Source organism: Trichomycterus rosablanca, chromosome 10 (assembly GCF_030014385.1).
Source record: "Trichomycterus rosablanca isolate fTriRos1 chromosome 10, fTriRos1.hap1, whole genome shotgun sequence".
NCBI lineage: Eukaryota > Metazoa > Chordata > Actinopteri > Siluriformes > Trichomycteridae > Trichomycterus > Trichomycterus rosablanca.
This window is the reverse complement of record NC_085997.1, coordinates 32039343-32271731: the sequence shown is the minus strand read 5'-3', so window position 1 is coordinate 32271731 and position 232389 is coordinate 32039343. Positions and strand designations below refer to the sequence as shown.

At 38.7% G+C, this 232389-nt stretch overlaps 10 protein-coding genes and 1 long non-coding RNA gene across 17 annotated transcripts in view; 2 read left to right on the top strand and 9 right to left on the bottom strand.

Annotated features, from left to right (window-relative positions):
* Positions 1-9091, top strand: part of rsph10b (radial spoke head 10 homolog B) — an 11939-nt gene extending 2848 nt beyond the window's left edge. The window contains exons 4-20 of one of the 3 annotated variants that reach the window (XM_063003176.1): positions 571-744; positions 1821-1906; positions 1989-2094; positions 2198-2374; positions 2457-2604; positions 2705-2829; positions 3758-3947; positions 4093-4201; positions 4291-4367; positions 5010-5158; positions 5267-5374; positions 5968-6144; positions 6259-6324; positions 6398-6461; positions 6548-6646; positions 7598-7787; positions 8722-9091. In XM_063003176.1, the coding sequence (XP_062859246.1) occupies positions 571-744; positions 1821-1906; positions 1989-2094; positions 2198-2374; positions 2457-2604; positions 2705-2829; positions 3758-3947; positions 4093-4201; positions 4291-4367; positions 5010-5158; positions 5267-5374; positions 5968-6144; positions 6259-6324; positions 6398-6461; positions 6548-6646; positions 7598-7787; positions 8722-8929 (2253 nt within the window). In that variant the 3' untranslated portion in view covers positions 8930-9091. Of the gene's footprint in view, positions 1-570; positions 745-1820; positions 1907-1988; positions 2110-2197; positions 2375-2456; positions 2605-2704; positions 2830-3757; positions 3948-4092; positions 4202-4290; positions 4368-5009; positions 5159-5266; positions 5375-5967; positions 6145-6258; positions 6325-6397; positions 6462-6547; positions 6647-7597; positions 7788-8721 lie in introns of all 3 variants that reach the window. The other 2 variants (XM_063003175.1, XM_063003177.1) reach the window with 2 other exon arrangements.
* Positions 8957-19175, bottom strand: dlgap5 (discs, large (Drosophila) homolog-associated protein 5). 3 transcript variants are annotated; one of them, XM_063003171.1, is made up of 20 exons: positions 19063-19175; positions 17392-17624; positions 17073-17248; positions 16923-16991; positions 16524-16557; positions 16346-16417; positions 15534-15623; positions 15356-15433; positions 15238-15278; positions 14949-15136; positions 13281-13844; positions 13119-13207; positions 12859-13019; positions 12304-12405; positions 11641-11890; positions 10764-11514; positions 9749-9797; positions 9489-9663; positions 9335-9378; positions 8957-9218 (listed from the first exon to the last, which is right to left on the bottom strand). In XM_063003171.1, the coding sequence occupies exons 2-20, from the start codon at positions 17621-17623 to the stop codon at positions 9114-9116; spliced, it is 3270 nt and encodes a 1089-aa protein (XP_062859241.1). In that variant the 5' UTR covers position 17624; positions 19063-19175; the 3' UTR covers positions 8957-9113. The 3 variants fall into 3 exon arrangements, with proteins under 3 accessions (XP_062859241.1, XP_062859242.1, XP_062859243.1); XM_063003172.1 differs by having other exon boundaries at positions 15238-15275; XM_063003173.1 differs by having other exon boundaries at positions 17073-17245.
* Positions 19176-20277: 1102 nt separating this feature from the next.
* ccz1 (CCZ1 homolog, vacuolar protein trafficking and biogenesis associated) lies at positions 20278-34633 on the bottom strand. Its single transcript, XM_063003828.1, has 17 exons — positions 34515-34633; positions 31362-31437; positions 31174-31270; positions 30261-30358; positions 29631-29724; positions 28503-28583; positions 28368-28415; positions 28186-28269; positions 25830-26005; positions 25264-25345; positions 24121-24182; positions 23431-23542; positions 22614-22647; positions 22403-22520; positions 22106-22264; positions 21854-21981; positions 20278-20879 (listed from the first exon to the last, which is right to left on the bottom strand). The coding sequence occupies exons 2-17, from the start codon at positions 31373-31375 to the stop codon at positions 20824-20826; spliced, it is 1443 nt and encodes a 480-aa protein (XP_062859898.1). The 5' UTR covers positions 31376-31437; positions 34515-34633; the 3' UTR covers positions 20278-20823.
* Positions 34634-38032: 3399 nt separating this feature from the next.
* Positions 38033-43100, bottom strand: pvalb9 (parvalbumin 9). The gene is made up of 4 exons (XM_063003827.1): positions 43040-43100; positions 41073-41205; positions 38708-38817; positions 38033-38225 (listed from the first exon to the last, which is right to left on the bottom strand). Exons 1-4 carry the CDS (start codon positions 43098-43100, stop codon positions 38200-38202), a joined length of 330 nt encoding a protein of 109 aa, XP_062859897.1. The 3' UTR covers positions 38033-38199.
* A 16967-nt stretch (positions 43101-60067) lies between these two features.
* On the bottom strand, positions 60068-62459 carry pvalb3 (parvalbumin 3). Its single transcript, XM_063003170.1, has 6 exons — positions 62355-62459; positions 61849-61914; positions 61012-61144; positions 60806-60915; positions 60431-60490; positions 60068-60332 (listed from the first exon to the last, which is right to left on the bottom strand). The coding sequence occupies exons 2-5, from the start codon at positions 61907-61909 to the stop codon at positions 60465-60467; spliced, it is 330 nt and encodes a 109-aa protein (XP_062859240.1). The 5' UTR covers positions 61910-61914; positions 62355-62459; the 3' UTR covers positions 60068-60332; positions 60431-60464.
* Positions 62460-72315: 9856 nt separating this feature from the next.
* Positions 72316-74416, bottom strand: LOC134321427 (parvalbumin-2). Its single transcript, XM_063003181.1, has 5 exons — positions 74341-74416; positions 73665-73735; positions 73068-73200; positions 72875-72984; positions 72316-72496 (listed from the first exon to the last, which is right to left on the bottom strand). Exons 2-5 carry the CDS (start codon positions 73723-73725, stop codon positions 72471-72473), a joined length of 330 nt encoding a protein of 109 aa, XP_062859251.1. The 5' UTR covers positions 73726-73735; positions 74341-74416; the 3' UTR covers positions 72316-72470.
* Positions 74417-75613: 1197 nt separating this feature from the next.
* tecpr1a (tectonin beta-propeller repeat containing 1a) lies at positions 75614-130861 on the bottom strand. Of its 2 annotated transcripts, XR_010013848.1 has the most exons (26): positions 130752-130861; positions 130296-130528; positions 130022-130204; positions 129828-129950; positions 129463-129585; positions 129146-129320; positions 128948-129048; positions 127893-127994; positions 127495-127643; positions 126690-127234; positions 125593-125738; positions 125308-125463; positions 124683-124832; positions 124408-124565; positions 122860-122987; positions 122663-122765; positions 119501-119597; positions 119280-119359; positions 119127-119183; positions 118860-119034; positions 118560-118695; positions 115151-115243; positions 114572-114678; positions 112730-112849; positions 75930-76039; positions 75614-75841 (listed from the first exon to the last, which is right to left on the bottom strand). XR_010013848.1 is itself a non-coding variant. In XM_063003178.1 (25 exons), the coding sequence occupies exons 2-25, from the start codon at positions 130518-130520 to the stop codon at positions 111284-111286; spliced, it is 3579 nt and encodes a 1192-aa protein (XP_062859248.1). In that variant the 5' UTR covers positions 130521-130528; positions 130752-130861; the 3' UTR covers positions 108201-111283. The 2 variants fall into 2 exon arrangements, 1 of the variants encoding a protein (XP_062859248.1); XM_063003178.1 differs by lacking the exons at positions 75614-75841; positions 75930-76039 and adding an exon at positions 108201-111430.
* On the top strand, positions 104375-106779 carry bhlha15 (basic helix-loop-helix family, member a15). Its single transcript, XM_063003826.1, has 2 exons — positions 104375-104429; positions 106229-106779. Exon 2 carries the CDS (start codon positions 106261-106263, stop codon positions 106777-106779), a length of 519 nt encoding a protein of 172 aa, XP_062859896.1. The 5' UTR covers positions 104375-104429; positions 106229-106260.
* Positions 130862-140767: 9906 nt separating the features above from the next.
* baiap2l1a (BAR/IMD domain containing adaptor protein 2 like 1a) lies at positions 140768-187310 on the bottom strand. 2 transcript variants are annotated; one of them, XM_063003824.1, is made up of 14 exons: positions 187263-187310; positions 184475-184550; positions 183026-183112; positions 166818-166879; positions 161126-161197; positions 160864-160998; positions 157218-157370; positions 155256-155411; positions 153168-153285; positions 152796-153003; positions 147770-147829; positions 147472-147616; positions 141235-141275; positions 140768-141148 (listed from the first exon to the last, which is right to left on the bottom strand). In XM_063003824.1, the coding sequence occupies exons 1-14, from the start codon at positions 187308-187310 to the stop codon at positions 141076-141078; spliced, it is 1434 nt and encodes a 477-aa protein (XP_062859894.1). In that variant the 3' UTR covers positions 140768-141075. The 2 variants fall into 2 exon arrangements, with proteins under 2 accessions (XP_062859894.1, XP_062859895.1); XM_063003825.1 differs by lacking the exons at positions 140768-141148; positions 141235-141275 and adding an exon at positions 141333-141416.
* Positions 187311-195710: 8400 nt separating this feature from the next.
* On the bottom strand, positions 195711-197024 carry LOC134321968 (uncharacterized). The gene is made up of 3 exons (XR_010013945.1): positions 196886-197024; positions 196152-196285; positions 195711-195996 (listed from the first exon to the last, which is right to left on the bottom strand). It is a non-coding gene; the product is annotated as an uncharacterized LOC134321968 (long non-coding RNA).
* Positions 197025-205269: 8245 nt separating this feature from the next.
* Positions 205270-211483, bottom strand: nptx2b (neuronal pentraxin IIb). Its single transcript, XM_063003822.1, has 5 exons — positions 211055-211483; positions 207848-208067; positions 206047-206291; positions 205770-205949; positions 205270-205482 (listed from the first exon to the last, which is right to left on the bottom strand). The coding sequence occupies exons 1-5, from the start codon at positions 211481-211483 to the stop codon at positions 205270-205272; spliced, it is 1287 nt and encodes a 428-aa protein (XP_062859892.1).
* Between the last annotated feature and the right edge of the window lie 20906 nt (positions 211484-232389).

Here is a 232389-nt window from a genome sequence, read left to right as displayed (position 1 = left end):
GATTATGGGGTACAACTTTGCAGTGACCTTGAATTGAGCTATTTCTCAGCCCCATTGTACAAGTAATAAAACAATTTGCATAACAATTAGTTATTAGTTAGTACATCTGATCTTGAGCTTGTTGGATGTACCATTTCAAATTATTGGCATTAATATGAATTTGCTCAATCCCCTATGCAGTTATAATAGCCTTCATTTTTATGGTAAGACTTTCCACAAGATGTTGGAGTCAAAGAGCATTTCTAAAGTTAGGTATTGTTGTTGGACAAAAAAAGACAGGTTTGCAATTAATGTTCCAGTTGATTAGAAATAGTCTTGTTTGTGCTCTTTTAAACCTTGCCAGTTCACATACAATAACTACATCTCTCATATCAAATGAGCTAGTAAATGTTTTTTCCAAGGAACATAAAGTTAGTGACTGTTTTTACTTTTTTAAATAATATATGTGCCCCCCAAGCTGCCAAATTCAATAACTGACCAATTACATCCTTCGTCTCAGATAGCATGGTCTTTTATGATTTCTTTGATGATTACTTATTACTAACATACTAAATTTATTGCATTTGACAGGGAGAGTTTGCATTAAATGCTCCCATGGGACACGGGGTGTACACCTTTTTAGATGGCAGCACTTATGAGGGAGAAGTATATAATAGTCTTCGTCATGGTACGGGAACTTACAAATGTGCCAAAACCTCCACTATATACAGAGGGCAGTGGCACCAAGGCAAAAGGCATGGAAAGGTATGTGACTGAAAAAGTTAAGATTATTAATTAAATTAAAAATGACCAAACGTGAGTGTTTGTGAACTCTTTGGAATGACCTGGATTTCTGCTTTAATTAATAATGAAATATGGTTTATTCCCCATTTAAGTCATAAAAGTCATAAAACACAAACTTAATTTTACTTTTTAAGTCCTAGTTGAACACATACAAACCACATTATGAAAAAGATATTTTGTGAAATGCAATAAAAAGAATTATCTGTTAATTCTTAATTATCTTAAACCTTCATTTAACAAAAAAAAAAAAAAAAAAAAAAGTTTTTGTGGACCTATCTGATTACCTGAATGCCAACCAAATTTAATGCATGAATCACACAAATTAAAACAGGTAAAATAAGAGAGTTTTTGTCTCTCTCTCTTACACCATTTTGAAACATTTTACAATAAGCAGGTGAATTAGTAACAGGTGAGGGACCATGACTGGGTATTAAAGGAGGATCCACTAAAGTTTCAGTCTTTTCAGAGAGATCTTTGAGAGAACTGTCACTTGCACATGCAAGATTGCAAATAGTGTAGGCTTTCACCATCTACCATGCATAATATTGTGAAAAATCTCAGTTTTGGTATGGCAAGGCCAGAAACCACTTTTGAATTGAAAATCTCATACTACTGTGATAAATACAGACACGTAAGATCAGAATGACTTCCGAAAACCATTGTCAATTAACCCAGTCTGCTGCTACATCAAGAAATGCCACCTGAAACTCTATATTGCATAGAGCAAGCCTTACATAAATTCTATGCAGAAACAATGCAGAGCTTTATGAACTTAAGCTAATCTCAGACGGTCTGAAAGACAGTGGAAACATCAGATGGGTCCAAACTTCAGTTTGTTTTTTGGGAAAAATGGGCGTCAAGCTCTGAGCTAAAGGTGCAAACACCAACATCTATCAAGGTATAGTTGTTCATCAGACCACATTTTATGAATAAATAATTTAGAAATATGGGTTATTACAAATGGTTCACAACTCTTTATTTAACTGCCATGACAAGAATGAATGTTCTTCATTTAATAGATTATTTAACTGTCATAGGGGACAATATATTACAATCCAGATGTCACATCCTGGTATGATGGTGATTGGAAAGACAATCAAATAGAGGGAACCGGAATTCGCTGGTATGTGCTGACTCCCACAGTTTAATCAGTTAAATAGTAGCCTTCTGCATACAAACAATATAGATACACTGTTTTATCACAGTTATCCATCTGGAAACATCTATCAAGGTCAATGGAAGAACAATGTCAGACATGGGGAAGGAACAATGAAATGGATTCAGTTGGGTCAGCAGTACAGTGGACAGTGGGTAAATGGTGTCCAGGTCTGTTTATCATTCTGAGTTCCGGTCTTGGACAGTTTACTGTATTCACTGTTAAAAACTCAGACGTAGATGCACATTTTCTCTACAGCATGGGCATGGGACTCATACATGGTTCCTGAGGCGAGTCCCTGGCTCTCAGTACCCTTTGAGGAATGAGTATAAAGGAGAATTTGATCAAGGGCTGCGTCACGGACAGGGAACTTTTTTCTATGCAAGTGGGGCAGTTTACTCTGGATCTTGGAAACACAACAGAAAGCATGGGCAGGTACATTTTGTCTGTTTTGTGCCCAAAACAGCATGAAGGTTGTTCTTTGTGACATGGCATTAATTAAGATGTTTTGTTTTAGGGAAAGTTTGTGTTCAAGAACGGTTGCTCATATGAGGGAGCATTTATTGATGATCGCATGGCTGATTTGGGAGCATTCTCATGTGATGGTGCAAACTCGGGACCTGATCTCAGTCCCATGAAAACTTGCTCACCACCTCCTCTAAACAGTAGGTTTTATTCCCTCTTCATGAAATTTGTGACACTGATTATTTGCCACTAATCAGTATAAATGCATCTTATCCTATATGTTGTGTTTGTGTGCACTAGGTGACTTACCCAAAAAAAGGGAAAACTACAGTAGCACCTCACTACTTGGAGAGGACATAACTTTAGACATAGGGATTTTGTTCAACCAAATGTCCAAAGTGCAAAGAGACCAGGAGCTTAGACAGGTCAGAAAATCATTTTATTATATATCAGTGTTTAAACACATACAAGAGGTAAATAATGTACCCCATAACAATGTGTTACTATCAGGGAACCTCTAAAGCTGTTGGAGTGTCAATTGATTTGAAGCTGCTGTTAAAACATTACTTTAAAAACTTTCAGTTCCTTAGGGTATGAGAAGAGGTGTTAAAATCTGGTGACTGGGGATGCCATAGTAGCTGCTCAACTTCATTCTGGTATTTGTTAAATGGCTTGTTGGATATGTGCAAACAGCACATAGCTCCTCTGAATTATTTTGTTTAGAGGGTGTTAGGTAAAATATTAAGGTGTCCATAAACTTTTGGTAATTTGTCCTTCTTCTCTGACCTTTGTGTTACAACAGAGGTATTTATTTCAGTAACAGATAACCACAGAACCTGTCTCCCCCTCTGAATGTCAAACAACCCCAACACCCCTAATTAATAACTTGGTTCTGCTTGTAAATAATTCTCTTTGGTCCCTGCTCTCATTAAAATTACACTAAGCTTGGACATAGGCTCACATTTTCATGTACACCTGTTATCTCCATCTATTTAAACTCCCTCCTTTATAAAATATCCTGTTCTAACAGAGGTTTAAAAAGTTGTTAGACTGCAGTAGTCATTAAAAGTGGCATTTTGTGTTGAATTTGGAAAACATCACTTGTTATATTAGTTGTGTTGAGTTAATAAAATTGTTTGATTTGTTCATTGCAAACACCTGAAAGTTTGTACATTTTGCTAATAAACCTGATTTGCCGTATGGAGGGAATCATTTTAATTGCAACTGTATTTGTATTTTTGCCACCAACATTCATAACTGTAATACTATCATGCTGTTCTCCACAATCTTCAGCAGTAGGCTTTGACTTGCTGTATTGTAACTAAAATAACATTCAGTGTGCTTGTGTGTTAGGTTGAATTTACCTTACTGAGACATGTTACTTTGCTGAGGACGTTGTACAGTCTGTACAGCCGCCTGGGGCAGGATCCTTCTCCAGACAACACTTTCCTGCTCAGTCGCCTGCAGTTCTGGCGCTTTCTTAAAGACTCTAACATCCACCTGCATGGAATTACCCTGGCACAGATGGACCGCCTTATCGATGGTAAATGCATAGCTTAGCTTGATTTCTTTCATTCTGGAGGCGTAAATCCCCTTCATAGCATAGCATTTATCTGTTGGTAGTTGTGTGTAAATAAACTAAAAACTTAAAAAAGATTATTAATGTCTGTTTCTTTGCCCTAATATAGAAGATATTTCTCCAGATGAGGTTCATTCACCTTTTGGTACAATATTACTAAGGAAGTGGATTAGTTATATTGTTATAGTAGCATACCATATTTACCACAGAGACTTTGAGTAAGTGTTGCATTTTCATTACAGGATACTTGAGCACTTTAAAAATGTTATGATTTCAGGATGAAATTGATATTCTTCATATGCTTCAGGTCTTCAAACAGTGTAGTTGCAGACTGCTTTACCAAGCTCATGACGCATATAATTCCCAACGGCAAGAATGTAAAAGGTAATGAGTTACTCAATAGTAACATAAATGCATTATATGATGTTTATTTTTGTGTCCTAATGTTTTTTTGTTTGTTTCATTAATTCATTCCATTATAGGGCAGACGTGCACACACACACACACACACACACACACACACACACACACACACTCACATTTAGGGCAATTTTCTGAATCCTTAATAGCGCCAATTAACCTGACTGCATGTCTTTGGACTTTGGACTGGGAGAACATGCAAATTTCACACAGAAAGAATCCTTGTCACCCGGCTGGGGAACTTAACACAGACCCTTCCTGTTGTAAGCTGACAGTGCTACCCACTGTGCCGCACTCTTTGCTTTTTTTTTCGTCTGCTTCAGCTTCGGATCTCAGCAGTTCTATTGACTGGCCGGGTGTTTACACAGACATTGGCTATGTCTGAAAGGGGGATTATGACCGAAGCCCTGTGATAGATTGGTGCCCTGTCCAGGGTATTCCTGCCTTGCGCCCAGTGTCTCCTGGTAAAACTGGTGATACTGAGAGAAAAAAGCAGTTAATGAAGACAGAAAAAAAACTCAGAATTCAGAATTCTATTTTTCTATCTTATTTTCACTTTTCTTATGTAGGCAATTAAAAATCTAATAAGTTTTATTGTAAACACAGGGCCTCTTTTCTGCCACCCTTGCCGTGCTGTGATTGGCAGGAACTATATTGACAGATGTTGGGAGATATACCAGGCCTTCTCAAAAGCAAATTCAGCTGCCTTCTCTGATAAAACTATGACTGCCCGGCAGTTTATTTGGATGTTAAAGGTAAAAGACCTCTATTATAATACTCCAGATGTTTAGATAAAAAAAATGTTCCATTTTATTTGCAATAATGCATTCATGTGTGTTTATGCGATTGGTTTGCATGTACAGGATTTTGGTCTGTTGGACTGTAAATTAACCTCAGCAAGAGTCCTGGAGATCCTCTCTCTAGAGAACCCTGTGATCTACAATCCCACTCACAGTAACCTGGATCTGGAGGTTGTAATTTCTGTTTCACATTTGTACAAATACATTGAGAGACTTTAAAGATTAATAAAGTTTAAGGGTGACATGGTGGTTCAGTGGGACCCAAAGTCCTGGGTTTGATTCCCAGGTGGAGCGGCCCGGGTCTTTTTTGTGTGGAGTTTGCATGATCTCCCTGTTTCTGTGTGGGTTTCCTCTGGGAGCTCCGGTTTCCTAAATTCTGGTTAGGTAAATTGAATATTTAAAATTTGTGGCAAAACTAGTGGCAACTAACTGTCCTGTCATGGAACCAAAGTATAAAACATGACATTAAAATTCCAATAAATAAATAAACATTCATTAAGTTTAACTTAAGAAATTTGATGGAATTTTAGCTGAATGGTAAATGGAAATAAAGTCTTACTATGACAGGATCAAACATAATTACAATTTTAATTAGAAGACAATGCAAAACTAAAAAAATACAGTTAAATAGCAGCAACAGAAATGGTCTATGTTTCAAACCAAACCCTGGATTACTAAAAAAGTATGCCTAATTAGTGCAATACACTTTGTCACACTTTGTAGCATATTATTAAATTATGCTTCATATTACAATTGTGTTGCAGATCACTTTTCTTGAGTTCTTTGAGGCTCTGCTGGGTTGTGCAGAGGTGAAGAAAACACATCTAGTGAAAACTGCTGAACACAGCCAGAGCGAGCTGAGTGACCCAGATGAAACCATAAGGACATCAACAAATGAAATGAAAGCCAGTCCTTTTCCTAGCCAGTTAGCATCACCTCAGGTATGTGCAGGTGTACATAAAAACAGAAAAGCATCAGAAAATCCAATCATTCTGTATTGTTTGTTTTTGTCTAAATTACATCATTTAAACATACTCAGTTCTGTTTTTTGGCAGTATGAATCAGTAGTGGAGTCTCTGAACTCATTCTCGTCTTCTGCTACAAGTGTGAAATCCCTTGAGGTTTGTTCTGTTCTACTATTGCATCAGCTTCTAATGTTTGCAGAGAAGACGACTAATGAGTGTCTCCATGTAGGCTGTCAAATCTAAAGACACAACATTGTCAGCACCAACTGAGGAACTTCAGAAAAGTTCTGAAGGTACTTTAGATAAACTGCTTTAATATACTTCGATATAAGTCGATAAAAACCATATATAATGGATTTGTTGCTGTATTATATATTAGATATGGGAAATGATCAAGCTGGGTGCAAGATGGAGTTAAATAAAGATACTATAGACTGTGCATACGTCACAGAAGTGAGCCAACAGCCCATAAACACAGGTATAAATCCAGTATTAGATAAAAAAAATAGCTTTAATATGTAAAGAACTGCAACTAAGCTTTTAATGTATGTAATGCATTTCCAAATTCCCACTGCACTGACCATTCATATAAAAGGTTTCCAAACTGCATGCCTGCTATGAGTCACATGGTTCATAGAGGCTGTCAGTAAGCTATTTTCACTTGTGCTCTATTTATTAACGTTCTGATGCCTTTCATCCATAGGTGGCATGCAGTACCACGACTTTTGAGACTGTTCCACTTTCAGACTCTTCAGTTTTTGTGATTTAGATAAGTCATTCAACCTTTTGGAACTGCCCCACATTGCTTTGCAATCAGTCCATTAGATCTCACCCATGCAGCTTAATTTGTAAATGTGATCAAGCAGTTTCATGTGGTGTTTTGTTCATCACCCATTCATTGTCATTTATTTTGTTGTTGCCATTTTAAGTGAATCACAATCCCACTAGCAACAATTGTGAGTGTTCTGTGAGGCATGTAATTCTAAAACCCTTCCCTTTAAATTTATGGGTTGCCCAAATATTTGACGTTTCCTGTGAATATTTTAAATATCTTCTCAAGGCCAACTTTCCAACTTTTTTTTAAATGCTGGAACTTGATTCCACTGTCGCTAGGTGGCAGGATCAACAAATTATTGTTTTATCTTTTATCTTTTTCACTGCTTACCATTTTTTAAACAAAAGCTTTTTTTTTTAAACCTAGACAGTTAGATCTCTGGGTTTATCTGGAACAAAAGAAATCCCAGAATACAAACAAACATAATGTAATGGCATTGCCTCTGGTGGTTTATCCTTGCCCAGTATTTAACATTATGTTTGGGCATGTATTATAAAGATTCTTATATTAGGTTAACTCACTAAATGAACATGTTAAATTGTAAGCTCATAAGTCACAGCTATTCCGTGCACATCCATTTCTGTCATTGTTCAGAAGTAGCTGGAGTTGCTGGGCCTGAAGGGGAGCTTGAAGACTGGATTCACACCATTCACCAGTTCTTCATACATACATTCTTTCCTGCATATGAACAAAACCTGCTGCTGAAAGACGAGATGCAGGATGAACAGCTAAGGCAGATCACAAAAAATAGAATTGCTCTGGAAAAGGCCAAGGAGGATGCCAGGTACTCCATTATTAAATATCTTTAATTCCATTTACAACCCTTTGCGAGTATTATGGGATCACCAACCTTGGGGGAAGTTTACTTTGTAGCAAATGAACAAATAAATGACAGAAGCTAGTCTTGTTTACCAGCTGAACATTCTGGCATGGTAAAACATACCTCAAACAAATGAACTATAATTTTGTTTACTAATAACATGTCTTTTTCCAATTCAGGTAGCAGAAAAGGGCATGAGTGCTTTGTTGTCCTCATCTGACTTGGATGGCAGCCTTAATTCTCTGAGGCATGGACCTCACAAATAAAAAATGATATTCTATGTTAAGCTGGTGCCCTCTCAAGTAACAGTTCAGCATGGATTAATGTGATCAGATTGAGATCCAGACTGTTTGCTGGCCATGATAGTTAAAATGTCTTTCCTGAGGAAAAGCTTTAATACTTTTTCTGTGGCAAGAAGCATCATCGTCATCCTAAAATGTTCTAACATTATCAAACTTAAGCTGGTGCCCTCTCAAGTAACAGTTCAGCATGGATTAATGTGATCAGATTGAGATCCAGACTGTTTGCTGGCCATGATAGTTAAAATGTCTTTCCTGAGGAAAAGCTTTAATACTTTTTCTGTGGCAAGAAGCATCATCGTCATCCTAAAATGTTCTAACATTATCAAACTTATCAGCCAATAGAATGAGAAAAGTGTCTTAAAATTCTGTGTCCACCTGTGCATCGACTTTTAAGATTAATGATTGCCATTGCCTTGGGTCCTTTACCTGACATGCAATCTCATCATAATTAAGTGGGAAGATTTTCCTTTTTTCTTTAGTCATCTTTATATGTTTCATTAGAACACCACAGAATCATAATTGCAGATAGATTTGCATTTACAGACTTGTCAGTATAAAGGGGGGAAAGAAGCAATAATTTATTGTGTCTGTTTCAGACTGAGAGAGCAGCAGGAGGCAGAGAATAAAGAAACATTCAAGGAAGACAGTTTGGAAGCAGAAAGGAACGTTGATATTCCAGATTGTGAATCGAGTCATTCACCCCCTGCTCTCACCAGCTCTGTGACCTCCACATCCTCTGTGGCTCAGACACAGTCAGCCACCAAGAAAAAGCAAGAAAAGCAGAGCAAGAAGAAGAAAAAATAACAGTGAAATGTCCCCAAAAAATCCAAATCAGACACGTTTGTTTTAATAGGTTATCAAAATTTATACTCAGCAAGCTATACATACATCAAGTAACCACATGCATTTAACAGCAGTCTAACTGTTAAAAGCACAATTAAGAGTAAATAAAACCATACACAAATATCTCCTTCTATGTCTGGATGAATTATTTACTGGAGGGAGGCGTGAACATCATGAGGTCCTTCTCACACACTGACTGTCTTACTCTCGCCATCTTCTGGGGGGTGAACAGCAGCGGGTTGTCCATCAGCTGGAAAACAAGAAACAGGTCAGTTGTACACTACATCGATTAGACAACATGACCTTAAAATGAGTTCCATAATGCCATTTAAGGAATTAAGAGACAAAAGGAGAGGTCAAATCCACCTGTTCATTCCAGGAAGAGATGAGAGGTGCCATTCTGGGAGGGGCTAAAGTAAAGGGTGTGAGGGGGGAAAAGAAGTGAGTGCCAAAAACCAAGAATATAAATCACCTCTGAAACACCAAACATGTGACCATTAATAACAAACACAAAGGCTACCTGTAGGAGTCATCAGAACATCCTGAACAGTTTCCTCTGCCTGAGAAACAGGGCTCTCCATTTCAGCGTCTGCTAGCCCCAGTGAAAACCTGTCCACTGTCGTGCTCTGCGCTGGAGACAAGCTGCAGCAGGCTGTGGGCTGCAAATACCACTCAAAATCCAAACCTGCATTACTCTATGGAGAGGGAAAAAAGCATGATTAATACGCTGCACTGATTATTCTTGGAAATTTTTTTATAAGTCATAACTGTTCTTATCACCTCTGTTCCTTGATTTTGTGCCACTTCAGGTTCTGCACACACAGTAGATCTGTAAAGCAAAGCAAAGCCATGTAAAAGATTCCTTTTCCATTTCATTTATATCAACCGCTTTATCCTGGTCAAAGTCACGGTGGGTCCGTTCTCACTGGGAAACACAAGTCAGAAATACCACTGCTCCACCCTTGTGCCCATAATTAAATCCAATTAAAAAAAAAACATTAATTATGAAAGATTATAAAGCTGTAAGTCCAGAGTGACTCTCACAGCCATGGGGAATTGGAAATAGGTAAAAATAGAACCACAACTCTGTAGAATTCAAATCTGCCATTATCATCAGCACAAATATCACCAACCAAGGCTGTTGGGTTTTTTATTCACTACAGTAGGCCTAAATGTTTTGTTTGTTTATTTAATTCTTAACACCATGTCAGCTGCTATAGCTATTATCATGGCTGTAAAATAGATTCTTTAAACAGGTAGGGGGTCAATTTGCTTTCTTTACTTGTGTGTAATTAGTGTTTGTGGGGGGCAAAAAATAATTAAATAACTATTTATTCATCCACATCAATAACATCATTTTGTTCATGCTCACAGTAGGTCCCTGTACAAGGCACCATTCCATCTCGTCATAACACTTGCTTACACACACACACCTAGGGCAACAAAACGAAGGCAATTCACCTACTGGCATGTCTCTGAGGGGAGGGGTAAAATCCATATAAACAGAGACAGATTTTACACAGTTTACCACAGCTTTATCTTTGTCTGGCATGTGGGGGGTCCGGTTTCTCCAGAATCACCGCAATAACGCCCTTTGGACTTAAAGCTAATACATTACACAATGTATCCCCCCCCTAACAGGCCAGTAGTACCACTGGGGATTCTAACCCTGGATCTCGGTGGTAGTGGGCTAACATTTTAGGATAAACAGGATTCTAGTATTGTATGTGCTCTGGAAAGACCATATCTTGCTTATATGCCCTCTGTCTATAACTGGTTTACTAGTGTAGCTTACCTCTCACTGATGCAGGTGTCGGCAGCGTCAGAGGGAGGTGAAGGCAGGTCATGGACTTGCTGAGGCACGGTGGACATGATAGAGGGGGAAGAAGGGACATAATCGCAAGTCTCCATGCTCTCCACTTGTGGAGATGTGGACGGTGATGAAAAGTGGTTGAAACTGAGCGTTGGAGCTCTCACAGGGGAAGCTGCTGGACTGACCCTGGTCATTTCGGGAAACCCAATCTCTTGTGCTTGCATGTGGGACAACGCAGGCACTTCTGAGCTGCACTCTGAAACATTTTCCTCAGGTTCTGTTGTGTTGTCTGACTGCTCAGGGAGGAGAAATGGGAGTGCAAGTTCCTCCTCTGACTGGCAGTGAGAACTGTCCGGCTTGATCTCTTCTGACTGCTTCATCGGATCATCGCTTGACATATCCATGTGGTCTGACTGGGCATGATCAGGAAGGGTGAGACGTGTGTCATGGCTAGATTGGCATGGTTCTGTATGAGTGGTTCTGTTAGGAGAGGTGCAAGTGGCAGGTCTGTGTTGATCAGGGCTGAAATGAAGGGGTTTGGGGGAGCAGGGAAACGGATCAGCGGGACGCTGAGGGGTACGGGCAAGAGATGCAGGGGTGTGAGGTGCACCAGGGATTAATGTGGGATTAGGAAAAGGAGAATGTGAGACTGCAGGGACTCGCCGCTGCTTGCCTGGTGTGCTGAATCTGGACATTGAAGCTACACTCTGTCGAGTTGATCTTCTTACAGCATCTAGGGTAAGCGCCTTTCGTTATTTACAGTGGACATTAAAACTTCCTCATTCAGTGATTTTAACTGCCAGTACAAATCATTTTAGATCATTAATTTGAAGACCAGACATTAAAAACTGACTCATACCAACTACTTTGACTGGACTCTCCACCTGGAAAAAGCCTCCATGAAACACCACAGTCTGCGCCACCACAGTGCTTGCTGGGGCAACTGAAGCAGGAGTCGATTCATCCGGAGCTGTGTCTGGGGCTGCAGCCTCTTTCTCTGCCGCAGCCTTTTTGGCCTTCATAGCAGCCTTCACCGCAGCCAGACGACTTTTTGCAGCAGCGCTGGCCCCTGCACCCCCTCCAGTCTTACCTCCGGCTACAGGGGGCTTCTGTAATAAACACATAGTATATGTAATTATTAACAATGGGTTTTGACGATTGCTAATAACTTATCAATTAAAGATTCTTTATTTTGTCATTCAAACTGACCAACAACACGTCACAAATCAAGTCGATACACCCATAAAGGGACAGAGATTTTCAAATTCAAGGAGGGTGAATTAAGAAGTTGGGGACCAAGTGGCAGGGAATACATTAGAGCTTTCAGGTAAAATCTGGAGATTATATGAGGCTACTACACTGGTTAGATTCTGGACTAATTATTTTATTGCATTTCTAATGATATACAGCTACCACATTGCTTTAAATCTAAATATTTCTGAATACATGACTAGAATAAAGCAGACATCTACTGTATGTAAGCACACAAGTATGTTAGAAAGTTAGAGGTTGATTTACATACCTTAACCACCTTTTTCTGTCTGATGACCTTAGCAGTTTCCTCTTGCCATCCCCTGGCTTCTGCTTCTTTCAGGGCATTAAACTTCTTATAAACATCTTCCACCTACAACAAGAGGAAAAAGCAAACAGAATTGCTTTACCTACAGCATTTACTTTTCTGGGCTGTGTTCCCATGGACTTTGCAGTTATCAGACAGAAAACACTTTGATATGCCTTGCTGGTTTGTTGTAGATCAAAGACTTCTCAATATGTTTAAGTCTTATTTATTCATTTATTTTCAGTAACCTCTTAATACAAGCAGGGTGCAATGAGCCTAAAACCCACTTGAAAGCACCTATCTCATGGTACAAATACTCCCTGGATATGGTGCCAATCTATCACAAAGCACCACACACTCACTCACCTACATACCAGTTTGCCAAGAAGAACCCCACACAGATACATGGAGAACATGCCACACTGTATCATACAGCAATGTGCTGACAGGATGCACGCTTCACTAATGTTTCATAAGTTACGCACCACATGTAGGTGTGACGATTTGTCAGACATTTACCTGAAAGTACACCATGTCCCAGAAGCCCTGCAAGTCTGTACAGGTTGTGATCTTCTCCCCTCTGCCAAGGTCACAGTCATCCACCAGTCCACTAAACTGGTCAAAGCGCTCCTTAATTAAAAGCCTGGCCTGGCCCACAGCTGTGCGCATCCGATCCCTCACTGCCACAAAGGACATGATCACAGCTTGAGTTCAGTCACTTGCCAGATAAAGACAACATTTCAACGAGACAGGAGAAACAAACGAAGCTGAACACTTACTCTCTTCTGGGATGGAGTCATCATCAAATCTTGATTCCCATAGTTTAGAGAGTCCAGTCAACCTTTCTGTCTCACTAGCCATTATTGCCCTGAAGAACAGACAGCAGTGTATTAATAAACTGTTTATTTGGCCAAGAGGAAAACTGAGGGACTTTCTCTTACCTGAAATAGGGGACATCATGCTGAGGCTCAGAGGGCATAGTGGATGAAGGAGAGGCAGGATGTGGGGGAGCAGAAACGGAGGAAGGAGGAGAGGCAGGAGGTGAGGCAGCAGAAACAGAAGAAGGAGCAACAGGAGCTGTTGAAGTTGCAGGAGTTGAGATTGGTAAGGCAGATGAAGTTAAGGCAGGAGATTTGGGAGCAAGCACAGAATAATCTGAAGCAGGAGCTGGGATTTCTGAGGAGGCCACAGAAGCAGAAGGAGAACCAGGAGGGAGAACATCAGAAAAGAATGCATTGGTAGGTGGTGGGGAAGCAGGAGGTATGGATACAGAAGCAGAGGGAGAAGCAGGAGGTTGAAAAGCAGAGGCAGAAGCTGCGGGTAAAGCCAAGGCTGTAAATGCACACGATGAGTCCGGAATAACAGAAGTAGTTTGGGAAGGAGGAGGAGAGGCAAATGCAGCAGAAGGTTCAGAAAGGCATCGTGGGGGCGATGATGGAGGGTCAGAAGAGTTAGACAGTGGGGAGTTTGGGATGGTTGACATAATCTTGTGTTCAAAGATAAAGCTGCAGAAGACAAAAGCAACAATTAGTCAACTCTAAATGAAAGCAGTGATTAAAAAGGTGGTTTTAGATGTGATTGAGGAAGAACAGATCTAACAGGCTGGTTTATGCTTCTAGCCCAACAGCATTTGTATAGCCAAATAGCCAACTGAGACAATGGGGTGTTAAGTGGGGTGAGTATGGATGTTATTTAGTTATTTGGATTTAAATGCCATGTTTAACATGTGTGTGTCATTTTATGGCAAGATAGGCATTATGTGTTTTTGTCTGCTTATTTTATCTTGTCTTTAAAATTTGGGCTACTTTATATTTTCATTTTTATGATTGTGAGGTAGATTACAACTGGAAATGGTTCCAGGCATGTGTACTTATTGTCTCTCCTTGGTGTATTTAGTAAGTATGTGTTGGGTGAGTATGGATGGAAGATTTAATTGCAGCTTATACAGATGTTTTTTTACAGAATGACAAACGGCATTTGGGTGTTGCAGCAGTAAATTGTGCTGGTCCACTACCACTGGGATCCAGGGACTCATGGACTGTCCAAGCTATTATGTTGAATTGCGCCCAGTGATTCAGGGCCGGACCCGCTGTGGCCCTAACCAGTATAGAGCTGTGGTAAAACATGCAAATGAACTGAAAGAATGCCAAATACAATAATTGTTTTACAAAACAGCTTAAGGCTGTTTAGGATGTAACCTCTACTTGAGGAGGTCAAAGACAAGGGACAGAAATGCAATGTGTGGCTGCATTTCTTTGTAGTAAACCAGCGGTGTAAAAAATGACCTTATAAGAACGAGACCTGTTGTATTACCAGGCATAAATGTTTCTGAATGACCTGTTTAAAACCAAGTTCTACCTTGAAACATATGAAAACTAATTAAACTATTTTTAAAGCATGTATTACCAACACTAAGGAGAATTCTACATCAGAAGAAAAAGGAACATTTATGTTCTGCTGTTTTAAGTAATCAGACCAATTTTGCACTTATGGCCCCCCCCTCGACTGATGAGCACGGTTCTGGGCACTTAACAGCTATAGCAATTCGTACAAAGGAAAGAATGGTGTTACAGTGTTACTGTATTTACAGACACAGGAATTAAAAGTACCTGGGAGAGAGGAAGGAACCAGCAGAGTGAGGGGAAAGGGGAGTAGGCTGGAAGCTTGACAGACCAGTTGGGGGCTGAAAGACAAAACCTTGAGGGGCAAATGAAGCTGGAGTCACTTCTGCTTCCTCCACAATCTTCTGCTCCTCCACTGAGGAGGGCTTTACTGAAGGGCAGACCTCTTGCCTAGGCTAGTAAAACACATCCTTTGTTAATCATCATCTAAATGCCCCAAAACCACTATACTCTGCACATCAAAACTAATCTGTAAGCAGTTAATAAAAAAGCTTACCTTCACGTTCTTTTTTTCAGCTAGTACAGCCACATTTTCTGCTGGGAAAGTGATTCGGTTATCATACATTCTACAAACGTACAAGCAAAGAAAAGAAGGAATAGTTCACCATCATTACCTTGTACGGTTTTCCCTCTGCCTGAAGGAGCTGCTGCAGGTTGCTTGTTAGCAGATCTTGTTTTGATCGACTTGACATCTAGCAATAAGTAAACACCAAAATAACCATTAACCAAAAAAAATTTAAAAAAAACAAAAAACAAAAAACAGTTCGGATGAGTAAGAGAGAACTTAAGTACCTGCAGCAGGTTTAACCACAGCTTTGGCTGCTGTTACAGCTCTTGTGGCTGATCGAGTAGTTGGAGCTCTGTAAGCTGGAGCTGGTTCAACTGTAAGAGGCCGTACACAAACAAATAATTCATCAGTATTTTTCACAACCGAGATTTAAAATAAATAAATAAATACAATTTATCCTATTATCACGTTATGAAAGACTTGCAATTCAACTACTTAACTGGCAGATGGTGCCAGACACTCACTCAGTACTTTACCATTCTGCCTAAAAAGCAATGGAATTACATTACATGCCCTTCAATCATTCAGTGAGTGTGCATTCTTTAAAAATACAAAAACTTGAATTATGTATCAATATTACGTGATTTATAGGTCAGTTTATGATCAGTAGAAGTAGGGCAGTGGTTCTGGATAGAATTATGAAAAATTATGTTACTGTAACAATGCTATTCAGGAATTTACTTACATATTAACAGACCCACCTATGTTCATGGATAAGTAAATTCCTTAATATAACAATGGTTATATTACTGCAGTGATTATACTGTTGTAAATTAAGGTGTTTCAAAAAGTCCAAGATATTTTTGGTGGGATCTTCACAAAGATGACTGTCAGGTTTTCTTCTTTATAATACATTTGCCTTATAGAGCTGTGCATGACAGTCGATTAGGGCATGTTTTTGCTATAACTTCATTTAAATAGGGGTGGTAACCAGACTAAAAATGTTAAGAACCACTGCTCTATTGAATATGAAATAAAATAAAACAACAAGCATAACAATTTTAGTGTAACTACAGTCTTAACACAGGATGGTTACCTGCAGAAGTTTTGGCTCTGGTGTTTACGGTGGCCGATGGCTTGGTAGTTCTATTGCTGGTTGCAAGTTCAGCTAATCAGAAAAAACATATGGAGATTTGGAATGCTGTTATTACAGAGCTACTCCTTAAATAAAATAACAAGCATTTGCAGATTAAAAAAACAATGTGATCTCTTACCCTTCTTTGTAGTAGTCGGTCTTTCAACTGACACCTGTGTTTAAATGTTAAAAATGAGTAAAGACACGTTAGATGCACTCAACCCAGAACTTCTTTAAATATATAATATACATATAATAGTAACAATAATACATTTGGTATGTGTATTTATCATCATACCCCCATAAGACCCCACTGACCTGATGGTTTTTGGGTGGTGGATTATACTAACATGGTACTGTATGTTGTATTGGTATGAGTGTATCAGGTGCAGCAGTGTTGTTGGGATTTTTAAACACCTTAATGTCAATGCTGAGAGGAGTATAAATTCAATAGTGTCTTTGTTCAGAAAGTGTAACTGTACACCTACATCTAGTCCCAACAGTGTACGTGTTCCTGGAATGCTGGAGAGTAACATACCTTTGGTTGTGGTTGTTGATTCTGTTTCGTGGAGCGGGTCACTCTGGCAGACTGAGTAAATTCTGTGGTCTATAAAAAGAGAATGCGAGTTACTAAGAGCTGTAATTATTACCGACATTTTAATACATCTGCAAAATAAACTTAGCTTACCTTCGCTGCACTTGGTGCAACAGTATTCAGAGACAGGTATCCCAGGGGCTGTGGGCGGTAGAGGCCAACCTTAAATGTGCCTTTCTTCTCCCGTTTTTCTTTCTCCTTCTGCAGTGCCTTGTTCTCTTTGAAACGTGCAAGCATCTTTTTCCTCTCCTCTACAGCGCTGTTAACTACTGAAATGTTAAAAGTGTTACTTGTTGTGCAGTGTACTGTAATTTGCTACAAAACCTTCATAAATAAATCTATGCATTTTCATTAAATAACAGTGAGATCTTGGAAGATGTGCTGGATTTAAATGATTAAAAGTTGGACTTACTCTTTTCTCCGTTTGCTTTGTGTCCAGTCTCTTGAGCACAGAAAACTGACCTCTCAAGCACTGACACATCCATGGAATGCTCCAGCTCTGGGAGCTGGTCCAGGTGACGGCGAAGATTTTGCATTTTCTCTCTGTTTTCTTTTTGTGTTTGAGAGCGTCGCCTGGACATCTTCACTCGTATCATGGAGACACTGCTGTCTCGCTTGTAGAGATGTGCAAAGCGAGAATCCATACTGCATAGAATAAAATGTACAGTGTTTTTAGAAACTTGGTGTAAAAATAGGTTGTTTTTATTGGCTAATCTAAATTGTCTTGAGGTGTAAGTAAATCACTAATGGCCTAAAATAATTAGGTGTCCAATGTTTCCACACGGCTCTGGACCAACTATGCCCCTGATTAGATTAAAGCATAGTGAAAGTGAACAAAGAAATTTAGAACGTGACTCAAACACAATAATTACACTTTCCCTTAATTGCTATAACAGCAGTAAAAAGATTTATCATGTATTTTCACACCTATGTATGTAAGCTGGTCATGCAAAATGAGCAAACAAAAGCAGCTATATTATTTATTGCAATCTCTCTTTGCATTATAATTACATGTTTTACAAATGTGTCTCTGCTTGTAATTTTAGGAACTATTTCGGTGTATTACAGCGATAGATTTGAACAGTTGTGTCTGCAATTACTTACATTTGTAAAGGCAAAAAAAGAAACTTAGTTAACTTTACATACAATATTCGTATGTTGTTTAATTAGGTAGGTCTGGGTATTGTAAAAAAAAAAAAAAACCAAATTATTTATAACATTACTTGTAAAACCATGTTATGACTATTTGCAATTTCTTAGGAAATGAAATGTATTACTCAATATGATTCAAATTCGATTTGTACTTAATACTTGTGTACTTTTAATACTTTTTGCTTTAATGTATGTTGAGCTGCTGTAATAATTGACTTTTCCTATGGGATGGATGGAAAGAAAAATCTGTCTGTCTGTGTCTGTCTGTCATTCAACCAGTCAGTCTATCTATCTATCAATCAGCTGGATGCTGTTTATTGTATTTTTCTTTGTATTAGAGTAAGAACAAAACATAAGACATTGATCTAAGATGATAATCATTAAAATGTTCAGAAAACGTTAAGGTGATGTTTAATAGGACAATTACAATGTAGTCTTTAAAGAAATTAAAAATGCTAAAAATAGTTTAATTAAAGAAATTAAACTATTTTTTAAATATCTTGTGGACAATTACTGCAACTCCCCCCTGTTAACAGAAAATGTATATTAAGGTGTTACAAAATAGTTTTAAAAATGAACAAGCATTACTTAATCAAGGTTTGGTCAAACTTACAAAAGTGTAACAGGCTTAATCTTAAAACCAGTGTTAAGTTTTATATTTAAACAGCACAAAACACAATAGATCGCTGCAAACTAATAAATCAATCAAGATATTAAAACTCTTAAATAAACGTCTAACAGAAGCATTATCAGGTTCGACATCACTACTTAATTCATGTAATATGAGACGGAAAAACAGCTCAACTTCATTTGAACTACATGCTACAGTTAGCTAGCATTACTCGCACTAGTAACACAACCATATATCGATTGTTTGTTTTACAAAGTGTGTTCTGGAATTAGTTGCAGTTTGTTAATTATTATTACTTACCTGTAATATGCAGTTTTATCTGGGTTAAAATTCCTTAGTTGTCGGCCCGTCGGCCAAAAAAGTTAAAAACACCGTAAATAACAGACGGCGACTCCCCGAGATCTTCAGTTAAGATCTACTATGGCGGGTAGGGTTTGAAAATTCCTCACCCTCGCGCTGATTGGCTGATCCTTGTTCATAGATCTGCGCTCATTGGTCGTTTTCACAGTGACGGTGTGTTGAAGAATGGCCTTGTTGCGAAGGGTGTGGAAGGTCACAGTAAACCGGACAGCTTCAGTGTTTCATATATATATATATATATATATATATATATATATATATATTTTTTTTTTTACTAATCATTATATATTTATATAATGTGGGTGTAAACAGCAGTATTTTTTTTAATGAAATGATTTAGAAGAAAGAGCTTGACCACCTGAGACTGGTTACTAGCTAAAACCAGCTTATTGACCAGTATTTTTCCCCAGGGTAGTCAACGAGCACTGCTTAAAATAAAACCAATTATGGGTTCCACTCCACAGCAAAAGCGGCCTGGGATCGATCCCCAAGTGGAGCTGTCCAGGTCCTTTCTGTGTGGAGCTTGCATGTTCTCTGTATCTCAAGTATCTGTGTGAGTTTCCTCTGGGTACTTCGGTTTCTTCCCAAAGTCCAAAGACGTGCAAATGAGGTGAATTGGAGATACTAAAATCAATGACTGTGTTTTGACATTAAAAACTTGAACTAATTAATCTTGTGTAACGAGTAACTACCTGATCTGTCAAGAACAAAACCAAAGTGTGTAAAACATGACGTTAAAATCCTAATAAATAAATAATCAATTAAGGGTTCAGTTTGCAGGTTGTTGCTCTTGTACGCATCCAAATCCAGAAATGTTTGTACCCCACCTAATACGGTCCCTAACTCACCTTGAGTGTTTGTTGCCAGCTTTGTTGTTTGTGACTCATCTGACAAAAAATAAGTAAACCATAGTTAGGTGAAGTGGTCAGAGTCCTTTCTCTGTGCATGTTCTCCCAGTGTCTGTTTGGGTTTCCACCGGGAGCTCCGGTTTCCTCCCACAGTCCGAAGATGTGCAAGTGAGGTGAACTGGAGATAAAAAAGATTTGAACTAATGAATTTCGCGTAACCTGTAACTACCTGTCCTGTCATGAATGTAACCAAAGTGTGTAAAACATGATGTTAAAAATAAATCCTAATAAATAAATAAATTCCATATACAGCACATACATAATAGTTTATGTAATTCCTAAGACATTTTTAATACAGAAATTAACAAACATACAAGTTATCTTGACATTTTGTCATCTGTTACCTTTTGCCAACTTTGTAGTATTTTCTGTTTTACTCTTTCCAGAAAGAAGCAAAGACAAAAGAAACAAACACTACATACAGCAGCTATTAAAGAAAAAAGAACAAAATTAAAGCATTTAAAAATAAGACATGAATTTAATTAAGCACAGTTTAATTTTGTAACTTAAAAGAAAGCAACAAAGTGGATTGAAATGGAAAGAAAGAATAGCTGACGTCAGTATTAATTCTACATATACTGTACATCAGAAAATGTTTGATATTGTAATTAATTACAGAACGAGCCAATATTTATCTTTGTATATGTTAAATAAAAATCTGTTTTTAAAAAAATTGCATAATATGAAAATTGATTCTTACAATGCAATTATTGCATTACACTGATGCTGTCATTAAAACATGAACAGCTGACAGTTTTAGTGTGGACATATGCCACTGTGTCTCTCATTGTCCTCAGTCCAAGAAGAAAATGTTATTGAACTGTGTTGCACAGAGCCTTTTCACCTCCTCTGTAATGCAAAAACAAAAGAAAAATGGTCAGTATTCCCTAAAAAAAACAATAAGGCAACAAAACCATCCAACAAATTATACTGAAATGTATTATTAACTTTTGTAAATTTAGTTTACAAAGTTTGGGGTAGGAGTAATGTCTTAAAAAAGCACTTTGGTGCTATTGGCCGGCCGGGTTTGCCAAAGGGGTTCCTTATAACTGCTGCAATTATGAAACGAGGGATAATGGAGATCGGTGCATGACTCTGTGTGTGATACGAAACCCCAGGTGAAAAGAAGCAGTGTTCTCTTCTCGGTCAGGAGCAGCAGCAGAGGTGAAGTACAATACGGTTATCGGACTCGATGGGAAATGCATAAATAATAATAAAAAAAGCAACGGAGAACATGAACTCATCTAACTGTACTCACTGTAATCTAAATTTTAGAATTAATTATACAAGCGTCCAGGTGGTGCAGCGGGACATTCCGCTAGCGCACCAGCGCTGAGGTGTTGCTACCAGTCGGCAGGGCGCCATCTAGCAGTCATAATTGGCAGTGCCTGCAGGGAGGGATGATCGGAATATGTGAGAGGGGTCTTCAAACGCTGTGTAAGGACCCTGATTGGCAGATAGAGACACCTGTGCAGAGTGTATGGGTGGAAAAAGGTTCCGTTAAGGGCTGGGCATGGGTCAGAGGAAGTGTGAGCAGCAATATACCCACTTCGACTGCAAAAAATCAGGGATCCCCAGCAGCGGAAGACTATGATTTGACTGGTTTAAGCTCCATCACTGCCAGGTTGCCACAGCTTGGCTCTTGAGCAAGACCCTCAACCGCTTGAATTGTTTTTGGTCACTAATAAAAAGTTGCTTAGGCTTAAGGCATTTACTACATAACAGAAATAGAAATTTTAGGGATGTGGCTAGTGAATTTATGGTTTGTCCATTTCTGGGACACAAATAAAAAAAAATCTAAACTTTAGTGCAAAGTACCATACCATTCACTTCAATCAAGTTGGCATTCTTCTGGTTTAAAATGACATACAGCTCTCTTTGATCAGATTTCTTGCCCACTACCCAGTAGTCAGTCATTGCTTTGACAATGATCTCCTGGTCTTCATCACATCTATGAAATAAAAAAGGTTTGATGAGAATAAATCCTGACAGTAATAATTACTGTCTGATTATTTAAAGAAATGTTTTATGTCTGATGAAATAAATCATGTTTCAGTTCTAAAGATGATGCCTACCGTGCAAAGTCACTGTTGATGTCTCCAAGGATCTTCATTAGGTCCGGGTTGACGGAGGTAAGGGACACGCTTGCCGTCTTGCGCATATGGATAGTGCTTTTCTCAGCCAGATTCATGTGATTGAAGTAGATGAACTTAAACTGGGGCTCCTTTTCTGGCCTAGCCATACAAATGCAACACACACACACACACACACACACACAATAATGACTAACATGGCAATCACAGAGACTGTGCTCTTTTTCCATTTCCTACAGTGCAGCAGTAAGTACACAGATGCTGTAGATTTGTACTGACCCTGATATCCTGCGGTTGATGTTGTACTGTTCACAAATATCTGAGGCTAACATTGTGAGCTGAGGGCCAACCAGTCCGTCCAGCTGCTCACAGATTTCCCGGGTCAACTCCACAGATGCTGAAAATAAACAAGTGTTATTATTGTTAAATTATTATGTTTTTCAATTGAGCCCTACAAATTATACAAAATATACAATTACACGACACTTACCATCAATCATGAAGCACACAGCTGCACTCATTGCCTAAAAAAGCCAGTAACAAAAAAAAACATGAGTATTAATAAGGTGCCACAAGCCACCAGAAAGGTCTCAGTACAGATTGGCATTGATTTTAACATTCCTGAAACTCTACTGAGGAGATCAAACGTAATAAATAAATACTAACTGATGGAGGTGGAGAGTGCTGTTTCAAATGGTTTAAAAGCTGATGACTGCCAAGCGCACAACATATGAACTGTATCATCTTCACAAAAAAGTCTGCACAACCCCCGGCAACAATGCCAGTTTTTTGTGATGTAAAATCAGACCAAAGTAAATCATTTCAGATTTATTTCCACATTTAATGTTACCTATAATCTGTGCAACTGAATTACAAAACAAACCGTAATCGTTTGAGGGGGAAAAACAAAAATATGTGGTAGCATAAGTGCACATCCTTTTATAATTGTTGATGTGGCTTTATTCAGAACAAACCAATCACATTCAAGCTCATGTTAAATACTACTCAGTACCTGCTGATTCACCCCATATAAAGTTCAGCTACTAGTAGGACATTTACTTACAGCATTGTACAGCAAATGCTTTAATGCATTATGCTTTAAAACAAAGTATTAGTTTAAGGGTGTGCATATTTATGCATATTGCTATAATAGCTATAATATTTCCTTAAAATTGGTGTAATTATACGGCCTTGCTCATGAATTGTTAGAAAGTGCTTTAAATCTCTGCCAAAAATTGCATGTTGAAGTCTTTTTAATTCTCATTAATTGGCCATCTAACCAGTTTAAACATGTCTAAAACACCCACCTTGTAAACTATCAAGTGAAGCTCTTCGTAACTGTCCGTCGTGTTCACAAATATCCTGGGGAACCTGAATTTTGCATCTGGATCTTTTAAGCTGGCCGGTCCAGTTAAAAATCTGGTTTCATAAAAAACAAAAATGAAAGAACAAATGAAACAACATCATTAAGACTCAAGGATTTAGGATTTGACTGTGTTTTAACATTTCAGTTCAGTTTTAACATTAATTTAAAAATAAATTTTTTTTTTATAATTAAGTATTTGGTGCAATATTTTTGGTAATATCTAGGCAGACTGTCCAATAGTAAATAAGAACCACTTATGAAAATGTGATCAATCACATCATTGTTCTTCTTTTATATTCATTTCTAATTTACATACTAATGTCATCATTTTACCTTACTGGTACCATACCTCTCTTACAGCCTATATAATTACAAACCAGTTTAAAAGCATGGACTTTACTGACATCTTTTTGTGCCAACACATTTCTTTTAATAATACACAGTGGTATTACGTTTATACTAATCTAACAGTCAGTAAAGCTCTTCAAATTATAATTCTGCAAAAAAACAGCTCAAACAGGGGAAAAAAATCAGAAAGTGGTACACAGGCAAACTTGAACTTCACTGAACAAACCATCAGGTGTCACTGATAGCTCAGTGGAATACAGACTCAGAGAGAGAGCGTTCTTACCTCCCATAGTGCAATAGATTTCCTGCCAACTCCGGCTTTAGAGGAGAGTCCCTGCCTGCCAGCTGCCAACACACAGATAAACGTACTTTATTATCTCCGAGGTAAAATTTAGGTGCCACAGTAGCAAACATCACTGACAGTATGTGCTCACATGAATACACCCATTCATACATATTTACACTTTTACACAGTGTAAGCTACATGGTTCAGAAAAGCAAAAAACAGCAAAAGACAACATTAGAAAAGTACCATGAGTGGTCGGATTGGGATTGGGATAGAGGGGTAATATTGGCTGTTTAGACTGTCTGTTATTAAAGCAGTGAGGATGTGGATGGAGGGCCCGTAGACTAGATGTAAAAAGCAGCCGGCATACAAGCATAAAAGATCTTCAATAGCACCCTGCTGCTGTGGCTGAATTACTCTGTGGCTGAAGGGATGTGTGCACTTCTGGAGATAGCACTGTCTTTGTGGGGATGGCATTATCTACACAAAAGCTGAAGGGGTCAGTAATACAGCACCTGGGTCCTTTAATGTCCTCCAAATTTGATTCTAAAAACTATCCCAGTATGTATCCTCTAAGCCATCCTTGACCTTGTCAGCCTTCTTTGTCCACTTTCCTACAATTCTGTTGGTAACAGGCACCCTTTGAACTATGGGTCTGAATGTTATGGTAAGGTGGACCAGGTTGTGGTATGATCTGCCCAATGGTAGATAACAGACAGGAAGCCTTTCCGTGTTTTATTGTCTCTAGTGTAGCATTTCACACACTGTGAGAAGTTTGATAGCGTGGAGACGAATGATATGATAGAAATCAACAGATATTGGAATAAATGCATTACAATCCCCAAATTAAATAAAAGCATTTTAGTGCACAGAAAAAGCAGAAAAACGTATATATAATTTAAGCAATAACTTAATAATATACAGTATAAGCAACAACTAAGATCAAAATGTGTATAAAATATTTTTAAAAAACCTATATAAAAAAACAAAAGGTACAGAAGCTACTGTAAGTGGAGCTGCTCGAGGCAGCACCTGTTAATACAAACAGATACATTAATAAAATCATAAAACACCAGGAAACATCTGGCTGCTGTACATCAGTACAGTTGATACACAGTATTTGAGTGAAAATGACCACACCTCAGGTTCAGTGTGCCTTGGAAACAGTGAAGTTGTCAGGTATTTATAAAGAACGCACATGTCCTCTTGCTCCAGACCACTCCTGCAAGGTAATAAGGTAACAACAATATCATAAAACAATATTATCATCATCAAAATAATCTGTGTACCAATCATGTCTGTGTAGAGTCTTACTCAGACCCCTAGTCTTAGCTGTAGTTGTAGCCTAGTGGTTAAACCCAAGCACTTTCTGCTTGGAGATGGCAATGCTACACACTGTGCCACCATTAAACCCTAGTGGGTTCATGCTATCATGAATAATTTATCAAATAAAAACCAAAATAAAATGTAGCTCATTTAAATATCACACCAGCATACCTACTATTCTAATATGCAGGCATTTAAGACCTTTGGTATCAGAACTTAGTCAGCATCCACATCTTTGCACTGCTGAAAGACGGTACTTAATAGAACGGCAAAAGCTGCCATCTTAAATATATAACAGTATCTTAAGGTAATAGTGGTTCATGACATAATGACATAACTATAACCGATTTAACGGTGAATAAAGCAGCATAGAATCGTACCATATAAGCTGGTCATTGTAGAGAAAGGCTGTGTATTTGATTAAGCTTAAGCTCTCCTCCACTCTGTTGACAAATGACTGGATCTTCAGATAAGTCATCTTATCCAGAGGGAAGAAGCTGATTCCTCCAAACACATCCAGCAGGTCACAGGACTGGAGGTGCAGCGTCTGCAGGTACTACAGTTAACACAAAAACGTCAGACCTTACATCTACATTTTCAGCATTTAGCTGCATTTGTCCAAAGCAACTTACATTATACAATCTAAGCAATTTAGGGTTAAGGACCTTGCTCAAGGGCCAAACAGTGGCAAACTGGCAGTGGTGGGGTTCGAACCAGCAACCTTCTGCTTACTAGTCCAGTACCTTAGACGCTAGGCTACAACTTTTTTCTTTTTTTTTTTACAGCGGTCACGTGAACAGAAATTTTTGCTGGTTCAAGAGATCTCTTCAGGACGTTTGGGTGCTCTTAGTGTAATCTTTGCAGGATGCCCACTCCAAGAAGGAGTACCAAGAGTACTGAATTTCCTTCAGAATATTAGTTATGCTGTTTTTTTTTAGAAATTTAAAAACAAAATCAAACCATTGTTCTTTCTATTTATTCATTTTTTTTCATTTTCATCAACTGCTTTATCCTGGGCAGGATCGCAGCAGGTCCAGTTTTACCAGGAAACTTTTCACAAAGCAGGAACACTGTACAGGAGGCCAATCCATCGTAGGACTTTGGCTATGTCCTTGTAAAATCATGTCTGTGTAAATGCCCTACCATCTTAATAGCAGCTACTAAAAACTGCCCTAAGTGTTAAGTGTGTCTGCCCTGGCCACCTTTTCCGGTATGTTTTCTAGTTTTTGCCCAAGGATAGGATAAAACAGACGAACAAGGAATTAATAAATGGATTACAGAATTGCAATTAGAACAAAGACATGGGAAAATAATTGCTGTCACAAGCTGATGATAATTCAGGCCCCCCTCTGTGAGGCTGACGTAATGTAATTTGACAGTGAAATATGCTGAGAAGCTGAAGTGGTTTTGCATAGCAGTCATTACCATTTCACCTTGAGACTGCATTACGCTTTGAAAGCGAGTCTGAGGCTCAGGTTTGGGAGGAGGTGATGTAAAGGGTTTCCCCTGACCAAAGCTAAATTATTCAGACAGGTAAATAAGCCCGAGTCTTTCAGCAAAGAAATCGAAACCAGATGACGGCTCAAGGCAACCTTCACTTCTCTGTACCAACGACACTGATGCCATCGACAGAGAGACAATTCAGGTAAATGAAATCTAATCGGGGTTCGGACACAGTTACAAAAAAGAGCATGTCTTATATTAGTCTAATTGCAAATAAATTAAATATAAATTAAGATTCCTAGTTGCAAAAAGATGACATGAGCCTGAGTCAACTAGCTTATTTGTTTGCTCATTTGTGATACACACCAAGATCACACTACATGCTCCAAAAGTAAAAGGGCCCAGTTTAGTTCACTTGTCCCTCATAGAGCAAATGGTCACTGCAAATGAATCTGAAGTTGTTCTATCTGATCACTTTAATTAGAATCCTGGTGGGAGTGGTCTCTAAGTATAATTATATCCCTAATTATATTGCACGAGGTGTTACTTAATGGTTAGACAGGCACCATTGGACGCTAGGTGTTGGACGATACTTTTTTTACCATCACCAATTAAGGAAATATTATCTGATTGAATAATGTACTGTGCCTTAATTACAGTTGTAGAAACCTGCAGAATATGTGTCAGTGCATAATATACACAATATGGATAAAAGTATTTGGACACCTGACCATAAGCCTGTTGGATATCCCATTTGAAAAAATTGACCTCTGTGTGATTATTTTTGCTGTAACAACAGCCACTCTTCTGAGAAGGCTTCTCACAGGACTTTGAAGTATGTATGTAGGAATTTGTACCCATTCAGTCAAAAGAGCATTTGTATGGCTGGGCACTGATGTTGGTCAAGAAAGCCTCAACTGATGTTCCAGTTTATTCCAAAGCTGTTCAGTGGGGTTGAGGTCAGGGCTCTGTGCAGGACACTGGAGGTTCTTTAAACCGTAACACTGGAGCAAGAACAAGACTTCCCTAAACTGTTGCAGCAAATTTGGATGCATATAATTTCCTTTATATAACTGATTTATTGCAGCAGTTGTGGCTGAAATGCATTAATTCAAAAAAATAGATGTGGTGTCCCAATACTTTGGTCTATATAGTGTATGCACATTAAATTCTAATATGAGGTCATAGCCCAACTCCTTTATACAACACTTTATAATGTTTATACACGCATTATAAGCTTTCTTAGTGTTTGACCTGATGAGATTTACATCCATGAATAACAGTTCATCTTACCCTGTAGAAGAACTTCTCAAGCTTTTGGATTAGTAACTCCACTCCACCAGCTTCAAACACCCTGCTGAAAGTGCCATTGAAGAGCTGGAAACAGAGACAAGAACATTACCATACAGCCCTGAATAAGCAAACGCACTTAACAGAATGAGGAATTAGACAATTAGCAGAACGGTGTTGTTTACTTTATACATGCTGTAGCACTGCTGTAACACGGCACCGTAAACAGAGTCCTACGAGACAGGAAATAAAAAAATTGCTGTCAAGAAGCGAGAAAAACACGTTATGTTAAAAACAAAAGAAAATAAGACAATACTAACCAGAATTTCCTCTTCTTGATACTCTATAGTTGGTGGTTTTCCATCCTTATTGGGTTTTTCAATCATTGGATTCCGCACAACCTTAAAAAATAAAACCAATGAATAGAAAACGTTAGTTATATTGAAAAAAGAACACTCGGGTGGCACAGCGTTCTATTTTGGCCAACACTGAGACCTGGGTTTGAATCTCAGTGGTGCTATGCTGGATAAAGTGGTTGATTAAAATGAATGTTAAACATAGACAGTAATCGTGTCAAAGCAATAATCAGAAAACTTATCAATTATCAATCCCACCAAAAAAAGATCAATAACATTTGTATTATATTAACAGTGACAATGGTAGCCTAAAGGGTAGAGCTGTGGGTTACCAATCAGAGGGTTGTGGGTTTGAATCCCAGCTCTTCTGCAAGACCCTTAACCCTCACAGCTCCAGAGACGCCATACAAAAGCTGACCCTGAGCTCTGACTTCAGCTTCCAAAAAAGCTGGGATGTGCAAATAAAGAGTTTTATTGTACTGTATATGTGCAGCTGTAGCCTAGCGGTTAAGGTACTGGACTAGGTTGCCACTGTTGGGCCCTTGAGCAAGGCCCTTAACCCTCAATTGCTTGGATTGTAAACTGTCACAACTGTAAGTCGTTTTGGATAAAAGCATCAGCTAAACGCCGAAAATGTAAAAAATATGACAAAGACATTTACATTTGTGGCATTTAGCAGCCGCTTTTATCCAAAGTGACTTACAATTGTGAATCCAAGCAATTAAGGGTTAAGGGCCTTGCTCAAGGGCCCAACAGTAGCAATCTGTCAGATGTGGGATTAAACCTGCAACCTTCTAATTACTTATCCAGTATTCTAACCACGCAGCCCACTGGCTCTATATCATCTGCCCTAGATTATAGTGAACTATTTATGGATGCTACAATAACTTTCACAGACTGCTCCTGGAATTCAAGTCATCATTCATACCAACAGGACGAAATTCAGCTAGTCAGAGGTAACCAGCATGTAAAATACAGTTGATAATTTTAGTCACATGGTGCCATCAGCATTTTTACTAATCAGCGTTTCTAGCACAGTGATTGACATTTTTCACTCTGATCACTGGAATAAATGTATTTTAACTCTCATACCATAACAATCCAGAAATTCTCCTCCGGCTCGTGGAAGAACTGCCTGTTTTTCTGAGTGTGTAGAGATTTCGCCGGCTTTGTGGGACAGAAAGTCCTGCAAATGTTAAAGATTAATTAATTATAACACATTGTTTCTTATTAGCAAGAGAATAACAGTGAAGTTAACACAACATAGAAACTTCAAACATGTACTGATTGAGGCATTTTATGAACAACCTAATTAGGTTTTAATAAATCTGTTTGGGTCCAGTGCAGCAGGGTGGTGCAGTGGGAGGCACTGTCGCCTCACAGCAAGATGGTCCTGGGTTTGATTCCCCGGTCAGCCAGGGTTCTTTGTGGAGTTTGCATGTTTTTCCTGTGTCCGTGTGGATTTCCTCTGGGTACTCCAGTTTCCTTTTACAAGTCCAAAAACATGCAGTCAAGTCAAATGGAGCTACTACAAATATGTGTGTGTGTCTGCCCTGTGATGGACTGGTGACCTGTCGGGAATGTTTCCTGCCTTTTTTTCAATAATTCAGACCCACTGTGACCATGATAAATTAGTGGTAATTAGTGGTAAAACAAAACAAATAAAACAAAATAAATAAATATTTGAGTCAAAAGCTTGTTGTAGGTTTCACAGATGCTCACCTGGTGAACTGAACGATGGCCTCACAGAGTCCAACATTACGAATCTTTTCATTCTTCTCCACATCACAGGGATGGTAAAATAAGATCTTTTTCTCCTCCTGCAGGACACAGTCACATCAGTCACTTAAATAAGCAAGTATTAGTATTCCCACACAACTGTTTTTTTTTTATAAATTTGTTTAAAATATAGAATATAAGGCTTTAAATAAATAGATAGATAGATAGACACTTTGTCATTGTACATAGTACAACGAAATGCTGTGAAGTTCTTCTTTATGACATATAAAAAGAAAACAATAATTATTAATAATGAAAGTGGGACGTTTTATAATTTATAACATGTTTCCAAGTGTCCCTGCTATTGCATATTTGTCACATTAAATAATAAAGGTCATTAAACCAAATATGGTATTACACAAAGGATGTTTAATAAAAAAATAAAAAAATTGATGTTTTTAATTAAAAAACAAGACTATCATCCTCTTTATGCCAAACCCACCTTGAGTGTACCGTATGTTGCCAAACAGTTCTATTAATTGTCTAATTAGACCACAGAAACTGGTTCCAATCAAAGTTTCATTAGCATCAAGTGAACTTCAGAAATTCATTTGTGGACAGATAATAAAAACACTTTATTTAAGCACATCCACCAAGCAGTCTGAGAGAGCAGTATCACATACAGATAATCACACACTGTTATCTGTAAACCTACCATCTCTCATGCAGGCATCTTCAACAGCCAGCCGGTCGATAGCATAGCAGAGATTCAAACTTAGATCTTACCAGTAGAGGTCTAGAATATTAGACTGCCGTACCCACCGAGCACCTAACCCCGTTCTTATTTACTTTACCAGAAGTTGGATTGAATAGGGACATATACTACATTGCCAAAATATGACAAAACAGTGCATACCTCTCCTTCACGTGGTCCAAATTTGGGGTTATAGATGAAGAAATGAAGCAGTGATGGACTGTACTGTTTTTCCTGCATTCCAGACGCCATTCTAGGACTGCAAAAAACCAGCAAGAATAATTAAATACAGGAAATAGTGCATAACATCTAAACACTGTTAATGAGATGATGTAAGGTGTTACCAGTACCTGATCATCAGCATTTGAGTGATGTGGGTTTAAAGTTTGTCCCCCTTCGAAGCAGCCTGATGGGCATGCCTTTGATCTGTAATAGAAAGATTTTTAAAGCACATACTTATACTGTACAGAGTAAATAGAGATGGTGAAGTCTTAAGCAACCAGTAAAGTAGCAGGTGAGCCAACTTGAATCTTGGTTCTTATAGGTAATATAGGAAAAGAGGAATATGTTTCAAGCTGAGCACTATTGAGATACTATATACTGTATAATATTTAATATATTATTGTTTTAAGTGTCTGGTCTTTTTGTACCTTAAAAACTGACTGGGCATTAAATGTAATAATGCAACAACTTGTCACGCCTCATATAACATTAAAATGGGTTAAAAGGTGAGCTTGTTACTTTTTAAAATGATCTCTTTATGGATTTTCAGTATTATTGTGTATCTCAGCCCTGTAGCGTTGAGATGTTGTTGTCTGACGGTCTAGGACTCGAGACAACAAATACTGTCATATACACAGATTCACATAAATAGTAAAATTACAAAAAATTTATGATTAAAAGCTGGGGTCGGAGCACAGGGTCAGTCGAGAGGGTTAAGGGCCCTGCTTTAGGGCCCAACAGAGGCTATATGGCAGAGCCAGGATTCAAACACACAACTCTACTCACTAGGCTACCTACATAACATAATTGCCTTTTCCCCAAAACAGTTGAGGACAACAATTATTTTCAAAAATCTAATTTCCAAACACTGAACACAAAGATTGGAGATCAGATAGGAAACTGAGGAACATGATACTGTATTAGTATATCTCAACTCAGCCTCCCTTAAGACTCGAGCCAACAGAAGAAGAACGCCTTTATCTGTCATATATACAGATACACATGGACAGGACAGTGAAATTTTTTTTCCCACATATCCCACCTTGATTGGAAGCTGGGGGCTCACCCCTCAGTCGAGAGGGTTAAGGGCCTTGGTCTAGGGCCCAACAGTGTCTATATGGCAGAGCCAGGATTCGAACCCACAACTCTACTCACTAGGCAACCTGTGTACCCACAATTGCCTTTCACACAAAACATTAAATGACAAGAATTATTTCCAAAAAACTAATTTCCAAGTACAGTGCTATCTTGTAACTCAACGTCCCCTAAACTGAAATTAGTACCCTTAAACTCAACATTTCCCTTAAACTCAACGTGTGTGCGGCTGCTGCTTCGTTCAGCGCAGATTCGTGTCGTATTCGCACTTTGATGACGTTTTACCACACCGCTTAAGCTGATTAAGCGGTGTGGTAAAACGTCATCAAAGTGCGAATACGACACGAATCTGCATCGTCAGATCCACTCTGAAAGCTCCACATGCGTCTGTGTTTATCTGGATTTTCCTCCTGTTTCACTTTTAAACTTGTGTTGCAGATCAAGGTTCTAAGAAATTGTGAGAATCAGCTTTTCAGAGAGAGTCTAAAACGCTTATCATTAAAAAAAAAAAGCTTAATGTGACTTAATGTATTAAAAGAATGACATAGAAACACTAAACCTATTTTAATTATTACTGCTCATAAGTTCTCTCCACTAATTAAGAAGCATTAGACAACAATAAAGAAGTAAAGGTAAAGAGCAGGTTTTATTGTATTTTTTATTGATTTTTTAACTGTTTTTAATTGTATTTCAGTGTGTTTATATTATATTTGTGTTATTTTCAGTGTATAAGTGTCAAAAACAACCCCATTATTTTACATTAGCCTAAAATATATACAGGTCCACGGGACCATGGAACACATTAACAGGTTTCCCATACATCCTTATGGGAAAAACACCTTGAAACTCAACGTATTTTAAATTCAACGTCACTCCCAGAACCAACTGACGTAGAGTTTCAAGGTAACACTGTACTATACACAAAGACTGGATATATCAGGAACTGAGAAACATGATACTGTATTAGTATATCTGTAATTAGATTAGACAGGTACTTATAGAGCATCCAACTGAGGTCTGTTATAATATTAATTTTTCCCACTTTTTTCTCCCCTTATCTAGTCGTGTCCAATTACCATGAATGCGTCCTTTATACTGATTCGACCCTTCACTGCTGACTGAGGACGCCTCTCAACTCCGGCACGTACAGACTGCATTTTTCACCTGCACGAGTCGAGTTCATACACCGACGGGCACTGTGTACGGAGGGCCACACCCCCATCAGCATTATTCCTCAGCCCTGTGCAGGCACCATCAGTCAGCCAGCAGGGGTCGCAGTTGCACCAGTTATGAGAACCTACGATCCGACTTTATTACCCTCTAACCCTGAACAACAGCCAATCGTTGTTCATGCAGCTGTCCAGCCCAGTCAAAAAGCAGAGCTGAAATTCGATACAATGTATTCGAAACCCCAACTCTGGTGCGCTAGCGTACTTTACCACTGCACCACCTGAGCGGCCCTGAGGTATATTATACTAATAATCTCTGTTATGCTTTGATAGCAAGGGCCAATACTATCACGATTGTCAAATGAGATGTTGTCCAGCCTTTGTGAACTTCTCCATATTTTGGTTCCACAGTTTTTGCTTGTGCACAGTGATCGAGATCAATTACTGTGGAAATTTCTTTATCTAACAGCCGGGGCGGCATGGTGGCTAAGTGGGTAGCACTGTTGCCCCACAGCAAGAAGGTCCTGAAATCGATCCCATGGTGGGTGTGGGTTTTCCTCCGGGTAATCCGGTTTCCTCCCACAGTGCAAAGACGTGCAAGTGAGGTGAATTGGAGATACAAAATTGTCCATGACTGTGTTTGATGTAAACTTGCGAACTGATGAATCTTGTGTAATGAGTAACTACCGTTCCTGTCATGAATGTAACCAAAGTAAAACGTGACATTAAAATCCTAATAAACAAACAAACAAACATCTAAGAGCCTTAATGTCACCTGCACACACCAGATCTATTCAATTCTACTTTGTTTGCTAATCAAAGCTATTTTATCAAGCATGTCGTGAATAAACCTATGATCTAATATCTGACGCACTAAAAATAGCCACTAAAATTAAATGTGCATATAAATAAAAACCAAGCAAACAGGCGATTAAAAGCAGCTGCAGATTAGCCAGCCGGTTGTGCTAGCTATTAGCATGATCATCTAAACACTGCGGTATGAAGGCTTCTACTCACCAGCCACATGCGTGTCTATTACAGAGCCAATCCACCAGCTGTACTATCTAATGGAGAAATCAGTAAACATCGAGCTCAGATATAAATCCCTAAACTTACAACATGTAGCGACAAAATCTGTCAGTAAAAATATCTGCTACACTTCCTGCTTCTGACAGGAACACGTGTGCAACGATCAAAACTGCTCGGGTACATCACACACACTGAGAGCACAGTTCCTAACACTCATTATACGTACAGTACACACTAAAGCAGTGGCTCTCAAGCTCTGGTCCAAACTCAAACCAAACCAGCGTGGGACTCCTATATTATATAGATTATACAGATTCCTATATTCACTTTTACAAACCGCTTTACCCTGTTCCAGGTCACAACACCCTGGTCAAGGTCGCAATCCGTAGCAGTGTCCACCTGCTGCATGCTGTTGAGAGGTAAAAGGATACCAGAGTATTAAGAAGAAACCCACTCAGAACATGGAAATAAAAAGCAGCAGATTTCATGAATACCAGAAGCGATAACAACATTGTGAAGGCTATTCTAACACTGTTGGTCTGTTGGTCACCACAACCATACATCACATGCTTAATCTTATAACCCTTATTTCCAGGTAGGCTCCATTTGTAACAAGACATCAGTGCTCTACAGATCAGGTTGACACTGTCATTAGTGAATTTAAAATTTTACTACAAATTTAGGCAAAAAAAAAATCATTGTCCTTGCCAATCATTGTCTGTATAGGCACTCAGCCTGCCGAAAGCAGAGCTGAGATTCGAACTTACAAGTTCAAGATATCAGCTCTGGTGAGCTAGCATGTTTTACCGTTGTGCCACCTGAGCACCCCATTCAGGATTTTCTGATAGAGAGCAAAATTCATGGTTCCAGTATTTCAGATCCTGTGGAAACAAAGCAGCCTCAGACCATCACACTTCAACCACCATGTTTTACTGTTGGTATGATGTTTGTCATGGTGGAATGCAGTGTTAGCTTTACATCAGAAGTAACAGGACGCCTGTTTTCCAAAAAGTTTCACTTTTGAATTGTCTTGAGGGTCATCTAGGGATTTTTGGCAAATGTGAAATAAGCTTTTGTGTTCTTTTTGGTCAGCGGTGGTTTGTGCCAACTCAGGTGGTTTTAAGCTTCAGTTTTCTACAACTGTAATGGTTACAGTGGTGTTCAAAAAAATAGCAGTCCAACACCATTAACTTGATAAATCAAAGTTTTTAGTAGAAATGCTATTTCTACATAGCAAAAAATTTACTTGAAAGTGTATAGAGTATTGAAAACAAAACAAACCCAACAATTAGGACATGCATGCCGTTCATTCTGAGTAATCGAAGCATTGATTGAAAGGGGCTTGTTCAAAATAATAGCAGTGAGGAGTTCAATTGGTGAAGTCATTCATTCTGCAGAAGAACGGGTGTCAATTTTGGCCCTTATTTAAGGTAGGTGGGTGGCAAATGTTGCACAGGTTGGTCATAGCAGATTTCCTTTTGAAATACTGGGTTAAATGGGTTGTTCCAGACATTGTTCTGATGAACAGCGTACTTTGATTAAAAAGTTGATTTTAGAGGGAAAAAACATACAGAGAAGTGCAGCAATGATAGGCTGCTCAGCTAAAATGATCTCAAATGCCTTAAAGTGACAACCAAAACCTGAAAGATGCAGAAGGAAGCATGGAACTACTGTTTGAATGGATCAAAGAATAGCCAGAATGGCAAAGGTTCAGCCAGTGATCACCTCCAGAAAGATCAAGGAACATCTGAAGTTACTAGTGAGTATACAGAAGATGATTAAGTGAAGCCAATTTACCAGCAAGAACTCCTTGCAAAGTCCCATTAAGAAAAAGACATGTCCTGAATGGGTTCAAATTTCTCAAAGAACACATTGACTGGTCCAAAGAGAAATGGCTCAACATTTTGTGGACTGGTGAAAGCAAAATTGTTCTTTTTGGGTCAAGTGGCCATAGACAGTATGTCAGACGACCCTCGAGCACTGAATTCAAGCCAAAATACACTGTGAAGACAGTAAAGCATGGTGGTACAAAACTATGATATGAGGATGTTTTTCATACCATGGTGTTACGTCTATTTATCACATACGAGGGATCATGGATCAGTTTAAATATATCAGAATACTTGAGGAGATCATGTTGCCCTATGTCAAAGAAGAAATGCCCTTAAAATGGGTGTTTTAACATGACAATGACCCAAAACATCTTGGTTACAGTCAGACAAACAAGATTGAGGTAATAGAGTGGCCAGCACAATCCCCTGACTTCAATCCCATAGAGAACTTGTGGGCTGTCGTCTGAAACGTGTTTTTTTTTAGGCAAAACCCAAAATTGCAGAAGAACTGTGGAATGTAGTGTAATCATCCTGGACTGGAATACCTGTTCAGAGGTGCCAGAAGTTGGTTGACTCCATGCAACACAGATCTTGGAAACAATTGTTATGCCACTAAATATTAGTTCAGTAATTTAAAGTAAAGTGAAACCTCAAACATTTTCATTTATAGATACATTTTTTGAGTTTTTAAAGAAAAATGCTGGCACTGCTATTTTTTTGAACAGCCTAATTTTTCTTAACTTTCTGTAAAGGATGAACACAAACTGGCTAAATGTTGTTAATGTTTTGATTTAGAATTAAAAGTGTAGTATTTTCAGTGCATTTGCATTTATGGAAATAAAAGTTATTATAATGATTTTGTGCTTTATTCACTTTTTTAAAATCACTGCTATTTTTTTGAACACTACTGTACATGTAATGAATCAGATAAGCTCAAACTTAACAGTGCAGAAAAACAAGGCAGGTAAAAAATAAATGGGTACTAAGTACTAAAGCAGTCAGATTAACACTTTTATGGAAAAATTGTGATTACTGTCACATTTACTTGAACAGTTAGTTTACACAGTGTACACATCAATAAAGAAATTTAATTAACGCACTTCTTAGACTCTGTCTGAGTATAATTTAGCAACCTGAGCAACGATGTATTCGAGATCCCAGCTCTGGTTCCAGCGTGTGTTTTCACCGCTGTGCTACCTGAGCGGCCCTCTGTCCATTCTTTTAAGACCTCACTCATTAACAAGAGATTTGCACCCTCAAAATTCATGCTTACTGAATGATTTTGTTTTTGGGACCGTCCTGTGTAAAATCTAAAGGCGTGCCATGAGATTAAAATTTTTTTTTACATCTCAAACCAGCCTGACATCAGAAAACATACCAGTCAAACCACACTTATTTAAAGTGAATATTACAGGCAGTTTAAAGCTTAAAATCTGCTACAATAAAATAAAGTACAAGCTGTTTTGGTAAATTGTGTTTACTATCTATGTATAAAGGATTAATGTGAGCTACGCTAAAACCTCTGCTATCTGCTTTAATCCACGACAGGCACAGCACAATAATGCGATGCACAATAATCTGAAGCAGGTTTTAAAAAAGACAAGGCATCAGATGTTACATGTACAGTGATTTTATTTTCCCATATTTGTCCTTGATCATGTCAGGTTTGCTTAGTGACAATGACACAGACAATCAGCCATCAAATGTATTAACATAGTAAATAAAAATGAGAGATGTGCAAATCTTGGGCTTTGAAAAGTTTGAAAAAGTAAAAAGCAGTGGGACAGATAAACCCACAGTGCACAAGATTGTGGCTGATATACTGGAAATCAGCCATTCTTTTAGGACAGGACCATACTCTGGAATTCTGTAGAGGACACAGAGAAACAAATGAGAGTAAATACAGTATACATACAGATATATACAAACCCCATTTCCAAAAAAATCTGTGATCTGCTGAGCTTTTATTTTAATTACATAATTACAAAGAAAAGATTTCCAATGTTTTCACTGACCAGCTTAATTGTGTGGCTGCAATTCATTCAAAAAACTTGGGAGAGAGGCAAGTTTTAACTGTGTTACATAATTTTTCCACTTAATTACCCTTTTTAATTGTTTAGGAACTAAGAATTTAACTGTTACAGTTTTGCAAGTGGATTTTCACCAGAAATGAGGTTTGCATATACCTAACAACTTACATTACATGTAAAGTAAAATAAAACTTCTGGGCTTCACAGCAACAATTAAAAAAAGTTTTTTATCTAATTATTTATCCATCTATTCATCTGAGAACTGTAATGATACCTTAAAATATTGATGAAATAGTGGAATAATTAGTAAATGATTTACCATCTACTCCAATCTTGCCATCACTGTTACCATCTGCACCTGACATGAAGCTCTTAGCTTCCTTCTCTGTCAGAGTTCGTGCCCCTGGGACAAACCGCTGCAAGAAGAACCTGATTTATATTGAAAAAATTGTATGAATCGTTTAGTATGAAACATTTTTGCACACACATATATACTTCATATATATATATATATATACATATATATATATATATATATATATATATATATATATATATATATGACAATTACTGACAGTAGTCCATCTGTTTTGCTACATATCTTTTAAACCTGCTTTCACCCAGTTTTTAAATACCGTGTCCACTCTATTAGACCTAGTTGGTCCACCTTGTAGATGTAAAGTCAGAGACAATCGCTCATCTATTGCTGCTGTTTGAGCTGGTCATCTTTTAGACCTTGATCAGTGGTCATAGGATGATATATTTTTGGTTGGTGGACTATTCTCATTCCAGCAGTGACAGTGAGGTGTTTAAAAACTCCATCAGCATTGCTGTGTCTTATCCACTCATACCAGCACAACACACACTAACACACCACCACCATGTCAGTGTCACTGTAGTGCTGAGAGTGATCCACCACCTAAATCTGTGTTGGTCCTCTGGGGGTCCTGACCATTGAAGAACAGGGTGAAAGCAGGCTTAAAAATGATGCAGAGAAACAGATGGACTACTGTTAGTAATAGTATAACTACAAAGTGCTTCTATACGGTAAGTGGAGCTGATTAAAACCACAAGGAGGTGGTTTTAATGTTATGCCTCATCGATGTATATATTATGCATTTTTTTCAAACCGAGGAGTTTAGAATCTCAGTGCTGGTGTGCTAGAGGAATATCCCGCTGCGCCACCTGCGCGTCTACTATACATTTGTAATAAATACAATATTATGTTTTGTTTACCAGTCTAAGAAAAAAGTTATATCTGATCACCTGAAAATGTCTTTATATAAATCATAATAATAGGCACAAAGACATTCAGCCCCAACTAATCACACACAATCCATTATACATTACATTGATTTGTTAAATAGAATACAGATCATTGATACATTCGGTGTCAGGTAATGTCAAGGCGTTCACAGTGTTTTGCAATTTTAAATGTAAACTATATCCTGTGGTCTCGCCGTCTGCTTTGTACTCAAACAATGAACCTGTGGTCAGAATCAAATTACTACTTTGAATTAAATTTGACCTGTCCTTGCCACAAGGTCTGCAGCCACAATTACATAATACAGATAAACTGTGCAAAATACAATAGCATCTCTGGATTATACATAAACAGGCTTAGTTATTAAGCTTAGGCAAAAACCCTCTACAACACTGAGATGTTTATTCAAGATTCAAGATTCAAGAGTTTTATTGTCATGTGCACAGAAGAACCGGCAGTTACACTGTACAATGAAATTCTTACTTTGTTCGTCCTCCAAACATCAATAAGTATTATAAATAAAAAAAAACAATATTAAACTAACAAAATAAAAACACTTAGTATAAAAAACTTTTTAAAGGATACATAAATTTAAACTATAATGTGCCCCTATACCCAGCTTGTGCTTTTTTTTTTTTATCATTGTATGTATACTTTCAGCTGGCATATACAGCGGGGGCCAAAAGTCTGAGACCTCTAGTGAAAAAGCATTATTTCTCACATTTAATACAATGGTTTTACATTCAAACCATCACCGAGCTTTACGTTACATAAATTGACATTTATTTTTATATTTATAATAAACAAGCTTCTGATCAGACAGTTTTTCTATTAGTCAAGGCAGATCCTTTTAAGTTCCATCAGACCAGATGACGTGTCTGTGATCTGCCATTTACAGGTCTCCACAGATGGACCAATGGGGTTAAAGTCTGGGCTTTTTCTAGGCCACTCAAAGACACTTTGAGACTTGCTTTAAAGCCACTCTGGTGTTGTTTTGCCTGTGTGCTTCAGATCATTGTTGCCCTGACTAAAATTCTTGCCCCAGTTTGCATGTGTCCAGTGCTTGCACATTCTCCCATCTCTGTACAGAACATCAGGAGCACTTTCAGAGTGACCACTGAGTTCTTTCTACTTCCTTGACCAAAACTTTTCATACCCAAATGCCCAATTTGGATAGACAAATGACTCCATAATGAGTTAAGGTTGGGCCAAGCTTATTCCATTTTAAAATTGAGGTCACTGTGTTCCTGGGAACAAAGGAATGTTGTTTCACATATTGTTTGATATATAAGTATGATATTTTAAGACTGTAACTAATTACACTACGCCTGAAATATATTAACAGTAAAATGTGTAGCTGAAAGATCTGTGGGACAGAAATTGCATTAAAAAATCTATAAATTCAGACAGAGTCGCTTACTTGAGCTCAGACTCCTCAATAAAGCCGCTGTCATCATCATCTAAGATGCGAAACACATCTTTGACCTCTTGCGGGCTTTTCTGGCTCAGGCCACAGAGTTGGAAAAACTTCTTGTAACAGAAGGAGTCTGGAGCTGTCAGGAGAAGTGCACAAAGATATGAGATACACATAAAACACACACACACACACACACACACACACACACACACACCACACATTTGTGTAAAGCACATTTCTTTACAGCTCTGACTTTGTTGTAACTGCTAGTCACAAACTTAGTTTTTTAGTCCTGACTTTACAAGCTGGAGTCTGTCAATAAACGGGTCATTCTATAATTTGGGGTACATTTCACATCTCCAAAAAAGTACAAAAAAATTGTTCTCTCTCAATAGAACAATCAGTGGTTCAAATTAATATATTCCTTTAGTGTAACATATCCACTAGTTGCAAAGCTTAAACATAATTATTTTTTATTTTATTTAAAAGGGCAAGTAGATGTAGACTACTAGGTAACTTAGTTGACAGGTAACATAGTTGACAATTTCCCTATTTTGACCCATAACTTCAGTGGTAGACCTTGCCTGGCTGACCACATGTCATTTCTTGAACAGAATAATGTCTAATTTGAACATACATTTGAATTAAAATTATTAAACAAATTGTAACCATAACAATGTATGTAACATAGTTGACGGTCAATTAATATACTCATTGACAATGTTCTATTATAGATAAAATATTTAAAAAAATAAGAGAACATTCACCACAGTTTGTTCAATATGCCCTCCACAGAAAAAATTATATCATGTAATGCTGGTCACATAGTTTTAGAACAAACCAGTTTTGAGTTGCTGAGTGGAGTTCTGTTAGTAACATAGTTGACAGAACTTTTGCGGACAATAATAAATAAATATATTTAAATTATTTAAAAGAGATATTTAAAATATAAAATATTATTTTTCTTTAGTATTTAAACTATTGAAATAAATAAAAAAAAAGATGTTGATGCCCTTAATGATTTTATTCATTATTTTGAAACCAAGGCACCCTCAACTTAAAAAACAGACACAGCAAAAACTGTTCATTTAGGAACATCATGACAAATTTCAAGCTAAATGAAGCATAGGATGCACATCATGTTTTTGTGATATTACAACATGTTTTCCATTAATAGGTAAAATATGACATTTTTAAAGAAAATTGTTAGAATAAATATAATTATTATCACTGGACATGGAATGTACCCCAAATTATAGAATGACTCAAACACATCATCACATTTGCAAGTATGAAAGTCAGTCTATCAGTATTGGATTTGTTATCAGTCGATACGCAAAGCTCTTATAAGAGTGTAGATCCAAAGTTCGTAAAAGTTTTAAGATGATGCGGAGACCTCTGGCTGACGCGTGTTCCCTAATATCTAGTCCACTCGATCCCCAAAAAAAGCAAAAAAGACTGCACTTTTCTTTATATGTTGAATTTTATTTAACTATAAACATATAAAATAACTTAAAAATGCACGTACTTCAGCTACAGCGTCTAATTATTACAACGAATTAATCTAAATTACCAGACACGGTCAGAAAACCGTTTGGCTCCATCCTCAATCATCATAAATCTAACCTGCGCACTAGCACCCAGCATAGCAAATATGACAGTAGTTCTTAAAGTGACAGCTATCACTTAAACATGAGAAAATAACAGAGATTAATATAAACAAATATGGACTTCCAAATTCAGCAATAACAAAATTATTCCAATACAAACAATATCCACATATGAATATAACCTAAACATAAAAAAGTTAAATTATTAAATTATCTAGGGGCATTTTGGCACCTACAAAGAGTATTTATCACAATCATTTTGACTTATGACAATTATACTGTTAAATGACTTGAATTTCTAACAACCAATCCCAGCTTCCGTCTTGTTCTTTCCCACTGTGTGTTTAAGTGTCAGCATACCTTCACAGTCCTTGATAGCATTTTCAATGGCTCCAGCAGAAAGGATGTCAGTGAGTAACATATTAATCCTGTAAAAAAAACACAATATTTCATAATATCCAGGAATTAAAACCTTGTATACACTAAAACTGTAAATAAAATATAAAGTGAAAGAATGGCATGTAACCTTAAACTAATTTCAACATTTAGTAGTGGATCATTTCTGAAGCATTAGAAAGATTAATGAATCCAATTTAAATGCAAACTCGTTTCTTTTTTTCATAAATCTTCTCACACTGACAAGCCTACACAATAACTCAAAGATCTTTCTCCAAAATAAATGATTGTTATTTTAAACCTTAGTTTTAGTGTAAGTGTTTTAGAATCTTGTGTATGTGTGATAGATGCTCACCGTCTGCAGTTTTTCCTCCTCCGGTCCAAAGTGCTGCTCTTTTCACTGAGTGTTTCTGTTCAGAGTGAATTTACATATATATAAGCTGATGATACAGACAGTGTACCAGTATAAAGTTACATGTGTGGATCAGATTCTAACCTCCAGTCTCTTCTTACACACCTGATTAAACTTTAGTGGGTATATTTGCCTAAATCGTGCCTGTGCTGCAGAGTAATGCCCTACATACACCAGCACCCGGCTCACTGCTGCATGACCACTTTCACTCTCTTGAATTCACTACGACTCATTCAAATATTTAGTTCACTCATACACACGCCTGTATCCCAGACTCAGTCAGTCACTTAAGTAAATACAGAAACTCTTAAGAGTAAAACCTGAAAATGTTTTTAGCATCTTTACACTGGATGTCCTTGTTTGTTTGTTTATTAGGATTTTAACGTCATGTTTCACACTTTGGTTACATTCATGACAGACACGGTAGTTACTCATTACACAAGATTCATCAGATCACAAGGTTATATCAAACACAGTCATGGACAATTTGAGTGTCTCCAGTTCACCTCACTTGCATGTCTTTGGACTGTGGGAGGAAACCGGAGCACCCGAAGGAAACCCACGTGGACACGGGGAGAACATGCAAACTCCACACAGAAGTTTCATCCAAGCTTGGATCTGACATTGATAAAAACTTTTCAGTAGCTTGGCTTTTTCACTATCCCCACCAACATAGTCATGTCTGTGTACATGCCCAACCGCCCAATAGCATCTCAGTGGTAGTGGGCTAGCGTAATTTGTCACAGCGCCACCCAAGCACTAGGCAAAATCTAATATTGTGCACATTACATTTAAAATCAGACAGTGGTTCTTTTAGTTCACAACAGAGATTTGTTTACAAATAAATAGGGAAGTAAAAACTTTATAAGGCCAAATACAAGAGTGAACACCCGTATTAATTACTGAGTTTGGGTGCTTTAGTCACATTAATTGCTAACAGGTGTTTAACATACAACAAAATAATTCCCATGCTTTCAACTTCTAAGACCCTTTACTGGTCAAAAATGACAGAACAGTAGACCCTTGAGTTACGAATGGTTTACCATACGAACATTTTGGGTTACGAACGATCTTTTTCAACTAAACGTACAAACAAATTTCGGATTACGAATCGAAATTCGCAAAACACGTGACGTCACGAACAAGTTGACTCCGACCGTCTCTCTCTCTCTCTCTCTATATATATATACAGTGAGCAAACATTCGGACAGCGGACGGTGTTTTTCCGGTGTTGTCTTTATATTTTGTAAAATTCAATATTAAAATGTCCCCAAAGAGGGTGCAGAGAAAGCGTAGTGATGAGAAATGAAAAAATCTATTACATTTGTTGTTGTATAATTGCTCCTGCCAGTAGCTGTCACTGTGTATCAGACAGAGGGGACATTGAGTAAGAGAGAAGAAAGAATTCGGCTCAGTAAAGTATTCTTTCTTTCATGCAATTACACCAACAAAATACAATACTATTGAAATAAAGAAGGAAATAATAGAGAAATATGAGAGTTATTGTTGTTTCTGGTAGATACATTTTATAAAAAAAGCACACGTAATGTGATGTGTGTGTTTTTATGTAAAGTACAGTACTACTGTGTATTGTTGTTTATTATTGTTTATTACAGGAATGTCTATTCTATAATTTAAGATTTAAGGGAAAATATACTTGTATTAATAACAAAAAAGACCATTTAAGACATTAGAAAGGTTAGGTAAGGGGGTTTGGGGGGTCTGGCACGGATTAATTCTATTTACATTATTTCTTATGGGAAAAATAGATTTAACTAACAAACATTTTGACTTAAGAACAGCCCTTTGGAACCAATTAAATTCGTAAGTCAAGGGTCTACTGTACTCCAGTGCACAGAGCGAGATCCATCAAGAGATAGTTTTATAAGCCCTGACCTTAACCCCACTGAACCTGTGGAATGAATTGAAATGTTGATTGCAAGCCAGGCCTTCTCATCCAACATGAGTGCCTGAAGCGTGGGTTTTTAATGCTGACGTCATTAGCCCATGAAAGTTTTACAGTACTGGAAACATAATCTGGCCTGTGTAAATTTATGCTAGTCAGCTAATGGCACAATAAATGAATAAAAATATGTTGCTTTTTAATGCTTTATGTGCCCACCTAAAACAATGACTATAATATCCTAACAAAACCAACATGTAACTTATAATGCTTAAAAGAATGTGTATTTACTTCGTTTACTGATTGCAGTTTTACTTATTAATACATTTTTGCACTGATACACATTTGTTGTTTTTAGATTCTTTCAAGGGCGGCACTCTGGCTCAGTGGGTAGCACTGTCCCTCACAGCAAGAAGGTCCTGGGTTTGATTCCCAGGTGGAGCGGTCCAGGTCTTTCTGTGTGGAGTTTGCATGTTCTCCGCATGTCGGTGTGGGTTTCCTCCCACAGTCCAAACACATGTAGATAAGGTGAATTAGAGATACATGACTGTGTTTGATGTTGAACTTGTTAACTGATGAACCTTGTGTAGCGAATAACTTCCTGTCCTGCCATGAATGTAACCAAAGTGTGTTAAACATGACGTTAAAATCCTAATAAATAAATAAATAGATTCCCTCACATTGTACCTTAATTACAGTAACTGCTATTAAGTATTCATTTCAAGTTGCTTAAGATCTGTTTTATGTATCAAAATAGATCCAGTTAGATCCAACGTACTTATTACTTTGTACGTACAACGAACTAATTTACTGTAACAATATATGATATGACTTGATTTGCTTTAAATAGAAGCATCTGTTTGTGACAATTTGTCCCTTGATTTAAATATTCCTTTGTTTGTCACAGTTGGTGTTGACTGGGGTATTTTGACGCTTGTTTGGTTGTAAAAATAAATAAGAAAAAATAAATCCAAGAGAGATCTAAAAATGAGGTTTTGTTTATTATAATAAACAGCTCCTTTAGCCAAAAATAAAGACAAACTGGGAATTAGAAACAATAAAGTGCAAAGAAGCAGCAGCAAATTAAACAGTCAGCCAAGTCAAAGCCAAGGTCAAAAAAGCTGTGCGCTCCCAGTCAGCCACACCTCCGCCCCGTCTCCTTCCTATTTAACAGGCCTTTGAATCTATAGAGGGCACATACTTACAAATAAAAAATAAAAGGCAAAAATTATTATAAAGAATTAATCAAATAAAGAAATGGCTCCTATATAACCGGCCCCTAATTGTATTTGATTAACAAAACAATTACTAAATTATATACAAAATAGGAGCCTTAAATTCATTATTATACATAATGAAGTTACTAATTAACACCCCCTTTTATTTTATTTTATTTTTTTTTTTTTTATAGAAAATGTACAACCTTTAAGATAAGGAAAATGTACAACCTTTGTCCTGGTTTCTGTCTTAAGGCTCATCCTCATCACCCTCCAACATCAGACAAAGTTTGGTTATTGGCCTCTCAATTATGCTGGTTTGGGTCTTAACCTTCACTGTTCGTACCAGTCCTCTTTTGTCAGGGTAGACTTCAATTATTCTTCCCAGTATCCAGGAACCTCTTGGTGAAGTTGGATCCACCACCAAAACGATGTCATCACACTGGAAGTTTCTTCTTTTAACGTTCCACTTTTGACGCTTTTGGAGCAGCGGCAGGTATTCTAAGGTCCAGCGTTTCCAAAAAAGGTTGGCCAGATATTGTACCTGCTTCCAGCGACGTTTGGTGTACAGGTCACCTTTGTTGAATACACCTGGAGGGAGAACTGGCCTAGCTTTAAGGAGCAGAAGATCATTAGGTGTTAGTGGTTGCAAATCTTGTGAGTCGTTTGTGACTATGGTTAGAGGGCGACTATTCAAAATAGCTTCCACCTCACACAAGACTGTTTGTAGTCCCTCTTCATCTAAATTCTGCTGCTTGAGCACAGAACGCAGTACTTGTCTTACAGACCTTATCAGCCTTTCCCATATGCCTCCATGATGGGATGCGCCTGGTGGGTTAAATGTCCACTCTATGCCCCGGTTCCTGAGTGTGTTTTGTATCTTATCTGAATCCATTGCAGAAAAGGCCTTTTGCAGTTCACCTTTGGCACCAACAAAGTTGGTTCCGTTGTCTGAGCGGATATATTTTACTTGCCCTCTTCTGCAAATGAAACGTCTTATGGCATTAATGCAAGAGCTGGTGTCCAAAGAGCCAGCTATCTCGATGTGAATGGCTCTGCTTGTCCTGCAGGTGAATAATACGCCATACCTTTTCACCAGTGCTCTTCCCCTCCTAACTTCAAAAGGACCAAAGTAGTCGACCCCGGTGTTTGTAAATGGAGGCAGGTCAGGCTGGAGTCTTTCCTTAGGCAAGTCTGACATCATTTGCTCTCCAGCTCTGGCCCTGTATCGCTTGCAAACGACACATTTGGACAATATTTTTCTTGCTGTTGAATTTGCATTGACGATCCAATAATTTCTTCTAAGTTCAGACAGCATATGTCCTCTTCCCCCATGCCCTGTTGTTCTATGTACGTGCCATAAAATAAGTGTGGCTAGATGTGAATTTTTTGGGATTATGGCCGGAAATTTTCTTTCTTCCCCAATTGTCATTTTATTTAGTCGGCCACCTACTCTCATTATGCCATCTTTTAGGGTTGGGTCAAGTCTGTTCAGTGTGCTTTCCCTTTTCACTTTTGGTGTTTTTGTTGCAAGCATTTTTATTTCATTTGAAAAGAACTGTGATTGGACAAAGCGAACAATGGCACATTCAGCTGCTTTTAAATCTTCCACAGTTACTCGTTGACCACCTAGTTTGTGATCGGGTCCTTTGGTCATTCTCCTTGTGGTCATTTTACTCCGTTTTCTTATTTGAACCAATTTTTGTAAAGTTTCTTTTAGTTTTAGGAACCAAGAAACAGCAACTCTTAGTTTTGTCCAGTCAGAGAAGTGTGTGATTAGTCTATGTGTTGCATTTTCTTCCTTTGTGCAGACTGTTGTACTCACTGTGTATGTTCTTTTTACCTCAGGGTCATCAGGTGCCAGTGAAGAGGTCGGCTTAATGGTGGCTGGCCATTTCTGGTCATTCTCCCACAGAATTTCTGGTCCATAAAGCCATCTTTTGTTGTTCAAGAACTTGTTTGCAGTTTGACCCCTAGTCGCGTCATCGGCAGGATTGGATTTGGAGTCTATGTAATTCCACTGGGAGGGTTCACTTGCATCTCTAATTGCTGCAACTCTGTTGGCAACAAATGTTTTATATCTAGAGTGTTCATTTGATATATATTTGATCACAGACTGGCTGTCCGTCCAGAACACAGAACGGTCCAGATGCATCTGTAAGCTTGATGTGAGTAGCTTATCCATCTTTGTAGCCAGCATGGCAGCAGCGAGTTCCATTCTTGGAATGGTCATTCTTTTCAGTGGTGCGACGCGTCCCTTTCCCATTACCAGGGCGACATGGATGTTGTTCTCACCATTTACAAGTCTCAAATAGGAAGCCGTTCCATATCCTTGGTCACTTGCGTCTGCAAAATGGTGTAGCTGTGCGTGCATTACTGACCCAAATCCTGTCACTTTGAGGCAGCGTTGCACCTTGAATTTTGAAATGTGAGAAAAGCCAGCTGACCATTTTGACCATTGGTCATGAATGCAATAGGGTACCTCGTTGTCCCAGCCTAGGTTCATCTTGCACAGCTGCTGCAACAAGAGTTTTGCTGTTAGTGTAAAGGGGGTTAGGAAACCAAGGGGGTCATAGATTGAACAAACCATTGATAACATCCCTCTTCTTGTGAGTGGTTGTTGTTTTGGCTGCACGTTGAAAGTGAAGTTGTCACTCTCAATGTACCATTGAAGACCTAAGGCTCTTTCAGTTGGGAGTTTGTCCTTGTCAAGATTGAGCTCCTTCATTTTCTGGACTCTGTCTTCCACAGGAATAGAAGCCAGCACCTCTCTGCTGTTTGTGGCCCATTTTGAGAGATGGAACCCTCCTCTCTGACAGAGTGCAGTGACGTCGGTAATGAGCTGCTTTGCTGTCTCTACTGTAGACACAGATTTCAACAGATCATCGACATAGAAATTATGCAGAACAGTATCTATTACCTCTGGACTGTAGTGCTCTCTGTTATCCTTAGTTGTTTTCCTAAGTGCATAGTTTGCACAGCTGGGGGATGATGTTGCCCCAAAGAGATGAACAGTCATCCTGTGTTCCACGGGAGGCAGTGATACGTCCCCTCCTGGCCACCACAGAAACCTCAGGAAGTCAGTGTCACTGTCTTGAACCTTCACTTGGTGGAACATGCCGGTGATATCAGCCATCATTCCTACTGGCTCCTGGCGGAATCTGTTGAGTACATCTATAAGGCTGTTGGTTAAGTCGGGTCCTTTAAGCAATTCTGCATTCAATGCCTTTCCACAGAAAGATGCTCCACAATCGAAAACCACTCTTAATTTTCTTTTCTTTGGGTGATAAACCCCATGGTGGGGCAGGTACCACACTTGTCCATCCATTCTTATCAGCTGCCCCTCTGGCACTGTTTCAGCATATCCTTTGATGATCATGCCAGTCATGAAAGTGACGTATTCTTCTTTGAATTCTTTGTTCCTATTGAATTTCTTTTTCAGGCTTTGTAGACGTTGCTCTGCTATGCAGCGGTTATTGGGGAGTCCAGAATCATCATTCTTGAATGGTAACTTTAAACTGTAGTGTCCATCTACAATTTTTACAGATTCATCAGCTATCTTCAGAAAACGCCTGTCCTCAATGGACATTTCCTTTATTTCTTCACAAGCCTTTTCACTGAAATCAGTATTATATTGAGCGATTAACATCTCATGCAGATTATGTACTGAGATTCTATTGACTCTGAGAGAATGGATTTTACTTTGAGTTCCTGCTCTCAATGGACCATTAACTACCCATCCTAGCAATGTTCTTACAGCATATGGGCCTTCTCCTTGACTATTTATAATTTGCCAAGGCTCAATTGCCTTGGGAGCATTTGTTCCTATGAGCAGGCCTATGTCTGCATCGATGGTGGAGATTTTGACATCCTTAAGATAAGGCCACTTTGACAAATCCTTTTCTTTAGGGATGTTTTTCTTTGTCACTGGAATTCTAGCTTGGGTGTACACCTCTGGCAGGGCTATGAACACATCGTCATGCAGTCCACTCACCTCCAACCCAGTGATGACATCAGTGGATACAGTTCTCTCCTGGCCCAGTGTGTGTAGTAGGATGTTTGTTTTCTTTCCTTGTAAATTTAGTTGGTGCATTAATTTATCTGTACAGAATGTGGCAGAACTGCCAGGGTCAAGAAAAGCATAAGTTAGTATTGTTTTGTTGCCTTTGTTTGATTTTACCTGTACAGGTACAATGGACATGACGCACTGTTCATTACCGGCCCCAATACGCCCACATGCAGTAAAGGAGGCTGGCTTGATGTTCCCCACTTTTGTCATTTCAGTTGCATCTTGACTTCCTGTTCCTTTGTTCTGCTCCACTCTACCTATGTGCAGTGCTGTGGGGTGCAACTTCATACAAACAGTGCATGACTGGCGCTGGATACAGTCTTTGCTCATGTGACCTGAAATAAGACATGCAAAACAAATGCCTCTTTCTTTCAAAAATGAGATTTTCTCAGTGTGCCGTTTCTTTTTAAACCATAAACAGGTGCCCAGTACATGTTCTCCTGAGCAGAACAGGCAGAAGGTTTTACCTTTGAAAACTGGGGCACTGTTCCGTTGCTTTTGAGAGAAAAGGTTAACATCAACAGTTGCAGCATTAGTGAATTTAGGTTTTGACACAGATCTTGAATGTGTGGGCTTTGTGCTGTGACCACTAGGTGAAGGATTTTGAATATCACCAAAGACAGGGTCTGTGAGGATTTTCACTTGCCTTTCAATAAACTCAACCAAGTTTTTGAATGTGGCTCTTTGTTTGGTTAATTCCTGGAGATTGCATGCTTCAACTCGCCATCTCTCTCTTAACTTGTAAGGCAATTTGCTGATCAGCAGTTTAAGATTAGAGGAAAGGTCCAATTCATCCATATAAGCAATTTCCTCCATGGCGTTCAGGCAACCTCTGAGGTATAGAGCATATGATTTCAGAGTTTGGGAATCTTCAGCTTTAATGAGAGTCCATGCCAAAGCTTTACTAATGTATGCACTTGAGATTTGATATTCGTTTCCATAGTGCTCTTGGAGCAATTCTTTAGCCTTTGCAAAGCCTCTGGCTGGTTCTAAAAAGAGACATGTTCTAACCAGCTCTTTGGACTGTCCTGATGTATATTGCTCCAGATAATACAGTTTATCTTTTGCATGTTCGATTCTGCTTTCTATGACGTGTTCAAATGAATTGATGAATGACCTGTACTCAATTGGATCATTATTAAATACCTTTATCTCTTTTCGTGGTAGAGATGACTTATCCTGCTGTCTTACCAGCGAGGCTGTGATGTCATTTTGCCTGTGCAGAATATCATAGAGTCGAACATCATCTTGTGCGCGATCTGTGTGCGATCCGTCTGGATGGACCAAAAGTGCCTCGCTTTGAGGCTGCTGATGGTAAAGCTGTGATGGGCCTTGGGCCTGTTGGGCCGAATGTGAGGGCGGCATATAACGAGATGACACTCGTGGCTGCATAGGCTCATAGGTCTGGCTACTAATGGGCCGCGGATGAGGGAAAGTTTGCACTGGTTGTGTTGATGACATGTGTCGTGATTGATCTGGCCAGATTGGGGACTGCAAAGTTGGAAGAAAATGCGGCTGCTCTTTTCGGGCATGTAGGTGCAGAGGAAGAGGGTGGAGGGCATGAGCTTTAGGTCTAACACTAACATCTTGAATACCTTTGACATGTTCATGTACATTTTCCAATTTTAATTTATTAGTTTCCTTTACAATGGATTCCTTTGACTCCTGTAATGTAATTTTAGTGTTTTCTCTATGTGCTCATTCATTCCTTCTGGTGCTGAGACTTTACTCCTATTTTCTGTTAATACGGTAACCTTTGCATTGGCTGCATCTAATTCGCTGGTGAGGGTTAATATTTCCTTTTGTTTCCTCAGTTTTTCCTGTTTTTTAGCCAGTTCTTCCTCTTCGCACTCAATCGCATGTTTTTCTTTTAGTGCCGCTAATTTGACCTCCAGCGCAGCTTTCTCCGCCGCTGCGCGTCTCAAAGTTGAGGAGGTTTGCGAAACCTTTGAGCCCACATCAACTGCCTTCTCAGAAGCACTATCACTCGGGCTAATATCATCATCCTCATGTTCATCCAACCACTGGTCCACTTCATTCACAAATGCTTGATTAGCATCTCTTTTTGGTGCATACCACATCTCTTGATCCGTTTTTTGTTCACCCCCTTTCAATAAGCGCTGATATTCTCCATGAATAATGTCGAATTCTTCCAATAACTCTCTGTATTTCAACATACTTTCCTTAACTTCATTCAAATTTAATTCATCCTTCATTAGTTCCTTAATTATATTCATTCTTCGCGTAAGCTGTCCAAGTTTGGTTCTTCGACTACTACGTAAAGCATTTTCGCCGACATTGTCCATCTCATTTTCCAAATCAGTCCGCACAGCTGCATCCCCAGCACCCTCTGTATCAGACATTTTGTCGAAAAATCAAAGAAAAAATATCTTCAGAGTATATGTATTTGTTCCCAAAAATACGGCTTTTACTTTAAGAATTCATTGAAGAGATAAAAAAATCACTGCTTCTTAAGTGCGCATAACATTAATAAGCGGCGCTTTATCAATTCCTCAAAGGTTATTCTTACAAACTTAATATCAGTCAAGTTTAATTCAAAATCAGTCCAAAATTCAAATAAAATTCTCTTCTAACGAATTCTGTTGAATTATAATGAAGTTATCCTTTGTTCCAGTGTTTAAACAATTTTAAAGTAGAAGCGGCCTACCGCAATTTCGGCGTTTCCTTTGCATGCAGCGGCCTCCTTTCCTTTGTTCTTCTGCGGCCTGTTCCCGGTGAGTTTGCGAAACGTAATTCCGTGGAATCCAAAGTCCAAAAGGCAAGCTTTTTTGACTAATATTGTGACAATTTGTCCCTTGATTTAAATATTCCTTTGTTTGTCACAGTTGGTGTTGACTGGGGTATTTTGACGCTTGTTTGGTTGTAAAAATAAATAAGAAAAAATAAATCCAAGAGAGATCTAAAAATGAGGTTTTGTTTATTATAATAAACAGCTCCTTTAGCCAAAAATAAAGACAAACTGGGAATTAGAAACAATAAAGTGCAAAGAAGCAGCAGCAAATTAAACAGTCAGCCAAGTCAAAGCCAAGGTCAAAAAAGCTGTGCGCTCCCAGTCAGCCACGCCTCCGCCCCGTCTCCTTCCTATTTAACAGGCCTTTGAATCTATAGAGGGCACATACTTACAAATAAAAAATAAAAGGCAAAAATTATTATAAAGAATTAATCAAATAAAGAAATGGCTCCTATAGGCAGCACAGTGACTATGTAGAGCTGTCACCGCACCAAGATCCTGTTTCCTCCCACAGTCCAAAGACGTGTAAGTTAGATGCATTGGAGATACAAAATTACTCAAGACGTGTTTGATGTTAAACTTGAACTTATGAATCATGTGTAACCTGTAACGACCTGTTCTGTCATGAATGTAACCAAAGTGTAAAACATGACATTAAAATCCTAATTAACTAATGCTTAATAAATAATTACATTGAAACAGAAGCTTCTGCTTAGAAGAATACTTGTCTTTGTGCACCGGTGTTGATTTATCATGCAGATACAGCTGCATTAATGAAAGTGTGTGGAGAATAACTACAGGACACACATGCATAATCTCAGCATTGTCAATAATAATCAATAATAATTAATATTTATTTTTATTTTAATTAAGATTTATCTTGGGATTAATAAAGTATCTATCTATCTATCTGTCTGTCTGTCTGTCTGTCTGTCTGTCTGTCTGTCTGTCTGTCTGTCTGTCTGTCTATCTATCTATCTATCTATCTATCTATCTATCTATCTATCTATCTATCTATCTATCTACGTATCTATCTATTCATCCATCCTTCCATCAAAGTGTAGGTCTGACACACTCATGAAAGTAATACTAAGAGTTACCATATCAAAATGACAGAAACACAAGCAAAGACATTAAAAAGTCAAGCACACAAAACACAAGAAGATCAGGCTTACAATTGCACATACAACTAAGGATCGAAATAAGGAACATACAAACTAATCAGAAACAAAATACAAACCAGGTAACAACAATTAATGAAGAAATCAATGTTACAGTTTTTCTCGGTCGCTTTGGTGCATTTCTCACATCACCATTAACATTTGCACAACAGTAAGTGCACTTCTCAAAACAATTAGTACAAACTGCAAAACCTAGTTGATAACCTGCAAAAGCGTGTCACTTGCTCAAAATGGATAGTTCATTCCTCAAAAGCAAGTATTCATGTCAATGAAAGTGTCAGTGTCATCAAAAAGTCCTGACACCATTGTTTATGAACAAGATAGTCAAATGGCTTTGTCATGTTTTCATTATGACAGTTCACTCTGTAAGTGTTTTCCAATGCAAAAAAGTCAGATCATGGTGACACTACCTGAAAATGCTCAAGACAGCACTATACACTATTAGCACACCCATTTGAAATCTACACTGTAACAAATTGCTGTAGTTTTTACAGTAAAATCGTACAGTAAATTACTGTTTTACGCTTTTCCATGGTTATACTGTAAAACGCAAAGCATTTTGGGTCATAATGTGCTTACAACTGCCAGCTGTATATTTAGCAGTAAAATATGAGCAAAAAACAGGCGGTTATTTTGCCTGCTGTAAAATCGCAAAATTCCAAAGATTTACTGCTGTGTCAGGAGTTTCTTGCTGCCTCTATCAGCCGTTTAGACAAGTAACGGAGAGCTTTGTAAGTATAAACACCCGTTTCTTTTTTAAAACGCACCAATAGTGTGACCAAGTTTATGCAAATACTAAACGTTTAGTACTTTTATAAAACTAGCGCTAGCAACCTGTGTTAATACAGTCACTACTTTGGGATATGTGCAAACTGCGTACCAACAAAGGTAACGTAAAAAAAAAACTATTAATAGTGACACATTTATTAAGCGAAATCGTGCAGGTTAAAGAAGGTATAAATGTTAATGCTACCGTCTGTGTTTTGAAAGACTGGCTACGCTAAATAAGTAGCTCTATACTGACTACTTATTTACTATTTTGCTCAGTTCAAACGACTGCATTCCTTTAGTTTAAATATTCGTTTTAGACTTGAAATCAGCAATATACATTTGCAAGTTGTGTGAAAACGAATGTAATGTCTCTTCCTGTCTTTACCCAGCACCTGAAAGTGCATAAAATGCACCAAATCCACCAAACCTACTGTACTGGTACCATGCATTGTTCTTCTGCTAATGGCATACTTTAAGGAGAAGTCTGATGGACTGATTTTTGAAGTTGATGTAAGTATTAATTTGATTTGCTTTTACTTAGTGAAGATATATGAGCTTAAACTCTAATTCTAAGACTGCTTGTATTTATTCCAGAATGAATCTCAAACTGTGTCAATAATTTAAGTTTATATATATATGTATATATCCTGTATTTTAGGACATGGCCACACCAGCCACTTTCTTTGCCAGACTCTCCAAGACTGATTTTTCAAGGTAGTCAACTAATGTATTATTTTGGCATAAAGGGAAACATTTTTTTAAACTGGGCTCTATTTTCTCATTGTTTTGGGTTAATATTTTTACAAAAATGATCAGTTGATTCAGTGTTTATTTAAAACTTCCATTTTGAACTGATAATAACATTATAAACCGGTCTGTGGTAAAAAGTGGTTTATTTTTATGTTTTGTAACATTCTCTAGCAGTATTGTTGATTCAACTCAACACTGAATTTATTATTTTTGTCTCTAAAAATATTAATCCAAAATTTTTTGAAAATAGGGCTCAGATCTGGTTGTTTTCCTTTAAATATTTGCTTGGTCTTATTAAAGGTATTAATATGCATAAATGTTTATTAATTTAAGGTGGATGATTAGTATTGAGGGGCAGGTGGTCATGTCTTCACACTCCAACTTTGCAGCAGGCCTGGCAGCTTTGTTTGACTCATTCTATAATTTCAACCTGGAATACCAAGATGCACTTATATACCTTATAAGGTATATAAGCATCCCAATCTCCCATATAAGTATATAAGAATACCTTATGCACTCTCGAATTCATCCAAAGGTAAATTATGGTTTTTATGCGTGGCTAAACTGTGAAATACAGCTCTCAGTATTCACAGATCAGTTAATTAATTTGAAACAAAACCTAATACATAGTACCACAGAGCAATGTTTCAATCATAATTATAAAAATTGTGTATTGCATATCACGATCATTGGTAGTAATCTAGAATGCATTTCTGTGAAACAAATCTCTGAGCAGAAACAAAAATTGTTTAGATTTTTATACCTTTTTTAAAATATTTAACTTTTTTGTAAGGCTACAAAGTATGGATGTAAGTAACTTTAAAGTAGCATTAAAAGTCTGCATTATAACATCTTTTTGTGTGATATTTCCAGGTGCTTCATGGGGATTAACCCAAACACTGGCTCCAAGAACTCTGCTGAAAAGGTTATCAGCAAAAAGTGGCAAAGTCGTGGAGAAAAAGACACTCTCAACGAATGCTAATGTTTGCAGTCTTCTAAGAAAACTAATGGATTTTGACTGGCTATCCATGTAAGTTTAATGAAAATGTTGTGACCACAGCAGAGATAGGCCTACACAAAAGTTCTCTGTTTTTCATGCTATGTTTAGGGTTTTAGAATGTAGAATGACTGTGTGTTAAGTAAGTTTGGAGTTACATTTTATATGCATTTTAAAAATGTATATGGGGCTTTACAAAAGTTGTTCAGTCCAGTGTGTGCTTATTCTATGCCAGTTTGTTTCTTATGTAAAATTATATATGTTATATATTATTTTACACACACTGTCAATTTTATCAGCTACACTTACCATATAGAAGCACTTTGTAGTTCTACAATTACTGACTGTAGTCCACCTGTTTCTCTGCATGCTTTGTTAGCTCCTTTCATGGTCAGGACTCTCCAAGGACCATCACAGAGCAGGTATTATTTGGGTGGTAGATCATTCCCAGCAGTGCAGTGACACTGACATGGTGGTGGTGTATTAGTGTGTGTTGTGCTGGTATGACTGGATCAGACACAGCGGCGCTGCTGGAGTTTTTAAACACCTCACTGTCACTGCTGGAAGACGACCAACTCAAACAGCAGCAATAGATGAGTGATCATTTCTGACTACAAGGTGGACCAACTAGGTAGGAGTGTCTAACAGAGTGGACAGTAAGTGGACACGGTATTTAAAAACTCCATCAGCGCTGCTGTATCTGATCCACTCATACCAGCACAACACACTAACACACCACCACCATGTCAGTGTCACTGCAGTGCAGAGAATGATCCACCACCTAAATAATACCTGCTCTGTGTGGGTCCTCTGGGGGTCCTGACCATTGAAGAACATGGTGAAAGTGGGCTAAAAAAGTATGCAGAGAAACAGATGGACCACAGTCAGTAACTGTAGAACTGCTCCTATATGGTAAGTGGAGCTGATAAAATGTACAGTGAGAGTAGAAACAAGGAGGTGGTTTTAATGTTATGGCTTATCAGTGTATTTACATATATTTTCTTAATGGTCTGCAGAAAAATGTCATTAATTTAACATATTGCATATATTATGATTATTAAAAATGCTTTATGAAACATAAGCTGTTGTATGGTTTGTTATTTGTAGATGTGCATAATTTATATAGTAATTTGTCAAAAACATTTCTCAAACCAGAGCTCTAATGAAGTAAGATAACAGATAGTAGCCGTAATTTTCCTGTACTATATCAGTTAATATTTTACAGTCTTTAATTGGCAACCGAGTTGCCAGGTATATACTGTAATAATAAAAAATTACAGCCAATTTTTGTATATATTTTTACAGTACTATAATGTATTTATTCTTAATGACTTGCTGTAAAAAAGTGGTAGTCAACTGTAAATAATTTACAGTAAATTACCATTCCAATAAAACAATAATTCATTGTAATTCAAATCCGTAGTAATTTACTGTAATTTTACAATACTTTATTGGCAACTTTTTTGCCAATAACTTACTGTAAAATTTACAATAAATTTTTTACAGTGTACAGTTAAGTTACACATTACTGTATTTAGTGAGGTAAATGAGTACAAGACACTCAATACGTATGTTTCACATTTTTACTGCATATGCTCTTTGCAATTCTAATTGGTTCCATCATTGTGCTAAAGCAAAGTACAAACTTATTTACAACAAACATAAGAAACACCCTTTGGTAGAGCTGTGCACAACTGTAAACAATATTGCAGTACATATTGGAACTGAATTGGAACATACAACATACTGATTTTGACAACTAGTTCAACATTTTTGTATGTAATGATTCAAGCAATGAAATGAGGACTATTAGTTTCATAGGGAATGACTATTCAGCATTCATAAGTATAGTTCATTTTGACTGACATGACATAAGCAAATGATAATGTTATAAAACAGCAGAGAATTGTATGGAAGCAATTGATGCATGTCCAAAAGCATTTGCAATTTGTTGGAAGGAATGAGAAACTGCTACTATGATGTGCACAAATGACTAAATCTTGTGGAGGCTGAACTAACAGTTATGAGAATTTCAATTCTGATCAGAGAAATGCACCAAAGCAATCGAGAAAAACTGTAATAGTCAGGGTGGAGACATAACACATGTGGAGCATGTCGCTATGGAAACAAGCATTATAATGATGCTTACTGAGGTCAGATTACTGTCTGTGTCATTTTTATTTAGGTTTCCTCTAACCTCAAAATATGCCAGTAAGTGTATTGGCTACTCATACATGGCCTGCATTTGACTAGTTTTTTGGCCAGGATGTATGGCTGCATTTTGTCCAGTGTTTTTGGAACAGGCCAGTGATCCGTGGAATTCATGACTAGGTTCAACAGTAATGATATATTGAGAGAAGTTTTGTATATTCTCATTTTGTCCATGTAGGCTTTCCTTAGATATTTGGTTCTTTTCTATTTTTTTTAAATGAAGTGCTCCTTAATTGACCCTAGGTGTGAGAAATAAAGAAGTCAACTGTTTAATCCCTTTGATGAACTGGTGCCCTATCCAGGGTAAATTTGACTTTTTTATCATAATTTTACCATTATTTTGTTCTCATTAAAAAAAATTTAATTATTCATCAGGCAAATCCATTTAATAAAGCACATGTTAAGCATATGTTATATTAATGTTATATTAATATGCTATAAATAATATTTGTAGTTCTGCTTTTAACTTATACTGCTGTGTTTTGCAGTTTTTAGCATATGTAGGATGACTCTTCACCCAGTTGTAACCTTTGTTGAAGCAGTGCTAAATGTTTAGGAACATTCATGCATCTTTCTTTTACATTGTATGATTATTACGTTTCTGCTGAATAAAAAAATTGTCATAATAAACATTATAAGTTGGATCAGCACATCACCATAAAAACAATAGTGTTCAAGTCCTAATTTTAGAGAGAAATCAATACTGAATAAGACAAAGGAAGTCAAACATCTGAAAAAAAACCATTTATTTGTTTTTTCTTACCATCCTTTCCAAAAAAGTGCATCACAGATTTTTCAGTTATTCTACTTCATGTCAATGACATGACAAACCACCACATTTACATTTTTATCTGGACAGAGAGCAGCTTGGAAGCAGATGGTTTGCAGATCGTGTAAAAAAAATCAGTGTGACTGAGGTAAGGCTTCAGGCAATGTTCTTTTCAAGCAGAAGGCTGTGGCCTGTTGTCATTTCACCTCTGATAATGGCATCAAGCTGTAAAAGTGTGGTAAAATATCTATAGTGAGAATTTAGTTTGGAAGCATTTTGTACTGCACTTTGAACATTAATAACTGAAAGAAATCATGCCTTACCATCAACTCTAAAAAACACAGGGTCTATGATTGTTTAGGCCTTGACAAGGGCAGCGAACTCTGGAAAAGAAAACAAAATGGACAATAGTAAAACAATATTTCTTTTACATGGTTTATGTTTTTTTCATTAGTCATTTAAATTGTTTTAGTGGGATATTTATAGCATGTAACATCCCTTTAACAAAAAAGCATTGTTTTGCTTTGTGACTTGTAAAAACTATATGTCTAATCACATTTTCCAGAAGTTTCTGTATCATACAAGCAAGTAGACTACTAATTATATTGCATTTGTACCCTATTATCTACAAACAAGCTACTAACATACTGGTTATGCAAGGTATTGTACAAGGGAGTTAATTAGAATTTCATAAGTACCATCAACTCCAATTTTGCCATCACCATCACTGTCACCAGCCTTAAGGAAGGCCTTGGTCTCAGCATCAGTCAGAGCTCTGGCACCAGCGGAGAAGTTCTGCAGGAACAGCCTGCGAAGTTTAAGACAGGTGAGTGAGTAAAGCATTTAAACTGAATCAGAATTTAAAAATGTAAAACAACTAATTATAAGTCTGTTTAATTTTTACTTCAGCTCATCCTCCTCAATGAAGCCACTCTTGTCCTGATCAATGACTGCAAAAGCCTTCTTGACATCATCGGCAGACTTTGAGCTCAGGCCAACCTTGGAGAAGAAGGTTTTGTAGTTGAAGGAGTCAGCAGCTGAAAAAAAACAAACGGCAATAAATAAATCTTTAAAACTTTGTGATTTGATTAGTTTAAAAAGCATGTATCTGAGTATGACCAGTTAAAACCGTCTTTAGATAATTCATGTGTTAAAAGCATTTTAGTTAGAGAAGAACACTAATTCATAACAGTATGGAAAACTTCTAAGAATTGTCATATTTACACTTGAATAACTAGGGTGTTATATTTTTAATTCTCCTTATGGGTTTAGCTTGGGTCAGGTTGTAGGGTCATTGTGATCCAGAACAACCAAAACAACTATGACTATTCATAACTAGTTCTTTCTTTCTTTCTTTCTTTCTTTCTTTCTTTCTTTCTTTCTTTCTTTCTTTCTTTCTTTCATTCTTTCTTTCTTTCTTTCTTTCTTTCTTTCTTTCTTTCTTTCTTTCTTTCTTTCTTTCTTTCTTTCTTTCTTTCTTTCTTTCTATGATTTGTTCATATTAAATAAAACTTAATTTGACAAAACACTGGCATCTCTAAATTAGAGTAGATCCAAACCTGACCAGATTTAATGAACCCATGTTGAATTTGTCCATATTGGACCAAGCAATGATGTTCCAAACTCCAAAGTTCCAAACTTTTGGGTTATTTAGTAGTACCAGTGTAAAAAGTAGCATTATATTTCTGTTTATATTTATATTTCTTTTTTTGTGCAAGAAAGGATGCAATACTGACTGTACCTTGGCAGGCCTGCAGGGCAGCAGTGATGTCAGCATCACTCAGAATACCAGCAAATGCCATTTTAGCTGTAAAAGAAGACAAAATATATGACAGAGATTAGAATATTAATAATAATAATAATATTTTTTATCTGTTTAACTAAAGTATTTACACAGACTAATAAATTAATGTGCTACTGGACCCATTTTGCAACACTGTATTAATCTGAAACACCAACCACAAACCCAGATAGCTGACATAGAGTTGCAATACTATTCACTCATAATACTAAACAATAAATCAATGCACTAAAAAGTAATTCAAAAGTGCATTCCACTTCCAATTATCCAGGTATTTTTTCTAAAGTCATCACATTCATTCCAGCAGTTTCCAGTTTAATTCCTGTAGGTACTGGCATTTCTCAACTCTTCAGGTTACTCCATAGTGTGTGAAGAAAAGCCCCGCAGAAGCAGTTGCTTTCCTGGTCCCGTCTAAACGGTTTGGGATGGAGGTAGCAGGCACTCACCTCAGGTTGTGTTAGTGGTGTTGAGGTGCACTCGGAATGATGACTCTGGCTCTGCAGTGATTGGGAGCTCAGCACCGTGAGCTTTATATATTCCCCTCTCAGCCGAAACCTGAAGCATGAGCGTAACTCACACCGCCTGCCAAGCAGTTGCCTGAAAAACCTATGCACGAGTCAGGCTGTTCTATTTATAAGTGTATAAATGAAGATGGTTAAAATGTACGTATATGTAAAAGTGTTTAATACCCCATCACGGGGCTAATTATACCCGCTGCTGATACGGAGGGACTGAGGGGAACAGTGTTGCTCAGGGCATGGCTCATTGACCTCACTTTAAGCAGGAGATTTCATCAGTATAAGCTACTGCAAACCATCTGGACTTAAAGGGAAGCTTTAAAATAATCTTTTCCTTTTTTATTTTACCTACAAACATTAGAAAAATTGGGTTTAAACTTGCTATAAAGGACTTAAGTAGCATATATAGTGTTCAACAGTTTCTCCTCTGGTGGGATCTGGCTTGTCAGGAATTAGCTGGCTAACAACTTTATGATTGTTTTTTATAGTTTTATAGTCTTTGTCTTCTTACTTGTGTATTGTGTTTAGTATTGTGTGTCATTTTCCTTTCACCTTTCCTTTTTTACTACATTTGATTTATTTTTAAATAAATCAAATTGTTTGGTTGTATTTTAGATCAGTCTGATGCTGTGCTGGGCTTCTTTTGTTGTCAAAATATCAACTAACCTGCATCAATTAACTAGTTAATAATATAAAGTACTACAGCAAAATACTTAAAAACATCTTGGTATACTGTTCAGAACACATTAGTATACAGAATTACAGTGTTAAGTTTACAGTAATTGTATTATTGTATTAAACTAAAAATAGAGGGTACTGATTTATCTACATATGCACAATTGCACATAAACTAAAAAACTAAATACTAATTTTTGCCAAACCAAAATTAAAAATAAAGACAAAGAAAAAAATGCTGTTATTTTCAAACATTTCATGACAGAAACTATGTGAGCACTCCTTCTAAACACTAAGTTCAGGTGTTTCAGCCACATCCATTGCTAACCACTGAATCAAATCAGCCTTCCACTTAGTGGTAACAGCATGACTCATGACTGGAGCATATTTTTAAGGACCAAAGTGATGTTTGTAAAGACATTGAGCAACTCCAATAGCTTGCACAGTACCCTGACCTTAACCCCATTGAAAACCGTTGGGATCAGTTGGAAAAACATTTGCAAGCCAGACCTCACAAATGCTCTTTTGAAAGAAAGTAGATGTTATTGCTTTAAAGTTGGATGGGGGTTGGCACTCCATATTGATGCCCATGATTTTAAAATAGGATGTCCCACAAGCTTGTAGTCAGGTATACATTTATTTTGACGCATGGCGCACACATGTGTGTTTAGTTAACCTGGCTGTGTTTAAATAAAGTAAAATAATTCTGTAATAATTTACCCATCATTATATATTTACCAGGCTGCATTTCAATCTAATATTTGTAATATAATTTGTGGCCAACTTGTACAGCAAGAAACTGTTGAGAATACAGTCATATTATTGGTGTGAAAACACCAACAGTCATTCACAGTGTTGTCAGTAGACTGCTTGTTGTTTTGTTGTGTTGTTTTTGCATGTTTTTTTTATATAATATTAGATTCATGTTCTAAATGGTAACTGGTTATGATTTCGGAAAGTTTCATTAATGCAGCAAAGGTATGGCAGACCATGCAATGCAAAGCAGTAAATTAGGTTTTATGTTAACTTAGAAAGTGATCTAGCGTCAGACATTGTTTTTGCACCTATATTGGATTTTTTTAATGAAAATATATGATATAGTATATATTACATATTCTTTAATTTAAATAAGTTTAAGCCAGTATTATTGGACCTGAATATATGCAATACAGTTTGTTACATTTCATAAGAAACAGGACCTTTTTTAACTATTTGTACCGATTATCTCCACTCTGCCAAAACATTATTCCTGTGTTGGCAGTATTTATGAAGGTTGTGAAATGTGATATAGGCCCAGCATCATTAACATGCTCAGACACAATCCGGAGTGAAACTCTGTTTACACGGGTCTGTCCCATTTAAGCCAAAGACATCTGATGTGTGTGGGTCAGTGTAAAAGTGAGAAAGGATATAATGACATGCATTACACAGTAGCAAGTAATGTTCATGTAAGTGTTTATGTAATGTGTTTTTTTTTTCTTTATACACTCTAGACCAGGGGTGCACAACTTCTTTTTACCAAGGGCCGATTTCACATAAACACCTAAACCAGAGGGCCACACATTTCATTTTTACAGACCTGTCCACATGAATTTGTAATACAGTTAGGGCTGGGTGACATTAAAAAAAAAAATTTGATTATTTTTTTTTAGTTTTTGTATAATGCAATTGAAAATTTTTAATTTAAAAGACTGCAGAAATGCAAAAATAGTAACAGCACCACCTAATTATCCTTTCAAGGAAATCAAACAATATAACAATAATTAACAATAATTTGAACAAAATAGAAATCTTAATTAGCTATATCCTTTATATAAAAAACTCACAAACAACTCACTTTAAATAATGTGCAGCATAAGAAAAGTGCAAAACCACAAACAGTTCTTTACAGGTTTTTTAAAAGGAACACGAGCCAGTTTACTGTTTCCACCATATAAGTGAGTCTGTATCAGTATCTACTCTGGGGGACATCGAATAAGCACTCAGCTCAGCTTTGATTTTGTCCTCTTGTGATTGGGGGGTGGATGGAGGGGGCACATTCCACGTCTAACCATATGGACTACAATTCCCATGAGCCCCTGGACTGTCACGTGACTATCACATGTCCCCGGTCAGCCAATCCTGATCGCGCTCACCGTCTCCGGAGTTTTGATTCAGTTCAGTTGTGTTCGGTTTCATGAATCTTATTTAAACTCTTCTGTTTGAGTCTCGTTGTGAAGTTTTGCCGATCTTGTTTGTGTCCTTATTTTTGAATCTAACCATTACCGTGTATGATCCTTGCTGTCTTCCGTTTGCTGCCTGTCTGTTTATCCTCTGGTTTTGGATTTTGTACACTGTTTTTGCCCTTTTGATATTAAACTGTCCCTGATTTATATTCCGCGAGCGTCTCCTCAGTTTCTGCCTCGTGACATGTTGGTATTTTAATTAAAATATAAAGTATGTAAACAATCGCGATTGTCACATTTCTAACATGTGAAAACAGCCCCGGTTCTGGACTGCTTTGCTTGGGGGGGCAGTAAAACCTAATGAGGGGGCATGTTGATAGTCATGTTTTTGAAGCCAGAAATATATTCAAGGCTTGATTTGTGCATGAATGATGACAGCCAAGCTATTGATACTGGCTTAAAGTGATGTATGAGGTAAAGAAATAAAAATGCATGTTTTCGAACTTAAACTTAAAACCCAATGATTAAAAAATACATGTTGATTATGTAAATGGCGAAAAAAGATTATCTAATTGTATTTCATTTTAATACGCCCCCTTAATTAAATTGCCATTACTAATAGAACAACTCTATTTCTTGAAAGGCTTTAATACAAATTTAAGTCAAAGCTGACAAATGTACCTACACACAGACTGAGAATATTCAAACGTGGAAATAGGAATGAGTGAGAATATTTATATTATTGGGAAATTAAAATATAAAGAAAACAAAAGAATACTAATTCTGTAAAAAAAAAGTGTTTACCAGTATACCTGCCTCTCGCTCACACTAACAGAACATATACTGCCGAACTGAACTGTTTGGGGCAGTCTGCCCAGAGCGGTAGAGAGAACAGAGTGGCGACACTCTCATAGGGAACCGTTGGAAAGGGGGCGGGACATATTTTCTGCGCAGCTTCCGGGTTGTGGAGCTCTGAATAGTTCCAAACATCCCATAGAGCCTCATTCATTTCCACTACTTATCAAACATTTTTAGCTGTATGTTGCTTTGTTTTAAAAAAATAATGAATTTAATGTCATTAATATACTTAATACTGTTATTGTTTAGCATTTGCTCAGCACTAAATGTTACATGTTTATCTTAATTAATAGGTATAACCCAATTTAGCTCAGTCAGTTAAGATTAATTAATGACACTAGAGTCTTTTCACCTAAAATTAGTTGATTAATCAAGAGTCTTGTTACAGAAATGATCATAAAACATTAGAACCACAATAAATCATTATACTTTTACTTTCATACTTAAGTACATTTGAAGGTAAATTTAGTTTAGTACTTTAGTGGAGGTAAAGAGTATTTTTACTTTTACTACTACTTTTGCTGGAGTAATATGTTACCTTGGATATCTCTACTTTAACTCAACTACATGGTTTGTGTTCCTTCTCCACCACTTACATTAGACAAAATGAACTAGTGCATATTCATAATGAATTCATTAATGTATTACATGTAGGAATCAATGATTAATCACTCATGAAATAAGAGATGAATGAAGCTTTTTCATGTACCTGCACTATAATGTTAAAGGTACGGTAGTGTGTTTATCAATCTGTTCATTCAGTGCAGGTAAACCTTATGAATCCAGCACATGACTTAGTGTTTAGCCAAAATGATTATTATTATGAATCCTCAGGAAAGTGAAGGGAGATTAGTTTATGCAAAAAACAAAACATAAAAAACTCTTTAATCCCTGTACTGTATATTGTCTCTACTACTTGATGATATGGCATTATGTAATGTATGCTAATATAATGTACTGTGTGTTAACAAGAACGACCTATTAACAAGTCATTATAAACATCAATCTTCCACTTCATATACCAAATTGACATTAAAGCAGATGCAGTAAATGTAAACGCAGTTGAAAATCCCCAGAAATTGTACAAATGTTTATTATTTAGCGTTTAATATTTAATTCACTGCTGCCTGTCCCATATGAGAACATGACAGCGCCGGGTTTGTTTGGAACTATTGGAGGGTTACATGAACCACGTGACCGCGTGGCGGCGAGATCAAGGAGTGTCGCAACTCTCTCTATCTACGGCTCTGAGTCTGCCGATTTTTATATGACTCAAAGAGCCAATCAGGAATAAGCAAGGAAATATCTTCACACTGTAAAACAAAATGCATTTTTGTGATTGGTTCAGAGATAATTTTAAAAATAGCCGTTGCTTGCATTGTGCTTGGGGGGGGCAAAGACACAATTTGGGGGGGCAATGCCCCTTAACGTTCATTCGAATTAATCGTGAAAATCGCCCAGCACTAAATACAGTTACATAAAATCAGGTAGTTAGAAGAAATGTGTTGGTCAGTGGGAGATACTGCAGCATCTTTCTGACACCAACTGATTAATGTGGTCGCAAGCACAGCAGACATGAGAAAATACCTGTATGTCCATTCAGGGTTAAATTTCATATGCTCGAGATCCACTTTTCTTTTTTTACTCGTACTTGGTTTGGACAAACACATGGTACCGCTGAGGTAACTTGTATTTACATCATTTACTTTTCAGTCGCAAGTTCATGGAATTACCCGGTGAATTTAAAGTGACAGCATCATTTATTTAAAAATACATCAGCACTTCATTTGCCGGGCCGGATCGAGAGTTTTGCCGGGCCGGATCTGGCCCGCAGGCCGTGTGTTGTGCACCACTGCTCTAGACATTACTAACACAAGGGATTTCACACACAGGCATTCCGATTTCAAACATTACTCTGGACACTTACATACTTTTATGTACGTTGTGTATGGCACGTTTTTTTCCACAAATGTCCGTCTTGTGATTTACAGTTGGGATTAAAGGACTGTTTTCTAAATAACTGTATGACATGTCCACACTTAATGCTTTTTGCCTATGGAAATACAACATATTTCACCAAAAAGCCTGATCTCCTTTATCAGTTCACATTAATAAGACAACTTACTTTCAATTACAAGAGTATTACAATTCAGAATCTGAATATCTTCATGTTTAACCATTACTGTATCTTTTCACTTAAAATGCCGACTTTGCTAACTAAGTTGCTAACTCTTGATAACAACCTGAAATTTAAAAATGAACTCAATACTGTTTGTATCACTGGGTAATGTGCTTCTAAAAAAAACTAAATTCATCCCAGCCCTTTCTTTGAACTTAAATGATGACAGTGATTTTGATCAATTTAAGAATTAAAATCATACCAGACATTCTCAGCAATGATAAAAGGAAAACTCTGTCTTATTTAAAATATTTAATTCAAAACTTAAAAACATGAGTATATTGTTTAAGCCACCTTCTAACATATATCAGTAAATAGACTTTTGGGTTGGTCTCAATTTTACCCAGGTTTTTTGGGAGCACTTAGTCCATACCCATTTTAAACATATATGGCACTGAAATGAACATCATTAATTTACTTGACCAGATTGCAAGGCTGTGCTGCTAACAAAATCAATCCCTATAACATAATAATACAACAGGTTACAGTGGATATGCTGTCATCTGGCTACCTACTATGTAAGAGTTTTGTCAGACATACCACTCAGAATTTAATCTGGGAAATTTATGCAGATAATTTATAAAAGCAATTTTTAGTATATCACCTTGGATATGGTTGATTAATAAACATCACTCTCAGTTGCAGCCACTGACATCTGCAGTTCAGTCTGTGTGTCAGTTGGTGTCAGTGGGCTTAACACTTTCCTAATGGAGTTGAGAAACGCTGCAGGTGGCAGTATTGTTACATGCTTTTTGAAAAATGTTTTAAATCTATTTCAAATACAAAAATAAAAAATCTCAAGAAATAAATACCTAATATTAATAATATTAGAATAATAATAGTAAAAAATAAAATAGTGAGTTTTGCTCATTTTACATCTTAAAACAGAAATGTCTGAGATAAATGTATTCCAGGTAAGATCTTCTTCATAGTAACATTTTTATTATGGAAAAAATACACTAAGAAAAATGTTTACAAGAGTTTTCAGTAGGACCTACAGGGTATAGCAACACCAGCTGCATGTATGTATTACATATATGCAGTGTTAGTGATCTGTCATGGATAAATATAGACACATGTAAGTGATTCCGGCACAGCAAACTAGGATAGGGTTTGTGGAGGAGCCTGACACAAGTTCAGCATGTTGAACTCTCTTTGGATCCTAGTGCTGAAACGTCAGATCCACTCTGGGTGAGCAAAGCTTTAAACCCACTGCCAACAAGTGTCTGAACCTCTGATCTCTGGCTGTTGCATAATTAAATTGTTATCCTGTTTAATAATACCATTAATTTTACTGTGTTTATGCTGGTTTCTCATGCATATAAAATGCTTTTATTAAAATGAACTGTTTTAACAAATTGTTTCATTGTGTTTTCATTATGTTTTGAAGTGAAATGGCTTATAGACACTTACTGAAGTTGCACAAAGCATTGGTGCTATGTTTATTTAGGCCTCTACTGTGCTGACACTGTAGACATGATCATTTAACTCAGATGGGTAGTGGAAGGTTCACAAGGGAAGCAAACTCTGGAATAAAAAAACCTCTATGATTTCATTTTTTTTGTCCTGTAGACTTTCTCTACTATACTCATGGATATTGCAAAGAAATAAGTTATTTATCATTGAGAAATAGTTGAAAAACAGTTGTTGAGAAACTGTAGGCAAGGTATGGTTCATCAATGTGTGGTTCATCCAAGCTAGCCTTACAATTACAATGAGTGTAAATTTTTAATCAAATTTAATTGTTACATTCCTACATTTTAATGTTTTGATTTGCAATTTATATGTACGTTGTAAGACAGCTTTAATTTAAATGTAATATATTTTGTGATTTTTCAAAGGCTGTAGATGGCAGCATTGTTACTACCCGTACCAGTGATTCACAGATTAGAAGTTACAGTTACAAGGTCTTTATGGAGGTAAATATACTTGTGTCTTATATCTCTAGGTACAATGTCATTATCAAACAGAGACATGTAGTTGTTTCTCTCACACACAGAAACACTGGTATTAACCTATAAAACAAGTTCAGAATTAAAGATTAATATTACTGAACATTGAGGTAGATTTACCTCAGATTCTGAGGTAATTTAATTTGGGCTCACATTGATTAGCTGTTATTGATGAAACTTGCAGTTAGCATTAAGTAGTTTTAAGGTGCTATGTAGTTAGCATTAGCTAGGTTGTTACTGAGGTAATTTTGTAAGCATTTTGTATTAAGGTTAATTTAAGTAGCATTTGGTAAACAGAGGCATTTTTTGTTAAAAACCACTAGCTAATGATTGTTTATAATTATCTTTTGTAGTACTGAGGTAAATTTTGTCAGCATCTGGTAGCTAATGACAGATGTAATTTTTTTATTTAGCATTTGATAGCCCTTATTATTGAGGTGAACTATTGTTAGCAGTTGATTGATAGTGGTGAAAGTATTTTTTGATAGCTTTAGGAGGCTAGAGACCAAATGTACTGTACTATGTTGTTAGCATTTGGTAGCTAATGACAGACCATTTTTTATTATTTAAGAGCTAGTGGCAAAAAGTTTTTTTTTTTACATTAATGATATACTGTATATCTAAAACAAATAAATACCTAAAATACTGGAGCACATTAATAATGTTGCTATTAACTGATGAGTCAAAAGTCAAACTTTTTGGAAGACATACTGTAAATTACAGCTGGCTTAGAGTTAAGGATGCAACTTTACCACTTTCTTTTTACCAGTAACCGACAAGTATATAGCGTTCCATCAAAATATAGGAAACATCATAAAGGTTCATATAAACACGTCTTTATACTAGAGCGGCTCGGTGGGTAGCATGGCCAGGTCCTTTCTGTGTGGAGTTTGCAAGTTCTCCCTGTGTCTGCGTGGGAGCTCTGGTTTTCTCCCACAGTCCAAAGACACGCAGTCAGGTTAATAAGAGATACAAAAAATTCCCTAAGTGTGTGTGTGTACGTCTGCCCTGGGACTGGCAACCTGTTCGGGGTGTTTCCTACCTTTTGCCCAGTGAATTGTACCCACGCGGTGGTAAAACAGATAATGAATGAAGTATTTATACTTTATTAATTAAAAAAAAAAAGTTCAAATACATGTTGTTTCAAGTTTTGCTATCTGGGTGATATTACATTAATTTCTAAAGACTAGACTACCTATTTAAACCTTGATTTACAAATGTAAAAATGTTGTGGATGCATGTATTTCCAAGTAAGATTTTAAAATAATCATGCCTGTAGGTTCTTCTTATGTAAAAACTCTTTACAAGGACTTTTTAGTAGGACTGACTGAGTATAGCAACACCAGCTGCATGTATGTATTACATATATGCAGTGTTAGTGATCTGTCGTTGATAATTATAGATGTGTAAGTGATTCCTGCACAGCACTGCAGCTTAGGGTTCGTGGAGGAGCCTGACAGGTTAAGGAAGGCTGTTGTGGTGCTAGAACGTCTAACCCACCTTGAGCAAGCTTTAAACCCACTGACTGCCAAGAAGTGTGTGGACCTCTGATCCCTGGCTGTGACATAATAGTTATCCTGTTTATTTATTCATTTTCATGTTTTACCACTGATTTATCCTGCTCATGCATCTCTCCAATGGCAAGTGAGGCCTGCAGTACTTTAGATGTTTGTCTGGCTTTTTGTGAGCGGTAATGCAGTCTTTACATTTTGGTAGGCTGGCCACTCCTGAGGAGGTTTTCAGTTTGTGGATAATGGCTCTCACTGTAGATTGCTGGAGTCCCAGAGACTTAGCAATGGCTTTGTAACTCTTTTCAGACTGGTAGATTTAAATGACCTTGTTTTGCATCTGTAGCTGAATTACTTTAGTACTTTAGGCTTTATGTGCTGCTTTTTGTGACCTTCTAGTCTTCTTCATATTGCCAAACAGGTTCTATTTAAGTGATGATTAGATTCGACAGGTCTGGCAGTAATCATGCCTCGGTAATATGTTTGATAAAATTGTGTAGGTTGGAAAAACAACAAAACACAGTTGTACAACAAATGCAAATATATTTCAGTGTTAGAAATGCAAAAGGCATTTGAATTTGCACAAATTAGGCTTTTTACATTGTTATATATGTCCATGACAATACATACAGAGTGCTGAATGGTCATAAATACATTTATGAAAAATAAATAAATAAAAGTAAAGAGCTAAAAAGGTCCACAAGTGCTTAGGCCTTCACCATTGCAGCAAACTCTAGAATAAAAAAAAAACAACAGAAACATAAAATTAATAAATCATTCTGAGGGTCTGGGACATTGCATATATTATATAAATATTATTATTTCTGCCTTAACTTAGATTTGTACTGGATCAGTTTTCTAATGGCTGAATTTTATAAACTTTAAACTTCATTTGAATTAAACATTCAAGTCTTATCAAAGCTTTGTTGTTGTTAAATGTTAGCTTTAGGCATTCTGTCTCTGCATTTCTCTGACTTTATCCACGACAATAAGAGGGTTTGGGCAACAATCAAAATTTCAAAAAACACCACAGTTGAAATGCTAGAATATTATGAAACATTGGGTACGTTTTTGCAGGATTTACTGTATGATTAATCTAATAATTCAATACCTTCAACTCCGATTTTGCCATCACCATCACTGTCACCAGCTGAAAGGAAGGCCTTGGTCTCAGCATCAGTCAGAGCTCTGGCACCAGCAGAGAAGTTCTGCAGGAACAGCCTGGGGAGGCAGAAACAGTGAACATTACTACATATGTATTTATTTGCACAGAAAAGAGAAAACCAAATTATTTTGCTCCTTACTTCAACTCATCCTCCTCAATGAAGCCGCTCTTGTCCTGATCGATAACAAAGAAGGCCTTCTTAACATCATCACTGGATTTTGAGCTCAGGCCGACCTTGGCAAAGAATTTCTTGGAGTTGAAGCTGTCAGGAGCTAGAACATATAAGACATGCCAGTTGCTAGTTTTACATATTTTTGCCACTTGGACAATTTTTTTCCCCACTTTAATAGTGTGTTTATCATCATTTAAATTGGGGTGGCACGGTGGCTAAGTGGGTAGCACTGTCGCCTCACAGCAAGAAGGTCTTGGGTTTGATTCCCAGGTGGGGCGGTCCGAGTGCTTTCTGTGTGGAGCTTGCATGTTCTCCCCTTGTCTGCGTGGGTTTCCTCCGGGTGCTCCGGTTTCCTCCCACAGTCCGAAGACATGCAAGTGAGGTGAACTGGAGACACTAAATTGTCCATGACTGTGTTTAAGCTTGTAAACTGATGAACCTTGTGTAATGAGTAACTACCGTTTCTGTCATAAATGTAACCAAAGTGTAAAACATGACGTTAAAATCCTAATAAACAAACAAACAGTATTTAAAAGATATCTTAAACAATCCGTAAAGTGTTACCAGAGCATTCGCTGATGGCGGCAGCAACATCCTCATTCTTCAGAATTCCAGCAAAGGCCATTTTTAAGTTTCTGCAAACAGTCATGATACAGAAAGTTGATTTAAAGCTTAAAATTAAATTTTATTTAATTTTTAAGCATACTAAATTGGGCTAAGCAAATAATCAGAATTAAGCACATAGAAAACTGTATTCTTTATAATAACATATTCTGTATAATATCACAGTAGATTGTATCCCTAAAATACCACAATGTGTTATAGCATACAAAAGTCTATCACAACCTCTCACCAGAAGCGAATGTAACCCTAGCAGTTGCTAATGCAGCAAACCCTGACTACACCAGTTAACAAAATCCCTTGTGTTACAAAAATAAATTATGGTGATGAATATTTAAAGTAACTCAATTAAATCTTAAAGCTGTCACTTCTAACTTTATATTTCAGAGTTAAAATACAAATAAGGAGATGCTTATAGGCTATAAAGATCATCCTTCAGCGAATAAATAGTCCTTGGTAAGTTGATGGCTTATTATTTAAAAAAAAGGCAGTGTTATCCTTTGGTTTAGGTCCATTTGCATATATCGACAAGTTTTCTTCCTCTCTTCATTAAGATTATTCCAGGTAGTTCAGTGGAGAAATGAGTGAAGTATTCAGGCCTTTCTGTAGATTCACTCACCTTTAAGTTGCTGCTGCTGCTGCTGCTGCACTAACGGATGTGGCAAACGACTTTGAGCAAGTAAGTCTTCCTCCCTGCATTTATACCCCTGTCTAACACGCAGTAACGGACACCATATGCTTAGGCTTGCTATAGTTTAGAAAAAAATGTGTCCACTAGTCACATTGTTGGTAGTTATAGGCTTTCAAAAGAGGTCATGCTTTAAGCTCTTATGTGAAACATGACACTTTATCCTGAGTGGCTGTGAGAGCAAAGAAGTGTAGGTGTAAAAGTGTCAATGTGATGAGATTCTTCTTAATTCTTCTAATGGTTTATTTCATATAGACATTTTGTTTAATAATGACATTGTTTAATAATGTGTGTTTTATATTGTGTGTAGGGACATTAAAGACCTTAAGGAGACATTGTATAAATAATTACATTAATAATAATAATAATCATAATAATCATAATTATAATAATCTTATACATAAATAAATAAAACAAAATAATGCAAGTCTCTTTAACGTTTTGTTTACCACTATTATCATATTAATGGAGTTTTAAATGGATTTCATAATGAACTTATATAGTCATTATAAAAATAGTAATATCTTTTGCCTAAATAGCTTAGATCCTTAACTGAGACGAAATATTTAATGTCCCGCAGTTGATAATAGGACAAGAATGACTTTTTTACAGCAGTTAAAAGAGTTAAAAGTTAAAAGGTTACATACACTTGTAAGAGTCATATGTGATTGACTTAGAGGCTGCCATGCATGAAATATATCCTGCTCCAAAATATGTACCTTAAGGCTTAGCCCTAAAAGACCTCTGGGAATAATGTAGGTGTGTATTTAACACTGACATTTAAAAAGTGTGTGGTTGTCTATGATAGACCGTAATTTATTGATACATGTAAATTAAGATCTAGAGAAAAAAAATGTTATATAAATTCATCTGATAAGCATAAAAGATCTAAAAAGCTTAAGTAACATTAACTAAGCATCAGTTGTCCATGTCCTGCAATTAAGGTATACTTTACTAAAAATACCAGGCATTTTATCTTTGTATATTTTTGGTCAGATTGCAGTTCGAGGTCAGAAATGTATCTGTCTCTGAGGCTGCATGAGACATAAGAGTAGAGAGAAATTCATTATTGCTGGGTAATCACTTCTGTCCCTAAGCTGTTTTCAAGGCCATGCTCACATGCCCTATCACAAGGTCACAGACTGAACTGCACACTGCATACAGACAAATGCAAGCACGATTAAACATCAATGACTCAAAAAGATTTAATTAAACTTTTTATTTTAATATATATTTTAAATCCAAAACCACAGACACTGGTAAAATGAACAGCACTGGGTAGGATTGTAATACATGCTACACTTTGGAACCTAAATGTATTTTTTTTATTAAAACCATGTAAAATTTCTCATTCCACAGAAGAGTCAGCAGGGTTTTTTCCCAGTGTTGTCCATCAGCCAGGCTCAAGAATCATTCACAAGAGCTGAGAATTCTAGAGGAATTTCAGAAGCAAATATTAATTCCAATACAGATTAAAAGTATTAGTAAAGTGTGGTAAGGTCATTTTTATTTAATCCTACCTTCCCAACCAATTTTTCCATCCCCATCCATATCTCCGGCCACAAGAAAGGCCTTTGTCTCAGCTGCGGTGAGGGATCGAGCCCCTTTTGAGAAGTTCTGCAAAAACAGTCTGGAAAGAAAGCAGAAAGTGAAATATGTATTTATATGTTCAGATTTATTCATAAAGCTGGATGCTAAAATTTAGATAATGGTAAAAGATCAAAGGTAAACTATGTAATTTTATTATACTGATAAGGTGTTTATGCATTAATATTGCAGTAGTTGTAGATAATCATAAAGTCACACAACTGTAGCTCATTCTGCTCAATAAATCCACTCTTGTCTTGATCCAGCATTTTAAAAACCTTCTCTATCTCAGATGGAGACTTCTTTGATAAACCGAGGGTTGCAAAAAAAGTCTTTGGGCTAAAAGAATCTTTGACTGAAAAATACCCAAAACAACACAAAACAAAACAGTAAATAACCACAGTAAATATATATTAACTACATTCTTGCAATATAGGATATTATGAATATCAGTGTTAATTAAATAATTAAAATATGTTATACCTAGGACGATAATTAATTCAAGACTCAAACAAGCAATACAAAAAGTCACAAATGTGCTTTCCTTACCTTTGCAACCATTAATGGCCAAAGAAATGTCAGATGCAGCAAGAAAGTCTGTTAAAGCCATCTTTAATAAAGTGACGAGGGTTTCTGAAGCTCTTGTGTGTACTGTATATAACTTTTATAATGGCAAGAGGAAAGACTGGGCATAGAAACGTAGCTGTATGTCAAAACCCATCGGTGCCTTTGTGTCAGATGCACCTGTATTCTTTACACCACATGACCTGTAACAGGGATTAACATGATGGCAATTTCCATAGTGATTAAACCCCCTTCACGAGGAAAGACCAAAATGCTTGGTTTAAATGTATAAATCAATCAACTGCGCACCAGCCTACAAGAAATATGTACTTGAAGGGTGGTGGTAAGGGTCAATATCAAACAATAAAGCATTATAGCTTAATATTTAAAGAATTGAGGTATAAATGGAACTTATAAAGCAAATGCTCATAGTAAAAGAATGGAGAAGCCCAAAGATCTTTTAGAAAAAAACATTTCCAGATTACACACAGAGTATTTTGACCATAGCACTAATATAAATCCACCATATGGAACATACTCATAAAAAAGTGCAATCATATAATCATAATTGCAACTCACTCAGTCTCTGATTTCCTGACCAATGATGTGTGACCTGGCAGTATAACTAGTATAATATAATTAATTGGCAAATTATAATATAATTTTTGGCATCTTATACCTTTAACTATTTTAGCTTTAAAAAGTGTAGTTTTGTATCATGGTGAAAATGTAGCCCATTTTACTGGGTTTGGTTTGTAATAAAACAGCTTTTTGTCCACTTGAGCTTTGTTTGCACAACAGCTGACAATCTATTATGATGGCCATGTACATCTGAGGCACTTATTCAAGCCCATGGCTGTATGTTTATAGATGAGCTTTAGATTATCAGATATTTTTCCATATGTTCATCTTTTTATACATGTGATGCAGATTAAAGGTGCAGGGGACAGACATTTCATTAATACAGGAGCAGATTATGCTCTCCCACCCCTCTCGCAGCCATAGTAATTTGACATACTTATCATTTAGCACAAAACAAAAGGTCACTGGTTTGTTCATATTGTATCAATAATTTTCATATGGTTTAATGATAGTTGCTGAATGCCACAAAACGTTATATGATTTTTATGAATCTTTTCATGTTTAAACTATAGATTTTGAGGTTCACCAAGCATAGTACTTCTAATTTAATCTGTGTTCTGTATGCTTTCTAACAGGGAAATTATGTGTGCTGCATTTTTTTTCTGAACGTCTTTGTAAACATCCTGTTTTTGCTAGGGTCTTTCCACACACTGACATGATTCATTCTGTTCTGTAACACAGCAAAGTCTGGAATCAGAAGAATGAATGATTTTACACAGAGTGTATTGTCTTTACTGTGCTTAATAAAGTGAAGTCAGAGCTATTCTTAGCTATAGTATAGAGCTATACCCCCTTTCTTGTATTTGCAGAATAACTGTGTTAAAAACTCCGGATCCATACGCTGTATTTGTATATGCTGGGACTGTGCATGTGTACATGTGCATCTGCTCTATGGGTTTCTCCTGTGTGCTACTGTGACGCGAGCTCCGTTTCCTCAACAGGCTCTTTTCCTCAGGATGGACGTTTGCATGCTGGTGTGTGCTGCCAGCCAGGGGCCACAGCAATGACAAAAACATCCTCCCAGCCTGTTACCTGCCCCTGTGGCCTTGTCCCTCTCAATACACATTATCTTGTTTGCAGGAAGACCAGGTTTCCTGTGTGACGGGGATTGTGGGTCTGGAGTTCATTTTGGCACTCACACTCTGGTTGACTCCTGGTGTCTTGTTCTTTATTCTTAATATAATTGGCTTCATAGATAAACAGACGTTTTGTGATCATTGTTGGGTGTGTTTACATTCATATATCCTACATACGGTGAGTAACCATAATTTCATAATTACATTGTTGTGTCAGTATGTGATATACAAAGCTAATATTTAATAATAATAATAATAATAATAATAATAAGTTCAACTTATATAGCGCCTTTCACCAAGCTCAAGGTCGCTGACATTTAACATATGCTATACTTTTGCTTTTATTTTATTAAGATTAATAACAGTTATCTGTAAAAGAAAATGTGTATATTAACAGAGGCATTTGAATTATGAGTTGATTATGATTTGGATTTCATGATTTTAACTTTGATGGTAAATTAAAGCATCAGTTATGTCACCGGCTCATGGTTCTATAGGCTGACTGACATGAGGCCAGAGAATAACTGTATTGCCACAAAAGCTATAAATGAACTAAAAGGGCACTTTCTTACAGCTTCATACATTTCACCCCTAAAAACTTTAGGATTTTGCTACATTGCATAAGACATTCCAAAATATCAGTCATTTGTTTGCAGCATTTTTAGAAACGTGAGATTAAAGTCATGCCAAGCCATTTTATTATTAATATAAATAATAAATCTTTAAATATATATAACTGTATATACACTAATCAATCATAACATTAAAACCACCTCCTTGTTTCTACACTCACTGTCCATTTTATCAGCTCCACTTACCATACAGAAGCACTTTGTAGTTCTACAATTACTGACTGTAGTCCATCTGTTTCTCTACATGCTTTGTTAACCCCCTTTCACCCTGTTCTTCAATGGTCAGGACTCTCCCAGGACCACTACAGAGTAGGTATTATTTAGGTGGTGGATCATTCTCAGCATTGCAGTGACACTGACATGGTGGTGGTGTGTTAGTGTGTGTTGGTGGATCACAGTGGATGAGTGGACACCTTGTAGATGTAAATTCAGAGACGATCGCTCATCTATTGCTGCTGTTTGAGTTGGTCATCTTCTAGACCTTCATCAGTGGTCACAGGATGCTGCCCACGGGGCGCTGTTGGCTGGATATTTTTGGTTGGTGGACTATTCTCAGTCCAGCAGTGACAGTGAGGTGTTTAAAAACTCCAGCAGCGCTGCTGTGTCTGATCCACTTATACCAGCACAACACACACTAACACACAACTACCATGTCAGTGTCACTGCAGTGCTGAGAATGATCCACCACCCAAATAATACCTGCTCTGTGGTGGTCCTGGGAGAGTCCTGACCATTGAAGAACAGCATGAAAAGGATGAAAAGTATGTAGAGAAACAGATGGACTACAGTCAGTAATTGTAGAACTACAAAGTGCTTCTATATGGTAAGTGGAGCTGATAAAATGGACAGTGAGTGTAGAAACGAGGAGGAGGTTTTAATGTTATGGCTGATCGGTGTGTGTGTGTGTGTGTGTGTGTACTGTATATATATAATCCATCTTTTAATGTAAAAATGGCTAAAATACATTTGATTTTAATGCACCAAAAACATAAATAAGCTTTTTGTAAAATATGGTTTTTTAAATAAGTGTTGGGTGGTAACGCTAAATAAGAAAGTTTTCTTTCTTATGAAACTACCTGCCTTTACTTTCCTTTGTTAATGCAGTGTCGGTTTTACCAGCTCTTTGTCCTGTTCAGGGGCTCAGTGTGTCTGATTAATAGTGCGAAAAGCTGGAAACACATAATTAAAGCCAGTATTTTTTTACTGAACGAACCTAACAGAGTAGCTTCTGTAGTTTAAAATAGACTGTTTAATGTAAGAGGTAACTGCTCCTCTGTTAAGTCAGCACAATGTTGTAATGACAGTATCCTTTAATTTCAACACATGTTCATGACAAATCTGGTGTGTTCAAGACTGGAATATAAATGTTTCTGGTACACACCTCTCATAATCCAACTACTAAGTCTCTGTTAATGGATATGCTTTCCTAGATGCATTAAAAACGTTTTGATAAGTTCTGACCACCAAAGTCCTAATTTCCATAAAAATTATATGCATAGGAATCTTTTTTTTTACTACAGTGGCTTACTGGACTGCCAGTTGGGCCCCTGGGCTCATTTACAACTTCAGATATTTTCCTGTTTGCCAGCTGTAATGGAGGCATGCCAATGGGAATCTTGAGTTTTAGCCAAAACGGGGACATTAGTTTTATCTCTTCCCACTTTGCCATACTTTATTTAACACTGTATGTGCACATCCTTGTATATTTGTGTGAATGGACCAGAGCCACATGCCATAAGCCATAAATCTAACAAAAGCACAAAATAGGCAAGCATGTTCTGAGCCATCCAGGCATTGATTGATTACAAAGACCTTGCTCTCATCCTACATCCTGTCTCTCTGACCCATTTTCCTTATTTTTGTTCAATCTTAGGATTATTTCTTTATCATGCTTAAAAAATATGCACAATAATTCTTGTATAGACACATTTTAAAAATAACAAAAACTGCTCATTGAGGCATCATCATGTCTACTTAGATGCTCTTGGCAAGCTTTAACTGCCCCATGTGTCTGGCACTGACAAGGACCAAACTGGCTTACAGAAGTGGCAGGGGGCCAAAGTGCCACACTTCTACACATAATGAGCTCAGACAGTGCTAAGACTGTTGCGTAATGTTTGTCAGTCACTCTTAGTGTCCCAGGCATGATTTTCTAGAGATGGTCAAGCCTAAACTGTTGATGTTAAGACCAGCAAAGCAGCTGATAACCTTACAGTTCAAGTGTTGAATATTTTTTGTAAATATTCAATAAATATCAATTAATGTTAAATGATTTTAGCTATTTAACTCACTGACTTGACAATTCACTGATTGATTAACTACAATCCAAAAAAACGACTCCTGCTTTGCAAACCTTTTGAAGGTCATTGCATTTTTAGGAGCTAGCTTGACAGGGTGTTGACAGCTCTGGTTGTAAAATAAGACAGCAAGATGCTGCTGCAAGAACATATCTCTCCGTTGCAGTTGTCTCTTGGGTTTGTGGCACATAGTTTCATTGCGGTCGTCTTTTAGATTTGTGTTACATACAATGTACAGAGCTGTAAAAAAACAAAATAGAGTTATTTTTTCTGGGACCTCAGTGCTGAGATATTAAGAAAAAGTCACCTTCCTCTCACAGATTTCTGTTTGTATTATATAGTGTTTTATTCAATTATCTATCTACAGTCTATCTATCTATCTATCTATCTATCTATCTATCTATCTATCTATCTATCTATCTATCTATCTATCTATCTATCTATCTATCTATATATATACAGTATATACTGTATATATATATATATATATATATATATATTTAGTGGGAGATTTATTGGATAGATGACAAATTCTTTAATCTGTACTGGCTAGTACTATGTTTAGAGAAGAGGCACTGGAACCAAGACCAAAACCTTATCTCAGCTGGGGCTATACAAGACCAGAACCTTATCTCAGCTGGGGCTATACAAGACCAGAACCTTATCTCAGCTGGGGCTATACAAGACCAGAACCTTATCTCAGCTGGGGCTATACAAGACCAGAACCTTATCTCAGCTGGGGCTATACAAGACCAAAGTCTTATTCCAGCTGGGAAACAGAGTGCCAGTCAAGCACCCTGGTCTATAAAAGATGTTCTAGTAGAATTTGATGTAATGTTTAAGAGAAATGAGGTTGTACAAAGTATTAAATAAAGTGTTGCCAATAACTGTGACTTTATTTAAGCGTTTCTTCCCCTCAACAAATGTACTCAAATTAAAGGTCTGATTTTTCTCCTTTTTCAGTGTAAGATTAAGCTAATTCAGCAGAAGTTGAATTTCTCATAACCCATTTTACTCATCTTTGCCAGGGGTGTCATTAATTGTGGAGGGGGCTGCATGTAGATGATAAATAGTGTGCTAATGAGTCCATAGAAGTAGATGACAGCAGTGCACCTGACATGATTTGCCCTGGATCAAAATATAGAATGCAACTGGAGTAGGGTGCCAGTGAGGTTGCCAGTTAGGGTTTCCCTAAGCAGCCACTGCCTTTTTATGGCATGTTCCGGATAGACTCGCTCTTTCCTACTGAATCTGTGCCTCATAATTGTCAAGCTTACTTCATTGCATTTTCACTTATTAACATATCTTATTTTTCAGTAGTCAGAGGGGTTTCTGTGTGTGTTGTGGGAGGGGGGACTGAAGAAGCTCTTTTTGGCTCCGTCTCTGTCTGGATGAGTGAGATGTCTGCCAGGCTTGCAGTGAATGGTTTTTTAATGACCATGTTAACTCATCCCTTCCGTAAACACAGCAGAGAAAGGGAAACATTGTAGATACCTTACAGCTGCCCAGACCTTCTGGGGTCACTGAAAACAGGACAAATGACATAGTACTGACAATCCATGTCACTCTTTTATATTTTCAGTTACTCAGGTTGGGTCGACTCTTAATAAACTGTTGTCTCAATAAACCTGAGAGAGTTTACATAGCAAATGTTTTCATTTGGCCTATCAGGAAATAAAGTGTTTTACTAAACATGACTTTTAATATACTTGCCATTTGTGCAATAATTAGTATGGTGGTGGACGCAATACTGGAAACATATAAAAAAAAATATTGATTTCAGGAAGCTAATAATAAGGGTCGCCTTTTTCAAGTTTTATTCTATTGTAGAATAGAATAGAATGAACAGAACACCTTTATTTGTCATATACACATATACAGGTGTACAGTACAACAAAATTAGTTTTTCGTATATCCCCGCTTGTTTGAAAGCTGGGGTCAGAGCGCAGGGTTAGCCACTGTACAGCACCCCTGGAGCCAAGAGGGTTAAGGGCCTTGCTCAAGGGCCCAACAGTGACTGTGTAGCAGAGCTAAGATTTGAACCCACTAGGCTACCACTGTCCCTAGTAATAGAAGTCCTGTATGGTTTATGGATGGTTTGGGCCTATTCTTTAAAACAAACATTTATAGATTCTTTGAGTAATAAAGGACATGGATCTATTTTAGTGAGTATCAGATTTCCTCATGAAGTTATAATGATGATTAAATCAGGATGTTATTGGTCTGGCCATGAAAGCTGCCTGACTGATATTAACATCTTGTGTATTTATTAAATTATTTTAAATGTAAAATTGTACATTATGCCATTGATGCAGTAATATTATTATAGCTATGTTAAAGAATTAAAAACACCTGTTGCTTATTTTTGTACCCTTTGCTCTCTGGAATTTGACCCTACACTTAACCCAGTTAATCACCTATAGAAGTCAAGTCAAGCTTTTTTCCTTCTTGTTTGGGTAATCATGCATTATATGTTTTCTTTTCAGATGAACTGACTTCTACAGGCACCACTCATTCTTCCACCAGCTCTTCAGGTAATGCATCTTCTTTAAAGGCAAGAACGCACCATGGACACAGCACCAGTCCATCTCAGGGTGACACACATTCACTCACTCACACCTAGGAGCAATTAGGAGTAAACAATTTCAGTTCATAATATTAATATGTTTGTTTGATCTGGTGTTCCATTTAAAAGTTTACATTGTTTGCTGATTATGATTTAATAATCTGGACTGATAATTAGATATTTTTTTCTGGATTCAAAGAACTACAAAAAGTAGGAACATATAGAGTGGAAGTAACTCTGCTCTCTTCCTTTCTAAGAGAGCAGCCAACCCCCTTATTTAGACTGTCCTGAAGATCGTTGGCAAAGCCTGCAGTGCCAGCTCAGCCTTATCTCTTTTCTGACTACTAGGCTTGGGTGGTTAAGTAGAATAAACCTGAAAAATGTCTGTTTACATGCTATTTAATTAATGACTAAAAAGCAAATCCTAATGGTGATAAACTATTTATACGTATAGTAACTATAGTAACTGTGTTTACAGAAAGCACTTTACACCATCTACTGTATACAGCTCTGCAGAATAAGGAAGCCTCTTTACGTTTCCAAAAAAGGTGTCACTGGCTGAAGGGGATGTCTCGTTCCTCGTCTCTTGCTCAAAATGTAGCGGGACACCAGACGAGCACAGCTAAGGTATTGCAACTGCTCTCAGCACCACTGGCTCTATTTTGCATGCTTAGAATAAGCCTGACGGTATCCAATTACACAGCTCTCACGAATTGTTTGGTGTCAACTGTTGGAGGGACATGATGATTCTGCTCTTCGCATGTAAAAAGATATATCAGTGTTCCCGTCCTTTTTTTGGGTATATTTTGTTGTTGTAACAGCAGATAAAACACAGTGAAAATAGTGAGAATCTTGGTAGTAATGTAATTTTACTTTGAAGACCACTCACATGGACATACTCTTGTAAACTTAGAAGATTGGTCAGTTGCTTACAGTATGCTGTTGCTGTATGTCATTTTAATTCGAGCTGCCCAGGCAGGAATCTGTGATGTTAAAAAACAACTCAGAAGTGCTGTGTAATTAGATAGTACAGAAGTACAGAAATGAAAATAGCATGTATATGTCAGTGGGGAAGGCAGGATTCAAAATCCAAAACAGCCCATTAAGGATTTGGCCCTAGCTTAATTTACCCTAGAGCTTTGTAAGTATTAACTGCTGAATGAGAGAGACATCATTGTGTGTGTGTGTGTGTGTGTGTGTGTGTGTGTGTCAGTCTATGTGGGACACATCATAAACGCTTGGAGCAATATGTGTACACACGTTGGGCCTCACAGGTGAGAAATGACATATGGAGCATATTCTTCTTACATGTAATACAATTACAAATGAGATGTACAAATAATTTTTTTTATTTTCACTTTATTTTTATTAACCACTTTCTCCTGGTCATGGTCTTAGTAGGTCAGGTTTTACCAGTATACATGGGTGTAAGGCAGAAATACCCTGGACAGGGCGCCAATCAAGTTAAGTCAAGTCAAATTTATTTGTATAGCACTTTTTACAATGGACACTGTCTCAAAGCAACTTTACAGAATCAAGGACCAACAGACCAAAAACCCCTGTTGAGCAAGACGAGGGTGACAACCCATCACAGGGCTTTGGCCACCCTCAGATATAGCCAATCATGTCTGTCAGGCCGATGTGAAAGAAATGTATTGCTATTAAGGTGGTCAACCAGACATCTGATGATCGAGTTACATTTAATTGGACCTGCACTTATTAATAATTTCTCATATTCAGTTAAATTCTGAAATAACTTTTGGGAGAAGCAGCTGAAACTCCTACCATCTCCTATTTGACTGCCTATATATTTACCCATCATTCTCTTCTCTCCTCCTTGATCAATTCTCTCACACACCTCATTCCCATTCCTTCCACAGCTCTTCACGCAGGGGAAGGGGGGATTCGGCTGTCCAGCACAAAAAGCAGCCACCCTGAACTCCAGTCCAACATTTTCAGTTCCCCTCTCCTCCCTCCCAGTCCCATAATCACTCTTAATTCATTACAGCTGAAGGAGTGGCCTGTACTCATAAATTGCTTTTTATGGTAATGGGATCAGGGGATCCCAAAAACACTGTCCCAAAACAAGAATACATTCTGCACAGACAGCAACCAAAGGCAATTGACTGAACCCAAGTCTCTGGAGCTATCCAGCTATACTACCTGCTGTGCTACCAGACCACTGGGACTGTATCCAACATTTTAGCTAAAACTGCATGAACATTTCAACAAGGTTGCAGTGACTCCTTTGCCACCTCGACAGGACAGGGTGCCAGTTCATTACTAGAAAACACACTTTTACAGATTCGCTTACAGATAGAGGGCAATTTCAAGCAGTAGTGGTGTACTCAGAAGACTTTCACACAGGCATAGGAAGAACATTCACACACAGTAACCAAATGCAAGAACTGAACCCAAGTTTTCAGGACAGTGGTGCTGCGCTACCCAAAATTTGGCTTTATGCAAGGATGCTTAATTCTGGACCATGTTGTGGTGATTCTGGCACCCTGGAGAGAGCACAATTTCATCAAGGGTAACACACATTGACCCACTCACTCACACCTAGGCACAATTAATGGACAGTTGTAGCTTAGTGGTTAAGGTACTGGACTAGTAATCAGAAGGCCACTGGTTCAAGCCCCACCACTGCCAGGTAGCTGCTGTTGGGCCCTTGAGCAAGGCCCTTAACCCTTAATTGCTCAGACTGTATACTGTCACAGTTCTGTAAGTCGCTTTGGATAAAAGCGTCTACTGAATGCTGCAAATGTAAAATGTAAATGTACCCAAAATATGTAATCTGTATGTTTTATGGAGGCACTTCTGTGGGGCAGTTGTAGCCTAGCTGTTAAGGTGCTGGACTAGTAATCAAAAGGTCCCTGGTTCAAGCCCCACCACTGCCAGGTTTCCACTGTTGGGCTCTTGAGCAAGGCCCTTAACCCTTAATTGCTCAGACAGTATACCGTCACAGTACTGTAAGTCACTCTGGATAAGACCATGTGCTAAATGCAGAAACTGTAAATGTAGTAGTAGCCTGTACACCTTCTTCAACATTTTGTGAGGTAATAAAGTACTCATGCAGACATGGGCAGAACATGCAAAAGTGACACAGAGACAGTAAAAATAATCTAAACTACAGTAGATCCCCAAGACATATTTTGCTGTGTGACGCTGATGTTTTAATTTAATGCATCAGACCATGTCAGGTACATAAAAGTCTAAAATTGCTAAAATAATTTAAAATGTTAACTTGGTAACGTTATCTATATGTGACCTCTATCTACAATTCTAAAAATCTGCTCTTATTTAAAAAAAAAGAAAATAATTTATTTTGTATTTATTCTCTGGTTTAAGGACTTTAAGTTATTTAGAGTTAATTTCCTTTTTATTTTTTTCCCTTTTAAGGATATTTTGCCCAACCGTTTTCTGGCTGTTATACTGTACATGTGACGCTGCCAGGTCCAGTGGAAAAAGTGTCAGATATCTGTCCATTCATCTTCACCAGGAATCTTCTGTGTAACCAGACAGGTGCAAGTCAGAGAAACCCCACCGTAAGGAAACATGAACTCCCTCTTCCTTCTCACCATGTCTGAACGAGCTCCCATCTGCATTTTTGTCACCATGTATGTGTTGAGCACATATGTGTGTGAACATGCGCAAGCCAACATGTGCTGCCCACTAGGAACAATATCCTGGTGCTGATGAGTGTGACGAGAAAAACTCCAGCATCAGTGATTTTGTTGCTAGGGAAGCGTCATAGCATCAGGACTATCCTTCACGACTCGGCACAATAATGCTAGATTCTGTGCACTCAGAGATAGGAGATATGTCTCTATTCACAGTTTGTGATTTACTGAACTGTACAGCTGCTAACTGGTCTTCAGTCTACATATAAATGTGGGTAGAGTTTAATTATGAAACATGTTGATCATCCTTTCCTTTTGGGGTCATGTTCTTTGTGCATAGCAATTATAATTACAAACGGCAATTATTTTCTTTATTTCCTCCTTTTTTCTATTTTATTTAAGCATTTTCTCCCAATTTAACATAGTCAATTTGTCTTCCTCTGCTGGTGGATCCCTCATTGCTGTCGAGGTGTGTATATTGCTGCTCATGCCTCCTCCGGCCCACGTGCAGCCCTTAGCGGAACCCTTTTCACCTATGCACTCTACACAGGCGCCTCTCTATCTGCCAATCAGGGTCCTTACACAGCTTTTGAAGACCCCACCCACATTGTCCGGGCATCCCGCCCTAGCAGAACCGTGTCTGCTGCAGGCACTGCCAAATATGCCCACTAGATGGCACCCAGCCAACCGGTGGCAATGTCGAGATTCGAACGGAGAAGTTCGGAATCTCGGCGCTGGTGTGCTGCGCCAAATTTTCTTCTTTTTTTATCGTAAACCGTACACAGATAAATACTGAACACAAATGATCAAAATATTCATTAAAATCGTAATCATCTGTTTTTCCAGTAAATAGGCGCTTATAGTTCAGAACCCACCAAATTATTCTCTTAACTGTATTATACAGTGAAAGATCTTTTTATGTTTGACCCAACTTTTTTTCAGAACACCCACAACAAACTAAAGCCACTTTTTATTGCACAGTAGCCTACAGTCTGATAAGGTATGCAGCCAAATCCAGAACTATTGGTACCGGACCTAATGTGCGATTGTCTGTTTAAAGTTTTGTCATGTTTTTCATGACACTTTAATAAAATCTGTTACAATCTGTTGCTTTTAAATATGGCACTTATATTGTCTCACTCAACTAGCAGTTCTGTATAACCAATCAATCAACAATTAACAGTCTGCACTGTTTGTAGTCCCACATACACACAAGGGTATCCAAAATTTCATAATTTGTACTTACATACTGGTCACTTGGCAATGGAAAGAACCACTACACAAGGGATCACAGAATTAAAAATGCATTGTAACTTAAGGTACCATGCAGTGGAAAAAGGTAAATATATAAAAACTGTTTCCTTAAGGGGTGGCTCGGTGAGTAACACTGTCGCCTCACAGTGAGAAGGTTCTGGGTTCAGTTCCCAGGTGAAGTGGTCTGGGTCCTTTCTTAGTGGAGTTTGCATGTTCTCCCTGTGTCTGTATGGGTTTCATCTGGTTGCTCTGGTTTCCTCCATAGTCCAAAGACATGAGGTCAGATTAATTGGAGCTACTAGAATTGCCCTCGGTGTGTGTTTTCTCTGTGATTGGCGACCTGTTCAAGGTGTTTCCTCCCTTTCTCCCAGTAAACTGGACCCACTGCAACCCTGAATAGGATAACACAGTGGTAAAAGAGATAGTGAGTGTGTTCGAAAACCTAGAAAGCTCTCAGGATAGAATGCATTTTACATTATCCTACACACGCTTTTTGGAAGCAGGCTGTGTGAATTCTTAGATGCCTTAAAATGCTGCCTTATGAGCGGACAAATGTGAAGCAACGAACAGAGTTCTTTTCAAATGTAAATAAATTCTCAGTAATTTTTAATTTGTATGAAGGTCCACAAATGTCATTTATTTGCAAATTCGGGCTTGTCAGTGACAGTTTAACCGTTTTTGGTAAACAAAGGGAGATTGTTAGCCGGCATGCTAGTGGGTTGTGCCGCCTCAGCCCATTGGTTTGAATGGCTTGAGGATAACTGTGTTAGCTTAGTGAGCGAAAACTGCGGTGATGTAATCACTGTAATCGCTGTCTAAGTAGTGTGTCTAAATAGTCTGTCTTATATGTTGATGACTTATTAGAATCCTCTCTACTCAGGCAGCTGCCCAGGTATGCAGTAGACAGCAAGGCAGCTCACTAGGTTTTCGAACACACCCATAGACAGCATTTTACGTAATCCTATGTGCTCCTGAGAAGAAGGCTGTTCTTAGATGCCTTAAAATGCTGCCTTATGAGCTGCCTTATTTCGAAGCTATAAACTGTGTGGCACAACTATTTTCACAAAAAGTGACATTTATGGCGGACGAATGTGGAGCAACCAACAGAGTTCTTTTCAAATGTAAATAAATTAATTTTTAATGTGTATGGAGGTGCACAAATGTCATTTATTTGCAAATTTGGGCTTTTCAGTGACAGTTTAGTCGTTTTTGTAAAAGGGAGATGTTAGTCGGTATGCTAGCAGGTTGTGCCACCTCATCCCATTGGTCTGAATGGCCTGAGGCTAACTGTGTTAGCTTAGTAAGCAAAAACTGATGGGATCGCTGTCTAAGTAGTGTGTCTGAATATCCTGTCTTATAAGTCAATGATTTATTAGAATCCTCTCTAATTAGGCAGCTGCCTAGGTAGGCAGTAGACAGCAAGGCAGCTCACTAGGTTTTCGAACACACCCATAGACAGCATTTTACGTAATCGTACGTGCTCCTGAGAAGAAGGCTGTTCTTAGATGCCTTAAAATGCTGCCTTATGAGCTGCCTTATTTTGAAGCTTTAAACTGTGTGGAGAATCCTCTCTATTCAGGCAGCTGCCTAGGTATGCAGTAGACAGCAAGGCAGCTCACTAGGTTTTCGAACAGACCCAATAAATAAATGAGCTTCCTTAAGAATGTATGTATGAAATATGTTGCTTGTCTGGTATTTGTCTGATTCGAACTGACGAATTAACTAAATAGGTATAAAAATAGACTTTTTGACGTTTAATACAGACACATTAATAATAATTAATCTCATTTAAATTTGATGAATCTGTTGGAAAGTATGAACATACAGGGAACGTGTTTACATACAGACCTTTCTCGTAGTAACAAATAAAGTTGATTTTACCTCAGTGACATTTTCTAATTTAGGACAGTGTTACACCTCCATCTAGTGTCGTTCACAAGAATTATTGTGGTGTAGGAGGTTTTTACTGATTAATTTACCCCCCTGGATCACTGTTTATTGTTCAGCTCGTCGGTTCCTATAGGCCCCTGGACTTGGAGACAACATGCCAAACAAGGTGGGAGTGTGAGGGTCTGTCCCAGCTATGTACCCACACCTTCTGCAACTGCTTTCTTTAAACCCCACCAACTGCTCCATAGTGCCACCCAAGGGATTTAATACAGTATTTCTGATTTCAACTGTATGTCATTGTGCTTTCAATGATGTCCTCAAGAGGGCATAGAAGTTCTGCACTGGTCTGTCCTTTATACACTTAGTATTAGACAAACTGGCATCAATCAAAAATAGTTAATAAAGGATATTTCAGCTTGTTAGAAAAATTCAGGTGCTCACCGTTGTCTAATTTTCTTTTTCATGATGTGCCATATATTTTCAGTAGGTGACAGATCTGGACACAGGCAGACCAATCAAACCCATGCACTCTGTGTCTACAATACCACAGCCTTGTAGTGTGCAGAATGAGGCCTGGACTTCAGACCGAGGACTTCAGAATCTCGACGCTGGTGTGCTAGCGGGATACTTGTGCGCCGTAGGTATTTTTTAATAAAGTGGCAAGTGAGTGTATTTTTATTGTTGGAGTAAAATGTAAGTGGCAGGTATTTGTTAGTATCTGATGGATATTTATTGGTTTATGATACAGCCTGTTTTTGACCACTCCATTAATTACTGTTATTTGCATCAAGTTGTTTTCTGTTGATTTTGCTAGACTGTTTAAAGAACTTCTTACAGTTTCTCATTGTGTATGTTTACAGGGCGTAAGGTAAGTGTGGGCGGAAGCTAAGGTCACCTGTTAGACAAAGAGATGATAATCCTCAGGATAAAGAACTGGAGATTTAGCCCTGACTCTCCATTAAGGGAGCCACCCACACACCGACAATGGACGTACGTCTGACCAGATAGTCCTCAATTACTCTTTTTCTTTTGAACTGTGTCTCCAAATATCCTCACCTGCTGGGACAGACGCTCAGCAGCCCAGAGGTTTTTTAGAAGTGGGTTTATTTGTAGGTGTGTTGCCTCTCCATCTTTCTCACAGCACCACCTGAGTCATCTTTTTCTTTACACGTCTCTGAGTCACTCGTTTCAGGGTTGCCTAGAGACCACGGCGGAGGAAAATGTTTCCTTTTACGTAGTTGGTGATGCTTGGCACCAATATTTATTCAAGCTTTGTCCTAAAAGGACAGGAAAAAAGCATAGATACATCATCTAAAGCAGTGCTTCTCAGTTGTCTTTACCTCAGGCATAAGATTTTGCAAGGGCTGTATTTGGCTTGTGACCCAAATTAAAAGTTTATTTGCCATTTATATGGTATTTAAAAGGTAACATCCATTGTTGTTTTAAACAGGAAAGATGAATGTGCAACGTCAGAACTATTTATAAGATTATGTGAAATAGAATCATATAAAGTTGAAATGAAGACGTAGTATGCCCAATAACTGCATTTATGTTGCATGTATCATACAGATAAGGACTCTTCATTTTCCAGACTAATTATCTATTTTTTTCTTTCGGCTGCACCCATTGCCACAGTGAAGTTGATTTGCATACCAGACTTGGCACAGTTTTTAGACCTGATGCCTGTCCTGACGCAACCCTCCTACCGTCTGAGAGGGTATATCTGCCTGACTCACGTTCCCTCCGACCCATGCACAGTCCACCCACCCCTTCTTATTTGCCCATATATCGATGGATTTGAGCATGAGGCTAGTTTTGCGTACGGAGTCACGCCTTGATCTCCATGTTCCACCATTTCTGTACAGGCGCCTTCGGGCTACTAACCAGAGTCCTTACACAGCTTTGAAGACCCCATTTCCTTTTTAGTCTTTTACCACCCACTTTAGTGACCAATTATGTCTGCTGCAGGCACTATCAATTGTGCTTACTAGGGGGCACCCAGCAGAGCTAAGTCTCAAACTCAGAGAGTTCAGAATCCCAGTGCTGGTGTGCTAGCAGAATATCCCTCTTGTGACAAGCCCTGAGAGCCCACTCATTTCACCCCCCAGAAATTAGCCAATTATGTCCATGCAGATGCCCGACAGCACCGCTGAGATACGAACCCCGGATCCCTGGATCTCAGTGGTAGTGGGCCAGCGTACTTTTATCACTGCACCAAACGAACATCTCCTCCATACTGCAAATCAATTCATTTGTTTAACATATTAAATTCATTTCATCTAGCTTGATGTTTAGAATGTAAATTATTCCTTTTTTGGACCTGCACCATCAAAGTTTGAATGGAAACGATGTCCTCGCATCTACACTGAGAGTAAAAAAAGGACATCTGTACCTTCGGGCATAAATTTGGCAAATGTTGATCAATTTTCAAAATGATTTCAATGGGAACAACAAGGAGGTAATTTTATTTATTTAAAATATCAGTTACCATGACAACCATTTGCATTTCCACTCAACAGCAGCAGACGACAATATTGTAACAAAGATAAAATGGTTTTGACCAGAGTATTATTGAAGGACGGAGTATTATTGAAGAACTTGAATCTGTTTAAATGTTATAAACTGTATAAAATTACTCACTGAATTTCCAGAGAAAAACTGGAAAAAGGAGGACTTTTAAAATTGCTGTGTAACATCTGTGAAATTGGTAGCTACAAAAGACAAAAAAGAAGCAAGTGACCAAAAAGTGCACATACTGATGACAGCATAGCGCAAGTTAAAGAACTGGTGTTCAGCCAAGAGGACAAACCTCAGACCCATTGGTCAACAGGTCCAATTTCTAGAGAACTGAACGTTGCCAAACGTCAGTGTAAATTATTTATCGTAATCTAATTAGGGCTGCTGCGATTGGTCGACCTAGTCGATGCATTGTTTTTAAAACTATGTTTATAAATGATCCTTTTTCATTTCTACCTTTTCATTCATATAACCATTCATATGATTCCCTCAGCACTACTTGCTGCGTGCATGATCTAAGTCGTATTTGGTCCAGTCACTGGTTGGTGGCATTAAGCGCAGTCTTAAAAAATGCCGTCTGCAGCAGAGTCAGAAGCCGATTGTAGAGAGCTTTCAAAGAAAAGCCAAAAGTTTTCCAAAACCCAAATCATTAAAAGTTTGGGAATAGTTAAAACTGGCACAAAACAAAAAGGTTGTTTGAACACTGAGCAAAACTTTGATGGTACCACAGCAGCACTAGTGCCATGTTGCACGTCTTTTTACATTAAACTTCTTAATCGCGGAGATCCTAGAATACCGTATTCCTTAGCGAGTTCAGTTAGGGTGCATTTTTACTTCTATATTGTTTCATTAAGCTTCTTAATTGCGGAGATCTTGGAATACTGTATTTCTTAGCTAGTTCAGTTAGGGTGCATTTACACGCGCCGCGCAAAAAGCTTCTCATATGAATGAGCCTTAACGCTTACCACTTTGTTTACATGGCTTAGAATTTAAAGTAAGTTTTGAGTGAATGTGAAGGTTAGAATCTGGGCTCATTCTGTCGTTACTGTACGTTGGACTTAATGAGACATGCCTATTTCTAACTATTTTATTTCTGCTATAAGTTTAAGCAGAATTTGATAATATGGACATAAATTCTGTTTACATTTAATTTTGTGCCATATTATTATGCCATACAGTTTGTTGTTAAAATAAAAGAAGCGTAAATGAGATTCTGAATTACTTTTTTTGAAGGAAAATTAATTGTTAGATTAATCAACTAATCGATAAAATAGTCTATAGATTAATCGATAGAAAAATAGTCGTTAGTGGCAGCCCTAATTCTAATGCTGCAAAAGGAATTCTGAAAATTGATCAACATTTATGAAAGTTATGGACAAAGCTACAGAGGTCCCTTTTATGACTCACAGTGTATTAAAATAACTGCATTATACAAGATGCATTAAAACTGTTCTTGTGTGTTGCCCCCAGCATGGTCGGACTCTCTACAGACACTCTCTACACTGTGTCTTAGGGAGGGACGGTCAGGTGGGGTATCACCTTGATGCCACTGCAACAGCAACTCCTACTGTCTGGTCGAGGTGGCACAAGAGGCAAGTTTAGCGTGTTCATGCGTGTTACAACTCTCTGTACAAGGATTCTTCAAAAAGTTTCCGCACCTTTTTAAAACTTTATTTATTAATATTTCAAAAACAAATGACATCACTTTTCTACCTTCCAATGCATTTTTCTCAGCGTCGTACCAACTTTTTAATGCCATCAGCAAAAAAATGTTTTTGGTTGAGCGCATAGCCACTGATGCAGCACTCCAAAAAGGTTGAAATCAGATGGTGCTAAATCCAAACTATAAGCATCCCTCAGTCTCTCAGACATGACCAATTACTACTCCTCCCACCCTCACCATTTCCAACCAAAATATAAAAGTGCGGAAACTTTTTGAAGATACCTCGTATTAGTGCACTGCTGGCTGCTGAAATGTTATACCAGGTGTCTTTACAAGTGTCAGAGAGGGCAAGTGGCCACATATAAGGCAGTGGTTGACAATAGAATGAGAAGTGGGAGCTAAACGTCTAAATTATTATTAATATTAAAAAGGTTGTGCTTGTATGTCAATAATTTACACTTTATGTTGATTTTTTGCTTTGTCATTCATCTGTACATTTATAAAATACAATTCATTTAAAGGTTTGACTTCAGCAGTAGATGGTTTCTGGTCTCACTAATTAGAGACCCAGTTGACCTGGTCCATAATCTGTATCCTCAGGGACACTGCTGCAGCCTGTGCACTGAATTTGTTCCTGTGTAATGATCAAGATCATTATCTGCTGCAAATAGCTGCTGGGCTTCTGAATATGTGAGGTAATAGTGTATGTGGGTAAGAGAAAGAAAAATAGTGCATTCACATTTTACCTGATGTATTTTATGTTCACCCAGTTACACCTGCTGCCCTTTTTGTTTTCCTCTCATTTGGGCAGCGACTGGCTAATGGAAAAAGTGACTTATCTCCCTCTTCCACCTTTTATGAGGGTGCATGCGGCAGGCATTAATGCCCTGGTTCCTGCCTGATCTCTTGTCCACTCGGAGCAGAGAAGGTGTGATGACGTCGGAGGAAGTATGACATCAATGCTTGGTCCATGGAGCATCTGTTATCTACCTTCAGATCAGTGGCCACAACACTGCAGCAGATGTGAATGGCTTGACCGTATGTAATTAGCAAGCACAATGCAATCAGCTACAGCTACAGCTTACACCGTAAGTCACAGCTGTTAATCAGGCTATTTTTGGTAGTGTTGGCCTTTAAAATATGTCCAGATTTAAACCCAGAGGTTACAGATTTTCAGTTTTGCAGTATGACATGAAAGTGTGCTGAAGCAGTATTGAGTTTGTTGTACACTTTTGGTTTTGTTTTTGCTTATACTTTTTTTTCGGGTGAAAAATACAGGTGTAAAGCACCCTTGTAAGAAGGCCCAGTATTTGACTAGCTATTCTTAGATGTACCCTTGAAGCCAGCCAGCTGTGCATTAGTGCCTCTGACTTCATTTATTTTAACAGAATTCTAAATGTTTGCATGATTCTTATTTTTTGTTCATAAAGTGCCTCTAAATTGACCCATTAATAAATCAAACCATAAAATATTGTTTGAGGATCTTCAAAAAGTTTCTGCACTTTTATATTTTGGTTGGAAGCTGTGAGGGTGGGAGGAGTAGTAATTGTTCATGTCTGAGAGACTGAGAGACGCTTATAGTCCGGATTTAGCGCCATCTAATTTCCACCTTTTTGGATGCTCAAAGAAGCTTTAAGGGGAAGAACATTTTCATGTAATGATGATGTGAACGCAGTGGTGCATCAGTGGCTACGAGCTCAACCAAAACATTTTTGCTGATGGCATTAAAATGGTACAACGCTGGGAAAAATGCATTGCAAAGGAAGGTGACTGTAGAAAAGTGACAGAGTTTAAAAAAGTGTGAAAACCCTCATATGTAGAATAATAACTAGATTAGTATTCATTAGTAAAGTTGCTTATGAACTGTGACAAACCTAAACAGATAAGGACTCAAAAATGTTTTGACCCCCACCCCCCAAAATTTGTTTAAAGAGGGAATTTAGTCTGTTGGTCCTGGATTCTGTAAAGTTGATTTGAGACTATGTTCATTGTAAGAAGCGCTATATAAATGAGTCTGACTTGATACACATTCTGTACAATACCTGCACATCTGGACATTATAAAATTATACTAATTCTAAACTGAAACGTTATATGCCGGAATAATACTTGAAACATTACATTTGCATATCAGAATACAGTAGACCCTTGACTTACAAATTTCATTGGTTCCGAAGGGCTGTTCTTAGTCAAAATGTTCGTTAGTTAAACCTATTTTTCCCATTAGAAATCATGTAAACAGAATTAATCCATGCCAGACCTCCCAAACCACTCCCTTACCTAACCTTTCTAATGTCTTAAATGGTCTTTTTTGTTATAAATACAGATATATTTTCTTTTAAATCTTAAATAATAGAATAGACATTAGTAAACAATAATAAACAACAATACACAGCAGTACTGTACATAAAACACACATCACATTTCAGTACAGTACGTGTGCTGTACCATACACCATTATACATTTCCTTCTTTTTTTATAAAATGTTTCTACCAGAAACAACAATAACTCATATTTCTCTACAGTATTATTTCCTTCTTTATTTCAATAGTATTGTATTTTGTAGGTGTAATTGCACGAAAGAAAGAATACTTTACTCAGCGATTTCCTTCTTCTCTCTCACTCACTGTCCCCTCTGTTTGATACACAGTGACATATACTGGCAGGAGTAATTATACAACAACAAATGTAATAGATTTGTTCATTTTCTCAGCACTATGCTTCCTCTGCAACTTCTTCGAGGCCATTTTAATATTGAATTTTACAAAATACATTCGTCCGCTGTCCGAATGTTCGCTCACTGTATATATACAGTGTATCACAAAAGTGAGTACACCCCTCACATTTCTGCAAATATTTTATTATATCTTTTCATGGGACAACACTATAGAAATAAAACTTGGATATAACTTAGAGTAGTCAGTGTACAGCTTGTATAGCAGTGTAGATTTACTGTCTTCTGAAAATAACTCAACACACAGCCATTAATGTCTAAATGGCTGGCAACATAAGTGAGTACACCCCACAGTGAACATGTCCAAATTGTGCCCAAAGTGTCAATATTTTGTGTGACCACCATTATTATCCAGCACTGCCTTAACCCTCCTGGGCATGGAATTCACCAGAGCTGCACAGGTTGCTACTGGAATCCTCTTCCACTCCTCCATGATGACATCACGGAGCTGGTGGATGTTAGACACCTTGAACTCCTCCACCTTCCACTTGAGGATGCGCCACAGGTGCTCAATTGGGTTTAGTCCATCACCTTTACCTTCAGCTTCCTCAGCAAGGCAGTTGTCATCTTGGAGGTTGTGTTTGGGGTCGTTATCCTGTTGGAAAACTGCCATGAGGCCCAGTTTTCGAAGGGAGGGGATCATGCTCTGTTTCAGAATGTCACAGTACATGTTGGAATTCATGTTTCCCTCAATGAACTGCAGCTCCCCAGTGCCAGCAACACTCATGCAGCCCAAGACCATGATGCTACCACCACCATGCTTGACTGTAGGCAAGATACAGTTGTCTTGGTACTTCTCACCAGAGCGCCGCCACACATGCTGGACACCATCTGAGCCAAACAAGTTTATCTTGGTCTCGTCAAACCACAGGGCATTCCAGTAATCCATGTTCTTGGACTGCTTGTCTTCAGCAAACTGTTTGCGGGCTTTCTTGTGCGTCAGCTTCCTTCTGGGATGACGACCATGCAGACCGAGTTGATGCAGTGTGCGGCGTATGGTCTGAGCACTGACAGGCTGACCTCCCACATCTTCAACCTCTGCAGCAATGCTGGCAGCACTCATGTGTCTATTTTTTAAAGCCAACCTCTGGATATGACGCCGAACACGTGGACTCGACTTCTTTGGTCGACCCTGGCGAAGCCTGTTCCGAGTGGAACCTGTCCTGGAAAACCGCTGTATGACCTTGGCCACCATGCTGTAGCTCAGTTTCAGGGTGTTAGCAATCTTCTTATAGCCCAGGCCATCTTTGTGGAGAGCAACAATTCTATTTCTCACATCCTCAGAGAGTTCTTTGCCATGAGGTGCCATGTTGAATATCCAGTGGCCAGTATGAGAGAATTGTACCCAAAACACCAAATTTAACAGCCCTGCTCCCCATTTACACCTGGGACCTTGACACATGACACCAGGGAGGGACAACGACACATTTGGGCACAATTTGGACATGTTCACTGTGGGGTGTACTCACTTATGTTGCCAGCTATTTAGACATTAATGGCTGTGTGTTGAGTTATTTTCAGAAGACAGTAAATCTACACTGCTATACAAGCTGTACACTGACTACTCTAAGTTATATCCAAGTTTCATGTCTATAGTGTTGTCCCATGAAAAGATATAATGAAATATTTGCAGAAATGTGAGGGGTGTACTCACTTTTGTGATACACTGTATATATAGAGAGAGAGAGACGGTCGGAGTTAACTTGTTCGTGACGTTACGTGTTTTGCGAATTTGTTCGTACGTTAAGTTGAAAAAGATCGTTCGTAACCCAAAATGTTCCTTTGGTAAACCGTATGTAATTCAAGGGCTGTTTTGTCTGTTTTGCCTACTGTATGTTTTTTCTACCTCACCCATCATTTACTCAGTACTGACCAACACTTGTGTCTAGTCTTATCTTCCTTAAATACTTAAATACTGGATTATGAATCTTTTTGTATTTATTTTAGGTCTTTTTTTATTTATTGTACTGTTGTCTATCTGCACTGTGTACTGTACTGTCTTGCACTTTTGTTCTATGTTGCACCCTGGTCCTGGAGGAACGTTGTTTCATTTTAATATGTACTTGTATATAGCTGAAATGACAATAAAGCCTCACTTGATCTCTTTTTATAATCTATAGCATAGATTCTGATTTTATTTTAAACGCTGGTGCTTAAAGACAGACAAATATTATTTTTAACTACTCTGTCTTTGTTTGTTACTGTGTAGCAACTGTGACAAACCTGCCTAGACAAGGACCCATATTTGTTTCCCCCCACACTCTCCAAAATGTGGTGGATGGTAAGAGAAACAAAAAGGATCTCATTTTAAACGGCTGTCTGCCTCGGCCGAGAAACTAAAAATGGGTCATCAGTGGATCTTCCAGCAGGACAATGTTCCAAAACATGAACAGATCAACACAAAATCAAGCTTCTGTCATGGCCATTTCATTCTCCTGATAAAAAAAGTCTAGAAAACTTGTGGGGTTTGCTGTAGAGAGGAGTGCATGATAGAGGATTGAGAATTGAGTGATAACTTGTTTCTTAGTATTTTCACGGTTTTGTGTAAACTTCAGACTGTTGCTTGTAAAATCCCAGGAGACGCTTAAATATTATTTTTACCTACGCTGACTTTGTTTGTTACTGACACTAAAAAGTAGCCTGTAAAGTATTCAAACAGGGACAAACTTCTTTGAGTGGTACATAGACGCGACTGCAAACACTGCAAACCAGAAAGTTTTCTTAAGCAACTGTTTCCTAATCAAACATTTTAAACTACAGAAAGTGTACTTTGCAAATGGTTTGTAATGGTGCAGCTGAAGTTGTTTGTCTATATTAGTATGTGTTCGTTTTGTGTCCCCTAAATACTGTACATTAACTATACATGATAAATGTGCTTTTTTGGAACTGCTTACATAAGACATGTTTCCATAGTCTCAGCAGATAGACTAGGCTGGAGAATAAAAAACCTTGGCACCAGTTTGAACGTCCAAACTGTGCACAACCAAGGACATCAGTGTGTTTGTGAGTGGAAGGGAGGTGTGGTGGTGGAGCTGGACAGATAGCTCCTGAGAGCCCAACAGGTGTGTTTTGCACTTAACATCCTTGAAACTGACACCTTGCTACACCTCATGTTACACATGTTTACAACTGACCGAATAGAAATGTTAATTCATTATTGCTAAGATACCAAAAAGAGTTTCCTGTAATCACCCACATCAACAGATGACTATTGGTAGAAAACATGTAGATCATTCTACTGTTTGCATGGTGAAGATATAAATGCTGATTGATACTGAAACTTGATGTATGAAACTGCTGACATGAACCAGAAGGAACCGGTGAAGCTTCATTGTGTAGTATTGTATGGTTCTTTACACCCTAAACTAGGCAGACATGCTTTATACACAACTTAGTCTTTGTTGCCTCACATAAGAAACATGATTTTAATTTGTTTGTCAGTGTAATGATTTGCTTTATGTTTCAGTTGTATAAACGTACAGTATGTTTAAATCAGCTATAATGTGTTTAAACATCAGCACCCAAGTGACAGATGACAATAATAATGAATAATATACTTTAAAAGGTAATTAAGTGAAGTCAAATTCATCTGTATAGCGCTTTTTACAGTAGACATTATCTCAAAGCAACTTTACAGAATCCAGGACCAACAGACCAAAAACCCTTAATTACTGAAATGTGTTCATTCTTTGGGTGTGTTCGAAAACCTAGTTTGCTGCCTTGCTGTCTTACTGCCTACGTAGGCAGCTGCCTATGTAAAGAGAATTCTAATAAGTCATTGACTTATAAGGCAAGTTATTCTAACGCGCTACTCAGACAGCGATTCCATCAGTTTTCGCTAACTACGCTAACACAGTTAGCCTCATGCCATTCAAACCAATGGGATGAGGTGGCACAATGGGCTAGCATGTTTGTGTATCGAAAACGGTTACATTTGCTGACAAGCCTGAATTTGAAAATAAACGACACTTGTGCAAGTTTATACAAATTAAAAATCAATGATAATTTATTTACGTTTGAAAATAACTTTTTATATGTTTATTGTTTTTCTGTGAGAAAAGTTGTGCCGCATTGAATGCTGGGATTGCCTTTACCGCTAAGGCAGCGTCGGATGCTCCCTCGTTCTCGAGTCAAAATAGTGTTGAAATTTTAAAATACCTTAGTAGTGAGCATATTAAGGCATCTAGGATTTCGAACAGCGTCCTTCTCTGGAGTGCGCGTAGGATACCATTAAATGCTGACTATGTAGAGAGCTCACTAGGTTTTCGAACACACCCTTTGTTTTCTTTGTGTTTTAATAAAAGTAAAAATAACAGATCTTTTGTTTTTAATCTTTTTAACATAAGTCACATCACCTGACATGTAAACTGAAAATGTCAATTAACCCACTAGAAATGATGAATTTCTTAGCTTAGGGATCCTGATAATGAAAACACAAGGATTAGATTTTCAGTTCAAAGCTAAGCTACATGTATGATAAACATAACAAGCATGATAATCATATTTATACTTGTATCCAACATGTAAATTAGCAGTTGGCTAATGTATTATGATAATGCGCTATGTTAAGTCTGGAGGACTTCTGAAGGATTCTGACAACTGCCACTTATTATGGCCAGATTGCAAATACCAGCTCTCATGCTTGAATCAGGCTTAGAACCGATGCTATAGTACATTTGTGCAAACCTAGTTTAGTTAAGGGTATTTATTGTACAGTCTCTCACACTTACAAGTGGCAACCCTGTGGCCAGTGTTTCTAAGTTAGGCTCCAATCCACTGCATCCCTGACCAGCATAGTCCAGTTAATCCAGAGGAATATACTGTGAAATTAATTTCATTTTTTAAATAATTGTAGCACTTTCAATGCTGCATGGAATTAAAAAAAGCTTTGATGTAAAATCATGTAAATCTTCTTTATTTTGTATTTTACTTGAGTCAAGGCCACAGTTCAACACGTACTCAGTGTTTTCAGTGCTGTGCATCAGTGTTATTAAAATTTTTTAAAATCTAAATAGCCTGAAATGTTGCTTGAAATATAAACAGCCCTGCAAATATGGCCTGACTGTCATTCCACTTGGAAATGCTAAAATCCTGTTTAATTTTGATTCTGTTAAAATGGTTTTGGGAGGCAGAGAACATCAGGAGATAGTCTATGTGCTCCACAGCACCATGGTCCAGGTAACCTAGGTTCACACCTCCCCCTCTGTGACTGTCAGTGAATCGGTGCTGCAAGCAACATGTTTCCAGGTGCCAGCCAAGTGGAAAAAAAACCCAATTAACAATGGACTTGGGCACAAAACAAATATCATCCTGCCTTTATTCATAGTTATTTATCATTTAGCTTAAACTACTATTCACAAATGTACTAAAGAGATAAACGGTTGTTTACTGTGTACACGTGCATGATAATTAGGTTGGCTACACCTACACCATATAAACGACCCAAAACAAACTTGCCTGAAACTATTTCATGTTTGATTAGCAGCTCAAAGTTTATTTACAGGGTGGCTCCCTAACTTCCAGTTTTACAAGTTTAAAAGTCTAACTGTGACTGAATGAAAAAAAGTTTAAATGTTTGAGTTGGTGCTAAATTAAAAAAGGCTTTCTACTTAGGCTGAAGAGTTATAATGGCTTGGAGTATTTGAAAAGCAAATGTCTAGTTAAGATAGAGAGAATAAAGTGTGATAATTCTGATAAGCATAGTACTGTAGACCAGGAATAGTTACCTGAATGAGTGCACACACCTTCATTTTATTTACAGGTTCATTTTACAGTTTGCCCTTTGAATGAATAGCTGATCAGGTAAATGTAAGATTTAATAACTTAATAGTTCTGATATTAAATAAGGTTATTCTTGCTGGGGACAAAGCCTGACACGTTTGGAAGTTACTGTCTCTATTTGGTATGACTGCACGTCTTTGGCTTTGTGGGAGAAAACCAGGGCATCCAGAGGAAACCCACACAGACACAGGGAGAACATGCAAACTTCACACAGAAAGAATCCTGGCTACCTGGCTGGGGAATCGAACCCTGGCCCTTCTTGCTGTAAGGTGACAGCACTATCCACTGCACCATTCATTCAATGACACATTTTATTCATTTTCCAGCATGTTAAAAACTAAAATAAAACAAATTATTTTACATTTACAGCATTTAGCGGACGCTTTTATCCAAAGTGACTTACAGTACTGTGACAGTATGCTGTCTAAGCAATTGAGGGTTAAGGGCCTTGCTCAGGGGCCCAACAGTGGCAACCTGGCACTGTGGGGCTCGAACCAGCAACCTTTCGATTACTAGTCCAGTACCCTAACCGCTAGGCTACAACTGCCAAATTTTGTAACTTAATTAATCTAAATTAATGATGGAAAAGAGAAAGGCGGTTGTTTTTAACGTCTCAGCAAATAAATACTGCAGGTTACACGACTGAAATTATATAAACGTTTCCGTAGCTTTTTAAAAGACAGTAAATAAGTGTTATTTAAACGCACTATTTAATTCATTTTAAACCACAAAATAATTCATTATATTTTCGGACAGCACCACTCAAACTTCCAGGTAACAACCGTTTACCCGGCGCGTCCCCGACACAGGCGCGCCCCTGGAACCTAACGCGCTTTAACCTCGGGTTACGTCCAAATTCGCGCTTTTAGCACTAAATAGTATGCCAAATAAAACTATAGAGTGACGTGTTGCAGTGTTATCGCGCTATGCCCTTTTATTCCGTAAGATGCGATTTAGAACGTTACCCCAGCTCTCGTCTCTTATTGGTGGAAGCGAGTGCTACGTGGACATAAGCAGCAGTAACAGGTAGCAGCGCGTGTCCGTTATCAGTTCATTTGAGTAAAACGGTCTCAGAAGTAAAAGCAGCTCTGTGAGAGACGTTATTAACATCCTAATGTCGCTCTAATAAGTGCACTTCTTTAATCCCTCTTATTGTCTCCGGTGGCTTTTGAAACACTTTTGCACAGTTTTAAGGTAAGACTTACTTTTCTCTATGAATTATCACCTGACTAAAATATATTTACAGTTTATTTACAGTGTAGTTTGACTGTGTCATGTTGACCCAGTACAATGTAAACTGTAGTGTTGACTAATGCTTATTAGTGGTTTGTATCTGTGTCATTTACAAATAAATTATAATAAAAACAGAAATTAAAAATCTTTAGTGTTGCATGAACTATAAACAAACTTGAAAAATTGATTTGCCCTTATAAAGTGATATCTGTAAAAAAAACAATTAGCATTTCTGGTGTATTGGTAATAGACTGAGGTAATACATTCAAGATATAATAAATACATAAAATAAAGTTATAAATATTGCATTATTAAGGTACAAAATTGGTCAAACTCAGTATTTATAACAATGGTTTAAATATATCAAGACTATAATACAATAATAATATTATTTATTAAAATTAATGTAACCTAATTATATTTTACTATGTAATAGTAATAATAATAAAAAATTGCAATTATTATCTAATATTAATCATCTATAATATTAATGATTATTATTTCAAAATATTGGTCCAACCCAACAAAAATACCAGTTACATAAAGACCTAATACCTTGACTTGAAAAAAATATACTTGCAAAAAAATACTTAACAGAAATGTATTGGCTTCTTGCTTGCACTGCCTATATGGTAATATAAAGCTTGCTTTGACTGTGGACAGCGTCATCCATGTTTCATAGCAGACTTATTTTAAAGGTTCCTGGAATGGCCATTTGACCACCCCGACAATTATTCTCTCAGCATTAAGTGAGAGGGTTTTCTTCCTACTACTGTAGGCACAGAGAAATCTCCAATTGTAGTCATTCATAATACCTGTCTCAAACTTAAACGACTTTACACAATTTTCCATACCAGCAAAATATCGGTACAAGTTTTTGTATATATATTTGGACACAACATATTTTAAAACAACAATAAACATATAAAAAGTACATTCACCACTTTTGTTTGAAGAAGTTTGTGTTTCAATCACCCGCAGAATACTGCATAAATCATCGAGTCCTAGGAGTGTGGTGCCCTGCCAGTCATTCATGCATACCTGGGGGGTAATTTGGAGTAGCCAGTTTATCTATTACATGTTTTATTAAAACGTAGGAAAAGAAAAACAGATTACCCAGAAAAAAACCTCACATGGTCAGAGAGAACGTGCTAAACTCCTGACCAGAGTGACCAGTGTAACCAGAGGCAATGTACATTTACTTACACTCTTGCTAGACAGCCAGTTAAAAATGTAGAAGCTGTGTGGCACAGAATACAGTACACACTACATGACTTTCTTGTACTTGCTAATGATTTGTGTATAGAAAAATAATGTATTTTAAAATGTACATAACTAATATTAATATTGTCAATAAACAAACAAAAACAAAACTCGCACTCATTGATGAGCTTTTAGGTTTTGTCTATTTTTAGACATGGTTGATCACTGGAGGGACAGTGGTATCCTAGTGGGTAGAGCTTTGGGCTGTCAACTGAAAGGTTGAGTGTTTAAATCCCAGCTCTGCCATGCAGGCACTGTTGGGCCGTTGAGCAAGGCCCTTAACCTTCTCTGCTCCAGGGGCGCCGTACGATGGCTGACCATGCGCTCTGACCCCAGCTTCCAAACAAGCTAGGATACGCGAAGAAAATAATTTTGTTGTACTGTATGTCTGTATCTGTATATACGACAGTAAAGGCATTCTATTTTATTCTGAGCAGTATTCTCCTTATATAAGAAATTAGAGTTCTCACTGCTAGATCCTTTCTCGTTCACATCAGGGTCTGCACGGTGGTGTGTTGGGGATTTAAGTATGAAGTCTAAAGGGAAGCGCTCGAAGAGGACTCGGAACTCCTGGGCAGAGCAGGAGCACGCTGACCTGCAGCTGGACATGGAACCTGGCTCCAGTGAGCAGGAGGGCTCTGAGGCGTCTCTTCCACTTGGGGCATCATGGAGGGCAGCTGAAAACGAGGGCCGTGCCAGAACAAGGATGGGCACCCGGCGGCGCAGATGCCAACATGGAAGCGCCAAAGAGCGCAACGTGCGCAGGCTGGAGAGTAACGAGAGAGAACGGCAGAGGATGCACAAACTGAACAATGCTTTTCAGGCCCTGCGCGAGGCTATCCCACATGTCCGCATGGACAAAAAGCTCTCCAAGATCGAGACTCTTACACTGGCCAGGAACTACATCAAGGCCTTAACCACCATCGTCCTGGGCATGTCTGGTGCACGTCTGCCCAACATGGAGACCCAGCAGCATGTGGAGGACATGGACCATGATGACCTAGCCAAGTACCTCAACCAGATCCACAGCCTCAGCCAAAGCAGCTAACACCAGCTCTGACCACTGTAGCACTGTAGCTCACTGAGTGAGTATTTGGTGAAATACTGGAGTGCACTGTGGAAAAGAATACACTGTATTGCCAATTAGGAATCATCAGACTGAAACAGGTTGAGTTACAGTTGCTAGAAAATGTTTGTGAATCCTAGAATTGTTCATGAAATGTGGTCTGATCTTCAACTCTCACTAAAAACACATTCAGCTTGAACCAATAACTTGAACACAATCACACTTTTACTGTTTATTGAACATAAATGATTCAACATTTACAGTTCAAGCTGGAAATGTGTGGGTATTTAAACTGGTAGAACCTAGTTTCACAACAGTAATCCTTCTTGTTGCCTTTCACTGGGCCATCACAATGGTTTCAAGCTTTGGATTATTGGATAATGTCTTGCATGAACAGCCAACATTAGTTTTTGATACAGCTCTGATGTTAAAGGGTGATGGACCTTTTTCTCATTTGTCCACAGAAAATTGTTCCAGAAATGTTTCTCACTTATTTATGTTTAACTGGTGTTAATATCACCACAAAGAAACCGGCTGGCACAGTTGTCATTTTTATGTTGACACTAGTCGTCACTGACATTGTCTTTTATGGAGTAAACTATTTTTCCTAACAGTGTCCTTCTATTAACTTTGTTTTTTATGAGTGGAACTCATAATAGACACAAAGACAGTTTTGAAAAGTTCTAGAGATTGCCACAGGTCACCCTACTTTTATCTACTGTTGGGCCCCTAAGCAAGGCCATTAAACCTCAAATGTTTGCCTTGTGTTTGGTTACAACTGGAAGTTGCTTTGGATAAGTGTGTCTACTAAATGCTGTAGATGTAAACATGCGTCTGTACAGGTCCTCTAAAACATCTGTTAATGGCTCACGTGTGTGGAATTTTATAGGAATTGTATGATCTATTTTAATTCTATATCATTTATTGGAGCCATAAAATACATCTTGTGTTAGTTGTTTATGTGGAATGTGTTTGTTGAGAATTTGAACTTAAATGACAGTCAGACCACATTGGATGTGTAAATAATGCTGAAAATAATGTCATTCTGAAGAGTTCACAAACTTTTTCTTGCAAATGTATATCCCTGGATGAGATGCTCAACCAAGCTGGAGAATTTTTACATTGATTGTACGACTGGGAAACACTGGGTGCGAGGCAGGAATACCCTAAACAGGGTGGCAATCCATTGCATGGTTACGTCCATCCCATCCCCGACTTGGACACAGCCGTGGGCTGAAAGCACAGCTGAGATTCAAACCCAGATCTCGGCAGTGTTGGGCTGGCGTGATAGACCGCTGCACCACTCGAGCCCTGCAATGTGAATAGTGCTGAAACAGAACTGCTCGTCTGACAGAACTGTGGTAAAGTGTAACTAAGTGAAAAGTAAACTTTAGAATTATCGGTGGTCACGTTTATTGAAAGGACATCATGCATACATGAACACTGACAACAAGTTATTATAATATCTGTAATTATTACAGTTTTGTATGTTTTTTTTATTTCATGGTACAACCCTGGGAAACCTTTCCTTTAAAAACCTTTGCCATCACACATCTCACTATGGAATGACAACTGAAATATAGTGCACAACTATACAAACTATTTTTTTCCCATCCAAAGTTTTCACTTTTTTTTTTTTAATCTATCTCCATGTATGTGTACATATATATAATTTTTATTTATACTCACTTAGCTATAGGTAATGCCCCAAAATCATGCCTAAATACAGGGTTTCTCAAACTAGTCAACATTAGGCCCACTGTACAAAAACTCATGTTTTTCATCCCTTCATTTGCCAAGTACTTGAGATATTTAAAATAAGACCTCATACCAAATAATAATAAATAATCTATTTAAAATGAAAATAACATTTATACTGATATTAAATAAAACCAAAAAACAAAAGGTACCCATGTCAAGCAAACATACCAGCACGTACCAGGAATTAAGTAGCTTTTCTACAGGATGTGTTTGGAACTGTTATTTTGGAGTCATACTTGAAAGTTAAACCACAACCTTAAGGTTGTATTTGCAGAAGACTATCATATGTACTTTTATGATATTTGCATTTATTAACAGCAAATTAAATTCTTTCGTTTTAATTGTAATGAAATTGCCATCAGTAATTTTAAAGTTAGCCCAATGACTTCGCCTGAGTGTAGGCTACTACTTGTGGTGACTATTTGTAGTCGTGGGCCTTTGGTTGAGAAACCCTGCTTCAATTTACAATAATGTTTTACATACTACCATAAAAGTGTACAATCATACAATGGCACTGCCATAATGCAACTTTAATTAAAATAAATATCCCTTATACTCTCATTGTGCTGCCTTTGTAAATATTAATAGTTCATCTGTATTTGTACGTGCTGAAAATCCACTGGGATCTTTGGGATTCCTGAGAAAATAAACTTCTTTATCATTGTGTAATGCTAAGAATTGCACGTGTGTTGTCAAAAACCGCTACCAAAAGGATGGATAGATATGCCAACTGAATGTATTACAATAAACGTTTTCAGCAAACAGTTGACACACTTTCTTACCTTTTAAATTGGTCTTATGTATAAAAGTTTACCTAGTTTTTCCAGTGAGACCATACACATGGATAAAATCCTCTTAGCACAGGATCTTACGGTCACAGTATCTATCATAACACAGTAGTTTCAACAGTGCAGTAGCTTGGTGTCAGATTAACAGCAGTCCATGAAAAAGAAAATATGTGCACAGTAAGGGAGAACAATCCAAACAACTATGACTGTGCAGCACCACGCTACTTTCGTCTGCCCATTTAACCCAGAATCATGTCCAGATCTGCATAAATGGGACGGTGATAGCCTAGTGGGTAGAGCTTTGGGCTATCAACTGAAAGGTTGAGAAGTTCTGCCATGCAGCCACTGTTGGGCCCTTGAGCAAGGCTTTTAACCCTCTCAGCTCCAGGGGCGCAGTACAATGGCTGACCCTGCGCTCTGACCCCAACTTCCAAACAAGCTAGGATATGCGAAAGAAAGAATTTCATTGTACTGTACATGTGTATATGTATTTATGACAAATAAAGGCTTTCATTCATTAAATGGTGAAAAGTATCTTTAACCCTTTGATGCACAACCTGGGTCAAAAGTGACCCAACTGAGTTTTTATTTTCTATATCTTTGCAATAAATTAATTTCGTCATTCAAGCTTCCATGAATTTTTCAATTAACTTGTTTTTGATCATCACAAATCCTTATTTCAGTTTTATATTTTTTGCTTTTTTAATAAAAATCATTTTTGTATCACTACCCTTCTAATGCACAACATGGGTCAAAAATGACCATTATGTATTTACTATGGAATTTGACAGAAACTACTGACATTTGTAAGTGTTTGTAGTCAAAAACATATTTACTGATCTTTTGAAAGACAACCAAAGATTAGGCTCTTGAATCTTGAATATGCCCAATACTATTTGCTTGCTAGCTGTTTACATATTCTAGAAGAGATAGCTTTTATTAGCTAAGACAGCAAATACATGAATAACTGACAAATGTGCATATGAAAATATTCTTGAATGGATGAATATGGGTCATTTTTGACCCATGTTGTGCATTAGAAGGGGTTTGCTTAGCTTGTGCATCAAAGGGTTAAGATGTGTTCTGTACTTCTGCATTATATCTCTTTTCCCCTAGTCGGTAACATTCTTCTCTAAAGCATGCATACACCTCCTGAGAAACACACGTCTTCATGGCATTACTCTGATGCACACACACACTCTTCACATTTATAGCTTCAGACTGTTTGTGTTACTACAAGTCAGCAGGTCATTGTGCTCAGTAGGGAAGGAATCTAATGTTAGCAGCCAGTGAAAGGGAAACATGTTCCTAGCTAATGCTGTTAGCCTCACCTTTTTAGTTTAGTTTTGTTTGAATGACCCCGTCTGTGTAACAGTCTGTAACTGTGTGTGATAGCACGCTTTGTTTGTTAGATTTTGAGAGGAACGTGTGCAGAGCAGTAGTTAGCCTACACCAAGCTCTGACCTTCTGTCCCGAATACACTGCTACTGAAATCAGATAAACAAAATAACTCGCATCACTACAGACAGATAAAACAACTAATAATTTAAGACCTTCCAACCAGGAGTTCTCAATCTGTAGCTTCTGGACAAAAAGGTGCAGCCCACACGGCTATTATTCCTAAATGTTGATGCGTGTGTTCAGCTGGGTGACTGGCTGTTGGCCACTGTTGCAGCCCATTCAATAAGAAAGTTGAGAACCGCCCTTTTCAAACAAAACTACTACGTAAAAACAATACGTAAAATAACAATACATTACTAACTACTTCAATTTTTATGGAAATTATCTAACCATGTGACTGCAGTCTGAAGGGCTGGAAGGATGTGGAACAGGGGCTACACCAAAGTGAGGGTTGAGATTAGGAATGGCTTTAGGCTTAATATGCAGTAGGTCAGGTGGAAATCAGTTGGAAAACAGGTGGAACAGGTGTCGTGTTGCTAACATCCTACAGCATTGCCGTTGATTTCTGGCTGCTGCGAGCCACGTCGAGGTATACCACTGTACCCGCTGTCGGTCAGTGATGGCATGCAGATGCGTGGAGCCTCCAGAGCGTTGCCTCTGACGCTGATGTGCTCCCAACCACCCTGCGTTCAGAGACAATGAGAGGTCTTTTATTCACAGGTTTAATTGACACAGCAGGTCTGTCACTATTCACTGTACTATTAACCCCACACTTACAAAGAAAGAAATTCAGTCACCCCAATAAATAACTTCAGTGTGGTTTTTTGTGATGTTTTCAGTTATGATACAGTATGTTATTAGCATGCCCACATAAATGAAAAAGTAGCTTTTAAATTTACTACACTACATGGACTAACGTATTGGGACACACCACTGAATCATTAAATTTAAGAGTGTTGTTCAGTTCCATTGCCACAGGTGTATAAGATCAAGCACTTAGTCGTGCAGTCTGCCTTTACAAACATTTGTGAAAGAATAAGTGGATCTAAGGAGCTTACTGAATTCCTGCATGTTACTTCAATAGGATGCCACAGTTGCAACAAGTCAGTTTGTGAAATTTCTTCCCTCCTACTGGTATTATTGAAGAGTGGAAGCGTTTAGGAACCACAGCAACTCACAAAGCAACAGCACATAGTGTGTAAAACTCACACACACTCCAAACCCCCTCTGGCATTAACATCAAAAACTGTGTGCCGGGAGTTTCAGGGCAGGGGTTTCCATGGCTGAGCAGCTGCATGCAAGCCTTACATCACCAAGCACAATGCCGAGCCTCGAATGGAGTGGTATAAAGCATATCGACGCTGGACTCTAAAGCAGTGGAAATGTGTTCTCTATCAGGCAGTCTGATGGATGAGCCTGGTTTTGTTGAATACCAGGAGAACATTACCTGCCTGACTGCATTATGCCAGCTGTAAAGTTTGGTGGAGGAGGGATAATAACACTATATGGCTGTTTTTCAGGAATTGGCTAGAGAAAGGAAATCCTTAAATAATAACATAGGCCATTATAAAACTTCAACTCTAGATTTTAAGCTTTGAGGTAGTTCAAGATTTCAGTTGTACAGGGCTGGCTGAAACTGAGACTAGTCTTTACAGGAGTGATATGCATATTGCATAACATTGTTATATTTTCTCACATGATGTGTTGTTTAAACAAGGTGCTGAGTCAGACTGTTACTTTTTAACAGTGGTGTGCTTATGTTCCAGGCTCAGCAGACATTAACAAAACTAGTTTTATAAAAAAGTTTTTTATGCATGTACACTGTCCTTGCAATGTATTCTATGTGACTGCCCTGAAAGGTTAAAAAGCCTCTTCATGCACATTATTTAGCAGTCTTTTGTTACAAAATTGTATGTATTGAGATGTATTCATTTATTTATTTATGTACATTTATTTATTTTAAACATGGCTCATTAGCTTACCCCAATGCCATAATCCCAAGACTGTCCTCTGGGCTCCAGGGGCTGCACACCTAGCCTGCGACAAACCGTCCCACAGCTCAGACTGTGGCTGCCCTGCACCTTATCAGCAATGACCCACACCTAAAACAAAGCAAGGCAAAGTAACTACTAACCCCATTTTTGTAAAAGCTGAATTCTGAATTGGTAACAGGTCAGGTTATTATGATTGTGTATAATCCAAGATGGGTTGTGGCTCATCACTTCCTGATGATAGACTTGTGAAGGTACCATTGACGCAGAGACGTATATTGGAATTTTGGAGAGACATATGCTTCCTTCAAGGCACCGTCTTTGCAAGGGAATTCCATGATTATTTCATGATTAATGCCAGGCCTCATTCTGCATGTGCTACAACAGCATGGCTTCATGGACACAGACACCACTTTTCCACCGACACAGAACTGTTCCGAGTGTTTCCACCCAAGAGGCTGATTCTCAGAACCCCAAGCTGCAGAACCACCACACGTGAAGTAAATCCAGCTAAACATATATACATGTATTCATTGTATTGTATTTTAAAGTGGATTTGATGGTTAGGGTCAGTTGTAGCCTAGCGGTTAAGGTACTGGAGTAGTAATCAAAAAGCCAGTGGTTCAAGCCCCACCATAGTCAGGTTGCCACTGTTGGGCCCCTGAGCACAGCCCTTAACCCTCAATTGCTTAGATAATATACTGTCATGGTACTGTAAGTCGCTTTGGATAAAAGCGTCAGCTAAATGCCGAAAATGTAAATGTAATGCTTATTTCACACAAATGTTTGTGTCGCAGAAGACTTTAGTGATGTTGTTTTTCCCAGGAAATGTGGTGTGTGTGTGTGTGTGTGTGTGTGTGTGTAGAAGCAACACCTGCTCAGACTACAGATGTTAATGATTAACTGATAACCAACACAAAGTGATTAGTGCTGCTGGTTAAAATCATTAAAATTTATTTATAACAGCTGTTGCTTGATTTGAACTAAAGAGCCTAGAGCCTAGAGTCTGACTGCATGTTAAACTCTGTGTGTAAAGTTCTTTAGCTAAAATGATGTGAATAACTTACATTGTGCTCCAGTATGAAGGTACAACTATCTATACTAATGTTGTAAGGAAGGATTTAATATACCGGCTGTATCTTTATTTATAATGACTAGCATGTTTAGTTAGCACTAGTAGAGCTGAAATAGTTCTGCTCAGTGTGTTTATGCTGATCTGGCTGGTCTATATCACTGCAATATTCACTACACTGTTTTTCATAAAGCATGAAGATAAGTTGATATAAAAAGTGATGTGTTTTATATTTTCATCAGACACTTGTATCCTTGACTACTGATGGTCAGATAATGGTTAAGATAAAGAAAATTGTCAAAATCTGCATCCTCTACTCAGGCTATTCAGAATTGTACATAAGTGCCTTTAAACAAGGGCGGCATGGTAGCTCGGTGGGTAGCACTGTTGCCTCACAGCAAGAAGTTCCTGGGTTTGATCCCCAGACGGGGTGGTCCTTTCTGTGCGGAGTTTGCATGTTCTCCCTGTGTCTGCGTGGGTTTGCTCCGCAAGCTCCGGTTTCCTCCCACAGTCCAAAAACATGCAGTCAGGTTAATTGGAGACACTGAATTGCCCTATAGGTGAATGTGTGTGTGTGTGTGTGTCTGCCCTGCGATGGACTGGCGCCCCATCCAGGGTGTTACTGTGTGCCTTACACCCATTGAAAAGCGGTGATAGGCTCCAGCACCCCTCCACGAACCTAATTGGATAAGCGGTTAAGAAAGTGAGTGAGTGAGTGCCTTTAAATGAGCACTAATTAAGCAGTATTTCGATGTACAAACCTGATCCAGAGGCCCCACAGACACTTTGCGCACATTATTTGAAATATGCTCCCACGATGAACCTTGAGGGTAACTGGGCGTTACCCCATGGCGATACCACAGGTTTCCTGCATGTACACACATGACAGAAAATAAAGACACAATGACAGCATTTGGGAAGCCACATATTGTTGTGTTCAAAACATTACATACACTTGTACACTCATTCTGACATATAAACATGCTTCTTCGTTTAAAACGAATTTAAGTTGCCAGAAGCTTGATGATGGTAAGCAGAAATGGCTGATTGAGGTAAAAAAGAGCTACAGGCTAAAGAACATACAACTAAATATTACATCTGCTGTATGTCTGACTCAGCAGATTGTACCTTTGTTTCATTAAGCCACAGAAAAAAAAAACAGTTGCAGAACAGACAAAACCCTAATACTGCCTATAAAAGGCATATACAATTGTATAAAAAAATGTAGGCAAACTTTAAGTGTAGTGGTAACGTAATACAAACATTGGAGATAAAGTTCTTACAATCATAAGAGACATAAGGGAAGAGAAAACAGAAGTCAGTGCTATAAGTGATTTTACCATTTTCATCCACAGCATAGACTGATGTCCTGCCCACTGACACCTGTTTGAGCTTTTGCATGGCTGGGGAGGGGATATGGTACCAGCAGTCACCTGTAAACACACAAACACACACACACACAGATAAGATACCCACCACTGCCTCTGTTAGCATGACTAGAATGAACCCTTCCCTAAAACCCAAATAAGGCTCAAACTTCACCAAAGCTACAAGTTTAAAGGTCCAGTGAGAACATGTTTCTGGTGTACCCGGGCAGTTGAAGCCTAACAGTTAAGGTACTGGACTAGTAATCCAAAAGGTCACTGGTTCAAGCCCCACTACTGCCAGGTTGCCACTGTTGGGCCCTTGAGCAAGGCCCCTCACACCAATTGCTTAGACAGTATACTGTCACAGTACTGCAGTACTTTGGATAAAAACATCTGCTAAATGCAGAAAATGTAAATGTAACTGGCTGCTAATGTAAACCAAGACCTATAGCCTCCATTTTACCATAATGAAAACATAATGTCCTAATTATCACACATTTCTGGATTTAACTAAATTTCAGTAACCATTTTTTCCTGATCATGGGATCATGGGTCCAGATCATAGCGTGAAGAACAAAGCAGGTCATTATAGAACATAAATTTTTTTTGGCGTTAAAGTTGTATGTTCCAATCGCTCACACGACAAGATGTTCATTAGTGTCAAACTTCTGACTTGTACTTAGCTGGGGCACCAGCATATTGCAAAGCATGACCCATTCACACACACTCATGGAGAGTACAGTATAACCTATTATATTATATTATATTATTTTATATTACAGTATAACCTATTATATTATATTATATTATATTATATTATATTACATTACATTACAGTATAACCTATTATATTATTTTATTTTATATTACAGTATAACCTATTATATTATATAATTTTATATTACAGTATAAAGTATTATATTATATTATATTATATTATATTACAGTATAACCTATTATATTATTTTATTTTATATTACAGTATAACCTATTATATTATTTTATATTACAGTATAAAATATTATATTATATTACTTTACATTACAGTATAACCTATTATATTGCATTATATTATATTATTTTATATTACAGTATAACCTATTATATTATATATTATTTTATATTATAGTATAATCTATTATATTATATTACTTTATATTACAGTATAACCTATTATATTACATTATATTATATTATTTTATTTTATATTACAGTATAACCTATTATATTATATTATTTTATATTACAGTATAACCTATTATATTATGTTATATTATATTATATTACATTAATTATATTATTTTATATTATATTATTTTATATTACAGTATAACCTGTTATATTATATTATATTACATTACATTATATTATTTTACATTATATTATATTATTTGATATTACTGTATAACCTATTATATTATATTATTTTATATTACAGTATAACCTATTATATTATACAGTATTATATTATATTTAGGGATGTCCCGATCACGTTTTTTTTTTCCCGATCCCAATCCCGATCATTAATTTTGATCCCGATCCGATACCGAGTCTCAAACTGATACTTGTATTTTCGAGATATTGTCTAGATAAGAACTAGATAATACTGTTCACACAGTGCACACTTCAAGTACATTACAGTTATTCAAATTAATCCAATATGTTTAACAACTGAATAGCTCTGCAGTGCTGTAGGAAAAAAATTGCCTGCATCTAAGCTATTGCTTAATGTTCTTTTATTTTTACAAAATAAAAGTAAACAAACTTAGTGCAGCATTGTAGTAGTAAAACTAGAACACTCAGAATGAGTGAGATAATTACAGTTTCACTTTGAACTTTACATTTAAAGAACATAATTCTGTTTAATGCAGTGATACACTAAAAATGAACAGAAATCTCCACTCAGAAGTGGTGTAGCAGCTTAACTTGAATATAAAAAAAACAAAAAAGTTACCTAACAGCATTACAGTAAAACCTGAATAAAATGGAAAGTCACTCTTTTGTTATGAAGGAAAGCTAGTTCTTAAAGTGCTTGTATTGTGACAATGGTTTGATGGACGGGTCTACGCGAAGTGAGTGTGTTTTGACACTTTGGGGCTTCCATAGTGCATGGAATAGCGTGCTTGGCTCTAGCCGTCCACTATTCGGTACCGTAACAGAAGAAGTTAATAAAGTGTTCTGCTCCCGACAATACCGTTACATAACTAAGCCAATCAGAGTGCTTGATACTGAGATGTCGTTCAGTCTTGTAACACGTAAACTCGTAAAAGCTGTATGTTATGGTCCTGAAGTTTTCATACTGAGATTAAAAGTTGTTGTTTTGTAAACCGTAGTGATCCTCGACTCACACACCATGTAAATAGTAAAATTCTACAGTAATGAACGCAGCTCTGCTCCCACCGCCTCGTGAAACGCTTGCATTGCAGACATCACACTTCACTGTTGGACTTGTTTCACTTTCAAATTTAAAGTATTTCCACACAGCGGACATGCTGACGTAAAACAAAGGATCGGGATAACGATCGGGTTTAGTAAAGCCGATACCGATCAGTTAAAAAATGCCTTGATCGGCCCCGATTCCGATCTTTGAGATCGGATCGGGACATCTCTAATTATATTGTATTATATTATATTATTTTATATGACAGTATAACCTATTATATTATATTGTATTATATTATATTATTTTATATTACAGTATAACCTATTATATTATATTGTATTATATTATATTATTTTATATTACAGTATAACCTATTATATTATATTATATTATATTATATTATTTTATATTACAGTATAACCTAAACCACTTTTGTGTGGAGAAACATCTTTGTGTGTAGAGATACCAAACTCTGTGCTGCAAAAAAAATCTGGCTGCAGTATGACATTAAACTACTGATCAGCTGTTCTGGTTCTTTTTGGGGTTTTTTTTTTTTGTTTGGTTGTTTATTTTTTTTTTTGCATGTTGTATATAGAATTGATCTATTTTTTGAATATCCAATGTTCACATGCACTATGGCAAACCCCTGACACTTGCACAGGTAAGCACAAGCCTTCTCCAACAAATATGAAGCTGTCTGTCACTTCTTTTGCACTGACATAAGGAGCATCACACTATACTTTATGTATTTCTTTGCTGCTTGAGCTGCCATCTCAACCTGACAGTAAAAGTCACTGTTACAGTGTCAAGAAGGTAATATGAAGAAGGGTCTTCCCTTCTTTAGACGCTGCCAACTGTGTCTGTTTAGCACCCAACTAACTGATCAGTTATATCAGGTAAAGCTTCTGACTGGTGGATAAAATGAATAAACAACATTTAGCTACAACAGCTCTTTGAGAGCAAGATTTACTATGAAGGTTTATAAGAATGCAGAATCACCTGCAGGGTTTTGAGGTGACACAGATCCCCTGTAGAACGCTGAACCATCTTTGGCAATCGCCCACACCTGATACACCCCTCCAATAGAAATGGACTTGAAGGGCTGATCTGTTCCCACATGGAGCCATGAAGATCCCTAAATGCCACAGTTAAGACACAGTATGTGCATTTAGCCAGACAGTATAATTATGACATTGCTATATGTAGTCTATATACAGAGCTGCTCCTTTTGTAGACACTGGCATGCATTCAAATGGTAAATCAAACTCTAACATGCATGTACAGTTTAAATTTTCCTACAGCAGGAGTGAGAGAGGTGACTCCCAGACGACAGAGCACGTCTCCCTTTTTGCTGATGGCCCATAAGAGCACCTGCTCCACAGTGGTCTTTGGCCCGCATGGCCAAATTGTGACATCGCTTAGAGAGATGGGTGGAACTTCCTGCCACGGACCAGTCGTAGTGAGTTTACATTTTCTGTGCAGAGATCAAAAGAAAACACACATGAAACACACACTAAGTAGCCACAATCTCCACACACGCGTTTACACAGAGAGCGATATAGATACCTAGCCCAACGCCTGCGCCGGACGAAGTCTTTTAAGGTTTTATGACCGTGGTATGACCTGAAAAAGCAAATAAAGCTGTGAACAAAAAACGTCTGCCAACTTAGGTGTCCAATTACATGACCAGGTTCAAAAGAATGAATATTTGCAACATACGCAGGAAAATCAGCTGCATACTGCCAGCCCTCTCTGTCTGTTCCTTCAGGTACGCTGTAGTCAACAGCCCAGTCTGATACCTGCCAATCAAAAACAAGCTTCCTCAGAACTTCACTAGCTCACATTCAGATATAAAACTAAATACATACACCAAGATACAAAGTGAGATTTGTAGCCTCTAAATATATTGTATTTTACAGCTAGTAAGCAAGATCACAAACCCATGTCCAGTGTGGAGAGGGGGGTTTAGTGTTAGTCTTGGTACACTCATGGAGGCCTGATGCATCACTCCACATGTAACGATCAGTAGGGAGACCCCTGCAGGACATACAGAGTAGGGACATTTTAAACACAAATGTTGACATGTTTGTTTGTTTATTAGGATTTTAACGTCATGTTTTACACTTTTGGTTACATTCATGACAGGAACGAAAGTTACTCATTACACAAGGTTATATCGAACACAGTCATGGACAATTTAGTATCTCCAATTTATGTCACTTGCATGTCTTTGGACTGTGGGAGGAAACCGGAGCACCTGGAGTAAACCCACAGGGGAGAGCATGCAAACTCCGCACAGAAAGGACCCGGAACGCCCCACCTGGGGATCGAACCCAGGACCTTCTTGCTGTGAGGTGACAGTGCTACCCACTTAGTCACTGTGCCGCCACAAATGTAACACTTTATTCAGAGAGTGCCTACATTAGGCCTTTACAACACGTTCATGAGCAACACATAGGCCTTCCTAATTCATTTATTAATTATCTTAAATGATGCTATAAATATTTTATAAATGTGTCAAAACTGTGATAGTAATTTTAGTACATATTAGCCACCCTGTTATTGTCCCTATTATTCCAGTATGGTCAAATCTGGCCTTTTCTTAAAAACATTGGATCTAGCGCTCGGGTGGTGCAGTAGTCTAATGTGCTAGCGCCAGTTCTCTTAAATCCCAGCTGTGCTATCTACTGGCTGACACCTACACCAACACACGACTGGCTGTGTGTCTGTAAGGAAAGGTACAATGGTCGAAGCAGTGATCCTCCTCTCTCCCAGTATTACAACCTCTGCCAGCCAGTTGAGGTACCCATACATGGGATGGAAGTGTGTGGCTCTCTGCAAGCGATACTGCGCTCTGTGAGACCCCCCTCCCTGGCAGGTGAAAGAAAGTGACTGGTATCTGAGCTGGCAGAAAACTGGACCAGATCGAGACCAGCAGGTTGCAAACAGAGAAGGCAACTAATTAAGGAAGAAACCATGATGAATACAAACACTTCCATCTGGAGCAAATTAATGCTCAACAAGGTGTAGGTGACAGTTAAGAGGAACCAACAGGCCCCCCTATGCCATGGAGGACATGATTCTGTGGGCACTTTACAGGATCTGGAAACAGAATACATACAAAAACATACCTGATCTGAAATTTGTGTTAATTAAGCCTAAAGTGTAGTAAAGTGGAATTCAATTTACCAAGAGCACAGAACCATGTACTTAAAGAAACAGTATACAAAACTGTTATAGATCACCATTCCTATGTGAAGTTCTAACAACGTCATGCATTCAGAAAGCCTATGTACAGTGTATCACAGAAGTGAGTACACCCCTCACATTTCTGCAGATATTTAAGTATATCTTTTCATGGGACAACACTGACAAAATGACACTTTGACACAATGAAAGGTAGTCTGTGTGCAGCTTATATAAAAGTGTAAATTTATTCTTCCCTCAAAATAACTCAATATACAGCCATTAATGTCTAAACCACCGGCAACAAAAGTGAGTACACCCCTTAGTGAAAGTTCCTGAAGTGTCAATATTTTGTGTGGCCACCATTATTTCCCAGAACTGCCTTAACTCTCCTGGGCATGGAGTTTACCAGAGGTTGCCACTGGAATGCTTTTCCACTCCTCCATGACGACATCACGGAGCTGGCGGATATTCGAGACTTTGCGCTCCTCCACCTTCCGCTTGAGGATGCACCAAAGATGTTCTATTGGGTTTAGGTCTGGAGACATGCTTGGCCAGTCCATCACCTTTACCCTCAGCCTCTTCAATAAAGCAGTGGTCGTCTTAGAGGTGTGTTTGGGGTCATTATCATGCTGGAACACTGCCCTGCGACCCAGTTTCCGGAGGGAGGGGATCATGCTCTGCTTCAGTATTTCACAGTACATATTGGAGTTCATGTGTCCCTCAATGAAATGTAACTCCCCAACACCTGCTGCACTCATGCAGCCCCAGACCATGGCATTCCCACCACCATGCTTGACTGTAGGCATGACACACTTATCTTTGTACTCCTCACCTGATTGCCGCCACACATGCTTGAGACCATCTGAACCAAACAAATTAATCTTGGTCTCATCAGACCATAGGACATGGTTCCAGTAATCCATGTCCTTAGTTGACATGTCTTCAGCAAACTGTTTGCGGGCTTTCTTGTGTAGAGACTTCAGAAGAGGCTTCCTTCTGGGGTGACAGCCATGCAGACGAATTTGATGTAGTGTGCGGCGTATGGTCTGAGCACTGACAGGCTGACCCCCCACCTTTTCAATCTCTGCAGCAAAGCTGACAGCACTCCTGCGCCTATCTTTCAAAGACAGCAGTTGGATGTGACGCTGAGCACGTGCACTCAGCTTCTTTGGACGACCAACGCGAGGTCTGTTCTGAGTGGACCCTGCTCTTTTAAAACGCTGGATGATCTTGGCCACTGTGCTGCAGCTCAGTTTCAGGGTGTTGGCAATCTTCTTGTAGCCTTGGCCATCTTCATGTAGTGCAACAATTCGTCTTTTAAGATCCTCAGAGAGTTCTTTGCCATGAGGTGCCATGTTGGAACTTTCAGTGACCAGTATGAGAGAGTGTGAGAGCTGTACTACTAAATTGAACACACCTGCTCCCTATGCACACCTGAGACCTAGTAACACTAACGAGTCACATGACTTTTTGGAGGGAAAATGACAAGCAGTGCTCAATTTGGACATTTAGGGGTCTAGTCTCTTAGGGGTGTACTCACTTTTGTTGCCGGTGGTTTAGACATTAATGGCTGTATATTGAGTTATTTTGAGGGAAGAATAAATTTACACTGTTATATAAGCTGCACACAGACTACTTTTCATTGTGTCAAAGTGTCATTTTGTCAGTGTTGTCCCATGAAAAGATATACTTAAATATCTGCAGAAATGTGAGGGGTGTACTCACTTTTGTGATACACTGTACCTTTTATTATTTTTGTAATTAATCTAATCAAATCAAATCAATCTTTTCATGTAAGATAAAGCATCTAACTTACTGCTTTAAATGGTTTATGTAATGTTAGGAATACCCAACCTAAGAACCATTCAAATCCATGAATCTCAGTAAACCAGTATGTGACATCACACTTTTACCTGTTTGTATAGCCAGTAACAGGATTCCACCGTTGGTTCTCATATATATACACACTCTTCACATCAGTCTGTGTGTAGATATTATCAGTGCTGCTGGCAAGGCCTGGATATAAAAGAAGTTTTTTAATTCATAGAGACATGTGCTGTTTATAAGCCTTTTTCTGTGTTCTAAGTATTTGTAATGTATCCTTATTTACCCTGAAAGAAGCCTCCTCCATAGCCCCCTGTGTAGACCCAGGCTGTGTGATCATAACCGATTCCCCACACCACTCCCAGACTATTGCATTCAATAATACGCAGATGCCCTCCAACCTGGCGCCAGAACCTGCTCAATAGAAAAAGAAAAAACTGCTTGTAATAAAATACCACAGTTAGACCATAAATATGACAGGACGTTTTATTTACCACCATGGAATGAATTGTATTTGAATGTATTTTTAATAGACAGAGGAGGGATTCCTATTCAAAGTTATAATGAATGATGATGAGTGCTTGAGTGGTGTGGTGGTCTACTGTACTAGCTCAATACCACTGAGGTCTTGAGTTCAAATCTCAGCTGTGCTATACATCAAGCAAGTTGCTGCAATTGCGGCCTCTGCTGGCTGGTCTGGTTTAGGTGCCTGCATACCTGAGATGGTTAATTCATAAACAGTTGTGTGTGACATTAGTATCTCTGTACGTGATACTGCTCTCTGTAAAACCCTGTCTCTGGCAGGTAAAAAGAAGCAGTCAGTGACTGTGCCCATGACAGAGGGGCACAGTCATAAAAGATGGAAAATAATGGCTAAACAAATAAACAACTTACTAAAATTCGATATAAACACAGAACACGACCAAACCATAAACCACAGCCCAAAGCAATATTACTGAACAGCCCAGGCAAGTGAACACACATGGCAGGGGCAGGCCAGATAATTGCTCTAAAGCAGTCTAATCAGATTGCCCAGAACCCCAAAAAAATACAGAGAAGCTAAATTGCCACTTGTGCCAGCTGCTCAATCCACCACTGAGTAACAACCCAAGCCTTCTAAAAAAGAACCAAGAAAGAGAAAGTCAATACACCAGTAGCAGCAGACAAAATACAAAAAAGACCTGTCACTTGCATCCAGGGTGGTTCTCCTGTGACACACAAATGCAGACCCCAATACACAAGAAAAGCCCCCAGACACCAGATAAAAAGGACACCAACAAAATGAGTCCAAGTCCAACCTTCAGCCCGGCATAGCAGCCTCACAAACCAACAAAGAAACACACAGACAAACAAGCAGACGACAGGAACCCAGTATAGAGCCGAGTTTAAAAGCCTGATTATTAGGGCCAGCTGAAGCAAATGATGCTTCTGAGGTGCCATTTAGGTAGAACTGCACATTTGGCTGCTCTTCTTAAAAACACACCATTAAATACCAGGGTTTACATATGTTTTTAGCATGGAGTGAAATAAATGAATACGTGTAATTAATAATTATATAAAAATTATAATCATGTGATATAATTTTAGGCAAAACATGTTTGTCTATTATTATAACTTAGATAAAACACAAGACATTTTAGAAATAAAAACATGTAAAAATACAGCTGATTGCAAAGGGTTCACACATATGGAGCCATATTTTAGCATCTTTCAATGCCACAATACAAATCCTAAGTCATCTAGACATATACAGTATATTAACTACTATATGTGTTAAACAAAGAGCACCAGCAGTGGGAACTAAATATTGCTGATATGTGATGGAAGGACTAACATTTGGTCACAGGGTGTCGGGTAAGGTGAAGCCTCTAAGCCTGGCGTGGGTTCACTGACGAATATGTCTCCTTTGCAGGTGATGGACCAGATGGCCTGTTTGGAAGGTGGACCCTGGATACCTCGGGAGTCGCAGCAGGACACACTGAGCAGAGCCAGCTAAGAGAAAAGATACAAACACCGTTACCAAAAACAGCATCCGGTGATTCTACCACTTTTAAACAAATGAATCCCCATGATTAGCACCAGGAAGGTCTTATTGTATGGTTTCTATACCCAGTCATGCATCTCCAGCTCGGTGGCAGCTGCCAAGCGGATGGGCCACCTCTGCTTGGTCCTTTCCGCTGTGTAGATGGCAAATGTGTGCTTAGACTCATTCAGCACTGGCACCAGGATGGTGACTTCATTAACAAATGCATGAAGATACTGAAGAGAAAAAGAGAGAGAACCACTTTCTTAAGTTTTTGATTTGTACCTTGACTTGGTACTTCTGCGTATGATAACATGAAGTGGGCAACAGAGACAAACAACCATTTACAGTCGGCATTTAAATTTGTTTCTGATTGTGTTTATGGGGTGCTCAGGTGGCACAGCGCTCTTTATACTAAACCCCACCACTGAGATCTAGGTTTGAATCTCGGTGGTGTTATCGGCATTCAGCTATTCAATATTCAATACTTAAATTCTTTAGCTAGGTTGTTTGCATACCCATAAACAAAGAACCAACAAAGCACTTTGCAGAAATGCCACCTTATGTTCTTGTCCTTTTCAACTTCCCTAAATCCTACACAGTTGCTACTATGACTGGTTTTCCAGTCGTTTTCCTTGAGTACTAGTGCACAATTAAAAAAACAACAATCATTACTTGTCTGGTCTGCTTGCATTTCAGTGTGCAAATTACCTTCTTCTCCTCATTAAAGGTATAATATATGAAAAGAATGCCATCCTTGTTGCCGTCGGTTCCAGAAAACTGCTCCAGCGCAAACTGCACATCCACCCACTTGTGAGGCTTCCAGTCCCTCCACCACTGCATGGTGCCCTTCTTCACCCACACAGACTGAGAGATGGCAATAAAAGAAGGTGACAAAAGTATGTGACTAGACTGCATTCACTCTTCTTTTGTGGACCCTAAAATCAAAACAAACCAAAGTATGTTGATACTGGTGTGCTTTGGTGAGAACAGCACCTGTTCGATGGCTTGCTCATAATGCCTGAAGTTCTCCATCTCTCTTTTGGACCTCTCACTGAGCTGCTCTAAGATTTGTTTGTGCCAAGTTGCTGTCTGTGCTGGTGTGATGGACAGCGACATGGCCTGCATAGAGTTGATCAGGCCTGGAAAGACAATATATTTTGAATAAACAAAACATATATATACACATATATATACACATCAGCAATGGATTGCCGTCCTGTCTGGGGTGTGTTACTGCATAGCGACCAGTGATTCTGGGGAAACAGGACCCACCATGACCTTGTTTAGAATAAAGTGTCAGCAAAACATGATATATATATATTTTCATTCATGTATTCACTGTTCCGCTGTCTGTTTTACCACTGCTTTATCCTGGTCAGGGTCACAGGGGTCTGATTCACTGAGCTGAAGGTGGAACACACCCTGGACAGGTTGCCAGTCCATCACAGGGCAAACACACACACACACACACACACACACACACAAAAGGCGATTTCTAACAGCTCTATTTGGTCTGACTGCATGTATTTGGACTTGTGGAAGGAAACCAGAGCTCCCGCAGGAAACCCACACAGACACAGGGAGAACATGCAAACTCCACACAGAAAGGACCCTGGCCACCCAGCCGGGGAACTGAACCAAGGACCATCCTGCTGTTAGGCAACACCACTACCCAGGCGGCACGGTGGCTAAGTGGGTAGCACTGTCGCCTCACAGCAAGAAGGTCCTGGGTTCGATCCCCAGGTGGGGCGGTCCAGGTGGAGTTCGCATGTTCCCCCTGTGTCTGCGTGGGTTTACTCCGGGTGCTCTGGTTTCCTGGTGTCATGAATGTAACCAAAGTGTAAAACATGACGTTAAAATCCTAATACACAAACAACATCATTACCCACTACGCCCTATGTAGATATATAATTGCCTAAAATGTGCATTTTCTTTGTTGAGTGGTGTAACTTAAAACATTAAGAACACTGATTTGGGTGAAACTATATTGTTTTAATATTAAAGACTAAACTGATTAAGAACACCTTACCTAACACTCCTAAAATTCAAATGTCCTCAAAATGTCTTTGTCTTTGCAGAAAAAACCTTACCTGGGGCATTAAACCAGTTAAGCTGGGAGTGGGAGTCGACAGAGCAGCCTCCTCCACTAACCCAGGCCCACAGTGGGTGCTCATCTGGCCCATATGGCTCCTCCACACCCAGGTTGAAGGTGGCTATGGACGATAAGCTGGAGGTGTCAGCTGCATCCCTTCCGGTCCGAACAGTCAGGTGAGTCTGGGCCTCCTCCAAGTCCACATTGCTCCACTGCGGGTCGAGCTGGCCAGACTGGCTAGGGGAAACCAACAGGGCTGGGGTAGCCTTGTCTTTCCCCTCCACATCTGATTCCACACTCTCCTCCTCCAGGATGGACGTGTTCGGTGGGGGCTCACGCCATGCAATTTGACCCTCTCGGTCAGACACCAGCTCTGAAATGAAGCTGTCACTGGTCACTTTGGGGATTTGTCGTTTAGGTGGGTTTTCAGACTCGACAGGGGGAGCTTTTCCGTCCGCTGGTTTCTCTGCTTCAGAGTCTGCGTCACTCAGGACGGAGGCCTGTGACTGCAGACGGACCTCGCCACCAAAAAAACAACCGGCACTGAAAAGACATGTTTTATTATTTTGTATGAATCTGCTAAAATGTCAAGAAATTATTAATTAACCTTAAATATTAATAAAAAACTAGGAACTGTTTCGGAACTATAATAGATTTTGTTTAGCCAGACTTTCACCAGGCAGTAAAGGTTAACATTTATGACACCAGCTAGTGGCCAGTGCTTTTTATAATTAAAGTATAGATGTGGCACATAGCCCTACAGGACAGCTTCTTTCACCGGAACCAAGTTGTCTTTCACTCACCTCTGCAGGCTGCTGGCACTGGCGCTGGAGTTAGAGCGCTCAGTGTCTCTGGGTACAGACACAGCCTTCCAGGCCTTCCCACTCAGCTCACTGACAGTTACACCTTGACGAAAATATACCGCCCGGTCCTCACAGCCAACGCCCCACACCTGCAGCAGAGCCAAAAACATAAAGGTCAGCTCATACATGCTCCAGTTCAGCTCTGTGGTACAAGCAGGTAAGTCAATGACTGATGTTTGCATTTTGGATTGAACTGACACTGAAAAGCCAGATCACTCAGCACTCACCTTTGTATGATTATAATATATTATAATTGAGTAAATATGTGAGTGTGTGTTGCCCTGGGTGTGTTCCTGCCTTGTGGAAAGCGATTCTAGGTAGGTATCGAGTTTTCTTACCTGGTCATTGAGGCCCACATTGATCATCAGCATTTCCCCCACCATCCCAATCCAGCCTGAGCCACAGGGATTGTGGGAGTTCACTCCCCGCCTAAACCAAACCTATTATAAAACAGCAGGGAAAAAATACTGTAAAAGTTAGTACAGTACAGTACACAGTACATAAAAAATTATTTGTAAATTGTTTTAAGGTATTTATTTATTTAATGTTTTATATGTTAATATGTTTGCCTTATCCATTTTAATACACTGATTCCTAATTTAATCCTAAGAATTCTAAGGATGGAGCAGTGTAAGACTGAACCGTTTGTGCCGTTTTGGAAATGTACCCCATACTCAGAAAGGTTTGATGGACTGTGTGTTGTGACACATTCACTGCATGGTCAGTAGCCCTTCTGATGGTCTGTACCAGATGCCACAGCATTTATGTCAGCATGAATGAGTCTTGGCAGACCACTGTGGATGGGTACTTACCACGACAGCCTGTGAGCAGCCTCGTTATTTCAGAGATACTTCAAACCAGTTGTCTGGCCATAACAAACTGGCCTTATCAAAATCACTCAGATTTTTCTGCTGATCATACAGTATATGCTGCATTCAATACGTGTACTATTGAACTACCATCAGCCCAGCATGTAATATATCTCTGAGTGGGACATGCACAAATTTTACAAAATAGGCACGGCTATGTACAAATGTGTTTGAACATCAGTGTATATACAAAAAACAATAATGTTGAAATGATAAATATGTTGTCTTTGTAATGTAGCCATTTCAATAAAATAGCAGGATGACCTGAAAGCAGAAAATAAAGCAGAGATGTATGTTTAAAATGTGCATGCAATGTTAGAACCAAGGTCCATAGTACCATGGAGCCGGGCACCACTGCAATAACCTTGGACTATGCACAGGATTCACATCAAAAAGGATTTATAAATTATTGGTTTAGATTTACCTACTAGATTTATCCTACTGTATTAACTTTTTTTTTTAATTGGGTTTGTATGTAAAAGTACTTTTTAAAAATATGACTCATTAGTTGGTTCCCTTCTTACTTTATTATCCTTTGTCACAGCCCAAACAACATTGACTCCCACCGCTACATGAATAGCTCCAACTCCTGGACTCGGTGAATCAACCACTACCCACGAGGAGCCTAGAAATACAATTATGTATGAATTAATAAGAGGCATTTTAACATGAAAAAAGCTTAACCCACTACATCGGCTGTACTGTGGTACATAATTGTTTACCCTTAGGGCAATCTCTGCTAATGCCCTCTCTGACCAGCAGCTGGCCTTCCCAGAGTACTGCCCAGAGCAGATCAGATGTCCCACAGCTTATCTGCACAACCTCTCCTGGTGTTTCCACCTCCTCCCATACTGAGCCCTCTGGATCATAGTGGTTGATGCCATTTCGGAACCAAACCTGTTTAAAAAAAACAAAAAAACACCAGGATTAGTGACAGGAGCTTCTTACTGATCAGTCTGTGATATCACATAATACATTTATTTTTAAGGTAATAGTAAATATGAAACGTAATCATTTTTATTGTAATTTATAAACTGACCTTTCCTTGAAGAGAAGCAGCCCACAGTGAGATCTGCCCCAGTGGCTCCTCAGTGATCTCCCAGCCACCACAGCTTATGTCATTAAATGGGTCAGGAAGAGAAGCTGTCTGCTCTGAGGGGATCTGGTGATCCTCAAACACACACGCACACACACAGACACACAGATAGAGATAGAGAGATAGAGAGAGAGAGAGAGAGAGAGAGAGAGAGAGAGAGAGAGAGAAAGAGAGAGAAAGAGAGAGAGAGAGAGAGAGAGAGAGAGAGAGAGAGAGAGAGAGAGAGAGGATAATATTATCAAGTGTTCTTTAAAGCCCATTGACCTAGCAAATTGAAGTTATTATTGATTTTATAAACATACACACACCTTAGCCCAGGTGTCCTGTGACTTGTACCTCCGGTAGCGCATCCATCTGCGGCGACGTACACAAGAGTTCCATTTCTTGTCTTTGGTGTAGGTGGCCGGAAAATCAATAGCGTATGTCCAACCCTGCAAACGTACACAAATTGAGTGACGGCTACAGGCACATCAGCAGAACAGCACTGGGTATATTTACTTACCCCTCTCTCTGTGGGATCCCCTCCAAAGTTCTCGTCCACATACCAGTCAGCCTCCCACTCCCAATTTTCAGACGGAAGCTGAAAACCTTCCAGCGGCTGATGCTGCAGCCCTGTCACGTCACTCCACTGCCAACGATCACTAGGCAACAGGCGGTCCGAGAAACCGTCTACAGGATTCCATCGCTACGATTCACATCGAAACACAGAGCAAACAACTAAGACCAATACTTCAGTACAGTCTCGTGATGTACTTTCTGTTTAGCCTGACAGGTACCTGATTTTCATAGGTCTCCTCACGGTAGCGGATGGGAACCTCACTGGCATGGACGTACAGGTAGATGTTGTGATCACAAGCGATGCCCCAGCAGCACTGGCTTGCAGCCGTGACACGCTTGAACTCCAAGTGGGCATCACGACACTGCTCCCACTGCTGCCCTGCTGTTGACAGACTATAAACCCTCCCATATACGTCTACGGCCCACAGCAGGGAGCTAGGCATGGTGCACTCTGCAACACATTCAAAGTCTGGTAGGATTTGGCAGCACTCATATTTCCTTATTTGAGCTTTTCTCACAAAAAAAAAGCAGTTTCAGAAAAAGCAGAAAGGAAACCCAGAACAGCTGGGGACAGCAATGCAAGTGGAAGTTAAACTAAAACATGTGCATTATTCAAGAGGCAGTTCATGTTTTGACAAATAAGTTTTAATTTTTTCACTTTAATGCTATGCTACCTGGGTTCGAATCTCAGCGATGCTATTGGATGGGCATCTACATTGGCTGGGCGGATTGGCACCCTGTCCAGTATATTTCTGACTTGCGCCGAGTGTCTCCCAGTGGTGGACCTGCTGCAGCCCTGACTAAGATAAAGTGGTTGATAAAAATGAACAATATTTTTGTTTCCACTTATAAAATATAAAAATGCATACAGTATGTATTTGTTTGTTTAATTAGGATTTTAACGTCATGTTTTACACTTTTGGTTACATTCATGACAGGACAGGTAGTTACTCATTACACAATATTCATCAGTTCACACAAGGTTATATCGAACACAGTCATAGACAACTTAGTGTCTCCAATTCACCTCACTTGCATGTCTTTGGACTGTGGGAGGAAACCGGAGCACCCGGAGGAAACCCACGCGGACACAGGGAGAACGTGCAAACTCCACACAGGAAGGACCTGGACCGCCCCACCCGGGGATCAAACCCAGGACCTTCTTGCTGTGAGGCGACAGTGCTACCCACGTAGCCACTGCACCGCCCCGTATGTATTTGAATACGAGAATAAGTAAAAATCAATACTAGGATCTGTTCAAATACTGTTTGTTTAAAGTTGAAGTTGTAAATCACCAGTCTGGACATGCCTCCAACATGTAGATGCAGGGTTTCAAAACAAACAGGTTAGACCTGTCACAGAGAGAATCAGGAGAAAAATGAAGTGAATCTTAGAGACACCTCTTCTCTGATCAGGTTTGGAAACCCTACAAGTAACCAGTGATAAACCTGAGTCAGATTTTTGAATATACACAAGCAATAAGCAAAATGCAATCTGAGTGGTTGTAAGTTAGTTTTGTTATTTATTTATTAGGATTTAAACGTCATGTTTTACACTTTGGTTACATTCATGACAGGACAGGTAGTTACTGGTTACACAAGCTTTATCAGTTCAAGCCTTTAATGTCAAACACAGTCATGGACAATTTTGTATCTCCAATTTACCTAACATGCATGTCTTTGGACTGTGGGACTGGACTGGAGCACCCAGAGGAAACCCACGCAGACACAGGGAGAACATACAAACTCCACACAGAAAGGACCTGAACCACTCCACCTGGGAATGGAACCCAGGACCTTCTTACTGTGAGGTGACAGTGCTACCACCGAGCCACTGTGCCACCCTAAGTTAGTTTTGAGGTGACAGATTTGTAATTCTTTTCTCTATACCAGAAACCAGAAACTTGTTGAAATTGTGGTCTGAGGTAACATCAGTGAACTTATTCAACTTTGTGGATTTGTGTGCTTGGATTATAGAGCATGCACAGCTCATTCTACAGCTGTAATCGATAAAAATGATGTTAAGAATCTGTAGGTTGGTGATGTGGGGACTTGAAACTGGAGAACAGAAATAGTTTTTGGCTCACACTTTAGATCTAAACCATCTAAAAGTCCTAGTGGATTATATTACGTTCTAGTTGCGTTAATAAACGTGCAATAGACAAACCTTGGTTTTATATGGGATGCACATACAACATTTTTCACATTTTAACGTCATGTTTTACACTTTGGTTACATTCATGACAGGACAGTTAGTTACTGGTTACACAAGATTTATCAGTTCACATGTTTTTTTTTAACGTCAACCAATTTAGTATCTCCAATTCACCTCACTTGCATGTCTTTGGACTGTGGGAGAAAACCGGAGCACCGGGCGAACAATAGGCAAATCTTGGTTTTATATGGGATTACATCCAGGGCGGCACGGTGGCTTAGTGGGTAGCACTGTCGCCTCACAACAAGAAGGTCCTGGGTTCGATCCCAAGGTGGGGCAATCTGGGTCCTTTCTGTGTGGAGTTTGCATGTTCTCCTCGTGTCCGCGTGGGTTTCCTCCAGGTGCTCCGGTTTCCTCCCACAGTCCAAAAACATGCCACCAGGATAATTGGAAACACTGAATTGTCCTGTAGATACCTAGCCACTAGATGCACAAACCAGTGCATTGTAGTGCAAGCCCAGATAAAAATAGGGAGGGTTGTGTCAGGAAGGGCATCCGGCGTAAAAACTGTGCCAAATCAATGCGGATCATGATCCGCCGAGAGCCGACCACGCAACCGAACGGGACAAAGGCCGAGATAGAAGAAGATATGGGATTACATCCACAATGTTTTCCAGTGCAGATTTATTTATTTAGTAAGATTTTAACGTCGTTTTACACACTTTGGTTACATTAATGACAGAAACGGTAGTTACTCGTTACACAAGATTCATCAGTTCACAGGTTTTTTTTGTATCTTCAATTCACCTCACTTGCATGTCTTTGGACTGTGGGAGGAAACCGGAGCACCCGGAGAAAACCCACGCAGACACGGGGAGAACATGCAAACTCCACACAGAAAGGACCCAGACCACTCCACCTGGAAATCGAACCCAGGACCTTCTTGCTGTGAGGTGACAGTGCTACCCACTGTACCAAACTAAGATAGTTTTGAGGTGACAGATTTGTAATTCTTTTCTCTATACCAGAAACTTGTTGAAATTGTGGTCTGAGGTAACATCAGTGAACTTATTCAACTTTGTGGATTTGTGTGCCTGGATTATTGAACATGCACAGCTCATTCTACAGCTGTATGGATAGAAATTATGTTGAAAATCTGTAGGTTGGTGATATAGAGATTTGAAATGAGAGGAAGGAAATAGTTTTTGGCTCACACTTTAGATCTAAACCATCTAAAAGTCCTAGTGGATTATATTACATGTTCTAGTTGCGTTAATAAACGTGCAATTGACAAACCTTGGTTTTATATGGGATGCACAAAGAACATTTTTCAGTGCAGATTTATTTATTAGGATTTTAACATCATGTTTTACACTTTGGTTACAATAATGACAGAAACGGTAGTTACTCATTACACAAGATTCATCAGTTCACAGATTTTTTTTTTATGTCAAACAATTTTGTATCTTCAATTCACCTCACTTGCACGTCTTTGGATTGTGGGAGGAAACCGGAGCACCCGGAGGAAACCCACGCAGACACGGGGAGAACATGCAAAATCCACACAGAAAGGACCCAGACCACTCCACCTGAGGATCAAACCCAGGACCTTCTTGCTGTGAGGTGACAGTGCTACCCACTGTGCCGCCCTAAGATAGTTTTGAGGTGACAGATTTGTCATTCTTTTTTTTCTATACCAGAAACTTGTTGAAATTGTGGTCTGAGGTAACATCAGTGAACTTATTCAACTTTGTGGATTTGTGTGCCTGGATTATTGAGCATGCATCAAGACAGTCTGAGGTAACAGCTTTTCCTACAGCTGTACTGGATGAGATTTATGTTGAGAATCTGCAGGTTGATGATATGGATACTTGAAATAGGAGGAAGGAAATCACTTTTGGCTCACACTTCAGATCTAAACAATCTAAAAGTCCTAGTGGATTATATTACATGTACTAGCTGCATTAATAAACGTGCAATATGCAAATCTTGGTTTTATATGGGATTAATTTACATCCACAATGTTTTCCAGTGCAGATAAACCAGTATAATGAAAGAGAAACCTGAGCCACTGGTTATATTAGACCAGGTCATTAACAACTGCGTAATTACTTTCAGACACTGTTTGTTGTGGCGCTTGGTTGTTGCGTTCTGGTTAATGCTTGTGTGTTAATAAGGAAATGCACAATACATTGTACAAGACATTTACCCTGTGGCATCTCAGTGCCCATACAAAATAATCGCCAGGACCATCCATCTTTCTGTATGGTTATCTGGTAAACACGTTTGCAGCACTGAGCTGGTTATGTTTAGCTAAAAATAAGATTATCGCAAAGCATCAGAGGCATTAAAAGGACCAGAAAAATATCACAGTAACATCACTTACCTTGTTGTTAGCTGTCATACGGCTTATTTAAACACCGCGGTTATACTGAGATTATTGTACCATCCTTATCAAACCCAACTGCTACAAATGTATCTCTGCTATTTACATTCAGCCTCCTCTCATCCCAACCAGGAAGTCAGGCACCGTTTTTAAAATGGCTCGATCCCAAACATATGTCAGTAGTTCACTACATGAGGTGTAGTAGACGTTATGAATTACAGTCTGAAGTGCACCTATATAGGGTGAAATAAGCTATTTGGGACGTGAGCTACAGTTTAAAGCACTAATTCCGCTAGGGAGGCACTCATTTGTAGCTCGGTGTTATTATTACTCTAGGAAGTGCTGCAGCATTACAGTAAAGTCAGACCTGCTCCTAAATATACATCAGTGTTAGTTTTAACCCCTGGATAAATGCAGTGCTTGGTGATTGTTTTTATAACCAGCACGGTGGCTCAGTAGGTGGCACTGTCGCCTCACAGCAAGAAGGTCCTGGGTTCGATTCCCAGGTGGAGCGGTCCAGGAGTGAAGTTTGCATGTTCTCCCTGTGTCTGCGTGGGTTTCCTCCGGACGCTCCGGTTTCCTCCCACAGTCCAAAGACCTGCGAGTGAGGTGAATTGGAGATACTAAATTGTCCATGACTGTGTTTGATATTAAACTTGTGAATCTAATGAATCTTGTGTAACGAGTAATTACCATTTCTGTCCTAATAAATCCTAATAAATAACAGGGCAGTTGTAGCCTAACGGTTAAGGTACTGGACTAGTAATCAATAGGTCGCTGGTTCAAGCCCCACCACTGCCAGGTTGCCGCTGTTGGGCTCTTGAGCAAGGCCCTTAACCCTCAATTGCTTAGACAGTCTACTGTTACAATACTGTAAGTCACTTTGGATAAAAGGGTCTGCTAAATGTAAAAAATGTCAAATAACCAACAAAGGAAACAAACTTTAAAACACAAAAGGTATTTTATGTTTTTCCAGTATTTTCATTTATGCAAATTAATAGAAATTGTGCACCCAAATGAGTAAAATGTAAATTTTGTTTATGCAATTTTCTATCATTTGTCAGTCAAATAAGAATGGAGTAAAAGTAAAAATTACTCTAACCTTACAAGTAGCTTACTTTTTATTTATTTATTTATTTATTAGGATTTTAATATCATGTTTTACACTTTGGTTACATTCATGACAGGACAGGTAGTTAATCGTTACACAAGATTCATCAGTTCACAAGTTTAATGTCTAACACAGTCCTGGACAATTTTGTATCTTCAATTCACCTCACTTGCATGTCTTTGGACTGTGAGAGGAAACCGGAGCTGCCGGAGAAAATCCACACAGACAGGGGGAGAACATGCAAACTCCACACAGAAAGGACACGGACCACCCCACCTGGGGATCAAACCTAGGACCTTTTTGCTATGAGGTGACAGTGCTACCCACCGAGCCACCATGCCACCTGGATTTACACAAATAATAGAAATTGAGCACCAAAATGAGTAAAATGTAAATTTTGTTTATGCAATGTTTATTTGTCAGTCAAGTTAGAATGGAGTAAAAGTAAAAAATTACTCTATCCGTACAAGTAGGCTACATTTTAAACAGGTAAATAGATTATATGTGGTGTGTTACTACTACCCACTTTTAATCGACATATCAAATGTTATCTTATAGCATAATTTCTACTCTTCTTTCCTAAACTCATGAGCACTCTACGCTGCTAACTATATCAGAATATGTTTTTACCTCATCTATCATTTACTCAGTACCATGTACTAACCAACACTACACTTGTCTAGAAATGTCTTTTGTATTTATTGTTCTGTTTTTTATCTGCACTGTATATATATATTTTCTTGCACAGGTAGCGTTATCATGACAGTGTTAACAGAAGAGAGAGGTTTCCTCGATATGGTGAAAAGAATAAACAAAAACAGATGGAGGATGAAAAGAGGAAGACCAAATATGCACTGGAAGAACCTGTCAAAGAAATTAAGCATGTCGGCGGTGCAGTTTAGAACAGACTAAAACACTATATACTGCTCGGTTTGTTAAGCCACGGCTGTTGCAAACAATGACATTACGAACGCAGTAACAATCCACATATGCAAGGACACGATTCCTCTATGGACAGTCGAGAAAGAAGCTTTTAGAGCAATAATTAAAACAGTGGATTTCGGGTATGTCTTACGGGGTGAAAATCCTTCATGATAGTCACTATTTCAACGTTATTAGCAAACTGAAATCGGAGATATATAAAGTTGTCCACTTTTCTACAACAGACCTGTGGTTAAGTTGTACAGTGGAGTTTGCAAACGTCGTTTTACTTGTTAAAGAGAGAGCTAACAGTCATTAAACAGTAAAAATTGTATTTATTGCAACAGTTTCATGCGAAACTGGAACAGGAAACCGGAGCACCCGGAGTAAACCCACGCAGACACGGGGAGAACATGCAAACTCCACACAGAAAGGACCCGGACCTCTTAACCTTGGAATCGAACCCAGGACCTTCTTGCTGTGAGGCGACAGTGCCACCCACTTGAAGTGGTTCTAATGAATGATTGAATTTATGCAAATTCTCTTTGTGTATTACAATGTTGGACATAATGCAGTTACATTTTGTTTTTACTAAATTTTTTAATAGTGGTTGTTACCACGTTGTTGTGTTTGCTGAATGGTAACTTTACAATGCTTCAGAGTTGGAATTAGGTTTTAATGTACACCACCTTTCCCCTTTTAAATACAGATTTGATTACTGTTTAAAACAGTATATAATGGGTTTACTAAAAAATATGCCAAAATATACACTCAGCACCACAGATGATTAACTTGGGGTTTAGAAAGTTCCATAACATCTAACTTTGTCACGACCTCCTAATTCCTTGTTAGTGATTATGATTCACTACAGCTGGTGGACCCTTTGGGCCTATATAAATATGGTTAGTTTGACTGAACCTATTAAAAGAATAATGGAGCAGTTGGGTCTTTGTCAAGGTTGGAATAAATCCATATATGTAATTTGCTGTAGAATATGCTGTAACAGTCAACAGACTTTTCATCATCATGAGCCTAGAAGCGTCCAGGCTTTATCCAAGGTGACACTAAGCCTGAGAATAAAAATAATAAATCAATGTCTTGTAGACAAATTAAAACATTATGGCAAAAGTAGCCAACGTATACACTTATACACTTGAGAGAAAACATTGTTTCTTTCTAATTCTGTTTAAAGTATGGAACTTTTTATGACATTTATGTCTTGTGTGGTACCAGTAAAAACTGTACCAATGTAACCTTCTTATAACACAACATTTCTTCATATTTTGGTCAACATTGGGCTTCCACCATTGTTTACAATATGATCCTAATACTTGTTAGTGCGTTTCCACTAACAGCCAAACGATGGCACTATTGTTCAGGTTCTTACGTTATACCTTTTCAAACTGCAATATACAAGAACAATAATACAAACCCTAGTGTGGTCAAACAACGTTTATATAGCAGCTAAGACAGATACCAGGGTCCTCTTTGCTTTAGTGGGTGTTAACAGGTTAGTTGTACTGCAGTATTTTATATGCATATTAGACAACACATGATAATTGTAATGATTTTACTCATGTTACAGGCATGTTAAGGATGGTAATCAAACCAAATCTTGAACTAGTAATTTGGATTTTTTTTAAGTGGGCACACTTGTCAGTATAAGACAAAAAGAAATTCTGCCACACACATTAATCAAGCGGTACACTGATAAACTTAAGTGTTCTGCACACCAATGTTACACTTATATCATGTTTTTTTATTTATTTAATGAATTCCATTTCAATAAAACAAGTAATACCCATGTACACGTTGACTCCTCTTTGTATAGTTGTACTCTAATTAATGAAAAAAACTTAATGAGATGAAATGACACCCTTGTTATTTATGTGATGTGTAGAACACTGGCCGGGCCTCACAGCAAGAAGGTCCTGTGTTTGATCCCAAGGTGGGGCGGTCCAGGTCCTTCCTGTGTGGAGTTTGCATGTTCTCCCCATGTCTGTGTGGGTTTACTCTGGGTGCTCCGGTTTCCTCCCACAGTCCAAAGACGTGCAAGTGATGTAAATTGGAGATACTAAATTGCCCATGACTGTGTTCGATATAACTGATGAATCTTGTGTAATGAGTAACTACCGTTCCTGTCATGAATGTAACCAAAGTGTAAAACATGATGTTAAAATCCTAATAAACAAACAGAACACTGACCATTTTCTTAACTCTTAATTACTTAGGCAACATAACACAGATTACATTCATCAAAAATAGTTAATACTGCTTGCAATAAAGCAGTTTTAGAGATTTATGTTGTGTGGTAATGTTTTAGAAGTTAAACACCTTTGAGTCCATGCCACTCTAGTCTGTAATTAAAGCTACGCTTCCTACCTAACGTAACGTCTTTGCTTGCACTGGTTACGCTAGACCTTGTTTTTATATGTAATTACAAACTGTTTGTCAATAAATATAGTTAATTTCCTCAAAAGATTGTTGCAAGTTTATGTGAATATTTTATAATATAATATATATAATATTTTATTTCTATAATTACTGACTGTAGTCCATCTGTTTCTCTGCATGCTTTGTTAGTCCCCTTGCATGATGTTCTTCAATGGTCAGAACTCTCCCAGGACCACCACAGAGCAGGTATCGTTTAGGTGGTGGATCATTCTCAGCACTGCAGTGACACTGACATGGTGGTGGTGTGTTAGTGTGTGTTGTGCTGGTATGAGTGGATCAGACACAGCAGCGCTGCTGGAGTTTTTAAATACCGTGTCCACTCACTGTCCACTCTATTAGACACTCCTACCTAGTTGGTCCACCTTGTAGATGTAAAGTCAGAGACGATCGCTCATCTATTGCTGCTGTTTGAGTTGGTCATCTTCTAGACCTTCATCAGTGTTGGCAAAACTGATCATCATTTTGCCAACACTGATCATCAGTGTTGGCAAAATGTTGGCTGGATATTTTTAGTTGGTGGACTATTCTCAGTCCAGCAGTGACAGTGAGGTGTTTAAAAACTTCAGCAGCGCTGCTGTGTCTTATCCACTCATACCAGCACAACACACACTAACACACAACCACCATGTCAGTGTCACTGCAGTGCTGAGAATGATCCACCACCTAAATAATACCTACTCTGTGGGGGTCCGGACCATTAAAGAACAGGGAGAAAAGCAGGCTAAAAAAGCATGCAGAGAAACAGATGTACTACAGTCAGTAATTGTAGAACTACAAAGTGCTTCTATATGGTAAGTGGAGCTGATAAAATGGACAGTGAGTGTAGAAACAAGGAGGTGGTTTTAATGTTATGGATGATCAGTGTATATAACTAACAAGATAATGAATGGACAGACACAGCCACTGCGGCCTGTCGACAACAGTGGGGCTGTGCTGGGAATAGTTGTCACATGTTTTATACAAGGTTTTTTTTTTTTGAGAGAGAGAGAGATGGTGTCTCCTCAAACCTTGTGTACCCCTGTCAGTGATCATAAAGTAAATGTTGAGACTCAGCATTTTGAAAACCTTTATTTTTTATTTTGATGGCATTTTAACAGAAATGAGCACAAAGAAACAAATGTTACTACAGGCTGAAGTCACCCCATATGTTAAACAAAAGTTTATAAAATATTCATGTCGAATGAGGAAACAAAAATAATATTAAAGATTATTATTTAAATCAGAAAGCAAATTCATTTCTGACTAGCTATCACAGATACATTCAAAGATTACAGCAGTGATTTTTTTTCTTTTTTCTTTTTTCCTGAACAGCAGGCAGCATATTAATTAACATATAAGAAATAAATCAATCATTCAAAATAAATGAGCAGTTGTACGTACACTGTACCTTAGTTCACCATGTTAAAAATCTTTAAAGACTTAGTAAACCACTGCATTTTATGAAGGTATTGGCATCTCTAGTAGAATTTACAGCACAGTTTACATAGACAGATGCAGATGCTACTGTTTATACCATACAGAATACATTTATCTAGTATTTGTATATGTAAATGTAAATTCAGATATTTTCAGTTTACATTTTTCATCTTTGTTCTATGATCTCTACAACAGATGAAACGTTAAACATGTTTTATTATTCTAGGTCAGTGCGCTGGTCTAAATGGTTTCAGCTTTGAAATGCTGCTAGTTACTGCTTTATCTAAAAATATTAACAAATCACAGTTTAACAGCCAGAAAGACCAATATGGTCAAACAATGCGTTATATCAGAATACAAGATACGGTCTTTTGGACTTTAAAGGGATTCAGTTTCTGAACCAATTCAATTTAAAACCAACCAATTAATTACATATTAAATCTATGTAATTGTTCATGGAATTCATGTAAAACATCTGCAGTAAAGCACTTTTCATTTTAGCCTAAGTATCTGAAACCAAAATAAAAATCCTTATCAAGTCTTGTGCTGAAGAATGTTAGATCATCGGTGCTGATCTGTCATTTGTAACCGTGGGCCGCAGTCTGACTGTACAAAAGGGATTCCCACCTCTGAAAAGAAATAGGTGTGTTATGGTCACTTACTCAGTGTACTAAAGTAATGTTGCCAAACCAAAATTCTTAGGAGTGTTACTCACCCAAGAAAGGGAGGCATTGACGTCCCATTTGACAAAGACACCTGTTCCAAACAAAAACAGCAGAACTATTAGCACTGTTGGCAGCATTTCAGTTTTAATCCCAGCTTTAATACAGATCGGCCCTGTCAGACTGGTTGGATTAGGATATCACGCCATTGTTTTCTCAACACCACAGAGTACAGCTGACGCCAGAAGGCATAACAAAGTTCCACGATCAACAGGAGGGAAAAAAATGTAAATCAGTCCAACTTAATGTGAACAAATGTCTTGTGCATACAGTGGATACAGAAAGTTTAAATTTCCTTGTTGTTTTTACACACTTTGTGTTGTGGAATTGATTTTGATTGGTTATAATCGACTTAATTACCATGAAAACATGTTTTTTATTTTTCAAATTAAAAATCAAAAATTAAATCTATTCAGACCCTTCACTATGGTACTCTGATTCATCCTATTTGCTTTAATCATCCTTGAAATGTGTGTAGAACTCTTCAGAGTCCACTTGTTGCCATTCAAATTTACTGGACATAGTTTGGAAAGGCACCAGGATCTACAAGGAGCCACAATTTACATCACATTGTCAGAACAAAAACCAACCCACAAAGTCCAAGAATCTGTCTGTAAATCTCAACAATGAATTGTGGCAGGACATGGATCAGAGCAAGAATAGAAAACAATATACAGTGTATCACAAAAGTGAGTACACCTCTCACATTTCTGCAAATATTTCATTATATCTTTTCATGGGACAACACTATAGACATGAAACTTGGATATAACTTAGAGTAGTCAGTGTACAGCTTGTATAGCAGTGTAGATTTACTGTCTTCTGAAAATAACTCAACACACAGCCATTAATGTCTAAATAGCTGGCAACATAAGTGAGTACACCCCACAGTGAACATGTCCAAATTGTGCCCAAATGTGTCGTTGTCCCTCCCTGGTGTCATGTGTCAAGTTCCCAGGTGTGAATAGGGAGCAGGGCTGTTAAATTTGGTGTTTTGGGTACAATTCTCTCATACTGGCCACTGGATATTCAACATGGCACCTCATGGCAAAGAACTCTCTGAGGATGTGAGAAATAGAATTGTTGCTCTCCACAAAGATGGCCTGGGCTATAAGAAGATTGCTAACACCCTGAAACTGAGCTACAGCATGGTGGCCAAGGTCATACAGCGGTTTTCCAGGACAGGTTCCACTCGGAACAGGCTTCGCCAGGGTCGACCAAAGAAGTTGAGTCCACGTGTTCGGCATCATATCCAGAGGTTGGCTTTAAAAAATAGACACATGAGTGCTGCCAGCATTGCTGCAGAGGTTGAAGACGTGGGAGGTCAGCCTGTCAGTGCTCAGACCATACGCCGCACACTGCATCAACTCGGTCTGCATGGTCGTCATCCCAGAAGGAAGCTGACGCACAAGAAAGCCCGCAAACAGTTTGCTGAAGACAAGCAGTCCAAGAACATGGATTACTGGAATGCCCTGTGGTCTGACGAGACCAAGATAAACTTGTTTGGCTCAGATGGTGTCCAGCATGTGTGGCGGCGCCCTGGTGAGAAGTACCAAGACAACTGTATCTTGCCTACAGTCAAGCATGGTGGTGGTAGCATCATGGTCTTGGGCTGCATGAGTGTTGCTGGCACTGGGGAGCTGCAGTTCATTGAGGGAAACATGAATTCCAACATGTACTGTGACATTCTGAAACAGAGCATGATCCCCTCCCTTCGAAAACTGGGCCTCATGGCAGTTTTCGAACAGAATAACGACCCCAAACACAACCTCCAAGATGACAACTGCCTTGCTGAGGAAGCTGAAGGTAAAGGTGATGGACTAAACCCAATTGAGCACCTGTGGCGCATCCTCAAGTGGAAGGTGGAGGAGTTCAAGGTGTCTAACATCCACCAGCTCCGTGATGTCATCATGGAGGAGTGGAAGAGGATTCCAGTAGCAACCTGTGCAGCTCTGGTGAATTCCATGCCCAGGAGGGTTAAGGCAGTGCTGGATAATAATGGTGGTCACACAAAATATTGACACTTTGGGCACAATTTGGACATGTTCACTGTGGGGTGTACTCACTTATGTTGCCAGCCATTTAGACATTAATGGCTGTGTGTTGAGTTATTTTCAGAAGACAGTAAATCTACACTGCTATACAAGTTGTACACTGACTACTCTAAGTTATATCCAAGTTTCATGTCTATAGTGTTGTCCCATGAAAAGATATAATGAAATATTTGCAGAAATGTGAGGGGTGTACTCACTTTTGTGATACACTGTATAAGGTTTGATTGTTATCAGAACCACACTGGCCTAAATTATTAGCAGAAGTTTGGCACACCCTTGAACTTTTCTACAGTTGTCTCTTCAGCCAAATTGTATCTGGGCAAGTGAGGTAAGAAAAAACCCAACAGTCACTTGCCAAGAGTTCTTGCCAGAGATGAAACCTGTTGGATGGTCACCCATCATTGCAAGACTCCTAAAATAAAATAAAAAACAACACTGGAGTGGCTTTAAGGGCAAGTCTCTTCATGTCCTTGAGTGGTCCACTGATGCTCAAGCTTGTTGAGATGTATCCAAAAGGACTTGTAGCTGAAATTGCTGCCAAAAGGGCAGAATCAGCAATTATATCTAATCAAAATCAAATCCATATCTCAAAGCGTGCAAAACACCAACGGAACACTTTCTGAATCCACTGTGTATTTAAGGGTTATATTTTAACACAAACACTACACCATCATCTAAAGAGTCTATGAAATTGTTATAAAGTGTTTTCAGCTGAAGTGAAAGCAGCATCTCTGGTGGGAGAATGACTTGAGTGTTAAAATCTGAATGGATGACCATAACAGGGCAGACATTTTACACTTTATGAATATTTGCAGGTTACATATCACTCAAGAATTAAATAATTAAATCGAATCTGTAGAGGATCAGTCTTTTAACATTTCAACTTTTCACAAGAAATGCTAATCTATGATAATCTGTGCTAATCTCTTCAAAAGTCTCATTTCTCTGCACTGCTATGTACAGTATCTTATTCTAGTGGCTGTCTGAAGCCTTTTAGTTCCACACAGTGGCTTAGTGGTGTATAAAACAGTGCTACTAAAACATCTGGACAGTGCTTATTTGTTCATGATGAACTCGTAAGAGTAGGTAAAGTAGTAATAGATTAACTGGACATAATAATAGTAATGTTATGTAAATTAAAGAAAACACAAGCCTATTGTTTTTAGTTGATGGTTACAGTTGAAACTCGACAACCAACCAAATTCAGCCTTATTTGTTCCTGACATGTTTATGATTATACAATGTACATGGCATAGACAGTGCAAACACCTGATTCATCATCAAAACAAGCTGGTTACAAAAAACACCAGTTACATTTACGGCATTTATCCAAATCGACTTACAATTATGACCGAATTTAATTTGAGCAATTGAGGCTCAAGGGCCCAACAGTGGCAATTAGTTCACACGCCTCATTCACACTACACAATTTTTGCCCTGATTTTTCGCTCGCCAACTGGTCGGCGCTAGATTTGCCGGCTCGGGAGCAACTCAGTGTTCGCTCAGCGATCAAAACTCGGCTCTCAATCACTATGTGTGAACTACTCAACTCAATCCGTGCGGCTCGCCAAGCACTCGCCGACCGAAGAGAGTTATCTAGCTTGTCAAATATCTGGATCTGAGTCGCACAACTGGCAATGAGTGCTTTATCGAACCGCCAATGAGAACGCAAGATACGAGGTAAGGGAAACGCAGGGGAGGAGTTGTAAAAAGGTGGGACAGGGGCATAATATAGTTTATATCAGAATACATCGACACACACACACAAGTTTTACAGTATTTCTGACCTGATCGTTCTCTATAAAACATAACACCAAAATATTTATTAACCGCCAACTCACTATGGAACAATCCATGCTGTTCGTATTTTTCCTCTTGATTTAACGCTGCACATCAGCCCACAAACTTTGATCGCTCGCTTATTGTTGACGTGTATTTTTGGACGTGGTATCATTAAACCCCTAGTGACTTCTCACGTTTCTTTTCGTGACAAAACGTAGTTTGGGAGACCAGAGAAGCTCGTCTGCGATTGCAGTTGGTGATAGATCGTGTAGTGTGAAACCCCCTGTCACCGATCAGTCGTGTAGTGTGAAAGCCACAAAGACTCGAAAGACTCTCGATTACAAGAGATCCAGTTGTGTAGTGTGAACTGTACAGCGACCTGACGACTTGGAAAGTCGTGTAGTGTGAACTTGGCATAAGCAGCAGCGGTTTCATTTCGTCTGCCATGACTGTTTTGAAAACCCTGTATATTTTCCTTGCAATGTATCAGCTTTTGTTTACACATGAACCTGTCTGGTATTTCACCTGCACTTGTTCTGTGTCTTAACCTGCTGAACTGCTGTATTAGTTTATTTGTCCTTGCCATGCTTTTAGACATAGAACCTACATGATAATATGTTAATACCCTAGTAGAAGTACATATAGGGAAGAATCTTACCTTACCCATTTTGTACATTAGATTTTTGTTTATGCTGCTTACTAGCTGCGTTTTGAATTAGCAATAAAATGACCAAAATCACTAAAGTTTTACACTTGCAAAACAATGGATATGTTGTGTAATTTCTGTCTAAATGACCACAGTATGGGTGAAGTTACTGGTGTCTCAAGTTCAGAGATGATCAAGAGTTTGTCTGAAATGCTCTCAGATTTAATGCCTGAGGGGGTCAGTTTCCCAATAACCCCAATCAAAAGTTTTCACAGAGGTTAGGCAGACTCTCTGCGTGTCTGGATTAACCACTATCTACACTGATCAGCCATAACATTAAAACCACCTCCTTGTTTATACACTGTCCATTTTATCAGCTCCACTTACCATATAAAAGCACTTTTAGTTCTACAATTACTGACTGTAGTCCATCTATTTCTCTACATATCTTTTTAGCCTGCTTTAACCCTGTTCTTCAATGGTCAGGACCCCCAAAATACCACTACAGAGCAGGTATTATTTAGGTGGTGGATCATTCTCAGCACTGCAGTGGCACTGACATGGTGGTGGTGTGTTAGTGTGTGTTGTGCTGGTATAAGTGGATCAGACACAGCCGTGCTGCTGGAGTTTTTAAATACTGTGTCCACGCACTGTCCACTGTATTAGACACTCCTACCTGGTTGTTCCACCTTGTAGATGTTGACACAATCCCTCATCTATTGCTGCTGTTTGAGTTGGTCTTCTTCTGACCTTCATCAGGACGCTGCTCACGGGGTGCTGTTGGCTGGTTGGTGGACTATTCTCAGTCCAGCAGTGACAGTGAGGTGTTTAAAAACTCCGTCAGCATTGTTGTGTCTGATCCACTCATACCAGCACAACACACACTAACACACCACCACCATGTCAGTGTCCCTGCAGTGCTGAGAATGATCCACCACCTAAATAATACCTGCTCTGTGGTGGTCCTGTGGGGGTCCTGACCATTGAAGAACAGCATGAAAAGGGGCTAACAAAGCATGCAGAGAAACAGATGGACTACAGTCAGTAATTGTAGAACTACAAAGTACTTCTATATGGTAAGTGGAGCTGATAAAATGGACAGTGAGTGTAGAAACAAGGAGGTGGTTTTAATGTTATGGCTGACGGGTGTATATCACAAGCCAAGGCCACAGAGTAAAGTGTATGTCATGTTCTTAAACTGTTCACGTGCTGGAATTTAGCATCTCTCTGTCCTCCCTCCTCCCGTCTCGGTGTGCTCAGACAAAACCAGACAGGCTGCATTTTTCACATGTCTGTTTTATTTTATATGTCAAGCATTCTACAAACCCTAAATAAGCAGCATTTCTTTAGGGCACTTCCCAATTCTTTTGAGAATTGTTTTGGTTTGTTTGTAATGTTGACAGCGCCTGTGCATTGCTTAATTTAGAAAGCGTCCCAACTTGTCTGAAAATGGGGCCAAAAAGTCAAATCCATATTCATACTTTTGTGTAGGTGATGTAAGCACATTCGATTTCATTGGTTAAGAATTGTTGAGGTTGACTGATAAAACGCCACACCCCTCAGGTTCAGTTCTATTTGGGAGTACTCTGTAAGTCCCTGTTTTAAATGAGAAATTGAATATGACTTCTGCAGTGTTACGACTAAAATTTAGAGCTCAATTTTAAGGCAATTCCTGTGTGTTTTCCCCAGACAGAGCCAAAAAACGCAAGGTAGAACAGCAAAAGGCGGAGAGTAGGTGTGGGTTGTACCGTGTTTTGGGTGAAGGGCTTCCTGGATGAGTCAGTGTAGTCAGGGGGAGGCAGAAGCACAGGCTGCTCTTCCTCCTCCTCTTCATCCTCTCTGGACTGCTTAGAAAGATTTGCCATGTTCATCCTGTGCAGAGGGGTCTCAGCCCTGCTTTCACACACACACACACACACACACACACACACACACACACACACACACACACACACACACACACGCTGAATTTAAGTAACAATTTTCATCCTTTCATGCTACTTTTATTTAAATCATGCACTTATTCATTGAAAAGAAAAGACTCACATGTTAGTCATCACAGGCTCACTGTAAGGTCGGCAGTATGAGGACGGAAACCAGCCTCTCCTGTGAAAACACAATATATCTCTAAAAAGATCTGACCTCTACAGCTTCATCCATCATACAAACCATGTTTGATAAATAGATTTTAAGGCTGCGTAAAAAGCAGACGCAATCTTCCAGTTATTATAGAGAACAAGCGAGTCACTGGAGAGGTGCATTTCTGCCGCCGGTGGGAGACATGCATTAATGCTTGGTTGCTTAGAAACTGCCTTATACAGAAAGTCAATCTTAACTTTAAACTATAGAGCTTTAAATTGTGCGTCAGTATTGGCAAGAGACAAAGACATTTCATCGCTCCAAACATTAATAACAGCATAATGGCTTCTGCAGGAGACTACCTTGACATGTTATTCCCAAATAACTCACTGCCAGCATCTTTTACTTAAAAACAGGTATTTAAAATAGCACAAGTAATTACACAATGCCTTCAAAAATATTCTCTGTAACAGCATCAACCCATCGGCAAGTTGTTTTTGAAGATCCTGTTGAATTTGACTGTTAAATGACAACAGTCTTCTGAACTTTTCTAAGACTGCAAGGGAAGCTCAGCTTCCCGTAAAATGTCAAAAATTAAATGGTCAAATATGTACAGTTGTGTTAACATTTCATTGACTACAAATGCGTTAGAACACGTTCATCTCGAAGACGAGTTCGTTCAGAATCAGCTACTTATCACAAATCGACTGACTCGAACTTCTCATACATTCCCTTAGCGTCAATGCATTTGCCCGCAGAAGCTGAGCGTCTATTCACTTCAATGGAACGGTTTTTTTCATTGCTTCGAAACTTGCCAGTCATTGGATAAATGCCACGATTTTGTCCCACCCCGGACGCTGAGCGTCTCTGGGGGTGAATGGAGCTGTGGGCGGGTCTGGACGCTGAGCTTCTGCAAGATGATTGGAGGATCAGTCGAAAGTCTGAATCCCGTTTTGATTGACAGCTATTTTGAGGTCTACACCTTCACTTAATCACTGGGAGCTTCAGTCAAATCGCGGATTTTGCGAGTGAAGTCGAAAGACAAACTGCAACCCATTTCAGGCCATTTTCTTTATGTATAAATAAATTTTATGATGTAAGCCGACAATGAGCTTCCCCTCTTTGAAAGACCAGCAGCCGCCACTGCTTCTGAAGTACTCCCAAACCTGTGTGGCTATGTTTGTCATAGTAGCATTACGGTTTCTCATGCAATGCCGTCTAAAGGCATGAAGGCCAAACGCATATAGTGGTTTCCAGCATTGCTTTTTATAGACTGAAATTTCTTCTTATTTTTACTATACTATGTACAGATGGTGAAAGACCCAAACCAAATTTGCAATCTTGTATTGTTAAATACGAATACCTTTATTCTCTTTGTTTGTTTGTTTGTTTATTAGGATTTTAACGTCATGTTTTACACTTTTGGTTACATTCATGACAGGAACGGTAGTTACTCATTACACAAGATTCATCAGTTCACAGGGTTATATCGAACACAGTCATGGACAATTTATTATTTCCAATTCACCTCACTTGCATGTCTTTGGACTGTGGGAGGAAACCGGAGCACCCGGAGTAAACCCACGTAGACACGGGGAGAACATGCAAACTCCACACAGAAAGGACCCAGACCGCCCCACCTAGGGATTGAACACAGGACCTTCTTGCTGTGAGGTGACAGTGCTACCCACTTAGCCACCGTGCCGCCCTATTGTCATTGTACAAGTACAACGAGATTCAGTGTGCTCTACATAGGAAATAAAATAAACTATAAAAATTATATTAAGGGGAAGGGAAAATACACATACATATAAGTAGTTTAGAAGTTGGGTAGTAGTATATACAACCAGTCCAGTGGGGAAGTGTGCAATGCTACATTTTACACATAGAGGTAGTAATAGAGGATCCGGAAGTAGAGACTCCGGTTCCATGTAAGATTTCCAGTGCAAAGTACAAGTACCAAGTCAATATGGCAATGACATTAGCAATGTCATTTAACCATTAGCAGCTCTGAATATTTTAAAGTGAGCATGTGCAATAGCAAGAATAATATTAACTATATTTTATACTGTATGTCCAAAACATTTGATGTGGCGAGTTTAATAAAAAAGATAATGAAGCATTCAAAAACTACTATGAAAGAGGTGATGTGAGATGTTTTTATATACTTTCATGGGACATGAGTGTCATGGCAGTATTGGAATTTCACTAATTTTTTTTTATTTATATATATATTTTTTATTTATGCATTTTCTCCCCTTTGCAGCTCAGCGTTGTGTACGGCGAGACACACCCTGAGAGCACTCTCTTCTCATCTCTGTGCAGGCGCGATCAATAAGCCAGCAGAGTCATGAGAGAGAGATCCCATCCGGCTTAGTCCCGCCCATATCTGAACAACAGGCCAATCGTTGTTCATGTGGCTTCTCAGCCTTAGCCGGCAGGCAGAGCTGAGATTCGATACGATGTATTCGAGATCCCAGCTCTGGTTCCAGCGTGTGTTTTTTTTACTAATTTCTACATCATTATTAGGGCCCTGCTAAATTCACGAGAAAATTTGCTTTTCACAAACCTCGGTTTTCAAAAAAATCCCAGATTTGTAAAAAGTGCCACATTCCATGACAGTCATTAAACACTGATAAATTGAATGATAGAATAAATGGAGACAATACACAGCACAGCCTACCTGAGGCTTCGTCTCAAATACGAATATACTCACCCATGTTTTGAGTCCACAGAAGTGGTTGAGAATTTCCCAAACTCAGTTACCCGAGTCGTGTTTGCACTTAGACATCTTGGACATTTTGACTAACCGATTGCTAACTGAATTGCCGTAGGATTGCTAGGACTGCCTCATAGTATGTGCATTAACCAGTAAGTGTATGGCACTTAATGCTACGTGAATGAAAATGTTTAATCATTAAACACAAACCTTTAAGTTTGAATTGCATATTACATGGGAAAAGGCTCTTTTTACGGTCCATGATGTGATTTCTACAGCCATGAATCAGGTAGGGCTTTAATCATTATGAATGATTGGAACCAAGTAAAAAATACACTCACAGCAACTTACAAAATGTCCCAACTTCAACCAACATTAAATGGAGTTTGTAAGATACAATGAAAAGAAAAATCTGGGATTTGATCATTGTATTTTGTAAATATAAACAAATTTACAATTTATTGCTGCAACACAATGTTGGGACAGAGGCATGTTTAGCACCGTTTTACATCACATTTCATATTAATACAATTTTAATGGTTTGGGAATTGAGGATACTGTAATAAAATTGTTGCAGTTTTGGGCAAATTAAGTTTTTGCTCATATTGGCCTGATACAGGATTTCACCTGCTCAACAGTCCATGGTCACTGTTTGTTGTGTGATGTACAGTATGTGTGATGAATGTTCTATACATTTTTAATAGGAGATAGATCTGGACTGCTGTCAGGCTGTCAGAGGTGTGTGAATTAAAACATTCCCCACACCACTGAATCATATCACCAGCCTAAACTGTTTACACAGAGCAGTTTGCGTCAATGGATTCATCCTGTTTACATTATAATCTGACCCTACCATCTGTGTGTTCATGCTAAAATCAGACCAGGCAACGTTTTTCAGTTTTCAATTGTCCTGTTTGGTGAGCCTCAGATACCTCTAGAATGACAAAGGTGGTTCACAGTGTGGTCTTTTGCTGATGTAGCCCATTCGCCTCAATGTTGGATGTATTGCGCAATCTAAGATCCTTTTGTTCACCACACTGACAGTAAAGAGTGGTTATTTAGGATATGGGGGCCAATTCAATCCACAGAAGCACTTCTACTAATAATAATTTGAGTGTTTTGCTCAATCCTACATCTGGATCATACACAAAACATAGAAAATATACACTGATCAACCATAACATTAAAACCACCTCCTTGATTCTACACTCACTGTCCATTTTATCAGCTCCACTTACCATATAGGAGCACTTTGTAGTTCTACAATTACTGACTGTAGTCCATCTGTTTCTCTGCATGCTTTATTAGCTCCTTTCACCCTGTTCTTTAATGGTCAGGACTCTCCCAGGACCACTACAGAGCAGGTATTATTTGGGTGGTGGGTCATTCTCAGCACTGCAGTGACACTGACATGGTGGTGGTGTGTTAGTGTGTGTTGTGCTGGTATGAGTGGATCAGACACAGCAGTGCTGCTGGCGTTTTTAAACACCTCACTGTCACTGCTGGACTGAGATTAGTCCACCAACCAAAAATATCCAGCCAAAAGCGCCCGGTGGGCAGCGTCCTGTGACCACTGATGAAGGTCTAGAAGATGACCAACTCAAACAGCAGCAATAGATGAGCGATCGTCTCTGACTTTACATCTACAAGGTGGACCAACTAGGTAGGAGTGTCTAATAGAGTGGACAGTGAGTGGACACGGTATTTAAAAACTCCAGCAGCACTGCTGTGTCTTATCCACTCATACCAGCACAACACACACTAACACACCACCACTATGTCAGTGTCACTCAGTGCTGAGAATGATCCACCACCTAAATAATACCTGCTCTGTGGTGGTCCTGACCATTGAAGAACAGGGTGAAGGGGGGCTAAAAAAGTATGTAGAGAAACAGGTGAACAACAGGCAGTAATTGTAGAACTTCAAAGTGCTCCTATATGGTAAGTGGAGCTGATAAAATGGACAGTAAGTGTAGAAACAAGGAGGTGGTTTTAATGTTATGGCTGATTGGTGTACATTATGTATACATAATCTGAAAGGCATGACCATGACTGACTAGCAAACTGCCCACAAAACAGCTTTTGTCAATACAAAAACATAATAAAAGGTTTTTAAGATTAACATACAACAAAAACTCATCAGCCAACAGAAAAGTTTGACAACAACATACACTGTAAAACTTATTAAACACACACACACACACACACACACACACACACACACACACACACACACACACACACACACACAACTTGTTCCATAGTTTGACTTACTTTCCAGTTTTCTCCAGTTCCCCATACAGCCAGCCATCCTTCTCATCCTGAATAAGTAAAGTGATGATTTCTCCATCACTGAAGCCGAGCAGGGTATCATTGTTTCCAGCTGTGTGAGGAAAAATGGTCTGCACACGTGTCTTCTTCATTACGTTTATTTCACTGGAAATAGACCTGGACATGTCACCATCATCCAAACTGTCTTGATCTGTCGATTTTAAACCAAGCGTGAGATTTGCATCAGTTTATTTTTGTTCAGCTTTCAGTATAAAAGTATAACTAAGGTCTGTAATACTGCCTGTTAAGTTCTGTTGATTTAAAGAATAAGTTAATAAGTAGACTGATTACAAATAAGGTGTCTGATAATCTTGCCTGAGTAAGGCTCTGTGGACGTGGGGCTGGGGTGGTGGTCCTGAGCAAACATTGTGGCCAGAGGAGTAGTGCGGATCTGCGGTGGTGGAGCTGGTGGTGGCACCATAATATCAGAATTCTAAAAATGAACAAATACATATAATTAAAATAAATGATTGTAGCAAGTCTGCAAAAAAGTGCATTGTGCGCTTGTTATCTACTAAGGTTTTTATACTTTACAGTCACTAAAGCTAAATAAATACAGTATTATATACTAAAATAGATATGTACAATTTAATAAAACTCCATGGACAAGGAATCAATCCACTTACTTACACATAGAGATAATTTAAAGACCAGAGACAAATACATTTGATAACTTTAACTTACATGAATAATAATGGCTTCCCCCTGAACCACTGGGCACAAGGCATCAACAAACTACAAGCAGAACGCAAATCCATTGCAGGGCCCCCTTTTGACATGTCTGTATACGTGTCTGTATGTTGATAGAACCGCTGAGGATTTAAACCCTGAATCCTAGCGGTAGTAGGCTAGCTCAATCACCAGAGTTGATATTATTAATATTACCCGTTGATAAGTAACGGATTAAGTTTGTTGATTTCACAGGATAAAATGAAAAAGCAGTTTCAGAGTTTAAGTACTAAAATACCACGATCTACTCCAGAGAACCTGAGTGTACAGTTTATTCAGGAAAGGATCAAACCTGGCTTGATGGATGTATGCTTTCATTGGCTTTCTAAGGTTTGTCCTTGGTGGCTTATAAATTGAATAGTATAGAATGCCTTTATTGTCAGTGCACAACGAAATTTTGAGTGTCTCATATGTGTACACATGTGGGTTTTAAGAACTTTAAAGAAAGAAAGAAGAATGTTATTGCACAGTCCCTATAAATTGCACATTATTTTCTAGGATGCGGAATTCGAGAATTTAGTGTTTTTATGGCGGAGGGGTAAAAGCTTTTCAAGAGTCTGGAAGCGAGTCCTTAATAATGTTTGAGGCCCGGCGCAGGCATCGGGTTCTGTAAATGTTCTCTAGTGAAGGCAGCTGAGTGTTGATGGTTCTCTGAGCTGATTTGATGAATCTCTGAAGAGCTTTCTTGTCAACCTCAGAGCAGCTGGCATACCACGCCAGAATGCCATGGGTGAGTATGCTTTCCACAGTGCTGCGATAGGACACCAGCCTTGTAGGTTTCCCCATTACATGACATCCACCAGTCTGGGAGGTTGAGGGCTAGCTTGTGGTTCCTGTGTGACCAACCCACGGTGTCATTACAAGCTGAGACTTATGTCTCATGCAATGTCAGTGGGCAGGTCAGTGTTTATATGAAATGGCACTTTTAATCAAATTAGGTGCCACATGCCAGGGACTGGCTGGCATCACATGGTTGTTAGGAACGACTAGAATGGGGGGTAGGTCAGAGGTACTTTTTAGATTAGAAATGTCTTTTTGTATTTATTTTAGGCCTTTTGTATTTATTGTACTGTTGTCTATCTGCACTGTGTACTGTATTGTCTTGTACTTTTTGTTCTATGTTGCACCCTGGTCCTGGAGGAACGTTGTTTCGTTTCAATATGTACTCGTATATAGCTGAAATGACAATAAATCCTCTCTCTTTTTTTTTTTTTTATGCATTTTCTCCCCTTTTTTTCATCATGCTTCCTCTCCGCCTATGCCGATCCCTGCTCTGACCGAGGAGATCGAAGCTAACCCACGCCCCCTCCGACACGTGGGCAGCAAGCCGTATGCATCTTATCACCCACACATTGACGAGTGTTGTGCCACCTAGTGTTGTGTACGGAGAGACACACCCTAAGAGCACTCTTTCCTCATCTCTGTGTAGGCGCCTCTAATCAGCCAGTTGTAATTGCACCAGTCATGAGAGAGAGACCCCATCCGGCTTAGTCCCGTCCATATCTGAACAACAGGTCAATCTGAGATTCAATACGATGTATTCGAGATCCAGCTCTGGTTCCAGCGTGTGTTTTTACCGCTGTGCCACCTGAGCGGACTCTTGATATGTGTTCCAGCTTTTGACCATGAGCAGCTCATGAATTTTCATATAAATCATGCACAATACTGACTCACCCTGTCAAAGCGCCTCACAAGGGGTGAGGGATCAGGTGTAACCGAAACGGGGGTTTGCAGTCCCTCAATCATAGTCATTATGGTGTCTGGAACTTTGGTGGCATCACTGCACTTGTCCTGCCAGCTGGGCAGCTTTGCAGAGAGCATCTCCTTTGCCTGGGAGCATGACAGAGAAATAGAGACACAAAGGCAACACATAAGGCAGAATAAAGGGGTTTAGTAGGTTGGAAAAGTAGTGGCTTCACAGTTTTGTTTTTGTTTCCCACAAAGAAACTGACAAGAGAAGGTGAATTTGCTAACAGCAACTGAAACAATTTACAAATAAAATCATCCAACTGGAGCCTGTCAGGCATGAGTCAGTTGTGAACCAAGCCTAGTGGTCTGATGATTCACAAATCTGATCATTTGCACATGAAATTCAGAAATGTTAAGAACTAGATGTAAGAACTAGATTAATGGCTTTATTATGGTTAGTAGGAGTGTCATGTTTTGCCAAAAAACATCCTCCTATTGACATTAATTCTAGTTTTGACAGGGACAGTGCACATAGATTTATTTAGGCTGACTTCCACAAAGAAAAACTGTTCTTTGAACGTTCTGTTATCACCTTTTACTGCTTTATTTAAAATAACAAATTAATAATTTATTTATCTCAATAATGTCTTTATCTTGTCAGTCACGGTGGGGCTGGAGCCTTCCTGAAAAACAGGGAATGTGACAAATAAATTCTGGACAGGGTGTCGGTCCAGCATAGAGCACCACATACTCAGTCATTCACATCTAATGCCTAGTTCACACTACACGATTTTTGCCCTGATTTTCGCTCACCGACTGGTCGGTGCTAGATTTGCCGGCTCGGAAGCAACTCTGCCTTTGCTCCGCGATCAAAACTCGGCTCAATCGCTATGTGTGAACTACTCGATCTGAGCCGCTCGCCGAAGAGAGACTTCTAGCTTGTCAAATATCTGGATCTGAGTTGCACAACTGGCAATGAGTGCTATGTCGAACAACCAATGAGAACGCAAGATACGGTGTGAGGGGAAACGCAGGGGAGGAGTTGTAAAAAGGTGGGACAGGGGCTTAATATAGTTTATATCAGAATACATCAACACACACACAAGTTTTACAGTATTTCTGACCTTATCGTTCTCTACAAAACATAACACCAAAATATTTATTAACCTCCAACTTACTACAGAACAATCCCTGCTATTCACGTAGCCAAATCCACTCATTAATTTATAATTTCTCCTTGATTTTACGCTGCACATCAGTGCACAAACTTTGATCGCTCGCTACTTGTTGATGTGCATTGATGGACGTGGTATCATTAAACCCCTCGTCACTTCTCACGTTTGTTTTCGTGACATAACATAGTTTGGGAGACCAGAGAAGCTCGCCTGCGATTCCAGTTGGTGATAGATCGTGTTGTGTGAAACCCCCTATCACCGATCAGTCGTGTAAATCAGACTTGAAAGACTCCCGATTACAAGAGATCCAGTCGTGTAATGTGAACTGTACAGTGACCTGACGACTTGGAAAGTCGTGTAGTGTGAACTTGGCATAAGGTTAATTTAGAATAGCTATTCCACCTACTAGCTTATTTAGTTTTAGGATTTAAGATTAGATCAAAAACTGTCTTCACAAACAGTGACATGAAGTGAGGTTTAAACCCAGGTGCCCACAACCCTGAAGCTGTGTGGTACTCATATTACTGGTGCTACTATGGAAACTAAGCCACACTAATAACTAACTAAAGTTAAAATCAAATGAAAAGTAACAAATAATACTGGAAAAGATAAAAACTATGATAACAGTGTAATGTTCCCTCAGGTTTCTAGTGCAGAAAAACATTCACTTGAAAACTGCTGTATAATATCTGAGGATTAACAAACACACATGATTGTAAAGCCCTTTCACACTTAATTAAAAGATTTTAGTTACTTTAGTGCTAAAACCCACCTTGTCATGAAAGGCCGCCATCTGATAGACGAAGGTACAATGTTTATCCACCAGAAAACAGAACCTCCTCTTCTCCTCTAGCAGAGCCTCCGTGAGACCTTCCGCAATAAACATCTGCATGTCCGTCTGTCGTGATGAAAGGGTCTCCATACACTAAACACAAACATGATGCAACATACACCGATGAGGCATAACATTATGACCACCTTCCTAATATTGTGTTGGCCCCCCCAACAGCCCTGCAACTGTGATGCACTGTGTATTCTGACACCTTTCTATCAGAACCAGCATTAACTTCTTCAGCAATTTGAGCTACAGTAGCTCATCTGTTGGATCCTTTTTACCAGCCAGGACACATACATACACCGATCAGGCATAATATTATGACCACCTTCCTAAAATTGTGTTGGTCCCCCTTTTGCTGACAAAACAGCCCTGACCCATCGAGGCATGGAGTCTGACACCTATTGGATCGGGCCAGCACACACAGGCCAGCCTTCGCTCCCCACGTGCATCAATAAGCCTTGGCCGCCCATGATCCTGTCGCCGGTTTACCACTGTTCCTTCCTTGGACCACTTTTGATAGATACTGACCACTGCAGACCGGGAACACCCCACAAGAGCTGCAGTTTTGGAGATGCTCTGACCCAGTCATCTAGCCATCACAATTTGGCCCTTGTCAAACTCGCTCAAATCCTCAAGCTCACCCATTTTTCCTGCTTCTAACATCAACTTTGAGGATAAAATGTTCACTTGCTGCCTAATATATCCCCCCCCACTAACAGGTGCCGTGATGAAGAGATAATCAGTGTTATTCACTTCACCTGTCAGTGGTCATAATGTTATGCCTTGTTGGTGTAATTCTACAGAAGTGCCTTTAAAATTCAGATCAAATTTTTCTGCTAAAACGAAAAATAAAAAACATTAACTTGTCTCTTTACTTTGTGACTTTCATTGGTAGGAGACACATTTTTACATTTCTGCAACTTCTGCAACTGTTTTTGTGATAATAATTGGACCTTTACTTTTTAAACAAACCCTGCTAGGAACAAAAACATAAACATACAGCAAAATATAAAATACAGCTCAAATATAGCTTAGCGCTTAATACCTGCATCAACAGTGGAGCTGATAAAATGGACAGTGAGTGTAGAAACAAGGAGGTGGTTTTAATGTTATGGCTGATCGGTGTAAATCAGCTTTTGCAATTTTGCAAGTGAAATTGTTGTCCATTCTTGTTTGACACAAGACTTCAGCTGCTCAACAGTGTGTGGTCTGCGTGGTCTAATTCTCCTCTTCATGATGCACCATATATTTTCAAAAGAAGACAGAATTGGACTGCAGGCAGGCCAGTCAAGCACACACACACTATGTCTACGAAGCCACACTGTTCTAAGCCATGCAGAATATGGCCTGGCATTTCCTGGGAAAAGACGTTGCCCTGATGGCAGAATGTCTCTCACTAAAACCCAAATATACGCCTCTGCATCAACGAAATGCAAGTCACCTATGCTCTGGGTACTAATGCTAATATCTAATAACTAATATCACGACAGACCTCTTCAGCATTTTTTGCAGATATCAGGCCCACCCACACAAATGTTTTGATGCATTGTATCTGAACCATAATTATTGGTACCATTATCAGGGATAAGCATCAACATTTTTGAAGTCACAGCCCACACCTACTGGTCGTGCCATCACCATCGTTATTTTGCCGGTAATGGTGTCTGTCGACAGAAGATATCCAACACCCACCATGACTAACAGCACTGGCATAACAGTGCAACAGATGAGAACCAGATCTCGTCTCTTTACAGGATTTCCCTTCCTATTATAGCTCTGAGGCTGAGTTGTCATAGTGACTGTGCAAATGGTTTATCAGGCTGTTTGTCACAATCTTTGCTGTAATTAAAAGTACTGATGCTGACAATTCAGCAAAGTGAATGTGCTTTATGGCTTCTCTTTGTCTTAGCTGAATAGCCAGCATCGGTATGTAAATAAATGTTGTCTGAACACTACAGCACTGCGAGACCACGATGCTGGGGTCAGAGCGCAGGGTCAGTCGTTGTCTGGCATGTCTGGAGCCGAAGAACTAAGGGCTTTTCTCAAGGGCTCAACCATGGCTGTACGGCAAAACTGGGATTCAAACCCACAGTCTTCCAATGAGAACCCAAAGTAGTACCCTTTACAGTACCACTGCCTCTGACTAACTGTGAGATGATTCCCACCCCATGCAGAACAGTGCATTTATGATTCCACTTAATATTCAATACAATTGCAGTTAACCAAGGGTAACTGAAAGAGGGGACGACTGTAATATATACGTTCTACTGTCAGCCCACCAAGTTTTGGCATAAGCCTGTAATAAATCCCTCAGCATAGACACCAATCAGCCATAACATTAAAACCACCTCCTTGTTTCTACACTCACTGTTCATTTTATCAGCTCCACTTACCATATAGAAGCACTTTGTAGTTCTACAATTACTGACTGTAGTCCATCTCTTTCTCTGCATGCTTTGTTATCCCCTTTCATGCTGTACTTCAATGGTCATGACCCCACAGGACCACCACAGAGTAGGTATTATTTGGGTGGTGGATCATTCTCAGCACTGCAGTGACACTGACATGGTGGTGGTGTGTTAGTGTGTGTTTTGCTGGTATGAGTGGATAAGACACAGCAATGCTGATGGAGTTTTTAAACACCTCACTGTCACTGCTGGACTAAAAATAGTCCACCAACCAAAAATATCCAGCCAACAGCGTCCTGTGACCACTAATGAAGGTAGAAGATGACCAACTCAAACAGCAGCAACAGATGAGTGATCGTCTCTGACTTTACATCTACAAGGTGGACCAACTAGGTAGGAGTGTCTAATAGAGTGGACAGTGAGTGGACACGGTGTTTAAAAACTCCAGCAGCGCTGCTGGGTCTGATCCATTTATACCAGCACAACACACACTAACATACCACCACCATGTCAGTGTCACTGCAGTGCTGAGAATGATCCATCACCTAAATAATACCTGCTGTGTGGGGGTCCTGACCAGTGAAGAACAGGGTGAAAGCAGGCTAAAAAAGTATGTAGAGAAACAGATGGACTACAGTCAGTAATTGTAGAACTACAAAGTGCTTCTATATGGTTAGTGGAGCTGATAAAATGGACAGTGAGTGTAGAAACAAGGAGGTGGTTTTAATGTTATGGCTGATCAGTGTACATAATAAATGGATTCATATGCAAACACAAAATATGTTTAAAAATTAGAATTAACTGTAATTGCTTAAAGCTTTATCACGAAGTAGTAGTATTAGTATTAATTTTGTTTTATTTAGTTTTATTTTAGTTGTAAATGAGTATCAGTATAGGACTAACAAACTGAACACAGCAACGTTTTAAGTACCCACAAATCATTACTCCTAACTGCTTACTAACTGTGTAACAGTGAATTAGGCATTTGTAATTAATACAACTTACGACTAGAATTTAGTCATATTTGGGAGACAAAGGCCGCTTGATAAGGTGAGCAATATGACTGATTAATAATCCAAGGTCAATAGTCAGAGCTGCAAATACATTAGATAAATAGAAAAGTAGTTCATAAAAGGAAGAGGAAAAAATCCCCTGCCAATCTGAAATCTGACCTCATTTTCCTTGGTGTCGTATTTGCTGGAATGCTTCCCGTGGCTTTTCCGACGCAATTTCCTCAGATCTGCGTGTGTTCTGTCCAGAGAGTCCTGCTTGATTTTGTGTTCTGACTGGTATCTTTTGAATGTGGCCTGAAGTTAAAAACCCATCATCAGTATTATCATCAGATCAGTGCTTCATTTTTCAGAGCTTAACAACAGCACCTAATATACAGTATAAGCTGTCAAATGGTCAGTGAGAATTAATGAGCATACTCACATTCATGTATTTTACATCCAGTTCTGTTTTCCTCTCCAGTTCAGCAATGACCTCACTGTGAAACCTTTTAAACTGATAAAAAAGTCATTAAGAACACATAAACAGCTGTAAGACTCCTGATACACGTGCTGCATTCCACATGCTTACATCAATCTAACAAAAGAGTTATCTTATCGACTCCAGCTGTCAAACATTCACAGCTCTCAGAGATGTAAGTACTGAGATATACTGATAGAGTCATAATAAAACACTCTGAAGGTTAAAAGAGCGGAAATGTGTCAGATATAGCACAGCGGAGGCCACATTTGACCTTTTGGTTTGTTATTTGCAACAAAGAAATCATTTTGGTCAAACTTCACTGAACAGAATCTGTTCTAAATCAGGGTGCGTCAGAGTCCCCTGACCGGCTGTGAGTGACTTTATAGAGGTAGAAAAAACATTTAAATGTTATTGGGACAGTGGTAGCCTAGTGGGTAGAGCTTTGGGCTATCAACCGGAAGATTGGCGGTTCAAATCCAGGCTCTACCATGCAGCCACTGTTGGGTCCTTGAGCAAGGCCCTTAACCCTGTCTGCTCCAGGGGCGCTGTACAGTGGCTGACCCTGCGCTCTGACCCCAGCTTCCTAACAAGCTGGGATATGCGAAGAAAGAATTTCATTGTACTGTACATCTGTATATGTATATATGACAAATAAAGTATATCTTTATCTTTATTTTTAGGGTTTTTTCCTGCCTACTGCTGCCCACAACCCAGTAAATCATTTTTTTATGCCATGAGTAAACCTGGATAACAAATACCTAAAATTACTATTTCAGTTTAGGCCGCTCAGGTGGCACAGCGGTAAATTTCTCTAGCACACTACTACTTACAGGGGTTGGACAAAATAACTGAAACACCTGTCATTTTAGTGTGGGAGGTTTCATGGCTAAATTGGACCAGTCTGGTGGCCAATCTTCATTAATTGCACATTGCACCAGTAAGAGCAGAGTGTGAAGGTTCAATTAGCAGGGTAAGAGCACAGTTTTGCTCAAAATATTGCAATGCACACAACATTATGGGTGACATACCAGAGTTCAAAAGAGGACAAATTGTTGGTGCACGTCTTGCTGGCGCATCTGTGACCAAGACAGCAAGTCTTTGTGATGTATCAAGAGCCACGGTATCCAGGGTAATGTCAGCATACCACTAAGAACGACAAACCACATCCAACAGGATTAACTGTGGACGCAAGAGGAAGCTGTCTGAAAGGGATGTTCGGGTGCTAACCCAGATTGTATCCAAAAAACATAAAACCACGGCTGCCCAAATCACGGCAGAATGAAATGTGCACCTCAACTCTCCTGTTTCCACCAGAACTGTCCGTCGGGAGCTCCACAGGGTCAATATACACGGCCGGGCTGCTATAGCCAAACCTTTGGTCACTCGTGCCAATGCCAAACGTCGGTTTCAATGGTGCAAGGAGCGCAAATCTTGGGCTGTGGACAATGTGAAACATGTATTGTTCTCTGATGAGTCCACCTTTACTGTTTTCCCCACATCCGGGAGAGTTACGGTGTGGAGAAGCCCCAAAGAAGCGTACCACCCAGACTGTTGCATGCCCAGAGTGAAGCATGGGGGTGGATCAGTGATGGTTTGGGCTGCCATATCATGGCATTCCCTTGGCCCAATACTTGTGCTAGATGGGCGCGTCACTGCCAAGGACTACCGAACCATTCTGGAGGACCATGTGCATCCAATGGCGGTGCCGTGTATCAGGATGACAATGCACCAATACACACAGCAAGACTGGTGAAAGATTGGTTTGATGAACATGAAAGTGAAGTTGAACATCTCCCATGGCCTGCACAGTCACCAGATCTAAATATTATTCAGCCACTTTGGGGTGTTTTGGAGAAGCGAGTCAGGAAACGTTTTCCTCCACCAGCATCACGTAGTGACCTGGCCACTATCCTGCAAGAAGAATGGCTTAAAATCCCTCTGACCACTGTGCAGGACTTGTATATGTCATTTCCAAGACGAATTGATGCTGTATTGGCCGCAAAAGGAGGCCCTACACCATACTAATAAATTATTGTGGTCTAAAACCAGGTGTTTCAGTTATTTTGTCCAACCCCTGTAGATCCCTGGTACAAATACCCAGCAGTACTATCGGTTAGTCGGGGGTCTACACAGACATGGTTGACTATGTCTGAGGGGGGCTGAGACCCAGCAATGGGTTGGCGCTCTGTCTGGGATGTGTTACTGCATTGCGCACAATGATTCAGGAGAAACCTGAACCACTACAATCCTGACCAGAATAAAACAGTGTCAGCAAATTAAATGAGATCACGTAATATGGTAGAATGTATTTTTGATGTTTTACATACTTTCTGATATTGAAAAGTACAGTAGACCAGTTACCATACAAAGATTTTGGGTTCCGAACAATCTGTTTCAACTTAACGTACGAACAAATTTCAGATTACGAACAGAAATTCGCGAAACACGTGACGTCATGAACAAGTTGACTCTGAGCGTCTCTCTCTCTCTCTATATATATACAGTGTATCACAAAAGTGAGTACACCCCTCAAATTTCTGCAGATATTTAAGTATATCTTTTCATGGGACAACACTGACAAAATGACACTTTGACACAATGAAAAGTAGTCTGTGTGCAGCTTATATAACAGTGTAAATGTATTCTTCCCTCAAAATAACTCAATATACAGCCATTAATGTCTAAACCACCGGCAACAAAAGTGAGTACACCCCTTAGTGAAAGTTCCTGAAGTGTCAATATTTTGTGTGGCCACCATTATTTCCCAGAACTGCCTTAACTCTCCTGGGCATGGAGTTTACCAGAGCTTCACAGGTTGCCACTGGAATGCTTTTCCACTCCTCCATGACGTCATCACGGAGCTGGCGGATATTCGAGACTTTGCACTCCTCCACCTTCCGCTTGAGGATGCCCCAAAGATGTTCTATTGGGTTTAGGTCTGGAGACATGCTTGGCCAGTCCATCACCTTTACCCTCAGCCTCTTCAATAAAGCAGTGGTCGTCTTAGAGGTGTGTTTGGGGTCATTATCATGCTGGAACACTGCCCTGCGACCCAGTTTCCGGAGGGAGGGGATCATGCTCTGCTTCAGTATTTCACAGTACATATTGGAGTTCATGTGTCCCTCAATGAAATGTAACTCCCCAACACCTGCTGCACTCATGCAGCCCCAGACCATGGCATTCCCACCACCATGCTTGACTGTAGGCATGACACACTTATCTTTGTACTCCTCACCTGATTGCCGCCACACATGCTTGAGACCATCTGAACCAAACAAATTAATATTGGTCTCATCAGACCATAGGACATGGTTCCAGTAATCCATGTCCTTTGTTGACATGTCTTCAGCAAACTGTTTGCGGGCTTTCTTGTGTAGAGACTTCAGAAGAGGCTTCCTTCTGGGGTGACAGCCATGCAGACCAATTTGATGTAGTGTGCGGCGTATGGTCTGAGCACTGCCAGGCTGACCCCCCACCTTTTCAATCTCTGCAGCAATGCTGACAGCACTCCTGCGCCTATCTTTCAAAGACAGCAGTTGGATGTGACGCTCAGCACGTGCACTCAGCTTCTTTGGACGACCAACGCGAGGTCTGTTCTGAGTGGACCCTGCTCTTTTAAAATGCTGGATGATCTTGGCCACTGTGCTGCAGCTCAGTTTCAGGGTGTTGGCAATCTTCTTGTAGCTTTGGCCATCTTCATGTAGCGCAACAATTCGTCTTTTAAGATCCTCAGAGAGTTCTTTGCCATGAGGTGCCATGTTGGAACTTTCAGTGACCAGTATGAGAGAGTGTGAGAGCTGTACTACTAAATTGAACACACCTGCTCCCTATGCACACCTGAGACCTAGTAACACTAACAAATCACATGACATTTTGGAGGGAAAATGACAAGCAGTGCTCAATTTGGACATTTAGGGGTGTAGTCTCTTAGGGGTGTACTCACTTTTGTTGCCGGTGGTTTAGACATTAATGGCTGTATATTGAGTTATTTTGAGGGAAGAATACATTTACACTGTTATATAAGCTGCACACAGACTACTTTTCATTGTGTCAAAGTGTCATTTTGTCAGTGTTGTCCCATGAAAAGATATACTTAAATATCTGCAGAAATGTGAGGGGTGTACTCACTTTTGTGATACACTGTATATACATATATATATATATATATATATATATATATATATATATATATTCCGTGAGCAAACATTCGGACAGCGGACAGTGTTTTTTCAGTGTTTTTTTTTTATATTTTGTAAAATTCTATATTACAATGTCCCCAGAGAAGGTGCAGAGGAAGCGCAGTTTTTTGTTGTTGTATAATTACTCCTGCCAGTAGCTGTCACTGTGTATCGGACAGAGGGGACATTGAGTAAGAGAGAAGAATGAAGTTATTCTTTCGTGAAATTACACCTACAAAATACAAAGCTATTGAAATAAATAAGGAAATATGAGAGAAATATGAGAGGTATTGTTGTTTCTGGTAGATACAATGTATTATGGTGTATGGTAAAGCACACGTACCGTACTGAAATGTGATGTGTGTTTGTGTACAGTACAGTACTACTGTGTATTGTTGTTTATTATTGTTTATTACAGTATAATCTATTCTATAATTTAAGATTAAGGGAAAATAAACTTGTATTTATAACAAAAAAGACCTTTTAAGACATTAGAAAGATTAGGTAAGGGGGGGTTTGGGAGGTCTGGCATGGATTAATTCTATTTACATTATTTCTTATGGGAAAAATAGGTTTAACTAACGAACATTTTGACTTAAGAACAGCCCTTCAGTACCAATTAAATTCGTAAGTCAAGGGTCCACTGTACTGTGCTTCAAGTTATATGTATGGAAAACATTTTAGCACATACAATGTGGGCCAAAAAGTCTGAGTGATAATGCATTTTTCTTGACATGAATACATTGACTTCATCACAAGTCATATACTAATCATAAGGACATGATTGAAAAGTGAAAATCTTTTTTTTTTGGAGGGGGGGGGGGGATTATACAGCTTAAAATAACTTACCAAGTTACCAATGTAAAGGTCTGACCTTTGTACAAAAGGTCAGATTTCCAGGTGTAGAGCAGGTCAGCACCCAAAACAGGCACCGACCTATTACAAGGGAACGCCTTTAAACCCTCAGATGGCAATGTGTGATACTGTCATGAAACTGTCACCCATATTTTTAGGGGTCACCAAAGCAGATCATTCTGGTCCACATATCTAATACCATATCATACTCTCAGTGTTTTAACAAGTGCACCTGTCAGTGGTTTGGCTGTTCAGCCAGTAACCAATAGCCTATAGCACAGCTGTGATTTGAACCTCAGATCTCAGTGGTAGTGGGCTAGTGTGTTTTACCGCAGCACGACCCAGGCACCCGAAATAAACATGATGCATGAAAAAATGTGTTTCAGATGTTATGAATGGCAGCTGAATTTAATTCACATGCATTTCTTAAACATGAACAGCCAGTAATAAACTAGAACACTTTACCCTTGTGTTTTGGTTACCCACCCATTACAGTATAGATTAAGCGCTTGATGAAGCACCTGGATAGAAGCACTGATTTCCAGTACAGGGGTCTGTAAGCACCAAAGTCAATAGCACAGGATGTGAGTTTAAAAATAAATCTCTGAGTGAATTCTTACCGACTCCTCCAGCTCCCACTGCACGTTCTTGTGCACTTCAGATATCTCCATCAGAACCACTCCTGTGGACAGAGACCATAAAAAAATGGCTGATAGTTTGGAATAAATTGCTCAGCTTGCTTTCAAACACACGTATGTATTTTTGAAGTGCTTTTTAAGCAGCTGTTGATGCATTTAGTACTATGTGCTTCTCTTTTACTTCATAAGACTGGGTAATCCACAGCAGGAAATCTGAGAGCAGTCAGCAATATTGAATCTCTCTAGATCTCTTGTATGTTCTCCTTTACAGCTCACTGTACATGGTTTTAATATGATTAAGGTCAGGGAGCAAGGATGGCAAAAGCCATTGATTCTAACCATTTTTGTGTGGATTTGGATGCATGTTAAAGCAATAAGCCATGAGAGGCCGTGCATTACTGTGATTTTAGCACAGGGAATGACTTCTTTCCCGTGCTAAAATCATAGCAGTAACGCACGGTCTCGAGTGGCTTATTGCTTTTATAAAACGGCGGTCAACATAAAATATAATAAATACAACAATGTTTAATTCATAAATGTATTTATTGTGTATAAACTTACAATAAAGCATTCTTCCGCGACGCAAGGTAGTTCGAGTAACAGTGTTGCTAGGCAACATGAAGGCGAACATAACATTAACTTTTTCTTTTCAGTAGCGTATTAATATGGGATGATGTGAGGTGGTCATAGGTGTGCGTTTATCGGGGATTTTACAACGGCTTCGAACGCGGCTCAGCCAATCAGATTTTAGGACCGGAACTATCCGTTTTATAATTTGGTTTATTGTCCTGCTGGAATATCCAACTACAATACAGTTCATCATGTATCTTATATATCACATGTATTCCAATAAGTTTCCCAGGATATGAGTGGAGGGGGTGGGAGTCAAATCATCCACCTTACGTTACAGCTGGATTAGATTATTTTCTGTATATTTCTGTATGGTAGATGGTACAACATCCAAATTATTTGTAAACCTGTGTTGAGAAATGTTCTTTTTTTAAATGGCTAACTGACAAGTCTGTTTTTTGTATTTTCTCAGTTAAATAAAAGTTCAAGAGATTCACAAATCACAGATTCTTGTTTTAATTTAATTTCAGACAATGTCCCAATTTGGGATTCTATTCATTTGTGCCAAAACCAGCTTGAGTTTTGATCTAATTCTAGATTCTTGTTTCATTTTAACTTCACTTATACTTGTGTTTACATTAAGAAAAGGCTTTTTACTGGTAAGCCTTTCGAACACTTGGTTGGCATTGTCAACAGTTATATGGAGAATGTTAAGGTTGCAAATGGACACAATGCTTTCTTGCTTCATGCTGTTTTAGTTTAAAACCATGGATACAAGGGTTGTGTCCCAAAACATATAGTAGGCTTGTCACATTTATGCAATTAAAGCCCTTATGACTAGTGCAGAAAGCATTGAGATTCCAAGAGTACAATGACATACACACCTGTTTTGATTTGATTTGTAGACTTACTTGAGTGCATGTAGATACATTTTTGCCCAAATCAAATATTTTAGTATCTGTTAAATGATGTACAGTGGTACCTTGAAACTCGACGTCAATTGGTTCTGGGACTTGCATTGAGTTTTAAAGGTGTTTAGTTTCAAGATATTTTTTCCCACAAGGATGTTTGGAAAACCTGTTAATGCGTTCCATGGTCTTGTGGACCTGTATATATTTTAAGCTTATGTAAAATTGTTTTTGACATGTATACACTAATAATAACACATATAATATAAAAACACTGAAATACAATTAAAAACAGTTAAAAATAAATACAAACAAAGCTTAACGCGACATTGTACTAAAACGAGCGAGGAATTTCATTAGTGGAGAGAATTTATAAGCAGTAATAATGAAGAGAGGTTTAGTGTTTCTGTCATAATTTTAATACATTACGTCACATTAAGCTTTTTTTAACGATAAGCATTTTAGACTCTCTCAAAAACAAGCTGATTCTTACAATTTCTCAGAACCTGTAAACACAAGTTTGAAAGTGAAACTGAAGAAAATCCAGATAAACACAGATACATGTGGAGCTTTCAAAGTGAATTTTACGGGTGTTCCACACAAATGTAGATTCGTCTCATATTTGCACTTTGATGATGTCTTACTGCACTGCTCAAGCAAAGCGCTGAACAAAGCGACTGTTCATTGTTCATTTGAAATTAAATACATCAATTTAAAAAAAAAAAAATTAACACGTTGAGTTTAAGGGAAATGTTGAGTTTAAGGGTACACATTTCTCAATGAAGGGTGTTGAGTTTCAAAGATTTGGGGTTTAGGGGACGTTGAGTTACTAGGTACCACTATACTTAATACTTAAATGTACTTAATCTATTATGTAATCACAGATACACTGTTATTTCATCACAGACAAATATCTAACATGTTCAAATAAGTACACAGAATAAAATACCAGCTACTGTCTTTCACACCCTGCCATACTCCCTCATTAATCCATCACAACATGCACCTAATCACAGATCAGCGAGTGTTTTTATAGCTTGTTAGCACTCATCTGGCATTACTCATCCAACTCCAAGCCTAAAGCAAACAAACAGAGGCGAAGGGGCTACTGCATGGTATGCATTAGCAGGGCAGAGCATGAACGCTGCATATCTAATAGCAGCTACATTACCACATTAGCATGGAAAGGTCAGCACAAAGAGCTGCTAAATGCTGTCTTTGTGGGAACAGGGACATTAGGGCTGTGTGCTTTTACTGCAGCTTCAGGAACACGCTAAGCATAGATGTACTTGTTTGTAAAAGTATGAAAAGGCTAAAGTAATGCAGTAATGCTTTCTACCAACTCTTTGTGTGTACAAATTAAATTCAATGCTTTATTTGGATTTGTTGTAAAAGCAGTCTGGTTAGTTTCTCATAAAGAAATGTCCAATCCAATTGGTTCTCTGAATGAATCCGAGAACCAAGAACACAACAGTTTCAAAGTTTAAAAAGTTTCAGTCGTCTCTAGATTATTTTTGTAAACCGAGGGCACCTCGCATGACTCAACAAGTTGGTTGCCTTTGTCATTAAGTCCTCTGAGGGAAGTGCACACTGAACTATCAGTCTCAAATGAGGGGTTTCACAATACACAATTTATCATCGTCACGCAAAGAGCTCCTACCATTAAAACTCTATGTGTCTCTGCCAAAATGATGCAGAAACAAAATGTATCCATGCAAAAATGACTCACAAATGTGGTAGATACAAAGAGCAGGAAGTTGTTTAATACACCCTTCAGCAGAGTTTTTCCACTGACATCAGTAGGACGCAGTGAGACAAAAGTGTATGTGGACATTACAACCATTATACCATTACACCACAATGGTAGTGTAACATGCTCGTGAAAAGGCTTTTTTGTGGCAGACATTTTTGTCGTCTGGAATTTCATGATGCTGACTGGCCTACAGGGCAGCATGTTGGCGCAGCTGGTAGAGTGTTGCTGTAAGGTCCCAACATAGTATACCCACACCGGGAATGGTGCAGGGGGTCTGCAGGTTGACAATTTAAACTATTCTATACCACATTTAACGGTACTTTATTGTTACTAGTTTATTGGGGCGGCTCGGTGGGTAGCACTGTCGCCTCACAGCAAGAAGGTCCTAGGTTCGCTTCCCAGGTGAAGTGTTCCAGGTCCTTTCTGTGTGGAGTTTGCATGTTCTCCCCGTGTCTGCATGGGTTTCCCCATGTGTTTCATTCATGTGTGAATTCGTTTTCCTTCTAACTTCCATGCAGAAGGTGGCTTGGCTACTGTTAAATGCACCTAGGTATGAACAAATATGTGAATGTGTGAGTGCCATGGATGTTGTGTGAGTAAAAATCTTGCCCTATAATGCCCTGTCCAGGGTGTGTTTCTGCTTTGAGCCCTGTGTTACCAAGTAGCACTGGATGCACCATTCATATGCTTATTGTTATTATTGCTATTATGTATATAGTACTATGTACATAGATATAATTTCCATATGTGTAAATAGCTATAGTTATAACTATATATTCATATTAATCACAGATATATGTTTACTGATATTCTCTGTTTTTTATCTTTGCACAGTGCTACTGTCTGCACTTCTGGTAGATGCTAACTGCTAGGGCTGGCTCGATACCACTTTTTTATGTCCGATACCGATACTGCAAATTGAGTATCTGCCGATACCAATCCGATACCGTCATTTCTCCTCTCAAACAACTAAGCAGTAATAATACATGTCTCAATGCACCATGGTTAAACTAGCTATCTAAATAACAATGCTCAGACTGTGAAATAAATATTCTAAAGGATACAGAAGCTACAACATCACACTTATGCAAAACTGCTGTTTTTATTTTCACTTTTACACAGAACATTTAGCAGCATTTTTGGCTTGTTTAACAGCACTGTACAAACATTTAAAATAAAAATTTAAGTGCAACTTTATCTGTGTTTAACAAATAAATTATCACTTCAATATAAAAAGTCTACACCTTGAAGAGGCAGCAAAAAATTATAAAATAAATAATAACAAATATTATTAATAAACAATAAAAGTGAAACAATTAAATCATAAAAAATAAACAAATGTATCAATCTTGTCCTGGCTTGGAGATCTCTCACATCCTCAACAATTAATCCATTAGTGTTAGTAAATAAAACAAACAACACCGTTTCCCGTTTAGCCACAGACGTCCTCTTCAAAATCCAGCAGGGTTTTTTAATAATCTTAAAACATGACAGAACTTTAACAGAAAATCTCAACCAAACACTGCGTCAATTCTAATTGGTCCATCACGTTTGATTGACATCCACATCTTCCAATTGTAGACACTTTGGACGACATGCCGTAAAAGTGTTTTTAGATGTGGCAGTAGTAGATGATTTTTAAAATGCTAAAAGTTTAAGTAGATCAGTGTGTTTTAATTTCTGAATGGCTTTATTTACATTAAGTGTTATTTACATTAAACAACAGTATCGGATCAGATTACATGTTTTTTTTCCTTCCAATATCCAATCCAGTGATTTATCGGTTGTTCGGATCGGTGCCAGCCCTACTAACTGCATTGAGTTGCCTTGTACCTGTACTGAGCAATGACAATAAAGTTGAATCTATCTTTGGTAAAAAAAAATAAAAAATAACAAGTGAATGAACAATGACTGGCCCAGTCGTCTCAAAACTGACAATAAATAAAAACTTTTCACAAACATGAGTTACAATTACGAGACTCCCTGTCAGAATATGATGAAAAGCGTCTTTTGTGCTGACTGCTGTGTGCACCACTGCTATGTTTCAGATTAGCATTTTCCCAGCCTTGCCAATCATTTTCAGAGATCTAATGCAGCTTTATAACTGAGAGAGAAACAAACCACATATTACTTCCACCAGTGAAGCCCATCTGTAAGTACAACCCAATGAGGCAATTTCCTTGCTACAAGTCGACTTCTCAGATGATTAGCATGTTTACTAGATGTTTTGAGCAAAGAAATAAGCACGCTCCAGCCTTTCAGGACTACCACTAGACCAGCCTAATTTCCACACTTATTCAAAAGATAATAACTCCTGAAACAACAAGCTAACCACAATTCAACAGAGGCCATCAATACAAAAGCATGAAGCAGAAAAGCATAATTTAGCATAGCCGTGTGAGTAAACACTACAAAAGCTCTGCAGCAGACATTGGCAGGTGGTTCCACTCAGAGATCGGTCTGTGTAAACACCATACAAATGCCTATTCAATATCACTGTCAATATCACTGCTGACGAGGGACAGTCTAGGGTGAAATAAGTTCATGAATTTAAAGGTATTGAAAGGACGGAGGACGGAGGTTTGAATGATCAAGAGTAGCATCTTAGTCCTAAATGTGGCATAAAAAACTCCTTTCTTGTCTCTTTTAGGACAAATGGGTTTTTGTTTTCCAATCATTTAGTCACAGAGAAACAACAGTTGTAGAAGCAATTCAAGTCCTAAGACATGTGTTGCGCAACATAAGCATTTTTATCTGAAAATATGACAAATTCCGCTTGGTCAACAATATAAACACAGCAAACCTAATGTACTTTTGGCTGCTCCTATATTTAGGGGTCGCCACAGCAAGTCGTTTTGGTCCACACACTTGATTTGACACAGAATTTACACCTGATGCTCTTCCTGATGCAACCCTACTTATTTTGATCAGATGTGGGGTCGGCACTGAGAGTGCACGGACAAGGTTGTTCAGCAACCCCCCTCAGTTATAGGCTGTCCAAAGGCACTGCTAAGATTCAAATCCCCACAGCAGTAGTGGGGAAGCATAGGGTATGTTCGAAACCTAGTTTGCTGCCTTGCTGTCTGACTGCCTACATAGGGAGCTGCCTAAGTAGAGAGAATTCTAATAAGTCATTGACTTATAAGGCAGGTTATTCGAATGTGCTATTTAGACAGCGATTCCATCAGTTTTTGCTAACTAAGCTAATACAGTTAGCCTCATGCCATTCAAACCAATGGGATGGGGTGGAACAACACGCTAGCATGTCAACTAACATCTCCCTCCATGTATCGAAAATGGTTAAATTTGCTGACAAGCCTAAATTTGCAAATAAACGACACTTGTGCAAGTTTATACAAATTAAAAATCAATAGTAATTTGTTTACGTTTGAAAATAACTCCGCATTTCTCTGCACCGTCTGCCATGTTTTTGTGAGAAAAGTTGTGCCGCACTGAATGCTTGGATTGCATTCACCGTTGAAATTTTAAGATACCTTAGTAGTGAGCATATTGGTTTTCAAACACACCCATTTACCGTTGTGCCACCTAGGCGCCCAAATACAGCAAACCTTATATTTGTTCATATTATCCTTAACTCTTCACCACGTTTGATTAGGACATCAACAAGCTCATCAACATCAACAGCCAGAACTCTGGTTGGATCTTTGGACCACTCTACTCACCAGAGTTTTTGTTTTTTACATGGACTTGGCTTTTTAGGACAGTCTACATATGGTAAGGATACGGTAAACAAGCTTTGATGTGGGCTTTGGCTCATTGTCATGCTGGAACATCAAACTGCATCCATGATTTAACCCCCTGGCTGATGGTCTGAGGTTGTACTAAAGAATTTGAAGGTACTTTACTTAATTCTTAATCCACTTTCTTCAAATCACAGGGAGCAATGTGTTCTCCCCGTGTCTGCGTGGATTTCCTCCGGGTGCTCCGGTTTCCTCCCACAGTCCGAAGACATGCTATTGAGGTGAATTGGAGATACTAAATTGTCTATGACTGTTACTAAATGTTATTAATTATTAAACATATTAAATAAATGTTCCACCCGATGGCTTTCCCTTTGCCTATGTAAGTAAGAGCAATATTTAATATTGAACAGGGGTTTCCTTCTAGATTTTATCATTACATTTCACCATCCAAATGAGTTTATGTTTTAGCATATGGTGACTATTTTGGTTTTCTTTCTAACATCAGTACCTTTAAACTGAACTATGAACAATATTTGTACAGTTGATATTATAGAGTAATAATGACTTTTAATCTTGTTAAAATAATTTATTTGCATTTTAAGATCTGTACAGAGCTCCATTAGCTTTACCATTAAAATATTTTTATTATCACTTTTTATAAAACTAACAGCTCAGATGCAGCATCTAGAATCAACCTGACCTTTTGTTAGCTCTCTGGTACATAAGTCTATAATTCTTAAAAACAGCTGAGCAGCCAACTGTCTAATTACTTTTGCTCCCCAGATGTAGTGAGACTACACACACACAAAATGTGTTTTCACCAAGGAGATTCAGATCCAGTTTTTAACTTTTTTTAATATGGTACACTATAAATCCAGAAGTATGCAGACATTTATACTGGGTTTAGAGGTTTCAGCCACATCTATGGCTCACAGGTCAGCAAAAAATCCATCTTTACATTTACATTTTCGGCATTTAGCAGACACCTTTATCCAAAGTGACTTACAGTACTGTGACAGTATACGGTCTGAGCTATTGTGGGTTAAGGGCCTTGCTCAAGGAAGTGGTGGGGCTTGAACCAGCAACCTTCTGATTACTAGTCCAATACCTTAACCGCTAGGCTACAACTGCCCTATTATAATTTAAATAATCAGGCAACTTTGTGGCAACAGTTTGAGGAAGGCCCTTTCCAGGTACATCATGACCATGCCCCTGTGCACAAAGAAGACATGGTTGACATGATTAGTCTGGACAAACTCCAGTGGCCTGCATAGAGCCCTGACCTAAATGTTACTGAATACAAAGTATTTGCAGATACTGATTAGAGAAAATAACAAAAAATACTTAAGTTCCCACAGTTAGAACTTTCTGCAAGCAAGTTATGCAAAACATTAATGTGATGTGCTTTAGGATAGTTTGCTATCTGTGTACATGTGGTGTTAGGCAACATCACACACCTTCACAGACTGCATAACACAGATGGATCCAAATGAAAGAAACAACCTAAATAAAAAAACAAACAGTGAAACAAACAGTGCAGATGTTACTGCATGATACATTCTAGCACTTTCTGTGGCATGTATGAAATGCTGAGCGGAGACAACTGACCCTCGTTTCAACTCAAAATAGCAAGAGGAAAACTTGTAAATTGAAGAGTGCAAAAAGCAGTTGACTTTTGTTCAGTAAGATGTAGGAAAAGAAGTGATATGCTCATGGGCAGGTGTTTGAGTGCTGTTCACCAGGAAAACAATACACACCTGGGTGTTCGAGCTCTACAGTGAGTGGGCTTGATGCTATTAATATGCTGTGGGAGGCATTTTGCTGGCACGGTTTAAGAAAGGTCATGGCAAATCAATATAAACAATCTGACTAAATTACACAGTTTAGTCTTATAGATAAACATTTTTTATTATTATATAGAACACATTTTTTCTGGATTTTTCCATTTCCAAGTCCTGATTATGAATTTGTTGCTGCTTGTAAAACCCCCAATCTGATCAAGGAGAGCCGGATCACCACACGCCGGATCTGACACATGTCCAATCTGTGGGCACGTCTTATCACCTGCCAGTGTAAGGTTTCCACAAGGAGGTGTATCCCGTATGGAGCCACACTAGGCTCCATTAGACCACCCTACCCTCCACTGGCGCAGGTGCCCAGACCAGTCCCAGAGATCGCATATCACAGCAGGAAGAGACCCTGTCCAAACCCCCCAACACACACAGTTCACATTTGCGGCATTTACCAGACAATTTTTTCCAAAGCGTCTTACAGTTATGACTGAGTACATTTCAAGCAATTCAGAGTTAAGGGCCTTGCTCAGGGGCCCAACAATGGAGCTTGTACCAGCAACCTTCTGATTACTAGTTCAGTACTTTAACCACTAAGCTATCACTGTTTGTGTGGATGCCTGGCCAGATCATTGGCTCTGCTGAGATTTGAACTCTGGTGTTCCAGCACCACACATGCGCCCCAGCACACACTATTAAACATGATTTTTAAGTTACTCCTTAAACATGAAAAAGAAAACCCTTTTAAACATGATAAACATGTTAATAACCAAACATTAGCAACAATTATTACATAACCAGTTCATTTAAATTATTGTTAATCATGTCTGAAATTATCGTCAGTTGCTGCAATCCTTTATTTGCATGCATTGGAAATACCAGGTTAAGTATCATGGGCTTATATAATGTAATAATTAAAATCATATTTTAATAATTATGCTCAGTTAAGGTATTTAAATTATGGCTTACTGGTAATTGTAATGTAATGTTTACTAGCGTTCCCATACAATGAACAGTACATTATTGTTACTATTTGTAAACTGTGTATTTCACAGAAAGAATGTAAGAAAAGGTAAGACATGAGATTTTATTTATTTAAGCTATTATTTGTTTTTGAAGACTTGGGGACCATATCACAAGTAATGCATTTGTGTCCTGCATGGACCAATTATGTATCATTACTGCTGTTTTTGCTGCGGTTCTACTGCTTTTAGTTGTAAATGGCGGAAAGGCGGGTAAACAACTTTACTATGGACGACCCGGGCGGCACGGTGGCTCGTGGGTAGCACTGTCGCCTCACAGCAAGAAGGTCCTGGGTTCGATCCCCAGGTGGGGCCGTCCGGGTCCTTTCTGTGTGGAGCTTGCATGTTCTCCCCGTGTCTGTGTGGGTTTCCTCCGGGAGCTCCGGTTTCCTCCCACAGTCCAAAGACATGCAAGTGAGATGAATTGGAGATACAAAATTGTCTATGACTGTTTTCAATATAACCTTGTGAACTGATGAACCTTGTGTGATGAGTAACTACTGTTCCTGTCATGAATGTAACCAAAAGTGTAAAACATGACGTTAAAATCCTAATAAACAAACAAACAAACTATGGACCACCTTTTAGCCAATCATGTCACAGACTCACTGGTTCCAGACCAGTAAGATATTAGATACTTTCCTTAATTCCTTATCCACTTTCTGCAAATCACAAGGAGCAAGTTTCACTAAAAGTAAAACAGCCTTAAAACATTATACTACCTTAAACTAAAACTTTGTTTTAATTTAAATATAAAACAGTTTACCATACAGCTTTTGCTTGTGTGAGCAAGAGCAATATTTAATATTGAACAGGGGTTTCCTTCTAGATTTTATCAATACATTTCACCATCCAAATGAGTTTATGTTTTAGCATATGGTGACTATTTTGGTTTTCTTTCTAACATCAGTACCTTTAAACTGAACTATGAACAATATTTGTACAGCTGATATTATAGAGTAATAATGACTTTTAATCTTGTTAAAATAATTTATTTGCATTTTAAGATCTGTACAGAGCTCCATTAGCTTTACCATTAAAATATTTTTATTATCGCTTTTTATAAAACTAACAGCTCAGATGCAGCATCTAGAATCAACTTGACCTTTTGTTAGCTCTCTGGTACATAAGTCTATAATTCTCAAAAACAGCTGAGCAGCCAACTGTCTAATTACTTTTGCTCCCCAGATATAGTGAGACTACACACACAGTGTTTTCACCAAGGAGATTCGATCCAGTTTTTTTACTTTTTTTATATGATACACGATACATCCAAAAGTATGCAGACATCTTTACTAGAGGTGGGCGATATGGCCAAAAATGTTATCACGATACATTTTTCTACGTATATTGATCAATATCAATAATTATCACAATAAAGATTTTGTTAACACTGTCACGTTTTTTCAAAGAATATAAATTAAATAGTACTGTTATAAAATATTTTAATATTCATTATAAGAACATAATATACATGCAACATAGTATGCAAATTACACCCATATTACTGCCCATATGGGGCCAATCTTGCAGAAAAACTGTGGTTTTAAGGTATAAAAGCACTGAACAATTCGGGGATTTTGGCCCCGGCCCCATGTAGGTGTAAAAGTACAATGTAGTACCGCTAACTAGTAGTGTTGGATATACAGTATACATACAGTGTGTCTTGTTACTAATAGCAATGCTTGCTTATACTGATGTGTGTGTGTGTGTGTGTGTGTGTGTGTATTCTTTTAATCCAAATAAGCGGAATGTTGCACATCTATAAACATGTTTTACTTAGAATCTGTCATATTTCCAAAGGCCATAAAACGTTATGAGATAGAAGCTGAACCATTTAACGAATCAAAGCAGGTTAATGATTCTAATAATTCTTGTCAAAAGCTAATCAAACATTATCAAGAGCATATCTGCAGAGTATAATAACTGCAATTAAAAAGCAGTAATATCAATGGGTCATGTTCAAATTGCACCATCTATTACTTTATTAAAGGGGCTTATTCACAAATTGTGTTTATGTAAAAGTTCCTTTGATTATCAGGTATGTAAGTATAGTTTCAGGACAGAAAAATAATTCACTTCTGCTTATCTGAACACTACATCAGAGTTTAGAAACGCAGCACTTTGTGACGCAATGACAACCTTCTCTGAGCAGTAAGTCACCAGGAGCTCCAACTTCAAAATCCACACAGCTTTTCAACCCTGTCACATTCAAGTCCAACAATTTTCAATGACTGCTCCCACAGCTCTGACACATCACTATACTTACTGACCCACAGTAATGGAGTGCCACAGTGGCAATTCATCACAAAGTGGCAATTCAAGAAAACTATAGGAAGAGTGATGGCAGAATCTCACAGTTTAAGCATGACAGACTGGTAGACTTGATGCTTTTCTGGTGATGTACACTGTTCCCCCTCTCATGGTATGGTGCCTTGATAGGGCGAGAAGGCTTGCATGCATCAGGGAAGCAGAGAGCTATGTCAGTGTCTGCCATGGCAGAAAGGTATTAGCAGAGGTGCCAGACTAAATCTACCACCTATATTGGGCAGAAGCAATATAGGACAATTTCAAAGGCGGATGATCACAAAGGTGACAATGGCAACAACATTAATTCTGCTGCGCAGGAGAAGGCAACGGTAAACCACTGCTGTACTCCACCATGTAAACCAAATAGAAAGTAACAACAGAATGGCTGATGGTATAGTGCCAGAAGATGGAACCCTTAGATCAGATTGCACTGAGAAATGAACAATGGACATCTGCAAACAAGATGTCCTGCTGGTTATGGAGACTTGAAAGCCAACGTCAGAAATCAGAAAGAGAGAAATACAGTTGGACAATACATTCCCTGAAAGCAGAAATGAAGCCGGAGAGTGACTAATTAAGTTTTGCAGGTACAGTGATTTTTATCACTTATACATTCTTTATGACCACAATGACGTTTTCACACTTTCAAAAGAGCTGCAAGGAAGGGCGAAGACCAGTACTACAACAAGAAATACATTAAAGATGGAAACAAATGTGGAGAAACACCAGATCAGAAATACATTTCAAGAACAACGCAAGTATGCTAAGGGATGTCCATGAACAGTTCATCCATGACTAATCAATGACTTCAAACTTCAACTTACCAAAACACATTTATTGGTCTAAACTACAAAGAAGAACCTTCATTACTTAAAGATAAAGAAAGACCGACCCTGAGAGCACTGCCAAATAAAAAGAAAAGCCATAGCAAAGATTTAATCAAAGGCCAGTAGATTGAAAGAGGTCAGGAAGGCGACATAAAGGAATGTGCACTAGGAATAGTTTGCACTATCATACAATCTCTCTCATATCTCGGGCGGCACGGTGGCTTAGTGGGTAGCACTGTCGCCTCACAGCAAGAAGGTCCTGCGTTCGAACCCCAGGTGGGGCGGTCCAGGTCCTTTCTGTGTGGAGTTTGCATGTTCTCCCCGTGTCTGCGTGGGTTTACTCCGGTTTCCTCCCACAGTCCAAAGACATGCAAGTGAGGTGAATTGAAGATACTAAATTGTCCATGACTGTGTTTGATATAAACTTGTGAACTGATAAACCTTGTGTAATGAGTAACTATCGTTCCTGTCATGAACGTAACCAAAGTGTAAAAACATGACGTTAAAATCCTAATAAACAAACAAACTCTCATATCTCTCGTATGGGACTTAAGTAAGCCACCCATGCCATGGGCACTGATGCACACCTTGAAAATCTTCTGTTAAGGTACACAGTGCCAAGCTTGTGTTATGGGATTGACACCGGCCTGGCTGGGCAGTGAGGTTGTTAACAGCCCTCCTTGGTCAGCAAGGGTGGCATGCAATCGGCAGAGGTCACCACAGGGCGAATATTTTTTTTAATTGGAAAAATGCTAAAAGTACCCAAAATGTTTTACCAAGAGTTGTGCTTTAAATAACTAACCAATAAAATGATGTTTAGGTTTCTATGGTACAAACTGGCAACTTTTTAGGGTTGATCAGATCATATTCAAATCATTTTTCTATTTCTATTGTCTTGTTATTTGTTTGTTTGTTTATTAGGATTTTAACGTCATGTTTTACACTTTGGTTACATTCATGACAGGAACGGTAGTTACTCATTACACAAGATTCATCATTTCACAAGGTTATATCGAACACAGTCATGGACAATTAAGTATCTCCAATTCACCTCACTTGCATGTCTTTGGACTGTGGAAGAAAACCGGAGCACCCGGAGGAAACCCACATGGACACCGGGAGAACATGCAAACTCCACACAAAAAGGACCTGGACTGTCCCACCTGGGGATCGAACCCAGGACCTTCTTGCTGTGAGGCGACAGTGCTACCAACCATGTCGCCCTATTGTCTTGTTACTAATCTATGTTTGTATTGACTGTTTTCCACTGATAAACTGTATTTTATGTAAAAATGATGCAATATAGATCAAGTTATTGCTATAACTACCATGACTACACTCCAGGTTAAATAATCTATTATGGAGAACATGAAGTGAATGAAGTGACTTCCTTTTTAGCCAGGCATGAAGCATGAGTCAGATCAGAGCTGACACACAGGGGAGCTCAGCAGAAAGGAGAGTCTAAGCAATGTTTGCCTCTGCACTTTGCTCAGCACCTGAAATAAATCACACTGTCTGAGAGTCGTCTGGAGTGTCTGACTGGAATTACGGGAAAGGAGGTGGGGGGGTTGTTTCAGGTTCTCACCAGCTATTCTGCAAGCTGACAGGTCAATACTTGAGAAAATCTAAATCAATATTTGAACAAAAAAAGGATTCTTTTTTTATTTGAACAACACGGTGGATCACGGTGCTTTAGGGAGCTCGCACTGTAACTCGTTCAAGCATGTATGAAGTCTGAGACATCATGCAAGTGCAAAAATCTGCCTCATCAAAGGTTATGAATCACAGGGAAGTGCTAAAGCCCTGCCTGCATTTTCACCCCAAGTGATTGGGTGAATTAATTCACTGGCACTAAGTCTAACCATGTTTAACAATTATACAGTATTCCAAACTTTGCTGTCATCAATTTATCATCTGATCTAGTATAGCTGATTCTCACCGACCTTTCCTTACACACAAAAGTGGTGTTTTGTTTGGGTGTCAGCAAAAACGCCTATTGAAGATTTTATTATCATGTGACATGGTCATTGTCAGGTCCAATCCACTAACAATGACTCGCCTCTTAACCATAGCTACAATTCCCAAAGGGTAAGGACTAGAACATGCTTCTTGCTTCTTTCGAGACACCAGCAATTCAATTCATACTGCAGTTCATGCATCATTGGGCAGATTAACATGCCTGAAAGAGGGCACTTCCTGTGTTCTGTACATAATTCTCAAAGTTGCTCAAGACTGGCTAATGTGACACATGGATTCCAATCCTTCTCCCACAGAGAAGACACAAGGGCTGTGTCCGAAATCGCATATTTCCATACTGAACAGTATGCGAAAGCAGTACGCGAGAGCGGTTAGTATGTCTGAATACGTAACAGGGGCGTAACTGGGGGGGTTAGGTGCACTGGGGCCCATGGTGGGAGGGGGCCCTACACGACATGAACTCAACCCCCCACCGCACCGCCCCCGGACGAAGCCAAGCATTCTCTCTTGGACGGTTTTGTTAGTACTTGTTCAACTTTTGTGTAAACGTTTAACTACAAGCATGCTACACTAGCACTTGAATGTGATTTATGTATCAGATGCATTCTAGCATGTAAAATGCATTACACAGATTGTTCTGCTTAGCAGTAGAAAAACAAGATACATTATTCAGTCATATTTGGGAACAACGTTTACCCTGATCAGGGTTGCTGACGGTCTGAATCCAATCTTGGAAACACTGTGCACAAGGTAATAAAAAACCCAGGCAGAACGCCTATAATAGGGTATATAATACAGTATATGATAGGGTATACAGTAAGCTATGACTCACTTATTAACCCTCACCTACACATTCAGTGTCATTTACATTTACATTTTCAGCATTTAGCAGACGCTTTTATCCAAAGCGACTTACACAATGAGCAATTGAGGGTTAAGGGTCTTGCTCAGGGACCCAACAGTGGCAACTTGGTGGTGGCGGGGCTTGAACCTTAACCACTAAGCTATCACTGGCTATCATTCAGTGTCATGAATTTATGTTTTGCCATTTCTGAGTTGTGTAATGTCACTTGCATAGCCATGGGCAGAACATGCAAACACACTAACTAGAGCAAGGATTAAACTGAGGATTCTGGAGCTTTGCAGCACCAGCGCAACCTGCTGAACAACTGTGCTACCCAGATGGCATACCAGTCAAGGGAAATATCAGACAGCTATTAATATGTAAGCAACTGTACATTTTAAGAGGAAACTTTTTAGTTTGTTGGTTATGAATGCCAAGCACCCATGAAACAGCTGTATAGGCAACTGAAACAGGTAGATAGTTACCTAGTTCTCTGGAGACTGGCGACACAGCAGCATTCTCTCCAATCTTCGAGACTGCATCAAAATACGTCCTTCCAGCAAGACCCATTGCTGTAAAAATGGATATGGTGTTATGTGGTGTCACTGTAGGGTCCTTTTAATCAGGTAATTTAATTTCTGCTAGGTGTGCTGTTTTAGTTTCTCCTTGTTTCTACACTCACTGTCCATTTTATCAGCTCCACTTACCATATAGAAGCACTTTGTAGTTCTACAGTTACTGACTGTAGTCCATCTGTTTCTCTGTATGCTTTGTTAGCCCCCTGTCACCCTGTTCTTTAATGGCCAGGACCCCCACAGGACCACTACAGAGTATTATTTAGGTGGTGGATCATTCTCAGCACTGCAGTGACACTGACATGGTGGTGGTGTGTTAGTGTGTGTTGTGCTGGTATGAGTAAGACACAGCAGCGCTGATGGAGTTTTTAAACACCTCACTCTCACTGCTGGACTGAGAATAGTCCACCAACCAAAACTATCCAGCCAACAGCGCCCCGTAGGCAGCGTCCTGTCACCACTGATGAAGGTCTAGAAGATGACCAACTCAAACAGCAGCAATAGATGAGCGATCGTCTCTGACTCTACATCTACAAGGTGGACCAACTAGGTAGGAGTGTCTAATAGAGTGGACAGTGAGTGGACACGGTATTTAAAAACTCCAGCAGCACTGCTGTGTCTGATCCACTCATACCAGCACAACACACACTAACACACCACCACCATGTCAGTGTCACTGCAGTGCTGAGAATGATCCACCACCTAAATAATACCTGCTCTGTGGTGGTCCTGACCATTGAAGAACGGTGAAAGCAGGCTAAAAAAAGTATGTAGAGAAACAGATGGACTACAGTCAGTAATTGTAGAACTACAAAGTGCTCCTATATGGTAAGTGGAGCTGATAAAATGGACAGTGAGTGTAGAAACCAGGAGGTGGTTTTAATGTTATGGCTGATCGGTGTATTGTTCAAGTATGGGTATTTAAACCTGTTATACTTCCATGGCTGCTTTGACCAAGTGACCAACTTATTGAATATGCTAAGACTCCAATTAGGCTGTAAGCAAAATCTATAAACAGTTGTGGCTTGTGATATTTGTTAGAATGTTTGTGGAAAAATTACATTCTCATCCTCATTTTTCAGATTCCACCTAGCATTAGGACTGATATCATCTTACATGTGAGCACTAAAATGGTTAAATCTAGTTTATTGTACCTAGCTCTAGTAAACCGAGTAGTGCAGTTAAAGTGAAAGTTTACATGCACGTTTAAGCAGCACATAAAGTGGGCTGGTACTCAGTATGCACTAACCGGCACTTCTACATTGTACTCTTTGGCATACCTTAACTTTTTCTTATGTAAAATGTGTTTAGTCCTTTTAAAAAACTACGGACATATGCAACGCAATGATTGAAGCATACCTGTGACTGATTTCTCATAGCTCTTTCCCAGGTTTACAAGGTTGCGTAGACTTGGGTTGAACTGTTCCATCACATTCTGGGGAAAAATATTAACAGAACAAACAAGGTCAATCTTATTACGTAGAGACTAGAGCTGGTGGTCACAGCACTTATATCAGTGCACTTTAGCATTTAATACATGGTACACCAGCGGACACAATATTAAAATGCCTCTCTGTGGAAGATTTCAAATGTGGGTTTCTTTACTTTGTGAAATAATGAAAACGTTAGTTGTTATTAGCAAAAATTACAAAAAGAGACAGAAGATAACCAATTACTCTCAAGTAAATTTTTGGTTTATCCTTTTTTGTAATGAGGCTGAAATTAGCATGCAGTTTAGCACCATTTACATTTTACATTTACATTTTCTGCATTTAGCAGACGCTCTTATCCAGAGCGACTTACAGAAGTGCTTCCATAGTGAACATATCATTTCTCAAGTTTAAGTAAACAACAGTCGAAGAACACAAATCTGCTGAAACCTGGGTTTTTTTTGGAAATGGAAAATTTTTTTTAGTAAATAAGTACAAGTCAGCTTAAGTGCTTAGTAAAAAGGTGGGTTTTTAATCGTTTTTTAAAGACAGCAAGAGCCTCAGATGTTCGATGCTCAGATGTTGTTTTTGTAAAAATGTTTGTCACAATCATGACAGGAATTGTTGTCAAACTCAAGATGGTAATAGTTCTCATTTGTCACACTTGTGATGGAAAAGGGTTGTCAGACTCATGATGGGAATAGTTCTCACACTCTTGTAACACTCATGACAAAAATGCTTGTCACGTTCATGATGGGGATAGTTCTCATACGGGTCACACTCATGATGGAAATAGTTGTTACGCTTACAGCACTGATGGTTGTCACACATTAAATTCTAAACACAAAAACACCCAATGTTTGAACTATTTTTGAACATTTTAAATACTTTTATTAAATGTAAAGTTCTACAAATGCAGATTAATAAAACATGAACAATGAATGAGCTGATCTAATGATCTAATACACAGCAAGTAACATATTACATTTTCCTAATTTTATTACAAAATAAAGTCGAGTAGACTTATCTACCAAATCCTGGGTGCTCAGGTGGAGCAGTGGTAAAATACCCTAGGCCACTGCAGCTGTGATCCTTGGCTTTGAATCTTAGCCGTGCTATCAACCGGTCAGTCATCTAAACAGACATGACTAAGTCTATGGCTAAGTCTTGGGGGCCGAACAGTCTAGCCACTGGGAGCTGCACTTGTCAGTGTGCTCTCAGTGCAGGTCCCAAGTCCGGATAAAAAAAAAAAAAAAAAAAAAAGAAGGGCATCAGAAAGGGCATCCGATGTTGTATGCAACCAGATACAACAAATGTGATGACAAATCAACATGCTCTGTAACAGTGGGGATCAGTGACTGTTTACAAATGCACTTCTATCTAAAAATACTAAGCATCAACGATTTCATGTTTTTGCAGGACACAAGGCTTTTATTATCTACAGGTTTAGTTCATTTTAGTTATTGGACTTAAGAGAGACAACAGCAAGAGCAAAAATATGTCCCCAACTTCTGAAACAAAATTTAGCTGGCAGAAGGTTGACTGTTTTTAAGCCTTCACTGTCTGTTTTACCACCGCTTTATCCTGGTCAGGGTTGTGGTGGGGCTGATTCATTGAGCGACAGGCAGGAAACACCCTAAACAAGTCGCCAGTCCATCACAGGGCAGAAACACACTCAATCACACACACAATTACGTCAATTTTTGGTATCTTCAATTGCTCTGATTATGTCTTTGGACTTGTGGGAGGAAAACGAAGCAGCTGGAGGAAACCCAAGCAGATGCAGGGAGAACATGCAGACTCCACACAGAAAAGACCCAGACCAACCGGTTGAGAAATCTAACCCAGACCCTTCTTGCTGTGAGGTGACCGCGCTACCCACTGCGGCACCATGCTGTCCTGTTGGTGGTCAGTAAAGTACTTCTGATTGTTCAGTCGTTCAGGTAAATACTGTGACTTGTTTGGTTGGTTTATCATCTTATAGGAGTTGCTTGTATTATTGAAAGTGTATTTTGAGCAATTGTGTTCTCACTTTAGTTTCCTCTGTTTAAGGTTATCTTTATAGAGCTACGATTATTCAGCGCCAATAAAGTGCTTTATGAGGAGTATGAACCACACTCATAAACATGGTGATAACACAAGGTGCTATTCTAAATATAGTAACATGTATTGTTGTAATTATTAACATGTTTTTTACTCGGATAATTGCTTTTCAAGAGCAAAGTCCTTCAGGTGTGGGCCGAGGAGTTCCATTTTCAGCTCCCAGGCACACACCCAGTGCAAAACAATGATGAGGCAGGTATGCAACACACACACACACACACACACACACACACACACACACACACACACACACACACACACACACACACACACACACACTTTTACAGCCCAGATTAAACTGGTTTCCTTACACAGCCCCAGAAACCTGAGTTAAATAGAAAAGGTCGATATGATCAAGATAAAGAATGCAGAAGGAACTGTCACTATAACTGTATAATATATACATACATACATACATACATACATACATACGTACATGCATACACATGTGTGTGTGTTTAATCACTCCTATATAAGACTATTTGGAGAGTATTTTAAATACTTAAAAAACAAAACTTTTCCAAATGCCTGAGGATGAAACTTCGCTGACATTCACAACACACTCAGTTTCACAAATGAATGAAGTTAATGATCATAATGAGTTGATTATTTACCTTGTACGTGCTCTCAGTGAGCCTGTTCACGTCCGGGTCTCTAGACATTTCGGGCTCCGATTCGCGTCCAATCCTCCAGACGATTGATATTAAACGCTGGAAAAATCAGCGAACGAAACCAATTTCACACCCCTAAATATGTCCAGTCAGACGCTAATAAATGACACCAAACGCTGACGGTGTTCCCACGTCCAAACTTGGCAAAGAAACGCTGAAGAGATCCAAGTTCACACGGGCGACTGAAGCGCTCCAACCGCGTCCATCCAGTGTAAATAAACGCGGAGCCGCGATCACAGTGCACCGCTTCACTGACGGGCTGATTGACGGGTGAAATGTGGCTGAATGCGTGGGGAGAGAGAGGAGACTGAAAGGCCGGTTTCGGTGATCGCAGCTCGGCGGAGGATCAGAACACTGAGACGCTCACAGGTCGGGGTGGAGAGGTAGGAACTGTGACGTCAGAGTGGCGCTTTCACTCATGAATAAACTGAGGGGGCCAAACAAGTCACACAGGTAAAGGGTCAGTCTGTAAAAGCTTCTGCTGTTTAAATCTCTGCTTTCATTTTATTCATGGGCGGTGTTTTCTTTTACACTGTCAATGAGTGCATTTGTCCCCAAGATTCCAGGGACGACGTGATTATTCATTGCAGAATTATAAATTAAAACCTGTTTTTTCTGTCCTCTCTTGAATGACCAGGTGTTTTAATGCTACACTATTAAACTCCTGTGGGCAGCACTGTGGCTTGGTGGGTAGCACTGTCGCCTCACAGCAAAAAGGTCCTGGGTTCGATCCCCAGGTGGGGCGGTCCGGGTCCTTTCTGTGTGGTTTGCATGTTCACCCTGTGTCTGTGTGGGTTTCCTCCGGGTGCTCCGGTTTCCTCCCAAAGACGTGCAAGTGAGGTGAATTGGAGATACAAAATTGTCCAGGACTGTGTTCGATGTGGCCTTGTGAACTGAAGAACCTTGTGTAATGGGTAACTACTGTTCCTGTCATGAATGTGACCAAAGTGTAAAACATGACGTTAAAATCCCAAAAACCAAACAAACAAACAATCCCCTTTCTGTGTGGAGTTTGCATGTTCTCCCTGTGTCTGTGTGGGTTTCCTCCGGGAGCTCCGGTTTCCTATGACAGTCCAAACACATGCAAGTGAGGTGAATTAGAGAGACAAATTTTCCATGACTGTGTTTGACGTTCAAACTTGTGAACTGAAGAACCTTGTGTTAAGAGTGACGACCGTTTCTGTCATGAAAGTGTGTAAAACATGACGGTAAAATCCTAATAAATAAATAAAAATGTAACTCCTGTACTCATGACTGTTTATATGATTTTACACCACTACCTATTGTACCTTACAGAGCCCCACTGGTGACATTCCATATAAATAAAAGAAATGCATGATCACACCTTACTAACACTTAGAAATAAGATTCTAATGTGACTTAGTAGGGTGTAAGAACAAGATAAGCAAAGATGATACATAGAATTGATTTTATTTGTCATAAATACATATACAGGTGTACAGTACAACAAAATTCTTTCTTCACATTATCTCAGCTTGTTTGGAAGCTGGGGTCAGAGCGCAGGGTCAGCCATTGTACCACACCCCTGAAGCAAACAGGGTTAAGAGCCTTGTTTAAGGGTCCAACAGTGGCTGCATGGTAGAGCTGGGATTCAAACTCACTCCCTTAAGCTGGTTTGTGTTAAAACTTGGAGCTTAAGCTTATACAAAGCTGAATGTACCTTTCTTGTACAATCATATATATAAATTCCTCCCAAAGCTATAATACATTATAAGTCAGATAACGTATGTTTTATGTTAACTGAGTCCAAAATAAAAGGATCATGTCGCCACACCTTATCTTACTAAGTCATTGCCACACATTAGGATCTTGTCACCACGCCTTACTAAGTCATGGCAACAAATTAATGATCTCATCCCCACACCTTAGTAAGTCGTCGCTATGCATTATGATCTCGTCCCCACTCGCCTTACTTAGTTTTATTATTTTTTTTAATACAATATCACTAGCAGGGCTCTGTAGTACTTAAAGTATTCCGCACTCCTAAAAAACGTATTTATTTGCTGTGGTTTGGATTAAAAAAAAATGAAAAAACTTCAAACATACATGTAAAATCCTTTATCATATAAAATCTTTAAATAAAATAAATGCATTTTAACATGAAAATGTAAAAAGAAAATGTTTTTCTTATAAGTTTGTTTTTTAGGGTGGTATAAATCAGATTAATTTTTTTGGCTGCTTCTGTATTTAGGGATCACAAGAAATGGGATAATTCTGGTCTGCATGCCTGACTTGGCACAGTTTTATGCTGGATGCCCTTTCTGGCAACCCTCAGGGCTTGGGACCAGGACTGAGAGAACACTGACAAGTGCACCTCCCAGTGGCAAGGCTGTCCAACCATTCACCTCCACCCTTAAACACACAGACAAATCCACTTTAATTAGAGGGTTAGGTTTTGGGTTTCCCCTGTTCCTACCTCTCTGCTACATACACATTAAAGGTTATATTAATCTGATTTTTTACTTCAGTGGCATGGTCAGGTACACACTGGGGATTTTTCTGCCGGGTGGTTGGTATGGCAACATGATTTTGCTTTGATCTGTTGTACTAAAGTACATCTCTAAAGACACGTGTACAGACGGCAGCTGTGTGAAAATGAAAAAAGACACACACAACAGCTAAGTGGATGTCTGTTTTCAGAGTCAGAATCTTTATTTATTCCAAGTACCAGGTGTACAAGGAATTTCTTTTGGTGTAGGTAGAAAAGTGAAGTAATTTGTTTTTGAAATTCTTAATAAATAGAGTTTAAAAAGTACAGAAACTATTTAAAGAACCCTTGTATAAACAGAATAGAGACATAAATAAACACACTATCAAAATTTTAAGTAAAAAGTGTGCAATTGAGATATACACCAATCAGCCATAACATTAAATCCACCTCCTTGTTTCTACACTCACTGTCCATTTTATCAGCTCCACTTACCATATAGAAGCACTTTGTAGTTCTACAATTACTGACTGTAGTCTATCTGTTTCTCTGCATACTTTGTTAGCCCCCTTTCATGCTGTTCTTCAATGGTCAGGACCACCACAGAGCAGGTATTATTTAGGTGGTGGATCATTCTCAGCACAGCAGTGACACTGACATGGTGGTGGTATGTTAGTGTGTGTTGTGCTGGTATGAGGGGATCAGACACAGCAGTGCTGCTGGAGTTTTTAAATACCATGTCCACTCACTGTCCACTCTATTTTTTTGTGTTTAGCACCAGGTTGTTAGCGCCACACCAGCCGTGTTATTTCCTCCCACAAACTATTACTCTGACATCTTAACCTCCTGAGACCTGAGCTTAGATTTTTTCAATGCCTTTTTTCTATTCCTTTTGTTTTTAACCTTATTAGTTGGGCGGCACGGTGGCTCAGTGGGTAGCACTGTCGCACACTGTCACAGCAAGAAGGTTCTGGGTTCGATCCCCAGATGGGGCGGTCCGGGTCCTTTCTCTGTGGAGTTTGCATGTTGTGGGTTTCCCCCGGGTGCTCTGGTTTCCTCCCACAGTCCAAAGACATGCAAGTGAGGTGAATTGGAGACACTGAATTGTCCATGACTGTGTTTGATATAACCTGAATCTTGTGTAATGAGTAACTACCGTTCCTGTCCTGAATGTAATCAAAGTGTAAAACATAATGTTAAAATCTTAATAAAGAAACAAACTTTATTAGTTTTCTAGTACTTTTGCTACCACTAGATGGCAGACAAAAGTGTCCACTAATGGGGACAATCGGTCTAAGTTTAGCAGGTCAAGGAATAAGGCATAACAAAGCCAAAATGTAATGTCCTCATATGTGACCTCAGGGTCTCAAGAGGTTAATACATGTTAATCTAAAATACATTAGAAAATGAGGTATTATGCACTTCCATCACCACACTCTAATTTAGGGATGTCAAAACCAGTTCCTGGAGCATAGCACCTTTTAAAACAAGGTGTGTAAAATGAGGTACAATTGTAAACTCTGTAGATCTGTGGGCGTCATAAGCTGGAATTTGATTACTGTACAAGCCACTGGAATTACAAAAAGTTGTTTCTCTAAGCATATTAGACTTTTGACTGTTTATAATCTTCATGCATAAGCATTATGTGTGTGGTTGTGTTTTTTTTTTTATTACTGTTATGGTATTTTGTAAGGAATCATTAGGTCTATGGTGTCACTTCAGAAAAGAAGGTGGTGGATGCTTCTCTTGTCACATAATTCAAACTAGGGTGGTTTTCAATGAACATTAGCAATAGCTAACAGAGCAGTTAAAGCTACCCTATGTAGAATTTAGCACATGCAAGTTGAACAAGGTGTTAACAGTTTAATAAACAGATTGTTTATTCTTAAGCCCACAATGCTGGCCGTTTAACACTGGAGCCCACAGTGTTGAGGAATGCAGGGCTTTTGAGGGTGCGTGTGAAATGTTGACCAAGGAAGAAATATAAGCCCAACTAGAAGTCCAGTTTGAACCATAGGTCATTCAGTTTAGAAGTGTCTGTTTTGCTTCACATTTACTTTACAATGATCTGATATTTACATTTTATTCTGGTCTCCAAATATATATATATTTTATTGTAATAGCAATATTACAAATGTAATAGAGAAATGAAATGTTGACCCTCGAACCTTTAACAACCTAATACAGATCTCCAAATCTCAAATCTCAACCTGTTATGGCAAAGTCAACCCTCTGTTGAATGTGTATGACCTTCCAGCCGTCAGATGGCATTGAATAAGAAAGCTTCATGCTACTCTGACAAATATAGCTACATGAGTACTTTGGGAAAACCTTCTATCACTGTCTACCACTGCAAGGTACAAAGTAGGTGAACCCAATAAAGTGGCCGGGTCAGTTTAAATGTCTATAAAAGTCTATATTTCATCATCCTCATAGCATCACCAAATCATATATAACAGGTAAACCGACCAGACATAACATTATCACCACTGACAGGTGAAGTGAATAACACTTATTATGATTATCTCTTCATCACGGCACCTGTTAGTGGGGGGGATATATTAGGTAGCAAGTGAAAATTTTATCCTCAAAGTTAATGTGTTAGAAGCAGGAAAAATGGGCGAGTGCAAGGAGTTTGACAAGGGTCAAATTGTGATGGCTAGACGACTGGGTCAGAGCATCTCCAAAACTGCAGCTCTTGTGGGGTCTTCCCGGTCTGCAGTGGTCAGTATCTATCAAAAGTGGTCCAAGGAAGGAACAGTGGTAAACCGGCGACAGGATCATGGGCGGCCAAGGCTCATTGATGCACGTGGGGAGCGAAGGCTGGCCCGTGTGGTCCGATCCAGCAGACGAACTACTGTAGCTCAGATTGCTGAAGAAGTTAATGCTGGTTCTGATAGAAAGGTATCAGAATACACAGTGTATCACAGTTTATCGCCGGCTGCACATCTGCAGACCAGTCAGTTAGGAAGGTGGTCGTAATGTTATGTCTGATCGGTGTATAATCTATTAAGAACCCCAGTGATCAACATAAACAGTCCTGTTACAAAGTAAAACAAAAAACTTAATCTTTGTTGATAATTGCTGGTATTAAAATACCAAACTTCAAAGCCTAAGAATGTGCCTTAACACGATGCCTGTAGGAACTCATTAATTGTGATATTAATTGATTTGTGTCTGACGCCATCTAATGGTCATTAAACGTGTTGTCTAGTTTCTTTTCTTTCAGTGTTATTATTGCTCTTTGTGGTTGGAAGTGATCACCCTGTGTTGTTCTCTTTCTATTGATGGGGTAGATGGGGGTCTGACAGTTTCTGCATAGCAGTACCCAAATATTTCACCCCTAAGGTAGGTATTTCTTATAACCTTAAGTGTAAATTGTCAGTAATACCTCATCTAAACCAAAAATGGCCAGAGAAATAGAAGAGTAAATCTATAGAGCTCAGTAAAAGCTCACACCTCTTAATAATTGAATTAAGGTGCTTCATTCAGGTGTATAAAATTAACCACCTAGTCATGGAGTCAGTCTTTACAAACTTTTGCCGACTTTTGTGAATGGGTTGTTCTAAAGAGCTTACTGAATTTAAACATGGTTCTGTAATAGGATGCCACTATTGCCAGGGTTGCTGAGTACTGAGGTGTATAGTGCATAAAAGTCACCAAGGCTTTGCTGACTCTATAACTACAGTACAGTGATCCAAACCTCCTCTGGCATTAACAGCAGCAGAGCTTCATGGCAGGGGCTTTTATGGCTGAGCAGCTGCATGCAAGCTTTACATCACTGAGCACAATGCCAAGCCTCGGATGGAGTGGTATAAAGCACGCTGCTTCTGGACTTTGAAGCAGTAGAAATGTGTTCTGTGGAGTGTCAAATTACACTTCTCCATCTGTCAGTCTGACTGCATTGTGCCAACTGTAAAGTTTGGTGGAGTGATAATGCTATGGGGTTGTTTTTCAGGGGTTGGCCTAGGTCTCATAGTTACAGTGAAGGGAAATCTTAATGCTTCAGCATTCCAAATCATTTTGGACAACTGTATGGTGGCTCGGTGGGTAGCACTGTCGCCTCACAGCAAGAAGGTCCTGGGTTCGATCCATAGGCGGGGTGGTCCGGGTCCTTTCTGTGTGGAGTTTGCATGTTCTCCCTGTGTCTGCGTGGGTTTCCTCCGGGAGCTCCGGTTTCCTCCCACAGTCCAAAAACATGTAGTCAGGTTAATTGGAGACACTGAATTGTGTGTGTGTGTGTGTGTGTGTCTGCCCTGCAATGGCATCCAGGGTGTTACTGTGTGCCTTGCACCCACTGAAAAGCTGTGACAGGCTTTAGCACCATGCCCCCTGCGACCCTAGTTGGATAAGCGGTTAAGAAAGTGGGTGAGTGTATGCCTCTAACGTTGTGGGAACAGTTTGAGGAAGCCCCTTTTATGTTTCAGTATGAGTGTGCTCCAGTGCACCAAGCAGGGACCATAAAGGCATGGTTGGGTAAGTCTGGTGTATAGAAACTTGACCACACAGAGCCTTGACCTCAACTTCTTCGTCCAACATCAGTGTCTGACCTCACAAATGCTCTCATGGATGAAAGCTTTTTACTTCATATTATGTAAAGACTTTTGACAAAATAGTGTAGAAAATATTTTGTCCACTAGGAGGTAAACTACACCAAAAAATGCAATGCAAAACTGTGTTGGTAAATCAGATTCTGTCTGTGCCATTCATGATAATATGAGGTCTACAGTGGGGCTTCATGTAGGCTTCATACCTCACTATGAGAGGCCGTGTAGGCCATAATTCTGAGATGAATTCTCTCACACACACTATCATACTCTCTCACACACACTATCATACTCTCTCACACACACCATCATACTCTCTCACACACACCATCATACTCTCTCACACACACCATCATACTCTCTCACACACACCATCATACTCTCTCACACACCATCATACTCTCTCACACACACTATCATACTCTCTCACACACCATCAAGGTGTTAAAAGGAGGCCAGGAAGGAGGACAGGAAGTCAGATTGGCTTACAGCTGTAAGAACAGAGCCTGCACATAAATTGGTCTACAAAAACATTTAAATCTGGCAGCAGACCTTTTAACAATGACTACACTTTTGTTGAGCTTTGTTGAACTAGCCATGATATTTCTACTTTCTACCTTTTTTACAAGGTCACTTTGGTTTGTGGAAATAAATGGTAATGAGGAGGACATGTTTTACTATTTTTGTCCATCACAATGAGATGCATTTAGAACATTGAAAGGAAAACTGACAGCATGGGACATACCAGCATGATTCTGGAAATATTATTTTGTGAGCTTAATGGATAAACACTGACAACTTTTTACTTTCTTTTAATTAGCCCGCAGTTAGAAGGAGGTGACAGTCAATGAAGTTTGGGTGCACTGGAGGCACATTATGCATGTTTTTGTTCCCTAAAAAATTTATAGGAAAACTCAAGATCAGTAGAAATTAGACATAGGGATATATTTTCTCCAAGATTACCTCCAACAATCAGAACTGGTCATCCTACATAAACAAATTACCTTCGGTTTGTCTCTTGAAATTCGTTGCTAAAGAATAGCTGTATGCTTTGGAATCATCAGGAGGAAATTATACAGGCACAAATAGCAACTTCAAATTGGTTAACTGACGTGTGTGTGTGTGTGTGTGAGAGAGAGCATACAGCAATGTCTGCGACTTTGGCTGACATTGTTAATAAGATTCTTCAAATCACCCCAAATGCAGATGAAAGGTACGTGCTAGGAGGACAACAGTCTTGCAACATCAGAAAACAGCGCTGGCATGCGCTGCAGGTGCTGGACCCAAATGGACATGCCTTCCATCACGGGTGTGCAACTGGCCAAAGAATTTACAATGTTCAAATTCCAAATTAGTTATGGTTATTAAAAACAAAAAAAACGAGGACACCCCATATAATATTTAGATATTTATTATCAAGTTATGGACAGGTCAGGAAATCACTATTATACTGGTTAACAAAGATCTTGTCCCAAGCAAACAAATGTTTCTTATTTATTGTTGCATGCAGAAACCAAATATTTCAGAACAGTCTCAACAGCAAATAATCTGTCACTCAGGTGGATTAAGGTATCCTTAGTCCTTGTAGTCATACAATGACTGGTGTGGTACTTCTGTGGTCACTAGATGCTGTTGTCGTGTCAACCTCCACACCACTGTCCTCTAAATCTGTGGTGACAAACTAAAAACAAACAAAACAAACACACACAATGCATTTAGAAAATGTTGGGGGTTAGCCTATTGCCAAACCATGAAATCTAAATGCTACAAATTACTTATTATTATTAATAATATGCAATATAAACATACTGCTTACATTATTTTTAAATAACTTACCGTAAATGTGTCATTGTCTAATGTACACTGCCTTTGATGTAAATGTATTGTCAATCATGAAGCCATTTAGTTTCTGGCCCTCGTGCAACTTTGGTGAAACCAGTTTGTTTCCTCATGCCATCAAAAGTTCAATACTGAAATCACAAAAATTGAATTTAGTTTCAAAACCAGTCTATAGCAATTCACCCAATCAAATATTTAGAGAACAGTTACTCAAGAGAGCTTGGTCTCAATCTATAATGAATTACATTTTCTGTAATAAAATAAATATAACAAACTTTAATAGTACAAGTGACTAAGTTAGAATGAGCACTGAGACAGATTTTGAAATGTTAGACTGTAAGTCTGTAGCTTTCCATGTGCAGCAGCTTGTTTATGATTGTGTATACAAAATGAATCTATATTTTATTTTACTTATTAAGACCTACATAGGGAAGAGTCCAAAAGTTCCATGTAATTCGACTCGAATGTAGTGACACATTAATGTGGAGCAACTATAGCCATTAAAACGATAAAGTAATTTTATTTATTGTTCTTTAAGAAAGCTTCCAAAACAAAGTTTCTTATAAATTTGCTTTATGAGAACTCACTCACTTAGTTTGGCATTACTAGAACGTTTAAAACGTGTAATTTGCAAACGGTCCCTTACAAAGACGAATATTTATTAAATATCCCAATCTAAACCTGAATCTATCAGAAGCTAAATGAAGAGGTGAATGATGTAGTGAACTCACCTGTCCCCTGACTCTGGAGCCTCTGCTCTCTGTGGTTGAGGCTGATATGGAGGTCAGCACCTGGCTGATGGTTCGGATATAAAGCTTCACCGCATCTCTTCCTCCGCGGCCGCGTTTAGACTCCTGTCGGGTTGTCGGGTTTAAATCCACATTTCTGACATGGATGTGGCAGCGGTGGAAAAGTTTAAAATGATAACAGACCGATGCTCCATTGATTCTCTCTCGGTCCACTATCCTCTCCTATCAGTAATAATGAGGAAGGCGGGACATGTCTGTGAAATCCCGCGTCTTCCACCAATCAGGTACTGAGAATTTAATATTACTTCCGTTTCAATCAAACTCGTTTCCGTATCAATCAAACTCTCTCACACATACTATCATACTCTCACACACACACCATCAAACTCTCTCACACATACAACTATTCTTATTCACATGCACTATCATTCTGTCTTACATTCACTATCATTCTGTTCCATAAACATGATTATTTGCATTCACATACACTATTTATTATGCTTACATATAATAATATTCTCTTACACATACAGTAGATCTTTGTTTTACATACAGTGTTAACGTCCCTTACACAGACTACCAAACTTACATACATATACTAATATTCTCTTTTACACAGATTATCATGAAAGCACATAATGCATGTTTAAGTAGCTATAGTTATATGTGCAAGAGAGAATAGTGCTGTGTGTATGAGAGTATAATAGTAAATAAAAGAAAGTGTGATTATAGTTGTAAGAGGGTATAGTAGTATATGTGAAAGAGTATAGTAAACCATGTATGAGAGTATGATGGTGTGTGTGAGAGAGTATGATGGTGTGTGTGTGAGAGTATGATGGTGTGTGTGAGAGAGTATGATGGTGTGTGTGTGAGAGTATGATGGTGTGTGTGTGAGAGTATGATGGTGTGTGTGAGAGAGTATGATGGTGTGTGTGTGAGAGTATGATGGTGTGTGTGAGAGAGTATGATGGTGTGTGTGTGAGAGTATGATGGTGTGTGTGAGAGAATTCAACTTAGAATTATGGCCTACACGGCCTCTCATACCTCACAGTCCTAGGTTTGAGTTTCTCCCACCTCACAAAAACAGACAGATGGCATATTGGTTTTGCTAAATTGCCCAATGGTGTCAGTAAGAGAATGAGTGAATGCGCCTTGCCTTGTGATAGCTTATGTCCTGTGTTTAAGCAGCACTGGACCCACCGTAACCCTGGTCAGGATAAAGCTGTTACTAAGGGTGAATGAGGGTAAATATAATCATTTTTGTTGCCTGGTATGTTATGTGCAGTGGGGTCAAAAAGTATTTAGTCAGCCACTGATTGTGCAAGTTCTCCTACTTAGAAAGATGAGAGAGGTCTGTAATTTTCATCATAGGTACACTTCAACTATGAGAGACAAAATGAGAAAAAAAAAAATACAGGAAATCACATTGTAGGATTTTTAAATAATTTATTCGTAAATTATGGTGGAAAATAAGTATTTGGTCAATAACAAACAAGCAAGATTTCTGGCTCTCACAGACCTGTAACTTCTTCTTTAAGAAGCTCTTCTGTCCTCCACTCGTTACCTGTATTAATGGCACCTGTTTGACCTCGTTATCTGTATAAAAGACACCTGTCCACAGCCTCAAACAGTCAGACTCCAAACTCAACCATGGCCAAGACCAAAGAGCTGTCGAAGGACACCAGGAAGACCTGCACCAGGCTGCACCAGGCTGGGAAGAGTAAATCTACAATAGGCAAGCAGGTTGGTGTGAATAAATCAACTGTGGGAACAATTGTAAGAAAATGGAAGACATACAAGACCATTGATAATCTCCCTTGGGGTCAAGATCTCATCCCGTGGGGTCAAAATGATCATTAGAACGGTGAGCAAAAATCCCAGAACTACACGGAGGGACCTGATGAATGACCTGCAGAGAGCTGGGACCAAAGTACCAAGGCTACCATCAGTAACACACTATGCCGAGAGGGACTCAAATCCTGCAGTACCAGGCGTGTCCCCCTGCTTAAGTCAGTACATGTCCAGGCCCGTCTGAAGTTTGCCAGAGAGCATATGGATGATCCAGAAGAGGATTGGGAGAATATCATGTGGTCAGATGAAACCAAAATGGAACTTTTTGGTAAAAACTTAACTCGTCGTGTTTGGAGGAAGAAGAATGCTGAGTAAACACCGTACCTACTGTGAAGCATGGGGGTGAAAACATCATGCTTTGGGGCTGTTTTTCTGCAAAGGGGACAGGACGACTGATCCGTGTTAAGGGAAGAATGAACGGGGCCATGTATCGTGAGATTTTAGGCCAAAACCTCCTTCCATCAGTGAGAGCATTGAAGATGGAACGTGGCTGGGTCTTCCAGCATGACAATGATCCCAAACACACCGCTCGGGCAACGAAGGAGTGGCTCCGTAAAAAGCATTTCAAGGTCCTGGAGTGGCCTAGCCAGTCTCCAGACCTCAACCCCATAGAAAATTTGTGGAGTCCGTGTTGCCCAGCGACAGCCCCAAAACATCACTGCTCTAGAGGAGATCTGCATGGAGGAATGGGCCAAAATAGCAGCTACAGTGTGTGCAAACCTGGTGAAGACTTACAGGAAACGTTTGACCTCTGTCATTGCCAACAAAGGTTATGTTACAAAGTATTGAGTTGAACTTTTGTTATTGACCAAATACTTATTTTCCACCATAATTGACAAATAAATTCTTTAAAAATCCTACAATGTGATTTCCTGGATTTTTTTTTTCTCATTTTGTCTCTCATAGTTGAAGTGTACCTATGATGAAAATTACAGACCTCTCTCATCTTTCTAAGTAGGAGAACTTGCACAATCAGTGGCTGACTAAATACTTTTTGGCCCCACTGTATGTAACCTGGATTTAAACTGGGTGAAATGAGCTCTTACAATGCTTTGGATTACTGTCGTTTGTTAAAACTGGCAGAACAGTGTAGTAGGTGGTGCTGATGTGTTTTAGCGTCAGGGTTTTAGATTTGATCTTTGCCCAGGGCTGCCATCAATAAGTGCAACATACTGATACATATGTGTAAAAACATTATTTCCTTCATTTCCTTTACAATTTCTTCTCATTTGACATATTCATCACACTTTAATATTTCAGATAATCAAACTGCTTTTAATATTAGACAAAGTTGATTTAAAAAAAAAAAATTGCGTCATGCATCCTCTCAACCAATGCAGATCCCCGCTCTGATTGAGGAGAACAAAGCTAACCCACGCCCCCTCTGACACGTGGGCAGCATGCCGTATACATCTTATCACCTACACTTTGACGAGTGCAGTGCAGCTCAGCACTGTGTACGGAGAGACACACCCTGACAGCACTCTTTTCTCATCTCTGTGCAGGCACCATCAATCAGCCAGCAGAGGTCGTAACTGCATTAGTTATAAGAGAGTGTTCCTATCTGGCTTAATCCCACCTATATCTGAACAACAGGCCAATCGTTGTTCATGTGGCCGCTCAGCCTAGCCGGCAGGCAGAGCCAGCATTCGATACGATGTATTCAAGATCCCAGCTCTGGTTCCAGCGTGTGTTTTTACCGCTGCACCACCTGAACGACCTAAGGAAACCATTTTTAAATGATGATTTGAAGTAAAAATACTGTTCAGCCCTCCATGGCCCCTTAAGTGAGGTTTAGTTTCACTAGACACACTCAGGCCTGATTACTGCTGGACCTGTTTGAATCTAAACATCACTTACAGTAGATAAAACCTGTCTGGCTATGTGAAGCAGGTTAGAAGGTCTCAAAAAGGTGGGTTTAATCCTGACCTTTGGTTACTGTTGTCTGTGAGGAGTCTAGCATGTTTGTGTTGGTTTCCCTGATCTCCCTTAAATATGCCAGTAGGTGGACTGGCTATTGTAAATGACATGTTGGTGTGTGCTGCCATACAGTGAATATATGGTGTATTTCACCTTTATTTGATTTTTGTAGAGCACCCAAAAGTTATATGTCATTGTCAACTGAATTGCAAGTGAAGGAGGCAGACACGTCCAATGCTGTTCTAATTACAGTTCTGTCTATGATAAAAGAAAAACCTTTAGTGATGAGGAGTAGAAAAAAACTCTGTCGTACTCTGCCTTTATCAAGTCCACATCATACATGGAATGTTTTAATTAACCTCTAACCGTCTCTTTGTACCTTCTGATACACTCATTATTACTGTTCCCAAATCAGCAACCAGATGAATCATCCACTACAAAATCACAAACAGGCTTTATTCTGTCCCTCTGCATCATTCTGTGTTCCATGAGGAACATGTTAGTGTGAACTCTCTCTGCTTTTTTGTATGTATTTATTATTGATTTTGTTTTTTAAACAGGTTGGGATTCAACAGATCTTTTGCTTATGTTCTTGACATTGAAACTCTCTATGCGAGTCCAAAGCGAGGCCTATAAAGACAAGGTTTGACACATTTTGTGTGAAAGAACTCAGATGGCCTACTTGGGAGAAGTTGAAACTTTGATTGTGAACCAGGCTTTTAAGTAGAACATCTTTGACTTACCTGATGAATATTATTTTGATTAAATATTCCCACAGACACACTTCAAAATCTTGTGGAAGCCTTCTCAACAGAGCGCTGTTATAGCCACATGGAGAGAACCATCTCCATATCAATGTTTGTTTTGAACTGGTATAAATGGATGGGTATCCACATACTTTTGGCGGAATAGGTTCATTGGACCTGCAAAGCATTACTAAAATATTAGGCCACATATATTTCTAAAGTCCTGCTGTTTCTGTGAAGCTTATTTGAATAATGCCACAGATGTGTGGGAAAGCTGTAGCCTAGTGGTTAAAGTACTGGACTAGTAATCAGAGGGTCACTGGTTCAAGCCCCACCACTGCCAGGCAGCAGCTGTTGGGCCCTTGAGCAAGGCCATTGACCCTAAATTGCTCAGACTGTACTGTAATGTAAGTCGCTTTGGATAAAGGCATCTACTAAATGCCAAAAATGTAAAGGTAATGTGTGTGTGTGTACAGAATGTACATCAGTTTATTTGCCTCTTGGTTCCTTTATCATCTGGCTCACTTTTTGTGGCACAGAAAAAGACGACATCAGGAGCACAGGCAGAACTGTTGCAATGTAACCTGACTGGACCTTCTGACTTCACCAGAATATGAGGGAATTCATGGGAACATAAACTAAACCATACACTTTAACAAATCACATACTTAAATGTTATTTTCTTGTCACTGGGGTGGTTCCCTCAAATGTACCTACACTATATGGTCAAAATATGTAGACACCTGACTATGAGCTGGTTGGACATCCCATTCCAAATGAAAAATAATGTGGAGTTATGCACCACTACCTAGAAAACTAAAACAGCCTCCACATTTCTTTTTAGAAGATGTCGTGCATCTGTGTCAATTCAGTCAAAAGAGCATTTGTAAAAACAGGCCATGTGTAACAAAGGCTCAGCCGCTAAAGGGGTTTGACAGCGAGCCATGTTAGAATCTTGTCCTTGTCATTTTTGGTCAGCAAAGAAGGCACTGAGACACAGATGATTGATTTCTTATTTTTAATTGACAGCCACCTGCACCTTGTCAAGCATAAATTTGATGAAAGTATTTCAATATATATAATGTTTCTTCCTTTCAGACTTGCCATCTTCCATGTCTGGCAAACTTGCCTTTCTCTTTGAAACAGTGGTCCTGGGCTTGGCCTGGTTTTCTGCTGGCAAGTATGGAATGCCAATATACCTTTTTTTTAGGGAACTCAGTTTATGGTTCCCTATCTTTCCTTTTTCCAAAATCTGGGTTTTTGCAGACGGCCAGTGTAGCCTGTCACATTGTGATAACCAGTTCTCAGTTCTGCACTGTCCCTTTTCTATCCACTCAGATGTTCAGACAGACATGGAACATTTATTTCACCAACCAGAGTTTATATCATTAAGCAAATGTGACAAAGCATCTTTAGGTCATGTTTATTCTCCAGAAATACTGCAATTTTTTTCTCACTGACAAACAGCAATTTATGTTTTGGCACACGATTTTACAGTAATGTTGTAAAATTGTTAATTATCATACAAACAAACAAACTACCCAACCAGAACTGAACATAAAGCAATCTAATCTTTAAAAGTAAAATTTCTGACTAATGATGTTTGAATGTACTGTTGTATGTATTGCAACAAATGCTACTGTCTGTATGTTTGTGTTTCTGACTCACATGCAGTGCTGGTTTTAGCTTGTTAAACTAATGGCTGCATTTACACATGTATAATAATATAAGTTCCCCTGAGTGTTAGGAAACCTTAAAGTTGGATATACATATGATACATGTATTAAAGATGTAAAAATAAATATGAGGGCGGCACTGTGGCTAAGTGGGTAGCACTGTCGCCTCACACAAAGAAGGTCCTGGGTTCAATCCCCAGGGCGGTCCAGGTCCTTTCTGTGCGGAGTTTGCATGTTCTCTCCGTGTCTGCGTGGGTTTCCTTCAGGAGCTCCGGTTTCCTCCCACAGTCAGGTTAATTGGAGACGCTGAATTGCCCTATAGGTGAATATGTGTGTGTATGTGTGTCTGCCCTGCGATGGACTGGTGCCCCGTCCAGGTGTTACTGTGTGCCTAGCGCCCATTAAAAAGCTGGAATAGGCTCCAGCACCCCCCACGACCCTAACTGGATAAGCGGTTAAGAAAATGAGTGAATGAGAATATAAATATGAGGTGACAAAGAGAACAAGAGAAGGATAAGAAAATACACAAATACAATGACAACCATGTTTTACATTCATAAATCAGACAATAGCTATAAAAAATAAAAAAAAACAACACAAACATTCTTCATTGGGGCAATAATCAGAAATTGGTTGGGTTCACATAAACAGGTAAATGGTAATACAGTTAGACCTTATCCACACTGTTGGGTAGTAGAATTTTGGTCACATTTGTGTCTCTCTGTTTTCCACAATGGTCCCAGGAACATTTTAGGATACTTGGCATTAAGGACTCCATGAGGTACCAGGAGATTTTTTTAATAAATCTGCCTGCCTCTGCCAACCACAACCAGTCGGCTGTAGTTGGATTTTGCAGTAGAATAGTGATTTAAAAAAGCTACAGAATTGGTTCTACTGTATAACTACAAAGTCCAGCTTTTGCCATGACCATGCCAGTTCCCTACCCTAAGCTCCAGTGAAAACCTGTGTGCTGAGTTAAAAACAGAGCCAGTAAAGTAGGATCTTGGAGACTGACAAAATGTTCTTTAATTAAAAGTTAGTTCTGTTACTTTAAGTTTAAGATTAACATAATAAAATACACTTATTATAATTTAACATTATCGAGAGATCTTTTATTAGAATCATGGTTTATTAATATTCATGTATCCTGTAACACACTAGACTCATTATTCACTGCACCATGGGTAGACAGCAGGGGGTCCTTAATTAGCTCAGATTTAAACGATCAGCTTTTGATGCACAGCGAGCACATTTTAGAAGTTAAAAATACTTACATGAAAAACTATGAGGACACTTTGTAATTAATTAGATCAATTAAATTGATCCCGAGTCATATTTAGCATCAATTTAGTTTGTTGGATTTGATGACTTGCCTTTTTACATTTACATTTTCGGCATTTAGCAGACGCCTTTTTCCAAAGCGAATTACAGTACTGTGACAGCATACAGTCTGAGCAACTGAGGGTTAAGGGCCTTGCTCAAGGGCCCAACAGCAGCAACCTGGCAGTGGTGGGGCTTGAACCAGCAACCTTCTGATTACTAGTCCAGTACCTTAACCGCTAGGCTACAACTGCCCCTGACTTTTCTCTTGCAGGAACAGCCTTTTTTTCAGACTGCAGCAATACTGTTGAATTAAGGTCTGGATTATTATTATTATTTTTTTAAACATATCATTTTGTTAAGAAGAGCAGTTTCTACAACCCACACCTCCAATCTCATTTCAATACTTAATACACTGGACTTATCAGAGAGCTCATTATCCAAAGAATTATAATACTCCAACCAATAATAATAAAGACACAAAAGTAGAATTGTTTTTGTGGTTTTAGTTTAGGCTGAATGTTCGTCTATTAATGTGACTTGGGTGACATATTTAATTAGTGAAAATGTAGACTGACCCATAAATGAAGGAGCAGAAATCTAGATAATTCTACTGGCTCCACAAATCTGTAGACTTGAAACTGTAAATGCAGAAGAATGAAATGCCTGATATTTTAAATAATGAAACCATATACACTGACCTGTTCTAATATTCAGTCTACTAAAACTAAGTACAAAAATAACATAATAAACACAAAACATGCTGTTCACAAAGCCTAATCCTGCAGAACAGATCTAAATCACAAGAACTAAGATACGCTGAAGAATGGCTATTTGCAATTTAAAAAAGCCTTTAATCTTCACACAACTCAAGCTGCCCCTTAGTGGCACCACCAAACACCTCTATGTTGCTATCATCCCAGGACACCACATTGCCTGGCGTGTAGAAGGAGCAGTTGACCATTGCGCTGATTTCTGTGGGACCCAAAATCCGATCCCAGATGTTGAAGTGACTCAGCTCACCCACAAAGGCCTGAGTGGCATCAAAACGTCCCCCAACAATGTCCTGTTAAGGTCATAAATTACAAACATTTATTGCTTTATAAACAACAACAGTATTGCACTGCCTTGATTAAGCATCTTGCAAAGTGGGTTCATACAGTATATTACAACCTTGCATAGCAAAGCCAAGTGCTCATTTTACAAAAGTATTAACAGCAGTAAAATATTCCCTTAGTGAACAGTAAGATAAATCAGGTTAGCTGTTTATTTTAATACTGTTATGTTAAACAAGTTTTAATCACACATTCTTAAAGCTGTTCCTGTAATAAAAAGTACTGCTGTTGATTTCACCTGTTCCTGGCCCAAAATGAGGACTCCATCAGGTTTAATTGGATGCCATGGGGCCAGGTTTTCACCTGCACCCAGTCTTTGCCCATCCTGATAGGCCTCCCACATCCCATCTCTGGTGGTCCAGGTAATGCAGATGTGGTGCCACCTTCCATCATTTAAAAACAGAGGTAAGTGTGCCACCTTTATATTGACAAAAAGTAAAAAGTGAATGTGATAAATGTATTAGCATTTAGAAATGTTTTAATGTTTTCTTTGATCTAACAGTTATTATATTTACCTTATCATTGATGAGTAGCTCGATAGGATTGTGGCCCCACTCAATCAGCACAATCTCATTCGCTTGACCAGATACACCATAGGAAAAAGGGGTCCCGATGCCATGGCTGACGCTTGACTTGAGCCACATACACACGGTAAAAGCGTACATTTCTGGCAGGCTCTTCTTTACCCGACCAAAAAGGTAGTTTGTGCGCAGCGGTAAGGAGAGTTTGAAATCCTCAGGGGACTTGAACCCAGTATTACCTGCTGCAAAGGGTGTGAATTAGTAATGGCTACCTCTAGTGTGAACAGGATTTGATGCACAAATATAATATTGGGTCTGTCTGAAAACCTAGTGAGCTCTCTACATAGACAGCATTTGACGTCATTCTACGCGTGCTCCAGAGAAGAAGGCTGTCTGATTTCTTAGATGCCCTAAATACTGCCTACTAAGGTACCTTATTTTAAAGCTATAAACTGAATTACGAGAGAGCATCTGATGCTTCCTTATGCCAAGTTCACACTTCACAACTTTTGGAGTTGCCAGGTCGCTGTACAGTTTACACTACACAACTGGACCTCTTGCACTCAGGAGTCTTTTAAGTCGTTGTGGTTTTCACACTACACGACTGATCGGCGATAGGGGATTACACACTACACGATCTATCACCAGGATGAGTCGGTCTGGTCTCCCAAACTACGTTTTGTCACAACCGCGAAAACAAACACGAGAAGTGATGAGGGGTTTATTGAAACTGTGTCCAAAAAGGCACGTCAACAAGAAGTGAGCGTTCAAAGTTGTTTATGCGCTGAAGTGCAGCGTACAAATAAATAAATCAGAGTTAATTTGGCTACGCAACCAACAGGGATCGTCTGTTTTGTAGTGAGTTGAAGGTTAATAAATATTTTTTGCAATGCAGCGTTGGTATAATGGTTTGGTGTGGACAATAAGGTTACAAATACTGTAAAACTTGAGTGTATGCTGATGTATTCTGATAGAAACTATATTATGCCCCTGTCCCACATTTTTACAACTCCTCTCCCGGGTTTCCAAACCCCGTATCTTGCGTTCTCATTGGCTGTAGTTCGACACCGCACTCGCTGCCAGTCAGCCGACTGATTCAGATATTTAACATGCTAGATATTTTACTTCAGTCTGCGAGCGCTCTGCTCAAGTTGTTGAACAGTTCACACATAGCGATCGAGAGCCGAGTTTCGATCGCCGAGCAAACGCCGAGTTGCATCTGAGCCGGCAAATCTAGAGGCGACCAGTCGGTGAGCAAAAATCAGGGCAAAGATCGTGTAGTGTGAACTAGGCATTAGCGGTGAAGGCAATCCCAGCATTCTGTGCGGCACAACTTTTCTTGCCAAAGATGAAAACCAGTTCTCACTGATTTTTAAATTCGGGTTTTGTCAGTGACAATTTAACCGTTTTCAGTACACGGAGGGAGATATTAGCTGGCCTGCTAGCTGGTTGTGTCGCCTTAGCCCATTGGTTTGAATGGCCTGAGACTAAATGTGTTAGCTTAGTAAGCTAAAACTGCGGTGACATGTATTGCTGTCTAAGTAGTGTGTCTAAATAATCTGCCTGATGAGTTTGATGTATTATTAGATTTCTCTCTACTCAGGCAGCTGCCTAGGTAGGCAGTAGACAGCAAGGCAGCTCACTAGGTTTTCGAACACACCCATTGGCTTTAATCCTTTCTTTACTTCTCAATGAACTCTAACGACCACAGGACAAATCAACAAAGGACAGAGTTAGAAACTGTGGTTGAATGGATCTGAGGATCTATAAATTACATATAAGTAGATGTGAAAACCTTTCTCCAGGTCAGCGACTCTGTTCATGAGGGAGCTGAGGGTGGAGTCTGTGCGCTGCCGATGAGCTGAGCTTTCATTGTGTAGCTGGAATTTTTCCTCCTCTAGATCGATGACTTTTTTAAGGAGCTGGCCCTCCAGGTCCCCCAGCCTGCGCTGCAGCAGGTCCCGCAGCTCTTTGGGAAATGGAGCTCCAGACTGATTGGCTCGCATTTGTTGTTGCTGTTGAAGAAAATAATGTTTGCTTAAGAACACTTCACAAATCTACAATGATTAAGAAGCACTACTATAGAGCCAGGTATGGTATTTGTATTAATGCATCCATAATGCATATAACATGCAAAAGTACATGAACAATGTGCATGATCTGATGTGCACAATGTTAAACTCCAGTAATGACTGGGTTTGACTATTTTAGTCCAAACCATTGGAAACAGGTGGTAACAAACAGTAGAATTGGTCATACTAAAAAGAACAGTGACTTTCAACATGACAGTGTCAAAAGGTATCTACCTTTCCATAGATTCCTGGATCAACTGTATGTGCTGCTGTTGTGATAGCTCAGGGCGAGTGATAGCTCAGTGGTTAAGGTACTGGACTAGTAAACAAAAGGTTGCCGGTTCAAGCCCCGCCACCACCAAGTTGCCACTGTTGGGTCTCTGAGCAAGGCCCTTAACCCTCAATTGCTCATTGTGTAAGTCGCTTTGGATAAAAGTGTCTGGAAAATGTAAATGTAAATGTTGTAAAATAACAAAAATATTGTGTAGCATGTAAAATATTGCCCATAGCTCCAAAACTTACTATGGAGTTACAAACAGCATCTGACAGCAACATTGGTACAAGCTTTTGCCTGGAACTGTTTCTAATCAACCACACATAATTCTAAGATTTCAGTGTGCAATACCTTTTATCTACCATTGGATTCTAGAGCAATAGAATACATTTTTGGAGAGCAGCTGAGAAGAGCCAGGGGAGCACTATTTTTTTCTGTTTAAGCACACCAATTCCCCCATTCACAAAGTGGGGTTCATAAAGAAGTAGTCACGTATAAATGAACATGATTGGCACAAATTCCTAACCTTAATCCAATCTAAAACCTTTGTAAATAAAAGGAAGTCAAAATATTACTGCTTAACAAGAGTAGTTAACTTTGCAAGCTGATGGGTAGAAGTGAATCCTTACAATAATGTTCCATGAGTTACTTAAAGACTTTCTTAAAAGTAGGATCCATGGATCCATGCATTTAAAATGAGAAATTCAACAATTATACAAAGAATATAAAGTTCATGTGATTAAATACCTTTTACATTCTATTACATTGTGTTACCTGTTTACATTATATATACTTATATATATTATATATATTATAAATACTCACTTATTGTGTGAACAATTTGTATTTGAATGCATCAAGCCAAATTAAAAATAAGAGGGATCTAATTAGCCAAAGGTTTCAATATGATTAATGTGAATAATGTGAGCTGCAGTAAGCTTCACTTATTTAGTTTATTTACTTATCATTTAGACTGCAGGGGTGCTCTGACATTTAATTGGCATTAGGCACTTTGCTGTTGTGGACTTAAGGTGGCGTGAGGGTAAGGGATATAGATAGACCAATGGAGGGAGATAATCCTGGTAAATCTCCACCGGCTATTCTTAATTACTTACTCACACCGGCACATTTATGTAATTATGAACTCACATCAACATCAGAATGGGAAACAACATGACCTGAGTGACTTTGACCATGACATGGTTATTGGTCTCAAGACAAGCTGGTTTAAGTATGTCAAAACTTTTTACACACAACTATCTTTACACTTTGAACAAACTGATGCAAAAAATAACCAGTGATTGGCAGTTCTGCAGATGGAAAAGGCTTGTTAATGAGTGAGGTCAAAGGAAAATAGCAAAGCTGTTAGAGCTGTCAGGAAGAATGTTTGCTGGGCTGATAAATGCACATGTTTTTGGCATTTAATGGCTGCTTTTATCCAAAGTGATTTACTATTGTGACCAAATACAATCCAAGTACATAATGGCTTATGGCCTTGCTCAGTTGTCCAACAGTGACAGGCTGGCAGTGGTAGGGTTTGAACCAAAGACATTACAATTACTAGTTTAGTACCTTAATTGCTGGGCTACCACTTCTGATGCCAGTCTAACTCAAGTTTTAGTGAGGTGTGTTTTCTCAGATGCTTTTCCTGTTCTTCAATGGTCAGGACCACCAGAGAGCAGTGACACCACAGAGCAGTGACAATGACATGGTGGTGAGGATGTGTTAGTGTATGTTGTGCTGGTATGAGTGGATCAGACACAGCAGCGCTGATGAAGTTTTTAAACGCCTCACTGTCACTGCTGGACTGAGAATAGTCCACCAACCAAAAATATATCCAGCAAACAGCGCCCCATGGGCAGCGTCCTGTGACCACTGATGAAGGTCTAGAAGATGACCAACTCAAACAGCAGCAATAGATGAGCGATCGTCTCTGACTTTACATCTACCAGGTGAACCAACAAGGTAGGAGTGTCTAATAGAGTGGACAGTGAGTGGACATGGTATTTAAAAACTCCAGCAGCACTGCTGTGTCTGATCCACTCATACCAGCACAACACACACTAACACACCACCACCATGTCATCGTCACTGCAGTGCTGAGAATGATCCACCACCTAAATAAAACCTGCTCTGTGGTGGTCCTAACCATTGAAGGACAGGGTGAAAGCAGGCTAAAAAAGTATATAGAGTAACAAATGGACTACAGTCAGTAATTGTAGAACTACAAAGTGCTTCTATATGGTAAGTAGAGCTGATAAAATGGACAGTGAGTGTAGAAACAAGGAGGTGGTTTTAATGTTATGGCTGATTGGTGTATGTAAAAGTCCCTTTTGTGTTTTTGATTGTTTATAATAATTAACTTACTGTTATTAAAATAATGTTTCTGGCCTTTGCAAAAAATGACAGTAAATTTACAAATAAAATTGGCCATTTGTTGCAGTTAAAAGTGACCACCTTAGGAACGGGCTTTAGATCAGGCATTTCTAATGATTTAAATATAATGGTTTCTATTGTCAATTTTTTTTTCCATTAATTGATAATTACAATATTAAACCACTGACTTTTTTATCTTTATATTAAATATTAAGTAAAAGCACCCTAGATGCATCCTACATGGAAAACATGTCTGTGTTGATCCTAATGCTGGTCTCACCTCGAGGTTTTGGAGTCGGTCTTTTAGACTCTGCATGGTCTTGCTCAGAGCATCCAGAGTTTCGGTGGGGTCTCTGGGTACATCATCCATGGTGTCCCTGCCGCTGGTGCTCCACTGTGCTGCAGATGTGGACTGGTCAGAGACAGATTCACACTGGGACAGTTTGGAGGTGAGCTCGGTAATGGTACCCAGCTGGTTTACTATAGTGTCCTGTTGCTGCTGTACTGTTTCTCTTAGCTGCACCAGCGTCTTCCTGAACTCCTTATCATGAATCTTTTGTACAAACTCCTGTTGGACGGAACAGCTCGAGTCCTTATCTATGGGGGCAGCGGTGCACAAAAAGCGCTTTATCTGCTCCTCCTGGTTATGGACAGGATTAATGCAAGTGTTGATAAAGATCCACAGAAGTCCGATGAAAAAGCGGCGCATTTTCAGGAGTTTGAACACTCAACTTCAGCTTCAGAGGGGTATTGCCATTATCACCTAGAGTAATATTAACTATGGTTAGACACATCGGTAACATAAACTACTGTCAGTCACCTACAGTTACATAAACTACTGTCACTCACATACAGTAACATAAATTACCATCAGTCAGTCACATACAGTAACATAAACTACCATCAGTCTGTCACATACAGTAACATAAACTACCATCAGTCAGTCACATACAGTAACATAAACTAGTCAGTCAGTCACAAACAGTAACATAAACTACCATCAGTCAGTCACATACAGTAACATAAAGTAGTCAGTCAGTCACAAACAGTAACATAAACTACCATCAGTCAGTCACATACAGTAACATAAAGTACTATCAGTCACATACAGCAACATAAAGTACTATCAATCAGTCACACACAGTAACATAAACTACCATCAGTCAGTCACATACAGTAACATAAAGTAGAGTCAGTCAGTCAGATACAGTAACATAAACTACCATCAGTCAGTCACATACAGTAACATAAAGTACTATCAGTCACATACAGCAACATAAAGTGCTATCAATCAGTTACATACAGCAACATAAAGTACTATCAATCAGTTACATACAGTAACATAAAGTACTATCGATCAGTCACATACAGTAACATAAAGTACTATCAATCAGTCACATACAGTAACATAGAGTACTATCAATGTCACATACGGTAACATAAAGTACTATCAATCAGTCACATACAGTAACATAGAGTACTATCAATGTCACATACGGTAACATAAAGTACTATCAATCAGTTACATACAGTAACATAAAGTACTATCAATCAGTTACATACAGTAACATAAAGTACTATCAATCAGTCACATACAGTAACATAGAGTACTATCAATGTCACATACGGTAACATAAAGTACTATCAATCAGTTACATACAGTAACATAAAGTACTATCAATCAGTCACATACAGTAACATAAAGTACTATCAATCAGTTACATACAGTAACATAAAGTACTATCAATGTCACATACAGTAACATAAAGTACTATCAATCAGTTACATACAGTAACATAAAGTACTATCAATCAGTTACATACAGTAACATAAAGTACTATCAATCAGTTACATACAGTAACATAAAGTACTATCAATGTCACATACAGTAACATAAAGTACTATCAATCAGTTACATACAGTAACATAAAGTACTATCAGTTACATACAGTAACATAAAGTACTATCAATCAGTTACATACAGTAACATAAAGTACTATCAATCAGTTACATACAGTAACATAAAGTACTATCAATCAGTTACATACAGTAACATAAAGTACTATCAATGTCACATACAGTAACATAAAGTACTATCAATCAGTTACATACAGTAACATAAAGTACTATCAATCAGTTACATACAGTAACATAATGTACTGTGGCGCCGGCGAGTAGGAAGGATAGCGTCAGGGCCGCAAGTGAGCTGTCTTTGGCAGTTCACTCAGTGGTTTAGGGACAGACATCCATTCATACACACATACATTCATACAACAGACAAACATATAAACTACTTACCCAACCCTCACCGCAGCCACCCCACTCCCAACAACGGGATACACGGCTACGGTGAGCTTAGACACCACTGCCGCAAGGCTTTCTGGGTAAAGCCTGTGTCGACTCTACACTGCCCCCTCCCTAATGGTCAACCGTCCCGGTGACCTACTCACCAGCGTCCACTGGGTGGCTCCTCGGCCAGACCGCACCCCATTACACTGCCGAGCCGCTCTTCCACCCACTGCTGGACCAGGCACCCTGCCCCTACAGCCACCTGGGCTAGCGCACTCAAACAGACCGGACATATTGGCCCACTGTACCACCAGAGCCACCCAAATGCCACAATCCCACTTCTGACACCAATGTGGCGCCGGCGAGTAGGAAGGATAGCGTCAGGGCCGCAAGTGAGCTGCCTTTGGCAGTTCACTCAGTGGTTTAGGGACAGACATCCATTCATACACACATACATTCATACAACAGACAAACATATAAACTACTTACCCAACCCTCACCGCAGCCACCCCACTCCCAACAACGGGATACACGGCTACGGTGAGCTTAGACACCACTGCCGCAAGGCTTTCTGGGTAAAGCCTGTGCCGACGCTACAGTACTATCAATCAGTCACATACAGTAACATAAAGTACTATCAATGTCACATACAGTAACATAAAGTACTATCAATCAGTTACATACAGTAACATAAAGTACTATCAATCAGTTACATACAGTAACATAAAGTACTATCAATGTCACATACAGTAACATAAAGTACTATCAATCAGTTACATACAGTAACATAAAGTACTATCAATCAGTTACATACAGTAACATAAACTACCATCAGTCACATACAGTAACATAAAGTACTATCAATCAGTTACATACAGTAACATAAAGTAGTCAGTCAGTCAGATACAGTAACATAAACTACCATCAGTCAGTCACATACAGTAACATAAAGTACTATCAGTCACATACAGCAACATAAAGTACTATCAATCAGTCACACACAGTAACATAAACTACCATCAGTCAGTCACATACAGTAACATAAAGTAGAGTCAGTCAGTCAGATACAGTAACATAAACTACCATCAGTCAGTCACATACAGTAACATAAAGTACTATCAGTCACATACAGCAACATAAAGTGCTATCAATCAGTTACATACAGCAACATAAAGTACTATCAATCAGTTACATACAGTAACATAAAGTACTATCGATCAGTCACATACAGTAACATAAAGTACTATCAATCAGTCACATACAGTAACATAGAGTACTATCAATGTCACATACGGTAACATAAAGTACTATCAATCAGTTACATACAGTAACATAAAGTACTATCAATCAGTCACATACAGTAACAAAGTACTATCAATCAGTTACATACAGTAACATAAAGTACTATCAATCAGTTACATACAGTAACATAAAGTACTATCAATCAGTCACATACAGTAACATAGAGTACTATCAATGTCACATACGGTAACATAAAGTACTATCAATCAGTTACATACAGTAACATAAAGTACTATCAATCAGTCACATACAGTAACAAAGTACTATCAATCAGTTACATACAGTAACATAAAGTACTATCAATCAGTTACATACAGTAACATAAAGTACTATTAATCAGTCACATACAGTAACATAAAGTACTATCAATCAGTTACATACAGTAACATAAAGTACTATCAATCAGTCACATACAGTAACATAGAGTACTATCAATGTCACATACGGTAACATAAAGTACTATCAATCAGTTACATACAGTAACATAAAGTACTATCAATCAGTCACATACAGTAACAAAGTACTATCAATCAGTTACATACAGTAACATAAAGTACTATCAATCAGTTACATACAGTAACATAAAGTACTATCAATCAGTTACATACAGTAACATAATGTACTGTGGCGCCGGCGAGTAGGAAGGATAGCGTCAGGGCCGCAAGTGAGCTGTCTTTGGCAGTTCACTCAGTGGTTTAGGGACAGACATCCATTCATACACACATACATTCATACAACAGACAAACATATAAACTACTTACCCAACCCTCACCGCAGCCACCCCACTCCCAACAACGGGATACACGGCTACGGTGAGCTTAGACACCACTGCCGCAAGGCTTTCTGGGTAAAGCCTGTGTCGACGCTACACTGCCCCCTCCCTAATGGTCAACCGTCCCGGTGACCTACTCACCAGCGTCCACTGGGTGGCTCCTCGGCCAGACCGCACCCCATTACACTGCCGAGCCGCTCTTCCACCCACTGCTGGACCGGGCACCCTGCCCCTACAGCCACCTGGGCTAGCGCACTCAAACAGACCGGACATATTGGCCCACTGTACCACCAGAGCCACCCAAATGCCACAATCCCACTTCTGACACCAATGTGGCGCCGGCGAGTAGGAAGGATAGCGTCAGGGCCGCAAGTGAGCTGCCTTTGGCAGTTCACTCAGTGGTTTAGGGACAGACATCCATTCATACACACATACAACAGACAAACATATAAACTACTTACCCAACCCTCACCGCAGCCACCCCACTCCCAACAACAGGATACACGGCTACGGTGAGCTTAGACACCACTGCCGCAAGGCTTTCTGGGTAAAGCCTGTGACGACGCTACAGTACTATCAATCAGTCACATACAGTAACATAAAGTACTATCAATGTCACATACAGTAACATAAAGTACTATCAATCAGTTACATACAGTAACATAAAGTACTATCAATCAGTTACATACAGTAACATAAAGTACTATCAATGTCACATACAGTAACATAAAGTACTATCAATCAGTTACATACAGTAACATAAAGTACTATCAATCAGTTACATACAGTAACATAAACTACCATCAGTCACATACAGTAACATAGAGTACTATCAATGTCACATACAGTAACATAAAGTACTATCAATCAGTTACATACAGTAACATAAAGTACTATCAATCAGTCACATACAGTAACATAAAGTACTATCAATGTCACATACAGTAACATAAAGTACTATCAATCAGTCACATACAGCAACATAAAGTACTATCAATCAGTTACATACAGCAACATAAAGTACTATCAATCAGTCACATACAGCAACATAAAGTACTATCAATCAGTTACATACAGTAACATAAAGTACTATCAATCAGTCACATACAGTAACATAAAGTACTATCAATCAGTCACATACAGTAACATAGAGTACTATCAATCAGTCACATACAGCAACATAAAGTACTATCAATCAGTCACATACAGCAACATAAAGTACTATCAATCAGTTACATACAGTAACATAAAGTACTATCAATCAGTCACATACAGTAACATAAAGTACTATCAATCAGTCACATACAGTAACATAGAGTACTATCAATGTCACATACGGTAACATAAAGTACTATCAGTCAGTCACATACAGTAACATAGAGTACTATTAATCAGTTACATACAGTAACATAAAATACTAGCAATCAGTCACATACAGTAACATAAAGTACTATCAATGTCACATACAGTAACATAAAGTACTATCAATCAGTCACATACAGTAACATAAACTACAGTCAGTCACATACAGTAACATAAAGTACCATCAGTCACATACAGTAACATAAAGTACCATCAGTCACATACAGTAACATAAAGTACTATCAATCAGTCACATACAGTAACATAAACTACCATCAATCAGTCACATACAGTAACAAACTACAGTCAGTCACATACAGTAACATAAAGTACCATCAGTCACATACAGTAACATAAACTAGTCAGTCAGTCACATACAGTAACATAAACTACCATCAATTAGTCACATACAGTAACATAAACTAGTCAGTCAGTCACATACAGTAACATAAACTACAGTCAGTCACATACAGTAACATAAACTACAGTCAGTCACATACAGTAACATAAATTACAGTCAGTCACATACAGTAACATCAACTAGTCAGTCACATACACAACCACACGATGAGATACTGAAAGATGAAGTCATTTCCTTACATGAATATTGTGATAAATCAGGTAAACAGAGTGATCCGGATTAATTCCCTTACATACAGTAACATAAAGTACTATCAATCAGTTACATACAGTAACATAAACTACCATCAGTCACATACAGTAACATAAAGTACTATCAATCAGTTACATACAGCAACATAAAGTACTATCAATCAGTTACATACAGTAACATAAAGTACTATCAATCAGTCACATACAGTAACATAAAGTACTATCAATCAGTTACATACAGCAACATAAAGTACTATCAATCAGTCACATACAGCAACATAAAGTACTATCAATCAGTCACATACAGCAACATAAAGTACTATCAATCAGTCACATACAGCAACATAAAGTACTATCAATCAGTTACATACAGTAACATAAAGTACTATCAATCAGTCACATACAGTAACATAAAGTACTATCAATCAGTCACATACAGTAACATAAAGTACTATCAATCAGTCACATACAGTAACATAGAGTACTATCAATGGCACATACGGTAACATAGAGTACTATCAATGGCACATACGGTAACATAAAGTACTATCAGTCAGTCACATACAGTAACATAGAGTACTATTAATCAGTTACATACAGTAACATAAATTACTATCAATGTCACATACAGTAACATAAAGTACTATCAATCAGTTACATACAGTAACATAAAGTACTATCAATCAGTTACATACAGCAACATAAAGTACTATCAATCAGTCACATACAGCAACATAAAGTACTATCAATCAGTTACATACAGTAACATAAAGTACTATCAATCAGTCACATACAGTAACATAAAGTACTATCAATCAGTCACATACAGTAACATAGAGTACTATCAATCAGTCACATACAGCAACATAAAGTACTATCAATCAGTCACATACAGCAACATAAAGTACTATCAATCAGTTACATACAGTAACATAAAGTACTATCAATCAGTCACATACAGTAACATAAAGTACTATCAATCAGTCACATACAGTAACATAAAGTACTATCAATCAGTCACATACAGTAACATAGAGTACTATCAATGTCACATACGGTAACATAAAGTACTATCAGTCAGTCACATACAGTAACATAGAGTACTATTAATCAGTTACATACAGTAACATAAAATACTATCAATCAGTCACATACAGTAACATAAAGTACTATCAATGTCACATACAGTAACATAAAGTACTATCAATCAGTCACATACAGTAACATAAACTACAGTCAGTCACATACAGTAACATAAAGTACCATCAGTCACATACAGTAACATAAAGTACCATCAGTCACATACAGTAACATAAAGTACTATCAATCAGTCACATACAGTAACATAAACTACAGTCAGTCACATACAGTAACATAAACTACAGTCAGTCACATACAGTAACATAAATTACCATCAGTCATACAGTAACATAAACTACAGTCAGTCACATACAGTAACATAAAGTACCATCAGTCACATACAGTAACATAAACTACCATCAATCAGTCACATACAGTAACAAACTACAGTCAGTCACATACAGTAACATAAAGTACCATCAGTCACATACAGTAACATAAACTAGTCAGTCAGTCACATACAGTAACATAAACTACCATCAATTAGTCACATACAGTAACATAAACTAGTCAGTCAGTCACATACAGTAACATAAACTACAGTCAGTCACATACAGTAACATAAACTACAGTCAGTCACATACAGTAACATAAATTACAGTCAGTCACATACAGTAACATCAACTAGTCAGTCACATACACAACCACACGATGAGATACTGAAAGATGAAGTCATTTCCTTACATGAATATTGTGATAAATCAGGTAAACAGAGTGATCCGGATTAATTCCCTTACATACAGTAACATAAAGTACTATCAATCAGTTACATACAGTAACATAAACTACCATCAGTCACATACAGTAACATAAAGTACTATCAATCAGTTACATACAGCAACATAAAGTACTATCAATCAGTTACATACAGTAACATAAAGTACTATCAATCAGTCACATACAGTAACATAAAGTACTATCAATCAGTTACATACAGCAACATAAAGTACTATCAATCAGTCACATACAGCAACATAAAGTACTATCAATCAGTCACATACAGCAACATAAAGTACTATCAATCAGTCACATACAGCAACATAAAGTACTATCAATCAGTTACATACAGTAACATAAAGTACTATCAATCAGTCACATACAGTAACATAAAGTACTATCAATCAGTCACATACAGTAACATAAAGTACTATCAATCAGTCACATACAGTAACATAAAGTACTATCAATCAGTCACATACAGTAACATAAAGTACTATCAATCAGTCACATACAGTAACATAGAGTACTATCAATGGCACATACGGTAACATAGAGTACTATCAATGGCACATACGGTAACATAAAGTACTATCAGTCAGTCACATACAGTAACATAGAGTACTATTAATCAGTTACATACAGTAACATAAATTACTATCAATGTCACATACAGTAACATAAAGTACTATCAATCAGTTACATACAGTAACATAAAGTACTATCAATCAGTTACATACAGCAACATAAAGTACTATCAATCAGTCACATACAGCAACATAAAGTACTATCAATCAGTTACATACAGTAACATAAAGTACTATCAATCAGTCACATACAGTAACATAAAGTACTATCAATCAGTCACATACAGTAACATAGAGTACTATCAATCAGTCACATACAGCAACATAAAGTACTATCAATCAGTCACATACAGCAACATAAAGTACTATCAATCAGTTACATACAGTAACATAAAGTACTATCAATCAGTCACATACAGTAACATAAAGTACTATCAATCAGTCACATACAGTAACATAAAGTACTATCAATCAGTCACATACAGTAACATAGAGTACTATCAATGTCACATACGGTAACATAAAGTACTATCAGTCAGTCACATACAGTAACATAGAGTACTATTAATCAGTTACATACAGTAACATAAAATACTATCAATCAGTCACATACAGTAACATAAAGTACTATCAATGTCACATACAGTAACATAAAGTACTATCAATCAGTCACATACAGTAACATAAACTACAGTCAGTCACATACAGTAACATAAAGTACCATCAGTCACATACAGTAACATAAAGTACCATCAGTCACATACAGTAACATAAAGTACTATCAATCAGTCACATACAGTAACATAAACTACAGTCAGTCACATACAGTAACATAAACTACAGTCAGTCACATACAGTAACATAAATTACCATCAGTCATACAGTAACATAAACTACAGTCAGTCACATACAGTAACATAAAGTACCATCAGTCACATACAGTAACATAAACTACCATCAATCAGTCACATACAGTAACAAACTACAGTCAGTCACATACAGTAACATAAAGTACCATCAGTCACATACAGTAACATAAACTAGTCAGTCAGTCACATACAGTAACATAAACTACCATCAATTAGTCACATACAGTAACATAAACTAGTCAGTCAGTCACATACAGTAACATAAACTACAGTCAGTCACATACAGTAACATAAACTACAGTCAGTCACATACAGTAACATAAATTACAGTCAGTCACATACAGTAACATCAACTAGTCAGTCACATACACAACCACACGATGAGATACTGAAAGATGAAGTCATTTCCTTACATGAATATTGTGATAAATCAGGTAAACAGAGTGATCCGGATTAATTCCCTTACATACAGTAACATAAAGTACTATCAATCAGTTACATACAGTAACATAAACTACCATCAGTCACATACAGTAACATAAAGTACTATCAATCAGTTACATACAGCAACATAAAGTACTATCAATCAGTTACATACAGTAACATAAAGTACTATCAATCAGTCACATACAGTAACATAAAGTACTATCAATCAGTTACATACAGCAACATAAAGTACTATCAATCAGTCACATACAGCAACATAAAGTACTATCAATCAGTCACATACAGCAACATAAAGTACTATCAATCAGTCACATACAGCAACATAAAGTACTATCAATCAGTTACATACAGTAACATAAAGTACTATCAATCAGTCACATACAGTAACATAAAGTACTATCAATCAGTCACATACAGTAACATAAAGTACTATCAATCAGTCACATACAGTAACATAGAGTACTATCAATGTCACATACGGTAACATAAAGTACTATCAGTCAGTCACATACAGTAACATAGAGTACTATTAATCAGTTACATACAGTAACATAAATTACTATCAATGTCACATACAGTAACATAAAGTACTATCAATCAGTTACATACAGTAACATAAACTACCATCAGTCACATACAGTAACATAGAGTACTATCAATGTCACATACAGTAACATAAAGTACTATCAGTCAGTCACATACAGTAACATAGAGTACTATTAATCAGTTACATACAGTAACATAAAGTACTATCAATCAGTCACATACAGTAACATAAAGTACTATCAATGTCACATACAGTAACATAAAGTACTATCAATCAGTCACATACAGTAACATAAACTACAGTCAGTCACATACAGTAACATAAAGTACCATCAGTCACATACAGTAACATAAAGTACCATCAGTCACATACAGTAACATAAAGTACTATCAATCAGTCACATACAGTAACATAAACTACAGTCAGTCACATACAGTAACATAAACTACAGTCAGTCACATACAGTAACATAAATTACCATCAGTCACATACAGTAACATAAACTACAGTCAGTCACATACAGTAACATAAAGTACCATCAGTCACATACAGTAACATAAACTACCATCAATCAGTCACATACAGTAACAAACTACAGTCAGTCACATACAGTAACATAAAGTACCATCAGTCACATACAGTAACATAAACTAGTCAGTCAGTCACATACAGTAACATAAACTACCATCAATTAGTCACATACAGTAACATAAACTAGTCAGTCAGTCACATACAGTAACATAAACTACAGTCAGTCACATACAGTAACATAAACTACAGTCAGTCACATACAGTAACATAAATTACAGTCAGTCACATACAGTAACATAAACTAGTCAGTCACATACAGTAACATAAACTACAGTCAGTCACATACAGTAACATAAACTACAGTCAGTCACATACAGTAACATAAACTACCATCAATCAGTCACATACAGTAACATAAACTACAGTCAGTCAGTCACATACAGTAACATAAACTACAGTCAGTCACATACAGTAACATAAAGTACCATCAGTCACATACAGTAACATAAAGTACCATCAGTCACTTACAGTAACATAAAGTACTATCAATCAGTCACATACAGTAACATAAACTACCATCAATCAGTCACATACAGTAACATAAACTACAGTCAGTCAGTCACATACAGTAACATAAACTACAGTCAGTCACATACAGTAACATAAAGTACCATCAGTCACATACAGTAACATAAACTACCATCAATCAGTCACATACAGTAACATAAACTACCATCAATCAGTCACATACAGTAACATAAACTACCATCAATCAGTCACATACAGTAACATAAAGTACTATCAGTCACATACAGTAACATAAACTACAGTCAGTCAGTCACATACAGTAACATAAACTACCATCAATCAGTCACATACAGTAACATAAACTAGTCAGTCACATACAGTAACATAAACTACAGTCAGTCACATACAGTAACATAAAGTACCATCAGTCACATACAGTAACATAAACTACAGTCAGTCAGTCACATACAGTAACATAAACTACCATCAATCAGTCACATACAGTAACATAAACTAGTCAGTCACATACAGTAACATAAACTACAGTCAGTCACATACAGTAACATAAACTACAGTCAGTCACATACAGTAACATAAACTACAGTCAGTCACATACAGTAACATAAACTACAGTCAGTCACATACAGTAACATAAACTACAGTCAGTCACATACAGTAACATAAACTACAGTCAGTCACATACAGTAACATAAACTACAGTCAGTCACATACACAACCACACGATGAGATACTGAAAGATGAAGTCATTTCCTTACATGAATATTGTGATAAATCAGGTAAACAGAGTGATCCGGATTAATTCCCTTACATGAATATTTTAATAGAGCAGGTAAAGAGAGTCTCTGGGTCTCAGTCCCGGTCTGGATGAAGTGATTGTAAAGCTGAAGCGGATTATTAACGCTTCACTCCGCCTCCTCCGTCCCGCCGCAGGTTTGTTGTAGCCTGTTTACGTCACCTGAGCATTAAGTGATTTTTCCAGCCTCACAACATTAATTAGAAACCAGCATGTTTATCTTACAAACAAAAGAGATGCTCTCCAAAGAAGTCGATATCTTTAAATTATTATTTAAAAGCTGAATTTTGGGTTTACTGGTGTCTTATCTCATAATTAAATAATTTGAAAGACCTTAAACTTAAACTTATTAAAACTACTCTTAAATACATTAGTGTCTTTCTCTTCAGGTCTAGGGGAAGCAGTATTAAACCAGCAGTATTTAACCAGCAGTATTTAACCAGCAGTATAAAATTAGCAGCATTTAACCAGCAGTATTAAACCAGCAGTATTTAACCAGCAGTATTAAATTAGCAGCATTTAACCAGCAGTATTAAACCAGTAGTATTTAACCAGCAGTATTAAATTAGCAGCATTTAACCAGCAGTATTAAACCAGTAGTATTTAACCAGCAGTATTAAATTAGCAGCATTTAACCAGCAGTATTAAAGCAGCTGTATTTAACCAGCAGTATTAAAGCAGCAACATTTAACCAGCAGCATTAAAACAGCAGTATTAAACCAGCAATATTAAAGCAGCAGTATTAAACCAGCAGTATTTAACCAGCAGTATTTAACCAACAGTATTAAAGCAGCAGTATTTAACCAGCAGTATTAAACCAGCAGTATTTAACCAGCAGTATTAAAGCAGCAGTATTAAACCAGCAGCATTGAACCAGCAGTATTGAAGCAGCTGTATTTAACCAGCAGTATTAAAGCAGCAGTATTAAACCAGCAGCATTTAACCAGCAGTATTAAAGCAGCTGTATTTAACCAGCAATATTAAAGCAGCAGTATTAAACCAGCAATATTTAACCAGCAGCATTAAAGCAGCAGTATTAAACCAGCAGTATTTAACCAGCAGTATTTAACCAACAGTATTAAAGCAGCAGTATTTAACCAACAGCATTAAATTAGCAGTATTTAACCAGCAGTATTTAACCAGCAGCATTAAAGCAGCAGTATTTAACCAGCAGTATTTAACCAGCAGCATTAAAGCAGCAGCATTAAACCAGCAGTATTAAATTAGCAGTATTTAACCAGCAGTATTAAACCAGCAGTATTAAACCAGCAGTATTTAACCAGCAGTATTAAATTAGCAGTATTTAACCAGCAGTATTAAAGCAGCAGTATTAAAGCAGCAGTATTAAACCAGCAGCATTTAACCAGCAGTATTAAATTAGCAACATTTAACCAGCAGTATTAAACCAGCAGCATTTAACCAGCAGTATTAAATTAGCAGCATTTAACCAGCAGTATTAAACCAGCAGCATTTAACCAGCAGTATTAAACTAACAGTATTAAACCAGCAGCATTTAACCAGCAGTATTAAATTAGCAGCATTTAACCAGCAGTATTAAACTAACAGTATTAAACCAGCAGCATTTAACCAGCAGTATTAAATTAGCAGCATTTAACCAGCAGTATTAAATTAGCAGCATTTAACCAGCAGTATTAAACTAGTAGCATTTAACCAGCAGTATTAAACCAGCAGCATTTAACCAACAGTATTAAACCAGCAGCATTTAACCAGCAGTATTAAATTAGCAGCATTTAACCAGCAGTATTAAATTACCAGCATTTAACCAGCAGTAATAAACCAGCAGCATTTAACCAACAGTATTAAACCAGCAGCATTTAACCAGCAGTATTAAATTAGCAGCATTTAACCAGCAGTATTAAACCAGCAGCATTTAACCAACAGTATTAAACCAGCAGCATTTAACCAGCAGTATTAAATTAGCAGCATTTAACCAGCAGTATTAAACCAGCAGCATTTAACCAACAGTATTAAACCAGCAGCATTTAACCAGCAGTATTAAACTAACAGTATTAAACCAGCAGCATTTAACCAGCAGTATTAAATTAGCAGCATTTAACCAGCAGTATTAAACCAGCAGCATTTAACCAGCAGTATTAAACTAGCAGTATTAAACAGCAGCATTTAACCAGCAGTATTAAATTAGCAGCATTTAACCAGCAGTATTAAACTAGCAGTATTAAACCAGCAGCATTAAAACAGCAGTATTAAACCAGAAGCATTAAAGCAGCAGTATTAAAGCAGCAGTATTAAACTAACATTATTAAACTAGCAGTATTAAACCAGCAGCATTAAAACAGCAATATTAAACTAGCAGTATTGAACCAGAAGCATTAAAGCAGCAGTATTAAACTAGCAGTATTGAACCAGCATTATTTAACCAGAAGTATTAAAGCATGGTACTGGACTAGTACTGGACATGGTACAGGTACTGGACTAATAATCATGAGGTTGCCGGTTCAAGTCTCACCACCACCAATTAGCCACTGTTGGGCCCCTGAACAAGGCCCTTAACAACCAATTGCTTAAATTTGTATACAGTGATAATTGTAAGTCGCTTTGCATAAAAGCATCTGCTAAATGCTGCAAATGTGAAATGTAAAAGCAGCAGTATTAAATCAGCTGTATTACAGCAGCAGTATTGAAACGTGTCTTGGCAATAATACAAGTTCAGTAAGATCTAGACAAAGCAGTAACCAAATAAATCACAAAGCCATTATTTCAAAGTAATGGTCACTACAAAAACAGTTTGCTTTAAATGTCATGAAGAGGGCTGGTGGGATGCTGCAGGCTGGCGTGTCATGTGCCAGCGATCTTATTCACTGTGGACAAAAGCAGCTTTGCTGTGCCGTGAATTCAGATGAGGTTTGACAATTAATCATCCCAGATTCCACCTTATGCAGTGCAGTACATCTTATAGCGGGTTGCATGATCAAAAATATGTGGACTCCTGTCCTTGAGCTTGTTGGACATTCTATTCCAAAACCATAGCCATAGACTTTTTAAGCAATACTCTTCCATGTACAGTATATATATTATAAACATTTCATCCTACTATTAAGCTTGTTAAATAAATATTTATTCACTACATAAATAGTACAACTGTGTGTGTTTTATTACTTTATGTAGAATTTCTACAATAACAACGAATTATAAAGCTTTTCATGGCTAATTGTTACAGAAATCTATTTCCAATGGGTTTACAAATTTCTTCTTGTGGTTTGAGAATAACATGGTTAAAGCAAATGTAACAGCAAAAAACAAACAAACCATAAAATGATTACAGTAGCAGAGATGTAACATTAGCTTGACCCCACCTTGACTCTCTGCATTGTTCACTGCAGTGAAAGGTGATGCCAAATGCAGTATATCTGCCAGCTGTACAGTGCTGAGCTATCAAATCTCTTACACCTTTACCACCAGGTTCAGAATATTTTAGGAACGCAGCTGAGATCAGGGTGTGGATGTATAGATAACACCCAGTGAAACTTAACTGAGACCATTTGATAATAAATTGCATTATTAGTGTTATTAAAATGCAAGCACTTACAGTATAAGTATTAGTGTTCATTAATGTAGTATGACAGAGCTCATGTCTTCTAAAGAAGTACTTTATTAAAGGTCAAGCCCTCTAATCCGTTCATCTTACTTCTTACTTCCTTTCGTCAGGGTAACTTCTGCCCACTGATGTCTGCAGTGTTGCATAAGAGTCAGGGTTGACTGCACGGATTTTGTGGGCAAGGCCAGTTTGTCCCACTATGTGGACAAACTATTAGGGATGCTTGACTATGAGCTTGATATGGGCATGTCCTCTGCAGCAAGACCTGACCTACATTTCTTCCACACCATACTGGCAAAACCATGTTACCTGAACCTTTTTAAACTGGTGCCACAAAATTAGAAGCATATAATTATTTTTTTTATGATTGAAATTACACACCTGGTAGTAGTCTGTAGTGTGGCTGACACATCTGAACTCAATTAAGAAAGCTGTCCAAAAACTTTTGCCCATATAGTGTATTTTGGCAACGTAGTATTTCACCTGAGCAACTGAACAATCAGTTTTCAAACTAGTATTAGGATTGGATTAGAAATTATTATTTCAGGTATGTCTCATAAATACTATAAATGATTTTGGTGCAACATAAAATTTGCTGAGTCTGTCTGGGTTTTGTCTAGGTATTCTGATTTTCTCTTGCCAGTAGGTGCATTGGCTAATATAAATTGTGAGTAAACTGGTTAGTGTGTAACCCCATGTGATGAATTGATGATCTCTGCAATAAGTGTTTGTAGCCAGTGCTGTAAGTATTTTATATAATGTAACAATATTAGTCCCAGTCCCAGTGGAACCGGAATAGACAGGTCGTCAGTCTGTCACATGGTATTAGGCATTTACTCATTTACACTCACTCACGCCTATCTGGGAATGTAGACAGTTCATGAATGGTGCAGAAGGTGGAAAAAACGCAGCATGAGAAGGAAAGCTGAGCAGAAACCTGTCACAGACAGTAATATATACCAGATATAACCTGGTTTGCTGAAGCTTTGTCACACCAACCCTACCTACATCACCTCGTCATATTGCTATTAATAATGTGACTAAAATATTATGTAAAACCACGTTTCTGCACATCCTAGAGTTAATATTGGAATATATATTTTTATAAACTCATAGATCAGTGTATAAGCTAAAAGCTCCTGCATGGATCAATAGTGCTGATAAAAAGCTCTCTGGCTGGTTTAGTTTGCTGTCATAATGGCTTTTTATTAGTCATCTATTCATCTTTTTTAAACCAATGAATGAAAATGCTTTGTAGGAACACACATTAGCAGCATTTGTAAGCTTCGGGTCTATCATGCTCTGCACTGCTGGATGAATGAACAAGCAGGACTGGATGTGTTCATGCAGTGAATCTGTCCTTTTTTGACCCGATGTGACCAAAAAATAATGAAAAGCTGTTTTGTAATAAATAAAAATTGCAACTAGCTTTTAAGTTTTTGTCTATCTGAGTCAGTACCTCTATCAGTCATCAAGGAAATGAATTTATTAAAAATAAAGTAAAACCCGACACTATACAGTATGGCTAAAGTGGGCTGGTTGGAGAGCACTGCCCCCCACCATTTGTGGCTAGCAAAGATAATTTTTACACTTCTGCTCAGGCTTTTTTTTTTAAATTTTCAATAAAAAGAGCATCTGTGAGGTTGGGCACAGATAACATTTACATTTTTGGCATTTAATGGATACTTTTATTCAACAACCTACAGCTGTGACCAAATACAGTTAAAGCAAGTGAGGGTTAAGGGTCTTGTTCAAGGACCCAAAATGGCAACCTGGCATTAGTAGGGCTTAAACCAGCAACATTCTGATTGTTAGTTTAGTTCTTTTACCACTAATCAACCACCGGTTTTAGACAATTTTGCAAATGGCTCACAAGTGTCATTCCAGTTTATCCCAAAGGTGTCCAGTTAGATTGGGGCCATTCAGGGTCCTCAACACCAAACTTGTCAAAGCAAGGGCAGGGGTGCAGGGATGCAGGGGTGGAACAGAAGCTGAAAGCATTTTTAAATGAACAACTAATTGATCTTATGCACCGGAACACAAGTGACCCATAGAAACGGTTAAGAAGTAGCCTCTCAAAAGCATAAGAAAGGTAAATGTGCTACTCTAGTGGATTTCTGCCATGTACGCTGTATTTTAGTTAGCACCAAACGCACTGCAACCCTGACCAGGATGAAGTAGTTGTCTGGTTTATTTCCCCTCCCAAACATGTAGAATTAGGTAGTTTTGCTATTTTAAATTGCCCATTAGTGCAGGTTTTCCAGCCTGAAGTAAATTTTTCTTGAGATCCGGACCCACTGTAAACCTGATCAAGTATTTGTATTAATTTGTATTAATATTATTTTAGGGGGTGGAGTGGTACAGTAATAGCACATGCTCCAGGGACCTGGGTTCAATCATCACATCCAGTTGTCTGAGTGGGGATTGCCATGTTCTTTTTCTATTCATATGGGTTTAAATTTAAATTCCAAAAATGTCTGAGTGACAGTGAATTGATCAAACATGTGATGCCCTGCAAAGACTGGCATTCCGTCCAGAATGGGCTCCAGATCCATGCTGATCCTGACCAGATAACTCAGTTACCAATAAATAAAGAATGATTGTATTTTATATAATTCCAACATTAATGATTTGATCTATTAATAGGTGGGCGGCACGGTGGCTAAGTGGGTAGCACTGTCGCCTCACAGCAAGAAGGTCGGGTTTGGGTTCGATCCCCAAGTGGGGAGGTCCGGGCCCTTTCTGTGAGGAGTTTGCATGTTCTCCCCATGTCTGCGTGGGTTTACTCCAGGTGCTCCGATTTCCTCCCACAGTCCAAAGACGTGCAAGTGAGGTGAATTGGAGATACTAAATTGTCCATGACTGTGTTTGATATAACCTTGTGAACTGATGAACCCTGTGTAATGAGTAACTACTGTTCCTGTCATGAATGTAACCAAAGGTGTAAAACATGACGTTAAAATCCTAATAAACAAAAAACAAACAAACAAACATCTAATAATAGGCTTTGTTAGTAGTAAGAAGATTGAGTTCCTTAAATTGCTGGTAGGTGTGAGTAAGTGATTAAATAGATAGCTAAATAAATACATTGGGTGAGGGTGTGATGCCTTGTGGAGAACTGGCACTTTCTCTTAGGCGTCTTTTTGATTTATACCCAGTGATTCTATCCTGGCCCGATCAGACTAAATGCATTACTGAAGATGAAAGAATGAATTTGTAAATGTATGAATGAAGTCTCGAGTGTAAATTCCTTTCAAACTTTTTTCCCTAATGAACGAATGTTCTTAATGGACCTAATAAGCCTTAATTCCCAGCGTGATCTCAGCAGCTGATAACGGTACAGCCATGCCACAGTTTATCTCCACACTGAGGCTCTCATGCCACCCTCTGCTTTATCTAAATATATATCACACTAATCTGTTTTGAAGTCCCATTCACTGGGGGGACAGGATGTCATCTGATCTTTTATGTTACCCCAGCTTAGCACTGAGGCTATTGAAATGATAATGCAACCTTTTCTCCATCTGGATCATTTGTGCTCCAGCATAGTTATTTTGATTACGCTCAGTCAGATGACAAAGCCAGCAAATGGCTTCTCTGACAATCATTTAGAGGGTGTAGGCTATGTTTCACTGACCAGCTTGATTAAATATATAAATATATTGGTAATATTTACAAATCTAGAGAAATTGATGCCTGCAATACATGCAAAAATCTGGGACAGGAATTCATAAGAATATTTAAGTTACACCATTTTAAACATTCCTTAATAAGCAGGTGAATTGGTAACAGATGAAGGAATTATGACTGGGTATAAAAGGAGGATCCATTAAAGGCTCGGTCTTTGCAAGCACAGATGTGGTGTGGCTTACCTCTTTGAGCCAAACTCTGTGTGAATATTGTGAATCAGTTCAAAAAGAGCATTTCCCAACTTGAAATTGCAAATTATTTAGGCCTTTCACCATCTACATAATATTGTGAAAATATTCAGGAGATCTGGAGACATCTCAGTCCGTGTAGGGCCAGGCCTTTGAGCCCTCAGATAGCATTACATTAGAAAAATGCATGATACTGTAAAAAAATAGCCACATGCGCACAGGAATACTTCAGAAAACTGTTGTCAATGAAGACAGTCCGCCACTACATTGAGAAATGCAGTCTGATGTTTTATTTAGCAAAAAAAGTAATACCTGGATGGGAGACCTAAATATACATTTAGGATTTTGAGAAGAAGTACTTGCATGAAGATGACCACTGATCAAGTTTACAAGATGGCCAGAACTGAAAGGAAACTACTGCACTACATTAGGTTCCTGCAAGTTACGTTATCCTGGCCATGTGATGACGCACCCAGGTGACAACACTGAAGGCAGTGTGTTCTGACAGGACTTGTGGAGGGACTTAGAAAACAAGGAGCACCAATAATAAGTTGGATTGACATTACCACAACCTGGATTGCATTATCAGTGGCTAGTCTGCCACAGGCAACATGAGAAAGAGGGCAATGAAGAAAGCTGATCTGTGAGGCCAACCATCGCAAAGCTATGACGGTGTAGTGACGTGACATTAATTCCATGCAGAAACTTTGACTTCTTTGGCCCGGAGATATCTGAAAGACTGAAAGACAGTTGAAACTTGTCCTGTGGTCAGATGAGTCCATGTTTCAGCTTGTTTCTGGAAAAAAGGTGTTGAGTTCTTTGTGCCATAAACGAAAAGGACCATCCAGACTGTTATCTACCAGACTGTTATTAGCTAATGGTGCGAAAGCCATTACCTGACCTCTGCTGCTTGTACCACCACAGCCCTGACTGAGGAGAGCTCTCCCCTCTGGCTCCTCCACCAACATAAATGCTTCAAGTCCACTTCTTTTCACCAGCCAGAGGCAGAGTCTCAGAGTAACAGTCTTTGTAGAGCTTTAGCAAATACTGATGCAACATGTGGCATATATACACTGATCAGCCATAACATTAAAACCACCTCCTTGTTTCTACACTCACTGTACAGTTTATCAGCTTCACTTACCATATAGAAGCACTTTGTAGTTCTACAATTACTGACTGTAGTCCATCTGTTTCTCTACATACTTTTAAGCCTGCTTTCACCCTGTTCTTCAATGGTCAGGACCACCACAGAGCAGGTATTATTTGGGTGGTGGATGATTCTCAGCACTGCACTGACATGGTGGTGGTGTGTTAGTGTGTGTTGTGCTGTATGAGTGGACCGTGTCCACTCACTGTCCCCTCTATTAGACACTCCTACCTAGTTGGTTCACCTTGTAGATGTAAAGTCAGAGACGATCCCTCATCTATTGCTGCTGTTTGAGTTGGTCATCTTCTAGACCTTCATCAGTGGTCACAGGACGCTGCCCACGTTGGCTGTATATTTTTGGTTGGTGGACTATTCTCAGTCCAGCAGTGACAGTGAGGTGTTTAAAACTCCATCAGCATTGCTGTGTCTTATCCACTCATACCAGCACAACACACACTAACACACCACCACCATGTCAGTGTCACTGCAGTGC

Excerpts from the sequence above, each read along its gene's own strand:
- dlgap5 (XM_063003171.1), bottom strand. The coding sequence starts at position 17,623 with ATGGATTCTCGCTTTGCACATCTCTACAAGCGAGACAGCAGTGTCTCC. Across the intron at positions 17,249-17,391 it reads CAAAGCAAACGGAGAAAAGA|TAGTTAACAGCGCTGTAGAG; the intron begins GTAAGTCCAACT and ends TTAACATTTCAG. Across the intron at positions 9,219-9,334 it reads TCTCTTCCTGGAATGAACAG|CTGATGGACAACCCGCTGCT; the intron begins GTGGATTTGACC and ends CTTGTTTTCCAG.
- ccz1 (XM_063003828.1), bottom strand. Across the intron at positions 28,270-28,367 it reads AGTGCTACAGCATGTATAAA|CTCTTCAATGGCACTTTCAG; the intron begins GTAAACAACACC and ends CTCTGTTTCCAG. Across the intron at positions 23,543-24,120 it reads AATCTATTGCACTATGGGAG|ATTTTTAACTGGACCGGCCA; the intron begins GTAAGAACGCTC and ends TTATGAAACCAG.
- pvalb9 (XM_063003827.1), bottom strand. The coding sequence starts at position 43,100 with ATGTTACTCACTGACATCCTTTCTGCTGGAGCCATTGAAAATGCTATC. Across the intron at positions 38,818-41,072 it reads ATTGAGGAGTCTGAGCTCAA|GTTCTTCTTGCAGCGGTTTG; the intron begins GTAAGCGACTCT and ends AATATAAATCAG. Across the intron at positions 38,226-38,707 it reads TGGCAAGATTGGAGTAGATG|AATTCCAGAGTATGGTCCTG; the intron begins GTAAATCATTTA and ends TGTCCTCTACAG.
- pvalb3 (XM_063003170.1), bottom strand. The coding sequence starts at position 61,909 with ATGGCATTTGCTGGTATTCTGAGTGATGCTGACATCACTGCTGCCCTG. Across the intron at positions 61,145-61,848 it reads TGCCCTGCAGGCCTGCCAAG|CTGCTGACTCCTTCAACTAC; the intron begins GTACAGTCAGTA and ends GTTTTTTTTCAG. Across the intron at positions 60,916-61,011 it reads ATTGAGGAGGATGAGCTGAA|GCTGTTCCTGCAGAACTTCT; the intron begins GTAAAAATTAAA and ends TAAACTTCGCAG.
- LOC134321427 (XM_063003181.1), bottom strand. The coding sequence starts at position 73,725 with ATGGCCTTTGCTGGAATTCTGAAGAATGAGGATGTTGCTGCCGCCATC. Across the intron at positions 72,985-73,067 it reads ATTGAGGAGGATGAGTTGAA|GCTGTTCCTGCAGAACTTCT; the intron begins GTAAGGAGCAAA and ends CTGCCTCCCCAG. Across the intron at positions 72,497-72,874 it reads TGGCAAAATCGGAGTTGAAG|AGTTTGCTGCAATGGTGAAG; the intron begins GTATTGAATTAT and ends TTTTTATTCTAG.
- bhlha15 (XM_063003826.1), top strand. The coding sequence starts at position 106,261 with ATGAAGTCTAAAGGGAAGCGCTCGAAGAGGACTCGGAACTCCTGGGCA.
- tecpr1a (XM_063003178.1), bottom strand. The coding sequence starts at position 130,520 with ATGCCTAGCTCCCTGCTGTGGGCCGTAGACGTATATGGGAGGGTTTAT. Across the intron at positions 124,833-125,307 it reads CCTTTAATGAGGAGAAGAAG|TATCTTCATGCATTTGTTAA; the intron begins GTAATTTGCACA and ends TTTTCTCTTCAG. Across the intron at positions 124,566-124,682 it reads AGCTGGAGATGCATGACTGG|CTGGCTCTGCTCAGTGTGTC; the intron begins GTATAGAAACCA and ends CTTTTCTCTTAG.
- baiap2l1a (XM_063003824.1), bottom strand. The coding sequence starts at position 187,310 with ATGTCTAGAGACCCGGACGTGAACAGGCTCACTGAGAGCACGTACAAG. Across the intron at positions 147,830-152,795 it reads GAACTGGAGAAAACTGGAAA|GAGAGGCTGGTTTCCGTCCT; the intron begins GTAAGTCAAACT and ends GTGTTTTCACAG. Across the intron at positions 141,149-141,234 it reads TCAATGCCTCCCTTTCTTGG|AGGTGGGAATCCCTTTTGTA; the intron begins GTGAGTAACACT and ends ATTTCTTTTCAG.
- nptx2b (XM_063003822.1), bottom strand. The coding sequence starts at position 211,483 with ATGCGCCGCTTTTTCATCGGACTTCTGTGGATCTTTATCAACACTTGC. Across the intron at positions 206,292-207,847 it reads AGTCGCTGACCTGGAGAAAG|GTAATACTGGGTTCAAGTCC; the intron begins GTTTTCACATCT and ends CCTTTGCAGCAG. Across the intron at positions 205,950-206,046 it reads AGCTACTCATCAATGATAAG|GTGGCACACTTACCTCTGTT; the intron begins GTAAATATAATA and ends GTCAATATAAAG.